This window comes from Salvelinus sp. IW2-2015, linkage group LG18 (assembly GCF_002910315.2).
Source record: "Salvelinus sp. IW2-2015 linkage group LG18, ASM291031v2, whole genome shotgun sequence".
NCBI lineage: Eukaryota > Metazoa > Chordata > Actinopteri > Salmoniformes > Salmonidae > Salvelinus > Salvelinus sp. IW2-2015.
The window spans coordinates 25502989-25791346 of NC_036858.1; the positions used below are offsets into that span (position 1 = coordinate 25502989).

The 288358-nt window shown below is 42.0% G+C and overlaps 6 protein-coding genes and 1 long non-coding RNA gene across 10 annotated transcripts in view; 2 read left to right on the forward strand and 5 right to left on the reverse strand.

Moving 5' to 3' along the window:
• zdhhc16a (zinc finger DHHC-type palmitoyltransferase 16a) overlaps positions 1-16522 on the reverse strand; it is a 31017-nt gene extending 14495 nt beyond the window's left edge. Inside the window, exon 1 of the mRNA XM_024007368.3 lies at positions 16370-16522. The gene's annotated coding sequence lies outside the window, so the exon portion shown is untranslated. The remainder of the gene's footprint in view (positions 1-16369) is intronic.
• LOC139029143 (uncharacterized) overlaps positions 1-50052 on the forward strand; it is a 140050-nt gene extending 89998 nt beyond the window's left edge. Inside the window, exons 2-3 of the long non-coding RNA XR_011481427.1 lie at positions 49594-49722; positions 49845-50052. This is a non-coding gene — a long non-coding RNA (uncharacterized lncRNA). The remainder of the gene's footprint in view (positions 1-49593; positions 49723-49844) is intronic.
• On the forward strand, positions 16538-27766 carry mettl18 (methyltransferase 18, RPL3 N3-histidine). 2 transcript variants are annotated; one of them, XM_024007366.2, is made up of 3 exons: positions 16601-16757; positions 17717-17900; positions 26050-27766. In XM_024007366.2, exons 1-3 carry the CDS (start codon positions 16744-16746, stop codon positions 27082-27084), a joined length of 1233 nt encoding a protein of 410 aa, XP_023863134.1. In that variant the 5' UTR covers positions 16601-16743; the 3' UTR covers positions 27085-27766. The 2 variants fall into 2 exon arrangements, with proteins under 2 accessions (XP_023863135.1, XP_023863134.1); XM_024007367.2 differs by lacking the exon at positions 17717-17900 and having other exon boundaries at positions 16538-16757.
• Positions 50053-65824: 15772 nt separating the features above from the next.
• Positions 65825-102139, reverse strand: LOC111978123 (suppressor of fused homolog). 2 transcript variants are annotated; one of them, XM_024007957.2, is made up of 12 exons: positions 101630-102139; positions 84977-85111; positions 84304-84440; positions 82024-82166; positions 81778-81863; positions 78265-78337; positions 77986-78124; positions 76307-76409; positions 75680-75814; positions 75308-75446; positions 75140-75208; positions 65825-68044 (listed from the first exon to the last, which is right to left on the reverse strand). In XM_024007957.2, exons 1-12 carry the CDS (start codon positions 101776-101778, stop codon positions 67955-67957), a joined length of 1398 nt encoding a protein of 465 aa, XP_023863725.1. In that variant the 5' UTR covers positions 101779-102139; the 3' UTR covers positions 65825-67954. The 2 variants fall into 2 exon arrangements, with proteins under 2 accessions (XP_023863725.1, XP_023863724.1); XM_024007956.2 differs by having other exon boundaries at positions 77986-78142.
• Positions 70241-215226, reverse strand: LOC111978040 (peroxisome proliferator-activated receptor gamma coactivator-related protein 1). Of its 2 annotated transcripts, XR_011481428.1 has the most exons (15): positions 214561-215226; positions 209160-209297; positions 208835-208987; positions 207543-207623; positions 205190-207281; positions 204979-205032; positions 200941-201001; positions 200590-200657; positions 199559-200267; positions 196588-196866; positions 195488-195566; positions 195100-195221; positions 191394-191545; positions 184995-185356; positions 70241-70252 (listed from the first exon to the last, which is right to left on the reverse strand). XR_011481428.1 is itself a non-coding variant. In XM_024007802.3 (14 exons), exons 1-14 carry the CDS (start codon positions 214717-214719, stop codon positions 185253-185255), a joined length of 4251 nt encoding a protein of 1416 aa, XP_023863570.1. In that variant the 5' UTR covers positions 214720-215226; the 3' UTR covers positions 183264-185252. The 2 variants fall into 2 exon arrangements, 1 of the variants encoding a protein (XP_023863570.1); XM_024007802.3 differs by lacking the exon at positions 70241-70252 and having other exon boundaries at positions 183264-185356.
• On the reverse strand, positions 127975-130097 carry npm3 (nucleophosmin/nucleoplasmin, 3). Its single transcript, XM_024008594.2, has 5 exons — positions 129920-130097; positions 129553-129638; positions 129166-129285; positions 128761-128854; positions 127975-128414 (listed from the first exon to the last, which is right to left on the reverse strand). The coding sequence occupies exons 1-5, from the start codon at positions 130002-130004 to the stop codon at positions 128317-128319; spliced, it is 483 nt and encodes a 160-aa protein (XP_023864362.1). The 5' UTR covers positions 130005-130097; the 3' UTR covers positions 127975-128316.
• Positions 133435-168917, reverse strand: oga (O-GlcNAcase). Its single transcript, XM_024007309.2, has 18 exons — positions 168175-168917; positions 159326-159377; positions 159031-159128; positions 158505-158635; positions 158047-158218; positions 157795-157893; positions 157343-157627; positions 156238-156396; positions 154633-154823; positions 154117-154371; positions 153381-153584; positions 149691-149865; positions 144652-144737; positions 140651-140755; positions 140298-140389; positions 140013-140205; positions 139507-139666; positions 133435-139153 (listed from the first exon to the last, which is right to left on the reverse strand). Exons 1-18 carry the CDS (start codon positions 168344-168346, stop codon positions 139017-139019), a joined length of 2766 nt encoding a protein of 921 aa, XP_023863077.1. The 5' UTR covers positions 168347-168917; the 3' UTR covers positions 133435-139016.
• Positions 215227-288358: the final 73132 nt, after the last annotated feature.

Here is a 288358-nt window from a genome sequence, read left to right on the forward strand (position 1 = left end):
ACTCAAGTAAGAGACTCAAAGTACTTCTCCATAATCTTGGACTGTACACCTGACATTAGTCATCTGGAGCAAATGTCCATTATTCTGAAAAGCGTGGCTTTAAAGGGAAAGTCAAAGATCAAGGAGCACTTCCTCGGCTTTGTGAATGTTGAGGTTACAACAGGCTTGAATCTGTCCACTGTCATTTTAGATAAGCTGAACGAGCTGAGGATTCCATTTGAAGATTGCAGAGGGCAAGCTTATGATAATGGGGCCATCATGAAGGGCAAGCACAAAGGAGTACAAGCCAGACTGCTCAAAAAAATCCCAGAGCTGTGTTTGTCCCATGTGGAGCACATACTCTAAACCTTGTCATTTCAGATGCTGCCAAATCTTCAAAAGATGCAGTTGGGTTTTTTGGGCATTTGCAAAAGCACCTTATTTTCAGCTGCCACACAGAGATGTGTTTTGAAGAAACATGTGAAGTCATGGAGTAACAAGATGGGATAGTAGGCTCCAAAGTGTTCARGCAATCAGATATCAGGCTTCTGAGGTTCGGGAGGCATTACTGGAAGCCAGACAGACGATCAACGATCCTGTGGCCAAAGTGGAAGCACACGCACTTGCAGAGGAAGTTGGGTCCTACTGCTTCTTGATTTGTTGTGTCGTATGGTGAGAGATACTGACAATGACAAACAAGGTGAACAAGCTCCTCCAATCCACCTCAATGCAGTTAGATATTGTAGTGAATTTAATCTCAAATGCAAAGGCCTCCCTCACTACATACCGGGAAACTGGATTCTCTGAGGCCCAGACAACAACCAAAAGCATTTGTGAAGAAATTAATGTGGAGGCTGTTCTGAAAGAGAAGAGTGAGAAACAGCAAGATGCATTTCAGCTATGAGGCTCCTGATAAACCAGTGACTGAAACACCTTGAAGTCAACTACTTCAACATTGTGGTCGACTCTGCTGTGACATCTATGGATGAGAGATTCGAAACACTCAACCAGGTGACAACCAAATATGGAGTGCTGCTGAACTTCAGCACTGCCTCTCAGATGTCCAGTGAATCTTTAAAGGCTCACTTCATGGAAATTGAAAACACTCTTAACCTTCAAAGATTACTGACATTAGTGGAATGGATCTGGCACACGAGTCAGAATTTACCTGATCTGCCATCAGATAAAATGACTGCCTTTGAGCATGACTGCCTTTGAGCTGCTTTCCTTTCTCTGTAAGAAAAACCTGGAGGAACTCTATCCTAACCTTTGGATAAATCTAAGAATTGCAGTCACCCTACCAGTAACATCGGCAGACAGGAGCTTTTCAAAATTAAAGCTCATCAAAAGCTACCTGAAGTATTCCATGTTACAGGAACGTGTGAGTGGTCTGGCCATCATGAGCAAAAATCATGACGTGGGGAAACACATCATACGATGACATCATTGGTGATTTTGCCTCAAGAATGTGCAGAAGAGGAATATTTTGATGGTAAGATTTTAATTCAAACATTCAAATATTTACACACTTTGTAACATTTAAGATTGTATGGCACACGTGCATTTGTGTAAATGACTGCTTAACTAACTACGTGACATATTTTCTCAATTTCTTCCAGACAGTCCAGATAGACTGGTGCCCATGCTGGAAATGCCCAGGCTGTAGAGGGAATCAAAGTTAATCATACAGCTGTATAGGTTTTATTTTACTATTTTAAGACATTAGACTGCGGCCATAGCCTCTAGGCTTATGTTTACATTGTATAGACAAAGCTAATTGTATAATATTGTGAGGACTGGACTAATTACCAGGTAGCAGAGCCAAAGCTCAGTGTTATATTTTATTATTTTTTGCATTTTATATTTTCTACAAGTTCTCCTGGCAACAGCCAAGCCCAGATTCCTCCGTCAAACTGCCAAATGGTGAGGTGCGACTCATCACTCCAGAGTCCAATGGCGGTGAGCTTTACGCTAACGCTTGGCATTTAGCATGGCAATCGTATGCTTGTGTGTGGCTGCTCGCCCATGGAAACCCACCTCATGAAGCTCCCAATGAACAGTTATTGTGCTGACGTTACTTCAAAAGGCAGTGTTGCAACCAAGGACAGACGATTTTTTACACGCTACGTGCTTCAGCACTCGGCGGTCCAGTTCTGTGAGCTTGTGTGACCTACCACTTCGTGGCCGAGCCGTTGTTGCTCCTAGAAGTTTCCACTTCACAATAACAGCGCTTACAGTTTACCAGGGCAGCAATTTTATGAACTGACTTGTTGAAAAGGTGGCATCCTATGACTGCACCGATGAAAGTCACTGAGGTCTTCAGTAAGGCCATTCTACAGCCAATGTTTGTCTATGGAGATTGCATTGCTGTGTGCTCAATTTTACACCTGTCAGCAACAGGTGTGGCTGAAATAGCTGAATCCACTAATTTGAAGGGGTGTCCACATTAGGGATGCACAATATATTGGTGAACATATCGGATGTCTAGTTTAACGCCGATGTTAAAAAACCGATGTCAGAGCTACCGGGCACACCTATACGTAGGTACATGATGTAATGACGGCACGTACATTTTTGCGCTACACGTGCAAAACAGCATTCCTAACCTAGCCCACAATGTCTGCTGTGTGGATCGAGCAGTCATTTGAAAGAGTAAGAACATTTCAGCGAGACAACTCAAAGGCGAAATCCATTGAAGCCAAGATAATGGAATTCATTGCCCATGACAATCAACCGTTCTGTCGCGGGTGATGTTGGCTTTCGCCAATTGGTCAAGCACCAATACAAACTACCAAGTAGATCGGAATGGCCGATTTCAAGTTTTCATAACAATCGGTAATCGGTAATATTTGGACACCGATTATGGCTGATTACATTGCACTCCACGAGGAGACTGCGTGGCAGGCTGACTACCAGTTATGCGAGTGCAGCAAGGAGCCAAGGTAAGGTGCTAGCTAGCATTCAACTTATCTTATAAAATAAAAATTAATCTTGACATAATCACTAGTTAACTACACATGGTTGATGATATTACTAATTAATCTAGCTTCTCCTGCGTTGCATATAATCAATGCGGTACCTGTTAATTTATCATTGAATCACAGCCTACTTCGCCAAACAGGTGATTTAACAAGCGCATTCGCGAAAAAAGCACTGTCGTTGCACCAATGTGTACCTAACCATAAACATCAATGCCTTTCTTAAAATCAATACACAAGTATATTTTTAAACCTGCATATTTAGTTAATATTGCCTGCTAACATGAATTTCTTTTAACTAGGGAAATTGTGTCACTTCTCTTGCTTTCTGTGCAAGCAGAGTCAGGGTTTATGCAGCAGTTTGGGCCGCCTGGCTCGTTGCGAACTGTGGAAAGACCATTTCTTCCTAACAAAGACCGTAATTAATTTGCCAGAATTGTACATAATTATGACATAACATTGAAGGTTGTGCAATGTAACAGCAATATTTAGACTTATGGATGCCTCGATAAAATATGGAACGGTTCCGTATTTCACTGAAAGAATAAAACGTTTTGTTTTCGAAATGATAGGTCATTAATATGGACAAATCTGGAAACTAAGGCTTATATTTCTTTGTGTTATTATATTATAATTAAGTCTATGATTTGATAGAGCAGTCTGACTGAGCGGTGGTAGGCAGCAGCAGGCTCGTAAGCATTCATTCAAACAGCACTTTCCTGCATTTGCCAGCAGCTCTTCGCTATGCTTCAAGCATTGCACTGTTTATGACTTCAAGCCTATCGACTCCCGAGATTAGGCTGGCAATACTAAAGTACCTATTAGAACATCCAATAGTCAAAGGTATATGAAATACAAATGGTATAGAGAGAAATAGTCCTATAATAACTACAACCTAAAACTTCTTACCTGGGCATATTGAAGACTCATGTTAAAAGGAACCACCAGCTTTCATATGTTCTGAGCAAGGAACTTAAAACGTTAGCTTTTTTACATGGCACATATTGCACTTTTACTTTCTTCTCCAACACAGTGTTTTTGCATTATTTTAACCAAATTGAACATGTTTCATTATTTATTTGAGACTAAATTGATTTTATTGATGTATTATATTAAGTTAAAATAAGTGTTCATTCAGTATTGTTGTAATTGTCATTATTACAAATATATATATATATTTGGGTAGTATATGGTGCTTTGGTGACAAAACGGATGGCACTGTGATAGACTACATCCAGTTTGCTGTGTAGAGTGTTGGAGGTTATTTTGTAAATGACATCACCGAAGTCAAGGATCGGTAGGATGGTCAGTATGTTTAGCAGCATGTGTGAAGGATGCTTTGCTGCGAAATAGGAAGCCGATTCTAGATTGGAGATGCTTAATGTGAGTCTGGAAGGAGCGTTTACAGTCTAACCAGACACCTAGGTATTTGCAGTTGTCCACATATTCTAAGTCAAAACCGTCCAGAGTCGTGATGCTAGATGGGTGGTGGGCAGGTGCAGGCAGCGATCGGTTGAAGAGCATGCATTTAGTTTTTCTAGCGTTTAAGAGCAGTTGGAGATCACGGAAGGAGTGTTGCATGGCATTAAAACTGATCTGGAGGTTTGTTAACACAGTGTCCAAAGAAAGGCCAGAAGTATACAGAATGGTGTCGTCTGCGTAAAGGTGGATCAGAGAACCACCAGCAGCAAGAGCGACATCATTGATGTATACAGAGAAAATAATCAGCCTGAGAATGAAACCCTGTGGGACCCCCATAGAGACTGCCAGAGGTCCGGACAACAGGCCCTCCGATTTGACACACTGAATGCTGTCTGAGAAGTAGTTGGTGAACCAGGCGAGGCAGTCATTTGAGAAACCAAGGCTGTTGGGTCTGCCGATAAGAATACGGTGATTGACAGTCGGAAGCCTTGGCCAGGTCGATGAAGACGGCTGCACAGTACTGTCTTTTATCAATGTGATCATATGATATCGTTTAGGACCTTGAGCGTGGCTGAMGTGCACCCATGACCAGCTCAGAAACCAGATTGCATAGCGGAGAAGGTACGGTGGGATTCGAAATGGTCGGTGATCTGTTTATTAACTTCTTTGGTACTGMGGGGCAGTATCGAGTAGCTTGGATAAAAAGGTGCCCAGAGTAAACTGCCTACTACTCAGTCCTAAAAGCTAGAATATGAATATAATTAGTAGATTTGGATAGAAAACACTCTGAAGTTGGAATGATGATGTCTGTGAGTATAACAGAACTCATATGGCAGGCAAAAACCTGGGAAAAAATCCAACCAGGAAGTGGGAAATCTGAGGTTTGCCTATCGAATATACAGTGTCTATGGGCTCATGTTGCACTTCCTAAGGCTTCCACTAGATGTCAACAGTCTTTAGAACCTAGTTTGATGCTTCTACTGTGAAGGAGGGGGGAATGAGAGCTGTTTGAGTCAGGGGTCTGGCAGAGTGCCATGAGCTCAGTCTCACTCAAGGGAGCGTGAGTTAGCTGCGTTCCATTGCATTTCTACAGACAAAGGAATTATTATTGAAGATTTATGATAAAAACATCCTAAAGATTGATTCTATACTCCATTTGACATGTTTCTACGAACTGTAATATGAATTTGTCGTCTGGACTTGCCCGCACCTCCTGAGTTTGGATTTGTGTACTAAAACGCGCAAACAAAAAGGAGGTATTTGGACATAAATTATGGACTTTATCGAAGAAAACAAACATTTATTGTGGAACTGGGATTCCTGGGAGTGCATTCTGATAAAGCTCATCAAAGGTAAGTGAATATTTATAATGCTATTACTGACTTCTGTTGACTCCACAACATGGCGAGTATCTGTATGGCTTGTTTTTGTGTCTGAGCGCCGTACTCAGATTATTGCATGGTGTGCTTTTTCCGTAATTTTTTTTGTAATCTGACACAGCGGTTGCATTAAGGAGAAGTGGATCTAAAATTCCATGCATAATAGTTGTATCTTTTAGCAATGTTTATTATGAGTATTTCTGTAAATTGATGTGGCTCTCTGCAAAATCACCAGATGTTTTGGAACTACTGAACATAARGCGCCAATGTAAACTGAGATTTTTGGATATAAATATGAACTTTACCAAACAAAACATACATGTATTGTGTAGCATGAAGTCATATGAGTGTCATCTGATGAAGATCAAAGGTTAGTGATTCATTTTCTTTTATTTCTGCTTTTTGTGACTCCTCTCTTTGGCTGGAAAAATGGCTGTGTTTTTCTGTGACTAGTGCTGACCTACCATGATCGTTTGGTGTGCTTTCGTCGTAAAGCTTTTTTTGAAATCGGACACTGTGGCTGGATTTACAACAAGTGTATCTTTAAAATGGTTAAAATACTTGTATGTTTGAGGAATTCTAATTATGGGATTTCTGTTGTTTTGAATTTGGCGCCCTGCAATTTCACAGGCTGTTGGCGAGGTGGGACGCTACCGTCCCAAATATCCCAGAGAGGTTAACTTGGTTTTTGAAGACTTTAGAAAAGGCAGGGTAGGATAGATATGGTCTGTAACAGTTTGGGTCTAGAGTGTCTCCCCTTTGAAGAGGGGGATGACCGCAGCAGCTTTCCATCTTTAGGGATCTCAGACGATACGAAAGAGGTTGAACAGGCTAGTAACAGCTGTGGTGGTAATTTAAGAAAGAGAGGGTCCAGATTGTCTAGCCCAGCTGATTTGTTTGGGGTCCAAATTTTGCAGCTCTTTCAGAACATCAGCTGTCTGAATTTGGGTGAAGGAGAAATGGGGGAGGATTGGGCAAGTTGCTGTGGGGGGTGCAGAGGTGTTGACAGCAGTAGGGTAGCCAGGTGGAAATCGTGGCCAGCCGTAGAAAAATGCTTATTGAAATTCTCGATTATCGTAGATTTATCGGTGGTGACAGTGTTACCTGGCCTTAGTGCAGTGGGCAGCTGGGAGGAGGTGCTCTTATTCTTCATGGACTTTACAGTGTCCCAGAACTTTTTGGAGTTTGTGCTACAGGATGCAAATTTCTGTTTGAAAAAGATAGGAAAGCAAAGGCTACTGCCTGTGTATATTGGTTCCTAACTTCCCTGAAAAGTTGCATATCGCGTGGGCTATTCGATGCAAATGCAGTACGCCACAGGATGTTTTGTGCTGGTCAAGGGCAGTCAAGTCTGGAGTGAACCAAGGGCTAGATCTGTTCTTAGTTCTACATTTTTTGAAATGGGGCATGCTTATTTAAGATGGTGAGGAAAGCACTTTTAAAGAATAGCCAGGCATCCTCTACTGACGGAATGAGGTCAATATCCTTCCAGGATACCTGGGCCAGGGAGATTAGAAAGGCCTGCTCGCCGAAGTGTTTTAGGGAGCGTTTGACAGTGATGAGGGGTTGTCGTTTGACCGCGGACCCATTACGGACGCAGGGCAATGAGGCAGTGATCGCTGAGATCCTGGTTGAAGACAGCAGAAGTGTATTTAGAGGGCAGGTTGGTCAGGATGATATCTATGAGGGTGCCCGTGTTTACGGATTTAGAGTTGTACCTGGTAGGTTCTTTGATAATTTGTGTGAGATTGAAGGCATCTACAGTTGAAGTCAGAATTCATACACCTTAGCCAAATACATTTAAACTCTGTTTCACAATTTCTGACATTTAATCCTAGTAAAAAATCCCTGTTTAGGTCAGCTAGGATCACCACTTAATTTTAAGAATGTGAAATGTCCGAATAATAGTAGAGAATGATTTATTACATTTTATTTATTTCATCACATTCCCAGTGGGTCAGAAGTTTACATACACTCAATTAGTATTTGGTAGCATTGCCTTTAAATTGTTTAACTTGGGTCAAACGTTTCGGTTAGCCTTCCACAAGCTTCCCACAAGAAGTTGGGTGAATTTTGGCCTTTCCTCCTGACAGAGCTGGTGTAACTGAGTCAGGTTTGTAGGCCTCCTTGCTCGCACACGCTTTTTCAGTTCTTCCCACAAATTTTCTATAGGATTGAGGTCAGGGCTTTGTGTTGGCCACTCCAGTACCTTGACTTTGTTGTCCTTAAGCCATTTTGCCACAACTTTGGAAGTATGCTTGAGTCATTGTCCATTTGGAAGACCCATTTGCGACCAAGCTTTAACTTCCTGACTGAGGTCTTGAGATGTTGCTTCAATATATCCACAATTTTCCTACCTCATGATGCCATCTTTTTTGTGAAGTGCACTAGTCCCTCCTGCAGCAAAGCACCCCCACAACACGTGCTTCACGGTTGGGATGGTGTTCTTCGGCTGGKKAGCATCACCCTTTTTCCTCCAAACATAACGATGGTCTTTATGGCCATTTTTGTTTCATTAGACCAGAGGACATTTCTCAAAAAAGTACGATCTTTGTTCCCATGTGCAGTTGCAAACCGTAGTCTGGCTTTTTTATGGCGGTTTTGAAACAGTGGCTATGCGATTAAAATATTGGTCAAAAGGCAAATAAAAGTATTATCTGAGTTTTATAAATATTTACCAAATAAACTAAAGCAAAAAARTATAAAAGTAATAAGAAAACAACGAGGCTATATACAGGGTGTACCGGTGCCGAGTCAATGTGCAGGGTTACAGGTTAGTCGAGGAAATTTGTTCATTTAGGTAGGGGTAAAGTGACTATGCATAGATAATAAACTAAACAGCGAGTAGCAGCAGTGTAAAAACAAATGGGGGGGGGGGTGATTAATCGATCAGCAGTCTTAGAAGCTGATAAGGAGCCTTTTGGTCCTCGACTTGGCACTTTGGTATCACTTTCCGTGCGGTAGCAGAGAAAACAGTCTATGACTTGGGTGACTGGAGACTGACAATTTTTTGGGCTTTCATCTGACACCGCCTAGTATATAGGTCCTGGATGGCAGGAAGCTTGGCCCAAGTGATGTACTGGGCCACCTTCTGTAGCGCTTTTGGTCAGATGGCGAGCAGTTGCCATACCAGGCGGTGATGCAACCGGTCAGGATGCTCGCGATAGTGCAGCTGTAGAACTTTTTGAGAATCTGGGGACCCATGCCTAATCTCTTCTGTGGGGTTTATCAGCCGATGGCATCCAACGTTATGGTGTATTACTGCCACCTACTGTACGAAAGCACCCCCGCCTGTGTACCGGAATCCTAGCTTAAAAATGGACCAATGTAAGTATAAAAGAGGGGTTCCTGCAGATGCAGGAATGCCCACATGCAGGAACACCTCTAATTACGGTTCGCAGTTGCACCCTTCTCCTCCACCTAGCCAACATAAAAGTAAGTATTTAGAAGAAGAAAATGCAAGAATTGACATTGCCAACAAACGGAAATGTCTTCAAATGAAATAAATATACACAATATGTAACAACCAGCTCCTCCCGCTACAGTGCTCGATCCATCTCGTAAACTAAAGCAGATTGCTACAGCCCACCACATAATCCCCTCCTTTATTAAACCATCTGCCAGTGACCGAGGTAGACAGTTTCAAGTTGGATATTCYACGGATATTTGCCCTTTCAAACCTCAATAGCTTTCAAACCACTTTTGCCACAGACTCCAAAGTGTCATTATGTTGGAAAAATTGCACACAACATTGCACCGGTCTTATTTTCGCGATTAATTTGCTTTCCAAAGCGAATAAACATGTGGAAATGTGAGCAACATTTTGTATTCCTAGTTGAATTAGTTAGGGAGCGTAAACAAAGTACAAACTTTTTTTTACATTTAAATTTCAATAGCTCATGTGACCTACTTGAATGCCCACTGACTACCCTTCTATATTACACACCCTTTAGTTTGTCCATTTTCCTCTCACAAGATTTGACATACATTTTTCAAAATTTAGAATTTCAATTGCTCCTTGGTCATGTGACCTAGTGACTTCAAACAAGGTTCAGAATGTCCACTGACTATACCTTCATATCGCACACTCTGATGTTTGTCTACTTTCATATCATGCTATTAGACTTAAATCTGTAAGCTTTGCAAGCCTTCATTTCACATGGGTGCTAAAAAAAAATGTTTTGAAGTTAACAAAATGTTCCAGACTCGCAATAACTATCTTTCACATGGACACTGAAAAGATCCGCAAATGGCTGTAAGTGGTATGMWATAAAGGACAGGAGAGGTGTTCGAACAGAAGTGCTTAAAGGAAGGCACACAGGTAGGCCTCATGYAAAACAATGTTTCATATGCTCTTTTTAATCACAGTAATAGGCAGTGATTTGTCAGTGAGCTTGATAAGGTGAAACAATCATTTTCATAGCATCACTTTCATATTCTGTACATTAAGACAAATCCTTCTACGTTGAGTATTAGAACGCAGTTTCCATAACCTGATAATGACTTGACATTTGAGTGCATTCACAATAAGCCCCCTGCAGACAAAATGCAATAGTGCATTTGAGGGTTGGTTTTTCTGATGAAAATAATTATTTGATGCATGGCCTACTATTTCTAACTGTAAAAATTAATTCCTACGTCTTTTGTGAAAAAAAATKTTTTTTCCAAAATTGATTTAGGTACATTTTTGTGAAGAGGTATGAGGGTTGTGATATGGGTCATTTAATAGTAAAATCATTTAAGGGATCAATACATTTCTATATTGCTTCCCCAGTATCTGCATGAACCATCAGGCCAAGTGTTTTTGGTTGACCCTGCTGGACAGAAAGAGAAGGAGGAATCGGAACACGCTGCATTCAAATTCAGGTCTTAGTTATTCCATTGTACTGGATCTAATACATATTAGCATTTTACATACATAACTTTTTATGACATACTGTGAAAAACTCTTGGCTGCTGGCTCTGTCACTTTCAGACATGTGCAGAGCAGACTGAAAGGGGAAGGGTAGCTCTTGACTTGAACCACAGGGCTTCTCTGTAAAGAGAGAGTAATCCAAAAGGCACAGACATACCCCTTGACTTTCAATTGGCACCGTTGACCTGTATGTATTCTCTCCTGATTGGCTCTGTGGTGCACAGTCTGGCAGTCTGACTAAAGTGCCAGAGGTATGAGGAGAGACATCCTCCTTTGTATTTATGGGAACAAATCTTTCCTAACACTTTGGATCCTATTCTTGGACAGTTAGAAGACACAATGCATCAAAAACAAAAAAATACTAATTACTGTCCAAGAGTAACCTCAACCTTGTGGGTCTGTGGGTGTTTTGGCCAATAAAGTGCAAACTCAATTCTACCAGTGACGAGTCTATCATGCCCCTATGAACACAGGGCAATAGTTTTTAATCTAAATCAGCCCTTTTTTACTGGAGTACACTAACCCCTAATTGGGGCTCTTTTCTTGACACAGAAGTTAACCAGATAAGAAGTCAAGAAGATCAAAATGTAGATTGTTGTAAGGGTGTATTACATCCTGTGCTGGCCACATTGTCATATCCATTCTGGATTCTGAGTGGTAAAATCATAGCTGAAAAATGCCTCTATGTATGTGTATACATTTTCCCCAAGAAATAACTTTATTTTATTTATTTATTTCACCTTTATTTAACCAGGTAGGCTAGTTGAGAACAAGTTCTCATTTGCAACTGCGAACTGGCCAAGATAAAGCAAAGTAGTTCGACACATACAACAACAGAGTTACACATGGAATAAACAAACATAAAATCAATAATACAGTAGAAAAATGTATATACAGTATGTGCAAATGAGGTAGGATAAGACAGGTAAGGCAATAAATAGGCCGTGGTGGCGAAGTAATTACAATATAGCAATTAAACACTGGAGTGGTAGAATGTGCAGAAGATGAATGTTTAAGTAGAGATACTGGAGTGCAAAAGAGCAAGATAAATAAATAAATACAGTATGGGGATGAGGTAGATTGGATGGGCTATTTACAGATMAGCTATGTACAGGTGCAGTGATCTGTGAGCTGCTCTGACAGCTGGTGCTTAAAGATAGTGAGGGAGGTAAGTCTCCAGCTTCAGTGATTTTTGCAGTATGTTCCAGTCATTGGCAGCAGAGAACTGGAAGGAGAAGCGGCCGAAGGAAGAATTGGCTTTGGGGGTGACCAGTGAGATATACCTGCTAGAGCACGTGCTACTGGTGGGTGCTGCTATGGTGACCAGTGAGCTGAGATGGCCTGGAGCCAGTGGGTTTGGCGACGAGTATGAAGCGAGGGGCAGCCAACGAGAGCGTACAGGTCGCGGTGGTGGGTAGTATATGGGGCTTTGGTAACAAAACGGATGGCACTGTGATAGACTGCATCCAATTTGCTGAGTAGAGTGTTGGAGGCTATTTTGTAACTGACATCGCCGAAGTCGAGGATCGGTAGGATGGTCAGTTTTACAAGGGTATGTTTGGCAGCATGAGTGAAGGATGCTTTGTTGCGAAATAGGAAGCCGATTCTAGATTTAATTTTGGATTGGAGATGTTTAATGTGAGTCTGGAAGGAGAGTTTACAGTCTAACCAGACACCTAGGTATTTGTAGTTGTCCAAATATTCTAAGTCAGAACTGTCCAGAGCAGTGAAGCTGGACGGGCGGGCAACGATCAGTTGAAGAGCATGCATTTAGTTTTACTTGCATTTAAGAGCAGTTGGAGGCCACGGAAGGAGAGTTGTATGGCATTGAAGCTCGTCTGGAGGTTAGTTAACACAATGTCCAAAGAAGGGCCAGAAGTATACAGAATGGTGTCATCTGCGTAGAGGTGGATCAAAGAATTACCAGCAGCAAGAGCGACATCATTGATGTATACAGAGAAAAGAGTCAGCCCGAGAATTGAACCCTGTGGCACCCCCATAGAYACTGCCAGAGGTCCGGACAACAGGCCCTCCGATTTGACACACTGAACTCTGTCTGAGAAGTAGTTGGTGAACCAGGCGAGGCAGTCATTTTGAGAAACCAAGGCTGTTGAGTCTGTCAATCACAACATTCTTATTGGCAGAGTCGAAAGCCAAAGGGGGTGGAGTTGCAAGCTACTACATAGTTCTGTCATGCTATCCAGGTCTGTGCCCAAACAGTACATAGCCCATCTGTAAATAGCACATCCAACTACCACATCCTCATATTGCCATTTATATTTTTGCTCCTTTGCACCCCAGTATCTCTACTTGTACATTCATCTTCTGCACATCTATCACTCCAGTGTTTATTTGCTTAATTGTAATTATTATTTCGCCACTARGGCCTATTTATTGCCTTACCTCACTAATCTTACTTCATTTGCACACACTGAATATAGACTTTTATATTGTGTTATTGACTGTACATTTGTTTATTCCATGTGTAACTATGTTTTGTTGTTTGTGTCACACTGCTTTGCTTTATCTTGGCCAGGTCGCAGTTGTAAATGAGAACTGGATGAGCACTAAATGAGAACTGGCTTACCTGGATGAATAAAGGTGAAATAAAAAATAAAATAAATAAAAAATGTATGTGGGAATGTCTGTCCTACATGTAGTGTTGGTACATGGAATATTCCTCAACTGCATATATCATAAATTGCTATTTCAAAATAGAAGTATTATGTTCAACAACTGACATTTTCAGATATTATTTTTTTACAAACACACTTTGGRGCTTACAATTCATTCTCTATTGTCATAGATTTGGTGGGCACTGTCATCTGTGATCTTTGTGATATTACTTTTTTTAAGCACGTACTGATGAAACGGTCACTTAATATTTTTTTCTTATCTACAAACGCTCTACATTTATCCACTCTGATAGGGTTGGATCCTATATGCTACTTTTATTATTGTCCTGTAAATGGTTCAGTGCCTATAATTTAGGCTGTGTGTGTGTGTGTGTGTGTGTGTGTGTGTGTGTGTGTGTAATGGGGCATAAAGGAAATTACCTCTACTACTAAATTACTACTAGTTTAAAGTGATAAGGAAAACAGCATACAAATTTGGCTTGTGTATTCATTTGCCTATAACTAATCAGAATTCCATTATGTTTACATAAAAAAGAGAATACTTCAAAATGAGAAGATCCTGCCATGGAAAAGACGACTGGGTGGACATAAAGTGGAATGGACGGAAAATAACTCACACCATGCAGCAGGACACCTTCAGCTGCGAGGTCTTTGTAATGCAGGTTTGATAGTTATATTTTCAATAATGAATGGTTAGCTGTTATGTGACAATTAGGTCAAAAACTCAATTTTATTTTTTGGTGTAGATGGCCAAGGAAGTTGCACAGAACTTCCCCAACATCCCCTCCCAAATTGATATGGAACCTTCAAAAACCACATGGAACAACTGCGAAAAGAAATGGCTGAGGATATACTAAAAATGTCTGGTATGTAATGACATTTAATTCAAAGTAAATTCATTATTTTTATGTAGTTGTGTCAGACAGCCATATGTTCAGTTCATGCCTATGATTTCAGAGTTCAACAAAGCCAACAACTGCTTCATGTGTGCCACTGATAAAGAACCCGGATGTGGCCCAAAGACTGACTGGGTTAGTAACTTCATTTAACATGTTTATAATCTTTTGACAACAGTGGCGGCATGTAAAACAATTTATGATATAACACAATGGATGGCTAAATCTTCATTCTACATTGATATTTGATATTATTTATAACGTGTTACACTTTGTTTTGTTTTAGATTGAATGTTTTGCATGCCAACGGTGGCTCCATGTGCTGTAACTAGGAATGAAGACAAAATAGTTCAACAGAGTAAAGAACAGAAACTGGAAGTGCAGTCTTTGTTGTTGAAAATGTATGCTATACCCTATCCACACCGAAGAGGCTCTGAAATGTACATCAACCGGGATAAAGAGAAAGTTAACAAAGTTAATGTTTCATACTTATTTGAAGTTAAGTGTCTGTTGACATGTTGGAAAAGATTAAAGGTCTACAATTTCTGTTTAATTTGTCAATATTCAATTTTTATTAATTGATTTACTGGCCACCATCACTGTGGTTACATGTTCAGTATATGTATTGACCAGCAAACCCACTGCAGCCTACCTCATCTCATCCTTTTCCTTTATGGTTGATATTAACAACGAAAGGAGATATTATCTGTCTCTCTCCTATTGTGTACCGCTGCTAAACAGGGAAAATAAGTACTTAGAACTACCAATAATTATAGATAAATATTAAAGAAACGGGTAAACACTGGACTGAACCCCCTAATTGTCAAACTAATATTAATGTACAACAATATAGAAGAGACATAACTAGGTTATGCAATATGGGTGTATATCCACTGCACGCTTCTTAGGTGTGTAATTGACATGACCAAGGAGCTATTGAAGTTTAAAACTATGAAAAATGTACATTAAACCACGTGATTTTACAGTACACAAACAAGAGTGTGCAATATAGAAGGGTACATTCTGCACCATGTTTGAAGTCAGTAGGTCACATGACCAAGGAGCTATTGAAATTCTACATTTTGAAAAATTAATGTAAAATCTTGTGAGAAGAAAATGGACTAACTAAAGGGTGCCCACTGAGTGGACATTCTGAACCTTGTTTGAAGTCTCTAGGTCACATGACCAAGGAGCTATTGAAATTTTACATTTGGAAAAATTAATGTAAAAACGTGTGAGATGGAAAATGTACAAACTATATAATATGCAAGCAATATAGAAGGGTAGTCAGTGGACATTCTGAACCTTGTTTGAGTCGAGTAGGTCATACGACCAATGAGCTATTGAAATTCAAAAATGTAAATAAATAATTTAAAATAGTGCAAGATGTAAATCGACAAAAAATAAATGTGTGCAAAAAATGTCTATGCCATCGGGTTAGCTAGAACCAGCTTTGAACGTTTTAGGAGTAATGGTTAAATAGCTATTGGAATTTGAACATTTTGATTTGTCACTATGTTGACGGTCCCTAACTGCTGTTGGTGGACGTAAGGAAAACTACAGGCGAATATCCAATCTGAAACTGTCTTTACCTCGGTCTGCCAGTGTCACAGAACGAATAAAGCTTTTTCGTGATACAATTTGATTTCATTTGAACATTGTATTTGTCTCATGCACCGAATACAACACGTGTAGTAGCCCTTACAGTGAAATGCTTACTTACAAGCCCTTAATTAACCAACAATGCAGTTAAAGAAATAGAGTTAAGAAAATATTTACTAAACAAACTAAAGTGATATAACACAAAATGACAGAACAACGAGCCATTATACAGGGGGTACAGGGTAGTCGAGGTAATTTAGAAAGTGACTATGCATAGATAAAACAGCGAGTGGCAGCAGTGTAAAAACAAAAGGATGGGGGTTCAATGTGATGACACGACGGACTGAAGGCTGTTTAGAAAAGATAGCTAAACAATAATATGCAGACATTCATATCAATTTAAACGCTGACATCTTCCTCACCAAAAATAATCTATTGAAATGAAAAGCCCATTGTCACAGACCAGCAGTGTCGTGAGCTTACCAGTAACAAGCTTGAAGAGTAGCGTTGTATGCTGCTTGCTAGCTACCATTGCACAAATACAATGAATGCATTTACTCACTTTCTTAGGATCGCACGCCACCCGCGAGAACGGTGTTATCTCTGGCCATTATACCGAAGTAGGTTTAAATTATTCGGAGGCGAATACTTGAGAGAGATACTCTGGCGCGAGCTTCGTTTTTAGCTCAAACGCTACTCCTCTACTGCGCAGACTCAGTGCTGCAAGGTGTTCTGGGTATTTAGCTAACTCCTTTTCCTTCCAGTCCGCGTGTAGTTGATGTAGGTTGCTGAATTGATTCCCTACCTTTTATAGCAATACTAGTTAAATACACTGCTTCGTTAGAACTATGTCGTTCAGTTTCAATTTCGACGTGCAGTTAACGACAAAGGGGCAACAAGGTGAAGAAAGTAAACCACAAACTGGAAAGCAGGATTATGCAGTCAAACCTGTGAGTAACAGAGCTAGCTAGCTCGAGCCAGTACAAGTAGATTTATGAGGTTAGTTATGAGGTCCCAAAGAATCCCCCAGGCTTTTTGGGCTGTTACCTAGAGCAGAATTCCTGTTACGTTAATTAAATGGAACTGAATATAATTTATTTATGAAGTAGAAGTAACCCTGGCTTTATATTCTTGTTTAAAAGGGATGGTGTGCAGCTGCCCCTGTATCTGCGTTAAGGGCCATCCACACCAAGTATGATAACTATAACAATAAATTAGAGCAACATAACTATAAACGCCCGAGGTAAAGACAGAATCAGGTTGGATATTCGACAGATATTCGCCTGTCGTTTAACTTACGTCCACCAACAGCAGTTAGGGACCGACAACATAGTGACAAATTACATTTTTTCTAATTTCAATATCTCTTTAACCATTACTCCTAAAACTTTCAAAACTGGTTCTAGCTAACCCGTTGCATAGACACACATTACACACTTAAATTAAAAAAATTAAATAGCTCCTATGTCATGTGACCTGACTTCAAACAAGGTTCAGAATGTACACTCAGTGGGCCTACACGTTGCACAGCCTTTAGTTTGTCCATTTTCATCTCACAATTTTACATGGTTTTTCAATGTTAATAATTCTAATAGCTCCTTGGTCATGTGACCTACTGACCTCCAACAAGGTTCATAATGTCCACTAACTACCCCTCTATGTTGCACACCCTTTAGTTTGTCTATTTTCATCCCACATGATTTTAAATTAATTTTGTAAACATTCTAATTTCCATAGCTATTTAGTTATGTGACCTACTGACTTCAAACAAGGTTCAGAATGTACACTGACTACCCTTCTATATTGCATACCCTTAAGCTTGTCCATTTTCATCTCACGTTTTTACATTAATTTTGTAAACTTTCAAATTTCAAAAAGCTCCTTGTTAATGTGACCTAATGACTTTCAGAATGTCCACAGACTGGCGGAGACGGGAGCCGCAAGGCATCCAGTATGGTAACGCGACCGATCCCGGCGAAGCTGGCGGGAGCCCTGGGGAGAGTCCTCTTTTTTTCTTTGTGAAGGGCAGGGTGCCCTGGAATGGGTTCGCCCTGAGAGAGGGGCCCAAGCCCWGGAAAGCGTTGCGGTGTCCGGTGAGCTCTCCCTGGTCCTTGAAAATCCGGGGGAGAGGGTGTAATTCTCGCGTCGTACCCATATCTGCAGCAGGTCTCCAAGGTGAACAGCCTCTGGCATGTTATAACAATGTAGGTAAGGGAAGTTGGCAAAAAAGATCCCTAACTTTGGGATAAGGATTGGCTCTAGGGGCTGGGTCGGTCAGGCTGGGGTGCGAGGGCGGGGCTGGGCTCGAGCCGCGGCCTGGGGAGCAGTCGCTCCGTTGCCCTCCTCTCACCACCGTTGGAAGTTTGTTGTGCGGTCCATCTCGCGGTCTCTCTTGCATGGACTCGCAAGGGGCTGCGTGTGGGGTTTCGTCGGGGTGGTGTCCATTGGCGAGCCGAAGGTGGACAGGTGGGGGTTTGGGTCCGGTGGTTGGTGTCGGCAACTCGAACGCGTGCCGGGCCCTTCTCGCGGATCACCCCGGCTACGGTGCTCGCCGGCACCACACATTGTAGGTGGGGAGGTCTCCTCTACGCTCACTAGACTTGAGGCAGAGACAAAACCCATTGGCCCCGCAGTGATGGGGCATTGCATGGATCTGGCTCATGCCCTACGAAGTGGGGAGAGGTATCTCCAGCTTGTCTGGGGAGGGAGGCGGAACCATAAAACGGACGGCAGAAGCCTAGGTTCCCACTGGGCACAGATCACTGAATGTCAACTTGATGAAATTCAAAGGAGTGTACCCACCTGTCGCACTCAAATCACCCTTGGAGTGACTGTGACCCACTCATGTCAAAGTGAGGAATATTGATGAAGCGCTGGTAAAAGTGGTTCCTATGGCTCTATCCTGGAGGGCTGACTAGGCAAGCAAATGATGRCGCTAGATACTGAAAGGGGTATTTGGTTCTCAAGCCTATAAGTATTGCGCTGGCACTTGATGTCGATTGGGTGTAAAAACCAAGTTAAAGGCCACTGAAGGTTAGTAGTGGCAACTGATGTCCAGTTTGTAAGACAGAAAAGCCTCTGATGCCACCGGCGTGATTCGAATGGATGTCAATTTGATGATATCTGACCGTAGCATGCTTCCCTTTGCGGCTGCACTCAAACCACCTTCGGGGTGGCTGTGACTCCCTCATGTCAAAGTGAGGAAATTAGATGACGCGGGGGTAAACGGCGGGACATAATTATAAGTCTTGAGGTAGCCAAATGCCTCGTCATCCAGTTAGTGACGCGCATGAATGGATGGATGAGAATCTCACTGTCCCTACCTACTATCTAGCAAAACCACAGCCAAGGGAACGGGCTTGACTGAATCAGCGGGGAAAGAAGTCCTTGTTGATCTTGACTCTGGCACTGTGAAGAAACATGAGGTGTAGAATGTGGGAGGCCTCGGCCGCCGGTGAAATACCACTATTCTTATCGTTTTTTCGCTTACCCGGGGATGCGAGACCCCGGTGCTCGCGCTGGGTGCGACCCAGGGACAGTGGCAGGTGGGGAGTTTTACTGGGGCGGGACACCTGTCAAACAGTAACGCAGGTGTCCTAAGGCGAGCTTAGGGAGGACAGAAACTTCCCGTGGAGCAGAAGGGCAAAAGCTCGCTTGATCTTGATTTTCAGTATGAATACAGACCGTGAAAGTGGGGTGTCTCTTCCTATCATTGTGAAGCGTTGGATTGTTCACCCACTAATAGGGAACGTGAGCTGGGTTTGGACCGTCGTGAGACAGGTTAGTTTTACCCTACTGATGATGTTGCAATAGTAATCCTGCTCAGCATGAGATGAACCACAGGTTCAGACATTTGGTGTATTTGCTTCACCATCCTCCTGCTTTACTTATGGGTTACAGGTCCACGGAGAAGGGCCAGAGGCCAGACATGGAGTGTGRGAGAGCCCAGGCAGGCGGGTAGAAGGCATAAGACATTTACATTGGGCTCTGGATAGGTAGGGGGCTAGGTGGTGGGCGCCCATCCGCCCGGGCCCATCCTCTGGTGGGACTGTACGTCAGGTTGGGCCTCGCTGTGGAAGTCAAAAGGTTACCAGGTGCACGAGGAGGCCTCCCCCAAGGCGGGGGGGGCACTCAGGGGTGGCTGGAATCGGGCTGGGGGCAGCACTCAGGCTGTGGAGGTTGGGTTGGGGACTTATTCTCTGAGCGAATAAAAGCTGGCGGATTACCATGTGCCCAGAGCCTGTTAAGGGTTATCAGGTCCACGTGGATCCTGACAGCGGGACTATAGACGTTTTAGTAATTCCAGGGAGTAAGCTATACTCTAAGGCCAGTGGAGAGGGGTGTTGACCGAGTAGGTCTGTAGTTCCAGGGAGTAAGCTATACACTCTCAGGCCCAGGGAGAAGGCAGGCAGGGAGTGTAGGCCTAGAGGTCACCAGGTCAACGGGGGGCCTGCCTGGAGGTCAGGAAGGAAGGCAGAGCAGACAAATTAATGTAAAATTGCATGAGATTAAAATGGACAAACTAAAGGGTGTGCAATGTGTCGGCCCACTGATTGTACATTCTGAACCTTGTTTGCAGTCAGTAGGTCACATGACCAAGGAGCMATTGAAATTCAAATGTAAAAAAAGGCTTGTTTACCTAATTCAACTAGGAATACAAAATGCTGCTCACATGTTTATTAGCTTTGCAAAGCAAATTAAGGTCCAAATCGTGAAAATAAGACCTGTACAATGTTGTGTGCAATTTTTCCAACATCATGACACTTATTTGGAGTTTGTGGCTAAAGTGGTTTGAAAGCGCGAATATCCAACCTGAAACTCTTATTTCAGTCTAAACGTTGGCGAGCATCCACACCAGTGGGTCGTTTATTGTTCTGCAGTATACCTGTAAATCAACTGATCAACGCATCCTACTGCATGCTGTTGGCCTATTAATAAGTAGCTGTTGATCGCATAGTTACAGGAATTAGGGGTGCTGAGGATCCTGCATCACCCCCTGATAAATCAAAAAATATCAACCGTACTTTCATGATAGTTATTGTCCTTGGTGTGGATAGCCCTTTAGAGATTTAKATTTTTTATTTAACCTTGTCGACGATGAGTATGACGGGTCTCATCTCTAATGCCCAGGAAACTCAGATTTAAACCAGACATGTCCGATATGGATTTTTTGTGAGACGATTGAGATTTTTGCTGTTCAACATTTTTTTTATGTAACCTTTTATTTAACTAGGGAAGTCGGTTAAGAACAAATTCTTATTTACYATGACGGTCTACCAATATTCAACATCATTAAATTTGAAAATGTTGATGATATTTCCCAGAGACAGCCATGTGTGCATTGATTTACATTTTAATCATTTAGCAGACACACTTATCCAGAGCGATTTACAGGAGCAATTAGGGTTATGTGCCTTGCTCAAAGACACGTCACGATTTTTTCATTAATGCATTATCACATTTAATCAAAAATAATTACATAATGGTAATAATTGTATTTGAATGGTAAATCTCTTGATGAACTGGGTAAATTAAGATGTCATAGGCCTAATCACAATACAGGTGAATGCATATTCAGTAGGAGTGTTTTTTTTGGCGCATCAGTGGAATCCATGGTGCTGCAGATGACAATCTGTTTGCCTTTCATTTGGGACTTAATTAGCCTACTGATCAACAGCATTTGCATAGAAGCATCACTCGGCATGTCACGCCTGTATGGAAGGACATCATATAGGTCGCTGCTGTTAGTTTAAGAATATAAACCTAACAACTGAGACATAAACTGAACAAGTTCCACAGACATGTGACTAAAAAATGGAATAATGTGTCCCTGAATAAAGGGGGGCAAAATCAAAAGTAACAGTCAGTATCTGGTGTGGCCACCAGCTACATTAAGTACTGCAATGCATCTCCTCATGGACTGCACCAGATGTGCCAGTTTTTGCTGTGAGATGTTACCCCACTCTTCCACCAAGGCACCTGCAAGTTCCCAGACATTTCTGGGGGGAATGGCCCTAGCCCTCACCCTCCGATCCAACAGGTCCCAGACGTGCTCAATGGGATTGCGATCCGGGCTCTTCGCTGGACATGGCAGAACATTGACATTCATGTCTTGCAGAAAATCATGCACAGAACGAGCAGTATGGCTGGTGGCATTGTCATGTCAGGATGAGCCTGCAGGAAGGGTACCACATGAGGGAGGAGGATGTCTTCCCTGTAACGCACAGCGTTGAGATTGCCTGCAATGATAACAAGCTCAGTCCGATGATGATGCTGTGACACACCGCCCCAGACAATGACGGACCCTCCACCTCCAAATCGATCCCGCTCCAGAGTACAGGCCTCGGTGTAATGTTCATTCCTTCGACGATAAACGCGAATCTGACCATCACCCCTGGTGAGACAAAACCAGGGGTCAGTGAAGAGCACTTTTCTCGTCAGTGAACATCACTTTTTGCCAGTCCTGTCTGGTCCAGCGACGGTGGGTTTGTGCTCATAGGTGACGTTGTTGCTGGTGATGTCTGGTGAGGACCTGCCTTACAACAGGCCTACAAGCCCTCAGTCCAGCCTCTGTCCGCAATAGGCTGAGAGTCTGAGCACTGATGGAGGGATTGTGCATTCCTGGTGTAAGTCGGGCAGTTGTTGCCATCCTGTACCTATCTCGCAAGTGTGATGTTCAGATGTACCGTCTGTAAGCTGTTAGTGTCTTATTGACCGTTCCACAGGTGCATGTTCATTTAATTGTTTATGGTTCATTGAGCAGGCATGGGAAACAGTGTTTAAACCCTTTACAATGAAGATCTGTGAAGTTATTTGGATTTTTACGAATTATCTTTGAAAGACCGGGTCCTGAAAAGGGGACGTTTATTTTTTTGKTGAGTTTAGAAGAACACGTATCCAATGAAAATGGTTCCAATGTGACGTCATGATTTGTAGAGAAATTATTTTTCAGCTGTCAGGACGCATCTCTAAAAAACACAGCTGCCAGGATGATATTTGAAGTGACTCGATTGGCTAGTTCAGCTATCTGTCAAGAAATGGGCAGGTTGTAACTTGAGCCTGCTGCTATAATTGGCGCTACCAGGAGACAGGCCAGTACATCAGGAGACGTGGAGGAGGCCGTAGGAGGGCAACAACCCAGCAGCAGGACCGCTACCTCCGCCTTTGAGCAGGAAGGGCACTGCCAGAGCCCTGCAAAATGACCTCCAGCAGGCCACAAATGTGCATGTGTCTGCTCAAACGGTCAGAAACAGACTCCATGAGGGTGGTATGAGGGCCCGACGTCCACAGGTGGGGGCTGTGCTTACAGCCCAACACCGTGCAGGACGTTTGGCATTTGCCAGAGAACACCAAGATTGGCAAATTCACCACTGGCGCCCTGTGCTCTTCACAGATGAATGCAGGTTCACACTGAGCACGTGACAGACGTGACAGAGTCTGGAGACGCCGTGGAGAACCTTCTGCTGCCTGCAACATCCTCCAGCATGACCGGTTTGGCGGTGGGTCAGTCATGGTGTGGGGTGGCATTTCTTTGGGGGCCGCACAGCTCTCCATGTGCTCGCCAGAGGTAGCCTGACTGCCATTAGGTACCGAGATGAGATCCTCAGACCCCTTGTGAGACAATATGCTGGTGCGGTTGGCCCTGGGTTCCTTCTAATGCAAGACAATGCTAGACCTCATGTGGCTGGAGTGTGTCAGCAGTTCTGCAAGAGGAAGGCATTGATGCTATGGACTGGCCCGCCGTTCCCCAGACCTGAATCCAATTGAGCACATCTGGGACATCATGTCTCGCTCCATCCACCAACGCCACGTTGCACCACAGACTGTCCAGGAGTTGGCGGATGCTTTAGTCCAGGTCTGGGAGGAGATGCCTGCAGGGAGACCATCCGCCACCTCATCAGGAGCATGCCCAGGCGTTGTAGGGAGCTCATACAGGCACGTGGAGGCCACACACACTACTGAGCCTCATTTTGACTTGTTTTYAGGACATTACATCAAAGTTGGATCAGCCTGTAGTGTGGTTTTCCACTTTAATTTTGAGTGTGACTCCAAATTTTTTTGAGCAGTGTATATAGCTAGCTATGTGACCTGTTGGCAAAGATTAGGATATCTGCTTAGCTAGCTTGCTTATTGCATGCATGTCCAGGCACGTCGACGCAAGCCTTACTATTAGTGAATTAACTAAACTAATATTTGCAACAGAAGTAACATTTTGGTCACTGTCAATTCATCCAAATCCATTCATTTCTATTTCTGTTAGAAAATGAGCTAGCTTGCTGCTGCTGATTTTTCCCAGCTAGACATTCCACGGCATTGTGCAGTGCTCGTGGCTCAGYCGTGAGTGGCGGCTAGCATAGCAGCAGCTTTGCTATTTAGCGGGAATATTGGCAAAGCCGATAGACTAGAAAAGGCCAATAAAAGCCTGATATCGTCTCGGCCAATGTTTTTTATTATTTATTTTTTATTGTTTTTTTATTCAAACTCCCATTAGACAGCTCTGCAAGTGTTATGTCAAAAAATTGAGTTGCGCTAATATGAACTTTCGTTATGTACTTCCTAAAAAAGGTCTAAATAAAAATGTACAAGCAACTGAAAAAAATGCCTKTTTGGCACCTGCATTACTGCCCCGCACAGGTTGAAATTCTGCAACAGCTCAATACATTGGAGGTGCCAAAGACACAGTTTTTCGGTTGCTTGTACATGTTTATTTAGAACTTGGGAAGTACATATCAGCCCTAACGGTAGTAGATGAAGATAGTTGCACAGCGACCCGCCTTATTTGGTGAGTAACAAACATTATTTGACAATGATTGCAGAGCTGTCTAATGGAAGTTTGAATCTGAGCTTCCTGGGTGTTAGAGATGAGATGCGTCATACTCATCAACATCTCTAACACACAGATACTGGGACAGTGTGTAGCCAACCACAAGAGGGAGTCRGTGTTATTCATGACATTAGGCATCTTTGCTTGTGCGTAAGCATTAGGATGCTTCTACAGTGGCAAGAAAAAGTATGTGAACCCTTTGGATTTACCTGGATTTCTGCATAAATTTGACATAAAATTTTACCTGATCTTCATCTAAATCACAACAATAGACAAACTGTGCTTAAACTAATAACACACAAATTATTGTATTTCTTGTCTATATTGAATACAACATTTAAACATTCACAGTGTAGGTTGGGAAAAGTATGTGAACCCCTAGGCTAATTGACTTCTCCAAAAGCTAATTGGCGTCAGGAGTCGGCTAACCTGGAGTCCAATCAAGGAGACGAGATTGGAGATGTTGGTTAGAGCTGCCCTGCCCCCCAGAAAAACACTCACAAATTTGAGTGCTATTCACAAGAAGCATTGCCTGATGTGAACCATCCCTCAAACAAAAGAGATCTCAGAATACCTAAGATTAAGAATGGTTGCCGTGCATAAATCTGGAAAGGATTACAGAAGTATCTCAAAGTCAGTACAGGGTAAGACAAATTGAGCATCATGGTTTGGGGCTGCTTTGCTGCCTCGGGGCCTGGACAACTTGCTATCATCGCAGTTTAGCCTAACATTCTCCTGCAAAATGTCTTTATCTGTCTGCCAATTGAAGCTCAACAGAAGTTAGGTTATGCAACTGGACAACAACCCAAAAGACATAAGTAAATCAACAACAGAATGGCTTGAACAGAAGAAAATACGCCTTCTGGAGTGGCCCAGTTAGTCCTGACCTCAACCCGATTGGCATGACCTCAAGAGAGCGCTTCACACCAGATATCCCAAGAATATTGCTGAACTGAAACAGTTTTGTAAAGAGGAATGGTCCAAAATCCCTCCTGACCGTTGTGCAGGTCTGATACAGAAAACATTTGGTTCAGGTTATTGCTGCCAAAGGAGTGTCAACCTGTTCTTAAATCCAAGGGTTCACATACCTTTTCCAACTTGCACTGTGAATGTTTACACAGTGTGTTCAATGAAGACATGAAACATGAAATTGTTTGTGTGTTAGTTTAAGCAGACTGTGTTTTATCTATAGTTTTGACTTAGATGAAGATCAGATAAAATGTTATGACCAATTTATGCAGAAATCRAGGTCATTCTAAAGGGTTCACATACTTTTTCTTCCCACTATGTCTTTTCTATTCATGTGTATGTAGTTGACTACCAGGAGACAAGACAGTTACAACACTTGTGTATGCATGCAGATTGTACTTTGCATTGTACATGACAATGGGCATCTTTTACCTGTGTGTAATCAACAGGTGCCCGGCAACAACACCACCACTCCAGCAGAAACTGTCAAAGCAGCTGTTGAACACCACCCCCCTGCAGATCCCCACTTTCTCCTCAACGATGCTGTCTCTGAGACTGTTACCATAGGAACGCTTCCACCCCTCCACTTCCTGAATGAGTCTGTGTTCGAGCGGACGGCCAGCGAGCGAGATGACAACGAGAGGATCCTGTCGCGGACCGCCGCCCAGAGCTCGGACCTCATCTCCGGGGTGTACGAGGGAGGGTTGAAGGTGTGGGAGTGTACCTATGACCTCCTGGAGCTGCTAGAGAGGGAGGGGGAGACGTTCGGGGGGAAGATGGTTCTGGATTTGGGCTGTGGTGCTGGACTGCTGGGCCTACTGGCGCTAAAGAGCGGAGCAAGTCAGGTCCATTTCCAGGACTATAATAGTACTGTTATAGAACAGCTCACACTGCCTAACGCACTGCTCAACTGTCAGGTGGAAGGAGAGGAGGAGGAGGAGGAAGAAGTGAAGGGGAGGAAGGGAAAGAAACGGGGGCTGCAGGAGGAGGACGATGAGACAATTATAGAAGAGGACGAGATGAAAAAGGATGAAGAGGCAAAGTCCGATGAGGAGAAGAAGAATGAACAGAAAAAAGAGGGAGAGGATGGCAGCCCGTCGCCCAAGAGGCAAGCCCTGGACCCATCCCAGCATACGAAGCTGACCTGCTGTCGTTTCTTCTCGGGCGACTGGACAACGTTCCTAGCACTGGTCCTCAAGGAAGACCTGTTCCCTAAATATGACATCATCTTCACCTCAGAGACCATCTACAACACGGCGTACTACTCAGCTCTTCACGACACCCTCCACAGACTGTTGGCCCCGAGGGGAGTGGTCTACCTGGCCACCAAGGCCCACTACTTTGGGGTGGGGGGTGGGCTGCACCTATTTGAACAGTTTATAGAGGACAAGGGAGTGTTTGATATGGAGAAACTGTGGGACGTGGACCAGGGGCTACAGAGACATGTTGTGGCCATGCACTTCAAAACACCAATCAAGTCTTGACTTTTTACTTTGTGTAGTTTCAKATTAATTTCTACTCAATGCACCTGGAACTTCTATGCTACCTACGGTGTGCTAACTTCAATCAGTTTCAAATAAACGTTTTCCTATAAAGATCACCCGGGTGTCAATTGTGACAAAGAAACAGGACTTGCMCATAATTAAAATGACCATATGTTTGATTGTTTGACAGATAATGAAAAGACATATAGAATATTTAAGACTTACTGTAGGTATGTCAGTCTGGCTTTTTTTTTTTTTTCTTGGTGGTAAAACCTTGTATGTCAAATACTGGAGATGTGCTTCACGAAAAGAAGGCAGATTGAGGAGTTTGAATATTCGCCAGTTGAAGAGGACAACAGGATAGCTGCACTGATGGAGGGAAAGAAGCAGAAGTCTGATAAAGAAGATAGAGGAGATGAGCAGATATTCCATTACCGTGGCACTATTCCATTGTTTCCATTGTAGTGTGCAAACTAGGCCAATATCAAGCATACCTCAAGTATTTCAAAGTATTTTGGCAAGTGTATTTGGTGCAGGTTGGTTTTTAACAGGACGTTGCTTCTTGTGTTCTACATACTGTAGAAGTTTCTGTACAATACTTATAGTGAATGTGAAAATGTCTTCAACTCAGTTTCCATTTGTTATGTGTATGTTTGTGAAATACACTATAAAGAAAAGCTGAGTTTGTATTCATTTTTGATTGTGGGGTCATAAGTGGTAGTTGAAGTAGGCACAATATACTACCCTAAAGAAGATACCGTTTCATGTCAACTTTACCCTTTGTTCACATACCTCTCTCACTTTATTTATTTAGAATAGGGCTAGTGCAGGAGAAAAGTGGAAAGGAAATGAAGGTCTTTAAGGGGGTAGGGAGGAGGAAAGGAAATGGGCTCAGTGACCTTTGCAGGTGATTCCCAAAGTGTTCAAATAGCACCATGAAAGCTAGACTTGTTCCTGAAGTCCGCTGCAAAATGTAAATTGTCCCATCTGCCCAAGGACGAGGTCTGAAAGTGGAGTCCGGCGTCACTGTAGTGTAGCATATCTATTCTGCAGTGGGGCTTTTTGTGGTTTCTGTCTCCTAGTTCACCMTTTCACATTTTGTTCCCCATCAATATTATTTTGTATACGCTTTAAAGACTTGGCAGTGTCATGTTACAATCTAATGTTATCAAAGATAGACGCATATCAAAATGTCTTGTGGCAATTTTCTAGAAGGGTGACCATATTGGATGTGTCATCGAATAAATATAGTAACGTGTCACAAATCATGATTGACACTTTTTTCACTTAACTTATTACGGTAAACCTATGAGTAGGAACAAACCAGGGTAGATTCTGTTGAGGAAGAGAAGTCCAGCATGGTGACAGAGTGGTATAGCTAGAGTGGAATTTCCTTTTAGCTTTATCATGGAAATCTAAAGCTTGTAGAAATACTGTAACACAGACTGAGAGAAGGGAGGATAATGCACAGTAAAACCAGTGGGAGAGAAGGGGGGATTTCCTAGGAAGAATAATAAACAGGGCAGCACCACCTAAGCGGGTTACACTTGTGTTGGTGTCAATGTAACATGATGAGGAAGAAGGATAACGTGGGTTTTACGGTTATCGTACGACATCTTCCACTTACTGATAGTTTGTGTACACTTTCATCTATGTTCTGTGTTTCGCATTCATCTCTGTGTATGACTAATCTGTTCCAGTCATTGACACTTGCACAACTCGAGTGCCCTGTTTCATCCAATAAGATTAAGATTACTTTATTGGTCAATTCCAACTGAAATTTGACTTCCCCTGTTTCCACCTCAGAAAGATACACATACAGTGCCTTCAGAAAGTATTCATACCACTTTACTTATTCCTAATTTTGTTGTTACAGCCTGAATTCAAAATTGATTAAATGTGTATTCTTTTCACCCATTTACACACTATCCCATAATGACAAAGTGAAAACATGCTTTTAGAAATGTATTGAAAATTAAATCAAACTTTGTAGAAACAGCTATGGCAGTGATTATAGCTGTGAGTATTTTCTAGGTAAGTCTCTTAATAAGAGCTTTCCACACCTGGATTGTACAACATTTGCCCATTTATTCTTTTCAAATTCTTCAAGTTCTGTCAAATAAGTTGTTGATCATTGCTAGACAACCGTTTTCAGGTCTTGCCGTTAGGGTTGCAAAGGGTCAGAAACTTTCCAGGAAATTTATGGAAATTTTCCATGTGAAGTTAAGCCTGGGAATTTTCCTTAAATCCATCAAAAAAGTTATAACAGTGAACCTTTTTTGTGGGATACACATAAGGCAATTCTAGGTCTTGTGGCATATTTTGGTTAAACTATCCCCAATTCAATGGAATTGCAACCCTCTGCATGCACAGTGCATTCTTCCATCACATGTACAGCTGATTCTCAAGATCTTGCACACTAATGAGATGCTATTGAGCCCACACTACTACACTGAAGCATGGACTACATGCCTTCTGGTAAGTTTTGATTACAATACTGGGTGAGGTGAATAGCTTTTATGACACAGATCTGTTTGAAATTCACTGCTCGACTGAGAGACCATTGTATGTGTGGGGTACGGAGATGAGGTAATCATTCAAAAATCATGTTAAACACTTATTGCACTCATGCAACTTATTATTTGACTTTTTTAGCAAATTTGTACTCCTAAAAGTATTTAGTCTTGCCATAACAAAGGGGTTGAATAATTATTGACTCAAGACATTTCAGCTTTTCCTTTTTAATTAATTTTTTTAAATTTCTAAAAACATTGAAATTATGGGGTAAAGTGTGTTAGCCAATGACAAAAACATCTCAGTTTAATCTATTTTAAATTCAGACTGTAACACAAATGTGGAAAAAGTCAAGAGGTGTGAATACTTTCTGAAGGCACTGTATACAGGTTTTGGAAAGGTGTGGAGGGTTGCCACGCTGGGAGCTGCTGTTGTGGGGGGGTTAAGTGCTCAAGGGCCCAACAGCAGGAAATGTCATCTAGGATTTAACGCCAGCAACCCTCCGATTGCCAGCTCACTTCCCTCCAGATTTTTCCCATCAGACCCAGGATTCGAACTGGCAACCCTCCAGTTGCTGGCTTGCCTCTCTAACCGCTAGGCTAATTATCAGTTTAATCATGCACATAGTGTAGACCTAACAGTGGAGTCAATGTTATTTTTTAGGCTTCAAGCTTGTCTAGATTGGTCAAGTTGACTCCCTTCTCCACACGCACTAATCGGAATCAATGACGCAATAACCTAATTGACATATATGAGAGAAAAAAATATTTGTGGTTTTGTGGAAACCTAATTGTATTCCACCAACTCTTGAAGCATGCCTCTTTGTTAAAAAGGGCAACAAGTGACCATAAAATATCCACTTCCTTTTCACTCAAACACACAGAAACCAACCAATGCATGTTTTCCTGTGCCTTGTCACCTACACTCAGCAGCTGTTCTGAGGTTGAGGGGAATTCCTGTTTCCTCCACCAGACTAGGGCTTCATATCAATACTCTAACACAGGTTCCTCCTCTCCTACCCTTGTCTCCTCTTCATCTGACCGGAGAGGACGTGACAACACAATTCCTCTCAGGAATTCAGCTTAATTTTTGTAATGTTTTTAGATCAGAAAAGAGAAATAAGAGAGAGTTGAAGGTGAGAGAAAAGAGAAGACAAGCAGAGGAAGTGACTATAGACTATTAAGCAACCCCTAGCCTCTCCCCGGGTTTTCTGATGGGAAGTGAGGGAGAGAGGGAGGGCAGGGCTGGTCTGATGGAGTTCCTCAGAAGCAGCTATGTTGAATCACTGTGTGTGGGGGCGTGAGCCTCACTCCCACTGTTTCCTTGCTGGGAAGTGACTGCCTTGCTTGTCATACAGAGAGAAAGCTAGAAAAACAAGGAGGGGGAGACTAGTGTGGAGGGGAGTGGTATTTAAGCGAGTCTCAACTCAATGTCAGACAGTGTGGTGTGACTAGGACAGGGAACAGTGGGACCTTGCTGAACAGTACAGGTGGATATCAGTGGAGGATGGTGGAGGGAGAAATGTGGAGGCTGGCCTCAACTCCAGTAGGATTTCAGAATGAAACAGAATATGGTGTTTTAAATGGACATATCAGATGCCAAAATGGAAGATACCGCTATTTGTTGGGTGAGGGCCAGGTCACTATTGTGAGTTTCGTTTTTTAATTAGCCAAAACATTGTTTCTGGGAAAGACACGATGAAGCAATGGGACAATGTATGTAGTCTGATMTAAGTATTTGAGTAACAAATGTCTTAATCTGTGTGAGTATAATTTCTGTATTGGAATAAGAGATTATGTGGAGCTGTTACTATTCGACATTATGTATCACACAAAGTAGTGTAAATCGCCTAGTTTGAAATTAACCACTAAACCCTTGTACACTTCTTGTTGGCCTTTCAACGTTCTGTGAGAATTGGATGGATGTAAGCAACATGGCAGAAACCCAAAAGCTACAAGGGCTGTGTGGAGTTAGAGTATCTGATCTATGAGGGGCCATTGAACCATTTCTGTCTGGGTTACATATGCTAGAGGTTGATTAAATATTAGAGACTGTGTTRAGACTTTGCCTGGTAGCCAGATCTGTCCCCGCTTTAGTCTACTCCATATGTGTGTGATTCATATCTTTTCATTGATATTTTTGAATAACAATAGTTCCTAGTCAACAACACAAGACCTGGAGCTAACACAAGACTCCAGGTCTCAGGCAAGGTTATTCCAGTTTAGTTCCAGGCAGTTCAACCGGTTGTTGCTCAGTTCAACTAATTGACGGGAAGACTGCAGTTTCCTGAGCATATATTAAGGTGTGTTCTTCCTCACAACTTTCTGTGTGCGTGTGGTACTTGTTTGTTTGTGTGTGCGTATGTCCACTCAGGAATGCACTGTAAACCACCCAGGGATAACACTGAAGATTCCTCGAACTGTACTCACACTGTCAATATTGACTCTATTCATTTGAATGGGTTATATTCCTGCAACATAAATTGTTCAGATGACGATGAGTGGCAAACCATATCTATTGTTGTGGATTTAAAGATATACTGAGCAACATAAAATAAGTATTGTGTGTTTGTATCACACTGCTGGGGCTTGTCCAGGGTTCTACGTTACAGAATGTTAAGATAGATATGTATTGTGTACATATACAGTATGATTGTCTTTCATGTAGTGAATCAACTATTTATTTTTATCTGAACGTTTCACCTTCCTGAATACTCCCCTTGTTTCTGTGGAACTGTTTTATGTAACAAGTCATGTCTCGGCTTGACCAGTGCTGTGGCTGGTAGTGTGTGTGTGCTTGTTTGTGGCTGACCACTGCTGTACAGTATCTCGCATTGCAATCTAAATCAGGCCTTGCATCACCCCACCACAGAAGATTCCCTTTCCTCCCCGCCAACTTCCATCACAGAAGTTGTGAAACGCTCAGGAATCTTGGCTGCTGCAGATGGATCCTTTAAACATCTTTTGGCAAGGTTAAGAGTAGGAGTAACCCTTAAGCACAGATCTAGGATCAGGAACTGCATACCCCTCTAACAAACTGGCTCATCGTTCAGTCTAAGATGAAGATGGAATATGCCCAACCAAATAGCATTTTACTCTTAGGAGGAAGAGGTGCTGATATCTTCTATCACCATCTTCTCACATCCATTTTAGTGACTTTTTATAGAAATAAAGATTGCCCAACCTCGTCGTTTCACTGCCTTTAATCACTCAGCTGTACAGAGGTTTCGTTCTAAATAGGAGTCAGACCAGTTCCGTTTACTGAGGTTTTAAAAGATGTTTCAACATGGTAGAGAGGTACACTTGATTGAATTTGCCTGATGGGTCTGGTTGAATAGTCCCAAAAGTGCAAACCTCGCACAACCAGCCTGGCCTCAGAGCCATACAAAACATACTTGACATTTTTCTGAGCACCTCCAAGATGTATGATACCTACTAATGGTCTAGTTACTTTAGACAGAAACGAAATAGGGAGGTTGGTCGGGAGTAGGGGTGGGCATAATCCGTGACCGTCTAGCAATCCGGGTGGGTATAATCCTGGACCGTCTAGCAATCCAAAGGTACTGTGTCGCCTCTGGGATAATTATAGCATTTTAGCTAACCCTTATTCTAAACTTAACCCAATTCACATAACCTGCTACGTAAATGATCATAACCTTTGTCGTTAGTTCCCCTAACCGCCAACATATATTCTTCCCGTAATTTGTCATTCTCCTTTGTTGTTATGAGTGCGCAACAAGCAACCTGGCCTTAGAGAAAGACGTATAATACTATACGTCCTCCAAAATGTATGATAAATGAATCATCCAATTCATATGCTATTGTAGTACTCAGTAAGACYTATGGAACTATATGTTTTGTAATTCGTACGATATCGTACACTGTTATTCCATTCATAATGTAACCTAAAGTAACGTAAAATATCATACTAAAGTGTCACAGATTGACTTTGAACGAAAACAAATACCATTTTGAGCCAGGTGTTACAGCAGCCATTTGAATGGATTTAAAAGGTGCTAAAGCCTAGAGAGTGAAAGAGAACCTCAGGAAGACAATGTGGGAGGAGAATGAGAGGTGTTGTGCCCTGAGAACTGAATTCCATAGATGGTGGCTACTGGAGATGTCATCTATGGGCTCAGTTCTTCTGGCAAGGCACTGCTTATCAGCATAACAAGACAGCACCTATACTTCTATATGAGGAATATGGATTCTCTGACTTTCCATGGCAAACTTGTGGTTTCAAATAAAATAATTATTATGTCCTTCTCTAGATTACATGTAGTCAGCACATTACAATTCAGCTTTGTTAAGTAATAAACTGCTAATGTCTGCAATTGGGGTATGTATTTTGTATGTACACATCATGTAAATTAATAAATGTGTCTTCAGAAAATTCACTTTCTCATTCATCTTTACAATCTCATCATAATGAATGTTTATTTACACTACAGACTGGATTAATATTGACAGTCAAACATTCATGTATAGTAAAATCATCAGTGACACTTATTTATAGAGAAACAGGGTGTGTGCTCAAGCACATAGATTTTACTGCACATTTTTACAGTTCAGGGAACATTCTAAACTAGAGTAATAGGATGGCGTATTCCCAACCAACACACCCTGGCCACAACTATGTGTTATCTCTCAACTGGGAAAGGTGACTCAGACCCAGAGCCTGTTCCATGGAAGAGTTACCAGTTAGTGTCTTCAATGGGAATGTCCATTCTAGTACTTATATTTCTATGCTGATGGACAGTCTAATGTGAGGAGTGATGAGATATGAGAGATTCGACTGGATTTAATACAGTATATGACAGAGGGTTATACAGTAAGAGAGATCAATCATAGGTGACATATATGAAAGACAAAGGTTAGAACGACAGTGGGTTATGTAGGAGAGATAGGGTTTAAATGCATGGCGGGGTTATACAGTAAGAACTAAGAGGCAAATGACAGGAGTTTATATAAGGAGTGGCAAAGCAAATAGTAAAACGAGTAATCCCCTCTCTTATGCAAACTTGCTAATGTTACAGAACACCTTGATAAATTATAGTAGTACATGGTAGCCAAATGAAAACACCAGACCTGAATGACTCCCAACATTGAAGTAGCCTGAGGTAGCTATGTATTAATAAAATAATGAGATGGAGAAAATGAACAAATAAGTAGCATTTGGCTGCTTTGTATTAAACATATAGTATCTGGAGTTTGGATGTCGAACGTTTATTTTAAGTGAATTTGTCCCAATACTTTTGGTCTCCTAAAATGGGGGGACGATGTACAAAAAGTGCTGTAATTTCTAAACGGTTCACCCGATATGGATGAAAATACCCTCAAATTAAAGATGACAGTCTGCACCTTAACCTCACAGTCACTGTATAATTTTAAATCCAAAGTGCTGGAGTACAGAGCCCAAAATAATACTTTTGGAGCTCACTGTAAGTCTACGGTTACACCAGGGCAGGTGGTAAGGTTGATGATAGTGGTGGAACGCCCTGGGATCAGGTCCCTGGGGTTTCCTCATACTCCTGGAGACCAGGTTTAAGGTGAATTGATGCTCGGTAGGGAAAGATTGAAGGTCGTGACTGTAGTTGTTGCGCCACTGTATCAGTGGGGTGATGGCAATGGGATACATAGCTTGGTAGAAGTCATGTGAAGATATAGGTCAAGGTGATGTGTATGGGTAGAAGTTAAGGTTCAGGTTGGGGTTGTCTTCATCCCTACAGGGATCTCACTTCACTGAAATAAACAACAAACAAAAACAAAGTACTCATAATAAAAATGTACACTGAACAAAAATATAAATGCAACATGCGACAATTTCCAAACTTTTACTGAGTTACAGTTCATATAAGGAAATCAGTCAATTGAAATAAATGTATTAGGCCCTAATCTATGGATTTCACATGACTGGGAATACAGATATGCATCGGTTGGTCACAGATACCTTAAAAAAGGCAAGGGTGTGGATCAGAAAGCCAGTCAGTATCTGGTGTGACCACCATTTGCCTCATGCAGCATGACACATAGAGTTGCATAGAGTTGATTGTGGCCTGTGGAATGTTGTCCCACTCTTCACGCTGTTGTACTCATTGATCCAGAGCATTCCAAACATGCTCAATGGGTGGCATGTCTGGGGATATGTAGGCCATGGAAGAACTTGAACCATAGCTGCGGGAAGATGTTTGGTGGTGGGGGTGCTTTTTTGTTGTTGAGAGAGAGAGTTTGTTTTGATGGGGCTACAGATGGCTAGAGTGCATTCGGAAAGTATTCAGACCCCTTGAAACAGGTTTTTAGACATTTTTTGCAAATGTTTTAAACTGAAATACCTTATTTACATAAGTATTCAGACCCTTAGCTATGAGACTCGAAATTGAGCTCAGATGCATCCTGTTTCCATTGATCATCCTTGAGATTTTTCTACAACTTGACTGGACTCCACCTGTGGTAAATTCAATTGTTTGGACATGATTTGGAAAGGCACACACCTGTCTATTTAAGGTCCCACAGTTGACAGTGCGTGTCAGAGCAAAAACCAAGCCATGAGGTTGAAGGAATGTCCATAGAGCTCCGAGACAGGATTGTGTCGAGGCACAGATCTGGGGAAGGGTACCAACAAATTTCTGCAGCATTGAAGGTCCCCAAGAACACAGTGGCCTCCATCATTCTTAAATTGAAGAAGTTTGGAACCACCAAGACTCTTCCTAGCGCTGGTCGCCCGGCCTAACTGAGCAATCGGGGGAGAAGGTCTTTGGTCAGGGAGGTGACCAAGAACCCAACGMTRACTCTGACTGAGCTCCAGAGTTCCTCTATGGAGATGGGAGAACCTTCCAGAAGGACAACCATCTCTGCAGCACTCCACCAATCAGGCCTTTATGGTAGAGTGGCCAGATGGTAAAAGGCACATGACAGCGCGCTTGGAGTTTGCCAAAAGGCATAGACTCTGACTATGAGAAACAAGATTCTCTGGTCTGATGAAACCAAGATTGAACGCTTTGTCACGTCTGGAAGAAACCTGACACCATCCCTACGGTGAAGCATGGTGGTGGCAGCATCATGCTGTGGGGATGTTTTTCTGCGGCAGTGACTGCGAGACTAGTCAGGATCGACGGAAGATGTACAGTACAGCGGGATACTTGATGAAAACCTGCTCCAGAGCGCTCAGGACCTCAGACTGGGGCGAAGGTTCACCTTCAAACAGGACAATGAGACGAAGCACACAGCCAAGACAAAGTCTCTGAATGTCCTTGAGTGGGCCAGCCCGAGCCCGGACTTGAACCAGATGGAACATCTCTGGAGAGACCTGAAAATAGCTGTGCAGCGATGGTCCCCATCCAACCTGACAGAGCTTAAGAGGATCTGCAGAGAATAATGCGAGAAACTCCCAAAATACAAGTGTGCCAATCTTGTAGCGTCATACCCAAGAAGACTCGAGGCTGTAATCGCTGCCAAAGATGCTTCAACAGAGTACTGAGTAAAGGGTCTGAATACTTATTTTGATGTGATAATTCAGTTTTTTGTAAAAATGTCTAAAAAACTGTTTTTGCTCATTATGGGGAATTGTGTGTAGATTGAGGGGGGGGGACAATTTAATCAGTTTTAGAATAAGGCTGTAACGGTACAAAATGTGGAAAAAGTCAAGGGGTCTGAATACTTTCTGAATGCACTGCATATCGGTCCGCTAATACAGGACTAGTACTTTTCTGTAAAATTATTAAGCTTCTAGGAATTGTGTACAGATCCTAGTAACATTGGGCTGTGCATTTACATGCTGTAACTTGAGGTGATGACGGCAGATGAATGGCACGACAATAGGCCTCAGGATCTCGTCACGGTATCTCTGTGCATTCAAACTGCCATCGATAAAATGCAATTGGGTTCGTTGTCCTTAGCTTATGCCTGCCCATACCATAACCCCACCGCCACCATGGGGCACTCTGTTCACAATGTTGACATCAGCAAACCACTCGACTACACAAACTGCTGTCTGCCTTCTGCCTGCTACAGTTGAAACCGGGATTCATCCGTGAGGAGCACACTTCTCCAGCATGCTGGTGACCATCGAYGGTGAGCATTTGCCCACTGAAGTCGGTTACGAAGCCGAACTGCAGTAAGGTCAAGACCCTGGTGAGGACGACGAGCATACAGATGAGCTTCCCTGTGACAGTTTCTGACAGTTCGTGCAGAAATTATTTGTTTGTGCAAACCCACAGTTTCATCAGCTGTTCGGGTGGCTGGTCTCAGACGATCCGGCAGGTGAAGCTGCCAGATGTGGAGGTCCTAGGCTGGCGTTGTTACACGTAGTCTGCGGTGGCCTTTTATTGTCCCAAGCACAAGGTGCACCTGTGTAATGATCATACTGTTTAATCAGCTTCTTGATATGCCACACCTGTCAGGTATCTTGGCAAAGGAGCAATGCTCACTAACAGGGATATAAACAAATTTGTGCACAAAATTTTTGACAAATAAGCTTTTTGTGCATATGGAAGATTTCTGGGATGTTTTATTTCAGCTCATGAAAAATGGGACCAACACTTTACATGTTGCGTTTATATTTTGGGGTAAATAGTACATCGGTATTGTTGGCAAGTCATAAAATCAAAACACCAAATAGCTTTTTAGGACAGCCTACCATTGGCAGTTGCACCTTTGAGTTACCTGGCTGTTCCTCCTATACTACTGGACATATCAATCAAACAGTAGACGGCACCATAGGCCTAGTGAAATGTGTGTTTGCATTTCACACTAGGCAGATTTATGCAAGCCTACCCAAACAATAAAATGTGCCAAATTTGATATTTCCGAATTTAACAAACTGCCACCAACATACCACCCAGCATCCCACTGCTGGCTTGCCTGTGTAGCTAAGCAGGGTTGGCCCTGGTCGGTCCCTAGATTACCAGATGCTGCTGGAAGTGTTGATGGAGGGCTGCTGTCTTTCGGATGGGACGTTAAAATGGGTGTCCTTACTCTCTGTGGTCACTAAAGATCCCAAGGCACTTATCATACGGTGTTAACTCTGGTGTCCTCCCATATGGAAAAAAACACATTTAAAATATATTGTAATGAAACAGGCAGGGATTAAGTCTCGAACCCTCGACCTTCTAGCCCGAGGTCGGGCGCTTATAAACCCAGGGTCGTTACACTACTCCCTCCTTTCAAAGAGATGAGCGAGATGTAAGACTTCACTCTCACAGTCACACACAGTATCTGCACATGTGCAATGGTTCACTTCACGCTGTTCACAGAGTGGTAGCCAGGGCAGCAAAATAGCCGAGAAGTTGAGCCTCATGCTTCAACGCTCTTAGACGTTTAAGATATTGACCCGCTATGCAGTTTACTTTCTGCATCTATGTCATATCACGGAGTCTACCTATAATACATTCCAACATATTACGAAATGTATTTAATATGTACAGTGGGGAGATCAAGTATTTGATACACTGCCGATTTTGCAGGGTTTCCTACTTACAAAGCATGTAGAGGTCTGTAATTTTATATCATAGGTACACTTCAACTGTGAGAGACGGAATCTAAAACAAAAATCCAGAAAATCACATTGTATGATTTTTAAGTAATTAATTTGCATTTTATTGCATGACATAAGTATTGTGATCACCTACCAACCAGTAAGAATTCCGGCTCTCACAGACCTGTTAGTTTTTTCTTTAAACTTCTTGTCAATACGGGGCGCTGTTTTCACTTTGGAAAAAATCGTGCCCAAATGAAACGCCTCGTACTCTTTTCTAGATCATACAATATGCATATATTATTACTATTGGATAGAAAACACTCTCAAGTTTCTAAAACTGTTTGAATTATATCTGTGAGTAAAACTGAAACTCATTTTGCAGCAAACTTCCATACAGGAAGTGAAATATCTGAAACGAGGCTCTGTTTCAGGGCCTGCCTATTCAACTGGCTTTTATTTATCGATATGCTGCACTTCATACGCCTTCCACTAGATGTCAACAGGCAGTGGAAGGTGGAATGGGGTGTCTAGCTTGATCTGAGGTCGATTGAGAGCTTTTGGAGTGACAGGTCCGGAATTTTCTTTGTCTTCTCAAGCGCGCGGTGGAGCTCGACATTGTGTTCTGAAAGCGTTCGGTTTACACGGGAATATCTCCGGCTCTGATTTTATTGATACATGTGATAATAGCATAAGTAGGTTTTTTCAACCGAGTTTTTATCAGTTTATTCAACGTTTATTGGGACTTTTGAGTTTTCCGTTCTTTGCGTCAAGAGAGGATGGGAATGTTAGCAACCTTGGCTAGCATTGTGGGCGCGAATTCGACAGAAGAAATTGACATTCTAAACCAAACAACGATTTATTCTGGACCAAGGACTCCTTGTACAACATTCTGATGGAAGAACATCAAAGTAAGAAAACATTTATGATGTAATTTCGTATTTCTGTGTGGAAATGTTGAGTCCTATTCTCCGCCGTTTTGGTGAGCGCTGTCTCGCATAACGCAAGCCTGTATGTTATGGTAAAGTAATTTTTAAAATCTAACACAGCGGTTGCATTAAGAACCAGTGTATCTTTCATTTGCCATACAACAAGTATTTTTATGTAAGTTTATGATGAGTTCTTTGGTCAGATTAGGTGAGTGTCCAAAATATCTCCGGAGATTCTGGTGAATCGATGCTACGTATTCACAATGTATAATCAGGATTTGTACTCTAAATATGCACATTTTCGACAAAACATAATTGTATTGTATAACATGATGTTATAAGACTGTCATCTGATGAATTTGTTCAGTTAGTGATAATTTATCTCTATTTTGTCGGTTTTGTGCAAGCTATTTTTTGCGGGGAGTAATTGCGTTGTGTGTTGGCTATTGTAGTGACTAATAGAAATATATATTGTGTTTTCGCTGTAAAACACTAAAAAATCGGAAATATTGGCTGGATTCACAAGATGTTTATCTTGCATGTATTTTTCATAATGTTTTATGATGAGTATTTATGTATTTCACGTTGCTTTCTGGCTGCTTTGGTGCTATTTGTGATTGTGGCTGCAATGTAAAACTATGATTTATACCTCAAATATGCACATTTTCGAACAAAAATAAATGTATTGTATAACAGTTTATAAGACTGTCATCTGATGAAGTTGTTTCTTGGTTAGTGACTAATTTTATCTCTATTTTGTCGGTTTTGTGAAAGCTACCTATGCGGTGGAAATGGTGAATATGCGTTTGTGTGTTTGGCTATTGCGGTTAGCTAATATAATACATATTGTGTTTTCGCTGTAAAACTTTTAAAAATCGGAAAATGATGGCTGGATTCACAAGATGTTTATCTTTCATTTGCTGTATTGGACTTGTGATTTCATGAAAATTATATTATATGATATCCCTGTCCGTTAGGCTAGGCTATGCTAGTCAGCTTTTTTGATGAGGAGGATCCCGATCCGGGATGGGTATTAAGTAAACGTTATGAAGCCTCCTGTTCTCCATCTTACCTGTATTAACTGCACCTGTTTGAACTCGTTACCTGTGTAAAAGACACCTGACCACACACTCAATCAACAGACTCCAACCTCTCCACAATGGCCAAGACCAGAGAGTGTGTAAGGACATCAGGGTTAAATTGTAGACCTGCACAAGCTGGGATGGGCTACAGGACAATAGGCAAGCAGCTTGGTGAGAAGGCAACAACTGTTGGCAATTATAAAAATGGAAGAAGTTCAAGATGACGGTCAATCACCCGGTCTGGGGCTCCATGCAAGATCTCACCTCATGGGGCATCAATGATCATGAGGAAGGTGAGGGATCAGCCCAGAACTACACGGCAGGACCTGGTCAATGACCTGAAGAGAGCTGGACCACAGTCTCAAAGAAAACCATTAATAACACACTACGCGTCATGGATTAAAATCCTGCAGCGGACGCAAGGTCCCCTGCTCAAGCCAGCGCATGTCCAGGCCTGTCTGAAGTTGGCCAATGACACTCTGGATGATCCAGAGGAGGAATGGGAGAAGGTCATGTGGTCTGATGAGACAAAAATAGAGCTTTTTGCTCTAAAACTCCACTCGCCGTGTTTGAGGAAGAAGAAGGATGAGTTCAACCCAAAGAACACCATCCAACGGTGAAGCATGGAGGTGGAAAACTCATTCTTTGGGGATGCTTTTCTGCAAAGGGGACAGGACGACTGCACGTCTTTGAGGGGAGGATGGATGGGGCCATGTATCGCGAGATCTTGGCAACACACCTCCTTCCCTCAGTAAGAGCATTGAAGATGGGTCGTGGCTGGGTCTTCCAGCATTGCCAGCGACAGCCGCGAAACCGGAAGGATCTGAAGAAGGGTCTGTATGAAGAGTGGGCCAAAATCCCTGCTGCAGTGTGTGCAAACCTGGTCAAGAACTACAGGAAACGTATGATCTCTGTAATTGCAAACAAAGGTTTCCTGTACCAAATATTAAGTTCTGCTTTTCTGATGTATCAAATACTTATGTCATGCAATAAAATGCAAATGAATTACTTAAATCCAGAAAATCACATTGTATGATTTTTTTGTTTTTGATTCCATCTCTCACAGTTGAAGTGTACCTATGATAAAAATTACAGACCTCTACATGCTTTGTAAGTAGGAAAACCTGCAAAATCGGCAGTGTATCAAATACTTGTTCTCCCCACTGTATATATAAAATGTACATCACAGAATATATGTTAAATGCGTCGGAAAATGCATTTAATGTATATCAAAATATATTCTGAAATACGTTAAAGACAGGGACCTTCCCGCTAGCCATGATTGGCTGAGATAATGGATTGGCTGGACATGCCGAGAGATGAGTTCGGATTGGTCTGCCATGTAGCAAGCTTCTGTCTATAACATGAGCTGCTCAGTATTTGTAGGTAATCCGTTCTAACCAGTGGTGTGTATTCATGGATGCCAAGGGAAGCCAGGCCAAAAATTTACCAATAATTTATTTTTATAAAATAATTCGTAATCTATTGTCTCTCTATGTTTCATAATTTTCCTTCAATTCGCAAGAGGCTGAATGCAATTTCACAGGAGAAAGCACCCGAGCAAGCGAAACAGCGCCCCTCTGTCTCTCTACGTATAGTGTAGGCCATCTCTCTGATGCTGTCTGGTCCAAATGAGTAAGACATTGTTGCTGCTATCTGGCCTCCCTTGACAAAATAAAGTTTTAAACATTAGCCAATCAGCGTTGAGCTAAACTGAGCGAGTTCATCTGTGATTGGTCTTGGCACACCAAAAAAAGTGTAAAGGGAAGCCAACTTGGATTTGCAGTCACTCCTATCAAATCCCACTGAGAGCATACGTCATTGACAGAAAAACTTGAATTGTTGCATATTGTTGTGTTGTTGTCCACGGGTGGCTAGCTAGCCAGCTAGTTAAAATTTGCCCTTTCCTAAAATAGCCATGGATGGAGATAGGGATTTGGACTTGTGGTTTTACTTAATTCTCCATACCAACCAATGATTATAACGGCGATACTGACCCAATCATTAACTCATACAGTACATTGCTTTGCCCCTAGCCTGAGAGGATGGACCCTCAATATGTAGATAGATGTAGAAGGCTAATGTTCACTAGCTAAAGTTGCCCTTGAATGGAAGTTAGGCTAGCGAACAAGAATTTTAGCCATGTAGCCTAGAAACAAATGAAATAAAATMTTATTAGTCACATACACATGGTTAGCAGATGTTATTGCGAGTGTAGCGAAATGCTTATAGATCCGAAAGTGCAGCAGTATCTAACAGGTAATATGGAACAATTCCACAACAAAACCTAATATCTAACAAATTCCACAACAAAACCTAATACACACAATCCAGTAAAGGAATTGGATAAGAATATATAAGTATAAAATATATGGATGAGCAGTGACAGAGCGGCTAAGATGCAATAGATGGGGGGGGGGTCAGCAAAAGTGTTGAGGGTCAGCAAAGTGGAGATGTTGTTTCCTATCTTCACCACCTGTGTGCGGCACGTCAGAAAGTCCAGGACCCAGTTGCACAGGGAGGGGTTGAGACCCAGGGCCAGCTTGATGATGAGCTTGGAGGGTACGATGGTGTTGAATGCTGAGCTGTAGTCCATGAACAGCATTCTTACATAGGTATTATTTTTGTCCAGATGGGATAGGGCAGTGTGCAGTGCGATGGCGATTGCATCATTTGTGGACCTGTTGAGGTGGTATGCAAATTGTAGTGGGTATAGGGTGGCCGGTAAGGTGGAGGTTATATGATCCTTGACTAGCCTCTCAAAGCACTTCATGATGACAGAAGTGAGTGCTATGGGGCGGTAGTCATTTAGTTCAGTTATCTTGGGTACAGGAACAATGGTAGCCATCTTGAAGCATATGGGTACAACCGACTGGGACACGAAGCGATTAAATATATCCGTAAACACACCAGCCAGCTAGTCTGCGCATGCTCTGAGGATGCGACAAGGGATGCAGTCTGGGCCAGCAGCCTTGCGAGGGTTAACATGTTTAAATGTTTTACTCATGTCAGCCACTGAGAAGGAGGGGGGGGGGGGGCCCAGTCTTTGTTAGCGAGCCGCCACGGTGGCACTGTATTATCCTCAAAGCGGGCAAAGAAGGTGTTTAGTTTGTGGCTGTTTTTGTGGTCRGTGATTTCCTGTTGACCCTGCCATATACGTCTCGTCTCAGCTGTTGAATTGTGACTCCACCTAGTCCCTGTACCGGCATTTCGCTTGTTTGATTGCCTTGGAGGGGATGACTAATAACTATTCAGCCATATCACCAGACCTCTTTCCATGGTTAAATGCTGTGGATCGCGCTTTCAGTTTTTCGCGAATGCCGCCATCTATCCACGGTTTCTGGTTAGAGTAGGTTTTAATAGTCACAGTGGGTACGACATCTCCAATGCACTTATTTATAAACGCACTCACCGAGTCAGCGTATTGATCAATGTCGTTCTCTGAGGCTGACCGGAACATATTCCAGTCCGCGTGATCAAAACAATCTTGGAGCGTGGCTTCCGATTGGTCAGACCAGCGTTGAATGGTTCTCGTCACTTGTACATCCTGTTTGAGTTTCTAAACTATAAGCCGGGAGGAGCAAGATGGAGTCGTGGTCGGATTTGCCAAAGGGAGGGCGGGGGAGGGCTTTGTATGCATCGCAGAAGTTAGAGTAGCAGTGGTCGAGAGTATCATGCAATCAATATGCTGATCAAATTTGGGTAACATTGATCTCAAATTTGCTTTGTTAAAATCTCCAGCTACAATAAATGCAGCCTCCGGGTTTATAGTTTACATAGAGTCCAGTGAAGTTCCTTGAGGGCCGTCTTGGTGTTCGCTTGAGTGGGGATGTACACAGCTGTGACTATAACTGACGAGAATTCTCTTGGTAGGTAGAATGGCCGACATTTGATTGTAAGGAATTCTAGGTCGGGTGAGCAAAAAGACTTGAGTTCCTGTGTGTTATTATGATCACACCATGAGTTGTTAATCATAAAGCATACACCCCCGCCCTTCCTCTTCCCAGAGAGGTGTTTATCTCTGTCGGTGCGATGCATGGAGAAGCCCGGTGGCTGGATCGATTCCGACAACATATCCCGAGAGAGCCAAGTTTCCGTGAAACAGAGAATGTTACATTCTCTGATGTCTCTCTGGAAGGCAACCCTTACCTTGTTGCCAAGAGACTGGACATTGGTGAGTAGTATGCTCGGGAGCGGTGAGCGATGTGCCCGTTTACGAAGCCTGACCAGAAGTTTGCRCCGTCTGTCCCTTCTGCATCGCCGTTGTTTTTGGTCAACTGCTGGGATATTTACAGCTATTTTCAGGTTTCTCCAGAGATGTTTGATCGGGTTCAAGTCCGCGTTCTGGCTGGGACCAGGGGCGGAGCCAGAGGTGCCATTTTGGGGAGCACCCGGGGTGCCAATCAGATGTCAGGAGTGTCCAGCCACCCCGGGTGCCTCCCCAAATTGAAATTTTTGAATAGATCCTTAAGTGTATCGATATTATTGATGACATTTTTTGTATATGGGTAGGAACTGAAAAGAACTGTCAGATTTTATGGCACTACTCAACGACATTGACCCCAATCAAATTCACTGAACGTGACACTAAACGTGTTCATTATCTCATATGTGGATTGAGAAATCAAATGGAACCTTGTTTACAAGTCTATATAGAAAGAAACGGACAGAAATACTCTATTACAGGGTGACAGCTTCCACCCTGAGCCATTTAAAAAGAGGACTTCCAAGAAGCCAATTTTTTAGACTGCGCCGTATATGCCACTCCACAGATGATTCTAGAAAAGCAGCGGAATGCGCATGAGGTTTCTAAAAAGAGGCTATTCGTCACAATGTGTGGATGAAGCTCATAATGCATTGGAAAAAACACGAGATGAACTGCTACAAAAAAGACCCGCTAAGCTACAGAACATTCCGTAATGTTCACAACTACATATACTTTGAATTCGCGAAAAGTGGGAGAGGTGGTCAAGAAACACTGGCATATTTTATCATCGGACCCAACTTTGCCGGCTGAATTTAAATATCCACCACGTATTGTGTATAGGAGAGGTCGCAATTTACGCGAAATGGTTCATGCCAACTGCCAGCCACTTAGAAATTAGCCAAGCACTTTTACGCCCTCTACCAAATGGTAGCTATAAATGCAGAGGATGCGCACAGTGCAACAATATGATGAAGTGTCAATATTTCTGTCACCCACACACAGGAAAAAGGTTCCAAATAAATGACATTATTACGTTTCCACCACCCATGTTATTTACATTATTAAATGTCCATGTGGGCTCTGTTATGCGGTAAAACCACCCGCTCTCTCAAACAGAGAATTAGTGAACATAAAAGTTCAATCAGGAGAAACGACAGGGATTATCCAGTCGCTGTACATTTCAATGACATGAAGCATGACATTTCCACCTTATGATTGTGTGCATAGAGAAAGTTAAGATATCAGACAGGGAAGTGATATTAATAATACTCTGAGTAAAGAGAATGTTTTTGGATTTCACCCTCCAGACATTGTTTCAAAAGGACTTAATGATGAAATGCCTTTGTATGTTATGCTGTGAATTGGACATGAAATGTGTGTCTCTTGTAGATTATTCTGACGTTTTTCATATGATGTACCCAATGACTAATGAACTTGCTATGTCCTCATTGAGATTATACAGAAGTGTCAATACGCCTTATTTATACACTTTTGTATATTTATGAATTGCACATTGTTATATTTGGTAGCACTTATTATTTTCCTTTGCCTCCAACCCCCTTCGATGGTAGAACGGATGTGGTGGAGCCAGGTCTACATAAGGGTGCAACTTTCAAAAAATCCCAAAAGCTCTGACGAAGGCCGTGTGGCCGATACGTAAGCTTATTAAATATCGGTGATACTATCAAGAGCAGTGTGCGGTTTCCTTTTCCTTCATCTGTTCAATTGATGCCATGCACCTGCAAATAAGATTGCTCAGATGTGCGAGTGCCTTTTTGTATTTGAGTACAGAAGAATAAACATACAGAAGAAGAGAATATGTCCACAGCTCCACAAGCTTTTTTCGCGACTGCGAAAGCATAATTTTTCAAGTAAGTTTTAAGGTTTAGCATCGGGTTAGGTTTCCTGAACAAGTTTATGAAATGATATCAATGTGTAAGTTAACGTTAAGACCTTTGGCTTCATTAACAACAGTTCTTTTTTTTTTTGTCTCTTTACCTTATTTAACTAGGCAAGTCAGTTAAGAACAAATTCTATTCAATGACGGCCTAGCGAACAGTGGGTTAACTGCTCTTGTTCAGGGGCAGAACGCAGATATTGTTTACCTGTCAGCTGGTTTTCCGAGCTTGGAACCTTTCGTTACTGCCCAATGCTCTAACCACTAGCGACCAGATAAGTGTAACGATGTGTTCCCAATTTAGCCTAACGTTATGTTGAATTGACATCTTGCTAGTATATCACGATATACTAACACAGATGTTTTAAGTAGAGGTCGACCGATAATTCGAATGCCCGATGATGCGAATTCGAGCCTGTATTCAAGCTTTACTAACAATCGGAAATCGTATTGTTTACAACTTTATTAATTTATTATTTTTATAACTAGGCAAGTCAGTTAGAACACATACTTATTCAATGACGGCCTAGGAACGAGGCAGAACGACAGATTTTTACCGTTTCAGCTTGGGGATTCCAATCTGCAATTGATTACATTGCACTCCACGAGAGTAGGCTGCCTGTTAGCGAATGCAGTAACTAAGGTAAGTTGCTAGCTAGCATTAAAAACTATCTATAAAAAACAATCAATCAATGACTGTCAGCTCCAGTGTGTTACTTATACCAAAACATCAATGTTCTTTCTTATACACAAGAACATTAATCTAATAACTATTTTTTAAACCTGCATATTTAGCTAAAAGAAATCCAGTGTAAGCAGGCAATATTAACCAGGTGAAATTGTTTCATTCTCGCTCCGAGTCAGTCCACGCAGAGTCAGGTGATATGCAACAGTTGCCGCCTGGCTCTTTGCGAACTAATTTGCCAAACACTTTACGTAATTAGGACAACATTGAAGGTTGTGCAATGTAACAGGAAATTTAAAACTCATGGATGCCCACATAGATAAAACGAACGGAACGAATAAACGTTTTGTTTTCGAGGTATGAGTTTCCTGATTAGTCAAGAGGTATATGGTTTAGAGAAAGAAGTCGACGCCTAATAATTCCTGTAATAATCTTGCGGCCCTGAACTGATTGAAAGGGTTCCTTCGTTATTTTACCATTCATGTCTTCCATAGAAATGTCTTGATCTACTTCAAATAAGGTCTGTTTCGTGCAGGCTTAAACCCTCGATTGTTTGAGTACCCGTGTAAATCTCACTAGGATAAGGATAACGTTGTCAACGTTACCACCTACCCTGTGCTTGACCTCTTTCTCCCCTCTCTCTCCAATGAAAATCTCGCGTCCTTGTGACGGCGGCCCGCCCCAACAACTGCCCGCTTGACCCCATCCCCTCCTCTCTTCTCCAGCATTTCCGGAACCTTCTCTCCTTACCTCACCTCGTCTCATCAAATCATCCTTTAGCCGCTGGCTACGTCCCTTCCCTTCAAGAGAGCGAGAGTTGCACCCCTGCTGAAAAAACCTACACTCGATCCCTCCGATTCAACAACTACAGACCAGTATCCCTTCTTTTCTTTCTCTAAAAACTCTTGAACGTGCCTCCTTGGCCAAGTCTCCTGCTATCTCTCTCAGAATGACCTTCCTTGATCCAAATGCGTCAGTTTCAAGACTCAGTCATTCAACTGAGACTGCTCTTCTCTGTGTCACGCGAAGCGCTCCGCACTGCTAAAGCTTATCTCTCTCCTCTGCCTCTCATCCTCTCGACCTATCGGCTGCCTTGTTACTCAAAAGATTACCCACATTTGCGATAGCCTTTGCTATTGTAAAGTGTAAGAATTTAGTAGCTCATTACATACTCGCAGAGTCGGCTAGCCATAGATCTACTAGTAACTTAGCTGGTAGTTGATTTTAAAAGGTACGATTAGATAATGGGGATTGTAATGTAGATTGCAGATTGTGGACAAAAAAATGTGATGGGTTGATCTTAGATATGAACAGACTATGCTAATATTTTATTTTTGGCAATAGGGTCAATTAACATCGATGAAAATAAAATGGGAGCAAGACTTATTTTTAAAGAAGCACAAACAGCAATGAAGTGCAAACAGAACCCAGCCCTTGCATACCACCACCGAGACCCCAGAGCAGCCCCTACCTGAGGCTAGTGCAGATCAGTGTGGCTAGACTTCACAAGGACCAGTCTACCACCACCAGGTCAAAGCATCTACAGGCAGTCAGTCATACATCCCCAGTTCAGAATTTAAGTTAAGCTTCACTTTGTAATAGATGATTGTCAGATTAGCTACACTTTAAAATGTTGGTTGATCATTGTTCTTGTTTTGATGGCTGTGCCATTTTTATGTTTATTATACACTAATGTTGTAATGTGCTAGTTTATAGATGAATAGATGTATCAAGGGATGACACAGAGACCTCTGGCTCTGAGCAAGACAGTGAGCCAGAGCTGCCAGGAGATGTCATCGAGCCCCTCCCAACTGCATCAAGCACCAGATATGCTTTTCTAAAAGGACCCATTGGTAGGCCATGCCTATACGTTAAACTACACATTTTAGTTAGCAGCTGTTAGTATCTAATCTTGTGGATCCCTTAATTATACATTTCCATGGAGATATGACACATTATTTAACGTGTATTTCAGACATTTCAAGATCCAGAGAAGAGGTACCCTCCTGTACAGCCGTGTTTGAAAACATTTCCCAGAACTCAGCATGGTACAAGGAAAAGGGCTTTCAACAGCTCCTCGTATAAGGACAATTCATGGCTTGAATATTCTGTAAGTCAAGATTCTACTTATTGTTTCACCTGTAGGCATTTTTCTCTGCCCAATACACCTGAATCTGGCTTCACATCACAGTCAGGTTTTTGTAACTGGAAAAGGGCGCAGTTTAAAGATTCTGGGTTTAAAGATTCTCCATTCGAAGGCAGAGCATCATATCAATGCTATGTATGCTTGGAATCAGCATAAAAGGGCTACTGACAGTAACTCATCAATGTTAGATGTCATAAATGAGGACCGGAAAAATAAAGTGGAGGAAAACTGTACTTACATTAAGACTATTGCAGATGTGCTCCTATTAACTGCCACTCAAAGTATAGCGCAGAGAGGTCATCGAGAGTCTGATGACTCTCACAACAAGGGTAATTTTTTGACAATCTTAGAAGAAATAGCAAAGCATGACACTCAGAGAAAAGGATGAAAGCATGTTGCAATGCTAAGTACACAAGCCACCAAATTCAGAACAAAGTTCTTGAGGGCTTAGCTGAGATGGTACAAAGTGAAATAATAAGAGAAGTAAAAGAAAGTGAAGTTTTTAGTATAATTGCAGACGAAACCAAACATTTAAAGAAAAAAGCACAAATGTCTTTAGTTGTGAGGTACTATTACAACAGGGCCATCCATGAAAGCTTTCTACACTTTCAGTCAGCTGAAAGCTTAGATGCAGCAGGTCTCACAAAATGATAATTTATTGCCTTAAAAACATGGTCTAGACTACAGAAATAATATTGTGGGGCAAGGCTATGATGGTGCATCCATCATGAACGGAAAGCATTCTGGTGTGTCTGCACGGATTAAAAACAGTGCAAGATTTGCATTTTATGTGCACTGTAATGCACATTGTTTGAATTTGGTTCTTGTCGATGCTGTAAAATCAGTGCCTGAGGCAGTTAAAGCTTCTGCAGGAGAGCAAAAAAGTTATAACTTTGTATCTGGCTCGTACGTTCATCTCATGTGGCTTGCAGTTCAGAAAGAGCTGTATCCACAGCAGCAGCCCAGGGAACTACAGAGACTTACGGATGTAAGGTGGGCATGCAGATACATGGCATGCCGTAATCTGAGGGACAGGAGTTTCCAGCAGTTCTGAGAGTCCTACAGGATATCACACTTGAAAAAAAAAGTGGGGATAGATCAGTGGAGGCAAGGGGCCTTCTTTCTCATAGGGCTTTTGGTTACCTTTTGTGAAGTGCTTGGTGATGCCAAATGTGTTTCTGACATGCTCCAATCAAGCTCTCTTGACCTAGCAAGGACTGTGGATCTAATAGGTGCCTTTACATTACAGGACTACAGAAGTGAGGGTTAATTTTGAAAACTATGGAAAGAGTTTGAAGAGATTGTAGAGCACTGCAAAATAAGTGTACAAACCGTGTGTAAAAGACATCCTAAAACAAGCTTTAGATTTCAAGACTCACTGATGATGAGCACTGTAGGACAGAAAAATAGTGACCAAAGTGATGGTGAGAGCTTCCAAAGAGATGAGCTATCTTTTATCAGGTGCTTCGTGCTTGACAGTCTCACAGCTTAGGTGCAGAGGCGTTTTTCAAAGAATTGCGAGATAATGCAAGGGGTCAAGTCTCTCAACCCAAAGAGTACAACATTATTGAATGAGGAGCCTCTGTTTGCCTTTGTTCAGACCTTTGAGTCAGATTTAGAGGACCTCAAACATGAGGTTCATCAAAACAAGCGGCTTCTTGATAGGAGAGAGAAAAGTGGAAGGGACAGACCGTCTACTCTCCTTGACTTTGTTGTGTTTCTAGAACCTTATAAAAGAGGTCTTCCATTAACTATTTAGACTTTGTAAGATTTCTGTTGTTACACCAGTCAGCAGTGCTTCTTCCGAGAGAAGCTTCTCAGCTTTAAAACTGATTAAAACCCACCTTAGGACAACAATGGTTGATGACAGGTTATGTCACCTCGGAATTCTCAGTGTTGAGTCAAGGAGGGCACGCTCCCTCAACATGGATGAGTTTGTAAAACATTTAGCCAGTTCTCACCACTGCAGAATTATGCTGTTTTAAATCTACCTAGAATAATTTGGCACTTAGGCGGTCCCTCTGGTCATGATTAAAACCTGCACTGTGTACTAGCTAGTACACTGACATTCTAAAATGATAAATCCAAAGGGCATCATGTCACACAGATTTAATTTGGGCTTGATTAGGCCAATTCCAAAGCGTTTCTTTGCTATTAGTTAACATCATATATATATATGAGCATTAATAGAATACTGTAAGTTTGTAATATTGATGGACACCTAAAATTATTTTTCTTTTTCAAGTCCATTTCTGCTTGATACCTCGTATGTCAAATTGCAGTGTTTTTTTGTAAATTTACTTTTTTTGTAAATAAACTATGCAATTTTTGTAACACACAAATGCTATCTTATCTCCTTGGTGCTTGAGCTTTATTTTCTGAAAATATGTTGATGTTCAACACTTATAGACCCAGATTATATATTCATGAAAACAGAGTGATCCAAGTCTCTCCAGTATGTGAGTACAGTACAGTGTGTGTGTGAGAAAGAAATTGTGCTGCAGTTCCGAGGCAGACACACTGACTATTCATAGTATGTTACAGAATTCTACTGAAGTAACCCTTTTGGACCACACTATCTGTCACATTGAAGAACTCCGGGTTAAGTGAATTATCACTTCTACCTCTAATCAGCAATCATAGGATTCATTCATGCTCCTTAGATGCCAGGTTAGGGTTACACATATTTTCTGTCATGGTCTATGGACCTCCTAAAGTAGCCTTGGCCACCCCATGTATAAAACTCTAGTTCTGCCACTGGCTGGGACACTCAAGGACATTCAGAGACTTGTCACGAAGCCACTTCTGCATTGTCTTGGCTGTGTACTTAGGGTCATTGTCCTGTTGGAAGGTGAACCTTCGACCCAGTCTGAGGTCCTGAGCGCTCTGGAGCAGGTTTTCATCAAGGATCTCTGTGTACTTTGCTTCGTTCATCTTTCCCCCAATCCTGACTAGTCTCCCAGTCCCTGCTGCTGAAAATCATCCTCACACCACCACCATGCTTCACCGTAGGGATAGTGACAGTGACAGGTTTCCTCCAGACGTGACGCTTGCCGTTTAGACCAAAGAGTTCAATCTTGGTTTAATCAAACCAGAGAATCTTGTTTCTCATGGTCTGAGAGTCCTTTGGGTGCCTTTTGGCAAACTCCAAGCGGGCTGTCATGTGCCTTTTACTGAGGAGTGCCTGCCACCTGGCCACTCTACCATAAAGGCCTGATTGGTGGAGTGCTGCATAGATGGTTGTCCTTCTGGAAGGTTCTCCCATTTCTAGAGGAGCTCTGTTAGGGTGACCAACGGGTTCTTGGTCACCTCCCTGACCAAGGTTCTTATCCCCCAATTGCTCAGTTTGGCCTGGCGGCCAGCTCTAGGTTAAAATTACATTGGGATACGAATGGAGATGACACATAGGACATGTTTTCCAGACAGGCTAACTATATGGAATGTTATATGGAATGTTTGTCATACATTCAATTTGACATTGAATGTAAAGAACATGGATTGAAAGTGAATTACATTAGTTWAAAAAAATAAAAACATATTCCCCCCTGTAATCAATGATAATGTCTAAATACATGACTTGCCCAATCATGTCTAAGCAATGATTACTTCCAGGGAGGATGGAATATCGCTATGACGCATAACCGCTACACTTTGTATGCGTTGTTTGTTGGCAACCTATTTCCGAAGTTTTTGGAACGGATTCCTGTTGGAACTTCCACAAATTACACCCACCCGTCAAGGTGCCATAGTAGCTAATCTCGTGTAATGGATGTTTTCAGTTTTCATGCGCCAAGATATGGTCACTCGGTGGAGATTCGATGTTGCCAATAAGTCATACATCATCAGATGTAATTGGCTAGATGTGTTCCTGCCAATCTAAAGATTAATGTCATACCCCCATGTAGCTATATCTCCAACACAGACCAAATCGAAGTTCACCGTGTAAAATGTTTGGTGAAAACCTTGTAAAAAATATATATATTTAAAACATTTTGACTCTCGGGGCTGGTGATCAATAACGGTAGGTCACAGGCAGACAAATAAGACATCCCCATGATCCGTGTTTATTTCGTTTATGCTTCACAACGCTAACCGGAATGTAGGTAGCTATCTTGAAATGACGTCATTGGCTCGGGCTGCAACTATACATGTGTATGCCCATTTATGGTAGTAAGTCACACCAAAGATTTTAAGGCACAGCTCAATAGCCAAGAAACTCAGCTTTCCGCAGACACCCTGCTTTTGCAGGTAGGGGCTACCAGACTGAATTGAATAAAATAAATATAATAGGGTACCCAGATATGGGGACTTTACATTTAAGAGGTTAAACCACATCAATCTCATTGGTTGGGCCTGTCGGGGCCTGACTCCCCAGTGGGTGGGCCTCTGTCCAACCAGGCCCATCCATGTTTACACCTCTGATGCAAACAGCGCATGATGACAATTCCGCATCACAAATAGCCTACTAACCAACCCATCGGAATAAACTTTTTCAATACCTGGTTTGCCTTAGTTATCATTTACCTTGTAGATATCATAAATTTAAATGTCTTTCCTACCGGCTACCGATGTCATTCTTCTGAGAGCTGCTCCACGCCAAAACTAGTTGAGAGCTGCACACTCTTGCTGTCTGCAGATTATATTCCGTTGAAACTAGGCTATGTTAATTTGTGTTGTTTTCCTTACAAATTGGACTTCGGGCATGTGTGCGTTCCTATCAAAGTAAGTGCCTTATTTTCTGTATATCGTGTTGTCGTTTCTACTGTAGCATACCGTATGCATGTATAGATCATAATGTATTTAATGTTTTATTCTGTTTTCAAGTACTGGTGACATATCAATAATTCCGATTCTTGCATAGATTGTAATGGGCACATATGGACACATATGATGTGTGTAAAATACATTTTTGAAGGTTGTACTGATTTATAATGTGCTAATTCTAAACTATTCCAGCTATGTGTGGCACCATGTTTGTTGACATCATACAATGCATTCTGGTTGTCACGTAAACGTCTGTCAGACCAAAGATGTTATATAACAAGGATAGTTCACTCATCTTAATTATGGTGCTTTCAAAACAACTGGGAACTCGGAGAAATACGAGGTCAAATCATGAAGTCAGTGATCTTCAGGTCGGAGCTCTAGAAAGAGGCCTGAATTCCAGAGTTGGAATTCCAGGTTGGATGACAGTTTTAAAAAAAATCCCAGTCGGAGCTCGTTTTTTTCCTGAGTTCCCAGTTGTCTTGAACGCACTGAAATCGGAAGTTGGAGAGTTCCTATTTCCCAGTTGTTGTGAACATGGCATCAGATTGTAACTATGGTACCTCAGGGTTGCCAGTTTAGACCCTCCTTTCCAGGGGGTTTATTTTTATTTACGTATAAACTTCTCCTGTAATATTTCCTGCATAATATCTCCCCATGATACCTTCCCCCATTTCTACCCCCATGGACTTTAAACCCCCCCCYCAAATGAAATTAACCCCTCCACAAACCCCCTTAAAATGGTTTCATCCCTGTTTAGCTTTGGCGCTACGGTTAGGCTAGAAAGTAGGCTTGTATTTGGGGTGATGATCTGTGAGGTGATAACATTTTGTTTGCTTTGTGATTTGTCAAAAATGTGGCCAAACTAAGATAACATTTTTCAGGCAATGAGCGCAGCCATCTTTGACTTTGACTTTGTTTATTTGCGTTTTATAATGAATTTGATTCTGGGATTTGTGAGGTTCTGAGTTATACACTATAGCCCTTACCATATCATATGTGATGGAATATTATTTGCTGTTGGCTTGTGTGGATGTATGTGTTATGCAACATAGCTGACTTGAGACATTTACATTTACATTTTAAGTCATTTAGCAGACGCTCTTATCCAGAGCGACTTACAAATTGGTGACATTGTTAACAGTTTCAGGGCCATGGGCCTTTCTCATGATGGAAAAATACAGAATAACATGAAGACAGGAACTGTGCAATGAGTTGGGGGGGCACATTAAGAACGTAGTGTTGCGAGAACAAACGGTATTTTGTTAGATAACAGGAACCAGGTGCCTGATATAACTGTATATTCTACACAACTACAATGACTGACCGCTGGAGCGCCCGGGGGCTGGTACCAGCTCGTGCGCCAACAATCAACGATAGGCTGGGTGAGTCTAAACCACGCCCAGTCTCTACTCTGTGACAGGCCGGCTCGGAAGCAGGAACTACCTCTGTCAGAGTATATTATAATATCTTTGTCAGGAACAAGTCAGTTCTCTGTTCTGCCCTGCGAGAACCCGTATATACGAAAATTGCATTTACCATTTATCGCTTGAGTTTAATAAAAATACTTAAAGTAAATTCGGTGACTCTGAATCACATTTTGTCCTGATACCAGATTTGAATTGACGCAAATCCCTTATAGATTAGGGAGTTTTGGCTTGTCTAACATAAACAGACATGGCTGCCATCATAAAGAATTTAGCTGCTGTTAGCTTAGCTGACACATCTCTTTTCTAAACAATATTACATTTCTCCCTTGTGCTCACCAGAGATGTGGTACATTGTAAACAAGTCTAGCTGTTAGGTCGCTAACAGTTGTTTTTACTGGTTTATGGAATGAGTTTGGCTGTGGATGTGTTCCGTGTGATGAAGTTTGCATTTATCTTTTACAATAAAAGGTGAAATTAAGGAATAAAGTTGTGAAGACCTTTATTTTCTAGCAGAACAAAACATTATTGAGATGCTTTTCAGACAACTATGTTGTTTAGATGTGTTTGTTGCATCATACGTTCTGTTGCTACTGTTCCAATCACATATTAGTGATGGTACGTTGCAAGGATCGGTCAACAATGATCACAAATATGTGATCGTACACGTCAAAGGGTTAATACAAGGCTCCACTTTTCGTGGACATTACATCATTTCTTTCATAATGCATTGTATACAAGGCTATGCCGGATTGGAGAAAAATATTTTTATGATGGGAAATTATAATACACACACATACAGACAATCACTCATGTTATAGCCAACTCTTGACTTTTGTATGAAATCTTTTTAATAAAATATTTGTATCTAGTTGTCATGTATTCATTATCTTTATCTGGTTAAATGTTTGTAGTTTGCATGTTTCAGTAATGATTAACATGGTTAAATAGTTGTAAATCTCTGCATGATTTAACTTTTGGTATACTTGGCATTTTTATACATATTCTGTATCCACTGAAGAAAGCAATAATTAATCAACACGCTACTATGGATAAATGGACACTACCTGTTATAAAATGGAAATTGCTCTCTGTAAATAAATGGTGAGAAATGCTCAGTCTGAAGCTATTCGGATATGGGTTTCACAGGCCTATAATAATGATAGTTATATCAGCTTAAAAATGAATCATTTACAACCTATGGTGTATAAGATGTTGGGAATAGTGGTATAGGAGAGTCTGAAATGTATTAAATACTAAGCTATATTCAATGTCAGTAGGAATTTCCAGTGAGAAATGCTGTCTGAAGCCATTCGGCTACAGGTTTCATAGCCCTATAATAATAATACAAYTTATATCACCTTAAAAGGGGTTTATTTACAACCTCTGGGGTATAACATGTTGGGCAAAGTGGTATAGGAGAGTCCGACATAACCCATAACTTTAGTTCAGTCTTCGCCAATGAGAACCAATAGGGGCATAGCTTCGTCACTCATGACTGGGAAAGGCCTCGATTCTAGGCCGTAGAAAATCCTACATCCATCTCATTAGATCAGAACAGGATGGATCAAGAGTGCATCATATTGCATCCTAAAAAATTATAGTTTTGCTGCATAACACACTCATATTATGTGGATCATTGTCAGGTTATTTGATATATAAGCTTCAGTAACAAAAGAACACCATGGTTGTAATAACTTTAAACAGGTAGTTTGTAAATGTGTAGAATGTGTTTGTTTTGGACCCTCACTGATAAGTTCACTTATGTAAATTAGACAGTCACAGAAGGTTTTCTTCTGAATGACTGGTTGGGGCATTGCACTTTCCATTCAGCTTCAGGCAATTTGATGTAAGGATTGATCACACCTGTAGTGACTACTTCTATCCGTCACGCCCATTGTTACTTATCCACTGTTCACTAGATATAGGCCTACAATGCTGGCATATGCATTGTTACAATAGCCTAAGTATATAACATGATTGACACGACCGTAATAATCATCATGAAACGGCCTTGGAAGTGCCATTAGTGTAAGCCAACATGATATACTAGTTTACATTAACCTATTAAACTGCATTGATATGGCTTAATTGATCATAGTCCAGACTCGTTATAGTTGCAAATACCATGCAGTAGCACGGTATTTCCCCACATTTATTGATTAAAAAAATTCCCATCATAAAAATGTAGCCCCATTCTTCAATCAAATACCTTCCTCGATACCACAAAAAACCCAGACAAATATAGATTTTTACTCCAATATGGCAACCCTCAAAATCCGACATAACAACAGTATCCCAAAGTATTAAGCAAAAACAAGCATAGAAAACAGCATTGGCATTAATAAAAATGTTTTTTTTTAAGTAAGGCTACTATTATAAGTATTTTGGTGACAACCTGGTTGATTAACAATATTGGTGTGTTGACACTTTTTTTTATTATACATACAAATAATTAAATATGGGACACAAAGACAAACACCATTACCCAAAATGCATTGCTCCAATAACTTTCAAGATTGTTCCGAAGTTTTCCCCACAAAAATGTATTTTCCTATGAATGAAGTCGCACAAAAGTGTGCATTTTCACACAAATTAAGCCACACAAAAATGCACAAAATCTGCTGAAATACTTTATTTGCATGAATTGAGTTGGTATATACCCTCCACTACACCACTGGCCTTTTGTGTTTTACAAAAAGTGCACTCTCCTACATGAGTGCGATGGTATTACAGTTGCTGTCCTTTCAGAATCACGAACCTGTCACACACTGAAGGTCTATCGGTTCGCCACTGCGCATACTGTACATGTCTATAATAGATATAAAGGCTGTTAAGATAATGTTTCAAGAAAGGAGTGTATATTTGGCCTGGCGAAGCAGTTTTGAGCGCTAACTGATTGAAAGCTGATAATTTAGAAATTTTACTCAGCGCGCTCGAGAAGAAATGAGTCCTCACTGTCCAAGCCCGAGTACAAATGTATCTGACACCAAGACAAGATCGAGACACTCAATATGTGGTCTCGAGACCGGTCTGCTGTATGGAAACATTGCTTACACCTCATCTGGAAACTGATCTGACTGATCCCTCATCTTTCTCTCTGTCCATCTATCCCCCTTTCTCTCCATCTTTGTGTCTGAAAGCCTAACTCTCAGTGTGACCTGAAAACCTATCTTCATCAAGATAAAACCATCCACTGATTACCTTCCCTACAGCCCCATTTTGGCGCCTTGTCAGACACCCACGGGTTGGCCAGGAACTAGCTCATGTATAAATGAGGAACCCCAGGGTAACAAACAGAGAACCTCTTTCATAATCAACTGACAGCACTTCCCCACAACTGATGTCATCCAACTGCCCTTAACATTGCCATCAGCATTGTAACGAACTGGCTCACAGAGCTGTTAGGCTTTTATGAAAGGCCTATACTGTCCAATTAGAGATCACTGCCTTTCCTATCTGTGTGTGTGGAGTAGACTCCTCTCAGAGATACAGTCCTACACAGATGGGGCAATGCCAAGAAGGATGAAGTTTTCAAAAATGTCCATAGCCTCTAATCTAAGGTCTGTGTTGTGTTTCTGTGATGCTTAAGGTAGTATACAGTGGCGATTTTAGCATGTAAATCTTGGTGGGGCAACAAACAAAAAAATAAGTGGGATGCATGCCAGCAAAGCCACTACACAACACTAAACAATACATTAATTGTACTATAACGGTGACAAACGGTGCCCACAAACTGTTAGGGCCTACATAAAGCTGTACCAACATCTTACCACTGCTACAGTTCACTCAGCCTCATTTACTGCYTTTAAAAAAACAAAACATAGCTGATATGACTGACTTGCTTAAACAAATGTGGTTTCTACTGACAATTGAGATGTACAAACTATGGCATAAGGGAACGACAAGCGGATTAGAGGCAATACGTAATTTTGATTAAGACAATAATGAGCGAGCTAGGATGGACTAGGATGGACGTAGTCAATATAACCATTTGTTTAGCACTTTTGAAATGTACAGCAACAGAATTCAGAACATGGGCCATTCTTAGTGTTCTCCCTGTACACCAAATCAGAACCGTAGGATAAATAAAGGGGGCATATTAGCAGACAATGAAAGGTCTTACAATATTCGATGATTACATTTCTCTAAAACAGGCTATAGGCTACATGTGCACCACCAAGTCAGAGCAGTAGGCAAAATTAAAAGAGGGGTAAATAGACCAAATTATTAGGGTGAGGCACATGGGTTACTAACATCTTACTACACAACATACACTTCGTATTACTTTCTTAGCTACAGTATACATATCTCTAGAGGTCGACCGATTAATCGGAATGGCCGATTAATTAGGGCCGATTTCAAGTTTTCATAACAATCGGAAAACGGTAACGTTTTTTTTTTTTACATCTTTATTTAACTAGGCGAGTCAGTTAAGAACACATTCTTATTTTCAATGACGGCCTAGGAACGGTGGGTTAACTGCCTTATTCACGGGCAGAACGACAGATTTTTACCTTGTCAGCTCAGGGATTCAATCTGCAACCTTACGGTTAACTAGTCCAACGCTCTAACCACCTGCCTCACGAGGAGCCCGCCTGTTACGCAAATGCAGTAAGAAGCCAAGGTAAGTTGCTAGCTAGCATTAAACTTATCTTATAAAAAACAATCAATCATAATCACTAGTTATAACTACACATGGTTGATGATATTACTAGTTTATCTAGCGTGTCCTGCGTTGCATATAATTGATGCCTGTCTCTTATACACATCTAGATGTGTATAAGAGACAGGAGTATATGCAACAGTTTGGGCCGCCTGGCTCATTGCGAACTAATTTGCCAGAATTTTACGTAATTATGACATAACATTGAAGGTTGTGCAATGTAACAGGAATATTTAGACTTATGGATGCCACCCATTAGATAAAATACAGAACGGTTCCGTATTTCACTGAAAGAATAAACGTTTTGTTTTCGAGATGATAGTTTCCGGATTCGACCATATTAATGACCTAAGGCTCGTATTTCTGTGTGTTATTATGTTATAATTAAGTCTATGATTTGATAGAGCAGTCTGACTGAGCGATGGTAGGCACCAGCAGGCTCGTAAGCATTCATTCAAACAGCACTTTTGTGCGTTTGCCAGCAGCTATTGCGCTGTTTATGACTTCAAGCCTATCAACTCCCGAGATTAGGCTGGTGTAACCGATGTGAAATGGCTAGCTAGTTAGCGGGGTGCGCACTAATAGCGTTTCAAACGTCATTCGCTCTGAGACTTGGAGTAGTTGTTCCCCTTGCTCTGCATGGGTAACGCTGCTTTGAGGGTGGCTGTTGTCTATGTGTTCCTGGTTCGAGCCCAGGTAGCGGCGAGGAGAGGGATGGAAGCTATACTGTTACGCTAAGAACATCCAATAGTCAAAGGTATATGAAATACAAATCGTATAGAGAGAAATAGTCCTATTATTCCTATAATAACTACAACCTAAAACTTCTTACCTGGGAATATTGAAGACTCATGTTAAAAGGAACCACCAGCTTTCATATGTTCTCATGTTCTGAGCAAGGAACTTACAGTCGTGTGAAAAAGTTTGGGCACCCCTGACAATTTCCATGATTTCCAATTTCATTTTGATCTATCAAATAACTGATGGACACAGTAATATTTCAGTAGTGAAATTAGGTTTATTGGATTAACAGAAAATGTGCAATATGCATCAAAACAAAATTAGACAGGTGCATAAATGTGGGCACCCCAATAGAAAAATCACATCAATATTTAGTAGAGCCTCCTTTTGCTAAAATAACAGCCCCTAGACGCTTCCCATAGCCTCTAATGACTGTCTGGATTCTGGATGAATGTATTTTGGACCATTCCTCCTTACAAAACATCTSCAGTTCAGTTAGGTTTGATGGTTGCCGAGCATGGACAGCCCGCTTCAAATCTTCCCACAGATTCTCAATGATATTCAGGTCTGGGGACTGGGATGGCCATTCCAGAACATTGTACTTGTTCCTCTGCATAAATACCCGGGTAGATTTTGAGCAGTGTTTTGGGTCGTTGTCTTGTTGAAATATCCAGCGCCGGCGTAACTTCAACTTTGTGACTGATTCTTCAACATTATTCCCAAGAATCTGCTGATATTGAGTGGAATCCATGCGACCCTCAACTTTAACAAGATTCCCAGTACCGGCACTGGCCACACAGCCCCACAGCATGATGGAACCCCCACCAAATMTTACTGTGGGTAGCAAGTGTTTTTCTTGGAACGCTGTGTTCTTTTGCCGCCATGCATAACGTCCCTTGTTATGACCAAATAACTCAATCTTTGTTTRATCAGTCCACAGCACCTTATTCCAAAATGAAGCTGGCTTGTCCAAATGTGCGTTTGCATACCTCAAGCGACTCTGTTTGTGGCGTGTGTGCATCACTCTCCCATACAGCTTCTCCTTGTGCAAAGTGCGCTGAATTGTTGAACGATGCACAGTGACACCATCTGCAGCAAGATGATGTTGTAGGTCTTTGGAGGTGGTCTGTGGGCTGTTTTTGACCGTTRTCACCATCCTTCGCCTTTGCCTCTCCGATATTTTKCRTGGCCTGCCACTTCTGGCCTTAACAAGAACTGTGCCTGTGGTCTTCCATTTCCTCAATATGTTCCTCACAGTGGACACTGACAGCTTAAATCTCTGCYATAGCTTTTTGTAGCCTTCCTCTAAACCATAATGTTGAACAATCTTTGTTTTCAGGTCATTRGAGAGTTGTTTTGAGGCCCCCATGTTGCCACTCTTCAGAGGAGAGTCAAAGAGAACAACAACTTGCAATTGGCCACCTTAAATACCTTTTCTCATGATTGGATGCACTTGTCTATGWAGTGCAAGGCTTAATGAGCTCACCAAACCAATTGTGTGTTCCAATTATTCAGTGCTAAGTAGTTACAGGTATTCAAATCAACAGAATGACAACGGTGCCCACATTTTTGCATAGCCTATTTTTCACATCTGATTTAATTTCATACAACTTAATATTGCTACACTAAAAATCTTTGTCTGGACAATACCCCAGTACTCAGCTTTTATTAGAAAATGAATGGCATGCCACTGTGATCATTTTCTGTGACGACAGAGTAAATTATTATGCAGCCTCAGAGGGGTGCCCAAACTTTTTCATACCACTGTAAACGTTAGCTTTCTTACATGGCACATATTGCACTTTTACTTTCTTCTCCAACACTTTGTTTTTGCATTATTTAAACCAAATTGAACATGTTTCATTATTTATTTGAGGCTAAATTGATTTTATTGATGTATTATATTAAGGTAAAATAAGTGTTCATTCAGTATTGTTGTAATTGTCATTATTACAAATAAATAAATAAAAATTGGCCGATTAATCGGTATCGGCTTTTTTGGTCCTCCAATAATCGGTATCAGCGTTGAAAAATCATAATCGGTCGACCTCTACATATCTCCCTGGCATAGTACATAATTTATGCAGCAGCATACAATACTTTTTTGGCCTCATGTTGTGCTAACTTGAACAGGAAGGTGGCGCAGCGGTCCTTCATTGGCAAAGTCTCGCATTCTCTGGATTTATGGTGCTTTCAAAACAACTGGGAACTCTGAAAAAATAAGTTCTAATCAGGATGACGTCACTGATACAGGTATTTAGCTCTAGAAAGAGGCCGGATGACTGTTCAAAACGTATTTTCCTCAGTCAGAGCTTGTTTATTCCCGACTTCCCAGTTGTCTTGAACTCACTGAAGTCAAGGTTACGCAGTTCCAAATTCAGTTTTGAGCGCGGCACAACTCCAACTTCATTGACAGCATGGCCAATGTTGAATGTTAATCATTTTAAACTTGGAAAAGAGCCCCTTAATATCATATTTGGGACCACACAGCCATTCCACTGAATAGCAGGCTGGTGACTGCTTTGCAATGCTTGCAATTATCCATTGCAACGGATTCCTTCCAAACCACTCAGTTGAATTTGCGATTTCCAAATCGCTGTTTAATGTTTATGTCCAATGGCCGATGAGCACCGATACATGTTATAATTTCTCTTCATAAGACAATGGATAAAAATAATTTGCAAGTATATTCAATATTGATGACAGTATTTTTAAATGCAGCTATGTCAATGTGATGCCCATCTGTAGACTGGAAGAGAGCCGACAGAAATAAAAGTAAAAGTGCATAGTCAGTCCAATCTCAAAACAACCGGTCCACCAAATGTCTCTAAGGGGAGAAAAGCCAAAAAGGTGACTCGCTTTCCCTATGGAAATATGTATGAGGTTTCATTCTTGCATTAAAAGCTTTAGCTAGCTGAAAATGAAGGCTGTGGTATATTCGTCTACGTTTGACGTTTCTCTAACAAGTATGAATTGTAAAAGCTCTTGGCAGACACAGATATGGGGTGCAAAAATGTGACCGCAAATATAGTGTAACGACCCTGGGTTTATACGCGCGGAAATCGACCCTGCCGCACGAGCATGCTTTTGCGGCACAGTCGATAGCGCGCCAGACTTCGGGCTAGACGGTCGAGGGCTCGAGACCTGCTCCCTGCTGTTTCATTACATTGGTGTCAGAAGTGATCGGACCTTGCATCCACGACAGTGTGTGTGCTTGGCCGGTGAGCGCGTTCCTGTACGACGTAGAGTCGCAAGCTAGCGCGAGGACGCGCTCTTTGAAAGGTGGGAGTAGTGTAACGACCCTGGGTGTATAAGCACGGAAATCGACTCTGCCGCACGAGCATTCTTTTGCGGCACAGTCGATAGCGCGCCGGACTTCGGGCTCGAAGGTCCGAGACCTGCTCCCTGCTGTTTCATTACAATATTCATGAATTCCTTTCCAAGAACGTACGTTGTAACACAACTCAACTGCCAAACAGTTACAAATGTACACACTAAACCTAACACTGTGTACTGTATCAGCTTTCCTAAAATAGTTACATGTCAAGGATTGTATTTATTTACACCTAGTTCGCTTAAAATCCAGTTAATGGTTTTAAAAGCGAGACCGTTTGTCATCGTTATCGCCAGCCATCTTGCTTGCCTTTAAGAATATAAAAAAGCAACGTTACTATGCATTTACCATTTCTTTATGGACAAAAAGCTTTAGTCCAGGAAAGCAGAAAACGTCAAACGGTTTCACCGCAGAGAAAGCATTTCTTTAGGTGTCCATGTCCTTCGACTGTGTTTGCTCGGCGCTTTATTCCAGTCCCATCTCTGCAATTATRTAGGCTGTTATTTCTATCGAGCTCTCCTGATGAGGAATTTAACACACACTGAGGATGCAACTCCGAATAAAGCAGCGCCAAAGATTTTATGTGGCAGCGCTTCCAGTCCGATCACGTGACCTGTCTGACACGGGAAATGGACSGTGGCAAAAACTCATCCGAGATTCTCATGATTCCCAGATGGGGAAAAAACATATCAAAAATAATCTTTCAGCTTTAGTCTTTGTTCCTAGGTACACCGCGAATGCATGTATCAGACCTCCCTAAACTGAGAATACTACAAAAATAAATTATGAAATAGCAAAATATTCAATATACAAAAATGAATTCATTATACATACACATTTAATGTACTTACACTAGTATAGACCATCAGACCAAACGTGAATGTCGATTTCTGTTTAATGCACTTGTGATTACAGTAACAGGCAGTTTAGTGATTCCTTCATTCAACATAAAATAACAATACAGTATAATAAAGACCACACAACAAAAAATCAAAATCAGAATTTAAAAAAGACACGGTAGAATACATGTGAACAGGTCATCACTGTATAGAAAAGGGAGTCAGCTCCTGTGCTTGACTAACTAGCTATGGAATGCAGTCWTGGCATAACATATATCTGGGATGCTGTATGTGTATAAAGACAGAGGTCCTTGATTGAAACTGATGTATATTAAAATACAGGAGCGGTTGACAGTGGATACAGTCTATACAATGCATGGAGCCTATACACTTCCAAGGCCATGGTAGACTGACTCTGGTTGTTTCTACCATAGCAAAACATTCATATATTCACACAACAGTTGACACGTATTGTGACAGTGAAGGAAAGAATGAGTTTCTGTCTAGAAAGTGGTGATAAAAAAATGTGGCGTGGACCTAGGCTCTGACAAGTTCTAGTGGCTTCCTAAAAACAGAGGCACTGACGTCAGTTCTATCAACAAAAATCTGATCCAACTAGGGACAGGAAACAACACAGTAAATGTTCAGTGAAAATGTCAGACTAACTTTATTTGTGGACACATGGGGAGTTCTCTGAAACGCTTTCCAACATTTCACTCTGACAGGCCTATAAACTCTTACAAACACAATCTTTCCTCTAATAGTAGTTAACAGTCATTGTAGAGCTTCAGAGATAACTATTAGAGGAAAGATTGTTTAACAGTCATTGTAGAGCTTCAGAGATATTTCATAAAATGAACAGTCAAACAGTACATACACAAAATATTACTCTAAAATAATCAGGCTCTTGGCACAGGGGGACAAGGATTTGACAGGACACAATAGAATGAGAGGATCATGTGGTTTGATTGTCTGTATCCCAAATTACACCATCTGCCAAGGGTCTTCAAACTTTTTTCCCAGGGACCCCCACCCAGGCAATCGGTTGACCCAGAGACCCCAAATCATATGTTAGCAAAAAATAATGTGTATAATAAATGGCAAGGAGAGGTAACATAAAAATAATTGATCTGGGAGATATTAATTTGAACTCCTCAGTTATAATTGGAAGAGGAAGTGTAAAACTAACATTGGAATTACCTTAATAGCTAGACTAACACATTTCTGCAAAAATTGATGTCCATGTCAAGAAAGCTTACCAGTAGCCATCGGCACTTTCCCGGTACATGGATATTCACAAACACATATCTTTTTTTATTAACAGCCCCTGCAGTGCCTGCATGCTGTGGACCCGTTTGAAGACCCCTGCCCTATATACTCCTCATAAGGCTCTGGCCAAAAGAAAACTATATAGGGAAGAAGGCACCATTTCAGATTTGCACAGAGGTTGGTACTGAATAAGGTTCAGTTGTCTAAATTCCACAACATCTGGTCCGATACAAACTTAATGGGAAACTGGTAGCACCTTTGGCTTGACCATAGATACACTTTAAAACACATTGAGCGAATGTCCAGCAGTTAAAAGGCCTATGCGCTTATTTGTTTAAGAGAACACTTAAAATGGAATGTGGCCCTAGAAAACCAAAAAAATAATCCTTGCACTAAATCAACTGACCTTGCATTTTTGCCTGTGCTACAAACTTATTGAGTCTAGTGGGATGTCATATCCTAACTAGAAATTTTACCCATTCACAAGACATAGCAACTATGTATCATCTAGCAAAGCAGCTATCTGGAGAAACAGGTTTCCGGCACATCTCCAGGCGTTTCTACAAGGTTAGAAAAACGCAGTAGAAATTGGTAGCTCGGAGAAGGCAGTAACAGTCAAGTCAAAGGCAGATGTGACAGAAAAAGATCAGGTGGAGGTCAGGTGTTCTCACTTTGAGGCAGACCAGAGCCCATGGAACAGAGCAGGGTTGTGTTCAGTAAAATGGAAGATAACTTACAGGAGGTACTACCTGAACTTGTCAACAAAAAACGTTTATACATTTTTATTATTTGCGTTCTGTTGGGAAACGCTTTGCAACGATGTGACCTACTGAACATGACCATTTAAAGTCTGAGTGAACAGGTCCAGAGTATTCTGAAGAGAGGAGTGGGTCCAAGTCTCACTGCAGAGGGCTGTCAAACACAGAGTCAGGCAGGACCGAGATCTTCAGTTTCTTTTCTGGCCAGCTGTATTCCTTCGGTAACTTGGTCTGGAAGGAGGAATTAAACAGGAGAAAAACATTTATTGACAGATACAGAACATGGAGTTAAAACATTCTGGAAACTTTGCCAGGTTTTTCCATTCTGTTTTTTCTAGGAATCCTCCAAACAGGATTTCTGAAAAATCTAGGATWTTTGGGGGAATTTCGACAAATGTAATATTACAGGATTACCTAACAGCTTCTTTATAGGCCAAGGATCCGTTGGTAATCTCCCCATTATGCCCCTGGAAGCCTTCCTCTGAGCCAAAGATCTGAATAACATACTGCGCATGCGTTTCTTTACCTCTATGCCCACATTTTTGGTCACCCTCCCTTTACATTTGTAACTGTCAATCGTGAATAATAATTCTTCAAGTTTTACCGGTGAAATGTCCATGCAGCATCTGCATACCAACCATTTGATCTGAATCCATTTCATGGGAATATGCATTTAGTTCTTCTCAAGTTAGTTGGTATCATAAGCATGTCACCGATCTAAAACAAAATATTCCATAATGTCAAWGTGAAAAGAATATTAGTTGTGGAATTAGTATTCATCCCATTTGTTTAGGCAAGCCTAAATTAGTTCAGGAGTAAATGTGGCTTAACAAATAAATAAGACTTGCTGTGTGTGAAATAATAGGGGTTGACATGATTTTTGAATTACTACCCCTTCCATATGTAACATTCGGTAAGTATTCAGACCACTTATTCTAAAAGAATTAGAATCCATTCTAAAATGGATTGGAGTCCAGCGGTGGTAAATTCAATTGATGGGACATGATTTGTAAAGGCACACACCTGTCTATACAAGGTCCCACAGTTGACAGTGCATGTCAGAGCAAAAACCAAGCCATGAGGTCGAAGGAATTGTCTGTAAAGCTCCGAGACAGGATTGTGTCCAGGCACAGATCTGGGGAAGGGTACAAAAACATTTCTGCAGCATTGAAGGTCACCAAGAACACAGTGGCCTCCATTCTTATATGCAAGAAGTTTGGAACCACCAAGACTCTTCCTAGAGCTGGCCGCCTGGCCAAACTGAGCAATCGGGGGAGAAAGGCCTTGGTCAGTGAGGTGACAAAGAATCCGATGGTCACTGACAGAGCTCCAGAGTTCCTCTGTGGAGATGGGAGAACCTTCCAGAAGGACAACCATCTCTGCAGCACTCCACCAATCAGGCCTTTATGCTGGAGTGGCCAGATGGAAGCCACTCCTCAGTAATAAGCACATGACAGCACGCTTGGAGTTAGCCAAAAGGCACCTAAAGGACTCCCAGATCATGAGAAACAAGATTCTCGGGTCTGATGAAACCAATATTTAACTCTTTGGCCTGAATGCCAAGCGTCACATCTGGAGGAAACCTGGCACCATCCCTACGGTGAAGCATGGTGGTGGCAGCATCATGCAGTGGGGATGTTTTTCAGTGGCAGGGACTAGTCAGGATGGAGGGAAAGATGAACGGAGCAAAGTACAGAGAGGTCCTTGATGAAAACCTGCTCCAGAGAGCTCAGGACCTCAGACTGGGGCGAAGGTTCACCTTTCAGTAGGACAACGACCCTAAGTACACAGCCAAGACAACGCAGAAGTGGCTTCGGCACAAGTCTCTGAATGTCCTTGAGTGGCCCAGCCTGAGTCCAGACTTCAAATCAAATCAAATCAAATTTTATTAGTCACATACACATGGTTAGCAGATGTTAATGCGAGTGTAGCGAAATGCTTGTGCTTCTAGTTCCGACAATGCAGTAATAACAAGTAATCTAACCTAACAATTCCACAACTACTACCTTATACACACAAGTGTAAAGGGATAAAGAATATGTACATAAAGATATAATGAATGGAGTGATGCGTACAGAACGGCATAGCAAGATGCAGTAGATGGTATAGAGTACGGTATATACATATGAGATGAGTACTGTAGGGTATGTAAACATAAAGTGGCATAGTTTAAAGTGGCTAGTGGTACATGTATTACATAAAGATGGCAAGATGCAGTAGATGATATAGAGTACAGTATATACATATACATATGAGATGGGTAATGTAGGGTATGTAAACATTATATTAAGTGGCATTGTTTAAAGTGGCTGTGCTACATTTTTACATAATTTCCATCAATTCCCATTTTTAAAGTGGCTGGAGTTGAGTCAGTATGTTGGCAGCGGCCGCTAAATGTTAGTGGTGGCTGTTTAACAGTCTGATGGCCTTGAATAGAAGCTGTTTTTCAGTCTCTCGGTCCCTGCTTTGATGCACCTGTACTGACCTCGCCTTCTGGATGATAGCGGGTGAACAGGCAGTGGCTTGGGTGGTTGTTGTCCTTGATGATCTTTATGCCTTCCTGTGACATCGGGTGGTGTAGGTGTCCTGGAGGGCAGGTAGTTTGCCCCGGTGATGCGTTCTGCAGACCTCACTACCCTCTGGAGAGCCTTACGGTTGTGGGCGGAGCAGTTGCCGTACCAGGCCGTGATACAGCCCGACAGGATGCTCTCGATTGTGCATCTGTTAGAAGTTTGTGAGTGCTTTTGGTGACAAGCCGAATTTCTTCAGCCTCCTGAGGTTGAAGAGGCGCTGCTGCGCCTTCTTCACAACGCTGTCTGTGTGGGTGGACCAATTCAGTTTGTCCGTGATGTGTACACCGAGGAACTTAAAACTTTCACCTTCTCCACTACTGACCCGTCGATGTGGATAGGGGGTGCTCCCTCTGCTGTTTCCTGAAGTCCACAATCATCTCCTTGTTTTGTTGACGTTGAGTGTGAGGTTATTTTCCTGACACCACACTCCGAGGGCCCTCACCTCCTCCCTGTAGGCCTCTCGTCGTTGTTGGTAATCAAGCCTACCACTGTAGTGTCATCCGCAAACTTGATGATTGAGTTGGAGGCGTGCATGGCACGCAGTCGTGGGTGAACAGGGAGTACAGGAGAGGCTCAGAACGCACCCTTGTGGGGCCCCAGTGTTGAGGATCAGCGGGGTGGAGATGTTGTTACCTACCCTCACCACCTGGGGGCGGCCCTCAGGAAGTCCAGGACCCAGTTGCACAGGGCGGGTTCGAGACCCGCAGGTCTCGAGCTTGATGACGAGTTTGGAGGGTACTATGGTGTTAAATGCTGAGCTGTAATCGATGAACAGCATTCTCACATAGGTATTCCTCTTGTCCAGATGGGTTAGGGCAGTTGTGCAGTGTGGTTGCGATTGCGTCGTCTGTGGACCTAATTGGGTCGGTAAGCAAATTGGAGTGGGTCTAGGGACTTGAACCCGATTAACATCTATGAAGCTACATGAAGAGCTGTTCAGCGACATTCCCCATCCAATCTGACAGAGCTTGACAGGTTCTGCAGAGAATGGGAGAAACTCCCCAAATACAGGTGTACCAAGCTTGTAGCATCATACCCAAGAAGACTTGAGGCTGTAATCACTGCCAAAAGGTGCTTCAACAAAATACTGATTGAAGTAAATGTGATTATTATTATTATTTTTATAAAAATACTCTGTAAAAACCTATTTTTGCTTTGTCATGAGGTAGTGTGTGTTGAGGGAAAAAACAATTTGAAACATTTTAGAATAAGGCTGTAACGTAATTTTTTTGGGGAAAAGTCAAGGGGTCTGAATACTTTCCGAATGCACMGTGTGTAAGGTTCCTCAGTCAAGTATTGAATTTCAAGCACATTCAACTACAAAGATCAGGGAGCTTTTCGAAAGCCTCAAAGGGCAGTGAATGGTAGATGGGTAACAGGGATTGGTAGATGGGGCGGCAGTGGTTAGAGCGTTGGACTAGTAATSMAAAGGTTGCAAGATCGAATCCCCGAGCTGACAAGGTAAAAAATCTGTCTTTCTGCCCCTGAACAAGGCAGTTTACCCACTGTTCCTAGGCCGTCATTGAAAATAAGAATTTGTTCTTAACTGACTTGCCTGGTGAAATTAAGTATCTTAAAATAAAGACATTGAATATCTCTTTAAGCATGGTCAAGTTAACAATTATGCTGAGGATGATGTATTTCACCACCCAGACACATCAAAGATAGTTCAGAATGACTGAGCTGCAGGACAGGAAGGAAACTGTTCTGGGATGTCACCATTGGTGATTTAACATCGTAGCTGTTACAATGGCTGTGATGGGAGAAAACGGATGGATCAACAACATTTTTGTGACTCAACCATTAATGAACTAAATGAAAGAGTGAAAATAATTRAAATATAAAGAATACAAATATTCCAAAACATGTACCCTGAAGAATTTAAAAAATAATATGTGCACAATCCACATATGCAAAGCTCTTACCCAAGAAGACTCACAGCTGTAATCGCTGACAAATGTGTTTAACATGTATTGACTCAAGGGGGTGAATCTAAATAAAGGTACACTATATATACAAAAGTATGTGTACACCCCTTCAAATGAGTGGATTTGGCCATTTCAGCCACACCGGTTGCTGACCGTGTATAAAAAAAAAAAAATCGAGCACACAGCCATGCAATCTCCATTGTCAAACATTGGCAGTAGAATGGCCTTACTGAAGAGCTCAGTGACTTTCAGCGGGGCACTACTCATGACTGAAAGTCCCAGCAGCAATGTTTCAACATCAGGTGGAAAGCCTTCCCAGAAGATTGAAGGCTGTTACAGCAGGAGAGGGACCAACTCCATATTAATGCCCATGATTTTGGAATGATATGTTCGACGAGCACGTGTCCACATACTTTGTCATATAGTGAATATTTGTTTTTTTCCATTAATCTTTAAGATAGTCAAATTTTTCATCCACTTTGACACAGTACTTTGTGTAGATCGTTGCCAAAAAAAAGACCATTAAATACATTTTTATCCCATCAATACCGTTGAAACTATACTGAAACAAAATATAAATGCAAAATGTAAAGTATTGTTCCCATGTTTCATGACCTGAAATAAAAGATTGCAGAATTTTTCCATACTCACAAAAAGCTTACCGTAATTCTCTTATTTTGTGCACAAATTTGTTTACATCCCTGTCAGTGAACAATTCTCCTTCAATCCAATCCATACACCAGATAGGTGGCATATCAAGAAACTGATTAAACAGCAATATAATTACACAGGTGCACCTTGTGCTGGCCACAAAAGTGTGCAGTTGGGGGCCTCCCGGGTGGCGCAGTGGTCTAAGGCACTGCATCGCAGTGCTAGCTGTGCCACCAGAGACTCTGGGTTTGAGCCCAGGCGCTGTCGCAGCCGGCCGCGACCGGGAGGTCCATGGGGCGACGCACAATTGGCCTAGCGTCATCCGGGTTTGGCCGGTAGGGATATGCTTATCTCATCGCGCACTAGCAACTACTGTGGCGGGCCGGGCGCAGTACACGCTGACCAGGTCGCTAGGTGTATGGCATTTCCTCTGACACATTGGTGCGGCTGGCTTCCGGGTTGGATGCGCGCTGTGTTAAGAAGCAGTGCGGCTTGGTTGGGTTTCGGAGGACACATGGCTCTCGACTTTCGTCTCTCCCGAGCCCGTACGGTAGTTGTAGCGATGAGACAAGACAGTAACTACTAACAATTGGATACCACGAAATTGGGGAGAGAAAGGGGGTTAAAAAAWATATATWTTTTTTAAAGTGTGCAGTTGGGTCACKCACCACCACAGATATCTCAAGTTTAGAAGGAGCGTGGAATTGGCATGCTGACTGCAGGAACGTCCACCAGAYCCGTTGCCAGAGAATAGAATGTACATCGCTACCATAAGCCGCCTCCAACGTCGTTTTATAAAATATGTCAGTACGTCCACTGGCCTCAACCGCAGACCATGTGTAACCACGCCAGCCAGGACCTCCACATCTGGCTTCTTTACCTGCAGGATTATCTGAAACCAGCCACCCGGACAGCTGATGAAACTGAGGAGTATTTCTGTCTGTAATAATGCCCTTTTGTCTGGAAAAACGAATTCTGATTGGCTGGGCCTGGCTCCCCTAAATGGGTAGACCTATACCCTCCCAGGTCCACCCATGGCTGCACTCCTGCCCAGTCATGTAAAATCCATAGATTAGGGCCCAAGGAATTTATTTCAAATCAACTTAATTTATGAACTGTAAGTCAGGAAAAACATTTGAATTGCTGTATGTTGCGTTTATATTTTTGTTCAGTATATTTCTTGGATGTTAATTTATTTTATACACACATTTTCTTTAGCACAATTTTTTTTAGCTATGTAAAAACCTACAGTCAAATTGTGCAATACGTTAGGCGATAAAGCAGATCACGTTATTCATTTCACCTGGCACATTATACATTATGAAGCTTACCAGTAGTCCCCAATCACATGGTTGTTTGTTTACAAGCAGACAACAATGAGACCGGAGCCTTGTTGGTTAATCACTGTTGTGCAGCACACACTGATCTAATTACAGTACGGAATTCACAACTAAATGTTTGCCAGTTGGACATCTTAATTATTAAGTTAAAAATGTTAAAAAAGTCTAAAATGTGCTCAATGCTCTGTAGTTGTGCTAAGTGGTTAGCTTCTTGCAATCATGCCCCTCTAGGTAACAGCAGAGAATCCCTCCTGGATCAAGCCTTGCTGTCTAATATTTGTTTTTTGTGTGCAGCAAATTGTGAGTAGCATTTTTTAGTTACTTGTATAACTTTATGAGCAGGGATGTCAGTCCTACAAATAGTTTATGTCAGAGACGATATAAAATGTTTGCATGCGCTCATTATCATTCGCTATGGGATTTTACATCAAATAAAATATTCTGCCAGTGGGGTGCGCTGTTGAGTTTTGGCCATGAAAGAAATGCGACCATTCGCATAATCATCATAAGAAATTAGGTGGTGTTTTTTATCTCACAGTAATGTTACATCCCATTATATTCAGTTCTGTAGAACACTGCCATTACCTGGTATTGCAGATATTGATTCAGTTTTGATCTAACTTTGTTACATGAGCACCATTCATCACTGAAATTCACCAGAGTAGCCTGTTCTTTGGGTAGCCAAATGAGCAGAGCAGAGATTGCGTAAAGTAGAGAATCCCACATGCGCAGGAGCTTCGAACCATTAGCTGTCGGGAAGACTGTTCCAGAGAACTCGGATCCAAATTCTTTATATTACCCCTGTAAAGAACGGTAAAAGGTGTTTCCAATCACCTCCTCTCGAGTGTTGAGCTCCGATAGATCTCCAAGCATCTGTTCAACAAACTCCTCAGTCAGCAATATCTGAGGAGATATGGTAACATAKGAACATGCAGTAAGCACATGCAGCAAGTATGCACTTGAAACAGTTTGTGTGTGTACCAGGAGCCAGGGTGTGTGTACCTGTAGCCAGGGTCCATGTGCGGCATACGGGTGTTCCTCAGTAGCAAAGGCCCCCTCTACTCCGGTGGATACGAAGGTGATGGCTGTGTCTCCATTTATACTCTTATAGGTGAAGTGTCTACCATGGAGCAAACGACCCCTAAGCACAGAATACGACCAGTACAACAATCATTAAACATCACTGAATACATACTTTATGGAAAATGTCTGCTGGGTTGGAGAACCTGCTTCTTACCATCCGTCTCTCTCAGCTCCGCATCTATCCCCCTTTCACATACAAACAGCTCTATCAGATGACCCTAGTCTTGTTTTATTTAATGTATGTATGTGGGAAGACCCATAATCATCCCCAACTCTAGTGTGTGTGCGCACCTGAGACAGAGGGGCAGCAGTGTTCCTGACTCCTGGTTGAATTTCAGATGAACACTTTCCAGTTGTCTGGTACGAACTAGCTCGTGAGGAACGATGGCCGCTGAACTCTCACTCTCCAGACTGTCCTTACGACTCCTAGAGAAAGAGAGAGATTCAAATGACAACTTAGGTACAGGGGAAACATCAAGTCCGTGGTGGCCTGCATCTCCCTATAAAGTGTGTGAAAGAGTTTGCTATGGCTTGTAACAACCTTGCCCCTCATCTCTCATGTTTCTCTTACCTGTGATACAGCTGGCTCTGCAAATGGCCCATTGTCTATGGAGAAACCAGGGGAAGAATTGTACCACATACAATATCATACAACTATCATGTGTTCAATGTCCCAGTACTTTGTACTCAGTGGGGTCTCATGGCTCTGTCTCTGGATGGGTTAAAGGGAGGGGTATGGGTGTATATGGCAAGTCTACTCTAGAGAACACTAAAAATAAGGGAGTGAAAGCTGTTGGTGTGACATCCCTGCTTGAGGAAAGAAAAAACATAAGAGTGCGTGTCTCAATGCTGACTCAGAATAAAAGTTTGGAGTGGGAAAGTGAGTAAAGAAGGCTTAACGTGTGTGCATGTACTCACTGAGGCCTGTCATGTCCTTGTCTCTGTGAGTTGATAGGGGGTAGTGTTGCTTTAGTGTTGAACTCCAATCCTTTTCTCAGGGCTTCTCTGATCTGCTCTGTATCTGAAGGGGACAAACCATTGGGTTTGTTTTGGGACATACAATAACATTAGGACACAAAACCACTCAGGACTTCACTTACCCTAATCTTGGTAGTGTTCAATAAAACACAATAAAAAAAATAGGAGTGGTTCTAAATTGGACAAGTCCAGGTAGTACAGCCCTATTTCAATCTGTTTTCTTACATTTGGTGGCTATTTAACACAATGCATGTCAGATCTATGAGAGCCCATTAGAAGTGTCTTGTGCCTTCAGAAAGTAGTCATACCCCCTTGACTTATTTCACATTTTGTTGTGTTCCAGACAGATTTCAAAATTGATTTTATATATATTTTTTCCTTAGACATCTACACAATACGCCATAATGAAAGTGAAAACATGTTTAGAAATGTTTGCAAATGTATTGAAAACGAAATACAGAAATACCTAATTTACATAAAGTATTCATTCACATTCCCCTCTCTCCCTCAGTGACGTAAGTATATTTCATATTTTCAGAACCCAACATGTTAGAATCACCTAGTCGTGTTGGACTTACCCAGAAAGACTAAGAGATTTGAAAAAGATTTGAAAAAGATTAGAAAATTCTTATTTTTCAAATTCTTCATGCTCTGTCAAGTTGGTTGTTGATCATTGCAAGAAAGCCATTTAAGTCTTGCCATAGATTGTCAGGCCGATTTAAGTCAAAAACWATAACTAAGCCACTTAGGAACATTCAATGTTGTCTTGGTAAGCAACACTAGTGTATATAAGCCCTTGTGTTTCAGGTTATTGTCCTGCTGAAAGGAGAACTCATCTCCCAGGGTCAGAAAGCAGACTGAACCAGGTTCCTTTAGGATTTTGTCTGTGCTTAGCACCATTCAGTTTCTTTTTTATCCTGAAAAACTCCCCAGGCCTTAACGATTACAAGCATAGCCATAACATACTTGAAACACTATACTTGAAAATATGGATAGTGGTACTCCGTAATGTGCTCTACTGGATTTGCCCCAAACATTAGGAGTGTTACCAATTTATTTTATTCTTCAATAACAAACTCCAAAGCAAATCAGGGGGAGAAAAATAGGTTTATTTGAGAAGGACAAATCAAGATGTTATGTTGGGAGGTAGATGTTCAGTCTCCCCTGTCCTTAGCTTTTCTCTACCGAACAAAGGAACAGGATGCCATTGGAAAACCTTCCTAGTCTGTGGTTGAATCTGTGTTTAAAATTCACTGCTCGACTGAGGGACCTTACAAATAATTGTATGTGTGGGATACAGAGATGAGGAAGTCATTCAAAATTATTGAATGCAGAGTGAGTCCATGTAACTTATTATGTGACTTTTTAAGCAAAGTTTTACTCCTAAACTTATTTAGGCTTGGCATAACAAAGGGGTTGAATGCTTATTGACTCAAGACATTTCAGGTTTTAATTAATTTGTAAAAATGTCTAAACATAATTCCACTGACATTTTGGTTTATGTTACAATCTCAATTGAATCCATTTTAAATTCAGGCTGTAACAACAAAATGTGGAAAAAGTCAAAGGGTGTGAATACTTTCTGAAGGCACCTTAGTTTAGGTGTGAGTGTGTGTCACCTTTTTCCGACAGTCTTCGTGGCTGAGATCCTATACAGATGGAGCGGCTGTCCTCTTCATCCTCGGGCGGTCGGCTGAGGTCATCCCACACACACTTGGCGCTCACGCCGCTCAGGTTGGAGCCCTCTGTCTCTATACCCTGGTCCACACGCTCCGGCTTAGGATGAGCACACACACACACGCAAACATAAACACTAGCAAAGACCCACACATTGTGGGGGCTGAACTAGTAGGTGGAGCTGTTTGAATGAAAACAGTGTAATTAAATCAAAGCCTTACTTGTAAATGAGGGTCGATGTCAAAGATGGTCTCTCCTCTCCTCATATCAGTTATCAACCAGGGCCCTCCAGCACTAAACACATACAGCACGGAGGGGAAAAGTTCATCATTAACATAGGGTTAACATMGACTTGGTCACACTGGGATAAAGTTAACGGGAAATAAGACTAGTAGACTGCAGTGGTGAAAAAAGTACCTAATTTTTATACTTGAGTAAAAGTAAAGATACCTTAAAAGAAAATGACAAGTACAAGTCAACCAGTAAAATACTACTTGAGTAAAAGTATCTGGTTTTAAATGTACTTAAGAATCTAAGGTAAAAGTAATTTTTGCTCCTTTGCACTCCAGGATCTCAACTTGTACACTCATCTTCTCCACATCCATCACTCCAGTGTTTAATTTTCTATATTGTAATTATTTCAKCACTATGCCCTATTTATTGCCTTACCTCCGTTATCCTACCTCATTTGCACACACTGTATATATACTTTTTCTACTGTATTATTGACTATGTTTGTTTGTTCCATGTGTAACTGTTGTTTGTGTCGCACTGCTTTGCTTTATCTTGGCCAGGTCACAGTTGTAAATGAGAATTTGTTCTCAACTAGCCTACCTGGTTATTAAATAAAGGTGAAATAAAAAAATATATATAAATACACACACACAGTTGAAGTCGGAAGTTTACATCCACTTAGGTTGGCGTCATTAAAACTTGTTTTTCAACCACTCCACAAATTTCTTGTTAACAAACTATAGTTTTGGCAAGTCGGTTAAGGACAGTCATTTTTCCAACAATTGCTTACAGACAGATAATTTCACTTATAATTCACTGTATCACAATTCCAGTGGGTCAGAAGTTTACATACACTAAGTTGACTGTGCCTTTAAACAGCTTGGAAAATTCCAGAAAATTATGTCATGGCTTTAGAAGCTTCTGATGGGCTAATTGACGTCATTTGAGTCATTTGGAGGTGTACCTGTGGATGTATTTTAAGGCCTACCTTCAAACTCAGTGCCTCTTTGCTTGACATCATGGGAAAATCAAACGAAATCAGCCAAGACCTCAGAAATAGAATTCTAGACCTCCACAAGTCTGGTTCATCCTTAGGAGCAATTTCCAAATGCCTGAAGGTACCACGTTCATCTGTACAAACAATAGTACGCAAGTATAAACACCATGGTACCACGCAACTGTCATACCGCTCAGGAAGGAGACGTGTTCTGTCTCCTAGAGATYYMGCGAAAAGTGCWAATAAATCCCAGAACAGCAAATGACCTTGTGAAGATGCTGAGAAGAAAGGTGCAAAAGTATCTATATCCACAGCAAAACGAGTCCTATATCGACATAACATGAATGGCCGCTCAGCAAGGAAGAAGCCACTGCTCCAAAACTGCCATAAAAAAGCCAGACTACGGTTTGCAACTGCACATGGGGACAAAGATCGTACTTTTTGGAGAAATGTCCTCTGGTCTGATGAAACAAAAATAGAACTGTTTGGCCATAATGACCATCGTTACGTTTGGAGGGAAAAGGGAGAAGCTTGCAAGCCGAATAACACCATCCCAACCGTTAAGCACGGGGGTGGCAGCATCATGTTGTGGGGGTGCTTTGCTGCAGGAGGGACTGGTGCACTTCAAAATAGATGGCATCATGAGGGAGGAAAATGATGTGGATATATTGAAGCAACATCTCAAGACATCAGTCAGGAAATGAAAGCTTGGTCGCAAATAGGTCTTCCAAATGGACAATGACACAAAGCATATGTCCAAAGTTGTGGCAAAATGGCTTAAGGACAACAAAGTCAAGGTATTGGAGTGGCCATCACAAAGCCCTGACCTCAATCCTATAGAAAATGTGTGGGCAGAACTGAAAAAGCGTGTGCGAGCAAGGAGGCCTACAAACCTGACTCAGTTACACCAGCTCTGTCAGGAGGAATGTGCCAAAATTCACCCAACTTATTGTGGGAAGCTTGTGGAAGGCTATCCGAAACGTTTGACCCAAGTTAAACAATTTCAAGGCAATGCTACCAAATACTAATTGAGTGTATGTAAACTTCTGACCCACTGGGAATGTGATGAAAGAACTAAAAGCTGATATAAAATCACTCTCAACTATTATTCTGACATTTCACATTCTTAAAATAAAGTGGTGATCCTAACTGATCTGAGAGAGAATTTTTTCTAGGAGATTAAATGTGTTTGGCTCAGGTGTATGTAAACTTCCGACTTCAACTGTGTGTGTGTGTGTGTGTATATACACACATAAAATTGTGGACACCCCCTTCAAATGAGTGGATTTGGCTATTTCAGCCACGTATAAAATTGAGCACACAGCCATGCAATCTCCATAGACAAGCATTGGCAATAGAATGGCCTTACTGAAGAACTCAGTGACTTTCAACGTGGCACCGTCATAGGATGCCACCMTTCCAACAAGTCAGTTCGTCAAATTTCTGCCCTGCTAGAGCTACCCCTGATCGTCTGTAAGTGCTGTTATTGTGAAGTAGAAACGTGTAGGAGCAACAACGGCTCAACCGCAAAGTGGTTGGCCATACAAACTCAAAACGGGACTGCCGAGAGCTGAAGAGTGTAAAAGTCTCACTACAGAGTTCAAAACTGCCTCTGGAAGCAACGTCAGCACAATAACTGTTTTTCGGGAGCTTCATGAAATTGGTTTCCATAGTCGAGCAGCCGCACACCAGCCTAAGATTACCATGCGCAATGCCAAGCGTCGGCTGGAGTGGTGTAAAGCTCGCCAACATTGGACTCTGAAATAGTGGAAACACGGTCTTTGGAGTGATGAATAACGCTTCACCATCTGGCAGTCCGACGGACGAATCAGGGTTTAGCGGATGCCAGGAGAGCGTTCTCCTGGCATCTAGTCAGGAGACTACAGGTACCTAGTCCAGATATACCTGCCCAAATGCATAGTGCCAAAGGTAAAGTTTGGTGGAGGAGGAATAATGGTCTGGGGCTGTTTTTCATGGTTGGGGCTAGGCCCCTTAGTTCCAATGAAGATAAATCTTAACGCTAAAGCATACATTGACATTCTAGACAATTCTCTGCTTCCAACTTTGTGGCAACAGTTTGGGGAAAGCCCTTTCCTGTTTCAGCATGACAATGCCCCCGTGCGCAAAGCGAGGTCCATACAGAAATGGTTTGTCGAGATCAGTGTGGAAGAACTTGACTGGCCTGCACAAAGCCCGTACCTCAACCCCATCGAACACCTTTGGGATGAATTGGAACACCGACTGCGAGCCAGGTCTAAATCGCCCAACATCAGTGCCCGACCTCCCTAACGTTTGTGGCTGAATGGAAGCAAGTCTCCACAGCAATGTTCTAACATCTAGTGGAAAGCCTTCCCAGAAGAGAGGAGGCTGTTATAGCAGCAAAGGGGGGACCAACACCATGTTAATGCTCATGATTTTGTCATGAGATGTTAGACGAGCAGGTGTCCACATACTTTTGCTCATGTAGTYCATCTCATATTTCAAACATGGACCTCAAACTCACACATGGACCCCTCGGAGCAGCTCCAACATTCCTTGGCCGTTCCACTGCTGGGCCGCCTGCAACTCTTCTGTACACACACCCACAATCTATATAGAGAGGAGAAGGAGTTACACACACAAAAAAGGGGAGTAAGAAAGAGGGTTATAGAACACGTACAGATAAGGGGACAGACATAATGCTATTATAGACTCAAAAGGAAGGAGTTGAGAGGGTAGGCCCGGAGAGCATGGGGCTAGATTAGCTTACCTGCAGGAAGTTGACCAGGCCGAAGGGGGTGTGGACCGGCGTCATCTGGGGGTCTTCAGTGAGCAGCATGTGTTGGATACGAGACTCACTGTTGTCCAGGGGACTGTGCCACGATATGTGGTCCCCACTGCAAAATGTGTTTTCTACAGGACAGAGGAGAGACATGGAGGTTAAAGACTACTCAGTGACATATTGGAAAATACTAGGGCCGGGATAATACCAGTACTTCAATACTCGTTTGTTTTGTTCCCTTGCCACAATACTAAGTGCATTTAACTTCTTTAGGAAAAAAATATTGCGATACTGATATCGTCCCAGCCCAAGAAAAAACATATATTTTCTCAGCACTAGTCTAAGAGCAAATGAGAAAGTCAAGCGAAGGAGAAAGGAAGTGTGTGTATGTGAGAGAAGGGAGAGAGAAATTGAAGCGAAAGTGGCCATGAGGGGGAGACAGCGATTAAGAGATCCAGAGGAATCCATCTGCTTGGGAGGCAACAGGTARCTAGTCCAGATATACTGGAAAAGAGAGGGGGAGTAAAAGGACCATGTTGTTATGCTTCCCTTCGAGGTCTGAAGATTGTTGTATTGCAAAAACGGTCTGAAAGGTCTGCTGGCTCCCCACAGCAAGATTGATTGGATGTTACAAAACGCAGATATTTTACATAATAATTTCAGAAAATGTCCATAATATATCTGTCGCTAAAAGTGGAATGACAGTGTTTCACAGTATTACACTAGTGTTGTGATTGAAGATCTTACAATTACAATATCACAGCCAATCTGTTTTATTTGATTGTCAAGCTCTCTTAATGTATCAGCTATGTGAATCGATTTTGCAGCTTATCATATGGCATGCATAGCCAATGCAGCCATAGGCCTACAGTATAATGGCATTACTGGTCTTATGGGCATCGGGCATCTGAAGGAGAATAGCTAAACTCATTGTTTACATATAGCTCAACATGTTCTCAATTTAAAATGATACCAGTACAGAATGTATGAGGCAAACCATGCCAGATTTTGTACATGCCTTTTAGGTACGGACATAAAAATGTTTTGTTCAAATCCAACCCTTGTAATTTAGGTACAGTATGAAAATAAGGAGATGACAATTAGGCTACACAAGATTAGCATTACAGGTAACATTTTATGAGGTTAATTTTATTTAATACATTTTTATTCATCAAGCAATGTTGCTTGCAAAATGATTGCAGTTGTTCCCATAGAAAAAGCAACCATGTACTGTCTATGTATCACTGACCCTGGATAAGCTAGAGACTGGCTAACACCGCTAACCTTTTAGGTCACTAATAATGTTGTTTTTATAACAATTTTGTTGGCTTTATAATCAGAGAAATTGAACTAGCTAGTAATAGGCTCTAGTTAGCTTTTTTCCAACTCAGATTTACTCGAGGCATACAAAGCAGCGTAGGGATAACCTATAGGCCTTTTGTTTAAATTTCTATATTTTTTTATGTATTCATTCGGGTTCACAGTGTATCATTACACCCCGAGCAGAAGGGGGTAGAATAACCTAGAGAGAATGGGCTCCCCCTCCCTCTCTGTTTCCCTGACTGGCTTTTAAACACTCCCACCCTCCCCTCAATGTAATCTTTAAACACAGCTAGATGATTTAAAGGACTTAGCAAAGTGGCACACACACACACCAGGAAAGGTCTGTGAGAAATGGAGAACCGTTTTCACAGCTGTAAAGAAAATACTGTTAAGATTAGAAAGTTCCTCAGCTAAGACAACTTTTAACACACTTCTCCCATCAGAGAAAGGGAAATGAGACTTCTTTAGTTTCCCCAGAGCCCAGAAGTACCGCACAGAGCTGGCTAGATCTTTAAAAACACAGGTGTCATACATTACATAACATGCTCTTCTAGTCCACATTTACTTCCATTTAGCCCTTATTCTAACAGGCAAGCTGAATGAGAACACATTCTTTTACAGGCTACATGAGGAAGTTGAAGTAGAGAAGCGAAGGGTTGAAAGAGCCAATGGGAAGCTGGGGATGATTGGGCTGAGTTCCACTAAGTGTTCTCCTTAYCAAAAACATCACTGACATAGGGTTGCATGAGGTTAAATACTGACATGCTCCAAAATGTCCATGCAGAGGCAGGGAGCCCTCTGCGCGGTGAAGTAACAAAGCGGCTGGGAATACATAATGCCCTGAGTGCCTGCCTTGTAATTGGTAGACAAACAACTCCCTTCTCCTCACCTTACTCCGCCTACCATATCCCCGCCGCACTACACACACAGAGCCTGGGTCCTTACCTGATTGGAAGACATAGCGGGCCAGGCCCTGCATGAGTTCAGCCGGCCAAGTAGGAGGGGCTGTTTCTCCCACCTCTCTCTTCAGCCTGAACGTCAGCTCAAAGCCAAAGCCACTGGGGCCTTCCTGGCCTGTAAACCTGACAATACACATACAGAATTCCCACACTTAATTCAAGCAGTCTCTCTCATCAGGTTTGTGTGTGTGTGTGTGTGTTAATTAGCCAAACCCTGGGCCCTCCTAATTTGACAGCGAGTCAACACCATAAACCCAGATTCTCCTTAACGCCGCAAAATTATGGCAAACATGCATTAAGAATGGCAGCTGTTTGAAGGGGAGCAAACGGGGAGATTGCTGGGAATTGTGGGGGAGCAGAGCTAGCAGGTCTACCCAAGAACAATACAAAATAAGGGGGTGAAAACTGTTGATGTGAAATAACTTTGAGGAACAAGAAAAACAAGTGTGGAAGCATATCAATGCTGATTCTGCAGAATGACAAAGTGAAAGTGAACAGAACTGTTAACAGAACTGTAGGGTGAAAGCAACATGGTGGATTGTGGAAGCTCCACCACTACACTGCTTATACAGTACGTATTCAGAGCCATGTGTCGGTGTGTTAGTAACCTGGGCAACTTGGTCCGCCAGAGCTCTAACCTGAAGTACTGTACTACTTACTCATGTACTCTGTTGTCTCCATACAGGTCACTGAGTCCGAAGCTGATGTAGTGCCAGTGTTCCTGTACGTTCTGCGCTGCACAGCCCATGTTACGGTACATACTGATGTAGTCCAATGGATCAGGACCTCCCAACCTGTAGATACACACTATTGTTAAAAGCGCAACACCCGCCAAATGCTGGTAGATTTTGGAATTGGTGGGTAAGATGTCTATTTCACCAGCCACGTTGGTGGGTGGTCAGGTCACAATGCGAGAAACATGTGAATAAAAAGTATGATCACATTTAGTTAAATAAATGCAGCAATACCTGTTTTCAAAGCATTTATACACTGTTGCATAGCTGGTAAATGAAATCGCACAAAGTCAAAGAACTACGAATCCTAAATAGACTATGGGGGCTGTGCACATGTAACGAGCAGAGTGAAAGATTCATTTTTAGAAGCGCTGCGCACAAGCATAAAAGTTGGTCTAATTTACTTGAAACAAAAGTCTACTGAAGTCAGTTTGTCCTTGTGTTTCTTGGCTATTTACATTGTTTTGTTAACAAGTTAGGTTGTTTTTCTGTTTGAGTTAACTGCTAGGGAAGACATCTCACAGGCACAAACATGACTCCAGTCGCTCTACCAAAGTAACGTCCCGCCCTTAAAGGGACAGGTGAATTTGTCTCATCTGTGATATTTTTGGTTAGAAGACTCAGGTCACAAAATAATGAAATTAAACAATATACCACATTATCTTCTTACTAGTAATACATTTGTTTGAGAAACATTACAAAGCATGCGCATCCGTTGGTGTAATTTTATCGACCCAAAACTATTTTGGCTGGTTAAACAATCTGGAGTAGCTGGTAGATATTTAAAATCTACCTGCCACAGTGACTGATGGGCCAAAAAAACAAGTTTTAATTCATTACATACCCATTGATTCTTTAACTTAATGTCTAATCAGCTTAGGAAAACTATATAATACCATCATAACCAAAAATAAGGTGTTATACACTTGTTTGTAGACAGTGTTTGTTTACAAACTCTGTAGGCTTTAGCTTTAAAATAATATGCTTAGCTATACCTATCATGTTGGTCTCACGGACTATCAATCCTTGAGGGAGTTCGATTAACCTGAGCCGCAGTGTACCGGGCTAGACATGTGATGTATTCACACACACCTTGACTTAAATACACATGCGTTATAGCCTGAATTCAAAATGTATTAAATATTTGTTTTACATCTCACCCATCTACACACAATACCCCATAATGACATGAAAACATGTTTTTAGAAATGTTTTCAAATTCATAAAATGAAATACATAAAGCTAGTATTTATTCACACACCTTTGTTATGACACCCCAAATTGAGTCCACCTGTGACCAATTCAATTGTTTAGAAAGAAACACAGGTCTATATAAAAAGGTTCCACAGTTGACAGTGCGTATCAAAACAGAAACTATACCATGAAGTTCAAGGAAGTGTCTGTAGATCTGAGATAGAATTGTGAAGAGGCATATATCTGTGGAAAGGTATAAAACAAGATTATTGAACGTTTCCAAGAGCAGTGGCCTCCATCATTGGTAACAGGAATAAAATATAGAACTACCCAGACTCGGCCTGGAGATGGCCGTCCAACCAAACTGAGCAACCGGGCAAGGACATTGGTCAGGGACGTGACCAATAACAACCCATGTCAGAACTAGAGTTCCTTGGCTGATATGGGAGAGCCTGCCAGAAGGTCTCCACAGCACTTCACCAATCTGTGCTTTATGGGAGAGTGGCCAGACGGAAGCCACTCCTGAGAAGACACATGACAGCACGCCTGGAGTTTGCAAAAAGGCGTGTGAAAGAGCATCTTCTACTGGAGACATTTCAAAAATACTGGTAGACTTGGGGATTTGGGTCAGGGACAGTGGTATTCACAAACACTATCATCAGATGCCTGTATTACACCGAACGTGCAAGCCTGGGAAAATGAACAGGGACAGTAGGCTACAATACTAAAAAGTATGGCTAATAATGCTTAAAGAAATCGCCTGCTGGTATTTACTGTAGGCTGCACGTTTTTACTTTGTATTACATTTCGTGCAAAACTATCCCGACTCACTAATGGATGAAGATGCGCTCAGCAAAGCCCATCAAAATTGCTACAGAAAAAAGATCAAGCAAGCCAAGTCCCAAGCATCCCCTCAAACTCCATGTCACGGGTGCACCTCAGCCACGCTCAAGGTCCTAAACGATATCATAACAGCCATCAATAAGACAGTACTGTGCAGCCGTCTTCATCATCCTGGCCAAGGCTTTCAACTCTGTCAATCACCGCATTCTTATCGGCAGACTCAACAGCCTTGGTTTCTCAAATGACGACCTCGCCTGGTTCACTAACTCCTTCTCAGATAGAGTTCAGCGTGTCAAATTGGAGGGCCTGTTGTCCGGACCTCTGGCAGTCTATGGGGGTGCCACAGGGTTCAATCCTCAGGCCGACTATTTTCTCTGTATACATCAATGTCTCCTCTTGCTGCGGGTGATTCTTTGATCCACCTCTACGCAGTCAACACCATTCTGTATACATCTGGCCCTTTGGACACTGTTAAAACTCCAAACAAGCTTCAATGCCATACAACACTCCTTCCGTGGCCTCCAACTTCTCTTAAAAGCTAGTAAAGCGAAATGCATGCTCTTTAAATCGATCGCTGCCCGCCCTCCCAACTAGCATCACTACTCTGGACGTTTCTGATTTAGAATGTGGACAACTATAAATACCTAGGCTAGACTGTAAACTCTCCTTCCAGCCTCATATTAAGCATCTCCAATCCAAAATTAAATCTAGAATCGGCTTCCTATTTCACAAACAAAGCGTGCTGCCAAACATACCCTCTTAAAACTGACTATCCTACCGATCCTGGACTTTGGCGATGTCATTTACAAAATAGCCTTCAACACTCTACTCAGAAAATTGAATGCAGTCTATCACAGCGCCATCTGTTTTGTCACCAAAGCCGCATATACTACCCACCACTGCGACCTGTATGCTCTCGTTGGCTGGTCCTCGCTACATATTTGCCACCAAACCCACTGGCTTCAGATCATTTATAAGTCTTTGCTCGGTAAAGCTCCGTCTTAACACAGCTCACTGGTCACCATAGCAACACCCACTCGTAGCATGCGCTCCAGCAGGTATATTTCACTGGTCATCCCCAAAGCCAACACCCCCTTTGGCCGCCTTTCCTTCCAGTTCTCCGCTGCCAATGACTGGAACGAATTGCAAAAATCACTGAAGATGGACTCATATCTCCCTCACTAACTTCCAGCATCAGCTGTCAGAGCAGCTTACCGCTGTACACAGCCCAACTGTAAATAGCCCATCCAACCAACTACCTACCGCATCCCATATTTGTTTTTCTGCTCTTTTGCACACCAGTATTTCTACTTGCACATTCATCTGCACATCTATCACTCCAGTGTTAATTGCTAAATTGTAATTACTTCGCCACTATCGCCTATGTATTGCCTTACCTCCATTTGTACACCGATTTTTATATTGTATTATTGACTGTACGTTTGTTTATCCCATGTGTAACTGTTGTTTTTGTCACACTGCTTTGATTTATCTTGGCCAGTTGTAAATGAGAACTGTTTCTCAACTGGCCTACCTGGTTAAATAAAAGGTGAAATAAAAATATATTTTCACACCTACAGTAGCCAGGCTATGAAGAGTATTGTCCTGCTAATAGGAAACATTGTTCGCATGATGGGCTACACCTGCTACATTACACTTAAGACCTGTTTTCAAAATGACTCCCGCTGTCCAACACTACCGTAAATAATTTACATTCTTTATTGCAACCACAATGTCACAAATCATTTGTATCTCCCTTTCCAATTACTTTTAGAGTTTGTGATTTACAAAATGTGTGCTGTGAGAATATCTAATAATAATCACTTTTTAAATAAGGATGCATTATGAAAGGAATATGACATGCGCAAGAGATGCTGGTAATATTTTCCTTTGAGAGTATAATAGTGTACATGGCATCTAGGTCATTTTTGTTTCTGAGAATAAAAACCTTAGTATAACAGTTTTAGTAAGTAATATGCTACAGTCCAGTTACAGCTTGTTCTGATCAAGTAAAAACAAAAAAAAAGTATTTTAAAAATGGCTTATTTAGTGGCACCACAAATGTGAATTAATATCTACAAAACAACAAACATTACAACATTCATTTATTTAACTAGACAAGTCAGTTAAGAACAAATTCTTAATTACAATGACGGCCTATRCCGGCAAAACCCAGATGAGGCCAGGCCATCTGTGCACCACCCTATGGAACTCCCAATCACAGCCGGATGCGATACAGCCTGGATTGGAACCAGGGACTACAGTGATGCCTCTCGCCTCTTCACTGTTGACGTTGAGACTGGTGTTTTGTTGGTAGTATTTAATAAAGCTGCCAGTTGAGGACTTGTGAGGCGTCTGTTCCTCAAACTAGACARTAATGTACTTGTACTCTTGCTCAGGCCTTCCACTCTTTCTACTCTGGTTAGCGCCAGTTTGCGGTGTTCTGTGAAGGGAGTAGTACACAGCGTTGTATGAGATCTTCAGTTTCTTGGCAATTTCTCGCATGGAATAACCTTCATTTCTCAGAACAATAATATACTGACGAGTTTCAGAAGAAAGGTATTTTTTTCTGGTCATTTTGAGCCTGTAACTGAACCCACAAATGCTGATGCTCCAGATCAGGGGTCGGGAACCTATGGCTCCCGAGCCAGGTGTGGCTCTTTTGATGATTGCATCTGGCTCGCAGATATTTTAATTAAATGATACTGGCCTACGTTGGCCGTTGCTAGGTAAAACAGGTAAACGCCTCCTTTTGAATCAGTCTTGCTCGGTCATTAGCTCAAAGCTAACCCTTCGACGAAGAAGATGGCGAAAAGAAAAAAAGATGACGAGTATCGTACATTTCAGGACGAATGGACCGAAGAATTCGCCTTTGTGGAGAGAGCAGGTTCTGCGGTGTGTCTAATTTGCAATGACAAAATTACATCGATGAAACGGTCGAATGTAAAGCGGCACTTCGACACGCGCCATGCTACCTTTGCATCAAAATACCCTGCGGGAGACAGCAGAAAGAAAGCGTGCCAAGAGCTACTGAGCAGGGTGCAAGCTAGCCAGCAGCAACTCCGCGTATGGACCCGGCAAGGTGACTATAATTCCGCTAGCTTTGCTGGATCTTTAGCAATAGTGAGGAACGGAAAACCATTCACAGATGGCGAGTATGCTAAAACGTTCATGCTGGATGTAGCCAATGAACTTTTTGATGATCTTCCGAACAAAGACAAGATAATTAAACGGATACAAGACATGCCTCTGTCGGCAAGAACTGTTCATGATCGTACCATCGTGATGGCAAACAAAGTGGAGGAAACGCAAGTGAAGGACATAAATGCAGCGCTGTTCTTTTCCCTGGCTTTGGAGGAGTCAACAGACGTGAGCCATTTGTCGCAGTTCAGCGTGATTGCAAGATATGCTGTTGGTGACACACTGCGCGAAGAAAGTCTTGCAGTTCTGCCATTAAAAGGGTCCACAAGAGGTGAGGATTTATTTAAGTCTTTCATGGAGTTTGCTCAAGAAAAAAATCTACCTATGGATAAACTTCTCTCAGTGTGTACTYATGGTGCTCCGTGTATGGTGGGGAATAAAAAAGGATTTGTGGCGCTTCTCCGTGAACATGAAAATAGACCCATCCTAAGTTTCCATTGCATTCTTCACCAGGAGGCACTTTGTGCTCAGATGTGTGACAGGCAGTTTGGGGAAGTGATGTCGCTGGTCATTCGTGTGATCAACTTTATTGTTGCTCGAGCCTTAAATGATCGCCAGTTTAAAACACTGCTGGATGAAGTTGGAAATAACTATCCTGGTCTGCTTTTGCACAGCAATGTGCGTTGGTTGTGCGTTGGTTGTCAAGAGGGAAMGTGCTTAGCCGTTTTGCGGCTTGCCTGAAAGAAATAAAATATATTATATGGCTCTCACTGAAATAAATTTCAATTTTTTTTGCTTTCATGGCTCTCTTAGTCAAAAAGGTTCCCGACCCCTGCTCCAGATACTCAACTAGTCTAAAGAAGGCCAGTTTTATTGCTTCTTTTAATCAGAACAGTTTTCAGCTACGCTAACAATTGTAAGAAGGGGTTTCTAATGATCAATTAGCCTTTTAAAATGATAAACTTGGATRAGCTAAAACAACGTGCCATTGGAACACAGGAGTGATGGTTGCTGATAATGGGCCTCTGTACACCTACGTAGATATTCCCCCCCCCCCAAAAAAAGAATCTGCTGTTTCCAACTACAATAGTCATTTACAACATTAACAATGTCAACACTGTATTTCTGATCAATTTAACTTTATTTGAATGGACTTTTTTGGGGGGCTTTTCTTTCAAAAACAAGGACATTTCTAAGTGATCAAACTTTTGAACGGCAGCGTGTATATATATAACCTGCTATCAATGCTGCTAATGCTCATCATGTTGTTTGCACTGTTACCGTGCACGTATGACCATAGAAATCGCTCTTGCTGCACTGAGTACCATATTGATTCACCTACATACTGATATTTGATTTGAGAGCGAGACGCCCACGTTGGCGTGTTTGTATGTATGGACTAAATGTTTTTGGTCTTAATGCCCTGACAATTWWWWWAAAAAWAYAATCTGCTAGTGGGATGTCTCAACTTCCTGATGTCTTTGAGAAGGTGTCGATTAGTCTATATATGCAGATATTACAGTAAAAGGACATGAAGGGTTTTAGGCAGCATTGCAAACTACTATTACTGTGCCCGAGATCCACTTGAGTGGCTGGCAGAGTGTGTGCACCCATGGTGGAGAGAGAGATTTGGTGAGTTGTTTAAAAAATCTGCTTAATATTGCAGAAATAATGTGGCTTCTGATGGGGTCAAATTGGGGTCCTGGTAGGGGCTGCACCAAATGTTTGATGTGTTATAATAATTGATTATGCTCATGTTGTATTAATAGAAGGGGAGGGGGTATGGGACCCCACCTCTATATTTATAGAATCCTAGACTACAGATTAACAATATATATATATTCATAATAAGGTTTTAAAATTGTTCCAGTCTTTTCTAAGACTCTGCCTCTTATAAAGAAATGGTCTGAGAAATGTGTGAATTATTGCATGGGGTCTGTGAGAAAACACTTCAAAGATAAACACAGAGCCCTGCAGGGGAGCAGAAGAGATGAGGCTAGTCAGACATACTTCTATAAATCAACTTGGGGGAGTGGACATTTACTGCTGAGGCCTTAGAAAACACTAACTATTGTATCTCTTGCAAGTTAGTATAAGTTAGTATTGCATAAATATTTTGAAGCAACATTGGATAGATAAAAATATCTTAAGGTGCCATGTTTGACAGTTACATGCAAAGAATATCTCTGTCGTTAATGCTATTCCCTCAGGTATTTCCCAGCTAATAAAAAGTKATGTGCTTCCACTTAGAATATAACCTAGTCTATTGACACAAGATAATATTTTTATAGCGAAAAATAKATAATTTGACAACTATCAGATAATACATTTAAGATAATATGTACCCCTCCAATACAATGGTGTCAAAGTTTACAGACATTGATTACACGTGTACCTTCTGCAATGATGGACCTAAAAACGCTTACATTTGTTTTAAGGTTGTTTGTACACTATTCAATTTTGGAGAGCTATAGGAGTACATAGAGTAAAACGGGTCACTATTGATATTAAACACAATGTTATAACCTTTTCTTACAGTACTCTGAACTGTATAACTAATGTCATGGTATTGGTTGATAAATGTTATATCCACAAAAGCAACATTTTAAAATTAACTCCCTACTTTTGTGTTTTTGATACTGTTTTTAATTGAGTCTCTAAAATGACTAAATAATTCAAGCTTTTCTTCAGTCCGATATTATCATGAAGTATTTCCTGAATAAGTGTCATTGTTAAGTGTCATCCCAGATAATGGCGCCGGAGGAGATGGCTGCCGTTTTACGGTCCCCTAACCAATTGAGCTATTGTGMTTTTTTTGCATTATTTGTAACTTATTTTGTACATAATGTTTCTGCCAGTCTCTTATGACCACAAAGAGCTTCTAGATATCAGGACAGCGATTACTCACCTCGTACTGGATGTAGAATTTTTCTTTAACGAGTCAGACGTGAAGGATTTACTTCAGACAGCCGACAAGGCCCTCATTCCCGTCATTTGCAGGAGAAGACGTCGTTAATGTTGGGGACGCAGGTCGGGGTGCATTGTAAGGATCCGACGGCGTGTGGGTAATCTGCCTTTACCATCGGTCCTATTAGCCAATGTACAATCATTGGATAAAATAGACCAACTACGATCACGTATATATCCTACCAACGGGACATTAAAAACAGTAATATCTCATGTGTCACCGATTCATGGCTGAACGACGACATGAATAACATACAGCTGGCGGGCATTACACTGTATCGGCAGGATAGAACAACCACCTCTAGTAAGACAGCTGTTGTGAGGGAGTAAAAGATTTTAGGGACAATAGGATGATTCACAATAATTGTTTGCTAATATAATTGCTGGCAATAATTTAATTTTGGTAATGGCAAGACTGARGAGAGGTAAAATCCTTTGCATAAATTGCCTACAATACTACACATTAATAGCTAATTATGGAAAATACAGGATTTTTWAAATATCTATATTTTTTTTATGTCTATTTATAATACAAATCGATGTGAGGGCGATGGAAATGAATTTGGCGGTTGATCTACTTCTGTTCTGTGAGTGGCAATTGTGCGCTCTTTTCAAAGGATGGATCCCAGTCTCTTCAGGGCTATGGGATCCGGGGGAGGTCTGCCAGGCATTGGGATGACAACCCAACTCGAGATGAGGGCTTTTAARGGGTGGAACAGTGGGGACCTATTGGAGGTTCACTTAGCAGCAATGCAAATATCATGGTACAGCTATATAGACAATCATGGWACGTTTACAAACATATTTTGATAAATAGAATTGAAAGTGTCTCATTATGGTAAGTGGTGAAATAAGTATAGCCAGTTATAATTGTAATGGCTTAGCAGATAAGAAAAGATTATCAGTATTTACCTGGCTAAAAGAGAACTAATATAATATCTATTGTTTACAGGAAACTCATTCAACAATTTTAGATGAAGTTGTGGGAAAAGGACTGGGGGACGAAATATATTTCTCCCATGGGCAAAGAACTTCAAAAGGGGTGATCGTTTTAATTAACAGTCATTTTGATCCAAATGTGCAAATTGTCCAAACAGATCATCAAGGTAGATGGATTATTTTAAATATGTTATTGGACAATAAACAGATATGGCTTATACGATACGGTCCAAATAATGATGATCCAAGCTTCTTTGAAAATATATAAGAATTTATCATCAACTCTACTAGCAACACTAGACTCCATTATTATGGTGGGAGATTTTAAATAGTCTTAAAATACCTCTATGGACCGTAAAGGAAAATCAACCTCTTAAAGAAATCATGAATGTCATGGATATATTGGAATTAGTGGCTATATGGAGGCTTAAATACCCTGACCTAGTGAGATATCCATTGCGGCGGCTTAAATCAAGCTAGTCGTCTTGATTACTTTCTTATGTCATTCTCTCTGGCACAAAAWGTTTTTAAAAAGTGTTGATAGGGGACAGAATGCGGTCGGATCATCACATAATTGGCATATATATTACTCTTACAGAATTTCCACGTTGGCGAGGATATTGGAAATTTAATCAAAGCCTACTAGATTATAWTTTTTTTWAAACTAAGACAGAATAATTTATAACTGTCTTTTTCAGGCATAACATAGGTACAGCAGATCCCCTTATTATATGGGACACTTTTAAAATGTGCCTTGAGGCCATGCAATTCAGTACTCATCTATAAAACAAAAGCCATTTAGATTCAAAGAGTCCATATTAACAAAGGAAATTGAAGGTACAGTTAGATAGCAATAAAAACTGTACCATAGAGGCACAGAATAAGTTAGAGGAAAAACAAAAATAAATGGAGGAACTTAATCAAGAAAGATCCAGTGTAGTCTATAATAAAAATAAAGCGAACTGGATGGAATATGGGGTTAAAAATGAACCAAATTATTTTTCAATCTTCAATATAGAAATGCTACCAAAATGTTTTATTGAAACGTGTTACAAATGATAGAGTCACATGATTCACCATTATTAGCATGTTTCAACCACTCCTTTATAAATGGTAGATTATCAGACACGCAACAAGAAGATCTGATATCATTATTAACGAAACAGGACCCAAGTGGTATATACAAAGATCCAGTCCACAAAAAAGAAAATTGGAGGCCTCTTACACTTCAGTGTTGATGCAAAAYTACTAGCTAAATGCTTGGCACATAGAACTAAAAAAGTATTGTCAGATATTATTCATCTTAATAAGACAGGTTTTTTTACATGGACGATACATTGGAGATAATATAAGACAAGTACTGGAAACAATATAATACTATGAAATATCAGTGACACCAGGCCTGGTTTTCATAGCTGATTTTGAAAAGGCTTTTGATAAAGTACAACTGGAGTTTAAATATAAATGCCTAGAATATTTACATTTTGGGGAATCTCTTATGAAATGAGTTAAAGTTATGTATAGTAACCCTAGGTGTAAAATAGTAAATAATGGCTACATAAGTTTTAAACTGTCCAGAGGAGTAAAACAAGGTTGTCCACAATCGGCATATCTATTTATTAATGCCATCGAAATGTTAGCAGTTAAAATAAGATCCAACAATATTAAGGAATAACACATCCGTGGCTTAAAAACAAAGGTGTCATTGTACGCTGAAGAATCATGTTCTTTTCAAATCAAAATGTATTGGTCACATACACATGGTTAGCAGATGTTAATGCGAGTGAAGCGAAATGCTTGTGCTTCTAGTTCTGACCATACAGTAATATCTAACAAGTAATCTAACAATTTCACAACAACTACCTTATACACAAACAAACACACGTGTAAAGGAATGAATAAGAATGTGTACATACATATTAGAGGTCGACCGATTATGATTTTTCAACGCCGATACCGATTATTGGAGGACAAAAAAAGCCGATACCGATTAATCGTCCGATTTATATAAATAAAATAAAAACATTTCATATATATATATATATGAAATGTTATCTCATACACAGACACATTTTTGTAATAATGACAACTGCAACAATACTGAATGAACAATGAACACTTTTATTTTAACTTAATATAATACATAAATACACACACACACAGCTCTGAAGTGACAATGATACTGAAGAGTCTGCTTAGGAGACAAATACTCTCAACTGTTTGAATAAAAATAGAGTTTAAGTTACCTGTGATGAATGTTGAAAACAAAAACTTTAATTTCTATATGCAGGAAATCCTATTTTAATAATGGGCATGGTAAGAATTGACGACCAAAGTGCGAGTCATAATTCCCATGACACCTTCTAGCAAAATCTGAAAAGCGGTTCCTTCATTTATTCCATAGGATATTTTTAGATTCACTTAAAATAAGGTCTGTGTTTCGTGTAGGCTTACACCACCTTGCCAATTTTATAACTGTGTAGATATCCATWGGACAAGGTAACTCTGATCAATATTGGCTAAATATAAGCGAAGCWAATTTTTTTTGTAGAGTGGATTTATGAAAATATGTTGACAAACGTTACCTTATCCTAGTGAGATTTACACGGGTATCAAAACGTTGAGGCGGTTTAAGCCTGCACGAAACACAGACCTTATTTGAAGTAGATCAAGACATTCTCTATGGAAGACATGAACGGTAAAGTAACGAAGGAAACCCTTTCAAGTTCAGCCGCAAGTTATTACAGGAATTATAACGRGTCGACTATTTCTCTCTAATCCGGAAACTATCACCTCGAAAACAAAACGTTTATTCCGTTCCGTATTTTATCTAACGGGTGGCATCCATGAGTCTAAATATTCCTGTTACATTGCACAACCTTCAATGTTATGTCATAATTACGTAAGATTCTGGCAAATTAGTTCGCAAAGAGCCAGGCGGCCCAAACTGTTGCATATACCCTGACTCTGTCATTTCTCTTGCGTTCATTGCACGCACAATTTCACCTGGTTAATATTGCCTGCTAACCTGGATTTCTTTTAGCTAAATATGCAGGTTTAAAAATATATACTTGTGTATTGATTTTAAGAAAGGCATTGATGTTTATGGTTAAGTACARAMTGGAGCAATGACAGTCATTGATTGATTGTTTTTTATAAGATAAGTTTAATGCTAGCTAGCAATTTACCTTAGCTTACTGCATTCGCGGCACAGGCAGGCTCCTCGTGGAGTGCAATGTAATCAGTGTTAGAGCATTGGACTAGTTAACTGTAAGGTTGCAAGATTGGATCCCCCGAGCTGACAAGGTTAGAACGTTCCTAGGCCGTCATTGAAAATAAGAATGTGTTCTTAACTGACTTGCCTAGTTAAATAAAGGTGTTCAAAAATAATAATAAAAAATAAAATAAAAAAAATTAAAATCGGCGCCCAAAAATACCGATTTCCGATTGTTATGAAAACTTGAAATCGGCCCCGATTAATCAGCCATTATGATTAATCGGTCGACCTCTAGTATGTATGTATGTTTATGTATGCATATGTATGGGTATGCACGTGTATGTATATGGAGATATATATTTACCCCAAAAAAGATGGGGGATTGGAAAAGATGCAGACAATTACATTGATGGAAGCAACAACTTTCCTCCAATATTAAGCTGACACACACCTAAAAATAATAATAATATAAGGGGTGGGGATCTATGTATATTTGTAAACAACAGCTGGTGCACAATTTATTGAAGTCTCGAGGTCTTGCTCGCCTGAGGTAGAGTATCTCATGATAGGCTGTAGACCACACTATTTACCAAGAGAGTTTACATCTATATTCTTTGTAGCGGTCTGTTTACCACCACAAACCGATGCTGATAATAAGACAGCACTCAATGAGCTGTATACGGCCATAAGCAAACAGGAAAACACTCATACTGAGACGGCGGTCCTAGTGGCCGGGGACTTTTATGCAAGGAAACTTAAATTGAACCTAATTAACCTTAACCTAATCCGTTTAACCTAATTTCTAATAGCATACTAAATGTGCAACCAGGGGGGGAAAAAACTCGAACACCTTTACTAAAAACAAAGATGTGTACAAAGCTCTCCTTCGCCCTCCATTTGGCAAATCTGACCATAATTATATCCTCTTGATTGGATGTCATAAGGTGAATGCACCAATTTGTAAGTCGCTCTGGATAAGAGCGTCTGCTAAATGACTTAAATGTTAAATGTTAATTCCTGCTTACAAGCAAAAACAGGAAGCACCAGTGACTCAGTCAATAAAAATGTGGTCAGATGAAGCAGATGCTAAGCTGTTTTAATAGCACAAACTGGAAAATGTTCTGGGATTCTTCCGATGGCATAGAGGAGTACACCACATCAGTCACTGGCTTCATCAATAAGTGCATCGATGACATCATCCCCACAGTGACTGTACATAAATACCCCAACCAGAAGCCATGGATTACAGGCAACATCCGCACTGAGCTTAAGGCTAGAGCGATGTGCCCTCAAAGCTCATCATTAAGCTAAAGACCTTGGGACTAAACACGTCCCTCTGCAACTGGATCCTGGACTTCCTCACGGGCCGCACCCAGGTGGTGAGGGTAGGTAACAACACATCCGCCACGCTGATCCTCAACACGGGGGCCTCTCAGGGGTGAGTGCTCAGTCCCCTCCTGTACTCTCTGTTCACTCATGACTGCATGGCCAGGCACGACTCCAAAACCATCATTAAGTTTGCTGATGACAACAGCGGTAGGCCTAATCACAGACAACGATGAGACAGCATTTAGGGAGGAGGACAAAGACCTGGCCATGTGTTGTCAGGACAACAACCGCAATGTGATCAAGACAAAGGAGATGATTATGGACTACAGGAAAAGGAGGACCGAGCACGCCTCCATTCTCAACGACAGGGCTGAAGTGGAGCAGGTTGAGAGATTCAAGTTCCTTGGTGTCCACATCACCAACAAACTATCATGGCCCAAACACACCAAGACAGTCATGAAGAGGGCACAACAAAGCCTAAACCCCCTCAGGAAACTGAAAAGATTTGGCATGGGTCCTCAGATCTTCAAAAGGTTCTACGACTGCACCATCGAGAGCATCCCGACTGGTAGCGTCACTGCCTGGTGTGGCAACTGCTCGGCTTTCGACCGCAAGGCACTACGGAGGCTAGTGCGTGCAGCCCAGTACATCACCGTGGCCAAGCTTCCTGCCATCCAGGAGCTCTATACCAAGCGTTYTCAGAGGAAGGCCCTAAAAATGTTCTAAAGACTCCAGCCACCCATGTCATAGACTGTCTCTGCTATGGCAAGTGGTACCGGAACGCCAAGTCTAGGTCCAAAAGACTTCACAGRTTCTACCCCCAAGCCATAAGACTCCTTTACAGCTAATCAAATGGCTACCCAAACTATTTGCATTTCTCCCCTCCTCCCCTCTTTTACACTGCCGCTACTCTCGGTTTATTATGTGTGCAGTCACTAGCTCTACCTACATGTACATAAACTCAGCAAAAAAATAAGTCCTCTTACTGTCAACTGCGTTTATTTTCAGCAAACTTAACCTGTGTAGATATTTGTATGAACATAAGATTCAACAACTGAGACAAACTGAACAAGTTCCACAGACATGTGACTAACAGAAATTGAATAATGTGTCCCTGAACAAAGGGGGGGGTGGGGGGAGTCAAAAGTAACAGTCAGTATCTGGCCACCAGCTGCATTGAGTACTGCAGTGCATCTCCTTCTCATGGACTGCACCAGATTTGACAGTTCTTGCTGTGAGATGTTACCCCACTTCCACCATGGAGCCATCCTGTCTTGCATGAAATCATGCACAGAACGAGCAGTAATGTCAGTGTTCTGTCATGGCCAGCGACGAGCCCGTATCTCAATCCCATTGAGCACGTCTGGCACCTGCAAGTTCCCGGACATTTCTGGGGGGAATGGCTCTAGCCCTCAACCTCCGATCCAACAGGTCCCAGACGTGCTCAATGTGATTGAGATGCGGGCTCGTCGCTGGCCATGACAGAACACTGACATTCCTGTCTTGCATGAAATCATGCACAGAACGAGCAGTATGGCTTGTGCCATTGTCATGCTGGAGGGTCATGTCAGGATGAGCCTGCAGGAAGGGTACCACATAAGGGAGGAGGATGTCTTCCCTGTAAGGCACAGCGTTGAGATTGCCTGCAATGACAACAAGCTCAGTCCGATGATGTTGTGACACACGGCCCCAGACCATGACGGACCCTCCCTCCAAATCGATCCAGCTCCACAGTATAGGCCTCAGTGTAACGCTCATTCCTTCGACGATAAACGCAAATCCGACCATTACCCCCAGTGAGACAAAACCGCGACTCGTCAGTGAAGAGCACTTTTTGCCAGTCCTGTCTGGTCCAGCGGCGGTGGGTTTGTGCCCATAGGCGACGTAGTTGCCTGTGATGTCCGGTGAGGACCTGCCTTACAACAGGCCTACAAGCCCTCAGTCCAGCCTCTCTCAGCCTATTGCGGACAGTCTGAGCACTCATGGAGGGATTGTGCGTTCCTTGTGTAACTCAGGCAGTTGTTGTTGCCATCCTGTACCTGGTGTGATGTTCAGATGTACCGATCCTGTGCAGGTGTTGCTACACGTGGTCTGCCACTGCGAGGACGATCAGCTGTCTGACCTGTCTCCCTGTCTTAGGCGTCTCACAGTACGGACATTGCAATTTACTGCCCTGGTCACATCTTCAGTCCTCCTTGCAGCATGCCTAAGGCACGTTCACTCAGATGAGCAGGGACCTTGGGCATCTTTCTTTTTGTGTTTTTCAGAGTCAGTAGAAAGGCCTCTTTAGTGTCCTAAGTTTCCATAACTGTGACCTTAATTGCAGACGTTAGTGTCTTAACAACTGTTCCACAGGTGCATGTTCATTAATTGTTTATGGTTCATTGAACAAGCATGGGAATTAGTGTTTAAACCCTTTACAATGAAGATCTGTTAAGTTATTTGGATTTTTACTAATTATCTTTGAAAGACAGGGTCATTTCTTTTTTTAGCTGAGTTTATTACCACGACTAACCGGTACCCCGTGTATATAGCCTCGCTAGTGTTATTTTACTGCTCCTCTTTAATTATTTGTTAATTATCTATTTTTTACTTAACACGTATTTTTCTTAAAATTACATTGTGTTGTGTTGGCTTGTAAGTAAACATTTCACTCAGGTCTACTACACCTGTTGTATTCGGCGCATGTGACCAATACAATTTGATTTGTTACTTTCTCTTACGTTGTCATAACAATTGTATTTCTTTGTTTGTCTTTGATGTTACTGTCTTATATTTGATTCAATAAAAAGTCGCCACTCAACTCAATCGTAAATCGTTGAGTTTTAGGCTACTAGCTAAGTTAACGTTCTCGCCGTATCCTGTTACCTTGGAGGGTTGTTATCTAGSTAAGTTAACATAGCTGGTTTACAAAGTTATGTATCCAGAAGAAGACGTTATCTACTCACCAGTATTTTACAATGGCTGTAACTTGTAAGGGGTTGGCCTGGTCGGGGTAGAGGAGCCTGCATTCCCCGTAGATTGCCTGCAGACCCGGGGGGAAGAGTGACGCCAGGCCGGGGGCTGCTGGTCCGCWGGTAGGCCGCACTTCGTCCATCCCCTACTGCTTCAGAAAGCTGGGAATACCTCCAAGGGCAACACAAATTACTTTCTTCGGGAAGATAAGGGAGAATCCCTCGGCTTACTGTTGGTTGATGGAACAACAGTAACTGTATTTTGAATTGTTGATATTGTTTAGAAGCAAAAGTAAACTGTCGCCCCACGATTGTTATCCCCAGTCAATGTTGTTCGCTCCCACCTATGAAAACTTTTCCTCATTGGTTTGGGCTGTAGAAAGGAACGGAGGAACTGGTCAAGTTCGTTTTGCATGTCCCGGTGCCCCGTTCGAACGGGGTTTACATCATTTTAGATCATTCAATTGGTCTTAAGTGAGACATCCACTCACCCGGGGTTACGGGACATGCGCCACTAATTGAGTGATGTTTACTCAATCCAATCAAAGTGCCATTCTTGGGTAGGCGGTTCCAAATACAGAGATGTGGTTGGCTGAACAATTGTCAATCATTACCTGAGACCCTTTCGCAAGAACATGAACAACTTTTCCTCAAGTTTGTGATCACATTACAATTGATCATAATGTGTGTTTATTTTTGAGGGTGAAAAGTTCTGAATGTTGCAGTTATTTTCGCCCCTAAGAAAATACATGTTCAATACCAGATATCATATTTATTTCCAATGCAAAGTTATTTACCCTTATTTTACAAGGCAACGACCTGGCGAAAAGAGTTACAGGGGGGAGGAGAGGAGATGAAGTTTGAGATGATTTGGTTCCCATGATGGTATGAGCATAGACATTAAAAGGGTATGAGGGCCATTTTGGGAATTTAGCCAGCAAAAYAATATAATAGATTTCAATATATTTAAAAGCTATTCGAAATACATGAAGATACATTTGCATCTTTCCTAAAGTGCATGTAATGCCTTAAAACAGGGATGGCCATCTTCGGTGAACTGATTGGTGTCACAGCCCCAGCTAACACACCTGACTCCAATAATCAACTAATCATGATCTTCAGTTTAGAATGCAATTAGTTTAATCAGCTGCGTTTGCTAGGGATGGGAGAAGAGTGTGACACCACACCACTCCGGCCCCCAAGGACTGGAGTTGCCTATCCCTGCCTTGAAATGTATTCCAGAGATGCATGTACATACATTTGCATCTTTGCTCAAATGCAATATTCCAGAAATGCATGGCTATGGTATCAAGTCTACAGAGAGGCGCAGCGGTCTAAGGCACTGCATCTCAGTGCTAGAGGTGTCACTACAGACCCCGGTTCGATTCCAGGCTGTATCACAACCGGCCGTGATTGGAAGTCCCATAGGGTGGCACACAATTGGCCCAGCGTTAGGGTTAGGCCTTCATTGTAAATAAGAATTTGTTCTTAACTGACTTGCCTAGTTAAATAAAAAGCCAAAACTTTGGCAGTGATATAATTAGTTCGCTGGGAAACCTATTGCTATTCTTAGTTGTTTTTCTTGACATGGTCAAATAACTCAAGCATAGATTGGTAACTTTTTTTCTAATTTGGCACACAGAAACTACTGGCCAATTGTAACTTGGTCAAAAATAATGGCACAAATGGGCCTATAGGTGGCGCTGTTGTAAGCAATCTCACTTAAAACCTCATATCCGCTGCCCCGTTTGACCTAGAGCCTTAAAACTGTGCATGTCAGTGTCTTTCCTCATGCTGAACAAATTTGCCTCAATGACCCATCTTTCCTCATGCTGAACAAATTTGCCTCAATGACCCATATTGTCCGTCAGAATAGATTTTCCTCCATCTTGGACATTTTGGAAAACCTTTGAAAAATGTATTCTCATAGGTCCAAATTACACCAAATTCGGTATGGCCATGGTACATCTCTTAACTTAGTTGAGGGATTGGTTAAGAGATGGCTGAGTTATTGATACTTCATAAAATCAGATTTTACATGTCCATTTAAATCCTTTGTAAATCCACTTCAACTTGAAACTGATTTGGATCATCATAGCAGGCACATGCACAGATAGGGCACATGCCCCTTTGCCTTTCCAGTCTCCAAAGTGTCCTTTTCGGTGGTGGTATAACTTTTTGGTTATTGTTGTTCTGAACCCACTGCACGCAAGTCATCAATACATTTTCATTGTGCTTCACAACCTAAAAAATGTAACATCTTGATTGTTGATCAATGACCAGTCATTAGCATTGGTGCGCATATCCAGATCAGTGATGAGAAATAACTTATTTTATTTCCTACAGTTTGGCCTGGCAAACACAGTAGGCATCATCCATATACAATTGCCACACCCTGATCTGTTTCACCTGTCTTTGTGCTTGTCTCCACCCCCCTCCAGTTGTCACCCATCTTCCCCATTATCCCCAGTGCATTTATACTTGTGTTCTCTGTTTGTCTGTTGCTAGTTCGTCTTGTCAAGCCTACCAGCATGTGTTTCGCCGTGGTCCTGTGTCTCGCCTAGTCTGTTTTCTTAGCCCTCCTGGTTCTGACCTTTTCAGTCTGCCCTGACCTCGAGCCTGCCTGCCGCCCTGTACCTTTTTGACTCTGACCTAATTAATGAACTTCTCCCTGTCCTCGACCTGCCTATTGCCTACCCTTTGTATTTTAATAAATATCGGAGACTCAAACCATCTGCATCTGGGTCTCGCCCTGTGTCGTTATATAAAATATAGTTTAGCAATCTACTACTGACTCATCTTTGCCTAGAACAATAGGCTACCTGGAGATTTGATTGATCATTTTCGTATTTCAGATAGGCCTAGCTTGGGTGGCTACTGTCCATATGTTTAACAGTGTACATGAAATACATGATACATTACAGAATAACACAGAGTAAATGACTATCACCAATAGGCTAAGACTTAACGAGGTTACACATGTGTTCAGTTCAGAATGATCTTTAAGAGAAAAAACTATGTGTGTCTGAAACAAACAGGAGCTTGGTAGTGTCATGACTCTCCTGTGGGGATCCAAAGATCAGGTTACAATGGAGCAACGTCTACAGATCCCTCTCACCCGCAGAGGGGAGGAGGGATTGGTGTGGGGGTTTTATGACACCTCACACCAATTGTAAATTGTATGCAGCAGATGACTCTTTTTGGTCTCTGTATGGGGATTGGAATGTCTCTTTGTTACAGAGACATTTTGCAGCCCAAAAACTCTAATGTCCAAAAGTGAACACTGAGACAATATATTTCAACATCCGAATGTGGGGAATGAGGAGAGATATGGGAAATGTATGTACAGTGGGGAGAACAAGTATTTGATACACTGCCGATTTTGCAGGTTTTCCTACTTACAAAGCATGTAGAGGTCTGTAATTTTTATCATAGGTAACCAGACTTCAGATGACTTTGAGAGACGGAACTAAAACATATACAAATCCAGAAACACATCTGTAATTTTTAAGAAGTCACTGTTGCATTTTTATTGCAATGACAGCTGAAGTTATTTGATTCACCTAACCAACCAGAATCCAAGAATCCGGCTCTCACAAGATGACCTGATTAGCTTAGGATTCTTTAAGAAGTCCCTCCTGTTCTTCAACTCATTCCACCTGTATTTAACTGCCACCGGATGTAATTGAAACTCGTTTAACCGACATTAGTATAAAGACATCCTGTCCACACAGCTTCAATCCAAATCAGACGTCCAACCTCTCCAGCAACTGGCCAAACCGACTCAGGAGAGCTGTAGTTTAAGACATCAGGGAGATTATATAAAGTTGTAGGACCGGTGCCACAATTGCTTGGATGGGCTATCAGGACAATAGCGCGAAGACGGCCTGGTGGACGAAAGGCAAACAACTGTCTTTGAAGGCGCAATGATTTATCAGAAGAATTATAGAAGAAAATACGAAAAGTTCAAGATGATGGTCACTATATCAACCGCTCGGTCTGGCCGGCTCCATAAGTCATCAGATAGTCTTCAGCGTCGTCGGTAGGGGAGCATCAATGATCATGAGGAAGGTGAGGGATCAGCCCAGAACGTACACGAGGGCAGAGACCTGGTCAGTATGGAGCGCTGAAGAGAGGCTGGGGGAGCCACAGTCGTCAAGGAAAAACCATGAGTACACACTACGCCGTCATGGATTTCTAAAAATTCCTGCAGCGCAACACAAGGTCCCCCTGCCCAAGAGGCGGCATGCCTGTCCAGGCCCGTCCTTGAAGGTTCTTTGCCATCATGCACCATCTGGATGATGCCACCGACGGCAAATGACAGCATTGTTCAATCGAACGTCTGTGTCTTGTCTCGTGATTTGCAGAAAATAGAGCTTAATCTTCTGGTCTAAACACCTCCACCTCGCGCGTCTTGTGTTGAGAAAGGAATGCAATCTAAGGATGCCTAGTACTACCCCACAAGAACACATCCATCCCAACCGGGCGGGCAGAAGCGGGGAACGACTGTAAGATCATGCTCTTCTCACGCGAGTTTAGAAATTTTGCAACCCTACTACGGACGGTCAGAATTCTATATATGTACGATTCGGATCACACAACCAATGCCGCCGAGGCATCCGCACCTCTTCGCACCACTGTCGGCGACCCCATTCACCGCACAACATAACACACTTCACGCGAGAGGTTTCATCGGCCCATCGAGTCGCGCCATCGAGAGTCCGGTGACGGACGCCAGGTGCCGTGAGTGTAAAGAACAATTGAGGCGGAGCGACGCGTGCGCGGAACTATATGACGCACGTTCCCCGACACCCTAGCGATCGCAAAGACGCGCCCGCGGCACAACGACCGCAAGGGCAAATACGACTCTGACTTTAAAAAGAAACCCTCCGGACCACAACACCCCGCCCTCCTACCCACAAGCACACCCCCAAAACAATATAAGGTGTGTGTGTGGGTAAGTGTGGGTGTGTAACCTTCAGGCATAAGGTGAGGTGTGGGGGTTGGCAACAAGGGGGTATTGATGTGCGATCGGGGGGTTGGTGGCGTGTCTAACGGCGGGGTACGTGCGTGCCGCACTGGTGAATTATAGATGTAATATCGGTAATCATCTGTAGAGTGTCTATGTCAATATACGTGTGTCGCTTCGGTATTTGGATATTATACGTGACCATACTTGCCCGCCTTTGACCCTCTCTGTGGATGCTATCCTTCGTAATATCTTTTCTGCAAAGGGACAGGAGCGGGAGGCTGCAGCCGTATGACGGGAGAGGATGGGATGGCCCATGGTAGTTTCCGCGGAGATTTGAAGAGAACCAAAACCTCCTTTCCTCAGTAACGGGAGGAGAGTGTGAGAGAATGTGTGTGTGTGTGTCGCGTGGGTCGGCAGGGTTTGTGGGATTGACAACGACCGAAAAACAGCGAACACCAAGTGGATACACTAAAAGGAGTGAAGCTAACACGTAAGAAGTTATCTCAAAGTCCGGAGCTGGCCTACCATCTCCAGACCTGAACCCAATAGAAAAAATCTTTAAGGAGGAGCTGAATCCCGTATTTTGCCCAGCGACAGCCCCGAAAACCTGAAGATCTTAGGGAGAAGGTCTGATATTTGGAGGAAAGTAGGCCAAAATCCCTGCGCTGCAGTGTGTTGCACAACTGGTAGCAAGACTACGGAAAGTATGACCTCTGTAATTTGCAAAACAAAGTGTTTCTGTACCAAATATTAAGTTCTGCTTTTCTGATGTATCAAATACTTATGTCATGCAATAAAATGCTAATTAATTACTTAAAAATCATACAATGTGATTTTCGGGATTTTTGTTTTAGATTCCGTCTCTCACAGTTGAAGTGTACCTATGATAAAAATTACAGACCTCTACATGCTTTTTAAGTAGGAAAATCTGCAAAATCGGCAGTGTATCAAATACTTGTTCTCCCCACTGTATATTTTATGTCGTCATTAAAAATGSTCTAAAAGTGATATTGTAACTTGAAGAGCTTTCACACTGTGTATATCAGGTTTACATCCTTTACGCTGTGTAGGAAATATCAAGGATGAAGAGAATATTTCTGTTAAGATAGGAATGTGATTTTAGTTTTCTAACGAGACCATAGTTTTTGATTATGTTTTGCTCCATAACTAGCCACGCCCGAGAGAACTCAGAGAGCGTGTCAGTATGACGGAAACAACCCTTTTACCCAAGAGTTTAAAAGACTGAGTTAAGAATTAACTTACCAGACTAGAAGGACTCAAGCTGCAGCTAGGTCTCCATTGGTCACGACCCTGAAAATCAACACAAGTTGAAGACGACAAAGTAGCCTCTAACAATCAATGTTACGGTTAGCTGTTCTAAGTTCTGTATCTAAGAAAGTGAATTTAAGTAGGACCATCCGGTTATTCTCTTCAAATCATCATCGATCACACTGCTCTCATCACAACTCTGTGGATCATCGACACAGCTGATTAACTGTCCTCAGAACACCACTCTTCCAGAACGAGTGAAAGTAAACACAGTCAACTAAGGAGAAGGACATTGTGACCTCTTGTGGACAATCAGAGCCTTACACTTACGAACTAAGGAGAAGGCCCAATCTAACACTTTTCACGAAGCGGAACCCTTTTCACGAAGGCCTGGGTCTAACAGAGATACACGACYAAGACCTTCAACACGTAAATACATGCATTACTTCTTATCCAAACAGGCGGCAGTTCGGGGCAAGGTATTAGGATTACTGTGAGCGTAGTTCCCAAATGTATCCAAGTGTTGTCTCTCTCTCTCTCTTTAACTCTCCATCTTTTGTAACAAGTGTCATATTGTGTTAGTCCGCAAGGGACCTCTTTTTTAATCAATAACCTATACCGTGTGTGTGTGTATCCTGTGTTATCATTTGGTTTGTTAGTAAATAAACAATCAAATACATTTGTGTGGTACGGAATGATCAGTAAGACTCTGGTTTGTGCAGTTTCAAGAAGTCTGTGACATTCAGAATGAGATTGATATGAGGTAATGATTAATAAGTGACTGTTATCGGTATATAACATATCTTTAGTTTAATTCGGGAGATGGTAAATATATAAACAACTTATTCCGTGGTGCCCCAAATTCCCAATGAACAATTTAATCGGGTAACAATTAAACATGGTTAATTGATTCAATAAATGACAGTTATCACATTAATGAGTCACGTCACGACGTAGCAAGTTCTCAACGTATGAACAAATTCACTGTCCTTTTAACCAAATTCAAGCAAACTCACGCGCAACCTGAATTAAAATGTCTTTGCACTTTGCTAGTTAAAACAAAAGACAGGAAAACACACCAGATTCTAATCAACTCAAAACTCTAGGGGAGGGTCTGGGTGGGCATCTGTCCGCGGTGGCGGCTCCGGCGCTGGACGAGGACACCACTCCACCATTGTCTTTGTCCCCCTCCTTAGCGTCCTTTGAGTGGCGACCCTCGCCGCCGACCTTGGCCTAGGAACCCTCACAAAGGGCCCCATCAGACTGAGGAGACAGCTCCGAACCGAGAGGTAGCTCAGGACAGAGAGGTAGCTAGACAGAGAGGTAGCATCAGGCAGGAGGCAGCTCAGGCAAGAGAGGCCAGCTCCGGACTGACACAAAATGGGCAGCCCGGACTGATAACTGGCAAAGCCTCCGGACTGGAGGGCAGTCATGACTGGAAGAGGCCAGTCATGACTGCAAGGGCAGCTCAGACTGCAGAGCTCGATGACTGAGAGGAGCTCATGACTGGACGGTAATCAGGCTCAATGATGGAGGCGGCTCAGACTGAAAGGAAATAACAATCATGCGACTTGAGTCAGGCTCATTGCTGGAGCTACCTGCCGATGCGGGCTATGCAGGCAGCTCCTGCTCGCTTAGGCGCGCTCTGGGCAGCTTGAATGGCTTAACGGGTGGCTTGGGCAGCTCCTGATGCTGCTGGCGGCATCTGAACAGCTCCTGTCTGCATGGACGGCTTCTGCGCAGTCCACCGTCCCGTCGACTCACATCATCCGCTGGCGCGAGCTCTGGACCAGGTCATTGACTGGGCTGCGGCGGCTCTGGCAGCTCCTGCCATGGCGCTGACGGACGCCTCGTGGCGCTCTACCATGTCACTGGCGGGCTTAACTCGTTCGCCTCGAATGCGCCGAGCTCCTGGAAATGTCCGAAGAGAGAGTGTACTGGCGGCTTTGTACGTTCTCCATAGGCGCAGGCTCGACGGCTCGGACAAAGGACGACGGGCGGGCTTCCTACGCTCGGACAACGGAGCGGCTTGACGCTCGGAATCGCAATCGATAGATAGATCAAACGAGAGCGCGCCACTCATATGGCGAGCTAGGGGACGCAAAGCAGGCAGCGCTATTGGCTAGTCTCATTGAATGGCGCTGGCAGGGCAGGCCATGCGGTCAAGACTGTACGGCGTGGGAGCAAGGCAGCTCGACGGGTCGCCGTCGCTGAGGCTCAGGAGCAGAGCTCAGCGGCGCCATCTGAGACATGGGCCCAGTGGCAGTCGCCACGAGGCGCGAGGGCAGTATACGAAGCTGGTGGCAGCTCACAGATGCGCCTGAGAGGTAGGACAGCTCAGATGGGTGCATGAAAGCAAAGAGGCCCCAGTCAGATGCGCTGGGCAGTGCGGGCAGCTCTGACTCATGAATGAGAAGCGACCATAGAACATCAAGACGACTAGCAACACACAACGTGGGACGCTGAGTGCTGGGGCCAGAAGTGTCTGAGGTTACCGGAACTGGAGACACGACACACTTAGGCGAGTTGCGGGAGGAGCAGGCACAGGCACACTTGGACCTCAAGGCGCACATAGGTGGTGCGTGGGTGGGTACCGGCACTGGTGGGTACGGGGCTGAGGGCACGCACCTCAGGGCCGAGTGCGGGGAGAGGAACAGTGCGTACAGGGCTCTGGAGATGCACAGAGGCTTTGTGCGTCGGGTGCCGCTGAAAACTGCTGGTACCGGGCTGGAGACACGCACACACAGGGAGAGTGCGTGGAGGAGGAACAGAGTTCTGGAGACGCACAGAGAAGCCTGGTGCGTGGTCTTGGCACCGATGGTACTGGGCTGAGGCACGCACCTCAAGGCGAGTGCGGGTGGGCGTCGGAACTGGAGGCCTGGTACGTGGCGCGGCACCAGGAGAGCTTGGTTGCATGGGGCTGCCACAGGAAGAGCTGGTGCGCTGAGGCTGGCACAGGACGTGTGCAGCGGAGCTAGGAAGGCGCACAGGAGGCCTGGTGCGTGAGAGGCTGCACAGTCTTCACCAGACGCTAGCCCCGCAACTCAGACGAGTATCGAGAGCTGACTCAGGTGACATCAAATCCCGATATGTTCCGTCGGCGGAATGTCGTGCCTCATGCACCAAACAGCAAATCTCTCATTTCTTCAATTTCCCATTAGATCTTCAGAAGTCGATCTACTTTGCTCACCTCCAATACCGCCCTCACTGGCTCTGGTTCCATCCTTGGCTCCTTACGGTAAGCAGGGGGAGTTGGCTCAAGTCTCCTACTTGACCCAGCTACACACCCCTTTATCTCCCCCCCCCAATACATTCTTGGGGGAGCCTCTCGGGCTTCCAGCCGCTCTGCCTTGCTAGCGCCTCATAATGCCGCCTCTCTGCTTTTGCTGCCTCCAGCTCTGCTTTAGGGCGGCGACATTCCTCTGGCTCTGCCCAGGGTCCTTTTCCGTCCAGCTCATCCTCCCATGTCCACTCCTGAACTCGCTGCTGCTGCTGCTGTCGCTGCTGCCCGTTGCTACGCTGCTTGGTCCGAGATTGGTGGGTGGTTCTGTAACGGCAGCCTTCCTTCTCTTCAAGAGAAGAGGAGGTGTAGCAGGGATCGGACCAACACGCAGCGTAGCCAGTGCTCAACATGTTTAATACGAAACTGTGAACACTTACAAATAACAAAATAATAAATGTGGCAAACCGATACAGTCCTAGCTGGTGCAGAGAAAACACAGAGACAGGAAACAACCACCCACAATCCCCAACACAAAACAAGCCACCTATATATGATTCCCAATCAGAGACAACACAAAACACCTGCCTCTGATTGAGAACCATATTAGGCCAAACATAGAAACAGACAAACTAGACACACAACATAGAATGCCCACCCAGCTCACGTCCTGACCAACACTAAAACAAGCAAAACACACAAGAACTATGGTCAGAACGTGACATCGTGTGAGACACTTACTTATGCTGTTTTCTGTTGGAAACACACAGCCGAGGGAAGTGGACACGGTTCGCTTTTGAAATACTCCCTCTACAAAGAGAATTCTTACCTCTGAATCCACTGATTCGGTCACTCATCTGCATAATGTTTCCCCTGCATGTTTGCGTTCAGTTTCCCAAATGTGTCTGTTACATGGGCAAGGAGACACATTTTCTTGGTATCTTACCTAGTTATTTTCTGATTATCTCACTTTGCTCTTTTGTAGCATTGGCCACTATGTGTGAGTTTTAAATACCCGTTCGCTCCTTGTTGCCTTGACAGATGCTCCCCACCCCTTGGCTGCAACCCTTCTAATTTAGTATACCTTGCACGCACAACCCATGTGGAATTTCAGGTCTCTGGTAGAGTTTGGAACTGCCAATCCGCGTTCAAGAACGCCAAGTTAATTTCAGCCTTGTGCTGCCCTTCAGTCACCCCAGAGTACACAGCTACTCCAGCTACTCCAGCTGCTCTCTCTTCATCTGATTACTGTTTCTCTCATAGTCCAAGAGCATCRGGTCATCGCGGTGGTGGCACAGGGCTACTCATTTCTTCTAACTGGAGATTTTCTCTTTTCTCACTCTCTCACCTGTCAGTCTGCTAATTTGAATTACATGCTGTCACTGTCACTTGTTCACTCAAGCTTAACATTGATGACAGCTATAGCCCACCAGTTGCCCTTGGAGAGTTCCTCATTGAGCTTGACACCTTGATAAGCTCATTTCCTGATGGCTCACCGCTCTTCGTACTTGGCGACTCTCTTTCCCCTCCTTGCCTCTTTTGACCTCACCCTTTCTCAATCCCCTCCAACTCACAAGGCAGGCAATACACTTGACCTCACCTTTACTAGAGGCTGTTCTTCTACTAATCTCACCGCAACCCCCCTCCAGGTCTCTGATCACTACTTTGCTTTCTTTCTGTCTCCCTTTCCTCCAACCCTAGCTACTCAGCCCCTACCCAGATGGTCATGCACCATCGCAATGTTCGCTGTCTTTCTCCCACTACTCTCTCCTCTTCTTTATTGTCTGTATAACATTTATTTTTTATTCATGCTATCCAATTGGTAGTTAGTCTTGTCTCATCGCTGCAACTCCCCTATGGACTCGGGAAAGGCAAAGGTCGAGAGCATGCGTCCTCCGAAACACAACCCTGCCAAGCTGCACTGATTCTTGACACACTGCTCACTTAACCCGGAAGCCAGCTGCACCAATGTGTCGGAAGAAACACCATCCAACTGACAACCAAAGCCAGCTTGCAGGTGCCCGGCCCGCCACAAGGAGTCACTAGAGCACGATGAGGAGAGGATATCCCGGCTGGCAAAACCCTCCCCTAGCCCAGACGACGATGGGCCAATTGTGAGCCGCTTCACAGGTCTCGCCGTCACGGCCAGCTGTGACGCAGCCTGGGATCGAATCCGAGTCTGTAGTCAAATCAAATCTAATTTTATTGGTCACATACACATGGTTAGCAGATGTTAATGTGAGTGTAGGGAAATGCTTGTGCTTCTAGTTCCGACCGTGCAGTAATATCGAACAAGTAATCTAACAATTTCACAACTACCTTATACACACAGCTGTAAAGGAATGAATAAGAATATGTACATATAAATATATGGATGAGAGATGGCCATGCGGCACAGGCAAGATGCAGTAGATGGTATAGAGTACAGTATATACATATGAGATGAGTAATGTAGGGTATGTAAACATTATATGAAGTGGCATTGATTAAGTGACTAGTGATACATTTTCTTACTAACAATTTTTAATTATTAAAGTGGCTAGAGATTTGAGTCAGTATGTTGGCAGCAGCCACTCAATGCTAGTGATGGCTGTTTAAAACTTCTTGTGAATAGGGGGCGCTGTTTTCACTTTGGGAAAAAATCGTGCCCAATTTAAACGGCCTCGTACTCTATTCTAGATCGTACAATATGCATATTATTATTACTATTGGATAGAAAACACTCTCAAGTTTCTAAAACTGTTTGAATTATATCTGTGAGTAAAACAGAACTCATTTGGCAGCAAACTTCCAGACAGGAAGTGAAAAATCTGAAAACGATGCTCTGTTCCAGGGCCTGCCTATTCAATTGCCTAATTTCTATAGATTTGCATGCACTGCATACGCCTTCCACTAGATGTCAACAGGCAGTGGAAGGTGTAATGGGGTGTCTAGCTTGATCTGAGGTCGAACAAGAGCTCTTGGAACGACGTGACCACAATTTCCTTTCTCTACCTAGGCGCGGGAAGGACATCAGCATTGGCTTCTGAAAAGCGTTCGGTATAGACGGTGGATGTCTCCGGCTCTGATTTTATTTGATAGATGTGATAAAAACATCATAAAGTAGTTTTTTTCAACCGAGTTGTATCAGTTTATTCAACGTTTATTGCAACTTTTGGAATTTTCCTTTCTTTGCGTCAGGAGAATTTGGGCATGTTCGCGCCACATGGCTAGCTAAGGTTGCTAATTCGACAGGAGAAAAGGACATTCTAAAACCAAACAACGATTTATTCTGGACAAAGGACTCCTTGTACAAGATTCTGATGGAAGCTCAGCAAAAGTAAGAACCATTTATGATGTTATTTCGTATTTCTGTGGAAAATGTTTAGTCCTATTTTCCTTCCTTTTTGCGGACGCTGTCTCGCTATAACGTAAGCTGTTTGTTATGGTAAAGTTATTTTAAAAAATCTAACACGGCGATTGCATTAAGAACTAGTGTATCTTTCATTTGCTGTCCAACATGTATTTTTTAGTAAAGTTTATGATGAGTTCTTTGATTAGATTAGGTGACTGTCCAAAATATCTCCGGAGAATTTTGTGCATTTTGGCTACGTATTCACAATGTAAAACCACGATTTGTACCTCTAAATATGCACATTTTTGAACAAAACATATATGTATTGTGTAACATGATGTTATAAGACTGTCATCTGATGAAGTTGGTCAAGGTTAGTGATTAATTTTATATCTTTTGCTGGTTTCTGCGAATGCTATCTATGCGGTGAATAAATGCGGTTGTGTGTTTGGCTATTGTGGTAAGCTAATATAATGCTATATTGTGTTTTAGCTGTAAAACACTTAAAAAATCAGAAATATTGGCTGGATTCACAAGATGTTTATCTTTCATTTGCTGTACACCATGTATTTTTCATAAATGTTTTATGATGAGTATTTAGGTATTTCACGTTGCTCTCTGTAATTATTCTGTCTGCTTTGGTGATATTTTTGATGGTAGCTGCAATGTAAAACTATGATTTATACCTCAAATATGCACATTTTCGAACAAAACATACATTTATTGTATAACATGTTATAAGACTGTCATCTGATGAAGTTGTTTCTTGGTTAGTGACTAATTATATCTCTATTTGGTCGGTTTTGTGATAGCTACCTATGCGGTAGAAAAATGCTGAAAATATACGGTTGAGTCTTTTGCTATTGTGGTTAGCTAATAGAAATACATATTGTGTTTTCGCTGTAAAACATTTAAAAAATCGGAAATGATGGCTGGATTCACAAGATGTTAATCTTTCATTTGCTGTATTGGATTTGTGATTTCATGAAAATTATGTTATATGATATCCCTGTCGCGTTAGGCTAGGCTATGCTGGTCAGCTTTTTTGATGGGGGGATCCCGGATCCGGGAGAGAGAAGCGGTAGAGGTTTTAACAGTCTGATGGCCTTGAGATAGAAGCTGTTTTTTAGTCTGTCGGTCCCAGCTTTGATGCACCTGTACTGACCTCGCCTTCTGGATGATAGCAGGGTGAACAGGCAGTGGCTCGGGTGGTTGTTGTCCTTGATTATCTTTTTGCCTTCCTGTGACATCGGGTGGTGTAGGTGTCCTGGAGGGCAGGTAGTTTGCCCCCGATGATTCGTTGTACAGACCTCACTACCCTCTGGAGAGCCTTGCGGTTGTGGGCGGAGCAGTTGCCGTACCAGGAGGTGATACAGCCCGACAGGATGCACTCGATTGTGCATCTGTAAAAGTTTGTGAGTGTTTTCGGTTACAGGCCAAATTTCTTCAGCCTCCTGAGGTTGAAGAAGCGCTATTGCGCTATTGCGCTTTCTTCACCACGCTGTCTGTGTGGGTGGACCAATTCAGTTTGTCCGTGATGTGTACGCCGATGAGTTTAAAACTTTTTACCTTCTCCACTACTGTCCTGTCGATGTGGATAGGGGGGGTGCTCCCTCTGCTGTTTCCTGAAGTCCACGATAATCTCCTTTGTTTGTTGACGTTGAGTGCGAGGTTATTTTCCTGACACCACACTCCGAGGGCCCTCACCTCCTCCCTGTAGGCCGTCTCGTTGTTGTTGGTAATCAAGCCTACCACTGTAGTGTTGTCTGCCAACTTGATGATTGAGTTGGAGGCGTGCATGGCCACGCAGTCATGGGTGAACAGGGAATACAGGAGAGGGCTAAGAACGCACCCTTGTGGGGCCCCAGGGTTGAGAATCAGCGGGGTGGAGATGTTTCCTACCCTCACCACCTGTGGGCGGCCTGTCAGAAGGTCCAGGACCCAGTTGCATAGGGCGGGGTCGAGACCCAGGGTCTTGAAAGGAACTTGAAGCGCTCAACCTGCTCCACTGCAGCCTCCTCGACGAGAATGGGGGCATACTCCATCCTCCTTTTCCTGTAGTCCACAAGCATCTCCTTTGTATTGATCACGTTGATGGAGAGGTTGTTGTCCTGGCACCACTAGGCCAAGTCTCTGACCTTCTCCCATAGGCTGTCTAATTGTTGTCGGTGATCAGGCCCACCACTTTTGTGTCATCAGCAAACTTAATGATGGTGTTGGAGTCGTGCCTGGCCACGCAGTCATGAGTGAACCGGGAGTACATTAGCGGACTGAGCACGCACCCCTGAGGAGCCCCCGTGTTGAGGATCAGCGTGGCAGATGTGTTGTTACCTACCATTACCATCTGGGGGTGGCCCGTCAGGAAGTCCAGGATCCAGTTGCAGAGGGAGGTGTTTAGTCCCAGGGTTCCAAGTTTGGAGGGTACTATGGTGTTAAATGCTGAGCTGTAATCAATGAACAACATTCTTACAGAGGTATTCCTCTTGTCCAGATGGGTTAGGGCAGTGTGCAATGTGATTGCGATTGCGTCGTCTGTGGACCTATTGGGCGGTAAGCAAATTTGAGTGGGTCTAGGGTGTCAGGTAGGGTGGAGGTGATATAATCCTTGACTAGTCTCTCAAAGCACTTCATGATGACGGAAGTGAGTGCTACGAGGCGATAGTCATTTAGCTCAGTTACCTTAGCTTTCTTGGGAACAGGAACAATGGTGGCCCTCTTGAAGCATGTGGGAACAGCAGACTGGGATAGGGATTGATTGAATATGTCCGTAAACACACCAGCCAGCTGGTCTGCGCATGCTCTGAGGACACTTCTAGGGATGCCGTCTGGGCCGGCAGCCTTGCGAGGGTTAACACTTTTAAATATTTTACTCACGTTAGCCGCGGTGAAGGAGAGCCTGCAGATTTTGGTAGCGGGCCATGTCAGTGGCACTGTATTGTCCTCGAAGAGAGCAAAGAAGTTGTTTCGTTTGTCTGGGAGCAAGACGTCGTTGTCCGCGACAGGGCTGGTTTTCTTTTTGTAATCCGGGATTGACTGTAGACCATGCCACATACGTGTCTGAGCCATCTGAGCCGTCTCGTGTCTGAGCCATTGAATTGCGACTCTACTTTGTCTCTATACTGACGCTTAGCTTGTTTGATTGCCTTGCGGAGGGATTAGCTACATTGTTTGTATTCAGTCATGTTTCCGGTCGCCTTACCATGATTAAAAGCAGTGGTACGCACCTTTCAGTTTTGCGCGAATGCTGCCATCAATATACACAGCTGTGGGATATAATAGAAGAGAATTCTCTTGGTAGATAATGCGATCGGCATTTGTATGTAAGGAATTCTAGGTCAGGTGAACAAAAGGACTTGAGTTCCTGTATGTTGTTATGATCACACCACAACTCATTAATCATAAGGCATACACCCCCGCCCTTCTTTTTACCAGAGAGATGTTTGTTTCTGGCGGCGCGATGCGTGAAGAAACCGGGTGGCTGTACAGACTCTGATAACATATCCCGAGTGAGCCATGTTTCCGTGAAACAGAGAATGTTACAATCTCTGATGTCTCTCTGGAAGGCAATCCTTGCTCAAATTTCAAATTTCGCCTACTGGGATCCGATCCATTGTCCTGGGTGGTGGTCCAAACAGAYGATCCGCTTCGGGAAAGTCATATTCCTGGTCGTAATGTTGGTAAGTTGACGTTGCTCTTTTATCCAATAGTTCTTCCCGGCTGTATATAATAAGACTTAAGATTTCCTGGGGTAACAATGTAAGAAATAATAAATTTAAAAAATGAAATACTAAAAGCTAAAAACTAAATTCTTAGTTTCCTAAGAACGCGAAGCAAGGCGATCATCTCTGTCTCTGTCGGAGTGCGATGCAGTGGGTTAGACAGCTCCGCCACTAAGGAGCTGTGCCACTTCTATCCTATTGTCTCTCCATTCTGCTAAATCCTTCTCCCTCCTGTCTCCTGATTCTGCCTCTTCGACCCTACTCTCCTCTGTTTCTGCATCCTATGACTCGCAATGTCTCCTTTCCACCCTGCCGGCTCGGCCCTCCCCTCCTGCTCCGTGGCTGAGTGACTCATTGCACGATTACAGAACAGGGCTGCGGGCAGCTGAGCAAAAATGGGGAAAACTAAACTTCCAGAGGACCTACCGTCCTTGCACTCCCTCCTCTCTACCTTCTTTTCCACTGTATCTGCTGCTAAAGCCACTTTCTCTTACTGTAAATTTCAAGCTTCTGCCTCAAACCGTAGGAGACTTTTTTCCGCCTTCTCCTCCCCCTCCCTCTCTGCTGACGACTTTGTCAACCACTTTGAAAAGAAGGTTGACAACATCCGCTCCTCATTCACTCAGCCTGTTGAATCCACTGGACCGACTCACACAGAAATACCCTACGCCTTGACCTCTTTCTCCTGCAACTAGTGAGGTCTGGCRTACCGAAAACCTGCCCGCTCGACCCCATCCCATCCAACCTTCTACATACCATCTCTGGAGACCTTCTTCCATTCCTCATGTAACAGTACTCTTCTTGCGTTGTGTACAATCAATCAATCCTCGACACGAACTCCAACTTGTAGCACCAGTCATGGAGCTTTATGCTGATAGAAACAGCACAAAATTGCAGGTCATACAATGCACGGCTCACCATCCAACTCTGCACTCACGCACGCTGGTTTGGTGCTTGTTCACTGGGAAATGTAGTTACCAAAATAATACAACAATTACAATATACAATATAATATTTTGAACAATGTACCTGATAGAAAGAGCACAAAATTGCACGTCATGCAATGCACGGCTCACCATCCAACTCTGCACTCACGCACTGTACAAAATATACGAACCCTCCCACCAGACACAGTAAGTTGCTAGCTAGTATTGGCGGGAATTCTCAACAACAAAATGCACAATAAATATTCACCAAAAAACGCTGCATCTTATGTGTGAGGTTCGAATAACATTTACAAACACATTGATATAAATTGTACATTTAAATCATCACTTAGGAGTATAAAAATCACTTTTGACGTACAGTGCTTTGCAACCAACAACTTACCGCTGGTTTGGTGCTTGTTCACTGGGATGATTCTGACTGAAACATCCTCCCTCGTAAGCAAGCTACGCAAACCAGCCAATAAGATGCCATGTTGAGTAGGTGAAGTCAAGACAAAACTAAAACCAAAAACCCATTGGCTTAACAATAAAGTGGCAAGGGGAATCACCAATATAACCCTGTTACACTCACTTCCCTCATCAACTCATCCCTGACCTCTGGCTGCATCCCCTCTGACTTCAAAATAGCCAGAGTCACTCCCCTCCTCAAGAAACCAACACTTGACTCATCTGATGTAAAAAACTATAGACCTGTATCAAATCAAATCAAATTTATTTAGCCCTTCTTACATCAGCTGATATATCAAAGTTCTGTACAGAAACCCAGCCTAAAATCCCAAACAGCAAGCAATGCAGGTGTAGAAGCACGGTGGCTAGGAAAAACTCCCTAGAAAGGCCAAAACCTAGGAAGAAACCCTTTCTTTTCTTTCCAAAACACTTGTGCATGCTGTCTCTGATAAACTCTTACACTATCTCTCTCAGAACGATCTTCTTGACCCTAACCAGTCAGGCTTCAAGTCAGGTCACTCAACCAAGACTGCTCTTCTCTGTGTCATGGAGGCTCTCCGCACTGCCAAACCTGACTCTCTCTCGCTCTCTTCTGTTCTCATCCTCCAAGATCTATCTGCTGCCTTTGACACCGCAAACCATCAGATCCTCCTCTCTACCCTCTCATGGCTGGGCGTCTCAGGCTCTGCATACTCTTGGATTGCGTCCTACCTGGCAGGCCGCCGCTCCATACCAGGTGACGTGGAGAGGATCTGTGTCTGTACCACTTACTCGCACTACTGGTGCCACCCAGGGCTCGGTTCTAGGCCCTCTCCTCTTCTCTCTATACACCAAGTCACTCGGCTCCATCATATCCTCACACGGTCTCTCCCAATGTTCCCTCAAATATTTTTCATTAGTGAGCAAATCTCAGGTCTGCTGAGAGCGCAAACTTGAATGTTTTGAAAATTCTGTGCAACTTCAGGCACGCATTTACTGTGAACACTGAGGCTGTACCCGCTTTAAGTTAGTTTTAACAGTGGTCAAGTAGACTACTGTGGTTATGTGATCATAATGTAGGCCTACCAGAGTGGACTACCATGAAAAACAATGGAGAAAAGGCATCCCATAACATTTTAACAAGGATATAGGCAGTCTAATCGTTCAGCATACAGTAGCAGCCAATGAATGTGCCTACATTCCATGAGACTTTGGAGAAAAAAAACATGCAGGGCTTGACATTAACCTATTTATACACTTGTCCTTCAGACAAGGAGATYACTGAAAATGTTGTTGTATTGTTTGATGCAAGAAACCCCTTTACAAAATAAAATGCATCATTATTCCCATACCATTATTACAGAAAATCTGACAAATTATGCTACCTTCTGTCTATTGGCTACTTAGATTATTCAAGCCTGTCCCAAAATACAACACTGCCCCTTTAAGACAAAAAAAACTCTTTATCTGACTAGCTTTTCAAGATGTCAAGAAATGCACCGTTTGTGCTCTTGTAAGAAGCAAGCACTCCCCACCCATTTCTGACTACAAATTATATATATATGGGCTAATAACTCACTAACTGGCAAAGGATATTTTATGATCCTTGGTTGCGGTCTGAGCAGATTATTTGTTGCGATTGCAAACATAATAAAATGMTGGTCCGATGGTCCAGGATTATGAGGAAAAACATTAAGATCCACAACATTTATTCCACGGGACAAAACTAGGTCCAGAGTATGACTGTGGCAGTGAGTAGGTCCGGAGACATGTTGGACAAAACCCACTGAGTCGATGATAGCTCCGAAAGCCTTTTGGAGTGGGTCTGTGGACTTTTCCATGTGAATATTAAAGTCACCAAAATTAGAATATTATCTGCCATGGCTACAAGGTCAGATAGGAATTCAGGGAAGCTGTATATGGCCCAGGAGGCCTGTAAACAGTAGCTATAAAAAGTGATTGAATAGAAGCTCAAAAGACGAAAACAACGTTTTTTTTGTCAATTGAAATTTGCTATCATAAATCATAAATGAAGTGAAGCCAGACACATCGGGGATGCAGCTACGCACGTCCTGCTTATCGAATTCCGAGGCGCATATTGAAGATGTTGGAAGAACTGTCCACGTTTACTTTTCGTCAGCCAACAAGATGAGTAAGCCTAACGAACAGCAAAAGAACTAGCCTAGGTCAATCTACTATCCCCCATAGTACAACAGTTGACATTCTACTTGTCAACTTGTCCTTCTGTGCAAGAAATAAATATTCCAAACATAGTCTGGGACAGTTGAGTAATGCTATAAATCCCAAATTAATACAACAACTAGCATCAAAAAAACTTTTAAAAGCAATGTGGCCGATGCAACAGATTAGAACATTTAGCTTAAAATGTTGATAAACTGTTTGTTTATTTCTTCACATTATAAGCGCAGCAATGCGCACACGACAGTAGGCAATAAGCGTGAATGTTCCAAAATGCAATCAATTAGCGGGAAAACATTTTCATGCCAGTCAGGTAGGCTATGTTGTAAAATAAAATTGTGAAAGTTGAGAAATATAGTAGGCCTAGCCTACAGAAATAGCAGGCCAGCAGCATACCACCCTCCATCCCACTGCTGGCTTGTTTCTGAAGCTAAGCAGGGTTGGTCCTGGTTGGTCCCTGCATGGGGGAAAAAATCCCCTAGGCCAATGATTGGGGACATTTCCCTGTGTAGGGTGCCATCTTTCAGATGGGATTTTAAACAGGTGACTCTCTGTGGTCACTAAAGATCCCATGGCACTTATTGTAGGGCTGTTAACCCTGGCTACATTCCCAATATGACCCTCATATAATCATGGTCACCTAATTGTTTCCAATTGGCTCGTTTATCCCCTGTAACTATTCCTGTAAGTGAGAATGTGTTCTCAGTCAACTTACCTGGTAAAATAAGGGTTAAATAAAAAAAAGAAAACAAGTGGTGTCCTCTTTTTAAGAGGCCATTAAAACTCTGTTTTGTCACGCAATTGCCTATAGAAATGTTGTGCAACATCAGCTCACGAGCTCTCATGAAGTTTGATTTTTGAATAACATTTGCATTGATGTCAGAGTAATTAGAGTGACAATAGGGTGCTGAGAACTAGGCATTTGGCAAGTTTGGTAATGACCATCAGTAGCATCAGAGCTTGGAGAAGTCTAGTTACCGTGACTAAACGGTCACGTGGTATTTGACTGAGGTCATGACTCGTGACTCCCTGTGGCGGTAATATGATCACCGTAACAGCCCTAGCATGACCCTGGACAACACCRTGTCATTCTCTGCAAACATCAAAGCAGTGACTCGTTCCTGCAAGTTCTTGCTCTACAACATCCGTAGAGTATGACCCTACCTCACACAGAAAGCGGTGCAGGTCCTAATCCAGGCACTTGTCATCTCCCGTCTGGACTACTGCAACTCACTGTTGTCTGGGCTCCCCGCTTGTGCCATCAAACCTCTGCAACTTATCCAGAACGCTGCAGCCCGCTTGGTTTTCAACCTTCCCAAGTTCTCCCATCTCACCCTGCTCCGCACACTCCACTAGCTTCCAGTCTAAGCTCGCATCCACTACAAGACCACTGAACAGCAAGCGGAATTGCCCCTCCCTACCTTCAGGCTATGCTCAAACCCTACACCCCAACCTGAGCACACCGTTCTGCCACCTCTGGTCTCTTGGCCCTCCCACCCCTCCGGGAGGGCAGCTCCTGCTCAGCCCAGTCCAAGCGCTTCTCTGTCTTGGCACCCAAATGGTGAAACCAGCTTCACCCTGAAGCTAGGACAGCAGTCCCATTTTTCGAAAGCACTTGAAACCCTACTTCTTCAAATAGTATGTTAAATAATCCCCCTCCTTACCTCGACACCCCCAAAAATAAAAATAATAATCATAATCATAACTAATTCCTGAACCAACACTTGCACTTGACTCCCCCTCCTTTCTAACTCTGACTTTTCTGATAGCTACTTTATTGAGGAAAAGTGTACTTAATATGCCTGTGATATGAGGTTAGCCCCCCTAGCTATCTTAATTAAACCAAGGCCTCATACCTTTCAAAGAGTTAATAAATTGTGTTATGATAAACTGTAAGGTCTCCTCTTCAGGAGACCTCTGTGTGTGTGTTAACACCTGTGTTGAGTGTTGTGCCCTTCAGACACTATCAGAAGGCGAAAACCGCCTACGTTCATACTCCTCCTGTCTGGGCCCCACCTGGCTATCTGAGGTTCTGAGAATACGACTGGTTTTCTGAGAACACAAGGCTGCCGCAGGCAAAGTTTGATGTCAAAATTTGCCCATAAAGGACCGCTGCGCCACCTTCCTGTTCAAGTGAGCACAGCACACAAATGTATTGCGTGGCACCGGAGGGGATAGCTGCCATTTTATTGGCTCTTGTACGTACATACCCAAACCAGAAGCCATTAATTACAGGCAACATTCTCACTGAGCTAAAGGGTAGAGCTGCCGCTTTCAAGGAGCGGGACTTTAACACGGAAGCTTATAATAAATCCCGCTATGCCCTCCGATGAACCATCAAACAGGCAACGCGTCAATACAGGACTAAGATCGAATCGTACTATACTGGCTCCGACGCTCGTCGGTTGTGGCAGGGCTTGCAAACTAGTACAGACTACAAAGGGAAGCACAGCCAAGAGCTGCCAAGTGACACAAGCTAAATAACTTCTATGCTCGCTTCGAGGCTAATAACACTGAAACATGCATGAGAGCATCAGCTGTTCCGAACGACTGTGTGATCACGTTCTCTGCAGCCAATGTGAGTAAGACCTTTAAACAGGTCAACATTCACTAGGCCAGACGGATTACCAGGACGTGTACTCTGAGCATGCGCTGACCAACTGGCAACTGACATTTTCAACCTCTCCCTGTCGGAGTCTATCATACCAACATGTTTCAAGCAGACCACCATAGTGCCCAAGAACACTAAGGTAACCTGCCTAAATAATTACTGACAAGTAGAACTCACGTCTGTAGTCATGAAATTCTTTGAAAGGCTGGTCATGGCTCACACCAACACCATTATCCCAGAAACCCACTCATATTTTCATACCGCCCCAACAGATCCACAGATGATGCAATCTCTATTGCACTCCACACTGCCCTTTCACATCTAGACAAAAGGAACACCCATGTGAGAATGCTATTCATTGATTACAGCTCAGCGTTCAACACCATAGTYCCCTCAAAGCTCATCACTAAGCTAAGGACCCTGGGACTAAGCACCTCCCTCTGCAACTGGATCCTGGACTTCTTAACGGGCCGTCCCCAGGTGGTAAGGGTAGGCAACAACACATCTGCCACGCTGATCCTCAACACGGGTTCCCCTCAGGGGTGCGTGCTCAGTCCCCTCCTGTACTCCCTGTTCACCCACGACTGCATGGCCAGGCACGACTCCAACACCATCATTAAGTTTGGAGATGACACAACAGTTGTAGGCCGATCAATGACGACGATGAGACAGCCCATAGGGAGGAGGTCAGAGACCTGACCGTGTGGTGCAAAGACAACCTCTCCCTCAAAGTGATCAAGACAAAGGGGATGATTGTGGACTACAGGAAAAGGAGGACAGAGCACGCCCCCATTCTCATTGACGTGGTGGAGCAGGTTGAGAGCTTCAAGTTCCTTGGCGTCCACATCATCCACAAACTAACATGGTCCAAGCACACCAAGACCGTTGTGAAGAGGGCACGACAAAACCTATTCCCCCTCAGGAGACTGAAAAGATTTGGCATGGGTTCTCAGATCCTCAAATGGTTTTACAGCTGCACCATCAAGAGCATCCTGACGGGTTGCATCACTGCCTGGTACGGCAATTGGTCGGCCTCTGACCACAAGGCACTACAGAGAGTAGTGCGTTCGGCCCAGTCCATCACTGGGGCCAAGCTTCCTGCCATCCAGGACCTCTATACCAGGCAGTGTCAGAAGAAGGCCCTAAAAATTGTCAAAGTCTTCAGCCAACCTAGTCATAGACTATTCTCTCTGCTACCGCACGGCCAGCGGTACCGGAGCACAAGTCTAGGTCCAAGAAGCTTCTAAACASCTTCTACCCCCAAGCCATAAGACTCCTGAACAGCTAATCAAATGGCTACCCAGACTATTTGCATGCCCCCTTCCCCCCTATTATATGCTGCTGCTACTCTCTGTTATTATGTATGCATAGTCACTTTATAACTCTACCTACATGTACATGTTACCTCAATTACCTCGACATCGGTGCCCCCGCACATTGACCCTGTACTGGTACCCCCTGTATTTTGCCCCGCTATTGTTATTTACTACTGCTCTTTTTAATGATTTGTTATTGTTATTTCTTACTTTTTTAGGCATTTTCTTAAAACTGCATTGTTGGTTAAGAGCTTGTAAGTAAGCATTTCACTGTAACGTCTACTCCTGTTGTATTCGGCGCATGTGACAAATAAAATCTGATTTGCAAAAATTATGTAATATGCCAGAGGTATGCATACTGTAGCTAAGAAAGTAATGTGTATGTTGTGTAGTAAGCTGTTAGTAGCCCATGTGCCTCACCCTAATAATTTGGTCTAATTTCACCTCTTAATTTCTCCCACTGTTCTGACTTGGTGGTGCACATGTAGTCTATAACCTGTTTTTGAGAAGGGTAATCATCAAATATTGTTAGAGCTTTGTTATATTGTTATATTGACTACGTACGTCCTAGCTCGCTCATTAATGTCTTAATCGAAATGACGGATTTCCTCTTATTCGCTTGTCGTCCCCTTATGCCATAGTGTGTACATCTCAATTGTCAGTAGAACCCACATTTGTTAAAGCAAGTCAGCCATATCAGCTATGCTTTTTTTAAAGGCAGTAAATGAGGCTGACTTGTTTTGCTGCCAGACAAGGCTCCGCTGATAGCCAGGTGTAGCAGCGGTAAGYTGTTGGGACTGCWGTTGGGACAGCTTTATGTAGTCCCTAACAGTTTGTGGGCACCATTTGTCACCATTATAGTGCAACTAATGTATTGTTTAGTGTTGTGTAGTGAAAGTGCTTGCATGCATCCCACAAATTATATATATTTTTTGCCCCACCAAGATTTACGTGCTAAAATCACCACTGCCAAGGACACATCATTATCGTATAGATCAGTCTGTTACATAGTTACAATATTTCCCTGCCAGAGAAGATGTATTTTTGTAATATCGATCTTGTTAGAATACTTTGATTTTAAGTGGCTGCTTGATACGTTTACTGGAGTGGAGATATACTGCATAACTGGAGAGATAGAAATCATGTTTATATGCAAAATAGCATTGTTTTGTATGGTGAGTTACATGTTGAAGGGATGTCAGACAAACACACTAAGGCATTGGATCTATTCTGTAGAGATAGAACCAACAGCTGTCTGTGCAGAGGATTTCTGTTTAGTGGTTTTCACACAGGCAGTTATCTGTTAGGCRCCCTAGTGTTCATATTTCTCATCTATTAGTAGATATGTATTGGTTGTTTTAATTTTATGAAGTCAATCATGTCTGATCTACCCTCCTACAGTTCTCAGCCATGTCCTGCTATTAGCCATAGTACATCTGCAAGCCTTTAAAGTGAGGGAAAACAAATGTCTTCTATGTGTGAAACTATTCCTAAACCCTGTCTTACACCTAGAGCAATGTGTAAGGGTACGTCTGCCTATTGTTTGTGTGTGAAGGGGCAGGGCATATCTTAAGAATAACACAATTCAATGAAATACCATAGCCTCTGATGGCCAATCAACACTGGGCATAACATGAGATGTCAGACTCAGAAATGTACAATTGATTTGATAAAAATCCAACAAATGAGACTTAATAATACCAAAAGTGTTTTTATTTATAGAATCTGAAAATGTACAACAAAAATGTTCAAAGGTAATATCTCAAATGATCAATTAATTAGCCAGCTTTCATTTCCCTAAATAGTACAAAACTGACCATATTTTTTTTGTGCGGCTACTTTCAATAACCTATGTTCAATGTTAGCTTGAGTGTTTCTCAAAGCTACCTGGCTAACTTATTTATCCTGATTTGTTCAAATCCAACCCAGCCAGAAGAGCAAGAAAACCAATACATTAACACCAACCTGGAAACCCCATTTACAATTAGGTTTAATATGTTATCCAAATAAACGATAGCATGCAAACGTGAATGTATATCCACTTCACCAACAAAAAGAGTACATTTCAACTCTGAAAGTCAATAGTAAAAAAATTCAGTCAACTGATGGTGCTGTAACCATGTGAAGAAAGTACGTAGGAAACTATGGCAGGGATTCATTCAAATCAGCTTTAGACCATTGACAATTAAAAGGTATTTTCTGACTGAACCGACATATGTACCARTTACAGTGAATGCGGTTTCCGATCGGATTGGGTCCCAGCCTAAAAGCTTAGTTATCCATTTCCACTCAACCAAACACTTGTTACAATAATAATAAAACCATCTTAGGATCTTGATTGTATTTAATACATTGCAATTGATTCTTTATAATGAAACCAAACACTTCCGCAGCCGAAAACAAGAGCTCGCTCCAACAGGCCAAAGAGAGTAGACTAATCCCTAGGACATGGTTCAGTAACCACAACCCAAACATGGCCACAGTCAAAGATCAAAAATGAGGTCCATATTCGTGCACCTTTCATCCATAATTTCCCCCCGGTATTTTTCTTCCCACATCCCTAAACAACTTTGCAGTGGGATAGAGAATCTGAATTTCATGTTTCCTATTGGTACAAGAACATCTTTATTCCCTAACAAAACATTTATTAATCAGATATCCAGTCCCGTTACAACTTCTGTTTCTTTTTGGCTGGTTTGATGGGGATTATCTCTTCGTCCAAGTCTTCTTCTTCACTAGACAAGTCAGAGTCAGCGTTGTCAGAGGCTGGTAGAGGGGGACACAAGTTATCAATCACTAGGAAAAAAGCAGTTCCTCGGTTAGGACTGTGAACTCTGTCTCACTGCCAACAGGTCAGAGAACTTAAGACTATCCCTTTCAAAGAAAAGATTCATCTATTTTGAATGTTATATAGTTTTTTGTGCATCTCTAAGCACTGTACCCATTCCCAGGGTCATGTTTTCATGTGTATTTGAGCCATTGCCGCTCAAATAGGCAGAAATACAGCCGGTATGACGAGTTTTGCATCATATGATGGGTGAATCTTCTCCTTTAATGTATATGTGGTCATGATCATGTCCTTACAGGCCAATTATTAAAGCAATAATTTTACCAATGAGGTGCAGACCGCTAACGGTCACTGGTCCGGTACCCGACTTCAGTCTAATGGTGACAGGGGCCTTCAGCTCAAACTCCCCAAGACTCACCTGAGGAAGACAATTGAGATTCCCAACCACACACACACCACAAGGCAGACCGGCAAGGCAGACATTTAATCCAAAATCAACCCCTAGCCCTTTCAGATCCACACAAATGCCTAACAACTAGACAAACATCTGAAACCTCAGTGTTACGGGTGGCCAGTGCATTATGAGATTGTTTCATTTCCCACATGTGGAAAGTCAGAAACTTTACAAATAAGCAGTGTGTAGGAGAATGTAGAAGTGTCTTCTTTTGAATCTCATGTTTCCTTCCCCTCCCAGTCTGAAGTAGGTGGTGGTGTATGTGTGCCACTCACCATTGGCAGGCAGTTGATATGGAGGTTGGCGACAGGTACAGAAATAGTTTTCCCCTGGTGGTTCATAGCAGTCACCTCCACCACATTACTCTCCTCCTTCGCTCCCTCTCCCAAGCAAACCTAGAGATGTATACAATATTTGTAAAGCAGGGACTTCACTCCCTCAAAATAGAATCATACAGTGGATTTGAAGAGGCATTACATAATTGATTCACTAACGTTTCTGTATCAGAGGCATGTAAACTATGCTAGAGCAACATAACTCTGGATCCTGGCACACCTGATACCACTGGTTCCAATGTCATGAGTATCATGTCTTAGAAAAAAGTTAGTCTAATTGTAAAGAGAGTTAAGTGATATAGTTAGCTAGCTTAAAGTAAAACCCACCGTCCGTAGCTCGAGAAAGTGTTCCAAATCCTCCTCTTCGTCCCCTTGGAATGTGTAGAACGGTACTTTGGAGGATAATTCACAACCTACGAAGATACAATGTTGCAATTTTAGCTAACGTTACACGTGTGGTTCAGAGACGGATGTAACATTAGCGCGTACAGTTGTGGTGTATAATAATTATGACAAAATCTAAATATATTTTAGCAGTCTTTCTTACAATATATTTCTCTCTAAATCGGTTACTCTCATTGTAAAATAAAAAATGCAATCAAACAAGATCCAAAATACAACGTGATGGCATCCCCACGTGTGCTGCTACCAATAATTTTATACGACAGATTGTTTTGGAAAAGGTGATCCTTACTGAATACATAGCTCTCCAATCTCGATTGGCCAACACTCCCGTGGTCTTCCGAGCAGCAATCGTCTTCTCCGTGACTGTGCGACATTTTTGATTGTGTGAAAATAAAGTAAATGTATTAGCTAGCTCGATGGAAGATCAGACTCGCATTCAAGAGATGCAACATATGACGTCAAAACAAATCGCGTCGCAGGCGTAAATACGTTTCAACGTGTGTTTGAAGGGGAGGGGCCAACGGGCTTTGGTTTGGGTCTGGAGTTTACTTGTTACAGCATCAGTTATTGTTGGTCTATCAATATAAGAAGTTAGAACAACTAATTCCTTATCATAAACTACGTTTCCATCCAATTGGCGACAGATTTTCATGCGAATATTCTAGAATCCACATAACGTAAGTATTTAAATACGTAAGTATTTACTTGCATTTTCCCATCAGTGGTGTTTCCACCAAATGGACTTGTGGCTAAAATCAGGGCGTGATTGCATAGTGCACACAACATATATTTTTCACTTAAGTTTTCATGCACCAAATAAAAAGTTAATATGTTTCCATCGCATGTTCAACTCTACTGATAGTTTTGTCACAAACACTTTTGCGTTAAATAGCAAATATGCCTACTTTGGTCTTGGCAAGTGTGCCCTAGCCAACAACTGGCAGATACAGTGCGGGTAGACTGTGCGGTACTCTACATGATGCTATTATATACAGTACCAGTCAAAAGTTTGGACACACATACTCATTCAAGGGTTTTTCTTTATTTTTTACTATTTTCTACATTGTAGAATAATAGTGAAGACATCAAAACTATGGAATAACACATGATATCATGTAGTAACCAAACAAGTGTTAAAAAAAATCAAAATATATTTGAGATTTGAGATTCTTCAAAGTAGCCACCCTTTGCCTTGATGACAGCCTTTGTACACTCTTGGCATTCTCTCAACCAGTTTCACCTGAAATGCTTTTCAAACAGTCTTGAAGAAGTTCCCATATATGCTGAGCACGTGTTGGCTGCTTTTTATTCACTCTGCGGTCCAACTCATCCCAACTAATGGGGATCCTAATAAATACTAAATACAGTAGTCTACATAATACCTGTTACATAGTTACAGCTATTTACTTGCTTGTTCTGCCCACTATGATGCCTCAGTTTGTATGCTGGCAATTTGCATATACTCCAGAATGTTATGAAGAGTGATCAGATTAATTGCAAAGTCCCTCTTTGCCATGCAAATGAACTGAATCCCCCAAAAACATTTCCACTGCATTTCAGCCCTGCCACAAAAGTACCAGCTGACATGTCAGTGATTCTCTCGTTAACACAAGTGTGAGTGTTGACGACGACAAGGCTGGAGATCACTCTGTCATGCTGATTGAGTTCGAATAACAGACTGGAAGCTTCAAAAGGAGGGTGGTGCTTGGAATCATTGTTCTTCCTCTGTCAACCATGGTTACCTGCAAGGAAACACGTGCCGTCATCATTGCTTTGCACAAAAAGGGCTTCACAGGCAAGGATATTGCTGCCAGTAAGATTGCACCTAAATCAAACATTTATCGGATCATCAAGAACTTCAAGGAGAGCGGTTCAATTGTTGTGAAGAAGGCTTCAGGCTGCCCAAGAAAGTTCAGCAAGCGCCAGGACCGTCTCCTAAAGTTGATTCAGCTGCGGGATCGGGGCACCACCAGTACAGAGCTTGCTCATGAATGGCAGCAGGCAGGTGTGAGTGCATCTGCACACACAGTGAGGCAAATACTTTTGGAGGATGGCCTGGTAGCAAGAAGGGCAGCAAAGAAGCCACTTCTCTCCAGGAAAAACATCAGGGACAGACTGATATTCTGCAAAAGGTACAGGGATTGGACTGCTGAGGACTGGGGTAAAGTCATTTTCTCTGATGAATCCCCTTTTCGATTGTTTGGGGCATCCGGAAAAAAGCTTGTCCGGAGAAGACAAGGTGAGCGCTACCATCAGTCCTGTGTCATGCCAACAGTAAAGCATCCTGAGACCATTCATGTGTGGAGTTGCTTCTCAGCCAAGGGAGTGGGCTCACTCACAATTTTGCCTAAGAACACAGCCATGAATAAAGAATGGTACCAACACATTCTCCGAGAGCAACTGCTCCCAACCATCCAGGAACAGTTTGGTGACGAACAATGCCTTTTCCAGCATGATGGAGCACCTTGGCATAAGACAAAAGTGATAACTAAGTGGCTTGGGGAACAAAACATCGATATTCTGGGTCCATCTCCAGGAAACTCCCCAGACCTTAATCCCATTGAGAACTTGTGGTCAATCCTCAAGAGGCGGGTGGACAAACAAAAACCCACAAATTCTGACAAACTCCAAGCATTGATTATGTAAGAATGGGCTGCCATCAGTCAGGATGTGGCCCAGAAGTTAATTGACAGCATGCCAGGGCAGATTGCAGAGGTCTTGAAAAAGAAGGGTCAACACTGCAAATATTGACTCTTTGCATCAACTTCATGTAATTGTCAATAAAAGCCTTTGACACTTATGAAATGCTTGTAATTATACTTCAGGATTCCATAGTAACATCTGACAAAAATATCTAAAGACACTGAAGCAGCAAACTTTGTGGAAATTAATATTTGTATCATTCAAAACTTTTGGCCACGACTGTACACTTCAGGGCACAACGCGGGACTGTGAAGACATACACGCATACACATATTGTATTATTGTAGTACTGTACATTTTAGATTGTAATTTTGTAGTAAGAGTAATGTAACTATGTCATGTATGACGTATCATTTTATTTATGAAGTAGGCTGTTGTTTTGTGATGTAGCCTAATTGTTTAGTTCCTGTTTGGACCCCAGGAACAGTTGCTCAAGGCAGCAGCTAATGTAGCATTGACAGCAGATGCAAATCTAGCGCCCGTGCATGGTCGTCTAGGCTTGATGTGAATTCCCGGTAATACCTACACTTGTGTCCCCCGTGGACCGGCTCATATATAAAGCATCCTTCATTCAGGCTGGAGAAGTCATAATCTTCCTCTTTTGACTAGATTTATTGGCGTCAGGGAGGAAAAAAACGAGGAAAATATGCGTACTTTCTTTATGAAACACCATTTTTGTATTTTTTTACAATTTAGGATGTAGCACACCGCATTCAGCCAAATGTGTGCAACATTCTGCATTGTCAGAACATTCAAAAATGGTGGTGCATAAAGAAAGTAGGCCTACCCATGTTTCCACCTTCTCGAAATTAAAACTAGTTGAGGGAAATTTGCAGCCTGAATGGAGGATGCTTTCTGTTTGAGCCGGTCCATGGGGTACACGAGTATATTACTGGGCACATCCAGCCTAGTGCAGATATAGTGCACATGCACTGTCGGCTGCTTAGGCTATAACTAATGGGGATCCTAATAAATACTAAATACAGTAGTCTACACAATACCTGTTAAATAGTTACAGCTGTTTACATAACTCAACACCCAGTCATATCAGTAATCATAACAAATTTTTCACGAGTTCATACAATAATACACTACTCAAAACACTTTTTACATTGTTTATTAATATTATAAACCATCATTTTCCTTTTACATACACATTTTACAGAAATGAGTTACATTATCAGTAAACGTCCCKCTCAAAAAAACCTATGTCCCTATGTATGTATCATCAAATGCAGGCCTACAATAATCCCTTTCAACTGCAGCTATACTTTCAAAATCAGGAGGCAGAAAAAAAAGCAGTCGTCACAATAGCACAAGCAATGACAAAATGTCTGACGTTATGGAAAAGTGAATCCTTCAATATCAGTGGAGAACTGGAAGGATACATGTTTTATTCTCTCTGGGAAATTTACTTGACCACCACAGAATAACATAGTACGGAGGGTGACGTGTTGAATAGAGAAGACAAATACTTCAATCTAACTACTGTTTAAAATGTTTCAACTGATTCAGGCTTGTGCTCATTGAGAAATGACAAAAATCAGAAAACAAAACTGAGCTAACCAAATACTTGTCTTATTTCCCCKCTATTCCTTTACAGGTTTTAATTGACTTGTCTATTGTCTGCGGTGACGTCATAGGTTGAGGAAGGTCATCAAGCTATCAACTCCCCCCGGTGAACTAGACTGTAATATGGATGTGATTTTTTTCTTCTGATGTTTGCTAAACCAAACAAATCTAATAAGCATCATGCACAGCACAGATGTACTGTATGTAGCAGTATCAAAACATCACATTGGCAGGCAGCTAGGACAAAGCAACATGAGCTACGGCTGATCCTCCTGTTACAAAGAGAAGGCTTCATGTTAGGATCAAAGTGCTTTTTACTCGCTTTACATAAACAAAAACAGCAAAATGAGAAACACTTTGAGTATAAAACATTTAACACATATGTAGATACAAAAGGCCTAGGTATAGTATATCACTCCCTCCATTTCTCTTGACACAGCCAGGGCCAGTGAAGGTAGTCAGTCAATGTCACTCTAGCTTAACAACCCTAAGAAGGGCAGCAATGGTATTCAAGTGAGTGCAATGTTGTAGGACGTTGCAGATAGAAATGTGGCGTACAGAGCCGACATGGTTCCTCATTCTGCTTTGCATGGAATCGCGTCTGTTCTACACAGTATATTTCTAACTGAACATGATGTCCTGGATAAGATTCTGGTTAGTGGTTAGCATTCCTCAGCACATCATGGGAAGTTGAGAAATAGAGCAGCTGTATTATAGTGGGAGTGCTAAAGCATCTGCAAACTGTTTCGTCCTATTTTCACATTTTCTAACATTAAGATTTGGCTCATCTCTCTTGGCTTAAGAGCCAGAGCACTGGATTTGTGACTGAATCTAGAGACCTTTCAGAGCAGATGACCCACCCTTGAGGCAAGGTGCGTTCATTTTTAGCTCGCCTGGGGTACCGGAAGGTAGATTATTCCATGGTAATTAAATGTCAAAACTCAGCCCACCCTGGGCACCAAGATAGCTAAAATGAACCCACCCATTCTCAAGTCCCCTTATGTATATGTCAGGTGGATTGACAGTAGATAAGAGTGCGTGATAATCACCTGTGAGCTACAGTACAGGGCAATAGGCCCCTTGGAGATATCCACAGGTAGAAAAATCATATAGAAAGGCAATGAACCAAAAGGCAATACAAAAGCAATATATAAACATACTGTAAAAAATAGGGATGTGCATCTTTCCTTTTTAAGACGATTCTATACGTATCTAGATACGATACAGGAACGATACGTTTTAGTTTGAAACAATTCTGTGCCATTAGGTTTGATTAGAGAACGAATCGATGCGATTCGGTCGAGGAGATGCACTAACATTTGTTACATAAACACATTCATTTTCCATTCTAAATTAAAATCTGCTGTTGATGGAGCTAATGAGCTGGGCCTCTGTGTGTGTGTGTTTGTGTAAATTATGTATTTCTATGCGGTGTATGTACTATGCAGGCACCTGAGATGAGCCATAAAGGAGACTAGGCATCTACCACCCCACTACCATGTTTTTTGTCCCCCCACTGTTTCTGAAATCAAAATTGAGAAATTTAGCAGATTAAGTGTTAGAGCTAGCAATGTATCAATATTTATTGTTCACAAATTAGCTATGACATAGGCAATGAATATATAGCACAACTTTCTTTCAAAATCAAATGGTTTTGACCATTTGGAGTGATATCCTCTTGCATCGACCATGCCTCGCAAAAGTGATTGGTGTCCTTGTCATGAAATTATCAAATTTACCCTGTATATCTAAAAATGACCATCTACACTGATCGTTTAAAGTAAAACTATCAAAACTATTGCTGATGGTGAACCTGAATAATCAAAACAAAATCTAGTGTAAGCCCTGTTCAGCAGGTATAGCCAGATGAGTTGTCTCTGGTAGCTTACTTTTATTCCGGTAAAACACAATTTTCAACAGCACATAGATAGCAATAACGTAGCAAATTACATAGGTTGTCACTCAACTAATAAAGCCTAATATCATGCAAGCCATTTTAGCATTTGCATGCTGAAGGTGCCACACAGATGTGCAAGAGCAGGAACAGGTCGCCTACCTTGTGCAAAACTGGGCACTGTGCGCAGTTTGACCAACAGTGTGTGAATGCAGCCTGCAATTTGGGGCATTCCTGAATGTGGGCATTCTTATCCTGAATATGCAGATGCAGGAATACCAACATACAGGAACGCCACGAATTGCGGGCCGCAATTGCACCCTTCTCATACACCTTCCAAACCAAGATGTTTTTCCGCTTTTTCATTTAGCATCCCGATAACTTTTTGCCGACTTCTCTTTATATATGAAAGGTATTGCTGGCGACTTGGTTGCGGTACAGTTCTGCCTACGGCTTAGTATGAAATGTAGCCGTAATGCTGAGGCGGCATTGGCACGCTCTTAAGTTCTTGATGGTTGCTAGGCACCACCAGTTACTACTATCATCCTGGCAGTTCTAAACTTTGCGAGACATGTCACTTCACCCATCTTCGCATAGCCCACCATATACACAGTTTCCTTAACTATAACTGGATGGATCCATAAAGAATTATCGTTGGAATAGACATCACCGAATGACAAAAATATTGGAATAAAGTAGGCTAATCCAATTGAAGGCATCAAATTGTTGCTTACTGAAACTCCGTCATCCAACTGTTATAATACATTTCATTGACGCAGCAGCCTACATGCGTGTGGTCAACTATTTCAACACCGTTTCGCACTGCTTTGAGACAAGCATGGGGTCTTGATAAATCAATGTCAGATTTTTATTTTCACCGAACCTCTGGATATTGGTTAACTACAATTAGGCTGTGGTAATGTTAGCTAAGTTGAGGTGAGTGCTGCTCATGATCATCTTGTCTGGTTGGGTCATTTATTAGCACCGATCAGAACATTTTGCCAGCATGTTATGTAGCTTAACAAGTGAATTATTTTGCTAGTAGCCTAGGCCTACTCCCGACCAAAAGCCTGTGACTCGTCTTAATCAATCAATGTGATTTTGTTTCACTGAATCTCGTCTGTATATTTGGTTAATTCTCTGGCTGGGAAAATAAGTGGAGGTGGTATAGCTCATCGATCGGTTTGCTCATCCATCACTGATCAGAAACATTTAGCATGCAATAATGTAGCCCAAGTATGTTTCGTCTGTTTAATTAACAAAATAAATATTGATTTCACGTGCATGCCACAGCCATATAGGCCGCACAGACCAGTAACATAATTAAACTCAAAACATGGCATTCTATTATTTTTGGGGAAAAAATGGGTTTTGTTTCTTAGGTCCAGCCTAAAACTAATTAATAATGGATTTATTTGTGATGGCGTATATTCAATGGATTTATTAAAATTTACTCCATGTTTACTCCATGTGTAACTCTGTGTTGTCTGTTCACACTGCTATGCTTTATCTTGGCCAGGTCGCAGTTGCAAATGAGAACTTGTTCTCAACTAGCCTACCTGGTTAAATAAAGGTGAAATAAAAAAAATAAAAAAAAATAGGATGTCCACCCACATTGGCCCCACGTCTACTCCCACACTTGCCGGCATGTGCACGGGAGATATAAAAAAAGGCTTATCCTGGCAAGAATGTGGTAAAAATGTGACTATGAATTGGGCCCTAAAAACATTGCCTTTTTTTTTATTTTTTTTAATTTTTTTACAGGCAACATACCGTAAAGTCTGTCTAAAGGGTATCAGTTTGACTAGGCTACTGATATTGCCTGGGGTTGTTCGGCATGCAAAATGACTTGTAGATCAATGACTGTCAACACAGTTACATGCAGTTCGACACTGAAGGAAAGACGACGCATCAGTTGTCACAAAAGTTGAGAAGTATTTTCAGAAGGTAGAAAGAATGTAATATGAGCAAAACATTTTGGTGAACCGGCAATTTGTAACGTTTAAATCGTTTTCTGACCGATGCATGCTACATTTGGATCGGTTTGGGGTCCGTGGACCGGTACACTTATATCTTAAAACATTTTAAAATCGGGGACCGATGCGTATTGGTAAATCGTTACATCCCTAGTAAAAAACATGGCCAAAATCAAAGGGTTAAGGGAATAAACAAAACATAACATAAGTGACAACTTCCACATATTCCTTTCTCTCTCTTCAAGGTTATCCATTTCTACTCAGGTGGGTTTCAAGAAAACAACTCGTTACTTAAGTTCAGAAGTTTCCTCGAACACTCAAACATATGATTTCATCTGCATGTCTTGGTTAGGTAAACTATTGAGGAATCTGTAACACACCAGAAAGATACAATTTTTCAAACTCAAGAGTGAAATGGATGCACTAGAAAACAGTATAGGTGGAATCATAAACCACTCTCCACTCTGTTAGCTAGGAGGACCACCTGTTTGAAGAGGTGGTGCAGGGGAAAACTGTAATATACTTTAAAGGCCCCTTTTCCCCAACCAGCACCCAGTCAGCTAGGCCTATACTAGGGTGTAGTGTCATGATCTACTACCAAGTCTCAAATAACTCCCTATTCTCTATACACTGCACTACCTTTAACCAGACAAAAGTAATGTGTTACACGGGGAGCAATTTCAGATGGAGTAATATCTCAATAGACCCCCTGACTGTGTCTGTGTGAGACACAGACAGACCCCCACTCGCGGCTACTGACAGTCAAGTCGAATGGTCTGAAAGGCTAATGGGAGTGGATGGCACCTGACCAGCTCCTACTTCCTGCAGCCGCACGGGGAACAGTCATCACCTCCATTCTGGAGACCAAAGACAGAGGGAAACCGTCCGCCATCTTGGCTCAAATCAACACACACAGGGCTTTACAGATAACCTCTGTGGCTCTTAACAGTTTCGGATTCTGTTTCAATCCGGCAGAGCTCTTGGCCTTTAGCGGCAGCACAGTGAATCTGTACAAGATGCGATATTTCTGAACACTGTCTAAAAACAGGCTGCCTCTAGCCTTGTCTAGTCCAGGTGGTTGAAGTATAAAATCATCAAGTATTGGTTGTTTTGTAAAGGTAACAGACAGTGATCCTTAGCCTGGCTGACTTAAGCTTTCTATACAGCTCCATGGTTGCTTGGTTAGCAAGGCTAAACTGTCTCAGAAGCTGCGTCCCGTGTTGATGATGTTGTAGTTGTTCTCAAAGGCTGCGGCCCATGATGATTATGTCTTTGGGGAAGCCCTCCATCTTGGCAACCTCGAAGCAGCCAAGCTTACTGTAGAAGTCCATCATCCTCTTGTCTGCCTGACGCACCTCACAGAACGCACCAATGGAACCTGGGGGGAAAGAGTAAACAGCTTAGCAACATAACAGTTATGGCAACACTACTTAAAACCTGCAGATATGTGTTAGAATTTGTTATAAGCATGTATGAGCCTTTATATACTATTATAAGGCTAATAATGTTACGTCTCTCTACGTAGGACATTTTCAACAGACTCAAAATGGCTGGTATTTAGCTAGGACCATTATGAGATGACGATACAACATAAGGGGGTCATACATGCTCATGACAAGCATCCTTATACATTATAATTGCGATGTGGACGACTGAAGTTTTCGATAATGGATCATAGACGTTTGCTAATGTGCTTGATTGATTAAGACAGGTTCTGTCAACTCCGCCTACCATTGGCCTTTAGGGAAGAGAGCAGGCATCCCATCATGCTCTTGGCCACGCTGGGGTCGGTGACCTTGGCATGGATGTCCACTTTGATGAGGGACGGGAAGTTGGAGAGGAACGATTCTGGGAGGCCCTCCTCCTCCTCATGGAAACTCAACATCATCTTCTACGGGAGACGGAGAGAGATTGTTTGCCATTTTAGTAATTTAACAGACACTCTCATCCAGAGCAATGTACAATAATACCCGTCACACTACCATGCCCACCTGAACTGTACTGAGCGGTCTCGGTTATTTTCCTTTGACATCGTCCTTACCAGAAACTATGGTGGATGCGTAACCAGGCCAGCCCAGTTCAGTAGTGTGAAAGGGGTATTTGTGCATTCGACCAAAGTAGGTAAGACAACCAGATATCATGTTCATGGCACAACTAAAATATATATATAAAAAAGTATCACAGAACTAGAATAAAAACAGTCAAGCGAAAGAGACTCCGTCAACCCAGTCTCCTACCTCAGCCTCAGAGAGGTCCTTCTGGCAGTTGGGCTTGTTGTATTTCTCCTGCATGGAGGGGATCCAGCTCATTTTACACTTCTTGACAAAGGGCTTGACGTCCACAGTGCCCAGAGCGTAACCACATATCCCCTCCTCGTCCTCCAGGACAAACCCATAGTCTGGACTCAGGTTCAGGAACCCTCCTACTAACCTGGAGAAACAATTCACATTAGGGTGAATTGTCTCCACTTTCATCGTTTTCAAAATAAATGTTAGATGACAACGAAAAAAAAAAGTTCTTACCTGTCGCCTATGAGGTCTGGCTCCTCTCCAGAGAAGGGCAGTTCCTCCACTCCTTCGGAGTACATCTCTCTGCAGATCTTATAAACCGCATGCTGGAACACACGAGCAGTTAGAAAGGACTCGCATGACGCACACACACAGGAATGGAGGAGACCCGCTGACAGTGCAGAATGGGTAAACAGGCCTACCGATGAACCTCAAAGCAGTGTTTAAGTGAGGACAGCTCAGATACCAATAGCATGTAGTTACACCCAGTCTGTTCAGCTAATCACTGACTGCATACAGGGAAATAACACCCACACACAGACACACCTACTGATGTAGGGCAAAGGTGCCATAAAAACTCTCCTTACCTCATCTTTAGCATAGTAGGGCCTGATGGAATAGATTTTGGATGTTGGCAGTGCGGGAGGAGGCTGGAAGAAAAGATCGTTTGCCCCGTCGATTGGCAACAATCTCTGTCGAGGGATCAAAACAGAAAGGTTCAGTATAACTGACATCAGGCACGGTCTCTGCATTCAATGTCTCAGAGCTCCTTTGCTACTGCTAAGACACTGGCACCAACAACAGCTGGGTGTCAAAGTAAGGTTAAACCAGCCAATGGTCCAAGACATGGAAGTAACATTACTAAAAATGGCTTCTGTGGCACTTTTGGCTAGACAGTGAACAGCAGTAGCAAATCATCACATCTGTTTTTATGAGAGTATAGCACAAAGAATGTTTTCTTTTAAAAGACAGAGGAATATGAGTTACAGGTGTATATTGGAGGAGTAAAGGCTTGGTCTGAGAAAGGTGCTGCTGGCTAAAGGAGATACTGCTGCTCCATTCCCCGTGTCTGGTCTAAGGCATCACTTCGAGTCGCTGCGCTGGGCAGGGCCCTCCTGTAGAGAGAAGTCATGATGCTGGCGCTGACACAGTCACAAAACTCCAGGAGCAAAACTACACAAGTCTAACATACAGGACCAGTCAAAAGTTCATTCAAGGGTTTATCTTTATTTGTACTTTTTTCTACATTGTAGCAAATTACTCCAACACCACCGCCTCCATGCTTCATGGTGGAAACCACACATGCGGAGATCATCTGTTCACTTACTCAGCGTCTCACAAAGACACGGTGGTTGGAACAAAAATAATTCTAATTTGGACTCATCAGACCAAAGGACAGATTTCCACCGCTCTAATGTCCATTGCTTGTGTATCTTGCCCCAAGCAAGTCTCTTCTTATTGGTGTCCTTTAGCAGTGGTTTCTTTGCAGCAATTCGACTATGAAGGCCGGATTCACGCAGTCCCCTCTGAATAGTTGATGTTGAGATGTGTCTCTTACTTGAACTCTGTGAAGCATTTACAGTTGAAGTCGAATTTAACATACACTTAGGTTGGAGTCATTAAAATTCATTTTTCAACCACTCTACAAATTTCTTGTTAACAAACTATAGTTTTGGCAAGTCGGTTAGGACATCTACTTTGTGCATGACACAATTTATTTTTAAAACAATTGTTTACAGACAGATTATTTCACTTATAGTTCACTGTATCGCAATTCCAGTGGGTAACACATTTACATACACTAAGTTGACTGTGCCTTTAAACAGCTTGGAAAATTCCAGAAAATGATGTCAAGGCTTTAGAAGCTTCTGACAGGCTAATTGACATCATTTGAGTCAATTGGAGGTGTACCTGTGGATGCATTTCAAGGCCTACCTTCAAACTCAGTGCCTCTTTGCTTGACATCACGAGAAAATAAAAAGAAATCAGCCAAGAGCTCAGAAAAAAAAATTGTAGACCTCCACAAGTCTGGTTCATCCTTGGGAGCAATTTCCAAATGCCTGAAGGTACCACGTTCATCTGTACAAACAGTAGTACGCAAGTATAAACACCATGGGACCACTCAGCCGTCATACCGCTCAGGAAGGAGACGTGTTCTGTCTCCTAGAGATGAACGTACTTTGGTGCGAAAAGTGCAAATCAATCCCAGAACAACAGCAAAGGACCTTGTGAAGATGCTGGAGGAAACGGGTACAAAAGTATCTATATCCCAGTAAAACGAGTCCTATATCGACATAACCTGAAAGGCCGCTCAGCAAGGAAGAAGCCACTGCTCCAAAACCGCCATAAAAAAGCCAGCCTACAGTTTGCAACTGCACATGGGGACAAAAATCATACTTTTTGGAGAAATGTCCTCTGGTCTGATGAAACAAAAATATAACTGTTTTGCCATATGACCATCGTTATGTTTGGAGGAAAAAGGGGGAHGCTTGCAAGCCGAAGAACACCATCCCAACCGTGAAGCATGGGGGTGGCAGCATCATGTTGTGGGGGTGCTTTGCTGCAGGAGGGACTGGTGCACTTCACAAAATAGATGGCAACATGAGGTAGGAAAATTATGTGGATATATTGAAGCAACATCTCAAGACATCAGTCAGGAAATTAAAGCTTGGCCGCAAATGGGTCTTCCAAATGGACAATGACCCCAAGCATACTTCCAAAGTTGTGGCAAAATGGCTTAAGGACAACGTCAAGGTAAAGTCAAGGTATTAGAGTGGCGATCACAAAGCCCGGACCTAAATCCTATAGAAAATTTGTGGGCAGAACTGAAAAAGCGTGTGCGAGCAAGGAGGCCTACAAACCTGACTCAGTTACACCATCTCTTTCAGGAGGAATGGGCCAAAATTCACCCAATTTATTGTGGGAAGCTTGTGGAAGGCTATCCGAAACGTTTGACCCAAGTTAAACAATTTAAAGGCAATGCTACCAAAATTGAATTGAGTGTATGTAAACTTCTGATCCACTGGGAATGTGATGAAATAAATAAAAGCTGAAATAAATCACTCTACTATTATTCTGAAATTTCACATTCTTAAAACAAAGTTGTGATCCTAACCGAGCTAAGACAGGGGATTTTACTAGGATTAAATGTCAGGAATTGTGAAAATTGAGTTTAAATGTATTTGGCTAAGGTGTATGTAAACTTCCAACTTCAACTGTATTTGAGCTGCAATCTGAGGTGCAGTTATTCTAATGAATTTATCCTCTGCAGCAGAGGTAACTCTGGGTCTTCCTTTCCTGTGGCGGTCCTCACGAGAGTCAGTTTCATCATAGTACTTGATGTTTTTTGCGACTGTACTTGAAGAAACTTTAAAAGTTCTTGACATTTTCCAGATTGACTGACCTTCATGTCTTAAAGTAACGAGGGACTGTGGTTTCTCTTTGCTTATTAGATTTTTTCTTGCCATAATATGGACTTGGTCTCTTACCAAACAGGGCTATCTTCTGTATACCACTCCTACCTTGTCACAACACAACTTATTGGTTCAAACGCATTAAGAAAGAAATTCCACAAATTAACTTTTAACAAGCCACACCTGTTAATTGAAATGCATTCCAGGTGACTACCTCATGAAGCTGGTTGAGAGAATGCCAAGAGTGTGCAAAGCTGTCATCAAGGCAAAGGGTGGCTACTTTGAAGAATCTCAAATATATTTAGATTTCTATAACACTTTTTTTGGTTACTACATGATTCCATGTGTTATTTCATTGTGCTGATGTCTTCACTATTACTCTACAATGTCGAAAATAGAAAAGAAAAAAAATGGAATGAGTAGGTGTGTCCAAACTTTTGACTGGTATTGTATATTAAACATTAGATACAGCTAAAGACTAACCACCAAGTCTTTTAAAGATCATCTACTACAGAGTTGGAAAAAAAACTGTTTCCAACAGTCTAGGCGTATCATCCAACAGTATATTCTAGTCTAGGAGTATCGTGTTTGCTCATGGAGTTCTTTGTGCGTGCGGACTCGCTTGCATTCTCGCTGGCGCTGCGATGCATACGCTTCCGTGTGCAAAGGGGGGATTTTTGCACTGAGCTTTTCCTGCAAAGAAATGAGATGTCATGGAAATCCAACTCTAGCCATGCCACACGTTCAGGGGAGAGGTGGCAGAACGCGTACCCCAAGGAAAAGCAGCATCTCCTTTGGGCAGTCAGCTGAAAGAAATTCGAATTTGAGACACTTTGGAGATTAGAAAACCAGTGTGACTGCTTTAGATGTTTAAGATGTAAGTTCACCCTTTCCCTTTTTAGACTGATCAGACCATACCAGATGCTGGTTGGACCAATACCTTTAGAAATTCACAGGCACTCTCTGTCCAAGACATGGACTTATTTATATAATGATTCTGAGGTATACACCTTTTAAAGAGATTTAAACCTTGTAATAAGCCCACCTTAGACAGACCAAACCCTTTCGCGTCTGCTGTGCGCAACAACCACTTTCTCTTCAAAACAAAACAATTATTTTCTTTACTAGCATTACATCACATTTATGATCTGTGAAGTCAGTGCATTGGTATATACCTGAAACTCTCCTGCTAGACCGCCCCTAAAGGCCCAAGGCTCTTGGTCTCCACTAAGGAACTGTGCAGTGGCCTGACTACGGCACCCTGTTAGGAGCACACAGCGGCGGATGGACACAGCATTACCATGGGACCCAGAGATAGAACGGAACTTGCAGATAGGTGGTGGGCGGGGGTTCAAGGAGGGTCAGGTTATCATTATTTTCCAATAACTCTAAAGAAAATAAAAAGCTTTTTTAAATAATAAAATGTGTAAGAAATGGGTTTGGTTGGACTTGGGGCTCGAGCAACTAAAGCTTACTTTTGTGTGTCTCACTGGGAAGAATCATTGAGGTTATAAAGCCTGAATCAATTAGACTCAAACAGTCTGGTTCACTTGCAGTGAGAACTTCCAAGTCATCCATACTCTAACTAGCTTAACTGACCTTAGATCAGTGTTTAGGGGGAACTCGTCCTACTGTGTAAGCTTCAGCTGCCGTCGCCCCACTGATCCCAGCACCTCATCTGAAGTCACATTCTCATCTAACCTGCCTCAGCACATGACCAGGGAGCAGTACTCAAACCAGGAAGAGCGAGAGGCTTTGAATTTTTTGTTTGTTTTTAAACTCAACATAGAGGACAGTTCCGTGCAGACACATAACTAAAAGGGGTGCAGTTTCAGTGCACCTCAAGTGCTCGCTTAACTGGGGAGTACCTACTATGGTGTTGGCACTCTGCTCCATTCTTACGAGAGCAGCCTTGAAAATTGTATTGTCAGTCACACCTTTCAAATATATGAGTGATTGCCATCATTGGTTGTTGTGCCTGTGAAGCACTTTGTTACAAAAAAAGTGCTATATAGAGTAAGATCAGATTGATAGACGATGCCACATCTGGTGATGAGGTCTCCTGTCATGTGTAGACACAGATGCAGCACGAGAACATTACAGTAGAGTTAACGCTTCTGCTATAGCATACAGTAACAACCTCACCCTGACTAGAACACTTCCTCTGACGAGGCTGGCTCCGTTCATCACACAGATGCACCCACAGAGAGGAACTCACAGCTAGCTTTTAGCTGCTTGGGAGTGAAGCACCACCACACGCCATTTGTTGACATCAAATAATCACTGGAGACACAGATCTCTATCTTAATAAAACTGTTATTTCACAGTTTTGTTCTGCTTGTCTCAGCGTGTCATGTTGCAATGTAAGTTGCTAGTCGCTTCGTGAAGGAACGACTAGTCACTTTCAAAGCATATTAAAGACTGAAAAATGTGGTGTATACTGTAGTTAGTACCCCCAAACTAGAGGATGATAGAGAGACTAACAATCTGAAAGCCTGGTGTGAACCCCAGTGTGTAGGTGCACCCAGTGCCTGTCCAAGCCACATCTATGAAAAGGCCTACTGGTAAAAACATACATGTTAGAGAGAAACAAACACTGTCAGAGAAAAAAAGATTGAAATACGTTAACGCTTATCGCTCACTACTACAGCTCGCTGCGCAAAATGTGACTGTGACTTCATCCGGAGGGCAGCTTTCCTTCCATCACCCAAATCAAATCTGATATGAAAATCAATCAAAACAAAAACCAATTACAAAGGTGACAAGGCCTGCAGTGAGCATACGTCGGCCACTGCGATCCAATAGCAGTAGAAACTGGTACCGAGGATTTGTCCATCTGCACACGATGAAAGGAGAGAACAGTAGAAGATGGTCATTAGTAAATGTGTCCAAGTAACAACACCAGGGAGGAGAAGGTAAGACTGACTGCCGGTTGCACAACTACAAACCAGTAAGGGGATGGATACATAGAATAGAGCTCTGATAGGGCCTTGAGGGCGGTTTAGTAATAAAAGAGAAGCTGTTGTCTACACAACAATAGATTGGCCTGATGAGGGAAAGCCTATATGTTGCTTAATGTTCTGTTTAGCTAGCCCACAGCCAGTGCTGTTTAGAAAGACAGACCTCCACTAAATTATTCACAAAGACCTACAAAATGGTTCTCTACAGTCTAAAATGTTATACTGGTTTATAATGCCATTATAGCTATGATATAGCAGTGGTTCTGCCAGTGTGGGTTTGCTGCCTGCTGTTTATTGTATAGGTTAGAGTCTTCTGCTCTGGACAGAAACCTGTGAATGAAACATGGTTACTGTGTAACCTACAGGCCATGCTAGTGCTTCAGGATTGATCAAAACAGCTTTCTATGGCTGCAGACGACCTCTCACAGAAAAGTTGTTCTAACTGTATAATGGTGCATTTGGGATCCCTGACTGGTTGACTCATTATCAAGACATGTTGCATGTAGTTGAGGTGTGTGTAAGATGGAGTGTTTTTAAGTCCAAAGAGAATTGGCTCCGATACAGCTAGAAGAAACTATTCAGGAGAGGCCACGCACTCAGAGCCAGCAATAACACTGGTACACAGAGCATGTGTTGAGAATAGGCTCTGCACTGACCTTGCAGACCTCTGCAGTTACTGCATTAGTGAGGGCATTTAATGAAATTAATAGTTTCAATACGGTAACATTTTGTACCGGTAATACATTGGCTCAGAGCATTCATTGTTATCTTTGTTCTTGCACCAGAATGGCCTTCCACAGTCAGTCACCTTGCTCTCCAAGCTCGTTGGCACGCTAAGTGGTGGGAGTGAAAGCAGAAGCCTGTTACTTGACACACAGCAAGCAGCAGTACCCCATATCTGGACCTATCACCACTGATACTGGCAATTCACTTAGTTGTGGTGGACCAATTTATTTCGGGGGGGCTAGCAGTGCAAGCGGCATTCAGTCAGTCGAAAAGTAAAATGAACAAATCAAGAAGTTCAATAAAAACAGAATCAAAACCACGATTGAAAAGCAATGTAGCAGATGTCTGCCTGGCACTGGTGGATATATAAACTAAGCCTATATTATCCTAATACTAGCCGTAAGAGCTGACAACAAGAGTGCTCTAGACTCACCTTGAACACAGGTGAAAGCCAAGAGAGGTGAAATATTGCGTTGCCAAGTCAAATATGCTTTATCCATCTGTTAAGCAGACTGGGCAGTGGGCARTAGTTACAGTACCTGTGTAGATTATTAATATGTGCATGACTAAACTACCTAAGACTGGATGGCAGATGAAAAATCATACAGCCGCACTATCAATTCTTAGAATGGAGAAACTGTAATATGGTCATAAACATATCGGTAATGCTCATAAAGATGCTTACCTCAATGATATTCACCTTTGTGTCAATTTTCAGCTCATCTAAAACTAGCCATGAGAATAGCTGCATTTTCACTGGATTAATTACTTCACCATGAAGCTTAAAGACGTGACATTTATTTTTTGATGCCTACAGTATATGCGTTTCATGTCCTACACTTACTAACTGTTCTGCTGCTCTGAGGAGTCATGCTGAATTGTTCCAGGTGTTCATACCATACGTACCTAGTTGGTCTGTGTGTATGAGTAGGGACGTCAAACATTCAGGCTGCTGCACGGACACTATGGAGACTCTAGTCTAGAGCATTTTTAAACTCTCTAAATGGTTAAATAAGTGAGAAACAGATGCCATTGTTGTAATAGTTCGTGAGTGGGCAACATATACTATCATCTTAAATTGAAATGTTGAATGACTTAGTATTTTACATAAAATTATTGTATATTGCGCTAATTTCCCTAACGTGGACAATTTGTGTTACTAACTTACACAAGCTTGCATTGTCACCCTATAAAATTAAGTGGAATTACACATCCTTTTTTTACCTCAGATTGGTGATGTTAGTATAAAAGTTTATAGTCATCACAATGACATAAGATTGATTGCTTAAAGCATATCAATATCTTAGGTTTTGTACCGTTGATTTTGTAACATGCTGGGATGCGCAGGACTTAGAATGCAGAGTTAATGAAACGGCACGGAACATTCAGGGCGGTCTCTATCAAAGTCGCTGGCCACACACCAATACATGGATATGACATTCAAACTAATCACTTAAATAACAGCCAACCATTGTCACTGTTGATGTCCTATGCCACGTCGTGATTATTTTACATTAACAGAAAATTAAGTCTATCCCCTTTTCCATGATGGTAGCCTCCCGAAATCAACATCCAATATATAGATATAAGCAAGTTCTCATCTAACCAACCATGTATAGGTTATTCCAAGTTTCAGTGTGGCCGTTGAATAGTGTTAGTTTGAACAGCGCTACAGCCCAAACATTTGCCCCCTGCTTTATTGATTTCAGCGTGATATCGATGGAAGTGATTAACAAAAAAGTGTTACGTACAGTGACCGCGTACAGTGACCCACTTGAATCAAAATGCAACACTTCAAAATGCTGTCTTCCACAAATTGTCCTATAACCAGTGATGTTCACATTATTCCCAGATTCAGTGTTTTTTTTATTTTTTAGCTGTGTTAGTTCTCCCCCCTCTCACGCAATTGATTTCAACATGACATCAATATGAATGGTTGACAAATAAGAGTTGTGTTTCTCTTTCTGTTTCGGTGACCCACAAATCAAAATGCATCACTCCAAAATGTAACGGACTGTCTTTTGCAGGTTGTTGTCTAACCAGTGATGTAAAAAATCTCAGTTTCCATGTGTTTTTTTGTTGTTGTGTTAGTTTCAAAAGCATGTACAACATGATTTCCTCGCTATATCAGTGATTTATTGACACTTGTCAAGACAACTGTATTTTTGGTGCATGTGCAGTTTATAAGGGGATAATATGATTACTATTGTTGTACATGTATGTGTAGATTGAAAACAGAAACATAAAATGTTCTAAGTGTCACAAACTGTTTCTGCATATTAGTCATTGATTTGGACACATTAAAATTGTTTTGACATTGGGCTATTTATGAAAATGTATTGTCAACAGGAGGCAGCGTCAGCATTAATTTCCAATGGCATTGTACTTAAATCAGGTAAAAACTGCTGAATGATTCCAAAAATGTGCCGCGATTGATTTAATTTGATGATATATCAGAAATCACCAAAACGGGTTTGCCCTGCCTAATATGAGTGTGGTTGTGTGAGCGTGTGTGTGTCTGTGCGTACCTAGCCACTGGACAAAGGACTTGACCATGGAGGTGATGCTCTTGATGTCCCAGATGTAGGGGTAGAGGTCGTAGAGGATGGTGCGGTTGGCTGAATTAGACAGCCTGGTGAACATCTGGATGACCGAGCAACACATCTCCTCAAACTTCTCCGCCCGGGACTTCCACTCCACAACCTGGGGGCAGACAACAGGGTGGTGTTCTTTAGGGCACCCTATGTCTTTAAACAGAATCTTAAATAACCCCCCCCTTTCTATGCCTGTGATATGTGGTTGTCCCACCTAGRTATCTTAAGATGAATGCACTAAGTTGCTCTGGATAAGAGCATCTGCTAAATTACTAAAATCCTGGTAGTCTCTCCCTGTTTCTGTCCATTTTCTTCTGTTTGGTGCTTAATGAACATGACCCAGTTGAGACTTGTTTAAAGAAAACATCTCCAATGGTACCATGGTCACTGATAGAACTCATCCACAGTCTTAAAAAAAATATATGTTTTATTAACAAACAAGGAATAGTCACATGCAAACAAACGTTTTACATTGCCAGGAATCCTAAACAAACAAATCATATTCATTAATAATACAAGTTTTAATCGCCTTCTTGTTTTTCATTTTAGTTAGAGTAGTGCCATATTGTTTAATTCATTTATAAAGTGAAAAAAGTTAGGTTTTGAATTAGACCATTTGCATTTGTGAATATGAAATGTGACTAATATTAATTCAATATACAACATCTTTATTAATGTCAGAATTTCTCAAATAAACCATTATATCAAAACAATTAAATATTACAACTGGTCCTTTCTTTGTAACAAAGTTCTATATGTCAATCCAAAACATTATACTATAAATACAGGTTAAAAAAAACTAATGAAAAAGGGTTTCCTCCATTCCACAGAAATCACAATTAGTCAATATTCAGCTTGAATCTTTCCAAAACATGTTGTTTCACAGGATAAATTCTATGTATAATTTTAAATGAAACTTCCTTTACCGTGTTACTGATACAAMATTTTCCATGCTTTCCCCCTTTGTATATACCATAGATATTCGACCAAAACAATCTTGCTGAGGTAAATGTAGTATCACAAACAATATTCCTAATCTGTTTATTACTATTATTTATCTTTTAGGATGTTAATATGGCCAATGAATATATTTTCATGTAAATCGATGTTACTTACATCAAACAGAGGAATACAAAAAATAAATAATAATATTGGAATCGCATCAAAAACAATTGCATATTCTTTCATGGTTATGGGAATTCTACAATTATCAAGAAATTCCCCATATAAGAGTAGATATCCATCCTCATTCAGTAACTGCCCAAAGAAAATATTTTTGTTCTTAAACCAGTTAAGAAAAAAATAGACTTATTTTTAAATAGTATATCTTTGTTGTTCCATAGAAAGTATCCGTGAGGGGGAAAATTGTGTTTATATGCTAACATCCAAGCTAAAAGTGCCTGCTCGTGGAATTTGGCCAATTCTAGAAGGATTTCTATCAACATCAAATTTACACCGGAGCAGAAATTCTAAACCACCAAGAGTCAAATAAATACACACGGAAGACATTCCAAATACTATTTTGGGTCTTAATATACTTCAGAATCCAATTTATTTTCAAAGTATTATTTAGAGTATTGAAATCTAAAACCTCAAGGTATCCGTGTTCTTTGGATTACTGAGAATATCTTTCCATAGATAGTGAGGCTTGTTCCTCCAAATAAAATTATAAATGGGGATAAGTCAAGTGATAACAAGACATGGATAACCCGACCTGGATAACCATCAGCTTCAGACAATAAAATCTGACCATTTGAAATAATCTCTCAGTAACTAGAGGTTCAATTTCTTATTTATTTTCAAGAAAAACTCTACCATACAGGAAACTGCTTTAGAAACCCTATTCTTGTCTCTCAAAAATATGGTGGTATCATAGTTTAAATTCATTGCTGAAATACCTTGAAAATTCCCTTTCTTGATATGAAAAGCCATAATTTGAGTAACCAATACAAATATAAATGCTAATTGGGTACCTCTGCCTAATGCCATGTCCAACATCAAATCTTTGAGATGTCCCGTGCGCTAATTTCACAGAGCTAATACAACCACCGTATAAAGTTGACTGCTTAAAAAAGTCACCAAACCCCCAAAAACATACTGCTATGAACAAACTCATGTTCTACAGTGTCAAAAGCTTTATTAAATCTACAAACTTGAGAAAATGATCAAGGATGAGGTTATTAGTCAATAATATCTAAGATCAACCTGATGTTATTACTAATGTGTTGACCATACATAAAACCAGACTGTTCTTCATCAATTATATGACATAAATCTTGTTTCCACCTCTTAGCAAATACAAGGGCAAATAACTTTTGTTCATTATTCAACAGGCTAATGGGCCTCTAGTTGTCTATATAAAAGACTAGCCTTATTAGGTTTGGAAATCAAAGTAATTACACCTTGCTTTAAGGAAGCCGGTAACTCCCCCTTTTCTATTGATTCTTGGAACATAGTAAGAATGAAAGGAATCAATCGATCATTGAATGTTTTATATAACTTGCTTGTTAAACCATCACTTCCAGGGAATCTATAGTCCTTAAGGCTTTTAATACAATCTGTTACCTCAATTTCAGACAACTCGTCACAAAAATCTCTGAAATCATTATAAATCTTCATAGCAGTGTTTGCTACATTGTCCCCCCCCAAAAAATCCATATTGGAAGTTGACTGGGCTGATGTATACAGATGCTGATAAAATTGGGAAACATGCTGAGAGATTTCTTTTGGATTTTTATTTGGAGTAATTGATCATTAATTTACATCAGAAGTCATTATATTATTTCTCTCTCTTGACACAAGCAATTTCTTTCCCCATCGTTTCTATTTGCTTATTTGAGCTGTTCTTGCCATAATATGGACCTGGTCTTTTACCAAATAGGTCCATCTTCTGTGTAACACCCCTACCTCGTCACAACACAACTGATTGGCTCAAACGCATTAAGAAGGAAAGAAATTCCACAAATTAACTTTTAACAAGGCACACCTGTTAATTTAAATGTATTCCAGATGACTACCTCATGAAGCTGGTTGAGAGAATGCCAAGTGTGCAACGCTGTCATCAAGGCAAAGGGTGGCTACTTTGAAGAATCCCAAATATAAAATATATTTTGATTTGTTTAACACTTTTTTGGTTACTACATGATTCCATGTGTTATTTCATAGTTTTGTTGTAAAGAAAAAGCCTTGAATGTGTAGGTGTGTCCAAACTTCGTTTTTGTTGCAACTGCAGCCTAAAATGAACAACTTTGTGAGAAACCTCTAAAATTGTTCCTCAGCTAGAGATTTTACAACCTCTCATGCCGCCATCTTGAGCGACCCCTCATCCACAGCCTTAGTTAGAACTAAATGTATCGACACAACAAAACGGTCATTTCTGTGAGGAGATTTTACATTGTGTGTGCCACTGCATAGATACAGTTTCAGTGTTTGAGACCCACACCCAATGGCTGCATAAAGGTACTACACACCTACCATTTTGTACCGCAGTGGTGATCACCACCACACCTGAATATTTCATAGCTCTGAATATCAGAAAAACTTCTAATGACTAACAAGGCTAATTTAGGGATAATCTCCCTCCTCCCTACCCATCCCTCCATCCCCTACTTCCCTTCCACCTACCTTCTCTGGTTCCTTGCCCTCGCAGTTGACGCTGACGGTGCTGCTATTGGCCCGTAGCCAGTTGAACTCCTTGAGCATGTGCAGGGCTTTGGGTCCGTATTCATAGGGCAGGTAGAAGAGCTCAGCTAGCAGGGTCAGGTCCTCCAGAGAGAGAGGCTCTGCCATGTACAATGCCTTCTCATTGGGACCAGGCACAAAGACATCCTGAAAGACAAATAAAAGTAATTGTTTAAACATAAGTCACTTAATTGCAAATCACTTTAGAAAATCTGAGTCACGGACACACACACGTACGTCACACACACCAGAACTGGGTTCAAACACTCTTGAAGATATATTCCCGACACAAAGACATTTGAAAGTAAGTATTTGTATATTTCTTGTTTGAAAATAAAAGTAGTTGAATATTGGAATGCATTTGGAAATAGACTTGGAAAGTATTGGCATGTATTTTAAAATACACTTGTCTGTGTATTTGAGTATTTTAAAATACAAATATTTAAATACTCCCATGCATTTGAACCCAGGTCTGGTATTTGAAATAATGTATTTGAAAATAGTTTCAAATACTAAGCTATTTGTAGGAATTGTTTTGAAAATACTTTCAAATACTTTTAATAGAAGTAGTTGATTAGGGCCGTATTATTTGAAAATACACAGAACATAAGTATTTAAATAACAAATAATAAAACATGTATTTGAACCCAGTTCCGACACACACACACAAACGACTTACCTGTTTGAGCTGTTCGTCTGTCTGCATGGGGGCCATGTCAATGTCCTCCTCTGGAGACTTGGACTCAGGAACCAGGACTTCCCTGTCTGTGTCCATGGGCTTCAGATCCTCTGCCATCTGGTCTATAAGGACCAGGCTGCTCTTGGTCTCAGTTGCAGCCTCTGCTACAGGGTCTGACTCTGGGTCCGTCTCATCTGGTTTCTCCACAACCATCTCCATGGGCTCTTCGTCAGACTCCTTCTTCTCAACATCCACCTGAACAACATTAGAAACGCTTAGAAAACGTTTAGGAAACAAGTTATTGCCTCACCATCTTGGTGAGCCCATGTAGAATTGTGTGTTTATTCTTGATCAGTTGTAATGAAATATTTTGTTTTGTTGTACTGTATGTAGACTGAGACTTGACACAACAGAGACAAACCAGGGAAACCAACTTAAAACCATTGGATGTGCACTGCATACTGTATGTTCTACCCTATCTAATATAAAAATGATCTAAGTTAAATCAGTAACTACCTCCTCCACCTCTTGTTGTTGTTGCAGTCTCTTGGCCATGGGGTGGTTGTTGGGGTCGGGGGCGCCTGTGGGGGTCATGATGGGCTGTTGGAACACTGTAGTGACTGTAGTAGCAGAGCAGAGGGAGGAGGCACCTAGTGATGACACGTCAATAGCTGAACTCTTAGCTCCGCTGTGGGGTACCTGGCGACCTGGAGAGGAGACAACAGAGACATTGTCAACATGCTACACAAGAGGCTTTTATAACAAATATCAACATACTCAACAAAAATAGAATGGCTAGCTTTAATGCATGAGTGAAATAAGTGTTTGAAATCCAGTGCTGAATTTTTAGAGACATTTACCATTGTTCCAAATGATACAGTATGAAGTAAGGAAACACACACACATTATTTAAGTTATTTAAGTGACAATGCCCGAGAAGCAGGTGTTCGGAGGATATATTGGCACGGGTGTTTAGGCCCAAGACGAAGTCGAGGGCTGGCAAACCGTTCCAATATATAATCCAAACACTGGCTTCGAGGGCATTATCACTTTTATACAGGTTACCAAAATATTCTAATAACGATTTACATTTTTTCATTAAAAACATTATTTTGATGCATACTATTTCATCCTTCCACAAGATATAGTCCCGACACAAATCTAAGGTTGCTACCCAAGCCAGCTGGTRGTTTGTTCTATTGGCTCTGTTGACAGAGATGCGACCCAGTCGTTCAGTCTTTTTGTTCTGTATCTATGGACGCGACCCAATCGTTCGTTCTAAAATGTTCAATTGCCATACTGGCTGGCAATGTTCTTATCCCTTCCTTGCTAGCTATCCAACTACAAAGCAACAATCTATCCGCAATATTAAAGCTGGTCCATCCCCTAAAAAAAAATATATATATATATATATATATATATATAGAGAGAAAAAAGCTAGCCAACTACAGCTAACTTACAGTCATGTCAAACAGTGCAGACAGAATAACAAAAGTAGCTGCATTTGCATAAGCTGTTTTCTAGTGACATTTATTTGAATACATCCTGAACAATAAGATAATGAGGCACGATTTCACCTGGCATAGAAAATGGACTCTCACGTCAGGACACTGTTACTCAGAGGAGCTAGTAAACAACACAGCTAACACAATATCTTTAAACTGAAGCAGGAAAGACTGCAAACTAGCAGTCTAAATTATGCCAGCTGATTCATGATTTCGACTGGCTGAGAAACGCTGCCTTCCTCTGTCTAGACACGTTCATTACTATGGGACAGTTGGAGATCGAATTTGAATATTGAAATAATGTTGCAAATGTCAGAGATAGACAGCAAGGTTTATACAAATCTCTGCTGTTAAAAATAAAATGTTAGTCTGAAAGAAATGTGAGATAATGTCTAGATGCTTTTTATAGGAGATACAGTTTATAAAGTGCCTGACTGGGCTGATGAGACAGTGGATCGCGCAGTCAGACGGAACTGGGTAAATACGCATTTTAATGTCATAGATTTAGCTGGTGGTAACTTGTGGCCGGCTGGAATGTGCTTTTAACCAATCAGCATTCAGGATTAGACCCACCCGTTGTATAAATGAGAGATGATAGGTAGGTGACGGTTCTTACTGTTGTACTGGTGAGGCACTACAAACTCCCCCAGCCACTCTGTGAGGGCCAGTTTCAGGGCCAGTTGAGGGCTGTACAACATGTCTGTCTCTAACTCCTCATCACTGCCCTCATTCTCCAGCTTGATCTGGATAGACACAGTACTGTCCTCTCCATCCGCTGAGAGGAGGGAGGAGGATGGAGGAAGGAGAGAGAGGGGGGAAGGGAGGGAGGGAGAGAAGGAGGAAGGGAGATAAATAAGATTAAGATTACTTTATTGGTAAATTTCACACAAAATCCAACTGAAATTTGAGTTCTGCTTTTAACCCAACCCCTCGAAAGACACATACAGGTTTTGGAGAGGTGCGGGGGCTGCCACACTGATAACCAAACAGATCACCATTACCAGGTGTAATGTACAAGCCTGTTTGAATACTGTGGAAGTGCCTCCTTCCCTTCCTCTATTGGATTAATCAATAACGTGATTGGATTTAATTGAAAGCCATGTAATCTGAATAGACACAATGCTGTCCTCTTTCGAGGATAGATCTAATATTTTGTGTCATTAAAAACCAAACAGACACGAGACTTTGGCAGCCATTTCGTGTACCTTGTGTGACGGTGAGTGACCCTACTCTACAAATACCAAAACATTCACTGGTTCTCCAAATAGACACGTGTCTCCAACACGATACCCTGAGGAATTCACACATGAATTAACAAGCAGAACCACTGCTAAAGACCCTAAGCCTTTAAGACAGGGATGATTACAAGGGTTACAGTCCTGTCCTACTGCTCTTGGTTTCTATGTTGAACTTCATTAATCAATTATTGTCATTAATTGGCAATAACACTCTCAGATTCAGGACAACAATGAAAACCAACACACACAGCAGTCGTGAGGACCAAAGCTGTACATCCCTGCTTTAAGAAATTTGTATTTTTAGCTCAATCTGGCACATTGCAGAACATAATGTCCCTGACGAATAAACCTAATAAAGTAAGTGAATAAATAAATAATTAAATAAATGAAGTCCATCCCGGTCAGACGTACCCATGACAATGATATTATGTGTAATTTCATAGTACCCGAAACCGAATGTGCCAGAAATCAAGTCAGACTTACTCATGGCGACATCCTTGCGCACTCCGTTCATGTTGGACTTGTACCAAGTGGCCAGGGTGTGGATGGCCACGAAGTTGGACTCGAACTCACAGTTGGGGTTGGTGAGAACCCCCTTGAGGCGGGGGATGAGCTCTGTGGAGCGCCCCTTGTACGGCCCCAGGAACAGACGCTTCTGGTCGTAGTCGTTGGCATGGATATTGTCCCAGATTACCGGAGCTCTCTTCAGGATCTTAGAGACCTCCTCTATGGACTCCACTGTAATGTCTTTGGATACCACCTTAGGACCTAGAAACATAATGTCACATAGATGTAGGAGTCATGCAAGTTCTAAAGTATATTAAAAAATGTGTTACAAGGTCCGTTACTGTGTTTTTATCTTATAATGGTATGGTTAATTCCATCTAATGAGTGCCAAAACATGTGGGATATGAACTAGTTTGGATCTACTGTACCTGTCCACAGCACTTCAATACCAGGCAGCAGCTTCTCTCCCACTGTGTGCAGGTAGGGAGACTGGGCCACATTGGGGTAGCAGAACGTTCCACAGTACTCTGGTTTAGGGAGACAATGAAAAACATACATGAAATCTATATCTTCCTTCAACTTTGAATCCAGACCAAATTTCAGTAACAACATACATGTGGGATATGAACCAGTTTGGATCTACTGTACCTGTCCACAGCACTTCAATGTGTGTGTGTTACCTGTGGGGCAGAAGAGGAAGGTCTCAGGCTCTCCCAGGTACTGAAAGATCTCGTTGGTGATGGACACCTGGGCATGGGCGAAGGAGCTGAACACTTCCTTGTCGGCGGGGCACATGTTGTGGTCGATGTCGTCAAACAGTAAGGCAAATGACTTGCAGCCAAAGTGAGTCACCTAAGGGAGAGAATGAATAATGATATGTTATGTTAAGACTCCGGCAAACGAGTGAGTGCAGACCGTCAAGGATGTAGAGGCTATGTATTCCATCAAGGATGTAGATAAGACTATAGGCCTACATTCTTAACTGTGGTGAAAGATTATCGTTATTAGCAAGATAGTACTCCTCTAACCCAATCCTAAAATCTCTACAAGCTCATAAGGAGTTATTTTAGTGCGTCGTCTGAAAGGAGGAGATGCATTTAAAAAAATWAAATAATTAACAGTTGGTCCAGTTGGTTACCTGGTCCAGTTTCCTCTTGAGTGTGGACACTTCTTTCTGGTTAGAGAAGGTGATGTCTAGGCCTGGGGAGATGGCATAGATGAACTCGGTCCCATACTCCTTTGCAGCACTGATCAGGGTCATCAGTTGTTCTATAAGAGAGAGATGCATTAGTTACAGATACTATTTCACATCAGCGTGACACCCACTCACACACACTCAGTATTGATGTGAAATGTGAGGCATGGTTTGTTTATGACATCGCTGTATTGTAACTAATATTTCAAATATGTCCTGAAATGCTGAAGGGGTGCTCAGACATAGGAATGTAAAACAAATGCTATGAGTAGGTTCAAGGCGGCAACTTAATTCCCTTCGAAAATGTTTCATGCTGACGCGTTTCAGAGCAAGCTTCTTTATCAAAGCCGAGCACTATCGCAAGAAGCACAAGCAGCAACACCTGTGCACTTTCGTTTGTTTATTACATATTTGTCTGTATATGTGACAGGAATCAGTTCAACCCATGGCCATGATGAGACAACCTTACCTGCTTCTTCTACTGAGTACATCTCTCTCCAGAACATCCTGTGTTTGTAGTCATCTTTAGGCGCGTAGAGGTATGTGTTCAAGCCCCATTTCTGCTGTCTGGGGAACAACACATATTGTGATTAACACAGGCTTTGTGTGACATGGTTTGTTTATCACAGAACATATTGACTAAATTGATTTAAGCCATTTCTAATTTGATGATATTGAAAACTTCAGTACATTCACTGATCCCATTATGATAGAGCACTATTCAACACCATATGCCAGCCTGCTGTACATAACTATTAAATTACCTCCTGAACAGCTCTTTCCTTTGTTCCATTGTCCATGGCCGGCCGTAGAAGCCTGTTGCAAACAAAAGAAGAAAGATTGTCATTTAAGCCCTTGTTCTACTTACCCAGAGGCTTATGGATGCTATTTGAATGTCTCAGCGTGCAGTATGAAGGAAGTTAGCTGACGTTTTGCAAGCCAATGCTAACTAGCGAGCGCAATGACTGGATAAAAACGGTATCCACGAGTTCATCCGACTCTGGGTAAGTAGAAAATTGAAAGAATCTTAAAATGACAGAATCTCACAGTATCCCTTTAACACACACATCAAACATTCCAGGCCTGCAGACATCCATCCCTATCTATTCCCCTGGCTGTGTACATTCAGCTGCCATGTGTGTGCCCTGAAGACTGTATGGGTGTTGCATCAGGCTCCTCCTTGATCAGTGTTTTCCACACATACTGTAGCAAGAGGCTGTTGTTTAACAGTGTTTTTTGTAGCACATGTGATGGTAGAGTTTGTGAAACAAATACCCACTGGATTGACGAAAATAATAATATAATTCTGCCAGGTCATATCAATGGGCTACTTTGTACAGTTGTGGCCAAAAGTTTTGAGAATGCCACAAATATACATTTTCACAAAGTCTGCTGCCTCAGTTTGTATGATGGCAATTTGCATATACTCCAGAATGTTATGAAGAGTGATCAGATGAATTACAATTAATTGCACAAGTCAAGAGGGACTTTGCCATGCAAATGAACTGAATCCCCCAAAACATTTCCACTGCATTTCAGCCCTGCCACAAAAGGACCAGCTGACATCATGTCAGTGATTCTCTCGTTAACACAGGTGTGAGTGTTGACGAGGACAAGGCTGGAGATCACTCTGTCATGCTGATTGAGTTCGATAACAGACTGGAAGCTTCAAAAGGAGGTGGTGCTTGGAATCATTGTACTTCCTCGGTAAACCATGGTTACCTGCAAGAAACACGCCGTCATCATTGCTTTGCACAAAAAGGCTTCACAGGCAAGGATATTGCTGCCAGTAAGATTGCACCTAAATCAAACATTTATCGGTCATCAAGAACTTCAAGGAGAGCGTTCAATTGTTGGAGAAGCTTCAGGGCGCCAAGAAAGTCCAGCAAGCGCCCAGGACCGTCTCCTAAAGTTGATTCAGCTGCGGATCGGGGCACCACCAGTACAGAGCGTTGCTCAGGAATTGGCAGCAGCAGGTGTGAGTGCATCTGCACGCACAGTGAGGCGAAGACTTTTGGAGGATGGCCTGGTGTCAAGAAGGGGCAGCAAAGAAGCCACTTCTCTCCAGGAAAAACATCAGGGACAGACTGATATTCTGCAAAAGGTACAGGGATTGGACTGCTGAGGACTGGGGTAAAGTCATTTTCTCTGATGAATCCCCTTTTCGATTGTTTGGGGCCCCGGAAAAAAAGCTTTCGTCGAGAAGACACAAGGTACAGCGGTGCCATCAGTCCTGTGTCATGCCAAAAGTTAAAGCATCCTGAGGACCGTTCATGTGGGGTTTGCTTCTCAGCCCAAGGAGTGGCTCACTCAACCAATTTGCCTAAGAACACAGTCATGAATAAAGAATGGTAGCAACACATCCTCCGAGAGAACTTCTCCCAACATCCACCAGGAACAGTTTGGTGACGAACAATGCCTTTTCTCCAGCACGATGGAGCACCTTGCCATCAGCAAAAGTGATAAACTAATGTGCTCTGGACAGAACATTGATATTTTTGGGTCATGGCCAGGAAACTCCCGAGACCTTAATCCCATTGAGAACTTGTGTCAATCCTCAAGAGCAGCGTGACAAACAAAAACCCACAAATTCTGACAAACTCAAAGCATGATTATGCAAGAATGACTGCCATCAGTCCAGGATGTGGCCCAGAAGTTAATTGACAGCATGCCAGCGGATTGCAGATGTCTTGAATAGAGGTCGACCGATTATTATTTTTCAACGCTGATACCCGATACCGATTATTGGCAGGACCAAAAAGCCAGATACCAATAATCGGACGATTTTTTTTAAAATTTATTTGTATAATACAATTACAACAATACTGAATGAACACTTATGTTTAACTTAATATAATACATCAATAAACTCAAATTTGCCTCAAAACATAAATAATGAAACATGTTCAATTTGGTTTAAATAATGCAAAAACAAAGTGTTGGAGAAGAAAGTAAAAGTGCAATATGTGCCATGTAAGAAAGCTAACGTTTAAGTTCCTTGCTCAGAACATGAGAACATATGGAAGCTGGTGGTTCCTTTTAACATGAGTATCCAATATTCCCAGGTAAGAAGTTTTAGGTTGTAGTTATTATAGGACTATTTCTCTCTATACCATTTGTATTTCATTAACCTTTGACTATTGGATGTTCTTATAGGCACTTTAGTATTGCCAGTGTAACCGTATAGCTTCCGTCCTTCTCCTCGCTCCTCCCTGGGCTCGAACCAAGAACACAATGACAACAGCCACCCTCGAAGCATCGTTACCCATGCAGAGCAAGGGGAGTAACTACTCCAAGTCTCAGAGCGAGTGACGTTTGAAACACTATTAACGCGCACCCCGCTAACTAGCTAGCCATTTCACATCGGTTACACGAGCCTAATCTCGGGAGTTGATAGGCTTGAAGTCATAAACAGCGCAATGCTTGACGCACAACGAAGAACACGAAAGTGCTGTTTGAATGAATGCTTACGAGCCTGCTGGTGCCTACCATCGCTCAGTCAGACTGCTCTATCAAATCATAGACTTAATTATAACATAATAACACACAGAAATACAAGCCTTAGGTCATTAATATGGTCGAATCCGGAAACTTTCATCTCGAAAACAAGACGTTTATTCTTTCAGTGAAATACGGAACCGTTCCGTATTTTATCTAAGGGGTGGCATCCATAAGTCTAAATATTTCTGTTACATTGCACAACCTTCAATGTTGTGTCATAATTACGTACAATTCTGGCAACTTAGGCGGCCCAAACTGTTGCATATACACTGACTCTGCGTGCAATGAACGCAAGAGAAGTGACACAATTTCACCTGGTTAATATTGCCTGCTAACCTGGATTTCTTTTAGCTAAATATGCAGGTTTAAAAATATATACTTCTGTGTATTGATTTTAAGAAAGGCATTGATGTTCATGATTAGGTACACATTGGAGCAACGATACGCACCGCATCGATTATATGCAACTCAGGACACGCTAGATAAACTAGTAATATCATCAACCATGTGTAGTTAACTAGTGATTATGATTGATTGTTTTTTATAAGATAAGTTTAATGCTAGCTAGCAACTTACCTTGGCTTACTGCATTCGCGTAACAGGCAGTCTCCTCTCGGAGTGCAATGAGAGGCAGGTGGTTAGAGTGTTGGACTAGTTAAATGTAAGGTTGCAAGATTGAATCCCCCGAGCTGACAAGGTGAAAATCTGTCGTTCTGCCCCTGAACGAGGCAGTTAACCCACCGTTCCTAGGCCGTCATTGAAAATAAGAATGTGTTCTTAACTGACTTGCCTAGTTAAATAAAGATTAAATAAATAAGATTAATAAAACAAATCGGCCAAATCGGTGTCCAAAAATACCGATTTCCGATTGTTATGAAAACTTGAAATCGGCCCCAATTAATCGGCCATTCCGATTAATCGGTCGACCTCTAGTCTTGAAAAAGAAGGGTCAACACTGCAAATATTGACTCTGCATCAACTTCTTGTAATTGTCAATAAAAGCCTTTGACACGTATGAAATGCTTGTAATTATACTTCAGTATTCCATAGTAACATCTGACAAAAATATCTAAAGATACTGAAGCAGCAAACTTTGTGAAAATGTATATTTGCGTCATTCTCAAAACTTTTGGCCACGACTGTAGCCTCCAACAGTGGCCCAGGTTTTTGGCATAGATGGTAAAGCTCTCATTTCTGGACTGCAACATTGTAAGATTGTGCCCTCCACGGCACTTGATATACATGGATTGGTAGGTTACACTATACTTAGATACTTCAAATACTACCTAAGACACTTTGGCTATTTACCTCCATACTCAATAAATGGTGAAACAGTACGTGTGATGGTGTTCTTTGTCTGTATGTATATGCATGAAACGTACATTATGGAAAACATGTCTCACACTCAGTCGTAGTTAGTAGAATAATGAATTTATTGACAAGATCTTAGCACTCAACTTTTAGAAGGTTAGTAGGAAATGTAATCATTTAAACCACCTAAATATACTCCCATTCAATGAACATTTAGTATTTGAAAGTCAAACATTCATTTCCCAACTGCTTTTTTTATAATCCTACAGGCTCTTCCTCATTTTCCATACCTTAAATTACAATGCATCCAACATTATGCATGCTCACCATGGTATAGGGCAGCTGCTGTTTGAGAACTCATCTGTTTTAGAAATCAAACTCTGGTAACTTAACAGAGCACATTGTACAAATGTTTTTAGAGAATATTGTATTTTAAGGTATGCTATATGTACTGGCTAATATGCAACGGTCATTTTTAAATCTCCATTCTAGCATACATGACACACCTTTATATCTACAGGCTTTTATTTGGGCTTCCATTCAAAGTATATGATTGAATTTCTTTAAGCSTGCAGTTAGTTACTTGAAATTAGATAATCATGCCAAAACATGATTCAACAATTGAATTCACTGACAAAGAGATAACTCATGAAACACAAATTGACATTTACAGTAGAAGGCTAGTCTAACATTGGCTAGCTTTCAATAAATTGGCTAAATGGTCAACGTAGTTACCTCTTCATATGAACAAGACAATTCATATTGTACGCTGCATATTTCAAATGCACTCAAACATATATTTCTTATTTCAGTCTGGAAGCTAGCTACCTATATCTTTTCCTCTTCATCAGACAGTAGCTAGCGTATTCACAAGAGGCTGTGTTTACATCGTAGATAGAAGCAGGCCATTGGCTACCTTCATCACAAGGGGTATGTACAGGAGATCTGGTTGGTTTAGTTTAGTAGGCAGTGTTGAAATATACTATTTATGAAAAAATTTGCTATAATTGAAGGTGCCAACAATATTTTTTACTGTCATTACAAAGAAAAACAGAGGCGGATAAACCAAAAAAAAAACATCTAATGATGCACTTAGCTGTTCACTCCAATTTGCATACCGCCCCAACAGATCCACAGACGATGGCATCTCTATTGCACTACACACTGCCCTTTCCCACCTGGACAAAAGGAACACCTATGTGAGAATGCTATTCATTGACTACAGCTCAGCATTCAACACCATAGTGCCCTTAAAGCTCATCAATAAGCTACGGATCTTGGGACTAAACACCTACTTCTGCAAATGGATCCTGGACTTCCCGCCCCCAGGTGGTAAGGGTAAGTAACAACACATCCGCCACACTGATCCTCAACACGGGGTTCCCTCAGGGGTGCGTGCTCAGCCGCCTCCTGTACTCCCTGTTCACCCACGACTGCACGGCCAGGCACGACTCCAACACCATCATTACATTTGCCGATGACACAACAGTGGTAGGCCTGATCACCGACAACAACGAGACAGCCTATAGGGAGGTCAGAGACCTGGCCGTGTGGTGCCAGGACAACAACCTCTCCCTCAACGTGATCAGACAAAGGAGATGATTGTGGACTACAGGAAAAAGAGGACCAAGCACGCCCCCATTCTCATTGACGGGGCTACAGTGGAGAAGGTTGAGAGCTGTCCACATCACCAACAAACTAATATGGTCCAAGCACACCAAGACAGTCGTGAAGCAGGCACGACAAAACCTATTCCCCCTCAGGAGACTGAAAAGACTTGGCATGGGTCATCAGATCCTCAAAAGGTTCTACAGCTGCACCATCGAGAGCATCCTCCTGACTGGTTGCATCACTGCCTGGTATGGCAACTGCTCAACCTCCAGCCGCAAGACTCTACAGAGGGTAGTGCGAACGGCCCAGTACATCACTGGGGCCAAGCTTCCTGCCATTCAGGACCTCTAAACCAGGCGGTGTAACAGCTTCTGCCCCCAAGCCATAAGACTCCTGAACATCTAGTTCACCCAGACTATTTGCCTTGCCCCCCCACCACCTCCACTCTGTTGTCATCTATGCATGGTCACTTTGATAACTCTACCTACATGTACATACTACCTCAACTGGCCGGTGCCCCCGCACATTGACTCTGAACCGGCAACCCCCGTATATATTGTTATTTTTTGCTGCTGCTCTTTAATTACTTGTTACTTATCTCTTAACCATATATTTTTTAAACTGCACTGTTGGTTAGGGGCTCGTAAGTAAGCATTTCACAGTAAGGTCTACACCTGTTGTATTCGGCGCATGTGACTAATACAATTTGATTTGATTCAACGAGTGGTCTGAGGCAGGCGTTAGATTACGAACTTTTCAAATACAAAGTTAATGGCTTTGGGAAACAGCTCGAAGATTTAAAGATGCACTATGCAGGAAACGCTGAGCAATTTCCAGGTTTCTAAAATTCTAATAGTTCACCTAATTTCAGTTTATGTGACAAAACAAGCAGTGTAGAGAATCATTGTACATTCTATAGAGCTGTAAAATGTATTTTCCATAACCAAAATTCTTGTATTTTCAGCTGTTTGAAGCTGGTGTACAAAACTTAAGATCGAAACTTAATAAAGGGAAGCTAAGAAATAGCTCACATAGAACAGAGAGAACAATTAGAACAGATCAAATCTAATTTTATTTGTCACATGCGCCGAATACAACAGGTGTAGACCTTACAGTAAAATGCATACTTAAAAGCCCTTAATTAACCAACAATAACGTTGGAGAGATAAAACAAATAATTAAAGAGCAGCAGGCTAGAGTTAAATCTAGACTTGGTTTCCTCTATTGTAATCGCTCCTCTTTCACCCTAGCTGCCAAACTAACCCCGATTCAGATGACCATCCTACCCATGCTAAATTACGGAGACATAATTTATAGATTGGCAGGTAAGGGTGCTCTCGAGCGGCTAGATGTTCTTTACCATTCGGCCATCAGATTTGCCACTAATGCTCCTTATAGGACACATCACTGCACTCTATACTCCTCTGTAAACTGGTCATCTCTGTATAACCGTCGCAAGACCCACTGGTTTATGCTTATATATATAAAACCTTCTAAGGCCTCACTCCCCCCTATCTGAGATAACTACTGCAGCGCTCATCCTCCACATACAACACCCGTTCTGCCAGTCACATTCTGTTAAATGTCCCCAAAGCACACACATCCATGGGTCGCTACTCTTTTCAGATCGCTGCAGCTAGCGACTGGAACGAGCTGCAACAAACACTCAAACTGGACAGTTTTATCTCAATCTCTTCATTCAAAGACTCAATCATGGACACTCTTACTAACAGTTGTGGCTGCTTTGTGTGATGTATTGTCGTCTCTACCTTCTTGACCTTTGTGCTGTTGACTGTGCCCAATAATGTTTGTACCATGTTTTGTGCTGCTACCATGTTGTGTTGCTACCATGCTGTGTTGTCATGTGTTGCAGCCTTGCTATGTTGTGGTCTTAGGTCTCTCTTTATGTAGTGTTGTGATGTGTGTTTTATATTGTATTTCTTATTTAAAAAACATATCCAGGGCCCCCGTCCCCGCAGGAGGCCTTTTGGTAGGCCGTCATTGTAAATAAGAATTTCTTCTTAACTGACTTGCCTAGTTAAATAAAATAAAAATAAAAAAATCAGTAAATAACAACAGCGGGGCTATATACAGGGGGTACCGGTACAGAGTCAATGTGCGGGGGCACCGGTGTCGAGGCAATTGAGGTAATATGTACATGTAGGTAGAATTATTAAAGTGACTCAGATCTACAGCTTCTTAGGAGAAGAGTGCAATTGCGGCTTGCAATTAGTGGCGTTCCTGCATGTGGGTATTCCTGCATCTGCAGGACACCCTCTATGCTTCTCTATCGGTACATTTTGAAGCTAGGACAGGCGGGAGGTGGGAGCGCTCCAGTACAGTAGGTGGCGTTAATGCACAATCACGTTGTATGCCAGCCGCTGATAAACCACCCAGAAGAAGGGGTGGGAGGGACAACGGTAACTAGGTAGCCATACACTGGTAGACCGTGTCCTTCATCCTGGTGTCACCCCAGCCTCCCACCTGCTGTGCTAGCAGGAGGGAGGAGACCGGTAGACAGTGTCCTTTCTCCCCCGCCTGTCAGGCAGTGTTTTCCCACTGTTCTGTTAACGACAGTGAGTGCAGGTGTTCGGCAGGCGGGAGCGAAGAACACTCTCTACCGGTTTCGCTCCCACTAGCTAGCAAGGAGGACTCCGGGAGGCAAAAAAAAATCTGATAATACATTCAATGGGATGCTCGAGGGGGGGTGTTCATGAATCCCATTGCATGTGGAATACCCACATGCAGGAACGCCCCGAATTGCAGGCTGCAGTTGCACACAAGATCTCTGCTTATAGACTTGCTTTCAATGAGAATGACAGATCTATAACTCACATTTCTATGTGAATTTGGTCAGATGGCCCAAGCAGTTACATATTGCAGCTTTAAGATGCTCATACGAAGTTTCTAATGATAGCCGTATGATGCTTTTGGGAAAGCAGACCGTGATCGATTTTAAAATAATGACAACCCATAATTCCTCCGAATGGGTCATCGACCTTGAGCAGTTGTTAATAGTACAATGGAGTGTTAATAAGTGTCCTGCATTATCACAATTGTTCTCTAATTATTCTGGCATTCTTTCTGCATTTGACTAGTATGCTAATCTTGTATGCATCAAAATCATAACACGAAAATCACTAGCTATACCAAATCAATTAGATTTTTGTTCAATATATGTTCTACTCACCCTCCACGACTCCACTGATGAATTTCCTGCGGCCCGATAGTTCCACCCCGATGCTTCTCGGTTCTTCCACTGAGCCAGGGGCTTCTGAACCAGCCTCAGACGGCCCCGAGCTTGGGCTCGCCTCAACCTCCACTTGAGACGTCCCCACCACCGCCTTACCTTTCTGAACCATTTCTATAGACTGTCTGTTCTCGTAGCTAGCAACAGACAGGGTTTGGGGGAAAAAACGTGCTTGGACGAGGGGAGTCTGACCCGAAACTCCGACAATAGGAGGTTAGCAGGCCATCCGGACGGCTTGAAAGGAGAGGGGAAATGAACCGTGTAACGTTAGTTTACTGACAATCCCCGGCGTTGTTCACAGGCCGCAGTGTGAAAAAATATTGCTCGACTTGTCTGTCCAAATTAGATTCTTGCAAACTATTTTCTAGTTAAACGAAACGACAGCTACTAGCTTCAGTTAGTTGCCAATCTGTAAAAAATTAAGAAAAAGTCTAGCTAATGTAACGTTGCTGACTATCGTCGTGTACCGCTGTGCTAAAATACTACATTCAGAATAATATTCGTTGACATATTCGTGCGCTAAAATAATACAATTACGAGTAATCAATGAACGTTATGATTTTCCCCCCGTTGAATATATATTCGTCTTCTAGATTTTCCCTGGTTTTCGCAGCTTCTTCCTGTTTACACCGATTGCGCATGCTCAGAAGACTGGATCAAACCAGTCACAACCGGACTTTTGTGACAAAACACAATTCCATAACCAAGATAGTAGAGTTCCATAACCAAGATAGTGGACATCTTCTTCTTTGGGTTGACGGTTCGCATCCAACTTTTGGGTACGTACACCGCCACCTACTGTACTGGAGTGTGAGGCCAGTCACGGCCTACCTACATTAACGTCCAGTAATACAAAATTGTGGAAAAGGAAAATTACCCTGCCATCTATTAGCCAACACACAAAAGTGAAAAACACCACCCCATTCTACTATTTACCCCTATCTAATCCTACTCCAAGCCAACGGTCTGGGAGGACAAAACACTACCACTCAACACCCCCTGCAAATATTCTGCAGTAAAATCTCTCCATCCCGACTACTTCAATGCAGCTGCCGCCAACCTCACCCTGTACCCATCTTTCTCTACCACTCTCTTCACTGCTTCAGGATACAACACTTTCTGTTCTACTCTAACCCTGGAAACCGCAACCTGCTTTTCTCTCACCCGACACCTCCGCACTCCAGTCCCATAGGCATTGGAGTCACCAGACCCGTGCTTTCAGGGCTTTAGCCCTGACTGATTTTTGTCTCAGCCCCGACTCTTTTGGTCTGCTGGCATGGTGTAAAACAAACTAGGCTACACTGCAATGAACACTACAATCATGTGCCCTGGCCTGCCCTACCCTTTTAGTGCTGCTTAAAACTATAATGTCTGTGTACGATGGCACTTTAGGAGGAGGAGTCAAAGTGGTTTTCCAAAGTCATTTTTGATTTGTCCTAAGAAAATATATGTTGGCGCGCGCAAAGTTGAGAACCATTTTTTTAAATTATCATGCTATTACTATAGCACATGTTGTTAGCGCATGAAGATGTTATTCAGAGTTATTGAACTCACAAGTAAGCCATATTCGAGTAACWTACATTTCAACATGTTGACTCAAAAGCTGCACTGACAGATAACGTTAAGCTAACTAACTATAGGATTTAGGTCAGGGCTTTGTGATGGTCACTCCAATACCTTGACTTTGTTGTCCTTAAGCCATTTTGCCACAACTTTGGACTTTTTTATTTATTTTATTTTATTTTACACCTTTATTTAACAGGTAGGCAAATTGAGAACACGTCTCATTTACAATTGCGAACTGGCCAAGATAAAGCAGAAGCAGTTCGAACATACAACAACACATAGTTACACATGGAGTAAAAACAAACATATAGTCAATAATACAGTGAAAAAAAATAAGTCTATATACAATGTGAGCAAGTGAAGGTGAGATAAAGAGAGGTGAAGGCAAACAAAAATATATGTATCAAATAAATAAATAAGTAAATAAAATATAAAAGGCCAATGGAGGTGAAGTGAATACAACAAGCAAGTAAAATAAACTAAAAAAAACCCTGGAATGGTTGGTTTGCAGCGGAAGAAAGTGCAAAGTAGAGACAGAAAATAATGGGGTGCAAAGGAGCAAAATAAAGTAATAAAATAAATACAGAGGTAAAGAGGTAGTTGTTTGGCTAAATTGTAGATGTTATGTACAGTGCAAGTAATCTATGAGCTGCTCTGACAGCTGGTGCTTAAAGCTAGTGAGGGAGATAGGTGTTTCCAATTTCAGAGATTTTGTAGTTGTTCCAGTCATTGGCAGCAGAGAACTGGAAGGAGAGGCGTCCAAAGGAAGAATTGGTTTTGGGGGTGACTAGAGAGATATACCTGCTGGAGCGCGTGCTACCAGATAGGTTGCTGCTATGGTGACCAGCGAGCAGAGATAAGGGGGACTTTACCTAGCAGGGTCTTGTAGATGACCTGGAACCAGTGGGTTTGGCGACGAGTATGAAGCCGAGGGCCAGCCAACGAGAGTGTACAGGTCGCACGTGGTGGGTAGTATATGGGCTTTGGTGACAAAACGGATGGCACTGTGATAGACTGCATCCAATTTATTGAGTAGGGTTTTGGAGGCTATTTTGTAAATGACATCACCGAAGTCGAGGATTGGTAGGATGGTCAGTTTTACAAGGGTATGTTTGGCAGCATGAGTAAAGGATGCTTTGTTGCGAATAGGAAGCCAATTCTAGATTTGACTTTGGATTGGAGATGTTTGATGTGAGTCTGAAGGAGAGTTTACAGTCTAACCAGACACCTAGGTATTTGTAGTTGTCCACATATTCTAAGTCAGAACCGTCCAAGAGTGATGTTGGACAGGCGGGCAGGGGCAGGCAGCGAATCGGTTGAAGAGCATGCATTGGTTTTACTTGTATTTAAGAGCAGTTGGAGGCCACGGAAGGAGAGTTGATATGGCATTGAAGCTCGCCTGGAGAGTTGTTAACACCAGTGTCAAACAGAAAGGGCCAGAAGTATACAGAATAGTGTCGTCTGCGTAGAGGTGGATCAGAGAATCACCAGCAGCAAGAGCGACATCATTGATGTATACAGAGAAGAGAGTCGGTCCAAGAATTGAACCCTGTGGCACCCCCATAGAGACTGCCAGAGGCCGCGGACAAACAGACCCTCCGATTTGACACACTGAACTCGATTCAGAGAAGTAAGTTGGTGAACCAGGCGAGCGCAATCATTATAGAGAAACCAAGGCTGTCGATGTCTGCCAATGAGGATGTGGTATTGACAGAGTCAAAAGCCTTGGCCAGGTCAATGAATACGGCTGCACAGTATTGTTTCCTATCGATGGCGGTTACGATGTCGTTTATGACCTTGAGCGTGGCTGAGGTGCCACCCATGACCAGCTCTGAAACCAGATTGCATAGCGGAAGAAGGTGTGGTGGGATTCGAAATGGTCGGTAATCTGTTTGTTGACTTGGCTTTCGAAGACCTTAGAAAGGCAGGGTAGGATAGATATAGGTCTGTAGCAGTTAGGGTCAAGGGTGTCCCCCCATTTGAAGAGGGGGATAAACCGCAGCTGCTTTCCAATTCTTTGGGGATCTCGGACGACACGAAAGAGAGGTTGAAGAGGCTAGTAATAGGGGTGGCAACATTTCAGCAGATAGTTTTAGAAGAAAGGGTCCAGATTATCTAGCCCGGCTGATTTGTAAGGGTCCAGATTTGCAGCTCATTTAGGACATCAGCTGACTGTATTTGGGAGAAGAGAAATGGGGGAAGCTTGGGCGAGTAGCAGAGGGGAGGGCAGTTGCTGTTGTCCGGGTAGGGGCAGCCAGATGGAAAGCATGGCCAGCCGTGGAAAAATGCTTATTGAAATTCTCAATTATAGTGGATTTGTCGGTGGTGACAGTGTTTCCTATCTTCAGAGCGGTTGGAAGCTGGGAGGAGGTGTTCTTATTCTCCATGGACTTTACGGTGTCCCAGAACTTTTTGAATTTGGTTGCAGGAAGCAAATTTCTGCTTGAAAAAGCTAGCCTTGGCTGTTCTAACTGCCTGTGTATATTGTTTCTGGCTTCCCTGAAAAGCTGCATATCACGGGGGCTGTTCGATGCTATGCATGAACGCCATAGGATGTTTTTCTGTTGTTAAGGGAGTCAGGTCAGGAGAGACCAAGGGCTATATCTGTTCCTGGTTCTAAATTTCTTGAATGGGGCATGCTTATTCAAGATGGTGAGGAAGGCATTTTTAAAAAATGACCAGGCATCCTCTACTGACGGATGAGATCGATATCCTTCCAGGATACCTGCGGCCAGGTCGATTAGAAGGCCTGCTCGCTGAAGTGTTTCAGGGAGCGTTTGACAGTGATGATGGGAGGTCGTTTGACCGCTGACCATTACGGATACAGGCAATGAGGCAGTGATCGCTGAGATCTTGGTTGAAACAGCAGAGGTGTATTTGGAGGGCAAGTTTGTTAGGGATGAATCTATGAGGGTACCCGAGTTTACGGAATTGGGGTGGTACCTGGTAGGTTCATTGATAATTTGTGTGAGATTGAGGGCATCAAGCTTAGATTGTAGGGTGGCTGGGGTTTTGAGCATGTTCAAATTTAGGTCGCCTAGCAGCACGAACTCTGAAGATAGATGGCGGCAATCAGTTCACATATAGTGGTCCAGAGCACAGCTGGGGCAGAGGGTGGTCCTATAGCAGGCGGCAACGGTGAGAGACTTGTTTTTAGAGAGGTGGATTTTTTAAAAGTAGAAGTTCAAATTGTTGGGAACAGACCTGGATAGTAAGACAGAACTCTGCAGGCAGTCTTTGCAGTAGATTGCACACCGCCCCCTTTGGCCGTTCTATCTTGTCTGAAAATCTTGTAATTGGGGATGAAAATATCTGAGTTTTTGGTGGTCTTTCTAAGCCAGGATTCAGACACGGCTAAAACATCCGGGTTGGCAGAGTGTGCTAGAGCAGTGAACAAAAACAAACTTAGGGAGGAGGCTTCTAATGTTAACAATGCATGAAGCCAAGGCTATTACGGTTACAGAAGTCATCAAAGAGAGCGCCTGGGGAATAGGAGTGGAGCCAAGTACTGCAGGGCCTGGATTCACCTCTACATCACCAGAGGAACAGAGGAGGAGTAGGATAAGTGTACGGCTAAAAGCTATGAGAATTGGTCGCCTAGAGCTACTGGAGCAGAGAGTAAGAGGAGGTTCTGGGGCGATAAAATAGTTTAAAGGAATAATGTACAGACAAAGGTATGGTAGGATGTGAATACAGTGGAGGTAGACCTAGGTATTGAGTGATGATGAGAGAGATATTGTCTCTAGAAACATCATTGAAACCAGGTGATGTCATCGCATATGTGGGGTGGTGGAACTGAGAGTTGGATATGGTATAGTGAACAGGGCTAGAATCTCTACAGTGAAATAAGCCAATAAACATTAACCAGAACAGCAATGGACAAGGCATATTTACATTAAGGAGAGGCATGCTTAATCGGTGATCAATAAGGGTCCAGTGAGTAGAGGTTGGTTGGGGTCGTGGCGATCCAGACAGCTGGCCGGGTATGTGGCTGTCGGTAGCAGCATGGGATGGAGGTCTGTTTGTAGATACTCGTGCGTTTCCGTCGTAAGTTAGTGGGTTCCGTGTAGTGGGTTCCGTGTGAAGAGGGGATCAATCCAAATTGGCAGAATGATATAGTGACCCAAGGAGAAAAAAAAATAAATAAAAAATAAAAATAAAAATAAATAATAGTTGTCCGGTATGCTTATTCAGGTAGCAGCCGATAAGACAGCTAACGATTAGCGGGCCTCAGGTGAGCGTTCAGGTAACGTCGGGACGGAGGTGCCAGTTGGATAAATCCCTCGGGCAGATAACGTCGGCAGTCAGACGTGAAGGCCCGGTGGGTTCCGTATCTGCACGCGCAGCAACAAAAAAAACGTGTCCGGATGGTGATGGAACTCCTCAGCTGGCTAGCTCCAGGATGATTTGAGTTTGCTCCGGGGTCGCGTAAGCCAATCGTCACACGGTTTGCAGCTAGCTAGCTGCGAAGTCAAGTGGAAGTGACCAGAGCCTGCGGCTGGAATCCGGGAAGAAACTGAGAGAGAAGAAATCCCGGAATGCTCCGGTCCGAGTCGCGTTGCACAAAAGTGCCGGTAGATTATCGAGCTAGAGGAATAGCTGATGACACAACACGAGGGCAGCTGAAAACCAACGCTAGCCAGCAAACCGGCTAATTTCGGGCAGCTACAGATTAGCTTCTGGCTAGCTATCGGAGTAGCTACTGGTTGGCTTTCAGGCTAGCTTCTGAATTAGCCCCTGGCTGGCTTCCACGATGGATTTTCAGTTTGAGGTAAATATTACTTTTAGTAATTGGTGAAGCGGGTTGCAGGAAAGCTTTTGCAGGAAAGCTTTTGTAGTTGAGTTCTTGGATAATAAAATAAATAAAAGATAAGTGAAGAGAGGTGTAAATATATATATACAGGACACAAACAATACGGAACAGAAAAAAGACGTCTGAACTGCTAAGCAACCTTGGGTGGACTATGTTGGGGTCATTGTCCATTTGGAAGATCCATTTGCAACCAAGCTTTAACTTCCTGACTGATGTCTTGAGGTGTTGCTTCAATATGTCCACATCATTTTCCTACCTCATGATGCCATCTATTTTGTGAAGTGCACCAGTCCCTCCTGCAGAAAAGCACCTCCACAACATGATGCTGCCACCCCCGTGCTTCACGGTTGGGATGGTGTTCTTCGGCTTGCAAGCGTCCCCCTTTTTCCTCAAACATAACGATGGTCATTATGGCCAAACAGTTATATTTATGTTTCATCAGACCAGAGGACATTTCTCCAAAAAGTACAATCTCTGTCCCCATGTGCAGTTGCAAACCACAGTGTTTTTTTATGGCCGTTTTGGAGCAGTGGCTTCTTCCTTGCTGAGTGGCCTTTCAGGTTATGTCGATATAGTACTTGTTTTACTGTGGATAGAGATACTTTTGTACCTGTTTCCTCCAGCATCTTCACAAGGTCCTTTGCTGTTGTTCTGGGATGATTTGCACTTTTCACACCAAAGTACGTTCATCTCTAGGAGACAGAACGCATCTCCTTCCTGAGCGGTATGACGGCTGCATGGTCCATGGTGTTTATACTTGCGTACTATTGTTTGTACAGATGAACGTGATACCTTCAGGCGTTTTGAAATTGCTCCCAAGGATGAACCAGACTTGTGGAGGTCTACAATTTTTTCTGAGGTCTTGGCTGATTTCTTTTGATTTTCCCATGATGTCAAGCAAAGAGACACTGAGTTTGAAGGTAGGCCTTGAAATACATCCACAAGTACACCTCCAATTGACTCAAATGATGTCAATTAGCCAAGCAGAAGCTTCTAAAGCCATGACATAATTTTCTGGAATTTTCCAAGCTGTTTAAAGGCACAGTCAACTTAGTGTATGTAAACTTCTGACCCACTGGAATTGTGATACAATGCATTATACGTGAAATAATCTGTCTGTAAACAATTGTTGGAAAAATTACTTGTGTGATGCACAAAGTAGATGTCCTAACCGACTTGCCGAAACTATAGTTTATTAACAAGACATTTGTGGAGTGGTTGAAAAACAAGTTTTAATGACTCCAACCTAAATGTATGTAAACGTCCGACTTCAACTGTATATTGCTTGTATGTGTGTTTGTCTGATCAGAATACTCACTGTGAAGGCTCTGAGACTATGCCGTCTCTGTAATAATATAGGAGCTCCAGGAAAGCAATACTTCAGACAGCAAATTAGAGATGGGAGCGAGAGAGAGTAGCAGGAGGTACAGAGAGAGCATAGAGGTCCACACACGACAAACATGTCATATTTCTCTCAAGCCAGAAGAAGTAATTATTGCTAAACATTACCTCTCAAAAAAGAAAAATGCCACTTCTGACATGTCCTGTGTGTATAAACTGTTAGAACCTATAGAACCTATGTTCCTATCACTGAAAGCAATCATACAGGCCGCGCTGACCATCCCAGTAAGCAGCTGTGAGAGATCTTTCAGTGCATTAAGATGCCTACATACCTGGTTTAGGAGCCCAATGATCCAAGATAGAATGTATCATGACAATTGAAAAAGATATACATACTAACACACCTGGGAAAGAGTGAAGTCATAGACAGYTTTGCTCCTCCTGTTTCATTTAATTTCTAATCTTTATGGATGGACTAACATTCAAGTACTGCGTAATATAACTCGCAAACATTGTGAATATTTAGTTGGTGAAAGGATTGTATAATGGTATGATTGTATGCTGGTATGTACATGTGTGTAAAATTGTGAAGTGTTGTTACTACAGGGGTGTTGGAGGGGATGTATTTGTTTTTGTGTAATTAAATAGGTCGAAATATTGTCCTGTAGCTAATTGACCCCCCCCCCCACTCCACAGTTATAATACAAGCCTACTGCTAATGTGAGTTTACACAGTTTCAACATAATCCAAAGGATGGCAGCCTAAAATCCCAATCTTGCTATATTGCACGTAAATAGAACATTATTTGATGCTAAACATTAATTTGTGTTCTATGCTGCCACCCTTTGGATTGTTTTGGAACTGCACTTTGCACTGCATGAATAGCTCACATTAGTTAACAGTAACATTAAGCTTTTTTATTATTATTGCTTAACAAATATTGGACATGGTTAATAAAAAAATAGCTACAAAATAATGATACAAATACTTTTCCCAACAACTTTTTTWAATGGAAAATTACAATATAGTTATGCAACTCACTAAAAGTGGCAGTAATAAAGCCTCTCTGGAAAAGCCAAACCTTGACCCAGAAAATATAAAAAACTATCAGCCTATATCGAATCTTCCATTCCTCTCAAAAATTTAGAAAAAGCTGTTGCGCAGCAACTCACTGCCTTCCTGAAGACAAACAATGTATACGAAATGCTTCAGTCTGGTTTTAGACCCCATCATAGCACTGAGACTGCACTTGTGAAGGTGGTAAATGACCTTTTAATGGCYTCAGACCGAGGCTCTGCATCTGTCCTCGTGCTCCTAGACCTTAGTGCTGCTTTTGATACCATCGATCACCACATTTTTTTGGAGAGATTGGAAACCCAAATTGGTCTACACAGACAAGTTCTGGCCTGGTTTAGATCTTATCTGTCGGAAAGATATCAATTTGTCTCTGGGATGGTTTGTCCTCTGACAAATCAACTGTACATTTCGGTGTTCCTCAAGGTTCCGTTTTAGGACTACTATTGTTTTCACTATATTTTACCTCTTGGGGATGTCATTCGAAAACATAATGTTAACTTTCACTGCTATGCGGATGACACACAGCTGTACATTTCAATGAAACATGGTGAAGCCCCAAAATTGCCCTCGCTAGAAGCCTGTGTTTCAGACATAAGGAAGTGGATGGCTGAAAACGTTCTACTTTTAAACTCGGACAAAACAGAGATGCTTGTTCTAGGTCCCAAGAAACAAAGAGATCTTCTGTTGAATCTGACAATTAATTCTTTGATGTTTAGAAGCGTCGTCTAGCCAAATATACAATACTGAATGGTAGCAGCGGACCTCGGGTGTTACTCTGGACCCTGATCTCTCTTTTGACGAACATATCAAGACTGTTTCAAGGACAGCTTTTTCCCTCTACGTACATTGCAAAAATCAGAAATTTTCTGTCCAAAAATGATGCAGAAAAATTAATCCACATGCTTTGTTACTTCTAGGTTAGACTACTGCAATGCTCTACTTTCGGCTACCGATAAAGACATAAATAACTTCAGTTAGTGCTAATATCGGCTGCTAGAATCCTGACTAAAACCAAAAATTTGATCATATTACTTCTCAGTGCTTACTCCCTACACTGGTTCCTGTTAAGGCAAGGACTGATTTCAAGGTTTGTACTGCATAACTACAAGCGTTACATGGCTTGCTCCTACTATCTTTCGAGTTGGTCCTGCCGTACATACCTACACGTACGCTACGGTCACAAGACGCAGGCCTCCTAATTGTCCTAGAATTTCTAAGCAAACAGCTGGAGGCAGGGCTTTTCTCCTATAGTATCTCATTTTATGGAATAGTCTGCTACCCGTGAGAGACACAACTCGGTCTCAACCTTTAAGTCTTTCTGAAGACTCATCTCTCAGTAGGTCATATGATTGAGTGTAGTCTGGCCAGGAGTGTGAAGTGAACGGAAAGGTCTGGAAGCAACGACCGCCTTGCTGTTCTGCCTGGCCGGTTCCCCTCTCTCCACTGGGATTCTGCTTCTAACCTATTACAGGCTGAGTCACTGGCTTACTGGTCTCTTTCATGCCGTCCTAGGGGGTGCGTCACTTGAGTGGGTTGAGTACACTGACGTGATCTTCCTGTCTGGGTTGGCGCCCCCCTTGGTTGTGCGGTGGCAGAGATCTTTGTGGGCTATACTCGCCTTGTCTTCGGATGGTAAGTTGGTGTTTGAAGATTCCCTCTAGTGGTGTGGGGGCTGTGCTTTGGCAAAGTGGGTGGGTTATCCTTCTTGTTTCCCTGTCCGGGGGTACATCGGATGAGGCCACAGTGTCTCCTGACCTCCTGTCTCCTCCAGTTATTTCTGCAGTAGTTAAGTGTCGGGGTAGGGTCAGTTTGTTATATCTGGAGGACTTCTCCTGTCTTATCCGGTGTCCTGTGTGAATTTAAGTATGCTCTCTCTAATTCTCTCTTCTCTCTCTCTTCTTTCTCTCTCTTGGAGGACCTGAGCCTAGGACTATGTCAGGACTACCTGCATGATGACCCTTGCTGTCCCCAGTCCACCTGGCCTTGCTGCTGCTCCAGTTTCAAACTGTTCTGCCTGCGGCTATGGAACCTGACCTGTTCACCGGACGTGCTAAAAAAGCCAACTGACATTTACTCCTGAGGTGCTGACTTGCAGCACCTCGATAACTACTGCGATTATTATTATTTGACACATGCTGGTCATTTATGAACATTTGAACATCTTGGCCATGTTCTGTTATAATTCTCACACCGCACAGCCAGAAGAGGACTGGCCCAGGACATAGCCTGGTTCCTCTCTAGTTTTTTCCTAGGTTTTGGCTTCTAGGGAGTTTTTCCTACCCACCGTGCTTACCACCTGCATTGCTTCTGTTTGGGGTTTTAGGCTGGGTTTCTGTACAGCACTTTGAGATATCACGTGATGTGCGAAGGGCTATATAAATCAATTTGATTTTGATTGGCAACCCAAAAATGGCGCGGAAGAAGAATGGCAGCGTTTTCGGGCGCCCTGTGGCCCACTTATGTGGGGTTTTTTCGCGTTATTTTGTAACTTATTTGTACATAATGTTTTCGCAACCGTATCTTATGGCAAAAAAGAGCTTCTAGATATCAGGACAGCGATCACTCACCTCGGATTAGACAAAAGATTTTTCTACAATAAAGAAATGTCATCCTGAGAAGAAATGTCGGTCGGAATGTCTTGTGCGTAACAGACATTCTTCAAAACATCCCGTTATTTGCAAGGGAAGCGACGCAGGTACAGAGGACAAAGAGCCGGATGCCTGGTCAGGACCCGGAGAAGGGACTGGGAAAAGCTGCCGTTACCGTCAATCTAACTCGCCAACGTGCAACAAAATATAATTACAAAAAACGAGGTACGATACGAATATCCTCCCAACGGGACATCAAAAACGGTAATATCCTATGTTTCACGAAATCGTGGCTGAATGACGACATGGATATTCAGCTAGCGGGATACACACCCTGCACAGAAGATACAGACAGGTAAGACGGGGGGGGGGGGGGGGGGGGGTGGCGGGGGGGGGGGGGTCTGTGCATATTTGTAAACAACAGCTGGTGCACGAAATCTAAGGAAGTCTCTAGATTTTGCTCGCCTGAAGTAGAGTATATTGTGATAAATTGCTGGCCACACTACTTGCCTAGAGAGTTTTCAGCTATACTTTTCATGGATGTTTATTTACCACCACAGACATATGCTGGCCCTAAGACCGCACTGTATAAGTCAGCTGTATAAGGATATAAGCAAACAGGAAACCACTCACCCAGAGGCGGCGCTCCTAGTGGCTGGAGACTTTAATGCAGGGAAACTTAAATCAGTTCTGCCAAATTTCTATCAACATGTTAAATGTGCAACCAGAGGGGAGAAAATTCTAGATCACCTGTATTCCATACACAGAGACGTGTACAAAGCTCTCCCTCGCCCTCCATTTGGTAAATCTGACCACATCTCTATCCTCCTGATTCCTGCTTACAAGCAAAAAGCAAAAATTAAAGCAGGAAGCACCAGTGACTCGGTCTATAAAAAAGTGGTCAGATGAAGCAGATGCTAAACTACAGGACTGTTTTGCTATCACAGACTGGAACATGTTCCGGGATTCTTCTGATGGCATTGAGGAGTACACCACATCAGTCACTGGCTTTATCAATAAGTGCATCGAGGACGTCGTCCCCACAGTGACTGTACGTACATACCCCAACCAGAAGCCATGGATTACAGGCAATATTCGCACTGAGCTAAAGGGTAGAGATGCCGCTTTCAAGGTGCGGGACTCTAATCCAGAAGCTTACAACAAATCCTGCTATGCCCTGCGACGAACCATCAAACAGGCAAAGCGTCAATACAGGGCTCAGATTGAATCATACTACACCAGCTCCGACGCTCGTCTTATTTTACCTTTATTTATACAGGTTTTTTCTCATTGAGATAACGTCTCTTTTCCAAGAGAGACCTGGTCCAATAGCAGCAGAGGGATCAACGTTTCCGACAAAACAACTTACATACACCAACACAACATTAAACAAAACTATAAACACACATACAGTACAACAAAAACATTTTACATTAAAAACACAAACGTCTTGACTAAAAACAGCTGGCCTAAAAACAATTATTCTAAAACACTCTTCTATGATATATACATCGATCAAGTGTTTAAACTCCACCAATGAAACTAGATTTTAAAATGTTCAGGAGAGAATTCCAGGACCACGGAGCTAAGTAACTAAAACTATTTCTACCATGACCTGTTCTAATTTTTGGTACTGTTAGAAGCAAATCAGAATGGGACCGTAATTTATATTTATTTACTGACSTGACTAAAAAAGAACAGAGATATAATGGCATTTTACCCAATATGGCCTTATAAATCAGTGTATACCAGGGTTTAAGCCTAAGCAAGGTCAATGACGACCAGCCAACAGCGCTGTAGAGATCACAGTGATGTTTTAGACGTTTCTGATTTGTAATGAACCTGAGGGCTGCATGATACACTGAATCAAGTGCTCTCAGGGTAGTGGCTGAGGCCTGCATATACTGTATATAACATTACTAAAATCTAAAACCGACAGTAATGTACATCGTACCAGCTCCTTCCTGGCCTCAAAAGAAAAACAAGCCTTATGCCGGTAATAAAATCCTATTTTAAGCTTGAGCTTCCTTATCAAGTTCTCTACATGCACAGTGAAGCTCAACTTATCATCAACCCACACACCCAAATATTTGTTTCGTAAACAACCGCTGAATTGCAGAGCTCCAAATAAAATAAAATAAATAAAAATATTTATTTTCATTAAATCACAAGTGAAATATACCAAAACACAGCCTAGCTTGTTAATCCACCTATCGTGTCAGATTTTGAAAATATGCTTTACAGCGAAAGCAATCCAAGCGTTTGTGAGTTTATCGATCACTAGACAAAACAGTAAGAACACCTAGCAGCCATGTAGAATGGTCACGAAAGCCAGATATCGCTGCAAAAGGTGCTTCAACAAAGTACAGAGTAAAGCGTCTGAATACTTATATAAATGCTTTTWAAAATTTTTAMAAATTAGCAAACATTTCTAAAAACCTGTTTTTGCTTTGTAGTTATGGGGTATGGTGGTCTATTTCTCTCAATCTACATGATCTAATAAATGTTTTATCAATAAGGCTGTAACCTAACAAAATGTGTGAAAAAGGGTCTGAATACTTCCCGATTATAATGTACAATCACGTTCATTGATTGGGTTAAGACGAACCGTCTCTCCAAAACTAGCGGACCAATGGAGACTCATTGTCTACGCCTCCCTCTAAACCCCGCCCTTCATGGAAAAATAATGCCAAAACTCGCAATCGAAAAGACTGGCAGTGAAAGCAAAGAAACAGACATCGAAAGCAAAGATATGAGTAGCGTAACCAACAGGTAGTACATGCAGGCAAGAGCGTAGGCAAAATGTATTCAATAGGATTGGTCGCTGGGAAAGTTTAACTGAAAACAATTTTTGCATTTGTTTTCAAATATATTTTTTACTCATGTCAGAATTTTGCTCTCGCTTTAAAATTACTTACACGTTTTGCTTTTGAGGTCTTATTTTTGTCTTATACATTTTGCTTTCAATTGTTTGGTTTTTGATATCAACATTCATTACTTCACCCGTCCTTGAGAATGTTTCATTCTCAACTTTAACTTTCATGTTCACTATTTATTTTATTTTGAATTCAATACATATGGCGTGAAATTGACCCCATATCGCGCTGCATGAGGCAAATGATGGTCACACCAGATACTGACTGGTTTTCTGATCAACACCCTTACCTTCAAAAAAAAAAGAGATATCTGTGACCAACAGACTCATATCTGTATTCCCAGTCATGTAGAATGCATAGATTAGGGCCTAATGAATTGATTTCAATTGACTGATTTCCTTATGAACTATAACATCTTTGACATTTTTGCATTTATATTTTTATTCAGTATAGATCCATTCTCTGATCCTTTTATTGGGTGTCAGATCATGCTGCAAGAGCGCCGATTGGTTGGAGGATGTCCTCTGGAAGTTGTCATAATTACTCTAAGTCTATGGAAGGGGGCGAGAACCATGAGCCTCCTAGGTTTTGTATCTCAAGTCAACYTATCCAGAGGACTGAAACTAGCTGGCCTCCGGCTCCATCATGGCGCTACCCTTCTGAGTACTGTTGATGCTACTGTAGACCTTCTAAAATGTGTTTGATATCAATTATTGTGACATGAATATATTTAGTATAGTTATCTAAAAATGACAAATCTAATGTTAATCATAGTTTCTCATTTCCTTTATTACTTTTTTTGTTGCTTTTAATCTTTTCATACAAATCTTCACTTCAATAGAAGGTGTAAGCTTGCAAAAACAAAAGAAACAACCAAAACAAAGACTGGTAGCTACAGTGCATTCGGAAAGTATTCAGACCACTTGACTATTCCACATTGTTACATTAGTCTTATTAGAAAATTATTAAATTATTTTCTCAAATCGACACAATACCCCATAAATGACAAAGCAAAACAGGTTTAGACATTTTTGCCAAAGTATTAAAAACATACCTTAATTACATAAGTATTCAGACCCTTTGCTATGAGACTCAATTGAGCTCAGGTGCATCCTGTTTTCATTGATCTTCCTTGAGCTGTTTCTACAACTGGATTGGAGTCCATGTGGTAAATTCAATTGATTGGACATGATTTGGAAAGGCACACACACACCTATGTAAGGTCCCACAGTTGACAGTGCATGTCAGAGCAAAAACCAAGCCATGAGGTCGAAAGGAATTGTCCGTAGAGCTGGGGCACAGATCTGGGAAAATGTACCAAAAAAAGTCTGCACTATTGAAGGTCCCCAAGAACAGTGGCCACCATCATTGTTAAATGGAAGAAGTTTGGAACCACCAACTCTTCCTAGAGCTGGTAGCCCGGCCAAACGGGGCAGAAGGGCTTTGGTCAGGGAGGAGACCAAGAACCAGAGCTCAAGTGCTCCTCTGTGGACATAGCAAAACCTTCCAGATGGACAACCATCTCCGCAGCACTTCACCAATCAGGCCTTTATGYTAAGGTGGCCAGACGGAAGCCACCTTACAGACCGCTTGGCGTTTGCAAAAAGGCACCTAAAGGACTCTCAGACCATGAGAACAAGATTCTCTGGTCTGATGAAACCAAGATCTTTGGCCTGAATGACAAGCGTCATATCTGGAGGAAACCTGGCACCATCTCTAAGGTGAAGCATGGTGGCAGCATCATGCTGTGAGGATGTTTTGGACTGGGAGACTAGTCAGGATTGAGGGTTAGATGAACGGAGCAAAGTACAGAGATCCTTGATGAAAACCTGCTCCATGGAGCTCAGGACCTCAGACTGGGTTGAAGGTTCACCTTCCAAAAGGACAATGACCCTAAGCACACAACGAAGGAGTGGCTTCGGGACAAGTCTCTGAATGTCCCTGAGTGGCCCAGCCAGAGTCCAGATCTGCAGAGAAGAATGGGAGAAACTCCCCAAATACAGGTGTGCCAAGCTTACAGAGTCATACCCAATTAGACTCAAGGCTGTAATCACTGCCAAATGTGCTTAAACAAAGTACTGAGTAAAAGATCTGAATACTTCAGTTTATGTTTTAATACATTTGCAAAAATTTCAAAAAACAGTTTTCGCTTTGTCATTATGAGGTATTGTGTGTAGATTAGTTAATGAAGGGGAGAAGTTATTTTTTTTTATACCCATTTTAGAATAAGGTTGTAAGGTAAAATGTGGAAAAAGTCAAGGGGTCTGAATACTTTCCGAATTGTATATCACAAAAAAGTAAAGTGTTATACAGCTAACATGTCWAAAAATTCAAAAATAGCATTTCAGAGTTCAAAGATAGACAGGCTTGAAGTGAACATGGCATAAATGACTTCACACAAACAATCCATATTAAAAAAGGCAGACTTCCTCAATTCAACAGTTTCTGAATAATGATTCTGATATATTGCTTCAATCAATGACATTGATTACATTTGACTCTTGAATAGAAATATGCCTTAAACCAAGATGTAAAGGTTCTATTACTCTATAATTTCTGATTGCAGCCTTAAAACGGTCTTGTATGAACCAGAAAAGAGCTATATCTGCATGTAAATTAATGTTAGCTGGCTAATGTATCGACCGTGCGTTGTGGTCCACCCCTCGGTCAAGGCGAAGCCAGCGATGATAGTGGGAGGAGCCTGCCAACGGCTCTGAGGTAAGTCTTTGTGTGGAGCCCCCAGTGGGCTGACCTCTGTTACCTCTTCAGACTCTTCTGGGCCTGCTTCAGTAAAGTGTCAAAGTCAAGGGCATCAAACTTGCCAGTCACGGGTGCCGACGGGTCATACTCGCGGTTAGAATCTGGAGGAGTGAAGAGAGAAAGAAGATTAGTATTAGGCGGTATACTGGGGTATTTTGAAATACCCACTATGATTTAATGCCATAATTTGTATTTATTTTTTTATTTTAAGTCAGTATTCAATTGAGCAAGTCACATGGTATGTTTGTTAACAAAGAGCACATGGCGTGATCTAAGTTTCTTGACATGATGATCAACTGTTGAGCAGCGCAAGAGGTGATAAAGTTACACTTGAAAGTCCCACAACTAATGTTAGCCAGCTAAATATCTTAACTACCTAAAATGTGCCAAATACATTTTCTCCAGCTCTGTGCCCGATTTCCTGATAGCGAGYGAACTTAGGCTTACGGGTGTTTTAATGATGCAGCTTCCCTACAAACGGCCGATAGACGCAACATGCGTTTCTCAAAACACCACGCAAAAAGAACGTTCGCCAAGTGTGTCGCTGAGGCACACGTCGATACGGATAGGATCGAAAGGCAGCGCTGCTCTCAGATCAGTTTTCTCCATTCAAATCTTACCTTAACATAATTATTCTACAACACTGACGACAGATCAGTTCCTAGAAAGATATCACCTATGGCTGCAAATATTGAGTCATCTTATTCTAATGCTTAGCCTATAATAGGCACCTCATTGTGGCCATGTTACACATCATGCAACATACTGGGGCAAAAATTAGACGAGTTCCATTTGAAAAATTGTAGGCTAATTGAATGAACATTACATTTCAAAATGATTTAATTTGAAGCATCTTTTTATTCTTTGCTTGTTTGTAGGGATGTGCGAGGTTATTTTAATATCCGAACAGACATTAGTATTCGAATACTTGTGAGAAATTAAAGCCCTATTTTAACACTGAAAAGGCTATACAAATAAAGTATACACGTGACATTGTTGCATACACGAATGACCATTCAAATTATTAATTTGAAACGCGTCCCGTAAAAGTACCTAGTAGCAGACCGGTAGACTTCACGTGTAGCTTGTTGTTTACGTTGGACAATCAAAAAGTGAAAGTGGCAAAGACACTCAATGTGTAGCAAGTGGAGTGATGGTTCACTAATGCAATGTAATGCAAGATTAAATAACATTTCGGAATGAAGTTAGCGAAATGAGGAGTGGGCTACAACGACCAACTAATTGGTAGGATGCCGTTTTATCTGAAAGGGGTTAGGGAGAAAGCGCAGCATGTGGCCTCAACTAGCCCAGCTAACTACAGCTGCCCAGCTTAGCTCGCAAGCCAGCTTGTCTAGGCTACTCCGTTAAAGACAGTAGTCTTGGCTGTAACCGAGTTGCCTCGGCATCTCTCTCATTTGACATCTGATCACTCCCATCTCATACAGTTGAAGTCGGAAGTTTACATACATCTTAGCCAAATACATTTAAACTCAGTTTTTCACAATTCCTGACATTTAATCCTAGTAAAAATTCCCTGTCAGTTAGGATCACCACTATTTTAAGAAAGTGAAATGTCAAAAATAGAGATATTTAAGTTTTTTTTTCTTTCATCACATTCCCAGTGGGTCAGAAGTTTACATACACTCAATTAATATTTGGTAGCATTGACTTTAAATTGTTTAACTTGGGTTAAACATTTTGAGTAGCCTTCCACAAGTTTCCCACAATAACTTGGGTGAATTTTGGCCCATTCCTCCTGACAGAGCTGGTGTAACTGAGTCAGGTTTGTAGGCCTCCTTGCTCGCACGCTTTTTCAGTTCTGCCCACAAATATTCTATGGGATTGAGGTCAGGGCTTTGTAATGGCCCCTCCAATAACTTCAATATGTTGTCCTTAAGCCATTTTGCCACAACTTTGGAAGTATGCTTGGGGGTCATTGTCCATTTGGAAGACCCATTTGCGACAAAGCTTTAACTTCCTGACTGATGTCTTTAGATGTTGCTTCAATATATCCACATCCTTTTCCTATTTTGTGAAGTGCACCAGTCCCTCCTGCAGCAAAGCACTCCCACAACATGATGCTGCCACCCCTGTGCTTCACGGTTGGGATGGTGTTCTGCGCCTCGCAAAAGCATCCCCCTTTATCCTCCAAACTTACTGGTCATTATGACCAAACAGTTCCATTTTTGTTTCATCAGACCAGAGGACAATTCTACAAAAAGTACCATCTTTGTCCCCATGTGCAGTTGCAAACCATAGTCTGGCTTTATGGCGGTTTTGGAGCAGTGGCTTCTTCCTTGCTGTCAATATAGGACTCGTTTTACTGTGGATATAGATACTTTTGTACCGGTTTCCTCCAACATCGTCACAAGGTCCTTTGCTGTTGTTCTGGGATTGATTTGCACTTTTCGCATCAAAGTACGTTCATCTCTAGGAGACAGAACGCATCTCCTTCCTGAGCAGTATGATGGCAGCGTGGTCCCATGGTGTTTATACTTGCGTTCTATTGTTTGTACAGATGAACGTGGTACCTTCAGGCGTTTGGAAATTGCTCCCAAGGATGAACCAGACTTGTGGAGGTCTACAATTATTTTCTGAGGTCTTGGCTNAAAGAGACACTGAGTTTGAAGGTAGGCCTTGAAATATATCCACAGGTACACCTCCAATTGACTCAAATGATGTCAATTAGCCTATCAGAAGCTTCTAAAGCCATGACATCATTTTCTGGAATTTCCCAAGCTGGTTAAAGGCACAGACAACTTAGTGTATGTAAACTTCTGACCCACTGGAATTGTGATATAATGCATTGTAAGTGAAATAATCTGTCTGTAAACAATTGTTGGAAAAATTACTTGTGTGATGCACAAAGTAGATGTCCTAACCGACTTGCCGAAACTATAGTTTGTTAACAAGAAATTTGTGGAGTGGTTGAAAAACGAGTTTTAATGACTCCAACCAAGTGTATGTAAACTTCCGACTTCAACTGTATGTTACAAACCAGCTCATCCGTAGCAATACAGCGCAGCAGTGCTCAAGTTAACAAGTTTAAGTTTCTTTAGAAAGTATTCATACCCCTCGACTTATTCCCCATTGTTGCGTTAGATGGATTTTTTATTTTTTTTTGCCATCTACACACAATACGCCATAATGTCAAAGTAAAAAAGTTTTATAGAAAATTTATAAAATGAAATGCATAAGTATTCACACCCCTGAGTCAATACATGTCAGATTCACCTTTGGCATGGATTACAGCGGTGAGTCTTTCTGGGCAAGTCTAAGAGCTTAGCACACCTGAATTGTACAAAATGTGCACATTCTTTTAAAAAATGTATTCAAGCATCGTCAAGTTGATTGTTGATCATTGCTAGACAGCCATTTTCAAGTCTTGCCATTGATTTAAGCAAAACTAACTAAGCCACTCAGGAACATTCAATGTCGTCTAGGTAAGAAACGTCAGTGTATATTTGGCCTTGTGTTTTAGGTTATTGTCCTGACGAACATTGAATTTGTCTCCCAGTGTCTGGATTTTCCCCAAACATAATGCTTTGTGTATTCAGGACATGAAGTTAATTTTGCCACATATAACAGTTCTTTTTTTGAATAATATTTATTCTGTACAGGTTTCGTTTTCACTCTCATTTAGGTTAGTATTGTGGGGTAACTACAATGTTGTTGATCCATCCTCAGTTCTATTGCAGCCATTAAACAACTTTTTTTTCAAGTCACCATTGGCCTCATGGTTAAATCCCTGAGCYGTTTTAACAGAGTTAGGAAGGATGTCTGTATCTTTGTATTGATAGAAAATCCAAAGTGTAATTAACTTCTTATGGCTGGGGGCAGTATTGAGTAGCTTGGATGAAAAGCGTTCCCAAAGTAAACTGCCTGCTACTCAGGCCCAGAAGCTAGGATATGCATATTATTAGTAGATTTGGATAGAAAACACTGAAGTTGAATGATGTCTGAGTACAACAGAACTTATTTGGCAGGCAAAACCCCGAGGACAAACCATCCAGGACTTTTTGTTGTTGTTGAGGTCACTCTTTTCAATGGGTTTTCTATGTGGATCTAGATTTCTAAGGCACGTGCTTGCAGTTCCTATCGCTTCCACTAGATGTCAACAGTCTTTAGAAATTGGTTGATGTTTTTCCTTTGAGAAATGAAGTAGGGCTGTTCAGAACGAGGGTCGAGTCTAGTGTACTGTTGTGGTTGGGGCGCACGACCTGAAAGCTCGCTCTACTTTGTTTTTATCCGCTATTGAACCCAGTTTATCCCATCTTAAATTGTATTGATTATTTACGTTAAAAAATAACATCCCTCTGTTTGGACAAAGATTACAGGTACCTTAGATATTTTGTAGTCATGTTGCGCGAGTTGGAACGAGTGTTTTTCTGGATCAAACGCGCCAAATAAATGGACATTTTGGAGATATAACAACGGAATTAATCAAACAAAAGGACCATTTGTGATGTTTATGGGACATATTGGAGTGCCAACAGAAGAAACTCTTCAAAAGGTAAGGCATTAATTATATCGTTATTTCAGAGTTTTGTGTCACGCCTGGCGGGATGAAATATGATTGTCTGTGTTTGTTTGATGGAGTGCTGTCCTCAGATAATCGCATGGTTTGCTTTCGCCGTAAAGCCTTTTTGAAATCTGACACCGTGGCTGGATTAACAAGAAGTTAAGCTTTATTTTTGACATATTGCAAGTGTATTTTCAAGAATGTTAAATACACTGCTCAAAAAAATAAAGGGAACACTAAAATAACACATCCTAGATCTGAATGAATTAACTATTCTTATTAAATACTTTTTTCTTTACATAGTTGAATGTGCTGACAACAAAATCACACAAATTATCAATGGAAATCAAATTTATCAACCCATGGAGGTCTGGATTTGGAGTCACACTCAAAATTAAAGTGGAAAACCACACTACAGGCTGATCCAACTTTGATGTAATGTCCTTAAAACAAGTCAAAATGAGGCTCAGTAGTGTGTGTGGCCTCCACGTGCCTGTATGACCTCCCTACAATGCCTGGGCATGCTCCTGATTTTACCCATCTACAAATAGGTGCTCTTCTTTGCGAGGCATTGGAAAACCTCCCTGGTCTTTGTGATTGGGTCTGGAATMCACTGCTTGACTGAGGCACCTTACAGATAATTGTATGAGTGGGTTAAAGAGATGAAGTAATCCTTCAAAAATCATAATAAACACAATTATTGAACATAGAGTCCATGTAACTTCGGCAAATGTTTACTCCGGAACTTATTTATGGTTGCCATAACAAAGAGGTTGAATACTTGACTCAATATGTCAGCTTTAAATTGATAAACATTAAAACATTTCAGAAAATATAATTCCACTTTGACATTATGGGGTATTGTGTGTTGGCAAGTGACACATAATCTCAATTGAATTAATATTTAAATTTAGGCTGTACCAACAAAATGTGTAAAACGTAAAGTGGTTTACATACTTTGAATGGACTGTATTTCGAATATCCGGATATCCGACAAAAATGAATGATACTATTCGAATAGTGACATTATTTCAAACCTCCATCCCTCCTTGTTTGTAACAACTACAAAGACATTGGCAACTTTGTTGTGAAGTTCTGCGTTACAGAATCAAGATGTTTCTATGTTTAGCGGAAACATGTATAAAGTAATGAACCAAAAACAAAACAGACCTAATGACGCACTTAGCTGTTCTATGAGTGGTCTGAGGAAGCTTGTAAATAAGTGCAACTATGCATTTGGTTTGTTAATGTGCCAGCTAGCCACCTATAGCTTGCAAGATCAAGCATCTTGGTTAGAGCAGAGAATCAAAGTGTGAGTACCCTTTTGAGATAGTTACACAACTAGGAGCATGGTTGTCTGTCCATGGAATTCACTTGAGCTTGTTAGCATTTAGCTAGCATCCACTACGGGAATTTGCTATTACTTTGTTAGCATTTGTTCACATTTTTTGGTTAAGAAATAGCGCCCCTTGTGTGCATTTCCGGTAATACCGTATGGTACAGGAACAGTAGGTATGGAAATATGGATACTGTTCAACCCTAATTAGCATCACCTGCAGGATTTGAGGGAACATAATCTTTGCTAGCTCTCCTTGTTTCTATAAACCGTGTTTTACCTAGATCAGCGTAGCTCGTCTTGCAGAACTGTCTCCTTCCTCCGAAGCAGAGGTCAAAGGGGAGTTCGTCAGGCTTGCGGAGCTTGCTGCCGTTCTCGATGGCCGTGAATGCATCCTTCGTATCGTAGTAGGTCACAAACCCATAGTTATCCCTGTCACAGAAATTGAATAGCAAATATTAAACATGCAGGAGACAGAGGGTTGATTCATTATGGCACAAAATGGAAGACATTTTAAAATACAAAGACAAACATTTGCAATGATTAGTGGACAATTCCGGGTAGTCCCGCCCTGTTAGTCGGTTTTCTTCTGCTTGGTGACATGAACACTAGATCGTGTTGAGGTGTGAGTTCTTAAAATAGCCACTGGTGGTTTAGCCTGGTTGTTGCTGTAGCACCTGTAGTTTGGCCTGAGAGACCACGGAGAGGATCAAGCAAGGGTTGGTGTTCTGGGTCTGGGAAGAAAATGAGACTTCAAGTTGTCTTCAGGAAGCACAAAACCGAGTTACTGGCAAACAAAAGGTTTAGCGATGGAAGTGGTAAGACCATGGCTGTGGCGGTCATCAAATTTTGTGACCCGGTAACCGTCATGCAAGTAACTGCTGGTCTTACGGTCATTTACCGTTAATTAACAAACACGTTTAGCATCTCCGGCCTTCCACGCATAGCCTACAAGCATCTAATGCAGACCTTTGGAGCATCTACTTTAAAAAAGTCAAATAAAAACATTCAATATAGCCTAGACCATCACAATAAATCCAGTTTAGGCGGGTCTAAAAAAATAAATGTAGCACATTTTACAAGAACAGAATAGCATATTCTGAGTCATCCTTATGTTAGGCTCTGCTCTTGCTATGCCATGTGACTATGGGCTAACACTAGTTTATTTAGCAGACAAGATTTGCTTATAATTCCCGTGGCATTATTTTATAGTAAGAGTAAAATTGAACATAGCTGAAAAAAATAAAAAGGATATTTTTCTCCAAACGATTTCCCATGGAGATGCTGCTATTCGGTGTTGAGAATTTGAAACAGAACCTCCTATATGCTTAATTTAGAGTTATTTATGGTACTTTGTGACACAAACCTTCTGTTTTGATTTCTAATATATTCTAAGGCTGCATGATGCGACTAATGATGATTTGAAAAAAGTGAAGCCATGCACTCTGCTCCGTTTCTTGTGCAGGCTACACAGACTTCATCAGTCTCATTTGCAATTTGACAAGCACTTCATAATATTCTAACCCATCAGACTATTCTCAATGTAATCTTGTCTTTACTTATGACCTAATGTGTGTAAATAAGTGGAGGCTCCTCAGAGGACAAAATTTCAAACATTTAAAAAGTAAACATTTTTAGATGAAACTGTACTAAATACAATCACATATCACCAAATAATTGATTAAAACACTATTTAAAAAAAAAAAGGTCCTCAGTAGCCTCAACGGGACTGTAGGGTAGCACCATGGTGGAGCCGGAGGACAGCTAGCTTCCGTCCTCCTCTGGGTACATTGACTTCAATACAAAACCTAGGAGGCGCATGGTTCTCACCCCCTTCCATAGAATTACATAGTAATTATGACAGCTTCCAGAGAGGTCCTCCAACCTATCAGAGCTCTTGCAGCATGAACTGACATGTTGTCCACCCAATCAAAGAATGAATCTAGTATAGAAAGCATAAGCTATAGCTAGCTAGAACTACAGTGCATTAAAATGTAGTGAGTAGTTGAGAGAAAGACGATAGTTGAACAGTTTTGAACAAATTAATTTCTTAAAAAATGGAGAAGTGAGAAAGTGTGTGACCCCCGGTTTCACTTAGCTAGCAAATGCAGCTAGCTATTGTCACCTACTCAAACACCCTGCTGAAACAGAGGGATGTTATGTTAGCTAGCTGGCTATGACTATCCAACGCAACACTGGAACTCTTCCAAGTCAAGGTCAGCTTTTGGTTTTACAAATGTATTGCCACTGAGGCCCGCAGGTGTAACTGCTTACTAGCATTACTGCATGATTGTAGCAGGTTTAGTAACGCATTAGTTCTATTAGCTATGCTGACTGAGGTTACGTTAGCAAATATGGTGACAACGATGTAGGCTGTGTGTAGCGGTTTGGCTTGTGACACAGCTGATGTGTTGTGTATTGAAGTCCACAAGCAAAGGGAAGAGGTACAGCGCATAGATGCGAGAAGGAATAATACGTGGCTGCTATGAAAGTTCACTGTGCTTTCGCGTGATCAGGGGTGTATTCATTACACGGATTCTGTTAAAAAAAAACATTTCTTAAACGGAAGCAAACGGAACAAAACAGGGTTAAACACCTGAATTTGTCCAACAAATACTCATTTGCAACTGTTGGACTAATGAATACAGCCTATATTAGCTAGATGCAGGCAAGAGTGTGCAAGGCGGTATTGAATGACATCGTCTGTCACCTCAAATTTGTTGTAGCAACCTGATGGGTATAGGGAAAATTTGAGTAGCCTAAACCTATCGCTGTTACATTGAACTGGGTGAATGGAATTTGAATAACAGTCATCCAATAGGTTGTTAATAGAAATAAGGCCATACTCATGAGAAACAAATCGTCCTCTTAAAACGTCACTGACCACCACTGGTGCAATTATTTCTTATTTAGAATGGGCCACAAAAAAGAAAGTAATCTGTAGCCTGCACTCAAATAGCGAATATGTGCGGTTATGTTTTTAATATGCCAGATAGGCTTCACCGGTTGTAAAGTGGATGAATGTGCTTAATTTAAGGTATTTATCAATAAATATAGCAGGACGAGAAAGCTTGGACCCTCTTATATAGTGAGCAGTCAAAACACTTCACATGCAATTGCGCAATGACTAGCCTTATAAGAACACATTTCACTAGGCTCTGTAGGCTATGGGCTCTCCAGACTATTCAATTTAATCTAGTCTTTACATATACTAAATATTATGTGTGAAATTACATTTGATTTAGAAAATGGGACATTATGCACCTGTCGGAACAACGGCATAGCAAAGACATCCGTATGCACTTGAATAGGGAATGGAGGACGTTTTCCCGCGGTTAATTTTCATTCCAGCTAGGTAGGCTACTCCGGTTGTGCTTAATATTATCAACATTAGGAAAGTTGATAAATAAAATAGGCCTAGTCTATAGAAAGATGATGGAGGCCATCAAAACTGTTCTTACACAATTGCATAGCCTATAGAAATGTTGCACAACATGGGCTTATAGGACCACTTATTTAATTGCATGCATCAACCAGCTATGAGGAGCTGGCTCTCGCTACACAAGAAGTGATCCTATTCCACTCAATCTCAATGCCAGAGCTCTCATGAAATGTTTGATTTTRGATTGCATTTACATTGATGTCAGCGTGATTAGAGGGAAAATAGAGCATTGAGTACCAGGCCATTAACGACTTGCCGTTAGCAAGTTTGGTAGGCTACTAATAGACATCAGAGCGCAGTTTTGGAGAATCCTCGTTACCGTGACTCAACGGTCACGTGGAATTTGACTGCAATCCTGACTCATGACTGCCGGTGTAGAGGTAAAATGGTCACCGTAACAGCCCTAGGTAGGATTCAGACCTGTTCAATAGAACTAGTTTTTAGTTTCAAAATGTTTTCCATATCGTGCCGACAGAACATGAGCCAGGTTCCAGGCATTACTCGTTATTGAAACAAAACATGACTGGTGTTAAAGAGTACTTACCCATGGCCTCTGAAATGTAAAGTGCACTCCTCAATTTCTCCGTACAGAGAGAAGCGTTCCTTCAGCTCTTTATGAGTCATTGTCTCTCGGATTCGCCCTACGTAAACAACCCTACGCTCCTCCTGAGGGGAGAGAGTACGGCATTAGTCAGCTGACAGTTATTGTTCTGCACCATACACACGGTATCAGACAAGGCACTATTGGCTTCAATGTCTGAGAAGGGGCCCTTCTCAGACAAATGCCTATGTCTTCAACTGAAAAGAAGACGCTGCTCTGGGAAACTGAACCCAGAAACACAGAACGTGACCTTGACCCAGTGACCCCCACAGACTGTCCCGTTCTGACTTATCATCAATGGCCAACTTCACTTTAATAGAAATGTACTCACAATGGCTTTATCTGTGAGTCTCTTCCCCACCTCACTGTTTTCTCTAGATTCAGGCCGGTAGCCTGGTCTGAAAGACGGGCTGTGGAAAGAAACGGAATAGGAGACGTGGTCAATGTTATATAACTAAAAATCTGTATCCATGAAGCTAAGTACAGTGCATTCGTAAAGTATTCAGACCCATTCACTTTTTCCAAATGTTGTTACGTTAGTCTTATTCTAAACTGGARCAAATAAAAATCTACACAAAATACCCCATAACAAACCGTTGGCCTGAATGCCAAGCATCAGGTCTGGAGGAAACCAGGCACCACTCATCACCTGGCCAATACCATCCCTAAGGTGAAGTATGGTGGCAGCACCATGCTGTGGGGATGTTTTTCAGTGGCAGGGACTAGTTAGGATCAAGGGAAACATGAACGGAGCAAAGTACAGAGAGATCCTTGATGAAAACATGCTCCAGAGCACTTAGGACTTCCGACTGGGACGAAGGTTCACCTTCCAAAAGGACAATGACCCTAAACACACAGCCAAGACAATGCAGTAGTGGCTTCGGGACAAGTCTCTGAATGTCCCTGAGTGGACCAGCCAGAGTCTGGACTTGAACCCGATCAAAAATCTCTGGAGAGACCTAAAAATAGCTGTACAGCGACGCTCCCCATCCAACCTGACAGACCTTGAGGATCTGCAGAGAAGAATGGGAGAAACTCCCCAAATATAGGTGTGCCAATCGCTGCCAAAGGTGCTTCAACAAAACACTGAGTAAAGGGTCTTAATACTTACGTACATTTTATATTTCATTTTTTATAATTTTGCTAATATTTCTGAAAAACTGTTTTTGCGTTGTCATTATGGGGTACGGGGAAAAACAATTTCATGAATTTTAGAATAAGGCTGTAACGTAACAAAATGTGGAAAGAGTCAAGTGTTCTGAATACTTTACAAATGCACTGTAAATGATGTTATCCTATCCCAAGTATTCAGGAAAACATACACTGATCTGACTGCACTGCATGTATGCATTTTTGGTTAATTTGAACTGACCAATACCATAGGAAAAAAATGTAACTCATGGTTGTTTATGAGGAAAGTGCTTTAATTACCTGCGTTGTCTGCTGCATCTACTCCACGCCCATCTGTGGGGAGAGCGGGAACGGGACCTACTCCATGATCCTGATCGGGAAGAGGAGTAGGAATATCGCCGCCGCCTTGGAAAGCAGGCCAGGGAAGGAGAGGAGGAACGAGAGGAGGAGCAAGAGGAGGAGCAAGAGGAGGAGCAAGAGGAGGAGCAAGAGGAGGAGCAAGAGGAGGAGCAAGAGGAGGAGCAAGAGGAGGAGCAAGAGGAGGCACTGAAGCTACTATCAGAGTGACGAGGCCTGTACCTGGAGGAGAGATGAACGGGAAGGAGAAGGGAATCTGTCAGTAATGTCAGATTAGGATGGACTGGATATCGCCATTAGTCATATTGGTTTAAGCCAATGACATCACCTTTTTGATTGCTATATTGGTAGCAGATGGAGGGGGGGAGATAGAACAAACTATGAAACACATATGGAATAATGTAGTAACCAAAAAAAAGTGTTAAACAAATCAAAACAAAGACACGGCGGTTGTAACCAAAATTCTCAAATTTGGACAGACCAAAAGGACCGATTTCCACCGGTCTAATGTCCATTGATCGTGTTTCTTGGCCGTGTCCTTTAGTAGTGGTTTCTTCACAGCAATTCGACCATGAATGCCTAGCTCACAGTCTCCTCTGTTGATGTTGAGATGTGTCTGTTACTTGAACTCTGTGAAGCATTTATCTGGGCTGCTATTTGAGGCTGGTAACTAATGAACTTGTCCTCTACAGCAGAGTTAACTTTGGGTCTTTCTTTCCTGTGGCAGTCCTCATGAGAGCCAGTTCCATCATAACGCTTGATGGTTTTTGCAACTGCACTTGAAGATTTAAAAGTTCTTGATATTTTCTGGATTGACTGACCTTCATGTCTTAAAGTAATGATGGACTGTCATTTCTCTTTGCTTATTTGAGCTGTTCTTGCCATAATATGGACTTGGTATTTTACCAAATAGGGCCATCTTCTGTATACCACCCCTACCTTGTCACAACACAACTGATTGGCTCAAACACATTAAGGAGAAAATAAATTCCACAAATTAACTTTTAACAAGGCACACCTGTTAATTGAAATGCATTCCAGGTGACTACATCATTAAGCTGGTTGAGAGAATGCCAAGAGTGTGCAAAGCTGTCATCAATGCAAAGGGTGGCTACTTTGAAGAACCTCAAATATATATTTCGATTTTTTAAACACTTTTTTGGTTACTACATGATTCCATATGTGTTATTTCATAGTTTTGATGTCTTCACTATTATTCTACAATGTAGAAAATAGTAAAAATAAAGAAAAATCCTTTTGACTGGTACTGTATTTGTTCAAAACAGATACATCTGTGCTAGAGGTCGACCGATTAGTCGGCATGGCCTATTAATTAGGGCCAATTTAAAGTTTTCATAACAATCGGTAATCAGCCTTTTTGGACACCGATTATGTCCGATTACATTGCAATCCATGAGGAAACTGCGTGGCAGGCTGACCACCTGTTACGTGAGTGCAGCGTCAAAAGGACCCTGTGGCTGCAATGAGCCATGGTAAGTTGCTAGCTAACATTAAACTTATCTTATAAAAAACATTCAATCTTCACATAATCACTAGTTAACTGCACATGGTTGATGATATTACTAGGTTAACTAGCTTGTCCTGCGTTGCATATAATCAACGCGGTGCCTGTTAATTTATCATCAAATCACAGCCTACTTCAACAAACGGGTGATGATTTAACAGAAGCACATTTGTGAAAAAAGCACGTTCGCTGCACATATGTACCTAACCATAAACATCAATACACAGAAGTAAAAATGTTTAAACCTGCATATTTAGTTAAGAAAGTCATGTTAGCAGGCAATATTAACTAGGGAAATTGTGTCATTTCTCTTGCGTTCAGTGCAAGCAGATTCAGGGTATATGCAACAGTTTGGGCCGCCTGGCTCATTGCGAACTGTGTTTCTTCCTAACAAAGACCATATTAATTTGCCAGAATTTTACATAACATTGAAGGTTGTGCAATGTAACAGCAATATTTAGACTTAGGGTTGCCACCCGTTCGGCAAAATACGGAACGGTTCCGTATTTCACTGAAAGAATAATCATTTTGTTTTCTAAATGATATTTTCCGGATTTGACCATATTAATGACCAAAGGCTCGTATTTCTGTGTGTTTATTATAATTAAGTATATGATTTGATATTTGATAGAGCAGTCTGACTGAGTGGTGGTAGGCAGCAGTAGGCTCGTAAGCATTCATTAATTCGAGCAGCTCTTAGCAATGCTTGAAGCACAGCGCTGTTTATCAACTCCCGAGATTAGGCTGGCAATACTAAAGTGCCTATAAGAACATCCAATAGTCATAGGTATATAAAATACAAATGGTATAGAGAGAAATAGTCTACGCGTCATAATTCCTATATTAACTACACCAAAAACTTCTTAACTGGGAATATTGAACCACGAGCTTTCATATGTTCTCATGTTCTGAGCAAGGAACTTAAACGTTAGCTTTTTTTACATGGCACATATTGTACTTTCTTCTCCAACACGTTCTTTTTGCATTATTTAAACCAAATTGAACACGTTTCCTTATTTATTTGAGACTAAACAGATTTTATTTATGTATTATATTAAGTTAAAATAAAAGGGTTCATTCAGTATTGTTGTAATTGTCATTATTACAAATATATATATATAAAAAACGCCCGATTAAAATCGGTGTTGGCTTTTTTGGTCCACCAATAATTGGTATCGGCGTTGAAAATTCATGATCAGTCGACCTCTAATCTGTGCCCATGAACCAGCTTTTTTCCTCACTGAATAGAGATGACTGGGATGAATATGACATTCTCTTTTCCCCTGACAGATATAAGACTCCGTGCCATTAGAGGACACCGCCTTGCCAGGTGACAGGGGGGACAAATAGCTATAAAGACAGAAATAAGCAGGGAGATGAGCATCTCACCTCTTCCTGGGTAGAGAGCGAGATCTAGACTGAGAAGAGGAGTCCGACTCCGAGTCAGTAAAGTCAGGGCTGGAGGAACGGTGGATACTCCTTTTCCTCTTCCTTCCTCGCCTGGGGCTTGGGCTAGGCCTGTGGGAGAAGGTATTATTGTAACTTCGGTAAGACCTCCCTTTCTTGGGACTCCTCTCCAGGGGACCAGCCTGGTCCATCAGCCTGGTGGGAGAGGCATCAGGGGTCTCCAGCACAGAGCTAGTCCTGTCAGTCTTTACATCCAGGGGCTGGGGAACTAGGGGGGCCTGATGGTTCTTCGTACCCAGGGCAGTTGTGAGGGTTTGGAGGGAGGGGGCAGGGATCCTCTGGGGTACCCAGGTAGTGTTGCTGCCAAGTGGCTCAATGGTGATGGCTGCTTGCTGTTTGACATTCCAGCGCTTGCCTGGCTCTCTTGCAATAGCCATGTGTTCCTTCTGAAGGAGGGAGTAGTCGTGGTCTGAAAAGGCCAGGGTGAGAGACACTGGATTGGGGGTGGGAGTTATAGGGGGGCTAGAGGTCTTGCTCCGAAGCTTGTTGGAGTGCAGGGGATGCGCGTCGATCTGGATGGCCTTGGAGGGTGATGGTTTGGGGGCCTCAGTGGCTCGGCTCTTACCAAGGAGGGCAATTGGGACCAGGGGCTTCCACATCTGGTGAGGAGGGGTAGCTGGAGGAGTCAGATCTGGAAAGAGATGGGAACAGAGTAGTCAGCTACTGTTCCATCTGAAGCAGAATACCTCTGACAGCCATTTGAAGGTAGATTTTGAAAGACATTAATGGATATCAAGCATTTTACCAAGAGAAACAGGCAACTTTTCATTACTCCATTGAGTGACAGTGCGATTTAGGTTAGTGGTGTAAACTTCTTCCTTGTTTTTAGTATGTTAGCAGTGTATTATTAGCATTAGCAATGTACAGGGTGATTGGTGTGTGATTAGCATTTGCACTATAAAATTACCATTAGCAGCTAACAGGGTGAACAGTGTGTGTACAGTAGTTCGTACCTGCAGTGCTGGTCAGCTCATGCGCTCGGACTCTCTCCACAGGGGTCCTATCACATGGTTGCGCCACACTACGACAGAAACAAACCTTCAACACACTGCTTTATTGAACATGTACACTTCTAAGAGGAGTCTATGGCGTGGTCCAGAAAACACACAGACGAAGACAGTAGAACATTTTCGAATTGCTGAACAGAAACAAATAGAAAATGGTTGAGCGCTTGGCCCATTGTGGGGTCAGAAGTCAAGGACTTCGGTTTGCGGTAGGTCTTGGCGAAGGCTCTCCATACACACACGCACGTACACATACATACACACCGACCCAGAGCAGCATGGGGCTGTAGGGTAACTCACCTAGAGTTTCCTACAGCTGCTGCTCTACCAGAGACCTCCAGAACACACTGCTCCTCTTTAGCTGGAGAGAGAGGGGGAAGAGAAAGCATGAGTAAAAGCAAGGGATGGAGGAAGGGGGTAGGGTAGCACAGTTACCATTCTCCACCAACAAAACATCATAAGGACTTGTTTCCATGATATCATTTAGATTTTGGGACATCTACATGGAGGTTTCAGCCAGTATGCTAGGCCTGGACTAGTCAGACGTGGTGTCATTACACACACGCCAGTGGAGGGGCCGACAAACACGTCTGGCTCCTTGTTCTAGCTGGGGCCTGTACTTCCAGCCAGAGAAAGGAAGCAGTGCGAGAGTTAAATGGATTTGTGAACAGGGCAGAATTCCAGCAGCTCAGCCGACATGACCACATAGCTGCTGCCCTGACTAAGCTACAGGATTGCTTCGCTAGCACAGACTGGAATATGTTCCGGGATTCATCCGATGGCATTGAGGTGTTTAGCACATCTGTCACCGGCTTCATTAATAAGTGCGTCGACCCCAGAGTGAACGTACGTACCAGAAGCAATGGAAAACAGGCAACACCCGGACTTAGCTAAAGGCTAGAGCTGCCGGTTTCAAGGAGCAGGACACTAATCAGGACACTTATAAGAAATCCCGCCACGACGAGCCATCAAACAGGCAAAGCCTCAATACAGGACAAACATACATGAGAGCACCAGCTGTTCCAGACAACTGTGTGATCACGCTCGCCGTAGCCTATGCGAGTAAGACAAACAGGTTAACATTCACAGGGCCAGATGGATTACCATGACGCGTACTCTGAGCATGTGCTGACCAGTTTGCAATTGTCTTCACTGACATTTTTAAATGTTCCCTGTTCCAAGCAGACCACCATAGTCCATGTGCCAAAGAACACCAAGGTAACCTGTCTAAAGGACTACCTGTAGCCATAAAATGCTGCAAAAGTCTGGTCATGACTCGCATCAACACCATCATCCCAGACACCCTGGACCCACTCCAAATCGTATACTGCCCCAAAAGATCCACAGATGACGCAATCTTTATTGCACTACCACCTGGACAAGAGAAACACCTAAGTGAGAATGCTGTTCATTGACTACAGCTCAGCGTTCAACACCAGTGTCCTCCAAGCTCATCACTAAGCTAAGGACCCTGGGACACCTCCCTCTGCAACTGGATCCTGGACTTCCTGACGGGCCACCATCAGTTGGTGAGGGTAGGCAACAACAGATCTGCCACGCTGACCCTCAACACAGGGGCCCCTCAGGGGTGCATGCTTAGTCCTCTCCTTTACTTCTAGTTCACCAACGACTGCATGGCAGCGCACGACTAAGTGTGCTGAAGACACGTCGTTGGAAGGCCTGATCACCGACAAGGATGAGACCGCCTATAGAGAGTTGGCCAGAGACCTGGCACTGTGGTGCCAAGACAACAACCTCCCCCTTAACGTTAGAAAGATAAAAGGAGCTGATCATGGACTACAAGAAATGAGGGGCCGAGCACGCCAACATTCACAGGTCTGTAGTGGAGCAGGTCAAGAGCTTCAAGTTCCTCAGTGTCGACATCACGAAGGATCAATCATGGCAATGACAATGCCTCGTCCCCATCAAGAGGCTAAAAAGACTTGGCATGGGCCCTCAGATCCTCAAAATGTCCTACAGCTGCACAATTGAGAGCATCTTGACTGACTGCATCACCACTTGGTATGGCAACTGCTTGGGATCTGATCACAAGGCGCTACAGAGGGTAGTGCGTATTGCCCAGATCATCACTGGGGCTGAGCTCCCTGCCATCCAGGACCTCTACACCAGGCGGTGTCAGAGGAAGGCCCTAAAAATTGTCAAAGACCCCAGCCATAGACTGTTCTCTCTACTACCGCATGGCAAGCGGTACCGGAGTGCCAAGTCTAGGACAAAAAGGCTTCTCAACAGTTTTTACCCCCAAGCCATAAGACTCCTGAACAGGTCATCAAATGGCTACCCGGACTATTTGCATTGTGTGCACCCCAACCCCTCTTTTTACGCTGCTGCTACTCTCTGTTTATCATATATGCATAGTCACTTTAACTATAGATTCATGTACATACTACCTCAATTGGGCCGACCAACCAGTGCTCCCGCACATTAGCTAACCGGGCTATCTGCATTGTGTTCCACCCACCACCCCCTCTTTTACGCTACTGCTACTTTCTGTTCATCATATATGCATAGTCACTTTAACCATATCTAAATGTACATACTAACTCAATCAGCCTGACTAACCGGTATCTGTATGTAGCCTCGCTACTTTTATAGCCTGTCTTTTTACTGTCGTTTTATTTCTTTACCTACCTATTGTTCACCTAATACCTTTTTTGCACTATTGGTTAGAGCCTGTAAGTAAGCATTTCACTGTAAGGTCTTCAACTGATGTATTAAGCGCACGTGACAAATAAAATTTGATTCGAAAAATTTATTGAGTGCATGTAAACTTCTGACCCACTGGGAATGTGATGAAAGAAATAAAAGTTGATAAATAATTCTCTACTATTATTCTGACATTCCACATTCTTAAAATAAAGTGGTGATCCTAACTGACCTAAGACAGTGAATTTTTACTAGGATTAAAAGTCAGGAATTGTAAAAAACTAAGTTTAAATGTATTTGGCTACGGTGTATGTAAACTTCCGACTTTAACTGTATCTACCAAAATTACCTTGTAGCCCTGAACATCGACTCGGTACTGGTACACCGTGTATATAGCCAAGTTATTGTTACTCATTGTGTATTTATTATTATTACGCGTCATAACTTCTATTATTTCTTTATTTTCATTCTCTGCATTGTTGGGAAGGGCCCGTAAATAAGCATTTCACTGTTAGTCTACACCCTGTTGTTGACGAATACAATTTGATTTCACTCTCACACATTAAAGTAGTAATGGAAGAAAATGTTACCCCAATTTTCTCCTTGGGGATAACTACATGGGAACAGGTTACTAAAAAGCATAGAGTGTTCTCAAAATCCATCTCCTGAAACAACTATATCCCATGTTTCCAACTTTCACCTCAATGTTTGGACCTGAAAATCAATGCTTTCTAAAATGCCAGAGTGGGCACGTAGCTAGATTAGATAATGTCACCACCATGTTCACGTGCAGAATATACACTCACATAAAACAGTATATGAAGTAACCAACAATGAACTCAATTGCCTTAGTGTGTTGGAATTAAAAACTAGGCTAAAACACAGAAAGGCCTCAACGAATGACATACTGATAACCTACTGAGAATGCTCCTTACATGTGAACAGTTGATAATTGTATGTTTCTACATGACTAGATTTAACCAGGAATCATCACTAAACCGAAGGAAAATGTGGCTCTCAAACCCAAAGTATGAAAGCCCCTCTTTAGATAACTCATGAATATAAAAGACAACACGTCCAGCGCTGCTTCGCAAGCTACTAACCTGCACCAAAACACGTAAGACAATGAGCACGTTCCAGATCGAACTGCAAAGCCAAATGCTTGGGTCAGCCATTGACTTCATAAGGACCTTAAAAGTCTTGGCACTAAATTCCTCCAACCATCTCATCAGTCAATTAAGGCCAGAGGTAGCCCAGCTCTGCAACCCTTCACCCCACCTTTTCATCACACAATCCAGTGAAAGTGATCCTGGGGACAGATTTAGTACAGTACTACTGAACTAGCTGACACACTGAGCTTTTAGCCAATACCAAGTCACACAGATGTTAGCCAACGCTAAGACCATTAAGCCACAAGTATGCCATAGAAGGGTTACATGGATTTTACTTCAGTGGGAAACAGTCAGCCATTTGAAGCAGAATTCCTGGCAGTTTTCTAACAGAAATGCTATTTTTCAGTACTTTGTCATATATGAAATATCGGCAATGCCAAAGAAACATGGAAATGTGAAAGAAATGGGAACTACTGAAGAAATTTGGCAGTCATTTTTTTTWAAACTGTCCCCTACAGCCAGAGAGAACTCGTGTCAATACCTCAGAGTCCATATCACTCACCTTGTGTCTCTTCAAACTGCTCCAGCAGGCTGGTGAGGTCTGCAGCTTCAATACCTGTGAGAGAGAACAACCACTCACTACTATACCAATAAACCACAACAACTAAAGCCAGGAGAAAACACTTTACATGTTTGTAATTGCTCTACGGAAGTGGCAAATCTAACATCCAAGCAACCAGAGACTCAGTAGTAAGTTCAGTATATCCCCTCACCGATTTCACTGGTGAAGGCCTCCATCAGCTCCTGAGTAGGACTCCTGGCTTTGGGGGCCTCCTGGGCTGGAGAACACATCACTGGAGGTTTGAAGGCCTGGGCGTTGGAGGGCTTGGCTAGGGTAGACACAGGAGTGATGGTAGGTAGCTCAGGCACCCTAGGCTGGGGCATAGCAACTACTCCCTTCTGGAGATTAGTAGACACCTTCAGAGCAGCAGCAGGGGTAGGTTTCTGTACACAAACAGCAGCAGTGTTGGGGTTTAAAGTTCTCTTGGGTACAATAGTAGCGACGGGGGTGGGTTTTTGGGGTATAGGAGCAATTAAGGTGGACCTGTGGGCATCTGTAGTGGTTTTAGAAGAGGCTCCACTGGAGCTCTGAGATTTGATAAGGGCCACAGGCTTCAAGGAGGGTAGCTGAGACTGGCGCAGGGGGTTTGAGAGTGCAGGCTGGGGGGCCTGGGGTATACAACACTTCACAGAAAGGGTCTGGGCCTTGGTAGAGGGGGTTTGGGATGGTATCACCTTCACAGTACTGGATGCAGGCATAGCGGAGATTAGGGGCTGGAGTTGGCTAGCTTTAGATGACTGTGGAGTAGGAATAGCCGCTTGCTGGGGAGGGGTGGTAAGGGCCGCATTTTCAATAGCAACTTTGCTAGAGGAATATGACTTGGAGGCCTGCATGTAAGCAGGAGGCACCAGCAGGGCTTCAGGTGTAGGAGGTGCTCCTGGTCCCATGGGCTGCCAGGCTGCTTTCACTTCATCCACCTCATTCTTCCCCGGGGAGGGGTGGGGGCCTCTGGAGGAGGGGGTGGGGAGGCAGGGGATGGGGGGCAGCTCTGTAGGGGCCTCAAGGAGGATGGGCCACTTGACGCTCTGGTCCTCCAGTCTCTCTAGGGGGGCAAGTTTCTTCTGCTGGCGCAGCAGCCGGTACTGCTGGAGGGACAGGGGCTTGGGTTTGGGTTCAATAGCCTGAGGGGGGATCGCCTGGTGGGCCACTAGAGGGGCAATGTTGGGCTGCATCGTTGGCTGAGGGGCCACTGATACAGGGTTGGCACTGGGAAGGTTGATTGTCATTGACTGGGGGGCTTCCATCAACTGGTGGGCAGTTGGGTTAGCTGTAGAAGCTGGGGGGCCTTGAGGCTTCCCGCAGGCTGTGGTTGGTTGGGAGACCTTCTCGGGGGTCATAGTCATTGGCAACAGGTCAGAGGCGGGCATGACCTTAATGCTGGGTTGTTTGGGAAGTACTAGGGTGGTGACTTCCACATGTTTTTCGGCGGTATGTGTCGCTCTCGTCTTGTGTTTTGGCGCCTCGGGGGCGGCCGTAGAAATGGCGGAAGTTAACGACTTGTTATTGTCCTTTTTCTTCGGTTTGGCTATCTCCTTGACAGGCTCGCAGGGCGAGGATTCCTGGGCTGCTCTCCTCAGGACCCTCCTCTCTGCCTGGTCAGGTTCAGGTGTGACTTCGGGAGGTGAATTCTCCATTTTGTTTTTCCGTTTCCTTTTCCTTCGAGACGGACATCTCTCTGCAGTCTCCTCCTTTGGTCTCCTGTTGATGACCTTCTCACCCCTTGCCTCTGACCTCAGGGTCACCGCGGGGTCAGAAGGGCCAGCCACCTCTGCTGGGTCATCCCCAATTACGACATCATCATTCGCAGACTCTTGTGTCTCCAAAATGGCGGCCTCCAAAACTTCATCTGGAACCCTCTGCTCCGCTTCGGATGAGTCTTCTACTCCAGGCAAGGAGAAAGAGGGATGACAGAGGGAGAGGCCCATATCTGGGAGGGCAAATATAGATTCTCGATGCACTCCCTGGTCCACCACCTCCAGCAGTATCCTTTTCTCTGCCAGCATCTGTTCTTCCCCTTCCCCATTCTCCATGCACACGGCCATGCAGTAAGGGTGCATGTGTCTGACCAGCTCTCCTAGACTCACTGACATGCTCTCTCCATCCTCGCCCTCTTCCTCCATGTGCTGCTCCAGAGCCAGCGGGAGAGGCAGATTCAGGCCATCCCAGTTCAGGAGATCTTGCTCTCCATCCTCTTCCTCCTCTCCGTCACTCCTCTGGACAGACTTCTGTGTCCTGGGGAGACTCTAGATAGAGAGGGGAAACATCTGGTCAACGTCTGGGGCTTTCTCCATTCAGCTTGGAGGTTTAAAATGTCTGGACCACCTGTATATGCAGACTTTCTCACCGGCTACACCATTTGTTGTGTCTGCACTTTAAAGCAATAATTATTTGAATGAAGACTTGAAGATTTCATATGTACGTGTCAATATGAAAATACCAAAATAACTAAAGTGATACAGTCTAATGCATTTACAACTGGGATGTAATGAAAGCAGATGAACTACCTTTCCTGTGGAGAACTGTCGTGTGTTGCAGAGTGTCTCTCTCTCTGGAGGCGAGCGGGACAAGCACAGCAGTCTCCTCAGCTACGATATGAGAAGAAACAAACATTACAATCACACATAGGACAAACTCAACATCAACAGTGAATCAAGAACACAGTTTAAGCACAAAAAGTTGTCATTAATTCCAGTTGCCTATTCGGTTAGACAGCCTTGCTTCTTAAAGATGGGTCTATCTTAGCCTCCACTAGATTATACTTAGTGTCCATTCAACCAAGTGACTAAGACATATGCACTACTACATGGCATATCCAAATTATAAAGCCTAAAGAAATGCTACTCCTCAGTGAGCTAATTATCTTGTTTTGAAAACGAGAACTGCAACAAAGATGCCAGGAGGAAAAAAACACTAAGAAATCAAAAAGACAGCAGTGGCAGCTGTACAGATGAAGCCCATTGGATTTGTTAACTTCTCAAACATGGCAGAAAGCCAACACAATATGATGTTCAGTCACCTTATTAATTCAGCCACTTACTTAGATAACTAGCAAGTTAAACTTATTTTTCCACGCAGGAAAATAAGATAAAAGCATAAGAAATACACTACATATGCACAAAACTATGTGGACACCCCTTCAAATGAGTGGATTCGCCTATTTCAGCCACACCCGCCAACAGGTGCACACAGCCATGCAATCTCCATAGACAAACATTGGCAGTAGAATGGCCGTACTGTAGAGCTTAGTGACTTTGAACACCGTACCATCATAGGATGCCACCTTTCCAACAACTAATTTTGTCAAATTTCTGCCCTGGTCAAATGTAAATGTTATTGTGACGTGGAAACAACTAAGAGCAACAATGGTTCAGCAGCGAAGTGGTAGGCCACACAAGCTCACAGAACGGGACCGCCTTGTGCTGAAGCGTGTAAAACACGTGTAGTGTCTCAGCTGTTACAGGGAACGATGGTAAGCTTCATAATGTGACAGGTGAAATGAAGATCGGAGTCTGCTTTATCTTCTAACATATTGCACAAGTTGACTGCTGGAATTTACTTCAGTAGCTACAAATATTACAATGTATAGAAACGGTATTGAAAAACCACCCTGGGGCTAGTTCCATATACCCCAGTATACTCCCCAAGCCTTGTGCAAGCTCTGCTTGCACGTTGGCCAGGACCAGCTGGGAACTCACAGGGGTGTGTTCCCTGACCTGATAATAGTTCAGAGTCGGGCAATATGTCAAACAGGGATAAGGTCACAGTTCGTATGTGTATGGTGTCTATTAGGACTCACCGGAGAGTGTTCCCGATATTTCTGGCCAGACAGTAGGTCCGAGTCTGGCAGTGTGTCAAAGTGGGAAAGGTTCTCATTGTCCACGTTATCCAGGATCTCCGTCAAAGCTGTGAGCAGCGTAGCCTGGTTCACCTCATCAAGTCCAAATTTATTCTGAGAAAAATCATGTTTTTTGGGGGGTGTTACATTTCACACAATTCAGCAAAGTAACTATTGTAGTTACCAAAAAGTAAAATTACTACCTAAATGTGTCTCTGGTCTGAAGTAAAGAACTGTACTATATAGGAAACAGGGTATGGTTTGACCTTTGTCCTTGGGGCCTTACCTCTCCTGAGGGTGTGTCCTCAAAGATGGACAGTATGGAGGGGTCCAGACAGCAGTGGAGGGCCTCCAGAGCCTCTCCTGTCTCCAGCTCCAGTCTGGCCACGCTTTCACTGGACAGGCCCCKATGGAGATTCACCACCTGATGGGGAGGGGGGGATTGGGTCAGTAAGCCCGGAGACAGTCGAACGATCAAAAAATCCCCCCAAGCACCTAGGCAAGTCGTGTCTAAGTCATATTTGAAGTACTGTTTAATAAATATATCCAGTAGTTATTTATAGCTTCATCTTGCTATTTGATAGGCTGGGTGGTATTTATTTTTCGCTGTATTACTTTAACCATGCTTCATTCCTCTCAAACCTACACATGGAGAGAGGGCCTACCTACACACTAGCAGACGATGGAGTCCGTTAGGGCTAGTTAGGCTGGATGTTAACTGTTAACCTCTTGACGCCAGGGGTCAGTTTTTTTTTGTTTTTTTATAATAATGTTTCCAAGGTAAACTGACTATTTCTCAGGTCCAGATCGTAGAATATGCATATAATTTACAGATTAGGATAGAAAACACTCCAAAGTTTCCAAAACTGTCTGTGAGTATAACAAAACTGATTCTGCAGGCGAAAACCTGAGAAAATCTAACCCGGAAGTGATTTTTTATTTTTTATCTGTGTTTCCTGGCCCGTCTTTCTTCCATTTAAAGGGGTATCAACCAGATTCCTTTTCGAATGGCTTCCTCAGGCTGTGACCAGGCTTTAGACAAAGTTTCTGGCTTTTTTTTGAAAAATGAGCGAGATTTTTCAAAACTAGTCAGGTGTCCTCTGATTAGGTCCTGCGCGCGAGAGGGTAGCTCTCCATTTTATTTTTCGCTCTTATTGAATAGGTTACGGTCCGGTTGAAATATTATTGATTATGTTTGTTAAAAACAACCTGAGGATTGATTATAAAAAACATTTGACATGTTTCTACGACCATTACGGATACTTTTTGGAATTTTCGTCAAACGGAACGAGGCTTTGGTTTTCTGAACATAACCTCCATTTGGAGGCGTTTTTTTGTTATAAAAGTAATATTTATCGAACAAAAAGAACATTTATTGTGTAACTGGGAGTCTCGTGAGTGCAAACATCCGAAGATTATCAAAGGTAAGCGATTAAATTAATTGCTTTTCTGACTTTCTTGACCATGCTAATTTGGGGCTAGCTGTTCTAGCATTGATTGATACACTCACAAAAGCTTGGATTACTTTCGCTGTAAAGCATATTTTCAAAATCTGACACGGTAGGTGGATTAACAACAAGCTAAGCTGTGTTTTGGTATATTTCACTTGTGATTGCATGATTATAAATATTTAGTCATATTTTGCGCCCTGCAATTCAGCGGTTGTTTAGGAAAATGATCCCGTAAAAGGGATCCGTAGCGCAGATTTGTTAATCTTTAAAATTGATTAGCTGCCGAAAATACATTTTACCGGTCATTCTTATCAGTCTATAGGTCAATTTGCATAATTTTGTGGAATTGAAATTGACGCATGCATTTTTGTTAGTTGTCACGCATCTTATTTATCACACGCGCACAGCATACAGAGCATAGTTTGCGGAACAAAATGGCCCATCACCTGTCAGACAGTGTGAGAGCAGCTCCTCAAAAAGCTAGTACTGGAGTGTAATGATAAAATAATTATTTGATGAAACATTAAAATAGGGGCCTTACTGTTACTGCCATTAGACCATAGAAACGCAGTGAAAGAAAAGCAGCCAACAAGTGCCCAGCATATTTGGGAACTCTTCCAAGACTGTTGGAAAAGCATTCCAGGTGAAGCTGGTTGAGAGAATTTCAAGAGTGTGCAAAGCTGTCAAGGCAAAGGGTGGCTACTTTGAAGAATCTAAAATATATTGATTTGTTTAACCCTTTTTGGGTTACTACATGATTCCATGTGTTATTTCATAGTGTTGAGGTCTTCACTTATTCTACAATGTTGAATATAGTAAGAATTGAAATATTAAAAAAACCTGGAATGAGTAAGCGTCCAAACTTTTCACTGTTACTGTACATGTTTGTGAATCTCACCTTCATAATAGTTTGTTGGACAAACAGTTCGGACACTAGATGTTTTATTGAGAATACCGATTTTTGGGATGTCTCACGGTCTGAAACACCGCTGTTGCTCTCCCACCTTTCACTGCAGATGCAGAAGGCCAATATTGACGGACAGACCCAACCAATGTATAATAAATAATAAAAATAAACGTTTTTTAATTAGGATTTTTTATTATAGTAATTAAATTTCTGTGGGGCAGCGGAAATTGACTCGAGGAATAACCAGCATTTCTCTCCTGTTGCCTTGGTTTTCATAAACTTTCATTGTCCAGAAGCCCAAAGGCACAATCCTTGTCATATTAGCAACCCATCCTTGTTGTTTCTATCAAGACTCCCCCATCTAAATTTCTAAAGGAGATCTTCATATCGGTCACATGCATGTACCACTGGCATTTGATGCGCTGTTTAGAAGTGGGTACCTGCTAAAAGCATTTTGGAAAAAGCTGCTTCATTAGAGCAGTTGCATGTTCAATAATAGGCTATAGCCTTTTGACTGTACAACAATATGAAACAATAGCAAGCCTGTTTTCATTAAGCTCTTAATGAAACATGTAAGTTACTTGCATAGTATTTTCTGTTGGTCACGTTTTTTTTATACCATATGGCAAAAATTTGACTGTCGACCCGTTAGAGGTTCCGCAGTAAAATTGACCAAAATTAAGCTGAATCGGTGGGTGCAGGCCAGGACAAACAAACTCCACCCCTCAACAAATATGAGCCTGAGGGGAGCATTCGGACGCAAATTACCAACTGCCCACAGAATGTGAAGTAAAGGTATACAAAATAATGACAGCGAAATCCAGATGGTGTGCGAGGGGGCGGCTATAAAACCTGTGATGCGGAGAACACGGACGTTAACACGGAATCCAAACAACCATATGCGAACTTCGTAGGGAATCAACTTAATGTATTGACAATTAATTAGCCCAAGTTTATCATAAGACATGAACAGAATGCATCAATGTTTCGTATTTCCTGCAACCTTCTGAAGAGGCACGGTGAATTCCACATCGGTGTGCGCGCGCCGAGTTGTCGGACAACACGAGTTTCGTAACCGGTATGGCCAATATTCCTGATACAGAAAGTACGTTGACGTTAATCGTAATTATCCATGATCCGGAAAAAAAGTATAATTTCAGGTGTCCGCACACATCTTTCAATCAAGCGCGAGGTGCTACGTGATCTAAATAAATTAAATGGATAGCTTGCCTGTCTGTAAAGATAAGTGCGCTCGCTCTACGTTGATCCTGCTACTCTGATTTGGATGGAGCAACGCTGTATTACTCCATCCACCCGTCTCTTCATAATTCCACCCGATCACTTTTCCTCTCATGTTCCAGTCTGATCAGTTAGATTCCTGTTGCCTCCTGTTAGTCTGCTACTGCGATAAATCAAATGGCAAGGACGTTTGATAGCCTAGCAAGCTATCCAAGTGCATAATATCTAACAAGCGGGGTGAGATGACCAGCCGATGCGCATTCTGACTAGTGACAACAAACTTGTTGAAATGACATAAGCAAGCCAACAACAATCAACTTTTCTAAATACATAGATCGTTCAAGGATAAGCAAAGGCTGGAAGTAGTTACGCGACATTTCTAAGACAATCGAATTAGAGCAATATTAATGTATCTTGCTAGCCTGCCATCTAACCAGCAAAAATGCTAGGGGAAACATACAGTGACAACTATAATGCGACAGCTTTACGGTCAGTGTTGGCAGGTCGGATAACAAATTACAGTGGCAGAATAAGTATCATTAATTAACAGTAGGCTTAGTATAGCCCTTTGGACACCAAGGAACTTGCAACTCTCGACCCGCTCCACTTCAGTCCCGTCGATGTTAGTGTCCACATCACCAACAAACTCATGGTCCAAACACAGTATCAAGCATCGATCATCTATGTAACCCACATGTCATTATGTGCACCATTGAACTGGACCCTGCCCAGAAGGACATGTTGCTACCACGTACGTTGCCCCAAGAGATCTCCTTCCTAATTATCACGTTTTGCACTGCAACAAACCGGGCTCCGCTATCGCAGACGCAGGGTACCTCGTGGAATCTAGACAGGCAGTATTGTAAACACACATGTGCTAATAATACCGCAAATATATTTTTGTAGTCTGAAATGTAGACAATGACAATGGTATTCTGGTTTCTGAGTTGAATGAGTAAATGTATAGCTGTTTGAATCCGTCAATATGTGATGCATTCCCCACCACGTGTTTCTCATAAATAAGCATGGCAGAGGAATTTTTTATTTAAAACTATTATAATCATATACAACTGCAGGTAATTAGAAATGTGTTGCCAATCACTCAAGGTGGTGCCAACATATGTATTTATAAAAAAAAAAAAAAATCCTGCATGTTTTCACCTCAGTGTAGCCAGGGATTTCACTAATTTTAACACATCAAGCTCGAGTTACCTGCAGCCAACTGTAAAATAACGTAACCGGTATTGGCATTGTTGTACATTACATATTGTTACTAGTTATTAACAATACTTCTAATAACGAGAACGCAGTCTAATTTAGCGTTTTACAACGGCATGCATTTAGAACCACGTGTAAATTACTCCGACTCGAGACTGAATTTGAAGAGGCACAGGCTAAAGAAACATCTATCAGCATGAAGCATATAGATAGATATTATAGGTTCATTAAAATCAGCACATTTGGTTAAATTATGTCATTGCCAGACATTGACTTTCACGATGTTTTACAGACTTTCAACTAACTGTCAATGGCCTCATCTCGGACGAACAAACTGGACATCTCCCAATTTATAGCTAACGTTACAGTAGCTAGCTAAAACCACTTGTCCAAGTGGTTTTACGTTGGCTATATTTGTACATTAAAGAACGGCCATTGGATAACTAGACTATATAAAATCATCCACTTTAGTTTGACCGAGGCAGTTAGTAAACAATGAAATCCAAAAGACTTGAGTTCAACACATTTAAAGCCAAAAATCACGTTGTCTATCTAACCGTTAGCTAACTAACGTTACACATCCAGGCTAGCAATAGATTAGTTAGCCAGCAGGCAACTTCACATACTGTTTTGGATGCTACCTAGTCACTACAGCAGTTAAAGAAAACACAAATAATCGATCTACTTATCAAGGGATTAGATGTAATCAGTATTCTCCAACCGGCTGCTAATAATCAACCATGCCATGTTTGTTCTGGACAGTGGCTGTATCCACGTGTCACTTTTCCAGCGCATCATTCCCAGCACACGAGACATTCCCATACAGCACAAATACACGCATGATACCAAATATACAACAGTATCACCTTTACCTCGTCTAGAGTATTTGTTGAGAAAAATTCCATGTTGCAGGCAGCTAAAATTTCATCGCCTGCTCCCCACCGCGCCGCCATTTTAGTTACAACACTCTCGCGCTGTGAAAATTCTTCTTCTATGAGGTTTAACGGTGGTTGGCATCCAATTTGTTGCATTACCGCCACCTACTAGACTGGAGTACAACTCCCTTCACACTCTAAATGTGTCGAATACAACTCCCTTACTTTGCTTGAAAAATAAAAATGTACTAAATAAATACCCTACCATCTAACACTACACTCACTAATTAAATTTTTTTATAAAATAAAATTAACACCACCCTACTCCACTAATTCAATGTATTTATTCCTACCTCATGACATCAACCTGAAAGGATGGAATATCACCACACACACTCTTCTGATGTCAAGTCTCACACACCCAAATACCTCTCTGCACCTGCCACCACAACCTACATTTTCTGCGACTTCCGTTCCATCTCTGCAGTACAGTTGATAACCATTGCTATAAATGCTAAAAATCCAATCTTACTGAAACTTATATCACTTTTTGGCCTATCCCTCTGTACTGGTATATCTCTACTACTCTCACCACTCCTCCCCCTTAACCCATCTTCCTCTACTTTCTTCACTGCCTCAGCATAAGACAACTTCTGCACTACTCTAACACTGGAAACCTCAACCTGCCTCTCTCGCACGGGACATGTCTGATCCCCAGCTCCATGGGTACTCCTACAATTAACACATTCCACTACTTTCCCCAATACTACACCTTCCTTTGTCTCATGCCCTTCTGCACACTTCTCACACCTTGGACCCTCCCTCCTACACAGTGCTGCCACATGCCCATAAGCTTGACACCTGTAACATCGTAATGTATTCGGCACATACGCTCGTACAGGATAACTTATATATCCTAACTTCACTTTGTCGGGCAAAGATCAACTTCAAAACTCAGAAGAACAGACAATGACTCTTCTGTTTCCCCCCTCTCGCCACCCTGTCTGCGTCACATCAAACGACGAGCATCACATACACCGGGAATCTTTCCCCTCAGCTGGTCAACTTTTAAATTTACTGCTACCCCAGTTATCACTCCTTTCATTGGTGCCCTTTTCTTGAGAGCTAAACAATTCACTTTTCTTGCCCCCATTCGTTTTACTCCGAGCGCATTCTCCCTCTGACCAACAGAAACACAAACAATTATCACTAGACCACTTATGCTTACCCTCACCAATTCCACATTACCCAACTCTTTTTCACTCACCATGAAACCATAAAATTTTCATTTCATGGATTAGCCAAAAGACAAGAGTCCACTTTTTCCATAAACTTCACTCCTACTGTCACAGACTCATCTTTTTCCTGATTTTTCCTCCGTTTTCCAAGTATATGTCTCCCTATGATAATATTGCACTACTCCTGACAACCATCTTGTTCTTGCTTTCTCTAGGGACTCCATTTCCACTGGGGGGCGCGTTCAGCAGGACGCAACCTTTTACGTCCCGTCCCAGCAACAAACTCCTCTGTGAAAATTAATCATCCTGATAGACCAAGACCGGCATAGGGACACGTGGTATTTGCATTCTCGGCTAAATTATGTACAGGGTCAGAGTTTAACTCCGCCCCTCAGCTAAATCTGGACAGGGCTTGAGCGGGAGATGGCGGAAGCAGAAGTGTCGTTTGAAGCTAAAAGCACGTCGAGTACAGTTAGCGAGAAAGATGAGTGGACAACAGTGAAGTCCAAGAATAGAACAAAAAGGGCAAGAATTGTTGTGGAAAATGAGTCTGATGAATCGTTGCTTGTTGGAGTACGTTTTTTTGGATAAGGATGTTTATTTGGGAAACTCTTTTGAAGTCACGAGGATGGTGAAGACGGCGTTGGGAAAAGTGGATGCAGTCAAAGTAACCAGGGAGTGGTATGGTATTGTTATCTCTGGCATCCCATTGGACATTGATAATCATTATCTTAGGCTAACAATTCCATGAGTAGTTCATGCACGTCACTTGACTCGTATGGGGAAAAGGAGCAAAGTTTATCTGTATTATTGATGTTTTTTGAAGAGTATTTACCACCTTATGTAAAGTTGGGATATACAGTATAAGATATGCCGCAAGTGTCACGCCCTGACCATAGAGAGCTGTTTATTCTCTGTTGGTTGGGGCGTGATAGTGACTAGGGTGGGTCATCTAGGTGTTTAATGGTTTATGTTGGCCTGGTATGGTTTCCAATCAGAGACAGCTGTTTATCGTTGTCTCTGATTGGGGATCATATTTAGGCAGCCATTTCCCCTTTGCGTTTCGTGGGATCTTGTCTACAGATAGTTGCCTGTGTGCACACCAGTTGCGTCACGTTTCGTTTGTGCTTTTGTTGTTTTGTTTGGTGAATTTCTGTTTATTAAAAGATGTGGAACTCTATGCACGCTGCGCCTTGGTCCGATTACTATGACGAACATGACAGCAAGAGCGTTTGTGCAAAACTCAATACTATGCAAGAAGTGTAAAAACTTTGGCCATGTGTCAAGTGTTTGCAGATGGAAGGAATATGTTATTAAAGAGTCTGTGAATATAAAATGTTGCAAATGTGGTGGGGAACATATTTCTCGAATTCTCTGAGTGACCTGTTAGGGTGAAAGAGGTTGAGCTGTCAAGGATCAGGGCTGTACAACAAATCTCTTATGTGGAGGTGGTGAAGAGAGTTGAAGGGGCAAAAGGCCACAGTTCTGAAGACGATATGGCGGTGGATGCACCTCAACCAGTTGCAATTGTTATATGTCAATCAAGTTATCTGGATACACTTATTATGAATAAGGTGGAATTTGTAGCATTTATAGCCACAGTTAACACGGATGGTTGCCGTTTTACGGGCTCCTAACCAACTGTGCTATTTTGTTTGTTCTTTCACATTGTTTGTAACTCATTTTGTATGTAATGTTGCTGCAACCATCTCTTATGACCGAAAAGAGCTTCTGGACATCAGAACAGTGATTACTCACCTCAAACTGGACAAAGATTTTTTTCTTTAAGGAGTCAGACACAAAGGATATACTGCTTTGTCAAGACAAGGCCCAAATCCCTGTCATCAGTGTGAAGAATTAGCCGACGAGAAGGTAAACCACCACTTCCCTCTGCTTGGCATCTGACCGTAAGGCGCTATAGAGGGTAGTGCATACGGKCCAGTACATCACTGGGGCCAAGCTTCCTGACATTCAGGACCTATATACTAGGCAGTGTCAAAGGAAGGCTCCAAAAATTGTCAAAGACTCCAGTCACCAAAGTCATAGACTGTTCTTTCTGCTACAGCACGGGAAGCGGTACCGGAGCGCCAAGTCTAAGACCAAAAGGCTCCTTAACAGCCTCTACCCCCAAGCCATAAGACTGCAGAAAAATTAAATAGTCCGGGCCATCCGGACTATTTACATTGACCCCCCCCCCCCCTTTTGTTTTTACACTGCTGCTACTCACTGTTTATTATCTATGCATAGTCACTTTACAAATGACCTCGACTAACCTGTACCCCCGCAATTTGACTCGGTACAGGTTCCCCCTGTATATAGTCTCATTATTGTTATGTAATTTTCTTGTGTTACATTTTGATTATTATTATTTCACTTTAGTTTATTTAGTAAATATTTTCTTAACTCTATTTCTTGAACTGCATTGTTGGTTAAGGGCTTGTAAGTAAGCATTTCACGGTAAGGTCTTACACCTGTTGTATTCGGCGCATGTGACAAATCAAATTAGATTTTTTTAAAACTGTACAAGTGTCCAAGAAGCTGGACATCATTATATCTGCAGCCGATATGTTTTTGTGCCTCCAAGACTTAACGCAGAAGCACTGCAAGGACTACTGTCGCCAGGAAATGTCCTGCTCTCACAGGATCCTTCTGAGCCTGTATTGGGACCTGAATAGAACAGAAAAGCAGCCTGATATAGTTTAATTCAAATTTTGTTATTGATAGTTTGTATGGCATTTTTCCTGTGTTATTTTTTTTTTATGGCAACATAGTTTCCCCTTCTGCCAGCCCTCAATTATCAAGCCCCTAAACCAGGGATGGGCAACTCCAGTCCTCGGGGGCTGGAGTGGTGTCACACTTTCTCCCCATCCCTTGCAAACACAGCTGATTGAACCAATTGAACCAATGAACAATCATGATTAGTTGATTGTTGGAGTCGGGTGTGTTAGCTGGGGCAAAAGTGTGACACCAATCAGGCCCCCAAGGACTGGAGTTGCCCATCCCTGCCCTGCCTTCACATATTGAAGGCTGTGCCGCATAGAGGTAAGCACATGTAGCGACAGTAATTGTGACAACATATTAAAACAAATCTAATATGACAATTGGGATTTCACGCTGCGTTGTACAAAAACCAGCCATGTGTGTGGGTGGCCTCTGGTCTCCCTACCGGAGAGGAGCGTCAGTATAGAAGAGGTGGAGCTGACAAAGAGAGGGAGGAATATGCGCTGGCACGCACAGAGTGACTCACCACCATCAGCAAGTATGTTAAGGAGGGGACTGTCCTCAGGAACTACGCAGATGTTTTGGCTATCCTGGTTAAGCTGAGACAGTTATTTTGCCAACCTGACCTATTGGGCAAGACAACTACACACACAGGTGTGGTGTCTGTGACTCCTGCAGAGTTGAGAGAACTTCTGATAGAGAGGCTGAGGCTGGGCAGTGGCTCTGATAAGGAGTGTGCTGTGTGTCTGAACGGTCAGTTTGCCCATCATCAAACACTGCACATGTCTACTGCAGACTCTGCCTCGCCATACCCCAAAATGACAAAGTTAAAACAGGTTTTTAGGAATTTTAGCAAATGTATTAAAAATAAAAAACAGAAATACCTTATTTACGTAAGTATTCAGACCCTTTACTTTGAGACTCAAAATTGAGCTCAGGTGCATCATGTTTCCATTGATTATCCTTGAGATGTTTCTACAACTTGATTTGAGTCCACCTGTGGTAAATTCAATTGATTGGACATGATTTGGAAATGCATTTACCTGTCACAACCTGCTCCAGAGCGCTTAGGACCTCAGACGGGGGCAAAGGTTCACCTTCCAACAGGACAACGACCCTAAAGCACACAGCCAAGACAACGCAGGAATGGCTTCGGGAGAAGTCTCTGAATGTCCTTGAGTGGCCTACCCAGAGCCGGGATTTGAACCCAATCTAACATCTCTGGAGAGACCTGAAAATAGCTGTGCAGCAACGCTCCCCATCCAACCTTACAGAGCTTGAGAGGATCTGCAGAGAAGAATAGGAGAAACTCCACAAATACAGGTGTGCCAATCTTGTAGCGTCATACCAAAAGAAGACGTAAGGTTGTAATCACTGTCAAAGGTGTTTTATAAAAATTTGCAAAAAAAATCTACACTAGTTTTTGCTTTGTCATTATGGGGTATTGTGTGTAGATTGATGAGAAAAAAAATAATTGAATCCATTATAGAATAAGGCTGCAACGTAACAAAATGTGGAAAAAGTCAAGGGGTCTGAATACTTTCCGAATGCACTGTAGATTATATCATGGAGCTGTAGACGTCTGGCTGTTTAAAGACCGGTTGAAGGAGACTGTTCTCACTGTTCTTTTGTTCTTTAATATGCTTTACACTTAGAGGCAATGTTTCCCCATTTGTGGAACCAAACAAATACACACACACAACAATGCCCATCTTTTAGAGCAGATGTTTCTAAAAATGTGTACGTGGGAATAAAGTTTGTGACAAACCAGAAAAAAATGGGGAAAAAGTCATGAAATTCTTCTGGGAATTGCCAGGGACCTTTACAATACAATATCACAATACATACTGTAGGTGCCGATACGATAAGTATTATGATTCTATCTCTATGTATTGCGATTTCGATACTGTTATTCGATGTTCCAAACATTTTGCTCACTATATGTCTGCTGCAGAGGGACAAGAGAGACCCATGAGAAAACAAGTTATGATCAGTCATGGAAATGCAAGAAATATTGCACAGTAAAAAGTAGAGGTCGACCGATTAATCGGAATGGCCGATTAATCGGGGCCGATTTCAAGTTTTCATAACAATCGGAAATCGGTATTTTTGTGCGCCGATTTGCTGATTTTTTAAAAATATATATATATYTWTTTTTTTACACCTTTATTTAATCTTTATTTAACTAGCCAAGTCAGTTAAGAACACATTCTTATTTTCAATGACGGCCTAGAAACGAGGCAGAACGACAGATTTTTAACCTTGTCAGCTCGGGGGATTCAATCTTGCATTGATTACATTGCACTCCACGAGGAGCCTGCCTGTTAGCGAATGCAGTAAGCTAWGGTAAGTTGCTAGCTAGCATTAAACTTATCTTATAAAAAACAATCAATCAATGACTGTCATTGCTCCAATGTGTACTTAACCATAAACATCAATGCCTTTCTTAAAATCAATACACAAGTATATATTTTTAAACCTGCATATTTAGCTAAAAGAAAWCCAGGTTAGCAGGCAATATTAACCAAGTGAAATTGTGTCATTTCTCTTGCGTTCATTGCACGCAGAGTCAGGGTATATGCAACAGTTTGGGCCGCCTGGCTCTTTGCGAACTAATTTGCCAGAACTTTACGTAATTATGACAACATTGAAGGTTGTGCAATGTAACAGGAATATTTAGACTCATGGATGCCACCCGTTAGATAAAATACGGAACGGAATAAACGTTTTGTTTTCGAGGTGATAGTTTCCAGATTAGTCAAAGGTATATGGCTGTCTCTTATACACATCTAGATGTGTATAAGAGACAGGTTATAAAATTGGCACGGTGATGTAAGCCTACACGAAACACAGACCTTATTTTAAGTGAATCTAAAAATATCCTATGGAATAAATGAAGGAACCGCTTTTCAGATTTTGCTAGGTGTCATGGGAATTATGACTCGCACTTTGGTTGTCAATTCTTACCATGCCCATTATTAAAATAGGATTTCCTGCATATAGAAATGACAGTTTTTGTTTTCAACATTCATCACAGGTAACTTAAACTCTATTTTTATTCAAACAGTTGAGAGTATTTGTCTCCTAAGCAGACTCTTCAGTATCATTGTCACTTCAGAGCTGTGTGTGTGTGTGTATTTATGTATTATATTAAGTTAAAATAAGTGTTAATTGTTCATTTAGTATTGTTGCAATTGTCATTATTACAAAAATGTGTGTGTGTGTATGATATATATATATAATTATTATTATTATTATTWTTTTTTAAATAAATTGTCCGATTAATCGGTATCTGCTTTTTTTGTCCTCCAATAATCGGTATTGGTATCGGCATTGAAAAATCATAATCTGTCGACCTCTAGTAAAAAGGCCTCTTCAATATTTATTTCTGGCTTTCATTATTGTCATGCCAAGCTAGAATTTGTACATTGTATTATCAGAAATGTAAAGTGTAGAAAGAGAGGTCTGTGAAGAGGGATGGGTTTCTTTAGGATTCAGATTAGGCATAGATGCTTGTAATGCCCAACTTGTTCAGTCATGATGATAACACTGACATAATAACATCATGACACCCCTCCAAGTCAACACCTACAATACCTCCTCATGTACAGTATACTCCAAATGCCATTCTGTTTGGGCTGTACTTTGTTAGATGAATATCTCACATTAAAATGCCCTCTTTCATATTTTCATTCTGTCTTTCATTAATGTCCTACATGATAAAATTGGATGCTGTTCACATGGGAAACCATCTAGACCAGGCTAAACATTTGTGTGATTTTGAGAGTCCATCTTTCATTACTGTACTGCATGTAAAATCTTTGGTTCAAGATTGTTTAGCTTAAATGTCCATCATGTTAATGAATTTAAGAGAAACAGCTTGACCTGGTATACTTTGGGGTCTAATATGTTGAGATAAGCGGTGTTGAAAAGTCTGGCATAGAATATGTACTCTAACCTGTGATCTGTGTAAGAGGCGATATCTTGTGAGAAATTGTCAGTTGTAACCCATTTGCCTGAGGCTTCCAGCCCTCTATCAAAATATAACAAGTCATATGAGCTTGAAAAGGGTTAATTAACAACCGTTTGGTTCAAAGATGTTGAGAAAAGTGGCTTTGAAGAGTCTGACATGGAATATCATGCTTAACCCTAACCTGTGAAAAATGTATGTACTACAACAATATCCTTTTTCTGGTTTACATCCAAACCTGTATTGTGTTTTTTGTTTTCACAGCCCTTTATGTAATGAGAATAAGGACAAGTGTCACATGATGGATTAAACATGTTTGGAGAATTTGTCATTGTGGTTCCCAACATGACTTCTTTGAGACATGCTATACATCATGAGAAAAATGCAGTTTAAAGCCATTCACCTTTGGATGAAAGTGTACAAGGTTTTCATTGTAATCCATTAGGGAGTCACATGATGACTGTGACCGTATGAATAAACCTGCTATTAAACATGTTTGGCATGTTGGGTTGGGTAGGTTACCTTCTAAATGTAATCAATTACAGTTACCTGTCCAAAATTGTAATCAGTTATTTAACTTTTTGATTGCACAAACTCAGTAACGTAATCTGAGGCAATAGAAGAAGACAAAAAATGTATGTTACCAATTGAACGACATCTATTGCAGGATTAATCAATGTTAAAGTTTACATAGCTGGCCATATATGGATGCAAAATTTTACTTTATGGGTTGGTTATGTAGGCTTTTTCTAACCCATTGCTTTCTACTAAATATTATAATACGATTAAATTATATCTCTATTGGAATGACTGGAATTCTGATAGACTTTGGTTTTTAATGAAAATGTTGTACCCCTTGATCTTTAAGAATAGGACTTGGAAATATGGAAGTATAGATTAGCCATATTGCTTTACCTGAGCATAATCCCAAAACAAATTATTTATTAGCCAGCCCTACTCTGTTGTTAATGATTTTGATGTCATGGAGGACTGATTGGGCTCATTGATTCGAGTTGAAAAATAAATGCTGCACTTATGGAATGGCATGCTTTGAGCACTACTCATAAGTGCTATTTACATGTGAAAAATGAATGCCTTATGCTGCATTAGATACAGGTCTATTGTTAACCTTTTAGTTGGTGACACTTTGATATCTTGATAATATGCAGCTGATTAAAGGGCAAATCCACAGATGAAACAATAACAAAACGGACACCCCGCCTCCGTTTTGGCAAAAAGTGTAACCACAGATTAATAGACAGAGCTATGGATGCAAGGACTGACCATCCATGATATCAAAATTATTATTTTAACTATGTTATGAGGCTATATAGTTTTGTTACATTTACAAAGTTTACAAACACTGGAGAAAAACAAGCTTATATTTTGGTGTGACAGTTGAACTAAGCTCATGAGGCATTTATAAGTTATATTCTTCAATAATCAATGGATATATACATATAATGTATAAAAAAAAAATAAAAAAAAATGGATGTAGCAACTACAGATTGACCCTTTAAGTCTAACGTGTGCAAGTTTGAGCATGTGTCCATTAGGCCTATGGATTTTTTTTTAATCAGCATGAATTAGATTTGAGCAATAAAAGCCCCACTTTTATTACAAAGGCTGGAATCCGAACTATGCAGCTGTTGCAACAGCGCATTTTTCACTGGCTGTCCACTGGTTTCAAGAACAATGATTGATAGGCAGCTTAAACTTCTTGAATTCAACCATTATTGGGTTCAAATACACATTTAAATTTGTGAACAGCCATCCACTACAACCACAATCCGTAAGGCGCGAATAGCTAAATGAGAGAGCAGCAGTGTGATTCACATCAATGCACTATGTAGATATCAATAATTAGCGATATCTGTATCACCATAGACTACACCACTGCTGTCATCTTTACCTCCAAGTGTTTATTCAAGTTGGATAATCTTTGGATGCCGACAGCAGTTGCACCATTGAACGGAACTGGAGCATCGTCATATAAATTCTCAATCAAATATATATTATGTATATATAATAAATATTATTTGTCTATTATTTATATTTTAAAGACATAAAACGTATCATCATTACTCATAAGGGGGTAAATCCAATAATTGGCTAGTGTCTACAACCTAATTTTGGCCAAAATTACCCGGAGATTATTACTGCTACCAAGGTTTCCTTTTCGCAAGCTATACGGAGGGTGCTCAAGCAAACAAACAGCAGAGACTTGAGGACACCATCCAACCTGGAACTGAGTGAGTAGTGTTTTGTCTTAAGCTATTTTGAGAGCCAAGAAGAAAATGAAAAATGACAAAATTGAAAAATAAAGTACATTTCAATTATATGTTTTACTTTATGGAGACTGAATGCTGAGTTAAGGCTGCCAGGCTTGCTAGTGCAGACCAGATACAACTTCAATTAGCCTCCAGCACACACGCACTGTTGGGGCGAGTGACTCTGAACTTACAATGGCTAGCCCCAAGTCGTTATATATTTAAAAAATATATTGTGCATTTTGCTATTTGCCTCATGATTCCTGCATGCTTTGTTGACTACGAACTTTCTTTACCCAACCGTGGGACAGACTGTGTTTGTTCCCACACTCAGGAATCTGACTCTATTGGTTACACAGACTTTTGGCCTCCCATCCTATTTGAACCACCTCTCGCTGGCTTTGTATTCATGTTACCTGATGAAATTGCTGTACAATATGATCTTGTTGCCATCTGATGCACATTCAGATGTCATAAATCAGCACTGCAGAGTATTCCCTGTCCTATGCCGTGCCTTGATTGTATTACTGTTGATGATATCTGGAAATGTGCATTTACACCCTGGCCCATCTACTGTTGCTAGCCCCAATTCTGACTTGTGCTCTGATATCTGCTTCACTGATTTCTGCTCTCGTAAAAGCCTGGGTTTTCTGCACATTAAAACACTAGAAGCTTATTACCTAAAATTGATAAATTAAAAGTGTGGGTTCACAGCTACAATCCAGATGTGTTGGTCATTACTGAGACGTGCTGTGTCAGTGTTTTGAATACTGATGTTAACCTTTCTGGTTATAACCTTTTTTGGCAAGACCGAGCTTCCAAAAGTGGTGGAGAGGCAATCTTTACCAAGGATCACCTTCAGTGCTCGGTTGTCTCCACCAAGTCTGTCCCCAAACAATTTGATCTGCTGGTTTTAAGCATTAAACTTTCAAATAGCTCTTTGTTGACTGTTGCTGGGTGCTATCATCCTCCATCAGCACCGGCCTGTACCCTTACCTGCCTTAAGCTCTCTCCTGGCCCCTTACACTAAGTCTGAATTTGTCCTGCTAGGTGACCTAAACTGGGACATGCTTAAACCACCCGACAGAGTCCTAAAGCAATGGGACTCCCTAAATCTTTTTCAGATTATTATCAATCCCACAAGGTATGACTCCAAACACCCAGAGGCTACTCTCCTCAATGTTATCCTCACAAATAATCCTGATAGGTATCAGTCTGGTGTTTTCTGTAATGACCTTAGTGATCACTGTTTTACAGCCTGTGTTCGTAATGGCTGCTCAGTGAAACGACCAGTCCTGATTTGTCATAGAAGCTTGCTAAAAAACTTTAATGTGCAAGCCTTCCTTCATGAACAGGCCTCTGTAAAATGGTATAGAATCTGCTTGATCCCATCAGTCGAAGGCGCTTGGACCTTCTTTTTTTGATATTTTCAGTGGTATTGTTAACAAACACGCCCCCATAAAGGAAATGAGAATTAGAAACAGGTTCAGCCCCTGGTTCGACCGTGATCTTGCAGAGTTACTCCACCTCAAGAATTGCACTTGGCGAAAGGCTCGGCACACGCATACTCAGGCTGACTGGCTCTCATTCAGGTAAATGTGAAATAAGTGCAATCAGACTACCAAAGTTAGTAACATTAAGGAACAGTTCTCTCTCTATGGATCTAACCCCTAGAAGTTCTGGAAAATGGTTAAAGACCTAGAGAACAAACCCTCCTTCTCACAGCTGCCCATGTCCCTTAATGTTGATGTTGTAGTTGTTACTGACAAGAAGCTGAGCACTTTGAGCACATGGCCGAGCTCTTTAATCACCACTTCATTAAGTCAGGTGTCATGAAGTTGCCCTGGTGGTGAGGTTTATGACCCCCATAAATACCTTTCCCCCTTTTCTCTCTCTACTCTACAGAATAGACGCTTGGAAAGAGAGTATAGTAACATCAAAAGGTTGGGAACGGAACAATATTTCGGTAATCCAACCAGTTGAAAGTATCCATTGGTACTTAAAGAATATGATGTCAGATCACTTGTCATCTGAGACATTATTACTGATGATAGGACGACATAAATTGTATCATCTTGGAAAGTCCACACATTCTAGTTATTAGATTCACATGGAATTGTTGTGCAATTTAAATGTTTAAATATGAAACTATTTGTGAAAAGATTAAACGTAATTTTAGTTTTAAAAATGAGATAATTGTTTTCATAAGTAAAATATGCCCACTCAGTGGCCACACCCAAGTGAATAGGCATTGGTTGGAAATGATGAACCAACCCATTTTCTACATTTACTACAAAAGCCCGTTGACGAAAGTCAACCTTGTGTTCCCGATGACGTGAGGACTGATGTCCATACGTTTAAAAGGGCTAATATCAACTAGAACCTAACAAAATTAACTTATGTTCCCGACGACATGAGGACTGGTGTCCACACGTTTAAAAGGGCTAATTTCAACGTGGAAGTGACGATCACCACGCTGGAAGGATGAATTTTGACTACACCAGGCAGAATGTAGCACGAGCTGAGTATGGCAACTTGGTATGAACTTTGAACTCTTATTCACTAAAGAAGTGATACATGCTAGACATCGAGTTATCAGCAGCAGCTGTAAACATGGGTGGCCTAGGAAAGGGCGGACAATCTCTTCAGAACGACAGGGTACTACAAGTATTCGTTCTACCACACGACGACAGACTACAACCTATCCACCCAGAAATATTCTTCAAAGGACAAGGGAGATCGCTGCTGGGCAACCCAGCCTTCCATCTTCGACCAATCTATCAAAGCGCAGCTCAGAGTAAATATATTTATTGCATTTTCCGAATGGGCGGTTATTTAGAATGCATATGATTCTGTATTTACGATAGCTTAGCTTCATAAGGTCTGATAGAGACCCAATCCTTTTGTTCCTCAGTCTTCCTGCTTTTTCGTTCAAACCCAACCCCTTTCTTTGTGTAACCAGCTGTTGTATCGGTTTTGTCTGCTAGGAACGTTTTCTTTTATGACATAATTTGTAATCAATGTATGATCCATCCTGTGTATATGTAATTCTGTGTGATTATTTAGGTATTTAGTAAATAAATAATTAAACCAAATTTTGTATTGCTGATTCAACTTGTTAGCCAGGGTTTGTGAAGATAGCCAAGAATTTTACGACGTTCAGATGAGACTGAATAAGGTGACGATTAATAATTGACTGATATTGATATAAAATATTACCAGACCTTTAAGAGTTTATTCGGAACAGCTCTATAAACATGCTTCCGTGGTGCCCCGACTTCCTAGTTAATTACATTTACATGATCAGTTTAAATCAGGTAATATTAATTACAGAGAATTGATTTGATAAAATATCATGTCATATATAATTTAATCCATAGTAAACACACGACACAGGATTCTCATTTGACTCAGCCACGCCTCCTTGCCTGTCCAACATTTCCTCATCTCCCACCCCTCTAATATGACTATCCCCAATGCTTCTCTCACTTTTTCCCCTGCCCCGCTACAAAGATTCTCCCTGCAGGCAGTCACTGAGTCCGAGGTGCTAAAGGAGCTCCTGAAACTTGATCCCAAAAAAACATCTGGGTCAGATGGTTTAGACTCTTTCTTCTTTAAGGTTCTTGCCCCTATCATCGCCAAGCCCATCTCCAACCTTTTTAACCTGTCTCTCCTTTCTGGGGAGGTTCCCATTGCTTGGAAGGCAGCCACAGTTCGGGGGGGGGGCAGGAGGTCCAAAAAGTTGTACCTGAACCGAACTGGAGCTGGTGATTTTCTTCCCGAACCGAACAGTGCTTTTCAAATCATGCCTTCTGCATGCTTTGTGTGGTCGCATTCTCCCTTACAAGACCTTCGCTTGAAAAACGAGAAAAAAGTGGCATTAGTACGGTTTGTCCATCTTGAGACGCTGTAGCCAGTATATACTTCCTCAAAATAGTCTGAATTAATCTTTAGATAACTCAAGTAATCTGTCATTAATTTTAACGTTTTTTGCTGAAGAGATGTCGTGGAATATCTAATCAAAGGGAAGAGAGACTGCAGATTCTTTCAAACAACACTTTATTATAAGATTAGCAAAAATGGAGAATCAACTATCCACTCAACAGTGCATAGTTGAAAAGCTCAACGAACAGTAAAGCCTTTATTGAGAAGCACATTCCTTTTGTATATGTGGCAGTCAGCAGATAGACAACTAATTACCTTCTACACACTGTGCAGACTTAAGATCGCACAAGGTTGATAGCCCGAGGGCTCAACCGTCTAACTGCATTCACAATAGCAAAACACTATAATGTGCTCCTTTCTGCAAGTTTCCATAAATGTGACTTTCTCTAGATGGTAAACCCACGGGATGGCACATGCTGCGGCCGCACCCAAGCAGACCCTAGCTATACACCCAGTCTTATGACTAAGTTCCACAAAGACAAGTTTGTATCAGGTTAGAAAAACACTAGCATATAACAAGAGACAATTCTTTGAACAGTAAAACACGAGATAGCATGACTAATTATGTCATTTTCCATGATAGTTCCTCCCTTTTGAGACTAAGTCTCAACCTTATAGAAAATGAATTACAAACATTTCCATTAAACAAGCATTGACATGAGGAAAAAGAGGGAAAAGGAAATACTTCCTTACACTTAGTACATTACAATTGTAAATGACCTCCGTTGCCATTGAGTTTCACCCCTTCACATAGTGCAATTCATTCTCAGAAGGGGGAAAGGAACATATGAATTTAAACATCAGTACATACTTTATCACCACACACAAGGCAATAGCTTCGTTGAGACTGTCCATATTGCCACAGGGTCACCATGACTTCTTAGGGCTACTGTCTACAACTTCCGGTGAAATTGGAGGGCGCGCAATTCAAATAAATAATCATAAAAATTATGGATATTAAACATTTAGGTACATACAAGTGTCTTATCGGTTAAAAGCTTAAATTCTTGTTAATCTAACTGCACTGTTCAATTTACAATAGGCTTTACAGCGAAAGTATGCCATGCGATTGTTTGAGGACGACGCCCCACATCAACATATTTTTCCCGACACAGGCTTCATAAAATCACAAATAGCGATTAAATATTCACTTACTTTTTGAAAATCTTCCTCTGATTTTTTATACAAAGGGTCCCAGCTATAACATGTAGTGTTGTTTTGTTAGATAAAATCCTTCTTTATATCCCAAAAAGTCAATTTAGTTGGCGCCATCGATTTGAGTAATCCACTCGTTCAACATGCAGAGAAAGGAATCCAAAAAACTACACCTAAACTTTGTTTCAACAAGTCAAAATATGTTTCTATTTAATCCTCAGGTACCCTGAAATGTAATTAAACTATAATATTTCATACGGAAAGAAGTATGTTCAATAGGAAAGCAAAATTAGCAGGTGCGTGCGCACTCAAACACGGATTTCCAAACTGGTGTCGTCGTACTAAAACTCATATTTCTTCTTCATTATTCAAGTTACAAGCCTGAAACCTTGGAACAAAGAATGTTGACATCTAATGGAAGCCATAGGAATTGCAATCTTGGAGCTGGAATTGCATATGCTTTCGATTGTAAGAGCATGGGCTCTCCCCAAAAAATTATTCTGGTTGGTTTTCCTTTGGATTTTCTTCTACCATATCAATTGTGTTATAGTCTCATACATTATTTTAGCATTTCTACAAAACTTCAAAGTGTTTTCTATCGAATGGTACCAATTATATGCATATCCTGGCTTCTGGGCCTGAGTAACAGGCAGTTTACTTTGGGCACATCAGTCAGGTGGAAATTGAGAAAAAAGGACCCTAGCCTGAAGAAGTTTTTAACCATACCTTGGGAGCACCATTCACATAACTCCTGCCGTGAGCATGGCCTATGGAAATGCTGCACTATTAACTCAATGTTTTTACCTCGGAGTTATGGATCATCAGTCTTCATCAGACATGTGATCAGGCATATGAAATAAATCAGGTAAATAGGGTTCTGAGGCGTCTCCTTCAGGGGTCAGTAATGGCATGGCAAGAATAGTCTCAACGGCTTTGCTGCACAATTTCTTAACAAATTTATAATCAGCATTATTGTATTTTTTTTTTTTTAACTAAGCCATAAATCAACCAATTAAATATTGTAGCTCCCCTAACACCAAATAATGAACCCATCCAAACGGATTCCAATCACCACTGAGCTTTTTCAGATGTTTCACTACAACAGTAAAGTTACCCTCACCCTGGGGTATGAATGTACAGCAATGGTCACCTATCATTTGGCACACTCTTATGCAAACATTCTGTCCCTGTATGGACTTAGCCTCTGGCTACAAATACATTTTGCACAATTAATCATTCTATCTAACCCATAACACGTTAGTCACTACTGCTAGTCCACGTACATAGTTATAAACATACTAAACATGCTCAAGTCAATTATACTGTATCATCCAGAATGCCATATGTATTGATGCGCTTTAACATTAGAACTCTGATAACATGGTAAAATAAAACCCCTACTATCAATGTTATACAACCCAAATTTAGAAAGACAGTCTTCAGTGCTTCATGTTGAGGCTATCACTCAAATTCAAGACCCTCAATTTAGCACACACAAAGTTAGAATATAAATGCATATATATACAGTGGGGAGAACAAGTATTTGATACACTGCCGATTTTGCAGGTTTTCCTACTTACAAAGCATGTAGAGGTCTGTAAAAATCCAGAAAATCACATTGTATGATTTTTAAGTAATTAATTTGCATTTTATTCATGACATAAGTATTTGATCACCTACCAACCAGTAAGAATTCTGGCTCTCACAGACCTGTTAGTTTTTCTTTAAGAAGCCCTCCTGTTCTCCACTCATTACCTGTATTAACTGCACCTGTTTGAACTCGTTACCTGTATGAAAGACACCTGTCCACACACTCAATCAAACAGACTCCAACCTCTCCACAATGGCCAAGACCAGAGAGCTGTGTAAGGACATCAGGGATACAATTGTAGACCTGCACAAGGCTGGGATGGGCTACAGGACAATAGGCAAGCAGCTTGGTGAGTAGGCAACAACTGTTGGCGCAATTATTAGAAAATGTAAGAAGTTCAAGATGACGGTCAATCACCCTCGGTCTGGGGCTCCATGCAAGATCTCACCTCGTGGGGCATCAATGATCATGAGGAAGGTGAGGGATCAGCCCAGAACTNGGGACCACAGTCTCAAAGAAAACCATTAGTAACACACTACGCCGTCATGGATTAAAATCCTGCAGCGCACGCAAGGTCCCCCTGCTCAAACCAGCGCATGTCCAGGCCCGTCTGAAGTTTGCCAATGACCATCTGGATAATCCAGAGGAGGAATGGGAGAAGGTCATGTGGTCTGATGAGACAAAAATAGAGCTTTTTGGTCTAAACTCCACTTGCCGTGTTTGGAGGAAGAAGAAGGATGAGTACATAATTTTTAAAACATAAAAACAAGAACAAAGATCGCATCGACACAGACCGCAAACTGGCTACACAATGCTTAAGTAGGCTACCGGAAAGGGAATCTGAACGCTGTATGCTAAAATATTCAGGTGTTTCAGCCTATGTAAAGGTGCCTATTTTATTTCTTTGCAGCACATACATCATTTCAGATTTCCGAAATTAATACAATCTCAAATCTAGTGCAAAGGCATTTTAGAGGCATTGCCTCTATAGCTAATACCAGACACTCGTTCATTCTTCATCGCGCAATCAACGATGTTCAACTAAAATAGACATCTTCCTGTCGATTCCAATGGGAGGCAAGTGAGTGGAGTAGGTGGTATCAATTGTCGAGATGGGTTTTTCAAATTCACGTTTATTGGTCTATCAGATGTCAGTCAGATGGCTTAGTGACGTAAATAAAAAAATTGTCATCATATTCAAATTAGGTTCAAAATGAGATGCAGACGTTGGACTGGAGATTTGGAGAGGAGGGACGTCAACACTTGATTTGATGTAGCTAACATTAATAAGCAACTATTCGTTGTTGAGCCTTTTATAACTCCAACCAAGATAGAAAGTAAGTTAGAAATATATAGTTTAATGTTATACATGTTATACAAATGATATATTAAAACGTTTTGTAGTGGGCGTTAACTGTTTGGCTAGCTATTTTCCGGTAACATGCTGACGAACAGTAACAGTAAGTTAGCCAACAGTTAACGTTAGCTAAATCAATAACGTTAAATTAGCTGGGCTCCACACATGCAAGAAACTAGCTGAGGACTAGTTAACAGTTGTCCTTTTGCGAATCAATACTGAAGACTATTGGTAAAATATAATTGAGTGACGTTATTAATAGCTAACCGGTTACTCTTTTCTTTTCTTACTGTTCTGTGTTCCAAGATGCCGTAGCAGTTGAACGTGTATTTGTCTTTGTCTTATTCCATGTATTATACCGTGTAAATAGCCGTTTTTTTCCATATATTTTAATCTCACTTTCTATCTACGAACTAAATATACTTTCCTGCAACCTGCCTCACCCAATGTGGTACGGATCTGCTATTTTTATTCCTTATAACTGGAACCTCCATCAGGAGCTAGCCAGCGAAATAGCTATTAGTCTTTGTTAGCACCTTTAGCTCGGACACCAGCCAGCTTTAGCTTGGACAACACCTGCCAGTCTGCACAGCGCGATATCAACCCAGAGCATATAGGACTGCTTCTCTCTACCACATCACCGGATTCCTGCCGCTCTGGATCATTACACCGGATCATCGCAGCTAGCTAGCTGCAACCCAGTGGCTACTGTTAACTAACGCCTCTGTTCCGAAGCAAGCACCAGTTAGCCTTGAGCTAGCCTCGAGCTAGGCCCATATACCAGATAATTCTAGGGCTACAATACCTCTTTTGCCAATTGGCCTGGACCCTTTATTGTCGACACGGAGCCCCGCCGATCCATCACGACTGGTCTGCCAACATAATCGCCCGATGTGGTCTCAATAGGCTTTTCCGTTGCAATGTCGCCAAAGACCCATCTGCTAGCCCCGGGCCGCTAGCTTTCTGAACGCCGTGTCTCTCGCTTGCCTAGCGTAGTAGTGACAACCGAACGGCTCCCTGACTCACCTATTGCTGCTCATTGGACCCTATGATCACTCGGCTACACAGCTGATGCCCCTGGACTGTTTCAAAAACACAGTACCTCATTTTGTTTATCTGTCGGCCCAAGCCTCGAACTCAGGTCCTGTATGTACCTAACTGACCCGCTCAACCTATTCATCGCCATTTACCCGTTGTTGTCTTAGCTCTCCCAGTCAACACCCGTGATTGCTTTATGCCTCTCTCTAATGTCAATATGCCTTGTCTACTGCTGTCTCGGCAAGTTCTTATTGTTTTATTTCACTGTAGAGCCCTCAGTCCTGCATAACATGCCTTAGATAGCTCTTTTGTCCCACCCACCACACATTCGGAGACCTCACCTGGCTTAACAAGTGCCTCCAGAGACTAAACCTCTCTCATAGTCACTCAACACCTAGGTTCACCTCCACTGTACTCACATCCTACCATACCCTTGTCTATACATTATGCCCTGAATCTATTCTACCATGCCCAGAAATCTGCTCCTTTTATTCTCTGTTCCCAACGCACTAGACGACCAGTTCTTATAGCCTTTAGCTTATCCCTTAGCCCTTATCCTTCTCCTCCTCAGCTGGGCTAGACAATCTGGACCCTCTCTTTCTAAAATGATCTGCCGCAATTGTTGCAACCCCTATTACTAGCTTGTTCAACCTCTCTTTCGTATCGTCTGAGATCCCTACAGATTGGAAAGCTGCCGTGGTCATCCCCCTCTTCAAAGGGGGAGACACTCTAGACCCAAACTGTTACAGACCTATATCTATCCTGTCCTGCCTTTCTAAAGTCTTCAAAAGCCAAGTTAACAAACAGATAACCGACCATTTCGAATCCCACTGTACCTTCTCCGCTACGCAATCTGGTTTCCGAGCTGGTCATGGGTGCACCTCAGCCAATCTCAAGGTCCTAAACGATATCATAACCGCCATCGATAAAAGACAGTACTGTGCAGCCTTCTTCATCGACCTGGACAAGGCTTTCGACTCTGTCAATCACTGCATTCTTATCGGCAGACTCAACAGCCTTGGTTTCTCAAATGACTGCCTCGCCTAGTTCACCAACTATTTCTCAGATAGTTTAGTGTGTCAAATCGGAGGGCCTGTTGTCCGGACCTCTGGCAGTATCTATGGGGGTGCCACAGGGTTTAATTCTCGGGCCGGCTCTTTTCTCTGTATATATAAATGATGTTGCTCTTGCTGCTGGTGATTATCTGATCCACCTCTACACAGACGACACCATTCTGTATACTTCTGGCCCTTCTTTGGACACTGTGTTAACTAACCTCCAGACGAGTTTCAATGCCATACAACACTCCTTCCGTGGCCTCCAACTGCTCTTAAATGCTAGTAAAATGAAATGCATGCTTTTCAACCGATCGCTGCCGGCACCCGCCCGACTAGCATCTCTACTCTGGACGGTTCTGACTTAAAATATGTGGACAACTACCAATACCTAGGTGTCTGACTCTAAACTCTCCTTCCAGACTCACATTAAGCATCTCCAATCCAAAATTAAATCTAGAATCGGCTTCCTATTTTGCAACAAAGCCTCATGCTGCCAAACATACCCTCGTAAAACTGACAATCCTACCGATCCTTGACTTCTGTGATGTCATATACAAAATAGCCTCCAACACTCTACTCAGACTACATCCAATTTGCTATCACAGTGCCATCCATTTTGTCACCAAAGCTCCATATACTACCCACCACTGCAAACCTGTATGCTATCGCTGGCTGGCCCTCGCTTCGTATTCGTCGCCAAACCAACTGGCTCCAGGTCATCTATAAGTCCTTGCTAGGTAAAGTCCTGCCTTATCTCAGCTCACTGGTCACCATAGCAAAAACCACCCGTAGCACGCGCTCCAGCAGGTATATTTCACTGGTCATCCACAAAGCCAACTCCTCCTTTGGCCGCCTTTCCTTCCAGTTCTCTGCTGCCAATGACTGGAACGAATTGCAAAAATCACTGAATCTGGAGTCTTATATCTCCCTCACTAACTTTAAGCATCAGCTGTCAGAGAAGCTTACCGATCACTGCACCTGTACACAGCCCATTTGTAAATAGCCCACCCAACTACCTCATTCCCATATTGTTATTTATTTTTGCTCTTTTGCACCCCAGTATCTCTACTTGCACATCATCATCTGCACATCTATCACTCCAGTGTTAATGCTAAATTGTAATTATTTCGCCACTATGACCTATTTATTGCATTACCTCCCTAATCTTACTACATTTGCACACACTGTATATAGATTTTCTATTGTGTTATTGACTGTACGTTTGTTTATCCCATGTGTTGTTGTTTTTGTCGCACTGCTTTGCTTAATCTTGGCCAGGTTGCAGTTGTAAATGAGAACTTGTTCTCAACTGGCCTACCTGGTTAAATAAAGGTGAAATAAATAAAAAAATATTAAAACATGATATAGTTTCACATGGGCAAGAAAAGAGAAATAATAGCTAGCTCAACATATACAATATTAAATATTTATCCGCTGAAGTTAGCTAGCTAAATCAGATTCTGCATGTGTCAGAAAAATAGAGTAACTAGCTAGTTTAGCTAGCTAATAATTCAGGAGCGCACATCAGAGTGAACAGGACGTAAGTTATTTGTTTACTCGAAGAGCTAGTAGCAGCTAGAACATGGATGAGCATGGACGAACAGCGTTTGTATGAATTAATGTACTGCATTAATTTACTACAGTACTGCATTGTTACACCTCAAAAGAGCTAGAACCAGGTGTTGGAACCAAAATGATTTTACAATCGTTTTGTTTTGAACAGAACCATTACCAGGTGGACATTGGAATTAGGTTCTGAGTCATAGTGAGGACAAAGCACTGTTCCCCCAACTCGCGGGATTAATTTGGCACATGGGTGGTTTTATTTGGCCCCCAAAGTTGAGGAAATTTAAAATATATATTTTTTATTGATGTACATAAAAGACTGGAAAAACACCAGAAAATCTGTGTCAAAAAAATCGAGTGATTTTTATTTAAGACTCTATTCATGTATTCCCATGCATAACAGAGACACCTGATCATATACAAATGTAAGCAAGGGTTGAATTATTATTTTATTCAAACATTATATTTGTTTGGGCTTCTTCCAGTCAATTTGCAGTCTACATATTATTTGTAATTACATTCCGTCCCCCCAACCATCTACTCAAGAAGAAAATGGCACGCGGCTGAATCTAGTTGATGATCCCTGGGATAAAGGGAATGGATGACTCCCCTTTCTCTGTTTGTTTTTGTTCACTTCACCAGGATAGTGAGATGGGGGGAAGTCCAGGCAACAAAAAAAGTACTATCCAGTGAAACACTTCAGTTTTTGCTGTGCTATGGTTTTTGGTTAGTTAACTTCCCCATGTTTTTTTCTAAGCTGCACTCACATTCTACACATGGTGCATTTCTTTATAATTTTTTCTATGAGGGGTTAGGCATGGCCTTCCAAGATGAAATCAAAGGTACTAGATCTAAGTAAGAGGACTCTTAGTCCTTACACAATGCCAGTTTTTGCCCAGAGACTGCTAAGATTTTTTTGTTGTCAATTATGTCCTTCATTTTTGTTACTCCAATTAATAAGATGACGACGTACTTGATTTTGGTGGCTTTTAGTCTTGCGGCAGGATGATGGCCTCCTCCTGCATGACACCTTTGCTACATGCTGCTTCCTTTGACACCTGAGCTTCCTCTATGCTCGAGGACAACTCCTTCCGCCACCTCTGTCACCTGAGCCTCCTCCTGTATGCTTGTGAGGAAGCCTCCTGCCAGACCACCTCCTGCAGACCACCTGAACTAAATTCAGCACCTGCTGCTTCCTCTGCTGGGTCTACGCTCTCCTTCACTTCACTCTCTTGTTCAGTCTTTCTCGCCTAAAACTGCTACATTTGCTTCCCTGTCCTCGCCTTCAAAAATAGACAATTCAAGACTTTAAACCTAAAACAATAATGATGCATTTTTAATTGCTACGAATTGCTGTGGTTAGCTTACTTCTTTTTCTGCTACGCTGRGCATCTGTTGCAGATTGAGGGGGTGGAGTCATGCAATATATTCTGGTAGGTACTGCCTCGGAGGACAGTGTCTTCCGTGAACCCTGTTGAAAGACATTTTTTCCAGAAAAGTAACCTAACTGAAATGAATTTTTATTGACAAAGATAATAATCAGAATATGACACTCTTCAAAGTGCTCCTCGCACACAGCGTAACCCCCTTTCTTCAGGTCCTCAAGGGACTTCTGCAGACTGATCTCCCTACGCCTGATGTTTCTCAGCCACATCTTCCTCCCGAGTAATTACAAAAGTGTGTAAGGTTTAATCTCACATTTTATTGAATTCAGCTGGATGTTGGTCTATGCTTAAGGTCTCCTGTTTCAGTTAATTTAGTAGTGTAGTGGTTGCAGATAATAGTTTATGGTTATGTCCTCTATCACTGTCATTGACCCTGATAATTTTTTTTGTTTAACAGTACTCTACAGTTAATTTAAACAGCTGCCGGGTTGTTTTTCTCTCTGTATGTGTAAGAGGAATGTGACGTAGATTCCAGAAGCCGGAAAGGCAGCCTTTCTTGCTAGACCTGTGACCAGTACCCAAATGAGGATCTTACTGATCGTGTCCTGATATAGTTAGTAGTGTATATGGACATATCCCTGTAGTRTGCAGACTTCTGGGGTCTACGTTACACTCCTTCTCTTCAACTAAAACTGACACTCCTCTGTTAGACACTACCTTAACAACCATCGCCTGATTAGCAACACCCCCAATAACAGAGAACATATTATAGAATAAAGACCCACACTTTATCCTGTCCTATGAAACATTAGAATAAAGACCCACACTTTAACCTATGAAACATTTTCAGTTGCTGCCCTCTTATAAACCTGATTGATCTTTTGAAGCTCTGCTCTAATGCAACACATGGTGTATGTTTTTCTGCTTGGACCATTTTCCTATTGAGGGGATGCATGCACAATGTGTTCTTCCAGGTTGTGATCAAATGCTCTATATTTTTCACCATGTTAACAGGCATTTTATAAATATACAACCTTTTGAGTTTTGTCTATTTTCTGAAGATGCATATAATTATAGTAGACTCTATGTAAACTGGAAACCACATATCCTGAGGCTGCTTTTATTGTTGCTGGGGATTTTAACAAGGCTAATCTGAAAACAAGGCTCCCTAAATTTTATCAGCATATCGAATGCGCGACCCGGGCTGGCAAAACACTGGGTCATTGTTATTCTAACTTCCGCAACGCATACAAAGCCCTCCCCCGCCCTCCTTTCYGAAAATCTGACCACGACTCCATTTTGTTGCACCCAGCCTATAGACAGAAACTAACGCAGGAAACGCCCGTGCTCAGGTCTGTTCAACGCTGTTCCAACCAATCGGATTCCACGCTTCAAGGTTGCTTCGATGCTGTGGACTGGGATATGTTCCGCATAGCGTCAGACAATAACATTGATGAATAGGTTGATTCGGTGAGCGAGTTTATTAGCAAGTGCATCGGTGATGTTGTACCCACAGCATCTATTAAAACCTTCCCCAACCAGAACCAGATTGATGGCAGCATTCGCGCAAAACTGAAAGCGCAAACCACTGCTTTTAATCAGGGCAAGGTGACCGGAAACATGACTGAATACAAACAGTGTAGCTATTCCCTCCGCAAGGCAATCAAACAAGCTAAGCGTCAGTATAGAGACAAAGTAGAGTCGCAATTCAACGGCTCAGACATGAGAGGTATGTGGCAGGGTCTACAGTCAATCACGGCGTAAAAAAAGGAAAACCAGCCCCGTCGCGGACCACGATGTCTTGCTCCCAGACAAACTAAACAACTTCTTTGCTCGCTTTGAGGACAATACAGTGCCACTGACACAGCCCGCTACCAAAACCTGTGGACTCTCCTTCACTGCAGCTGACGTGAGTAAAATATTTAATTGTGTTAACCCTCGCAAAGCTGCCGGCCCAGACGGCATCCCCAGCTGCGTCCTCAGAGCATGCGCAGACCAGCTGGCTGGTGTGTTTTTGGACATATTCAATCAATCCTTATCCCAGTCTGCTGTTCCCACATGCTTCAAGAGGGCCACCATTGTTCCTGAACCCAAGAAAGCTAAGGTAACTGAGCTAAATGACTATCACCCCGTAGCACTCACTTCCGTCATCATGAAGTGCTTTGAGAGACTAGTCAAGGACCATATCACCTCCACCCTACCTGACACCCTAGACCCACTCCAATTTGCTTACCAGCCCAATAGGTCCACAGACGACGCAATCGACCCCAGGTGGTGAGGGTAGGAAACAACATCTCCACCCCGCTGATCCTCAACACTGGGGCCCCACAAGGGTGCATTCTCAGCCCTCTCCTGTACTCCCTGTTCACCCATGACTGCGTGGCCATGCACGCCTCCAACTCAATCATCAAGTTTGCAGACGACACTAGTGGTAGGCTTGATTACCAACAACGACGAGACGGCCTACAGGGAGGAGGTGAGGGCCCTCGGAGTGTGGTGTCAGGAAAATAACCTCACACTCAACGTCAACAAAACAAAGGAGATGATCGTGGACTTCAGGAAACAGCAGAGGGAGCACCCCCTTATCCACATCGATGGAACAGTAGTGGAGAGGGTGGAAAGTTTTAAGTTCTTCGGCGTACACATCACAGACAAACTGAAATGGTCCAGTAGCGCCTCTTCAACCTCAGGAGGCTGAAGAAATTCGGCTTGTCACCAAAAATAAACTTTTACAGATGCACAATCGAGAGCATCCTGTCGGGCTGTATCATCGCCTGGTACAGCAACTGCTCCGCCCACAACCGTAAGGCTCTCCAGAGGGTAGTGAGGTCTGCACAACGCATCACCGGAGGCAAACTACCTGCCCTCCAGGACGCCTACACCACCCGATGTCACTGGAATGCCAAAAAGATCATCAAGGACAATAACCACCCGAGCCACTGCCTGTTCACCCCGCTATCATCCACAAGGCGAGGTCAGTACATGTGCATCAAAGCGGGGACCGAGAGACTGAAAAACAGCTTCTATCTCAAGGCCATCAGACTGTTAAACAGCCATCACTAACATTGAGTGGCTGCTGCCAACATATTGAATAATCTCTAGCCACTTTAAAAATAAAAAATTGATGTAATAAATGTATCACTAGCCACTTTAAACAATGCCACTTTATATAATGTTTACATACCCTACATTACTCATCTCAAATGTATATACTGTACTCTATACCATCTACTGCATCTTGCCTATACCGTTCGGCCATCGCTCATTCATATATCTTATCTATGTACAGTGGGGAGAACAAGTATTTGATACACTGCCGATTTTGCCGATTTTCCTACTTACAAAGCATGTAGAGGTCTGTAATTTTTATCATAGGTACACTTCAACTGTGAGAGACGGAATCTAAAACAAAAATCCAGAAAATCACATTGTACTGATTTTAAGTAATTATTTGGCATTTTATTGCATTGACATAAAGTTTATTTGATTCACCTACCAACAGTAAGAATTCCGGCTCTCACAGCCTGTTAGTTTTTCTTTAAGAAAAGCCCTCCTGTTCTCCACTCATTACCTGTATTAACTGCACCTGTTTTGAACTCGTTACCTGTATAAAAGACACCTGTCCACACACTCAATCAAACAGACTCCACCTCTCCACAATGGCCAAGACAGAGAGCTGTGTAAGGACATCAGGGATAAAATTGTAGACCTGCACAAGGCTGGGATGGGCTACAGGACAATAGGCAAGCAGCTTGGTGAGAAGGCCAACAACTGTTGGCGCAATTATTAGAAAATAGAAGAAATAGAAGAAGTTCAAGATGATGGTCATCACCCTCGGTCTGGGGCTCCATGCAAGATCTCACCTCGTGGGGCATCAATGGATCATGAGGAAGGTGAGGGACAGCCCAGAACTACACGGCAGGACCTGGTCAATGACCTGAAGAGAGCTGGGACCACAAGTCTCAAAGAAAACCATTAGTAACACACTACGCCGTCATGGATTAAAATCCTGCAGCGCACACAAGGTCCCCCTGCTCAAGCAGGCGCATGTCAGGCCCGTCTGAAGTTTGCCAATGACCATCTGGATGATCCAGAGGAGGAATGGGAGAAGGTCATGTGGTCTGATGATTCAAAAATAGAGCTTTTTGGTCTAAACTCCACTCGCCGTGTTTGGAGGAAGAAGAAGGATGAGTACAACCCAAGAACACCATCCCAACCGTGAAGCATGGAGGTGGAACATCATTCTTTGGGGATGCCTTTTCTGCAAAGGGGACAGGACGACTGCACCGATTAAGGGGAGGATGGATGGGGCCATGTATTGCGAGATCTTAGCCAACAACCTCCTTCCCTCAGTAAGAGCATTGATGATGGGTCGTGGCTGGGTCTTCCAGCATGACAACGACCCGAACACACAGCCAGGGCAACTAAGGAGTGGTCCGTAAGAAGTATCTCAAGGTCCTGAGTGGCCTAGCCAGTCTCCAGACCTGAACCCAAAGAAAAATCTTTGGAGGGAGCTGAAAGTCGGTATTGCCCAGCGACAGCCCCAAAACCTGAAGGATCTGGAGAAGGTCTGTATGGAGGAGTGGGCCAAAATCCCTGCTGCAGTGTGTGCAAACCTGGTCAAGAACTACAGGAAACATATGATCTCTGTAATTGCAAACAAAGGATTCTGTACCAAATATTAAGTTCTGCTTTTCTGATGTATCAATACTTATGTCATGCAATAAAATGCTAATTAATTACTTAAAAATCATACAATGTGATTTTCGGGATTTTTGTTTTAGATTCGTCTCTCACAGTTGAAGTGTACCTATGATAAAAATTACAGACCTCTACATGCTTTGTAAGTAGGAAAATCGGCAAAATCGGCAGTGTATCAAATACTTGTCTCCCCACTGTACATATTCTATCATTCCTTTACACTTGTGTGTATAAGGTAGTTGTTGTGAAATGTTAGATTACTGTTTAGATATTACTGCACTGGTCGGAACTAGAAGCACAAGCATTTCGCTACACTCGCATTAACATCTGCTAACCATGTGTATGTGACAATAAAATTTGATTTGATTTAGACTATATTTTGTGGTATTCTTACTTAATCTGATCATAGGGCAACAGGACATAAGTAGTTGCCTATATAATGTTTTACAGACATCTACCATAATTTAAGAGGTACTTAAACTTCTTAATGGTGTTCTACAACGATAAATTACTTTGCAATGACCCAGTGTCTCACCTATCTGTGGCGAAGTCTTCTAAACTCCCGACTCCATTTAATGCCAGATGTTTATATTTATTTTTTATTATACTTTTGTAATGCTTTTGGTGACGTGATCATAATTACAGTTACAGTCTATCAGTTTGCGTGATCTCTGTAATGTTATGTGGAAAATACAACCATGTGACGCTGAATTAAATGTATATCACACTCGCACAAATGCGACCAGTTATTTTTCGTATTTGCATTTCATTTATTCACTAGCAAATGCGAGTGAACTGCTGGCACTTTAGAACCCACTGAAAGTTCACTAACGTTATTATGTTCGCTAACGTTAGCTTGAACAATTAGTGTTTACCTTTCCACAACACACGGAGTCGAAAAGGGATTTGTCAATGTAGCGTTATTTACTTACAGCTGACAGTCGGCAAACTCAGCATCATAACAAACAGGAGGGGCAGACACGGGGTAGCTACGTAAAAAATTATGTATTAATCTTCATGTCAGTTGACACAAACTCCGTACATGTCTGTGTGTTGTAGGTCGAGAATCGGGAGGTTAGATTTACTTAGAGGATTTTTTTTATTAAAATGAAAAAAAGATATATTAATCAGGCCCTTATTCATTTCTGCGTACTTTTAACTCGGTTCTCGTAACTGCGTACATGGACAAGAGATTGCGTAGTTTACGCAAAATGCGTGCATGTTGGCGTTCTGCTTTCCTGTCTAACATTTAGCCAATATTGCCCCTACACTCACTTTTAGAATGACCAACGACCCCACACACGACGCTTCGGTATTTTTCCGCTACCCCGCAATATCCATGTTGATAACAGGTTTCGAACCTTCAAACCTGGGGTGGCAGGTAGCTCTGTGGTTAGAGCGTGGACTAGTAATCGGCAAGGTGCAAGGTCGAATCCCCGAGCTGACAAGTTAAAAATCTGTTGTTCTGCCCCTGAATCCACTGTTCCGAGGCCGTCATTGAAAGTAAGAATTTGTTCTTAACTGACTTGCCTAAAGGTAAAATAAAAAAAATGGTTCATATTAGTATACTGGAACCTTTGCAGTTGAGCTTCGCATGTCTTGGAAGTTGTTGCTAGTTAGGCATTTTACGACTTCTGGCCAAGGAGCAGGGTTGGTCCAAGCTCTCTGACCTTACAAAGGCAGTCAAACACCCAAGTTAACTGGCTAAAGTTGGCTAGCTTGCTTGCTACTTCCAGACACAAATAAGAGAACACATCCTCACTTTGACCTTTCACTCACTCACCCTAGCAGAGCTGGTTAGGCTTTTCCCATGTTATCCAAAGCGTTGGTGACTAACTGTGCTGCTGGCAACAATTTAATTACGTTCTTTCCCTGACACCGGCCATATTCAATGGGTGTTGACCATTCGTAAATTCATCAGTTATTCTGCATCTMGTACATTCAGACGAGAGTGCTCTGAAATCCGAACAAATAGCCAGAGCGAATTTACAAAGCACCCAATTTAACAATGTCCATTGAGAACGCACAACGACTATACCATTTAGCTAAGCATGACGTGAATAATAAAGTCAATAAACGTTGGGCAGTTTTGTATTTATTATGGATCCCCATTAGCTGCTGCAGCTACTCTTCCTGGGGTCCAGCAAAATTAAGGCAGTTTATACAATTTTAAAACATTACAATACATTCACAACACACTGTGTGCCCTCAGGCCCCTACTCCACCAATACCACATATCTACAGTACTAAATGCATGTGTATGTATAGTGCGTATGTTATCGGGTGTGTGTGCGTGTGTATGCATGTGTCTATGCCAATGTTTGTGTTGCTTCACAGTCCCCGCTGTTCCATAAGGTGTTTTTTTTGTATCTGTTTTTTAAATCTAATTTTACTGCTTGCGTCAGTTACTTGATGTGGAATAGAGTTCCATGTAGTCATGGCTCTATATAGTACTGTGTGCCTCCCATAGTCTGTTCTGGACTTGGGGACTGCAAAGAGACCTCTTGTGGCATGTCTTATGGGGTATGCATGGGTGTCCGAGCTGTGTGCCAGTAGTTTAGACAGACAGATCGGTGCATTCAACATGTCAATACCTCTCATAAATAGAAGTAGRGATGAAGTCAATCTCTCCTCCACTTTCAGCCAGGAGAGATTGACATGCATATTATTAATATTAGCTCACTGTGTACATCCAAGGGCCAGCCGTGCTGCCCTGTTCTGAGCCAATTGCAATTTTCCTAAGTCCTATTTGTGGCACCTAACCACACGACTGAACAGTAGTCAAGGTGCGACAAAAATAGGGCCTGTAGGACCTGCTTGTTGATAGTGTTGTTAACGCAGAGCATCGCTTTATTATAGACAGACTTCTCCCCATTTTAGCTACTACTGCATCAATATGTATTGACCATGACAGTTTACAATCTAGTGTTACTCCAAGCAGTTTAGTCATCTTAACTTGCTCAATTTCCACATTATTTATTACAAGATTTAGTTGAGGTTTAGGGTTTAGTGAGTGTTTTGTTCCAAATGCAATGCTTTTAGAAATATTTAGGGCAAACGTATTCCTTGCCACCCACTCTGAAACTAACTGCAGCTCTTTGATTAGTGTTGCAGTCTTTTCAGTTGCTGTATTAGCTGACGTGTACAGTGTTGAGTCATCCGCATACATAGAAACTCTGGCTTTACTCAAAGTCAGTGTCAAGTTGGATAGCATAGTTAATATACTAGCAAGTTCGATGCAATTATATGCTATGCGGTTCATAAGGATAGCGTAACCAACACATTTATCAGCCAACATAACGTATAACGCAACTTGATTTGAAAAGTCATTACTTTATAACATTGCTCAACATTTTCTTAACATTTGTCATAATTAGTTAAAGCAATGAATTTGTATTTATGACCAATAAACATACTACATTCTCAATTTACTACTCAAATAGTACAGTTAGTGAGGTTATGCTGAGTACATCTACTAATCTTGATTCTATCGGTTTCTCTCCTCTGCCGATAGAACGGTGACATCAAAACGCTGATGTATTGAGCCTTACACTTTCATTTAATGTCATTGTGCCAACTCACAATAGCATCTGAAATCTTTATTAGATTGGAATTTTCCGTCAGCTGGGAAATGCTGTCGTATTTTATCCATAATTCGATTTTCTTTGCTCCCCATATTCAAGCCGAATTGGTAGAATGTGCTTGCTCTTCTTTTAGTGCCTCTACGGCTTTGCTATAGTTTACCTCTTCCTGACAGTGGCCGGAGTGTTTAGAGTTACTCACTCACCGCGCTAATATATGCCAATATAAACATTTTCTAAAGGTAGTGATACCCAGTTTCCTGGAGAGTAGTTATGGTATTTGTGCCTTTTAATTGGTAACAGTTTTGATACCTTGTATTAGAACCAATACTGGAACGTCTGCCAATTTACTACTGGAGAATATGTGTTCGTTTATTCAATCCCACAGTGCAGCCAGTTGGGTTGATAGGGTCCATCGTCCGTCCATAATATAAATCTCTCGTCAATACACACACTCAGGAAACAAAAACAAACACACAAAACAAACAGTATTTGGTTAGGAACTTCTTCCTTTTTTATAATTTGAAAATAGTTATTTCTTCTCCATCAAAATAGTTTTTAATTACTCTATGTAATTTTAAATGACATACCCTCATGGGAGTTCCTCCTATGCACATTTCCATGTAGGGTTTAAATTTATAGCTGGTTTCCCAATCATAACCAACTAATTTTACCAGTACACTGATTATTTATTTTTATTTTACAACCATGATTGGCACAGTTAAAAAGAACAAGCCTGAGCTCCCCCCTGCACTCCTCGCAACAAGGGGGAGAGAGGCCTTCTCATCAAAGTTTGCCTTCACCCCCACCACCACTCTAGTTTCTTACCTCCAAAAGAGAAACAAGAATGTGGTCCTCCTGAGCACACTGCACAAAATGTTGTTGTTTATACACCATGTGGGTTGGGTCAATGGTTAAAAAAATGGGCGAAGACTAGTATTTTGTAGTTGAATTCCTCATTGTACAGTATATAACAATATATCACTATGTTGTCAAAAAGACTGTTATTGTTTCCCTTCAATAAAATGCATTCAAAACTACTTTCTGCACATTTCTGCTAATTTCTTAGGCTATACAAGTGCTATCTCTTGCTAATAAATTTGTTTACACCTATGCAGTAGCTTTAGAAATAATAATAAACCTCTACTTTAGTAAAGAAAACAATTATGACAGGTGTGTTGTAATAAAAACGAGTGGTGTCCACTGATTTAAATGCAGTCTTTCTGCATTGTGAAGGGGGAAAACCCAGATATTCACAAAGTGTGTAATGAATGGCAGGATGTTTCTTCACGCAAAATAGAATTTGGGTTTAAAATTCAATTAAACTGCTTTATTTTTGGGGTTTAGTGAAGGCGGGTCATTTTTTACCCTTAGGACAAGGGGAGAATACAGAATGTTAAGACTACACAAGGCTTAACCTCAGTCTCCTGGGAGCAATCAGCAAGCTGAGTTAGCATCCCACCTATGTCACCAATTTGTCATGGATTGTCATATCTAATCAAAGGGAAGAGAGACTGCAGATTATTTCAAACACTTTATTACAAGATTTGCAAAAATGGAGAATCAACTATCCACTCAACAGTGTCTTATGACTAAGTCCCACAAAGTTTGTATCATGTTAGAAAAACACTAGCATATAACACGAGACAATTATTTAAACAGTAAAACACAGGATAGCATGACTAATTATGTAATTTTCCACGATAGAGCGCAATTTTACATCTAACTAAGATGTTTGTTTCAGTATTTCACAAATGAAAAAATGTGCATAAACACTGTCTCTTGTTGAATGACAACAAACACTTCATTTAAAAATCCCTACTGTTGATCAATCACCTACGAAGCGGCGTAGAAGATCAAAACAAATAAAAAGGTCACACAATGTCTTCATACTATATGTAGAACTGTTTCGGATGGGAAGCATTTTAACGCCTGTAGGGCGTGGGAAAAAATAAATATACATATGCTATTATTTAATTCAAGGATTGTGTTTAAAATGTCCATAAAAGTGTGCTTAATGTGTAAATGTTACCGTTTCAAAAATACATTGTTTAAAGGTATACTCAGCGAAATTAAGTTGCCACGAGCAGCACCGGAAGAGATATTGAGATGAGCAAGATGCAACACTTCGCTCTCATACGGTCACACACAGTATCTGCGCATGTGCACGGGTTCGCTTCCTGCTGCTTATATCTATTATAGACATGTTTGCGCAGTGGCGAACCCATAGGCCTTCAATGTGTCACAGGTTCGTGATTCTGAAAGGACAGCAACCATATTACCAGAGCACTCATGTAAGAGAGTGCACTTTTTGTAAAACACAAAGGGCCAGTGGTCTAGTGGAGGTTATAAGTAGGTATGAGTGAGAGGTTCTTCGGAGCARGCAGCAGGGAATTATCATTATTAGATTCAGCCCAAGGGCACAACGGCAACTGGCTGCAGAAGGCATGGATTTTTTTTAGGAGGCATTACAGCCACACAAATGAAATGTAGATGGGAAATTCGAAGTATTGGTTCCCGGGTAGCACAAAACGTTCCTGGAACCTAAACCAACGTTGGACTTAGGTTGGGAAAGGTTGTATATTGGTGTTGCAAAAACAAACGTAACAACATTCTCTCAACATTCCTAAATAAATGTTTAAAAATAAATGTATTTGAAACATATTCCAACGTTGCCAATAGGTTGAGATTTGGTACTGTTTGACATGTATGAAAGGGAACTCTTGGCCAATGTTTCTAAACGTTGTCAGGAGGTTACAAAATGAACATTTAAAAATAAATGTATTTTAAACTTATTCCAACTGTCACGCTTTTATTCTCTATTTTGGTTAGGCCAGGGTGTGACTAGGGTGGGCATTCTAGTTTCTTTATTTCTATGTTTTCTATTTCTTTGTGTTTGGCCGGGTGTGGTTCTCAATCAGAGGCAGCTGTCTATCGTTGTCTCTGATTGAGAACCATACTTAGGTAGCCCTTTTTCCACCTGTCTTTGTGGGAAGTTGACTTTGTTTAGGGCACATAGCCTTTAGCTTCATGGTTTGTTTTTGTAGTGTTTATTGTTTTGTTCGGCATCATTTTTATTAAATAAAGAGAAAATGTACGCTCACCACGCTGCACCTTGGTCCTCTTCTGTTGACGGCCGTGACACCAACGTAGCCAATAGGTTGTGATTTGGTACTGTTTGACACGTACGAAAGGGAACTATTGGCCAACGTTTATAAACGTTGTCACTAGATTTTAAAAGTAACTTTTTCTTACACTCCCATTGCTAAAGAAACGCACAGTTCCACCAACTTGTTTGCGGAATGCCGAAAAGTGCGACCACTTGAGTGCAGATAAGACGTTATTTTCTAACTGTCACTTAAGTGAATTCACTGCAGTAATGTCATCTGGTCACTTTTTCATTTTTATATGTGATAACATGTAACATTAGCTTTTAATTATGTAATCAGTGTTGATGTTAGATTATTAGACAACTGAATGCCTGGAGTTAGCTAGCTAACGTTAAGTAAGTTAACATTTTAGTACAAGGTAACGTTAGGTAATGTTAGCTTACCTAACTCAGTTGACTCAATTAACGTAACGTTAGCTAAGTTGACTAACGTTAGTGTTAATAAGCCTAGTTTACTCTAACTTTACCGTTCTGCTAGTTAACCAGCCAGCTGACCAGCCGTAACGTTATGTTACCCCCTTGCCTTGTGTTCTTTGGATCATCATTCTCCTTTTGCCAAGTAAATTACTGCTGCTTCGGATTTCTCAAGTCAATCCCCGGGTGTGTTCGCTGACACTGACACAGATGTTAGATCAAGTCACCTTGCATTGAAACATGGAGATCTCTGTTTTCTGTCTACAGTTACAGCCTGCCAACCAGCCAGTCAATGAACCAGCTGTAGCCCTTGGTAACTTACTCTTCGTAAGAGGCTCCCTCCTCCTCCAGCCAGCTAACGTAAGGTGATTATCTGAATTATTGAAATGAATTAACTCAACTAAGCACCCCACTAGCCACTGTGTATATATCTCWATGACATAACCAATACATTTATTTCAGGATATAATAGATAGAGCAAGAAAACGCTGCTACAACAGGAAATGGATTGCCTCAAGGAGAAAGCTACTAAAAGACTGTAGCTTAAATAGGCCAGGCCAAGAAAGGCATATTGATTCTGCAGAGTCAGAGATCGTTAGGAATGTATACCAAGTCCTTAGGACTTAGACACATCAAAGGAAATCAGAGAAAGTGACAACCATGGAGCCAACAATGATGGGGAAATCAGTGAAGGGGACATTCATGGAGCCGATGATGGGGAAATCAGTCAAAGGAATATTTATGGGGACTCAGACAATGACACAGTGGTGGAATCCACTCTAAGAAAAGACTTAGCCTCTTGGCTTGTTGTGAATAATATAAAGCACGCAGCAGATGGTTTTATCAAGATACTGAAAAAACATGGAGTTGATGATCTGCCATGTAGTGCACGTACACTGTTAAACTGATAAACATGTGTGGGTCGAAATGAACTCTGGCATTGACTATGTGTTTTTGGAAGTAGAGAACATGCTGAAGAAGAACTTAGACAAGTGTCCCAGTTGCTTCACAGATGAGACTGAGTATTTGAATGCGTCTATGAATGTTGATGGACTACCCTTATTCAAGAGCTCAAAAACTGTAACATGGTCTGTGTTGTGTGGTGTCGTCACACCACCGGTAGTTTTCCCAGTTGTACTGTCATGTGGAAATTCTAAAACGAATGACCTTGACTTTCTTAATGATACCATACAAGATGAAGAAGCTTCAAGATGAGGGAATGGTGTATAGGGGCAGGCAAGTAAAAATCCTTCTGACGTGTAGTGTGTGACGCACCAGCCAGAGCCATGGTAAAAGGGATCAAACAATTCTCAGGATACTACGGATGTGAGAGGTGCACCCAGAAGGGAGTCTGTCTTAGGTGAGTTACATATCAGGCTGTAGAAGACCCAGAGGCACGCACTGACAAGTCATTTAAGGAGCACACTCAACAAGAACATCACCAACAGATGTCTCCATTCATAGAGTTGGATTTTGACATGATGGTCTTCCCAGTAGACTATATGCGTCAGGCTTGTTTGAGTGTCACAAAGAAGTTGATTCTGACTTGGATGCATGGAAAGAGGGAAACAAGAATGTCTAGTGGTCATATTGCAAATGTCAGTGCCTGCATGTTAGAGCTGAAACCAGCAGTGCCCAACATCTTTTCTCGTAAGCCTAGGAGTCCAGATGAAATCGAAAGATGGAAAGCCACTGAATTTCGCCAATTCATGCTTGTACTTAAGGGCATCCTAAGACCAGACCTACACTACCGTTCAAAAGTTAAGGATCATTTAGAAATGTCCTTGTTTTTGAAAGAAAAGCTTTTTTRTTTGTCCTTTTAAAATAACATCAAACTGATCAGAAATACAGTGTAGACATTGTTAATGTTGTAAATTACTATTGTAGCTGGAAACGGCTGATCTTTTATGGAATATCTACAAAGGCTTACAGATGCCATTATGCCACCCACAAAACACCAGTCTCAACGTCAACAGTGAAGAGGAAAGAAAAAGAAAAGCCATATCTCAGACTGGCCAATAAAAATAAAAGATTAAGATGGGCAAAAGAACACAGACACTGGACAGAGGAACTCTGCCTAGAAGGCCAGCATCCCAGATTTGCCTCTTCACTGTTGACGTTGAGACTGGTGTTTTGTGGGTACTGTTTAATGAAGCTGCTGAGGACTTTTGAGGTGTCTGTTTCTCAAACTAGACACACTAATGTACTTGTCCTCTTGCTCAGTTGTGCACCACTCCTCTTTCTACTCTGGTTAGAGCCAGTTTGCGCTGTTCTGTGAAGGGAGTAGTACACGGCGTTGTACCAGATCTTCAGGTTCTTGCCAATTTCTCACATGGAATAGCCTTCATTTCTCAGAACAAGTATAGACTGACGAGTTTCAGAAGTTATTTATTTCTGGCCCTTTTGAGCCTGTAATRGAACCCACAAATGCTGATGCTTCAGATACTCAACTATTCTAAAGAATGCTAGTTTTATTGCTTCTTTATCTAGAACAACAGTTTTCAGCTGTGCTAACATAATTGCAAAAGGGTTTTCTAATGATCAATTAGCCTTTTAAAATGATAAACTTGGATTAGCTAACACAACGTGCCTTTGGAACACAAGAGTGATGGTTGCTGATAATGGACCCATGTATGCCTATGTAGATATTCCATAACAAATCAGCCGTTTCCAGCTACAATAGTCATTTACAACCTTAACCATGTCTACACAATTTTTTATAAATTTGATGTTATTTTAATGGACAACATTTTTGTTTTTCTTTCAGAAACAAGGACATTTCAAAGTGACCCAAAACTTTTGAATGGTAGTGTATATAAATAATTTTTTGACCTTCTCAGTGGCTATGTGTATACTTGTCTGCCCAAACCTCATTGAGCAGCACTATAACTATGCAAAAGAACCGCTAGCCTATATTGTCAAGAACACCAAGGAGCTGTTCGGCCCAGAATTTGTTGTTTACAATGTGCATAGCATGCTCCACATTGCAGATGATGCAAAGCAATTTCGTGGACTGGACAACTGTTCTGGCTTTCCGTTTGAAAACTACAATCAGAAATGAAAGAAGATGGTCAGCTCTGGACACCATCCCTTGGCCCAGATTGTAAAACTTCTCTCTGAGACTGTCGCTGTGGTCAAAAGACCTGTTTGCCAAGGAACAACAAAGTGTGAAATGCAGGCGGACTGACCATGTGTTCCAGACAGGGAACAAATTCTGCGAGGAAGTATCACAGGGCGGTGGGTTCCTCTGCAGGGTGTACCATGACCTTGAGTCATTATTTTCTGAGCCCTGTGACTCAAGATTGATTGGAGTGTACCATGGTAGGACAGGGAATACCTCAATAAGAGTCCCTCCACTGGCAAGCTTAAACAAACCAGCTGTAATAGTCAAGGAGTGTGAGGACTAAATCAAATCAAACTTTATTTGTCACATGCACCTAATACAACAAGTGTAGACTTTACCGTGAAACGCTTACTTACAAACCCATATCCAACAGTGCAGTTCAAGAAGACTATGCTATATTTCTGAGAATTCTTCACAAGAATTAACAAGTTGTGAGTGTAATACTGAAATAAATTTTTTATGATTTATGATTTTTATGAGAGTAGTCTAATCAACAGAGTTCTCTGTGTCACTCCACCGTTCAATTAATAAAGGCAGATGCCAGTGTATGCAGTGGTGGAGTTCCACAATGAAACTCCAGTCACGGTGGKAGCAGTGGTAAAGTCATGGATTGTGACCACTAAGAAAGTGCTAACTTCTTTAGAAGCTGTGAAATAGAACCATAACATTAAACTAATTCATACTTGGTATGTAGTGTACTGTTAATGCCTGTGGATGACAATCAAGTATTTTTCCTTTCAGGGATTCCTGTGCTACTGGCCATCAACAGGCTGCAGCAAAAGCTGATGAGGTGACGCTCCTGACAAGGAGAGGTGGCCTAAATATAGCATCCGTGTCATCCCTCCCACAACAACTGGTAAAAGTGTACCACCAATGTAGTTTGTCTTTAATCAACCAAAAGTCACTGTCACTGTTACGTTTCTGTTCTCCCAAATGTAATCATATTTGTCCAAATTTCTCAGATGACTACTACAAAGCATGCCGCTTTGCAAAAAAAAAGCTGAAAAAAACTCTAATGTGGAAAGCACTAGCGAAATGGAGGTACAACCACACACCATCTCAGCTTGTTACCAGACTGGTTGTTCTGATGACAGCAGCAGTAAGTTGATTATACACTGAGTATATTAACATATGTGTAGATCCGATGCTTATGACATGTTTTCTGTATAGATGAGTTCTTTATGGAATCCTGCTTTCCAGAGAAAAATGTACGTTTACCTTTACCACCCAGATATCAGGACACAAATAAAGGTTGTTGTATTTTTCTGAAATTTCACAATGCACTGTTAAGAAGGAATGAATTGCTTTACTCTAAATCTCCTATTGTCACGAGAATTTTTATCCCAAAGGTTGAACTCAACTATCACTATAGCTTTGACCAATTCACAGAAGTTTGTAAGACCCTGGTTAATGAAGAATTAGACAAAGCCCTCAGTCTGCAATAGGTTAGTTCTTTATTCAGAGAACGTTCTGAAGTCAAGAATGCAAACAGTCATTTTATAACCCCACCACACAAAACACACACACACACACACACACACACACACACACACACCACACCACACACACACAACACACACAACAACACACACACACACAACACACACACACACACACACACACACACTTAGCACTTTTCAACCAGCCTTGGCAGTTTCTGCGTGTTCCTCTCCTCCCTAGATTAGAGGCCTTGGAAGGGCCCTCTTTCCTGTTGTCAGCTTTTTCAGAGCCATAACCAGGTCATGTGTAGTCTACCAGCCTCTGTTTTCTCAACCATACATTTCTCCCTCTTAACTTGTCCCACACATACATTATTGGATTAGTATTAATTCTAATACATTTCACACCGTTAAATACGTTTCAGGGTGGAATTCTTTAGTCATTACTTTAAACATATAAATTACCTTATCACCTATCCATCCTCAATGTCTCCAACAAAAGGAATCTGCATTCACAAGTGCTGTTCAGTCTCAGGAGTAATTGCAATGATGTTAGTGGCTGGTTACATGTTCATCTGTGATTTAACAGTGCTTTGGTCAAAATAGCAACTCCCCTTTAATCCTTTCTGCTAAAACAGCTTGTCTAGGACCCAATTATTATTTTTATACCCCTTTTTCATGGTATCCCATTGCTATTTACATTTGGGACCAACAGGCTGTCGTCCCAGTTCAGTATGAAAGTGAGAAAAAAGTTGGCATTCGAAGACCTGCCTCTTAAGTCATGACAAGTAGGTGCACATTCATACCGGATACCCTAGTAGAACCTTTATTATTTACAGCTCAGAAGACAACCATCATCTATTTACCCAGACTCCATTGGCCTCCTTGTCCGAGATCTACAGTATAATACCATATTGTGCTGCTTTACTACTAAACTGAATTATGATGTGTTTCAATCTCATTCAGAGGCCTGCAGCAGATGCCACAAAGAGACCAAATCACTGAGTGTGAGACCGAAATCGGTGAATCCCTGAAGCATGCGCCATTTAAGGAGGGGGGGGGCTACAAATACAGATCAAAGGTAGGACAGGTAGAGTTCCACATCTGATATTTTGTGTTCATTAACAGTACCACAAGTGTTTTACTTACATGAAAATGTCGTTCTTTATTGTAGTTTCTCTGAATAATTCATTTGTATGATCGACTCCGTCGTAGCTCGCTAACACAACAGATGGATGCTTAGCCTAGTCTAGCTAAATACCGTAGTAATCCACGAAGTAAAACATTAGCGAAAGAACAGCATTAGCTATGACTTACCACATGCAAGTTATGCCTAACTATACTATACTATACAACTATTAAGCTATCAACTTCCAGCAATGTTTGTTTACTTCACCACCATGTCATAATGCTAGGTAACTTTCTTCTTCTGTAACGTTACTTGTCAAAATTGACACATCCGTCGCCAGAGAAGAAGAGAGTCGCAGATAAACAGAAAGAGCTCTGTGTTCCCAAATGGTGTGAGAGAGCACGAGCTGACTGTACCCCTCAAATAAATGTTTCTAGTCCAATGATGAGTTTTAACACTGTTACTTTGTTTCAGACCACAGCACCTGAAATAATGGAGAGAGACGGAAGCTTAAGCACGAGCCCAAGAGACAGAAYKCCAAGAGACAGAAGCCCAAGAGACAGAAGGAGCACAAGCACGGAGGCGACCCTAATGCTTTTTGACTAAAGAGGACATTTTGTAACTACAGTGATTTTATTAAATGTGTCCAGTGGTAAAAAAGGGAAATACTATGGAAATAGTAATGTATTAGTTGCTAATCCAAATATAGTTAATCAAGAGTTAGTAATTAACAGTTTTATTTTGTATTTCCTTGTTGGTTAGATAAATAAATTGTTATCGATAATAGTCCCCTTTTCAGTCGTGTAAATTGTTAGCAATCCAATGATAGTTAATCAAGAGTTATAAAACTGTTAATTACTATTGTATTTCCTTGTTAAAAAAAATAGATATTGTAATGACCTGACAAGATCATAAAGGAACAATTGTCCAGACAGGGTTGAGTTTACGAATTGACGGTTTATTAACCCAACTTTACACAGGCTACTGTTTGGCCGTAGCCCACACCAAATAAATGAAAGATACCCCACAAGCCAACCGTGATCTTCTCTTGTGAAGCCCAGATGTGAGAGAACAATGGCTAAACCTGGTCTTAACTTCCAATGCTCCATCCCCCTGCCCAACCCCCCTCCACGCCACTCCGCCAACCACCAGGATGCCCGGCATCCGCCAACCACCAGGATGCCCGGCATCAGAACATTCCAGGCATCCCCGTGATTGGCAGATAGCAGGTTGATTGGCATGTCGGACCCTGCGAACACTGGTAAGTACAACACAACCCACTAATAGCCTACCACATAACACACCGCTGTCTATGCGGGTCGTTACAATATATAGTTGAAATTTCCTATCTTTATTAGTTGAAGCCACCGTCGCATATAACACCTATTGCCAACGTTTTTTAAACATTGGCGAACGTTGATCGAAGTTTTGAAACGCAAACAACGTTGTAAAATACACCTATTACCAACGTCAGGGATGCAAACTGGTGAGGGCCCATAAAGGTTTTAACTAATTAAACAACAAACAATATGATCTACATGATCAGTCTCTGTGGGTAAAATCAAAAGTGGTTAATGTGACCCTAACACTGAACCCAAACCGGCTACGCGCGTGCGCAATTGTGCATAAATGTATTTTGTCCCCCTACACCAAACGCGATCACGACACGCAGGTTAAAATATCAAAAACTCTGAACCAATGACATTAATTTAGGGGCAGGTTGAAAAGCATTAAACATGTATGGTAATTTACCTAGTTAGCTTGCACTTGCTAGCTAATTTGTCCTATTTACCTAGCTTGCTGTTGCTAGCTAATTTGTCCTGGGATATAAACATTGAGTTGTTATTTTACCTGAAATGCACAAGGTCCTCTACTCCGACAATTAATCCACACATAAAACGGCCAACCGAATCGTATCTAGTCATCTCTCCTCCTTCCAGGCTTTTTCATCTTTGAACTTACATGGTGATCGCATCTACACTTTCATAGTATTACCACGACAACCGGCAAAACAGTTCGTCTTTCAATCACCCACGTGGGTATAACCAATAAGGAGATGGCACGTGGATACCTGCTTCTATAAACCAATGAGGAGATGGGAGAGGCAGGACTTTCAGCGCGACCTGCGTCAGAAATAGAAAGGAGTTCTATTTTAGCCCTTGGCATCGCAGACGCTTGTTGGCGCAATAATTGAATAACATGGATTTCAAAATGTATTTTGCAACGCTTGCGCACGCGACGTATCCGGTCTGGTCAGCATGTTAGCCAGGTCGATGAATACGGCTGCACAGTAATGTCTCTTATCGATGGCGGTTATATCGTTTAGGACCCATTCAGCTAAAGTAAAAAATTACTTGGATAGCTGTAGGATACACAGGTTTAACGGTAATGGCTTCAGTCGTACGAATTTTTGTGGCTTTTTCTACACAACGTTTTTGATGTCGGTACTATTGGATTGTTAAAGCATTAAATCCAAAAAGTCACCCAGAGGAATTTGATTAGTAGCTCTAGGCAATTAGGGTTTGATAAAATCAAAGCTGATAAATATATAAACTTAAGCCTTGGCCTGCATGTCATGGTTCATCTAATTCAAAAGTTTATAACCTTACCTGTCAACAAGGTTATCTTCACCATGCTCCTGTGGTGTCTTCTCAAGCAAGTGATGAAATTGTGTATTTATTCAATCTCTCATTTTGCTTATACATCTTTGGACTTGATCAGGCATCATTAGTTGTCAGTTGAAATGTGGATAATTGCGTGAAACTATGGACCACTCTTAGGAAAATTGCACTTCCCGGTACTGAGGTTGTCAAATACTGAGTATTAAAAACGATAGAGATATACAAAACATGAAAAGCGATATTAAAGACTAACGTAAGTGGTTTTCAGTAAGTCTTTCATGGGTTAGGACGACACATTGCTGTGTTTGGATGTAACTTAGTAAGAGCAACTGGTCTTGAGGTAAAAACAAAATAAACGTTTAGTATTCACTGTGTAAGGCAACCTCTAACAACACATGTTATATTACATAATACAGCTTCACATTTTCACAACACTTAATGTAACTAATCAAAATAGGTATTAATTTGTCCACTAGATGTCAGTCTGACTTGACTGTAGAATACACGGACACTCAGTGAAATAATAAAAAGCTTCAGTTACTTAGATAATATAGACAGCATTAGACAGCTATTCATGAAAGTGATTTTCAATGGCCGTCATACAATGTTAGCTTAATGAATGGGTGTACTTTATACTAGATAGTAACAGTAAAGTGAGCAGTGGAGTCCTAACTAATTTTCTGAGCATAGACTGAATTAAAACATTTAAAAAGTTATGGAGTATGAAAACAACGTTGACATTTTCAATATGCATTTTGTATGCATTAGCAAGAGGCAAAGTAAATCTTACGTGCGTGCTCCTTCCTCTCAGAGCACTGCCTCTCCCAGAGCCTCTGAAAATGTTCATGAACAAGCAGACAGTGTTGTTTTCTCCTCCATGGTCCTTCCTAACTCTGGAGGGAATGCCATATGTAGAGACAGCATTCATGAAGCAATCCATTACAATACTGTTGTGATTGTTGCTGGAAGCACGGAGAAACACAACGAGGCGGATGTACCCATCAATGCCACCATGTATAACTATCCTCCACCTAAATCAGAAAATACAGCACTGGTTGATACAAAAGCCGAAGACACATTAAATATACAACATCATCATCCTCCTTTACCACTTAGATTACATTTACATTTAAGTCATTTAGCAGACGCTCTTATCCAGAGCGACTTACAAGTTGGTGCATTCACCTTATGATGTCCAGTGGAACAACCACTTTACAATAGTGCATCTAACTCTAAGGGGGGGGGGGGGGGCGGGGGGGGGGTTAGAAGGTGGTCTCCGGAAGGTGGGTGATTGATTCGCTGCCTTGCGGCGTGTGGGGGGTTTGTTCCACCTGGGTGAGGCCGAGCGAACAGTTTTGACTGGGCTGAGCGGGAACTGTACTTCTCCGAGGTAGGGAGGCGAGCGGCCAGAGGTGGATGAACGCCAGTGCCTTGTTTGGTGTAGGGCCTGATCGAGCCTGAAGGTACGGAGGTGCCGTTTCCCTCACAGCTCCGTAGGCAAGCACCATGGTCTTGTAGCGGATGCGAGCTTCAACTGGAAGCCAGTGGAGAGAGCGGAGGAGCGGACGGTGCGTGAGAGAACTTGGAAGTTGAACACCAGACGGGCTGGCGGCGTTCTGGATGGGTGTAGGGGTTTATCGCACAGGCGGGAGCGCCCAACAGCGCGTTGCCAGTAATCCAGACGGAGATGACAACGTGCTGGATTAGGACCTGCGCCGCTTCCTGTGTGGGCCAGGGTCGTTACTCTGCGATGTGTAGAGCATGAACTACAGGAACGGGTCACCGCCCTTGATGTTGGTTGAGAACGACAGGGTGTTGTCCAGGATCACGCCAAGGTCTTAGCGCTGGAGGAGACACAATGGAGTTGTCAACCGTGATGCAAAGATCATGGACGGGCAGTCCTTCCCCGGGGAGGAAGAGCAGCTCCGTCTTGCTGAGGTTCAGCTTGAGTGGTGATCGTTCATCACACTGATATGTTGCCAGACATGCAGAGATTGCGATTCGCCACCTGGTTATCAGAAGGGGGAAGGAGAAGATTAATTGTGTGTCGTCTGCATAGCAATGATAGGAGAGACCATGTGAGGATATTTGTCAGAGCCAAAGTGACCTTGGTGTATAGCGAAAGGGAATAGGAGAGGGCCCGAACAGAGCCCTGGGCCACCAGCTGGTGGAGCACGTGGTGCGGAGGACAGATTCTCGCACCCGCACCTTGGTAGGAGCGAACCTGTCAGGTAGGACGCAATCCAAGTGGGCCGCGCCGGAGTGCCCACTCGGAGGGTGGAGAGGAGATGTCTGATGTTCACAGTATCAAAGGCAGCCGATAGGTCTAGAAGGATGAGAGCAGAGGAGAGAGAGTTAGCTTTGCAGTGCGGGGCGCCTCCGTGACACAGAGAAGAGCAGTCTCAGTTGAATGATTGTCTTGAAACTGACTGATTTGGATCAGAGGTCATCTGAAGAGAGAGTAGACGAGCTGGCCAAAGGACGGACGTTCAAGAGTTTTGGAGAGAAAAAGAAGAAGGGATACTGGTCTAGTTGTTGACATCAGAGGGATCGAGTGTAGGTTTTTTCGAGGGGGTGCAACTCTCGCTCTCTTTGAAGGCGGAAGGACGTGCCGCGGTCAAGGATGAGTTGATGAGCGAGCTGAGGTGGAGGAGAGGTTCTCGGAAATGGTCTGGAGAAGAAGGAGGATAGGTCAAGGAGGCGGGAGGTTGTTGGGCGGCCGGGCCCGTCAAGACGCGAGATTTCATCTGGAGAGAGGCGGGAGAAAGGTCACAAGACAGCGTAGGGACAGTGTGAGCAGAAACCAGCGGTGTTGTTTGACTTAGCAAACGGATCGGATGTCGTCGACTTCTTTTCAAATGGTTGACGAAGTCATCCGCAGAGGAGAGGAGGGGGGAGGGGGAGGAGGATTGGGGGGAAGAGGTGGCAAAGAGCTTCCTAGGGTTAGAGGCAGTGCTTGAATTTAGAGTGGTAGAAAGTGGCTTTAGCAGCAGAGACAGAGAGAGAGAATGAGGAGAGGAGAGTGAAAGGATGCCAGTCCGCAGGGAGGCGAGTTTTCCTCCATTTCCGCTCGGCTGCCCGGAGCCCTGTTCTGTAGCTCGCAATGATCGTCGAGCACGGCAGGAGGGAGGACCCGAGCCGGCCTGGAGGATGGGGACATAGAGAGTCAAGGATGTAGAAAGGAGGAGAGGAGGGTTGAGGAGGCAGAATAGGAGATAGGTGGAGAAGGTTTGGCAAGGAAGAGATGATAGGATGGAAGAGGAGAGAGTAGCGGGGAGAGAGAGCGAGTTTGGACGGCGCCGATTCATCCGAGTAGGGGCAGTGTGGGAAGTGTTGGGATGAGAGCGGAGAGGGAAGAGATACAAGGTAGTGTCGGAGACTTGAGGGAGTTGCAATGAGATTAGTGGAAGAACAGCATCTAGTAAGATGAGGTCAAGCGTATTGCCTGCCTTGTGAGTGGCGGGGGGGGGGGGTGAGAGGGTGAGGTCAAAGAGGAGAGGAGTGGAAAGAAGGAGGCGAGAGGATGAGTCTCAAGGTAGACGTGGGGAGGTTAAAGTCACCCGAACTGTGAGAGGTGAGCCTCCTCAGGAAAAGAGCTTTCAAGGCGTCAAGCTCATTGATGAACTCTCCAAGGGAACCTGGGGGCGATAAATGTAAGGATGTTAAGCTTGAAAGGGCTGGTAACTGTGACGACATGGAATTTCAAAGGAGCGATAGACAGATGGGTCAGGAGAGAATGTCACTTGGAGAGATGAGGATCACCGTGCCACACCCCGCTGACCAGAAGTCTCGGGTGTGCGAGAACACGTGGGCAGACGAGGAAGAGCGTAGGCAGTCAGATATCGTGTATCTGTGGTAATCCATGTTTCCGTCAGTGCAAGAAGTCGAGGGACTGGAGGGAAGCATAGGCTGAGATAACTCTGCCTTGTTGGCCGCAGATCGGCAGTTCCAGAGGCTGCCGGAGACCTGGAACTCCACGTGGGTCGTGCGCGCTGGGACCACCAGGCAGCGGCCACGCGGTGTGGAGCGTTTGTATGGTCTGTGCAGAGAGGAGAGAGGGATAGACAGACATAGTTGACAGGCTACAGAAGAGGCTACGCTAATGCAAAGGAGATTGAAGTACAAGTTGACTACAACGTCTCGAATGTTCAGAAGTTAAACTACGTTGCAAAATACTTACTTGACTAAAATAGATACAGTGTGCTGAAGTAGGCTAGCTAAGGCAGGTGGTTGTTGCTTAGTTTGAAAGTGTAGCTGGCTAGGTAGCCTCGGTAACTGGTAGGTACCTCGACAATTACTCAAACTACAATTTTTGCAGCAAAGACATATGTAGCTAGCTAACACTCTATAACCAGTCGTTCCGTTGTAATGTATAGTCTACCAGTGCTGCTATTCGGTAGACGTTGGCTAGCTGGCGTGTGGCTAGCTAGCAGTGTTTCCTACGTTAGAGGGACGAAATAGTCTGGCTAGCTAACCTCGGTAAATTCGATAATTACTGTAATCTACACAATTATTTGGATACGAAGACAGCAAGACAACTATGTAGCTAGCTAACCTACGCTAATCAAGTCGTTCCGTGTAATAGTTTCTCAGTGCTGGCTATTCGCTAGTCTGGTGCTGTTGGCTAGCTACGCAGTGTTTCCTACGTTAAGAAGGACGCCAATAGCTGCTAGCTAAGCTCCCGGTCAATTAGATAATCATCTAAAGACTCACCTCTAAACTCACATTCTTGGATACGAAGACAGCAAAGACAACTATGTAGCTAGCTAACACTACACTAATCAAGTCGTTCCGTTGAGTGTAATAGTTTCTACAGTGCTGCTATTCGGTAGACGGTGGACGTTGGCTAGCTGGCTAGCTGCTGGCCAGATAGCAGTGTTGACTACGTTAGGACGACGAATTACGATAATTACGCAATTATCTTTGATACAAAGACGGCTATGTTGCTAGCTAAGAAGAAATTGCTAAGATCAGACAAATCAAACCGTTGTACTATAATGAAATGTAATGAAAAGTTATACTACCTGCGGAGCGAAGTGCGAAATGTGACCGCTCGCTCCAACCCGGAAGTGGTAACTGATGGTAACTGATGGTGGTAACTGATGCTGCAAAAGGTTCCTGCGGTATATAACAAAGCAGCAGACCAAATATTAAATTAACATCCAAAATGTGGAACAATGTTAATGAAAAATCTACRGCGGATCACAACTATAAATACTTCTGTTAGCCCTCTAAAGGCTACAACAAGGGTTTGTGCAAGACTGTTTCCTGCAGCGGAAGATGTGTGATTACAATATCTACTTCAATTGGAAAAATAACCATGTTTATCTTGATGAGTCAAGAGGACAGACTCTCCTGTTGTTCACACTTAGGCACAAATACTTTTCTCCAACTGTTTTTACCTCCGTATGTTTTCAAGATGAGCATGTTTGTTAATTTCATGATGCAGTTATTATATCAATCAGCAGAACCACAAAACAATTATTATCCACAAGTGACATATGGTATCAAGGAACATGACTTGCTAAACTGAACTGTTAGTTGTTGATGAACAAGTTGATGATGAACAATTTGAGATGTTACAATGTACAACTTCTCACCAGTGATATAGATAATTGTGCCTATCTCAAATATACATCTAGCTTATCAGTTTGTGGTTTCCATCAAGGTGCCATAACGAGTTTGGTCCAGCAACACGGTATGACCTTCTATGCAGCTTCTGCGACATGGCTCTGAGGGCAGCTGCCCTTGGGTTAACACGAAGCATGCGGTCCCTCACTGCGTCTCTGCACCCGGATTCCCATTGTCCTAAATTGTCCTCGAACAGCCTCTGGTCCTAGTTTGTCGTTCCCAGCCACCAAGTCCTTTAATCTTTTCTGACATGTCAGAATATAACGGTGCATGTGACAGATTGAAGTGTCTGGATAAAAAAGATTAACAATGGCCAGGGATGAGGTAACGTATATCATCATAGTATTTTAAAGTCCTGTCTTGATTGTAGTCATTCTAAATTGTTTGATTGGTAAGAAACTGGAAACCATGCATCTAAAGTCTTGGTAGTTTATTTTATTTAAAAATATATATTTCACCTTTATTAAACCAGGTAGGCTAGTTGAGAACAAGTTCTCATTTGCAACTGCGATCTGGCCAAGATAAAGGAAAGCAGTTCGACACACAACAACACAGAGTTACACATGGAATAAACAAACATACAATCAATAACACAGTAGAAAAATCTATATACAGCATGTGCAAATGAGGTAGGATAAGAGAGGTAAGGCAATAAATAGGCCATGGTGGTGAAGTAATTACAATAAAGCAATTAAACAGTGGAATGGTAAGATGTGCAGAAGATGAATGTGCAAGTAGAGATACTGGGGTGCAAAGGAGCAAGATAAATTCAAAAATACAGTATGGGGATGAGGTAGTTGGATGGGTTGGTGAAACAGGCTAGGAGATCATTTGAGAAAACAAGGCTGTTGAGTCTGCCAATAAGAATGTTGTGAGTCGAAAGCCTTAGCCAGGTCGATGGATAAGGCTGCACAGTAATGTCTCTTATCGATGGTGGTTATGATATCGTTTATGACCTTGAGCGTGGCTGAGGTGCACCCATGACCAGCTCTGAAACCAGATTGCATAGCGGAGAAGGTACGGTGAGATTCGAAATGGTRGGTAATCTGTTTGTTAAACTTGGCTTTCAAAGACCTTAGAAAGGCAGGGTAGAATAGATATAGGTCTGTAGCAGTTTGGGTCGAGAGCGTCTCCCCCTTTGAAGAGGGGGATGACCGCGGCAGCTTTCCGGCTGTTGACCGGGGTAGGGGTAGCCAGGTGGAAAGCATCTGGCCAGCCGTAGAAAAATGCTTATTGAATTCTCAATATTGTGGATTTATCGGTGGTAACAGTGTTTCCTAGCCTCAGTGCAGTGGGCAGCTGGAGGAGGTGCTCTTATTCTCCATGGACTTTACAGAGTCCCAGAACCTTTTTGAGTTTGTGCTACAGGATGCAAATTTCTGCTTGAAAAAGCTAGCTTAGCTTTCTACTGCCTGTGCATATTTGTTCCTAACTTCCCTGAAAAGTTGCATATCACGGGGGCTGTTCGATGCTAATGCAGAACGCCACAGGATGTTTTTGTGCTGGTCAAGGCAGTCAGGTCTGGAGAGAACCAGGGGCTATATCTGTTCCTGGTAAAAAAAATTGAATGGGGCATGCTTATTAAGATGGCGAGGAAGGCACTTTAAAAGAATAATCAGGCATCCTCTACTGATGGGATGAGGTCATTATCCTTCCAGGATACCCGACCAGGTCGTTTAGAAAGGCCTGCTCGCTGAAGTGTTTTAGGGAGCCTTTGACAGTGATGAGGGTGATTGTTTGACCGCAGACCCATTACGGATGCAGGCGAAGCGTGAGGCAGTGATCGCTGAGATCTTGGTTGAAAACAGCAGAGGTGTATTTTGAGGGCAAGTTAGTTAGGATGATATCTATGAGGGTGCCGTGTTTACGGATTTGGGTTGTACCTGGTGGGTTCATTGATCATTTGTGTGAGATTGAGGGCATCAAGCTTAGATTGTAGGATGGCCGGGGTGTTAAGCATGTCACAGTTTAGGTCACCTAGCAGCACGAGCTCTGAAGATAGATGGGGCAATCAATTCACATATGGTGTCCAGGGGACAGCTGGGGGCAGAGGGTGGTCTATAGCAAGCGGCAACATTGAGAGACTTGTTTCTGGAAAGATGGATTTTTAAAAGTAGAAGCTCGAATTGTTTGGGTACAGACCTGGATAGTAAGACAGAACTCTGCAGGCTATCTCTGCAGTAGATTGCAACACCGCCCCCTTTGGCAGTTCTATCTTGTCGGAAAATTTTATAGTAGGGATGGGAATTTCAGGGTTTTTGGTGGACTTCCTAAGCCAGGATCAGAACACGGCTAGGACATCCGGGTTAGAGAGCGTGCTAAAGCAGTGAATAAAACAAACTTAGGGCGGAGGCTTCTAATGTTACATGCATGAAACCAAGGCTTTTACGATTAATAGGAATCAACAAATGAGAGCACCTGGGGAGTAGGAGTGGAGCTAGGCACTGCAGGGCCTGGATTAACCTCTACATCACCAGAGGAACAGAGGAGGAGTAGGATGAGGGTACGGCTAAAGGCTAACACGACTGGTTGTTTAAGCGTTCAGAGCAGAGAGTAAAAGGAGCAGGTTTCTGGGCATGAGAGAATAGATTCAAGGCATAATGTACAGACAAAGGTATGGTAGGATGTGGATACAGTGGAGGTAAACCTAGGCATTGACGTTTAAGCCAGGTCATGTCACCGGGAGGTGGAACTAAATGGTAGGTTAAGGCATATTGAGCAGGGCTAGAGGCTCTACAGTGAAATAAGACAATAATCACTAACCAGGACAGTAATGGACAAGGCATATTGAAATTAGGGAGAGGCATGCGTGCCGGGTGATCAATAGGTGTCCAGTGAGTGGTGTTAGGGTTGCGTAAGTTCAACTGAGATAGGAACAATAGGACACCTGAACTTGATTAAAATAATTGTTTAATTCAAAAGTTAATAAATGGCAAATGCATTTTTCGTATATACGGGTCCACTGCACCACCCCGCAGGGTGGAAACAGAGAAGACACTTGTTACTGACAAAGACATTATAATAAATACTCATGACAGAGATAGTTCCCACTTCCGAGCTGGCCTGTCAGAGTAGAGACTGGGCGTGGTTTAGACTCACCCAGCCTATCGTTGATGTTGGCGCTTTAAGCCAGTCCTGGCCCCTTAGCGCATGTGATGTCCCGTCGCTGTTGCTGTGTAGATTACGCTCCTTCACCCCAGAGACTGGGGTCAGACAGTTTTATAACATTGTCTGAGATATCTGCACCTGTATACAATGTCCACTGTTCTCGCTCAAGGCTAACTACAGCTTTCCAGCACTCTTATCTGAGCTAACTGTTACTTCCAGCACACACACACAGACACCCAGGCGCCCAGACCAACAGTTTGTCAACATCCAATCACATTTAATACAGTTGCTAATCACGTTTGTTATAGTATTCAATTACATATGATATAGTTGCTAATCACGTTTGTTATAGTATTGGGTTATAGTCCATTGTACACCACAGTCAGCAGTCTCATGATTCACCCCCTCCTGTGTCTCTCTAAGATTAGCACAGTCTCGGTCACACAGTACAGCTTCACACTACTGATACATTTGTTTCATACACACACATATTTCATACAGTACAGCGCTCTCWTTAACACACACACATTTCAGGCTGATATTCATGGTTAGGCCCTGAGCACTGGTAAGAGTGAGAACAATGGAAAATGCAGGTTCACAAGAGTCAGCAATTCAAACTTTAATACATAAGAAGCCCTACTAGCTTATAGTTAGTTAAGCATGTCAAAAAACCTTACAAAAACCCCACAGTGGGTGGGCTGGCTGGAGGCACGGCGATTCAGACAGCTAGCAGGCCGGGGCTACAAGCTAGRAGACCGGGACTAGCAAGCTAGCAGAAGGGCCTTAGAGGGACGTCTCGACGGAGTAGTCTGTTTTGGCCTCCGTGTTGGTGACGTTGATAGACCAGTTGTGATGGATTAGTATGGTTCCGAGTAGCAGAGGGGTCCAAGTCCAATTGGCAAAATAGGTATAGTTGCCCAAGAAATTGGCCGATGGATCTAGACAGCTAACAGTCCAATATGCTCTACACAGCTAGCGGGCCGCGGCTTGCAGATGGGCATTCATGGGTGGTCGCGATGTAGAGGCCAGTTGAGTACCCGCTCGAGCATATTAAGTCGTAGTCCAGTCGTGAAGGATCGGCGGGGTTCCGTGCCCCGTACCGGCAGTAGAAGTGGTCCGGGTATTGTAGCCCAGGAGTGGCTGATGGGCCTCTTTAGCAAGCTGGTAGAAAGGGTCTGGCATGGGCTAGCTCCAGGCTAATTGGTGRTTGCTCCGGGGACCGACGTTAGCCAGTACTCGGATAGCAGCTAGCTAGCTGCGAAGATCCAAGTGAAAATGTCCAGAGCTTGCGGTAGGAATCTGGGGATATGGAGAGAAAATAGGTCCGGTATGCTCTGGTTTGAGACGCGTTGTACAAACTGGCGAGAGCTTTCCGAGCTAAAGGTTAACTGATGACCACTAGTAGTGATTAGCTGACTGCTGGCTAGTAGCTAGMGAGCTGGCTAGCTTCTGTCGGGGGATTCTGGATTCGAGGTGAATAATACTTCAGAAAAAAAACTGATCCGCACCACATTGGGTGAGGCGGGTTGCAGGAGAGTGTTTTGAAGTTGAGTTTTAGAAAAAATATATTTTTTAAGATATGCGAAGAAAAAAATATAAAAGATATGAAAAGATATATACACGGGACACGACAAGATGAGGACAAAGGACGTCTGACTGCTACGCCATCTTGGAAACGTATATAGCATTACTCCCAAGCACCACTGACCTTAGACGACGTTTGACTGTCGATCGGGACACATGTAGAATATCTGCCATCTGAGGCACACTGAAAGCACAGGACATCAAAAACCTCAGCTGCTCTTGAGTGATGCCATAACAAGGTGCACCTCTAGCTCCTCTCCAAGTCCGAGGAGTCCGGTAACCGGAACTGGCTGTAACAATAATACAACATTGTGTTTAGGCTACTTAATGTATTGTGACACACGCCCGCCCCCTCATCCCGAAAACGCTTTTAAATGATAGTAACTGTCACAAATTGTGGCCAAGTAATGTTTTTATAATGTTGGATTTTAAAGCCAAGACATAAATAGAAATGTTGACCAAGAATTAATACAATGGGCAGCAGGAGAACGAAGAGTGAAAAAATATCAACGGCCGATCAACATTACCTGGTTTGATTGCTCAACAGTAAGCCCAACCACTACAATGCTGCCTACCTTGTTGTGCATGCCAGCCAGAGGTACAAATCTCCTGAATGAACTGAGATACTTGATCAATTAGGTAATCTGCTGAAGCAACATTTATCAGCCTCCCACTAGCCCACTCAAGGCTCCTCTGCATGGTTTCCATTCTGCAAGATGACGGTTTTGTGAAAATAGAGACCATGGGACTGAGATTCCTGTTCAAACAGTGCCACAGTACTAATGTTAACGTTCCTGGTTTATGTCTGAAGTTGTTAATTTCTACATCATAGGCTTAGATGTAATATTAATATTTCAAAAGGTATTCAAAATAATATCTGTGCTGTTGGAAAGATATTGTAGATGTTGTAGATATTAGCAAAGTTTTTACAGGGTTGTCCTGGGTAAAATGGGCTTTATGTGAGCTTTGTAAATGTTTTCATGCTAATCGCGAACTAGTAGCACTAGGTAGCACTGAAATTATAGCTAGCCAGTCAGCCTGCCTGAAGTTTTAGACCTTCAGCTGTTGTTTTGCCTAAAAATACAAAAACATGTTTGACGTCAGTACTTCTCGATAATAAGTCACCTTTATGTAGCCAGTCTTAAAGCATAGCCATGCCATGTTTCAGTGACTGTAAAAGTTAACAATTTACATGTTTTTTCATGCAGGCTGTAAAAAAGTCACAAGACGGTGCCGTTCACTGCGGCTATGGCCGGTGTTTGAGGCTAAGGAACGTTAGCAAGCTAACTAGTAACTAATTTAGTAATCCAGCCATTTACATACCAGCATTCATTAATATATATATATATTATTATTATTATTATTATTATTATTATTATTATTATTATTATTTATATATATATATATATATATATATATATATATATATATATATATATATATATATATATATATATATATATACTAGCTACATATATAAAATACTCCCTTGGCCTAATCAGACTTACAATATTAGCAACACATAGGCCTAAATTACTTGCACTGCTGTCTCAGTGTCTGAGCCTCCAACATAGCTGCATAGCCATAAACAGATCCGTCCTCTGTGTTAGCTAGCTGATCAACTTTATGATTAAGTAATAATAGTATTTAAAAATAATCAACCTTGTTAACYTGGACTGAAGGACATCAAGTCCAGGATTATCGGAGAGCAGAAGGAGAGTGCAGTCATTTAGGGTCTCTTTGCAGTGGATAAGGAAGTCTTTCTCCTCATCTTCAATTGTGGTGTTGTTGCTTCAAACTGACTGTACACCGATTAATGAAATCTGGTTGAAAGGAGGAGTTAGGGAAATTGGCGTGTAAACTTAGCATATTAAAGAATGCGTTAATTTAGCGTGTGTATATGTATATTTAGCAGCTGTAGGTGTTAATTTGATGTTTGCAGGACCGCTTGCAGCCGTTTATTTAGCACGTTGGAACAAGTTGGACCGCCTGCCACATTTGCACATGCTTATTTGACTCATGTAGGCATTAACTTTGCGCTTGAAGGCGTTAATTTAGTGCTTMCACCTGCTTATTTTACACGCGTAGCATTAAAAAGATTGCCTTTTACCACGTCCTTTTTGAGCCTATCGGCGTTCCATAGGGGCACCCTTAGTGGCGTTGTCAGAAAGAGGATGTTGATACGCCTAGCTAGTCTAGCTAGCTTCTGTGTCGATGAACATCAGTGACCTCTGTTTGCCCTGCCTGAGTGTTGCCAGGTMTTGACTCTACAGGTAACTTTTATTGCATGTAGGGAAAAGGATGTGTGAATATTAGGGGTGAAACGGTACGCGTATTTATATTGAACCGTTCGGGACAGGGTTCACGATGCAGTACGCACTACGAACCGAACAATACATTAATCATATATTATAGCTAGGAATACATATATTTCATTTATTTTTATTTTTTATTGCATATATATTAACGTGGAAAAATATCCACATAGTAATAAAGTTGTCTGCAGTTCCGCTCATTAGTTATTTAACTCCAACAATAACAGAGCTGAGAGACTGTCTTAAGCAGCAATTATCTTATGAAGGAATTAGCAGTTAGTTAAATGCAAAGGAGCAATATGGCAAGCATTGGCGAGCCAGAACTAGAAGACGCCCAAGTATCATTCAGGTCTGCCGTCTGGGAACATTTCGGTTTCCCTGTAAACTATAACGGGGATTGCCAACGAGTGGTGGATAAAACTTCTACAACATTTAGGCTCTGTTCATTGCCGTTAGCCTATTCGAGTGGCAATACGAGTAACATGACTACTCATTTGCGCCGACATCACCCCAAAGTGCCAATCGGTGGGACTAGGCGGGAAAATAAAAACGGCAATCACTTCTCACCACAGCCTTAACATGCTGACCAAACCGTGCGCGAGCGTCGCAAAATAAATTTACAAATCCATGTTATTCAATTATTGCACCCACACTGCTCCAGCGAGCCAACTAGCGTCTACGACGCCAAGGGCTAAAATAGAACTCATTCCTATTTCTGACGCAGATCGCGCTGCAAGTCCTGCCTCTCCCATCTCCTCATTGGTTTATAGAAGCAGGTACCCACGTGCCATTTTGCCGGTAGTCGTGGTAATACAATGAAAGTTTAGATGCGATCACCATATAAGTTAAACGATGAAAAAGCCTGGAAGGAGGAGAGATCACTAGAAACGATTCGGTTGGCCGTTTTCTGTGTGGATTAATTGTCGGAGTAGAGGACCTTGTGCATTTCAGGTAAAATAACAACTCAATGTTTGTATCCCAGGACAAATTAGCTGGCAACAGCAAGCTAGCTAAATAGGACAAATTAACGTTAGCTAGCAAGTGCAAGCTAACTAGCTAAATTGCCATACATGTTTAATGCTTTTCAACCTGTCCCCAAATTAATGTCATTGGTTCAGAGTTTGTTTTGATACTTTAACCAGCGTGTCGTGATCGCGTTTGGTGTGGTGGGGGCAAAATAAATGTATGCATGATAGCGCACGATGGCGCACGCGCGCAGCCGGTTTGGGTTCCGGGCTAACGAAATCAACGCAGCGATAGCAAAATTCATAGCGGCAGATATGAGACCCTTCTCTGTGGCATAGAATGCGGGGTTCAGAAACCTGTGGTCGAGCCGGGCTTCACTATTCCTTCCCGTACACATTTTGCCCAGACATTAATACCTGCCTTATACAAAAGAACAACTTGAGAGCGAGTTGTCAGAAACGCAGTCTGTTGCTCTAACAACAGACAGTTGGACGTCTAGAGCTACAGAGCTACCTTACTGTAACGGCTCATTTCATTACGGCAGAGTGGGAGATAAAAAGCCATGTCCTTCAAACACGTCCCCTTGAGAGGAGTCACACCAGTGTAAACTTGGGGGAAGAGCTAAGGGAAGTAGTTGCAGTGTGGAAGTAGGAGAGGGATAATGTAACGATTCCTGTGACCACTGACAACGCTAGAAATATTGTAAATGCAGTTGCACTAGCTGGATTGGGGCCACAGACAGGATGCTTTTCTCACGTTATTAATCTACCATCTCAAAAAGCAATGTCAATTAATCCAATCTCTCGCCTCCCAGCGAAGATCAGGAAGGTGGTATTCTTCTTTCATAAAAGCACAACTGCTGCACATGTTTTCAAGACAAAACAGGAGATGCTGGAGCTGCCAAACCACAAACTAATCCAATATGTCCCTACAAGATGGAATTCAAGCCATGACATGTTTGAGAGATAGCTTGAGCAGAAAGTTGTGGTGTATTCTACACTGACTGATCAAGCTGTGAGGAAGAATATCAAAGATATTGTAACTTTGTCTGAAAATGACTTTAAGACTAGCAGAGGAAGTTATCAAAGTGTGCAAACCTCTCAACAGTCACAACACTAATATGCACTGAGTGGTCCATGGTCCTGCCTAAGAAAACAATGATCCTGAAATCAATGGTGGCATCTGATGAAGATGAACCCGCAGTTGTCAAGGAATGTCAAGACTGCTATCAGAGTTAACCTGGAGCCTAGATATGCTGACCCTGGTGTCCAAGACTTCTTACACAAGAGCACCTCTTTGAACCCCCGGTTCAAGTCCATGCTGCACCTGGATGCTGCTGCTCGTCTGAGAGTCTACATTGAACTCACAGCAGAGATTGTGACCAATATACAACAGGTATTGTATTTATTTTGATAATGTGACATTTTTTATTTGATTAATTAGTGATTTAAGCCACAGATACCACAGGAGCCAACCCCTCTCCAGAGACGGCAGACGACAGGGGTTCTCCTCCAGAAAAGAAGTCTGCCATAGCAGAGCTTTTTGGGGAGTTGTTCACGACCCAGGAGCAAGGAACCAAATCAAAGGTCAAGGTCATAGAGGAGGAGGTGACCTCATACAGGGACGTGGACTGTATTCCCCTGGATGCTGATTCACTTACATGGTGGAAGACCAAAGAGTTAATATACCCTCGTGTTGCCATGTTAGCAAGGCGCTACCTGGCTGTGCCTGGGACCTCTGTCCCTAGCGAGAGGGTATTCTCCTAAGCGGCTGACATTGTCACAGGAAGCCGATCTGTGCTCACTACAGATAATGTGGATAGACTAGTCTTCTTAAAGAAAAACTTGAAAATCTGATAAAAAWTTWTTTTTCAAGTAACCAGTCTCAAGGGATCCTATTTTGTTTAAGGCACTGCTATGTGACTTAATTTTGATATATGGTGTTGGACTATGCACTCTTGTTGAAGTATTGTTTTAAATTTCTATTTTATTTCATGTTATATAGCAGGCACTGCAGTTTTTGTTGTCCCTTTGTTTCCATATGCTCCTGGGAATTCAAGCTACCCATGTTTACTATTATAAGTGAAATGGAAAATCGAAATACAAACTACATATTTCTCAGGCATTTATTTTGTCGATGTATCGAAACCGTACTAAACCGTGACACCACTGTACCGTATCGTACCGTGAGTTTTGTGAACCGTTTCACCCCTGGTGAATATGTATGTTATTGCCTCTGCAGTATATTATTCTTAGGGTTTTGTTAGTGTACTTTGTTTTAAAGACGAGATGGGTCAGTACCAAAAACGGTATCTATTTCATGTATAAAGTATATTCTGACTTTATTTTACCCAGCACTTAATCTAGTATTTTACACTATTTATGAATGTAATGTTTGTTTTTGTGTCATATACAGTACCAGTCAAAAGTTTAGACACTCATGAAAGTTTTTATTTTATTTGTATTTTTTACTATTTTCTACATTGTAGTATAATAGTGAAGACATCAAAACTATGAAATAACACATGGAATCATGTAGTAATCAAAAAAGTGTATATTAATATATAAATATATTTTATTTGAGAAGGCCTAACAAACAGCAAAAGCACTAGCCTATGTCAATCTACTATCCCCCATAGTCCTAATATTGAAGAGAATCAATGAGCTTTATATTAGGAAGGTTGAGAAATAATATAGTAGGCCTAGCTTATAGAAAGCTGATGGGACCTTTCTCTTTTTAATAGAGGCCATCACACTGTTTTCAAAACGCAATTGCATTGCCTAAAGAGATGCGCAACATGAGCTCATGGASTCTCGAAGRGTTTGATTAGATTTTGGAACACATTTGCATTGATGTTAGAGTGATTAGAGGGACAATAGAGTGCTGAGTACCAGGCAGTTAGCAAGTTTGGTAGGTTGCTAATGAATCATCAGCAGCATCAGAGCTTGGAGAAGCCTTARTACTGTGACTAAATGGTCACATGGAATTTGACTGCCATCATGACACACCGCTGGTGTGGTGGAAATACGGCCACCGTAACAGCCCTAGTTCACTACAGTGTATCCTACTGTTGAGAGTGAACCAGAGCTACGCACACACACCAAACACCGCAGAGACGTTGCCTTGGTGGTTGAGTCAGAGAAAGTCATACATGGTGTGAAGGGCCCGTCTCCTTTACAGTTTCTCAATCGCTTTGGCAAATTTTTTGAAACAGTCTTAACATTCTCTAAACTGTAAGTGCAATTGTCACAACTGTTGCATTTCTGCAAAATGTAACTCAGCCAAAACATTTAATTCATGCTTCAAAACCTAGTTATTGTGTCAGTAAATTGGCCAATGCCATAAAAATGAAAAGGAAAAAAAATCATTGTGTGAGCCGTACTGGTCAAAATGTTTTGATGTTTTTTCACCATGGCAGTCAACCCTGGAAATGTTTGTTTTATACAAATTTCTGTTTTGTTCTACTTTGTTTAGCTGAATACTATTGTGTATCACACTGAGATTTGTACATACCGATTTCAACAGTAGGTAAAAGTTTACTGGGATATGCACATTTGTATGTACAGTTGAAGTCGGAAGTTTACATACACTTAGATTGGAGTTATTAAAACTTGTTTTTCAACCACTCCACAAATTTCTTGTTAACAAACTATAGTTTTGGCAAGTCAGTTAGGACATCTACTTTGTGCTTGACACAATTATTTTTCCCAACAATTGTTTACAGACAGATTACTTCACTTATAATTCACTGTATCACAATTCCAGTGGGTCAGAAGTTTACATACACTAAGTTGACTGTGCCTTTAAACAGCTTGGAAAATTCCAGAAAATTATGTCAAGGCTTTAGAAGCTTCTGATAGGCTAATTGACATCATTTGAGTCAATTGGAGGTGTACATGTGGATATATTTCAAGGCCTACCTTCAAACCCAGTGCCTCTTTACTTGACATCATAGGAAAATCAAATGAAATCAGCAAAGACCTCAGAAAACATTTTTTGTAGACCTCCACAAGTCTGATTTATCCATGGTAGCAATTTCCAAACGCCTGAAGGTACCACGTTCATCTTTACAAACAATAGTACGCAAGTATAAACACCATGGAACCATGCAGCCGGCATACCGCTCAGGAAGAAGACGCGTTCTGTCTCCTAGAGATGAACATACTTTGAGAAAAGTTGCAGTCAATCCCAGAACAACAGCAAAGGACCTTGTGAAGATGCTGGAGGAAACAGGTACAAAAGTATCTATATCCACAGTAAAACGAGTCCTATATCGACATAACCGGAAAGGCTGTTCAGCAAGGAAGAAGCCACTGCTCCAAACAGCAATAAAAAAAGCCAGACTACAGTTTGCAACTGCACATGGGGACAGAGATTGTACTTTTTTGAGAAATGTCCTCTGGTCTGATGAAACAAAAATAGAACTGTTTGGCCATCATGACCATCGTTATGTTTGGAGGAAAAAGGGGGAGGCTTGCAAGCCAAAGAACACCATCCCAACCGTGAAGCATGGGGGTGGCAGCATCATGTTGTGGGGGTGCTTTGCTGCAGGAGGGACTGGTGCACTTCACAGAATAGATGGCATCATGAGGCAGGAAAATTATGTGGATATATTGAAGCAACATCTCAAGACATCAGTCAGGAAATTAAAGCTTCGTCTCAAATGGGTCTTCCAAATGGACATTGACCCCAAGCATACTTCCAAAGTTGTGGCAAAATGGCTTACGGACAACAAAGTCAAGGTATTGGAGTGGCCATCAAATCCCTGACTTCAATTCTATAGAACATTTGTGGGCAGAACTGAAAAGCATGTGTGATTAAGGAGGCCTACAAACCTGACTCCGTTACACTAGCTCTGTCAGGAGGAATGGGCCCAAATTCACCCAACTTATTATGGGAAGCTTGTGGAAGGCTACCCAAAATGTTTGACCCAAGTTAAACAAACAATTTAAAGGCAACGCTACCAAATACTAATTGAGTGTATGTGAACGTTTGACCCAGTGGGAATGTGATGAAAGGAATTAAAGCTGAAATAAATAATTCTCTGCTATTATTCTGACATTTCACATTCTTAAAATAAAGTGGTGATCCTAACTGACCTAAGACAGGGAATTCTTACTAGGATTAAATGTCAGGAATTGTGAAAATTGAGTTTAATTGCATTTAGCTAAGTTGTATGTAACTTTCGACTTCAACTGTACACAGTAKATTTATTTTTGTAACAATGTGTTACATCTAAACAGAATTCACATTTGCATGTCCATTTTTACATATAAAGTCACAGAATTTGCCACAAAATAATATCCATGCAATAAAAAAAATAAAAAAAACCTGCAACAATGAAAAAACCTGTGGTAGTTCTGTGAAAATAATAAATTGTACCTCCTCACAGTACGTAACACTACAAGTTCCCATCTTCTTGGTGGACATCCTGTCGCTCTTGTTGGTCTGGCCAGAGATTTTCGACAACATCACATCTGATGTTTTCCCTTGCGATGCACCGTGGCACAACCATCCCCTGCAGTAATTGCCTGTGATGTCCTCACAAGCAGCATTCATGGCATCTAACAGAGACCTCTGATCTTGTACCTGATAGTCTTTTATTATTATTATTTTTAAAATTTTACCCCCTTTTCTCCTCAATTTCGTGGTATCCAATTGTTAGTAATTACTATCTTGTCTCATCGCTACAACTCCCGTACGGGCTCGGGAGAGACGAAGGTCGAAAGCCATGCGTCCTCCGAAACACAACCCAACCAAGCCGCACTGCTTCTTAACACAGAGCGCCTCCAACCCGGAYGCCAGCCGCACCAATGTGTCGGAGGAAACACCGTGCACCTGGCTACCTTGGTTAGCCCGGCCCGCCACAGGAGTCGCTGGTGCGCGATGAGACAAGGATATCCCTACCGGCCAAACCCTCCCTAACCCGGACGACGCTAGGCCAATTGTGCGTCGAACCCCACAGACCTCCCGGTCGCGGCCGGCTGCGACAGAGCCTGGGCGCGAACCCAGAGTCTCTGGTGACATAGCTAGCGCTGCGATGCAGTGCCCTAGACCACCGCGCCACCCGGGAGGCCTGTACCTGATAGTCATATACTTTCCACCTCCATGCTGAAAAAAACTTTTCTTTTGGATTCAGGAATGGGAAGTGTGGTGGATGAACTCCATTGTTATCTTTTCATGTGCAGCAAACTATTCCCTAACAATGTTGGTTCGGTGGAAGCTGACATTATCCCACACAATTACATGATTTGGCAAATTTGGTCTAACTTAACCTCTTTCGTATTCTGGTATTAGTTCTCTGTAAAGTGCATTTAGGAAGGCCAAGAGAAGTTGGGTGTTATAGGGCCCAATGTGTGGAAAATGTGTGCTCACACCATTCTCAGAAATGGCACCACACATTGTAGTACTGCCCACACGTTGGCCTGGTGTGCCCATTTTAGCCCGGTATCCAATGAGATTGCAGCCACGTCTCCTGCCTTTGGCCATATTGAACCCAGCCTCGTCCACAAAAACAAGAATGTGGGTCATTTCATGTCCTTCCAGCTCCATTATTCTCTATATAGTAACACAGAAACAAAATATAGAGTTAGTTTTACATAGCCTATTCTAGAATCAGACAGTTAGGAAAGTAGAAATGCTTTCTGTTGTTATGGGTATCTACAACTTCAAGAAGTATATACAGGCATCATTGAGGTACAGTAAAACTCCCTGTACAATATACCATGTGCACACCAATGGTTTACCTGGACATACTGGTACCGCAGCTCCTTCAATCGGTCACTATTCCTCTCAAATGGCACCTTGTAGAGTTGTTTCATAGTCATTCGATTTTTTTTCCATACTCTCTCTTGTGGAAAGGCTGACAGAATTGATATTTGCATTTATGTTTGCACTTTGGATCTTTCTTAGCCTGATGGAATTGTTGGGAATGATCATGTTGCAAATTTCTTGTTGATGGCTGAATACTGCTGCTCTGCCACCAACATGAGGTCGTTGTGCAGTCCTATATATGACATGTAGATTTCACAATTAGATAATGTTGCAGATAGTATATTGTATTCAAATTGTGCAGTATTACTGTATATTCCTCACACGTGGTTTTCAGACTTGTATGTACCTTTACAATAGTTGCTGTATTGTTGTGAATTAAATGCTGTAACAAAAGTAAAGAACGAGTACATATTTATCTGTTTTCACTACAGAATGTTTGCACAATTGATGACACTGTGGACCTGTTTACATTAGGCTGTACTCGCCGACCAGCCTCTTCCATTGTAAGACCATGGTTTATGATATGGTCCACAATTGTGGCTCTGATTTCATCAGGGACTCTTATTCTTTGCCTCTACCTCTTCCTCTATTATGTCTTCCCCTAACACCACCACCACGCATTCTTACACATCTTCTTATTTCTCTTCCACGAGCATGTAGCTGCTGTTCAGGGTTGTGATGTTCCGCCATGTTCAAAAATGGTAGTGATTGTGCTGTGGGGAAGCTCCATATATATGCTTCCAAACTTGATTGGCTGATTGGTAAGATTGTGATTCCTATTTCATTACTATGTCACCTGGCAGGTAAATTGCCAATTTAGCAGACATCACAAACATTCCATGTCATAGATATTTATGGAATATACATGCATGTCTGACAGATTTTAAAAATTGAATGGATCATTTTGTGATGGCTCACATGATGAAAGAATGTTTAGAAGTTGTGAAGAGTATGATCATTTCACTGAGAATCAACTCATCAGTTTTGATCAGCAAGCCATGTGCATGTAGTTGTTGTGCAAATTGTAGACAATTGTACTTACTCTTTTGCACATGTGCCAAAACACGTGCAATTTGCTTAAATGAATAAGAAATTCAATTCTGGTGTGAACAAGAAACAAATTGTTCAGAAATTTGAACTTATTGTTTATGGGAAAAAAAATATTATAATTTGAGAATTGAGCCAAAGCGATTTGAGAAAAACTGTATTACTTCTTAAATTTTTCAACATGATTGCAYGGTTTGCATTTGATTACATGCACGGTACCTTACTCTGCATATGTTGGCAAATGACCACACTATGGTTTGACTCAAAGCATTACCTGGTACATTGAGTCCTGGTACATGGGACGAGACATAGAACAAATCGACAAGAGGTTGCTTGCCATAAAACACCCAGTAAATGTCACAAGACCTCCACGCTCAATACGTTCACACAAATTCTGGAAAGCCTCAGACACTTCCTCTTGTTTTACAGTCTTCCTTGCTTAAAATGAATTATACCGTCGCAGTATCTAGAGCACTTACTGCTCCTTGTACAAGGAAGCTGCTGTTTCCTGATAGAGTTCCCCTTATGACATTGATGAAGCTGAAATGCTCCTCAAGATATTTGTTGGTCATTTTGAAACATTGTATGGGAAGTGTCATGTTTCTTTCAACATCTACATACTTCTACACACCACATCATCAGTAAGACATTGGGATCCTTTATAGTGTCAGTGCCTTCATATTTGAGAGCCACAATGGGAACATTCTGAAACTCTTCCATGGCACAGATTGTTGAGATGTCCTGCCTTTACCAACATGCACCAAGGCTTGTCACAGTTGTTTATGCCAGTAGTTCCAACCAGCAAAGTAAAAGCTTTGTAGAAAGAATGCTGAGKGACTATAAGCTAACAACAAAGTGTGCAATGAAAAATGATGTGAGAATGCCAACACCAAGGGAGGCTTCTCTCCTTGGAGAATCAGGCTTAGTGAATGACCAGCCTTGCCGATTTCATCTAGGAGCAATAGTGCATGGCAATTGCATTCATGCGAAATCTAGCACCACACTATCAAAACAGGTCAAACATACAGTTGTCACAAACGAAGGGTCAGTGGTTCTGATAAGGAGTTTTGCAGACGTTGGTCATAGCTGTGACGTGGGGTATGTATTCAATGACCCCGTTAATACAACCAACTACACCGCAAAAGACCGAGACACAGGGGCTACTGCTTCAGGAATAAAAAAGAGTGGTTTCTCCAACAATGTGCAGTTAATAAAATGCTCAGACATCCGCACAACCTGTGTCTACATAAAAGACATCCCAGGTCTTGAGAGCAATTTGTTATGTATTCAGCCCAACAGATGGGAGGTAGATAAGGGTTTGGGAATTTGAGGGTTATGCTACATTAAAGCTAGGTTAATAGTTTGTTCTGACTGTGCAGTACCCAATAAGTTGGTGCTGGGAGGGGGGTGGGTGCTGTAGGTAGGGGGAGGAAAGGTGAAGGGGGTGGATAATGGCAGTTTTAGATGGCAGTTGTGTAAGCACAGCACAGCGAAGGTCCTCACGCTGCTGTCCACTCATCCGTTCTATAAACAGCTTTGTTACTGAGGGCATGGTCTGACACTTCAAGACTTTCAAATACAAAATGGTTGAGACTCTTCACAAAACTTGGTATAATAATGACATAGTATTTGCCTCTAGGATCGATGACCTCACCAGGATGGATCATATGGCATTTTGGCCTGCTGAAGCAATTTCCGTGAAACTTCAGCATCTATAGACCAGGATCTTATTAATATGTTCCAAAAACTAAGACCATATTTAATGTCATGGTCGCTGTGAGCCAATGAATTTGAGTGAATGCGTGGCCTGACACCTCAAGTCTTTCAAATACAAAATGGTTGAGAATTTTCACACAACATGGTAAAACAATTATATAGGAACCCAAATGCAAAAATTCCTATGATGGTAATATAGGAGGCATATATTCTGCCGTTCATACATACATGTGTCGTCATCCATGGTTTTCAAACACTATATGTTCTATGAGGCATGCGTTGTTCATAAGGTTAGTGTCCTTTTCTGGTAATACATACTGAGTTCAAATCTGTTTTTTTCTTCAGATTATCACAAAACTTTTAATAACAATTACATAGAGGTCACAACTGAGCCCAAATGCTAAATATTAATAAGATGTCAATATAGGAAGTATATTCTGCAATTCATACATGCATGCTCTTCCATGGTTTTTGAGCCTCAGACTTGCCTGAGGCACTCATCTAGCAATACATACAGATCCATGGTGGGCCAGGTTTGAATCCTGCCACTGCTGCTTTCAGAAAGGGATCCCTTGACAGTGAGGGATTGTTGATGTTGTGCCTAAACCAAGTTTGATTTCAAATAATAAATGGCTTAAAATAAGGGTGTTATAAGAAAGCAAAAAGGGTTAAAGGACCCTGGGTCATCACTGCTTGTAGCTTTATTTATAGTTTTTTTGTTGTTGGTTAATTTATTTGTTCACAAACACTTAATTGCCTACACATAAAAACGGTCACTCACTTCACGGTGGTGGGTTTGGGACAGGGAGTTGAACTACGCAGTGACCCAGACCCTCCACTGTCGGAGACAACACACTCCTATTCATATGTTTTGTATATGTAATTAATTTTGAGTATTTGGAAAATATATACTGTATATAATAATGTTGTTCTATAAATTGTAACGTTGTTAAAATGAATAAACTGAAATTGCTTTTCATCTCCCGAGTGGCGCAGAGGTTGAAGGCACTACATCCCAGTGCTAGAGGTGTCACTACAGACCCTGGTTCAATCCCAGGCTGTATCACAACCGGTTGTGATCGGGAGTCCCATGGGGTGGCGCACAGCGTTGTCCGGGTTAGGGGAGGGTTTGGCCGGGGTCGGACGTCATTGTAAAATAATAATGTGTTCTTAACTTACTTGCCTAGTTAAATAAAGGATTCATTTTTTTCTTTTTTTCTGTCATCAACCCAAGGTGTACAGTCCCTCAAAAATGTCCAGTTTGTGTGTGTGGACACAATACATGAGTCAAACATGCTTTTGAAAATAAAAAAGGATACACTGTACACCTGGCAACCGTGTCAGCATGCATTGACATTATACAGGATTATCAAAAATACTGCATGAATTTGCCATGCCCTGCATGAATTCATCTAGTCCTTTAGAAATAATCCTTGTCCTGCAGGATTGTACAGAAATAAATCCTACAGGATCTGCCTCTGCCTATTAACTTAATTTGACCTTTTTCTGRACAAATCTGCTTTGTCCTGCAGGAATAAATGAATCCTGCAGGATCTGCCTCTGCAGTGTTTACTGCAGGAATTTGTCTTGACCTGCAGAAATGTACCTTGTCCTGCAGGAATATAAAAAAGAAAACTGCAGGACAATATAAAGTCTGGCAAAAGCATAGGAAAACTTGACAGTTATCAACTTTGACCTGCATCTCACCTGTACAATTCCTTCACAGAGGCTCAAATTCCTGCASAATTCCTGTGGGACATTTTTGTAGGGGTCAAATTGCAAGGTCCCCCGAGTGGTGCAGTGGTCTAAGTAGCTGTGCCACTAGAGATCCTGGTTAGAGTCCAGGCTCTGTCGCAGCCGGCTGCGACCGGGAGACCCATGGGGCGGCGCCCAATTGGTCCAGCATCGTCTGGGTTAGGGGAGGGTTTTGCCGGCAGGGATGTTCTTGTCCCATCGTGCTCTAACAACTCCTGTGGRGGGCTGGGTGCAATGCATGCTGACCCGGTCACCAGGTGTACAGTGTTTCCTCCAACACATTGGTGCGGCTGGCTTCCGGGTTAAGCGGACATTGTGCCAAGAAGCAGTGCGGCTCGGCTGGGTTGTGTTTTGGAGGATGCACGACTCTCGACCATTGCCTCTCCTCAGTCCGTACGGGAGTTGCAGCGATGGAACAAGACTGTAACTACCAATTGGTAGTTTTTATACAAATATTTATACAAAATTACATTTGTACATTGGTTTCCTTACCCTGCAAGCAGTCGATGGACAAGGTTAAGACAYCAATCCATGCTTTAGTTTTGTGTAGCATTTACATTTTAGTCATTTAGCAGATGCTCTTATCCAGGAGCAATTAGGGTTAAGTAACACAAAACCAATGCAAGTGGATTTCCCTGATATATTATCACCTTCCTTGTCCAAATCATCCGAAAGTGTTAAAAATGTATTGTATAGCTCAATAAAGTTTCACTTACATAGTTTTTTTTGCTATACTGTAAATGCTAAAAAGCTGGAGACAGCGACCAGGTAAACAAAACCCAAGCATGGATTGCTGTCTAATCTTGTTCATAGACTGCTTACAGGGTCAGGAAACCAATATATAATTTATGTGAACTATCCCTTTAAGTCCACATCCCAGGCCGTTCATTGTGGAAATACACTGATATGCAAAACCCCCAAATTAATGAAAAAGATAACCACCAAATAAGATCTGGAAATTATATGGTGTTCATCTTTTCTTGTTGGTGTTGAGGCATAGAGCTGGCTCTACACAATCAATAGCATAGGATGTGTATTCATCTTCTGAAAAGCATGAGCTGGCGCACACCCCAAAAAGTTAGTAGAGGTGCTTACTAATGGGGAGAACTGTAGGCTATAAAAAATAGAGTCGCAAACTCTATATGTAATCTCCCAGTAATTTATTGGGTAAACCACCAATGTTTTGGCATCATCTTGTATTCATCTTGACAATTTATCTTAGATTTTTTTTCTGTAATGTCCGTTAACACAGTTTATATCAACCTTTGTCAGATGCTTTCAGACATCAAAAGTAGTGTAATGTCAAGAAGAGGCCACTTCACATGCCAACAATTAGAACATCATGCTATATTAGAACATTAGAACATCATGCTATATGCCTCAATCTGGAAATGATTTGGTGCTCACTTTTGAATTCTGAAAACATCAGACAAGCTTTAGATTTTTAAGTGTAATTAAAAATAAAATAAAAATTGTATTTGCAGTGGTGGGACGCAAAAGGGTCGTGGAGGTTTTTTGTTGTTGTGTGTGTGGACACAATACACGAGTCAAACATGCTTTTTTTTGTCTAAAATATTACTAGTTTATGTGAATACCCAGAAATGTTAACTCTTTGAATATGTACCACTTTATACAATATTTCATTGGTTTTAATTAAATGTGTTAGTTATTTCTATAAATTAAATGCATCTAAAGTACATTTTATAAATAAGATTTAAGGCCAAAACAAGTTAAAGAACCAGAAACCAAATGTGATAGTAAATTATTAAAACATTTTAGAGGCTATATAGCTGAATTCACCACAGACATGGTTTCAGTTGGTTTCACGAGAATCACCCTGCTGTGCCCCAACATCTCAGTAACCACCACCTACTGCTGCTCGTTGTTGCCATGGATACAGTGCCCTCTCTCTGTGGGTATGGAGGGATGGGGTGGAGAAGAGGAGAGGAAAGAAGTGACTCTGGCTGCTGCCTCTGCGTCATATTTATATCAGCAGAGAGCTAGCCGGCTCCCTTCCTCATCATCTGCACGCTCCACTACATCTCCTCTCTCTTTTTGTCTCTTTTTCTGACAGTATATTTTTCTCTGCAGTTGACCTGGTGGATGTTTTAGTGAACAGGCTCTGGTGTTTCCACAGCCACGGACAGAGGACGGGAGGAGATAAAAGAGGGGAAAAGGTAAGCATGGATGGCGTGTGTGTGTGTCGTGAGGTGCCGAGTAGACAGACAGACAAAGAGGAGAGGTAAGCATTATTTTGTGACCTCACCTAAGATGGACTGGGACTGGGGGATTAGGCTAGCTATGCCATTGTCATTATTGTGTGTTTGTGTGTGTGTAAAATGTTATGTTCATAATGAGTGTTTGTTTACCTCCAGAGAACAACATGTTCACAAGAGGTGAAGTGTGACCGTTCTCATTCAGGTGTGTGTGTGTTTGTGCAAGTACCTGACTCCTCCTGTGACATTGCTGTTGCTGCGTGCCTTCTGACAGGGAAAGATAGAGCTACACCATCTTTGTTTTCGGAAAAACTGCTTTAGAGAGTGAGCGCCAGTGCGAGAGACACTGCCTGTTTGTGCAGTCAGCGACGTGTATATCTCTAGCCTCAACGCCTTTCTGGCGTAGAAACAAAAGCCATTTCTCCAAAGCTGGAGTGGAGACAGACACACAGACATACTCAAACAGAAACAAACACACACACCCCTCTCTCTCTGTGAAATGACTCATATCTGCCTTTGTTCTCAGTTCACCCTTTTAAAAGCAGAGTTCTACTTACTGTCAGCTGAGATAATTCTGTTTTGTCCTGACTGGAGAGAGAGAGAGAGCGAGAGAGACTACAAATAGTAAAGGCCTTAGGGAGGGTGTTAATAGTTCCTCAGAAATGTGTCTAACAGTATGTATGACATTCAGCTCTGATGGCTCTGACACAGCACGTAATAGCATTTAGGGAATGTCGTGTCCCACTTGTTATTTTTGTAAATTGGTTGTTATGTTTCCTCAACGTATTGATCCTGACAGACGGATAACAAAGAGCTTGAGCTTGTTAAGAGAAGTCCCGCTCTTACTGTGTGTGTGTCTGTCTGTCTGTCTGTCTGTCTGTCTGTCTGTCTGTCTGTCTGTCTGTCTGTCTGTCTGTCTGTCTGTCTGTCTGTCTGTCTGTCTGTCTGTCTGTCTGTCTTGGTTTTGATTTATTAGGATCCCATTAGCCGACACCAATGGTGACAACTAGTCTTACTGGGGTCTGACATAACGAAAAATTAATTACAGACAAAAGATTTTACAGTTTACATACATGCAAAAACATTAAGATGTAATGTGTGTGCATCTATCAGTTACACATACATGTCAGTACATACACACAACAAGTAGGTCACATAAGGGAGACGCATTGTACCGTGAGGTGTTGCTTTATTTGTTTTTTGAAASCAGGTTTGCTGTTCACTTGCGCTATATAAGATGGGAGTTCCATGCACTCATGGCTCTGTATAATACTGTACGTTTCCTTGAATTTGTTCTGGTGGCATGTCTGGTGGGGTAAGTGTGTGTCAGTGCTGAGTGTAAGTTCATTATGCAAACATAGTATACAAACATAGTGATGTGGTGGACTGTAATATTATTGAGTTAGAGAGAAGACGCTTGATGGAGAGAGGTGGAGAGGGAAAAAGAGGGGAGGGAGAAGAGAGCTAGGGTGAGGGACAGCTAAGAAGGCTCATACTGGAGGGTGACGTGTGTGTGTGTGTGTTTCATGGGTCTCCAGTGTCCCAGCGCCCCAGGTGGGCTTTGCATTTTTAATCGATGCTGTCTGTAGTGATTAACACTGCTGTTCTACACACAGATACAAAACAGAGGGAGGGAGGAGAAGGGTGAGAGAGAGGCAGAGAGTTTTGAGGTTATTCCTATTTTCACCATTTACAAAGTTGAACAAATGAGCTTTAAAAGGGATGCTCAAATCAATGAGCTGCACATTTAGCAGTGGAGGCTGCCCAGAGGAGGAAGGGGAGAACCATCCTCCTCAGTGAAATTCATAAAGATAAAAATAGTGAAACATTGAAAAGTTTTCCTTTTTAGATAAAACTATACTAAATATATTCACATCAACAAATAATTTATTAAAACACACTGTTTTGCAATGAAGGTCTACAGTAGACTCAGCAGCACTATGTAGGGTAGCACCATGGTGTAGCCGGAGGACAGCTAGGTTTGCTTTTGGTTTTATGATTTTATTGCTACCAGGGCCCGCCGGTGTAACTGCTATCAAATCAAATCCAATTTTATTGGTCCCATTCACATGGTTAGCAGATGTTATTGCGAGTGTAGTGAAATGCTTGTGCTTCTAGTTCCGACAGTGTAGCAATGTCTAATAAGTAATCGAACAATTCCACAACAACTACCTAATACAGACAAATCTAAATAAAGGAATGGAATAATATATACATATTTGGATGAGCAATGACAGAGCGGCATAGGCAAGATGCAATAGATGGTAAAAAATACAGTATACAGTTGAAGTCGGAAGTTTACATACACCTTAGCCAAATACATTTAAACTCAGTTTTTCCACAATTCCTGACATTTAATCCTAGAAAAATTCCCTGTCTTAGGTCAGTTAGGATCACCACTTTATTTTAAGAATGTGAAATGTCAGAATAATAGTAAAGAGTGATTTATTTCAGCTTTTATTTATTTCATCACATTCCCAGTGGGTCAGAAGTTTACATACACTCAATTAGTATTTGGTAGCATTGCCATTAAATTGTTTAACCTGGGTCAAACGTTTCGGGTAGCCTTCCACAAGCTTCCCACAATAAGTTGGGTGAATTTGGGCCCATTCCTCCTGACAGAGCTGGTGTAACTGAGTCAGGATTGTAGGCCCCCTTGCTCGCACACGCTTTTTCAGTTCTGCCCACACATTTTCTATAGGATTGAGGTCAGGGCTTTGTGATGGTCACTCCAATACCTTGACTTTGTTGTCCTTAAGCTATTTTACCACAACTTTGGAAGTATGCTTGGGGTCATTGTCCATTTGGAAGACCCATTTGCAACCAAGCTTTAACTTCCTGACTGATGTCTTGAGATGTTGCTTCAATATATCCAAAATTTTCCATCCTCATGAWGCCATCTATTTTATGAAGTGCACCAGTCCATCCTGCAGCAAAGCACCCCCACAACATGATGCTGCCACCCCCGTGCTTCACGGTTGGGATGGTGTTCTTCGGCTTGCAAGCTTCCCCCTTTTTCCTCCAAACATAACGATGGTTGTTATGGGCAAACAGTTTTATTTTTGTTTCATCAGACCAGAGAAACATTTCTTCAAAAAGTACGATCTTTGTCCCCATGTGCAGTTGCAAACCGTAGTCTGGCTTTTTTTAGGGTGGTTTTGGAGCAGTGGCTTCTTCCTTGCTGAGCGGCCTTTCAGGTTATGTTGATATA

Coding starts and splice junctions, on each gene's coding strand:
- npm3 (XM_024008594.2), bottom strand. CDS start 130,004: ATGTCGCACAGTCACGGAGAAGACGATTGCTGCTCGGAAGACCACGGG. Junction 129,639..129,919: donor ATTGGAGAGCTATGTATTCA/GTAAGGATCACC, acceptor GTATCTTCGTAG/GTTGTGAATTATCCTCCAAA. Junction 128,415..128,760: donor TAGCGGTCTGCACCTCATTG/GTAAAATTATTG, acceptor CCCCTCTACCAG/CCTCTGACAACGCTGACTCT.
- oga (XM_024007309.2), bottom strand. CDS start 168,346: ATGGTTCAGAAAGGTAAGGCGGTGGTGGGGACGTCTCAAGTGGAGGTT. Junction 154,372..154,632: donor AACAACAAGAGGTGGAGGAG/GTAGTTACTGAT, acceptor AATGTTGTTCAG/GTGGATGTTGAGAAGAAGGA. Junction 140,206..140,297: donor CCAGACCTCATAGGCGACAG/GTAAGAACTTTT, acceptor TTGTTTCTCCAG/GTTAGTAGGAGGGTTCCTGA.